The 288,358-nt window shown below is 50.5% G+C and overlaps 2 protein-coding genes and 2 long non-coding RNA genes across 14 annotated transcripts; 3 read left to right on the top strand and 1 right to left on the bottom strand.

Moving 5' to 3' along the window:
- Positions 1–48,894: 48,894 nt before the first annotated feature.
- Positions 48,895–65,095, bottom strand: LOC109256167 (uncharacterized). Of its 4 annotated transcripts, none has more exons than XR_002075532.2 (4): positions 62,047–62,412; positions 56,575–56,804; positions 56,221–56,394; positions 48,895–52,274 (listed from the first exon to the last, which is right to left on the bottom strand). It is a non-coding gene; the product is annotated as an uncharacterized LOC109256167 (long non-coding RNA). The 4 variants fall into 4 exon arrangements; XR_008418337.1 differs by lacking the exon at positions 48,895–52,274 and adding an exon at positions 64,931–65,095 and having other exon boundaries at positions 55,969–56,394; positions 62,047–62,182; XR_008418335.1 differs by lacking the exon at positions 48,895–52,274 and having other exon boundaries at positions 55,969–56,394.
- A 212-nt stretch (positions 65,096–65,307) lies between these two features.
- Positions 65,308–77,559, top strand: ZBED1 (zinc finger BED-type containing 1). 2 transcript variants are annotated; one of them, XM_019431176.2, is made up of 2 exons: positions 65,308–65,853; positions 74,069–77,559. In XM_019431176.2, the coding sequence occupies exon 2, from the start codon at positions 74,122–74,124 to the stop codon at positions 76,204–76,206; it is 2,085 nt and encodes a 694-aa protein (XP_019286721.2). In that variant the 5' UTR covers positions 65,308–65,853; positions 74,069–74,121; the 3' UTR covers positions 76,207–77,559. The 2 variants fall into 2 exon arrangements, with proteins under 2 accessions (XP_019286721.2, XP_053747837.1); XM_053891862.1 differs by lacking the exon at positions 65,308–65,853 and adding an exon at positions 68,326–68,441.
- Positions 68,243–284,516, top strand: DHRSX (dehydrogenase/reductase X-linked). Of its 7 annotated transcripts, none has more exons than XR_008418333.1 (8): positions 68,243–68,441; positions 94,286–94,393; positions 101,265–101,333; positions 167,826–167,927; positions 175,883–176,090; positions 183,036–183,243; positions 265,672–265,798; positions 283,991–284,516. XR_008418333.1 is itself a non-coding variant. In XM_053891867.1 (7 exons), exons 1-7 carry the CDS (start codon positions 68,333–68,335, stop codon positions 265,726–265,728), a joined length of 861 nt encoding a protein of 286 aa, XP_053747842.1. In that variant the 5' UTR covers positions 68,243–68,332; the 3' UTR covers positions 265,729–266,878. The 7 variants fall into 7 exon arrangements, 5 of the variants coding, with proteins under 5 accessions (XP_053747842.1, XP_053747843.1, XP_053747840.1 ...); XR_008418332.1 differs by lacking the exon at positions 283,991–284,516 and adding an exon at positions 282,632–282,856; XM_053891867.1 differs by lacking the exon at positions 283,991–284,516 and having other exon boundaries at positions 265,672–266,878.
- LOC128773862 (uncharacterized) lies at positions 201,684–217,756 on the top strand. The gene is made up of 2 exons (XR_008418334.1): positions 201,684–202,999; positions 217,189–217,756. It is a non-coding gene; the product is annotated as an uncharacterized LOC128773862 (long non-coding RNA).
- Positions 284,517–288,358: the final 3,842 nt, after the last annotated feature.

Here is a 288,358-nt window from a genome sequence, read left to right as displayed (position 1 = left end):
CATCTTTCCATCCATCCATCCATTATATCTATCTATCTATCTATCTATCTATCTATCTATCTATCTATCCATCCATCTACCCATCCATCATGTCTGTCTATCTATCTATCTATCTATCTATCTATCTATCTATCTATCTATCTCTCTATCTATCCATCCGTTCATCATATCTATTTATCTATCTATCCATCCATCCATCTCTCCATGTATTCACCAACCCACCCAGCTCTCCAGCCAGTCTCAAACACCCATCCATCCATCCATCCATCCATCCACTCAAACATGTAGCAACTCAAACATCCATCCATCTACCCGTCTACCCACCCACAGACTTATCTACTCAAACATCCATCCATCCATCATGTCTATCTATCTATTCACCCACCCATCATATCTATCTATCTATCTATCTATCTATCTATCTATCCATCCATCCATCCACCCATCATATCTATCTATCCATCCATCCATCCATCCATCCATCCATCATATCTATCTATCTATCTATCCATCCATCTACCCATCCATCCATCTTTCCATCCATCCATCCATCCATCCACCCATCCACCCATCCACCCATCCACCCACCCATCATATCTATCTATCTATCTATCTATCTATCTATCTATCTATCTATCCATCCATCCATCATATCTATGTATCTATGTATCTATCTATCCATCCATCTACCCATCCATCCATCATATCTATTTATCTATCTATCTATCTATCCATCCATCTTTCCATCCACCCATCCACCCACCCATCATATTTATCTATCTATCTATCTATCTATCTATCTATCCATCCTCCCCCATCCACCCATCCACCCACCCATCATATCTATCTATCTATCTATCTATCTATCCATCCTCCCCCATCCATCCAGTCAAACATCCATCCATCCACCCAGCCACCCATCCCTGTGCTTGTTGCTGTGTATTCTTTCCTGTCACTTAGAAAGCACAACAGTCCGAAGCAGACCAACTGGACTCGGGAGAAATGGTGCCTGCAGGTGGGTCACTCACCTCACACCCAGGATGGGCTGTCTCCCAACACAGCAGAGAGGCTGAGGAAGCCTGTCTCCTTCATTTCAGACCTAGGAAAGGAGGCGCTGGGAAGTCTTTAGATTGCACCAAGCAGAAACCAGTCCCCCAAGAAAGGAAGGTTGGTGCAGGTGCTTGAAGGCTGTGAAATTCATGCAGGGGGGTCAGGAAGGTAAACTGAGGCAGGCTCACCACCAGGGTATCCTGGTTGCAAGCACAGACTTTGGAAACATCGCCAAGGAAACCTCTGAATCCTGCTTCTGCCTTCAAAACAATCATGCAGTTTGAGATGCCACGAGCGTCTTGCCTGGAGAGGGACACCCACTTTGTCCTTGTCTGTGTCTGATAAACACCCTCAAACAGTCGTAATCAGGACGAAAGTCTCGGTAGGCTTGGCTCCCGCAGTTCACCCGCAACACCCTGTCAGGCGATTCGAGGTCTTGAATGATTTCCTGGTCTGAGATGAATGCTGCTGGCATTCCCACGGACAGGTCCTGCTGTCATGCCCTCATGGCGGAGAAGCAGCTGGACAAACACACACAGATGACTCTCGGCTTCTATCCACGCCCCAGGTCGCTTCTGTTCCATTTGCTGAAGCTGAAACCCTGTCCCCTCCTCAAGGAATACACCTGGGCCACTTCTCCGGGCCACCGCTGGACCTCATCTGATCACATCATCCTTCGTCGGCACCTGTCACGCCTACTTGGTCCCCCAGCCTTTGGGGGTCCCGCTCTGGGGGTCCTGAACGCTGATTCAGAGCAGAGCTCATCAAGGAGGTGGCAGAGATGATTTGCAGGAATCCATGGACAGAGTTTCAGACACCTGTGGTAGACAGAATAAGTGAAATCTTTATCACAATAACACAACTGCTAAGGTTAATGCAAAGAACTTGTTCAACCTAATTAAGGGGGGTGGGAGGAAAGGCATCTTCGCGGGGGACGGCCCCAGAGTGTGCCATGTAGGGGGGTCAAAGGTGAGCAGAGCAAGGCCACGGGCAGTCCCCGGGAGCTCCCTCCTGCCCCCAGATGCCCGTCTCTCCATCTCCCTGCCCCTGGCTTGGGCTGTGACGCAGCCCATTGGTCACGTCCTCATTGGTAACACGCTTCCCTGTAGCCTTCAAGTCCAAAGTTCGCTTTCCCATCATGGAAGCGGTCTCTGCTCACTGCAGACAACCAGGAAAACCAAACAAGTAAAATGGTGGATGGAAAAAGAAGATGCCGCTCTGATTTGCCCGTGGGAGGAATCCCGTGATACCGCTGGCACCCAGCATCCTAAGGGGAGCCTCTCCATTGGGGTCCTACTGTACATACTGAGCGAGCCTTTCCCTTCCTATGCGGACGGCGCCCTTGCTGCACAGGAGGCCCTCAGTCCTCACCCCAGTCTCCCCAGGGCACTGTGAAGACAGCAGAAGAACCCGCCAGCCAAGGGAGGAGGGTGGCTTCTGGACCCTGCACACGGCATGGAACCCTGTCTTCACCAGCAATGGCGCCCTCAACACGCGGATTTTAACCTCGTAAAATCCGGCCCGTCCTTCTGGCCTCCAGAAATTCGAGATCATACATTCCCATCGTTTTACGCGTTTTAAGCCGCGTCCCCAAGGCTGGGCTGTGAGGGGTTCCGTCTGGTCAGGAGTTGACTGTCCTATCTGTTGAGCCCCCAAGTCTGACCTCCAGACTCTGCAAGCAGCCAGGAGGGAGGTTGCCTCCCCCAGGTCTGGGCGTGCTCACAGTCTCATCGGGACCCGACGGGCACACGCGGTGAATTTGAGGGGACTCTTCCGGTCATGCCCAGGAGACACCTCCTCATGGAAGCCGTTTCTGGTTTCACTCCTTCAGTTCACCAAGTCCTTCATCCTGAGATACCCCAGGGCGTCCTTCCAACAGTGTTTCCCCTGGGCTCTCCCACCTTTCCAGAAGCTGAGACGTTTGACCAACTCAAAGATGTGATTGTTCGCTTCAAAGGCTTCCAAGGGACCGGGCGCCTGGGTGGCTCAGTCGGTTCAGTGTCCACTCTTGATTTTGGCTCAGTTCGTGATCTCACGGTTCATGAGATCGAGCCCCATGCCAGGCTCTGACAGTGTGGAACCTGCTTGGGATTCTGTATCTCCCTTTCTCTCTGACCGTCTCTCTCTTAAGAATAAATAAATAAATGTAAAAAAAAAAATAGATGAATGCTTAGAAATGAATACAGTGGGGGCGGGGGGGCTCATTTCAGCTACAGGATTCTTCGGCAAGTCCCCGGGGGTGGGATGTGTGAAATTTGGGAATGAGACTCAGTTTACAACCACTGTCCTGAGGAGACTGTCGCTGGGGCTTAATTGCCAGGCAGGACAGCAATGGCGAAATATTGGCGAAACGAGAGGCTACAGACAAAACTTTCCTTCTTAGGGCCAGGCCTCCAGGTGCCTGTGTCCACGCTGTTCATGAGCCAGGCATGGCTAGTGGGGTACCAACACTGCACCCAGAGAACGTTGATAACCATGAGACTCCAACAAGATACTGGTGGGGAAACCCAAACCATGGCAGTCCAACAACGATCGATCTATCTATCTGTCCTATGTATCTGTCTCTATCTATCTATCTATCTATCTATCTATCTATCTATCTATTTATCCATCCATCCATCCATCATATCTATCTATCCATCCTATATATCTGTCTCCATCTTTCTATCTATTTATCCATCCATCCATCATATCTATGATTTTATCCATCCATCCCTATATCTATCTATCCATCCATCCATCATATCTATCTATTATCTATCTATCCATCCTATATATCTGTCTCTATCTTTCTTTCTATCTATCGATCTATTTATCTATCATCTATCTCTGTATGCATCACCCATTTCTGTATCTACCCATCCATCCCTATATCTATCTATCCATCCATCATGTCTATCATCTATCTATCTATCTATCTATGTATCTATCTATCCATCTATCTATCTATCTATCATCCATCCATATCTATCTATCCATCGTATATATCTGTCTCCATCTTTCTATTTATCCATCCATCCATCATATCTATGATTTTATCCATCCATCCTTATATCTATCTATCTATCCATCCTATATATCTGTCTCTATCTTTCTTTCTATCTATCGATCTATTTATCTATCATCTATCTCTGTATGCATCACCCATTTCTGTACCTACCCATCCATCCCTATATCTATCTATCCATCCATCATATCTATCATCTATCTATCCATCCATCATATCTATCTATCTATCTATCTATCTATCTATCTATCCACCTATCAATTTTATGTATCTATCTATCCAAACATCTATCAGTATTTATTAATTTATGGACCACAAATAACAGGGGTGAGATTAACTCACTAATTGTCTGAGAGCAAATCTGAAGTTGTTCCTATGCACGCGGCTGTCAGAGAAAGAATGAGGCTCCGAAACCCAAGTGAGGGAGAAAGCACTCCTTCCCTTTCAGAGCCTGCCTTGTGGGGCACAGAGTCTCAGCCAACAAGCGCCCGAGGGCAGGAGACCCTCGTGGTGGTCAAGGGGGATGCAGGCAGCCACAGCATTGGCTCAAGCGGATCCTTAAATCGTCCAACCGGGTGTGTGCTCCTTGCTGTCCAGTGTCCTCCATACGTGCTTATCCTGGAAGGGTCACAGCCCCAACCTCGTTCCCGACGGATGGCACGTGGGCCTTCTGCAAAGTCTCCCGTGTGTGAGCCGCCCCTGGGACAGGTGCCCTGTTTAACTGCGTTCCCTTCCCAGCAGGCTACACCCTCGAGGGCCCAAAGCCAGTGCTGAATACGGATTTCACTACTTACTTAATATGTTACTTAACTACCTTAAAGATCAAATTCATGGGGCACTTGACTAGCTCAGTCGGTTGGGCGTCCGACCTCGGCTCAAGTCATGATCTCGCGGTTTGTGGGTTCGAGCCTCACGTTGGGCTCTGTGCTGATGGCTCAGAGCCTGGAGCCTGTTTCAGATTCTGTGTCTCCCCCTCTCTCTGCCCCTTCCCCGCTCGTGCTCTGTCTCTCTTTCTCTCTCAAAAATAAACATCAAAAATATTTTTTAAAAAGCTAAATATGGAAGGACTTCTGGGTGGCTCGGTCTGTTAAGCATCTGACTTTAGTTCAGGTGGTTGTCTCACAGTTTGCGGGTGTGGGTTCGAGCCCCAGCGTCGGGCTCTGTGCTGACAGCTCGGAGCCTGGAGCCTGCCTTGGATTCTGGGTCTCCCTCTCTCTCTGCCCCTCCCCCATTGGCGCTCTCTCTCTCTCTCTCTCTCTCTCTCTCAAAAATAAATAAACATTCAATAAAATTTAAAAAACTAAAAATAAAATAAAATAAAATTCGGGGCATCTGGGTGTCTCAGTCAGTTGACTGACCAACTCTTGATTTCAGCTCAGGTCATGAGCTCACGGTTTGTGGGTTCGAGTCCTGAGCTGGGCTCCATACTGAGCATGAAGCCTGCTTAAGACCCCCTCCCCTGCCCTTCCCCTGCTCACACACACTCTCTAAAATAAAAAAAAAATAAAAAAATAAGAAGAAGAATAAAATAAAAATAAAATTCAATCAATGTAGTCTGGCCACTGCAAACTAAACCACGGATCCCTGTCTTGATCCCTGAACATGTCTCTTCAAAGTCTGTGTTTTTAATATAATGGAAACCACTACAGAATTTCCAGAAGCTAATGGGAAGCCGAGGTTTTCTTTATATTTTTAATATAAAAGGGAACATTACCTGCCCCCGGGAAAGTATTTATGAGAGACATAAGTGCGTGAAAAATCAGCTTGTCCTTTTTATTTTCCTTCCAAGTAGCAGATTGTCCCGTTTGTTCAGAAAACCAATTAAATATTTAAAGAAGGCGTCCTGGAGACAGTTGTCTTCCTAAATTGTTGCAGATCAGCTGGGGAAAATGGAGGTAGGTTGCTACATTGCACAGGTCCAGAGTGGGGGGGGGGGGGTCGGCTCTGGTCGGAGGTACGTTGATCTGGCAGGTTCTGTGGACACGGGTAACATCCACGAGGAGATACACAGTTGGACAGGTGTATACTTTCTTCTTCTTTTTTTTTTAATGTTTGTTTACTTTGAGAGAGAGAGAGAGACAGACAGAGCATGAGTGGGGGAGGGGCAGAGAGAGAGGGAGACACAGAATCCGAAGCAGGCTCCAGGCTCCGAGCTGTCAGCACAGAGCCCAACGTGAGGCTCGAACCCACGAACCGCGAGATCATGACCCGAGCTGAAGTCGGACGCTTAACTGACTGAGACACCCAGGCGCCTCTGTTTTTTTTTTCTCTTTTAAACGTAGTTCTTAAATAGTCTGTTCTTTTGTTTTAATTTTTTTTAATGTTTATTTTTGAGAGAGAGAGAGAAGGAGAGAGAGAATGAGTGGGGCAGGGGCAGAGAGAGAGGGAAACACAGAATCCGAAGCAGGCTCCAGGCTCCGAGCTGTCAGCCCAGAGCCCCACGCGGGGCTCAAACCCATGAACGGTGAGAGCACGACCTGAGCCGAAGTTGGACACCCAACCGACTGAGCCCACCCTGGCGCCCCAACAGGTTTCTATTTTCCAACAACACTTTCTCGCTGGCTTCCCGAGGTGTCTGGGCCCCTTGGAGAGCTCTCACTTTCTCAGGTCAATATTCCTCGCATGTGAGCAAGGTAGCATTTGCTGTGCACTGAGCAAGAGACAGGTGTCCTTCCAGTGTTTTTAAAACGAAGCCAGCAGGGCAGGAGCACTGAGATCCAGGAGGGACAGGGCTGCTGAGACCCAGGAGGGGCAGGAACACTGAGATCCGGGAGAGGCAGGAACACTGAGATCCGGGAGGGGCAGGACTGTTGAGATCCAGGCGGGGCAGGGCCTGTGTTCCCTCCAGAGGCTCCAGGGGAGGGTCCTTCCTGCCTCTTCCAGCTTCTGGGCCTCCAGGCGGCCCTGGGCTTGTGGCCGCGTCCCTCCCGTCTGTGTCTTTCCAGGCCCCACGGACAAAGCCACTGGCTGCCAGGCCCCCGGCCAGTCTAGCCGCTGTGGAAGTGAGCCCACAGCCCGGTGGCCTTGCCCTAGGACAACCTCCCGACTCAGGGGCTGGGTTTTGCCCCGTTCTGGTGTCCGTGGACGGGCCTATGTTCCCCTGCCATCGACATCATATCTGTGTGATCCATCCCGACCCCTTCCTCGCTGCAAACCCGACGTCTCGGGGGTCGCCTTCCCTGTGCACCTCCCCACGTGCACAGCGCACGGAAAAGTTGTGCACACGCCTGTATCTCGGGCTGCAGGCGACCCCAGCAGACTGGCCAGCGGGGGACAAGGGCCCGACTTTGCACGGCGAGGGGCAGAATGCAAAGTGGGGGTTCTGAGGGCACGGGACGCTGCGGGGACACAGCACGCCCCCACCCCGGCTAACTGCGCAAAGAGGAAGGACCGCGCCCCCCAAGGGGTGGGGGCCGCACTCCAGCAGAAGCACAGGGTGGGGAAGGACGCCATGGGGCCGGGAAAGCTGGGTGAGGATCACAGCACGAGCCCTCGGGAAACCTCCCATCATGGGGTCCCCATCTGTCTGGGAAGTGAGTGTCCTAAGACGTAAATTCGCGCCGAGTGTCAGAAAACAGAAGGTGTGTGGACAGCGAGGGCAGGAGCTGAGTTCCAGAGAGTGGACAGGTGCATGCGGGTGCAGCCTCCGAGAGAGCAAGCCATTTGGAGATGTCCTGAGGGTGAGTGCACGTCCTTTGAGGGCCAATGAGGAAGGGAGGGAAGGAAGGAAGGAAGGAAGGAAGGAAGGAAGGAAGGAAGAAAGAAGGAAGGAAGGAGGGAAGGAGGGGGGCAGGAAGGAGGGAGGGAGGGAGGAAGGAAGGAACGATGGAAGGAAGGAAGGAAAAAAAGAAGGAAAGAAGGAGGGAAGGAGAGAGGGGGGAAGGAAGGACGGAGAGAGAGAAGGAAGGAAGGATGGACGGAAGGAAAGAAGGAAGGAAGGAAGGAAGCAGGGGAGGAAGGGGAGGGAAGGAAGCAGGGAGGGAGGGAAGGAAAGAAGGAAGGAAGGAGGGAGGGAGGAAGGGAGGAAGGAAGGACGGATGGAAGGAAGGAGGGAAGGATGGAAGGAAGGAAGGAAAAAAAGAAGGACGGAAGGAAGGAAGGAAGGAAAGAGGGAAGGAGAGAGGGGGGATGGAAGGAGGGAGGGAGGGGAGGAAAGAAGGAAGGAAGGAAGGAGGGAGGGAGGAAGGAAGAAAGGACAGATGGAAGGAAGGAGGGAAGGAGGGAGGGAAGGAGGCAGAAGGCAAACGTAGCCATGGCGATGGGTGCGAGTTCCCTCGTGGCCATGTCAGGACGTGCACTATTGTTGTTGTCACCGTGGCTTCCCGCCTCTGCAGGTGCGCTCGGGGCGCAGCCACCCGGAGCAGGTGCGCGGGCGACGGGCGCGGTCTTCCAAGGGGCCTCCGACAGCCCCCGGGGCCCGGGCCTGAGGGGCGGGCGGCCACGTCCTCCGCGCGGCCACCAGGTGGAGCCGCGCGACAGGCGCAAAGCGCTCAGCGCTCCCCGGGCCTCGGCGTCCAGGGAGGCCCTCATCCCGGGTCTGCGTCCCGGCCCACCCCTCCCGCTGATGACCGCGGCGCCCCTCCCCAGCATCCTTCCCTGCCCCGCGGGAAACCCAGGGACAGGGATGGGGGACACTGCCAACCGGCCGGACGGGGACTCCCTCCGGGGGACAGCCATCGTAGAAAAGCAAACAAACAGAAAAAGCCCCAAACGACCCGCCAAGAGCCCATCGATGCACCCTGGACACGATGCAGAACACCACACACTTGCCAGGATGCGTTTTCTAAAGCACCCCTCGAGGGGCCCCCCGAGTCTGGCTTGCACCCCCGCCCCCAGTCTAGATTTCGTGTGGAAGGCGACCACCTCCGTCTGACCCACATCCACACCTTTGCAGAACTAGAACATGATTATCTAGGGGCTCGGGATGGGTTCCAGAACTGTGCCCCAGGGTTCAAAGCCCAGAGGTGAGTCTTTCCTGTGGACCCCCCGCCCCCCGCCAGCTCTCCGTTTGGACAAGGGGGAGAAGGACGCTGCACGTCAAACGCGCTGGCTTCACATCAACTATTTTCACACACAGGAAACACTCCAGGAGGGTCATCGAGGCAGCATTTTCTGCCTGAGCCCCTGCTTCCCCAGGCCTGCGCGTTCCCCACCGCCCCCTTTTTGCACTGGGTTCCCAAAGCCGCAAAGAGACGTAGCCCAGGGGCGCCTGGCTGGCTCAGTTGGTGACGCGCCAGACTCTTGGTTTCGGCTCCGGTCATGGTCTCGAGGTTCAGGAGTTCGAGCCCCGTGTCGGGCTCTGTGCTGACGGTGTGGAGCCTGCTTGGGATTCTCTCCCTCTCCGTCTGCCCCTCCGCGGCTCACCCTGTCTCTGTCTCTCTCAAAATAAATAATTAAACTTAACAAAATAAAATGAAAAAAAAGACACATGCCAACAGAGACAATATAGACTATACAACCAGGGTCCTGGGGCCACCATCACGGTGTTTATTTTTGAGAGAGACAGAGAGAGAGAGAGAGAGAGAGAGAGAGAGAGAGAGGGAGAGAGCACAAGCAGGGCAGGGGTAGAGACAGAGGAAGACGCAGAATCCGAAGCAACAAAATAAAATGAAAAAAGACACATGCCAACAGAGACAATATAGACTATACAACCAGGGTCCTGGGGCCACCATCACAGTGTTTATTTTTGAGAGAGAGAGAGAGAGAGAGAGAGAGGGAGAGAGCACGAGCAGGGCAGGGGTAGACACAGAGGAAGACACAGAATCCCAAGCAACAAAATAAAATGAAAAAAGACACATGGCAACAGAGACAATATAGACTATACAACCAGGGTCCTGGGGCCACCATCACAGTGTTTATTTTTGAGAGAGAGAGAGAGAGAGAGAGAGAGAGAGGGAGAGAGCACGAGCAGGGCAGGGGTAGACACAGAGGAAGACGCAGAATCCCAAGCAGACTCCAGGCCCTGAGCTGTCAGCCCAGAGCCCGACGCGGGGCTCGAACTCACGGACCGTGAGATCATGACCTGAGCTGAACTCGGACGCTTAACCTACTGAGCCACCCGAGCGCCCCAGGAACAGGAAGTTAAATTAACAAAAGCATCTCCATGAAACCTTGGGTATCACCACTGGGTTGCCCCGTGTCGAGTTGGAACTGATCTGAGTAGGCAACAAGAAGGCACGTGTCTTCAAGCCCAGACAGGGAAGGGACCCGCGTGGGCCGGGAACAGCCAAGGCTAAATCCTGTCTGCACATTCGCGTCTTGTCCCACTACTGGGGGGGTCCAAGTCTGCAAGATCCAAGCATTCTCTCCAAAGGCAGTCGACTGCATTGTGCAGGATTTGGGCACGCTTCCTCCGATGATCAAATATATATTTATACATACAGGTTTTAGCGTTCAAAGGCAAGCTGTTGGCTTACGTTAGGCCATCGAGGCAAGCCAGGGAGAATACGGTCCAAAAACACTCAGAAAGATGTGCAGGCTGCTGTATAAAACTCTGGACCTGTCCCAACTTGCTCTAGGATTCGCCCGGAGACGCGAAATACATTCAGGAAACCACACTCTCTTCAGTTCGCCCACGTGCCGGTGGTCATTGGCCGGGGGTCCACACCAAGGTCTGGCCGGCCCGTGGCTGATAGGCGCTCGGCCAAGAGGATCGGTCGCGGAGACATCGTTGGACTCTTTTCACGGGTCACGTAGGAGACTTTGGTCCCTAGGGGACCTTCCCTGCCCCCCCCCGCCCCCGCATGCCTGGCCCAAACCCCACGGCCCCCTCGTCCAAACGTTTCTAAATGAAACTGTGCCCTAACGTGAAAACCGACCCGACAGCCTCATGCGCCCTCTTGTCTCCCGTAAACAGACCATCTTTGCTCACTTTCCTTGATCAAGAACATTCATTTCTTCCCTTGCAACACGAAGGAAAGTGCACGGGCCAGCTCCCGGCCCCCCGTGCCCCTGTCCCTGACCGTCTGCACCCCCTGACGCCTCAGCCGCACTCTGGGGTTCTCCCTGCAGGCTGTGTCTCCCGAATCGCCTCTCCCATCCTCGGCTGGCCGGTGATCTGTCCTCTCGGTAACGTCACATCTACTTTGTAAACTTTGAGGCACCCCACAGCATCTGAGCTGGATTCGCAGGTTGCTTTGCACACAAAGGCTGCGGCCACAGGTGCACGGGCTCACGAGGGGACCAGGGGATCCACAGACCCCCTCCCTCATGCCCGTCCGGAGGCCTCCAGCAAGGGCACACAGAGCAGTGTTGAGCCACAGGCAGAACCCTGGTGGCTCCTGAGTTCTGCTTGAAGGACCAACCACGCACCCTGGACAAAGCCACGGCCCTGAGATCCCGCCTGAGTGCAGGACGGGGGTCAGGGAGTCCCTGATGCACGCACATCAAGACCAAATGTGTATCCCGGCGCAGGATTGCATAGCACGGGGACAACAGGCACCGGGTTAGAAATGGCATGAAAAGTGGGGGCTCCCAAGGAGCCCTCAAGCGACGGAGGCTTTCAGACGAAGCCAGGCATGTGACCCAGGAGCCCGGGAGCGTGGAAGCATTGGGAAGCAGGTGGCCCGGGGCCGGCTGGGTCCGAGGCTGGCAGACCCAGGGCTAGGTCGTGCATTTCAAGGCGGGGAGGGGTCGTCGGTCACAGCTCTCCTTCCCTGGCAAGGCTGCTCGGGGGTGGGGGAGGAGGATGGGCTTACAGGAAGCACAGGGACCAGAACAGGCACACTGACTCACCTCTGCAAAACGGGGGGGCGTGCCTGGACTTCATCCCCTGACACCGGGGATCCAATCCCACTGGGCCAGCAAGGGACTCTGATGCACTTCCTGGGACGCCTGGGAGGAAAGGTTTCCTACCCCCCCCCCCGACGTATTCCTTCTTGGTCTGGACCTTCTTGGTCTCCATCGGGGCCCCCTCGCAGATCCTGCACACGGCACCCAGTTTAATGCACAAGCTCAGAAACTCTGGCTGTCCTCCCTAGCGAGCGAACCCGTGACATGTAGAAACCGTGCGTGTGGGTCTCTGCGTGTGCGTGTGGGTCTGTGTGCGCCTTTTTTCTCTTCTTCCTTCCACCAGCGGACACGTACGGCTGGTAATCGAGGTTCCCCTCAAAATCAGAAGCTGGGACTCTGGGAGAAGGCAGAGCATCGCGGCCTAAGCAGACGGCTCGTGGCCGATCCCAACCCCTCCCTGCGGATGTGTGTGTATGTATTTATGGCAAAGCAACCCCCCTGACTCTGCGTGCGGCTGGGCTGGCTCCTTGAACTCGCAAGGACCTGCCTTCAGCCCCGTTTCTGCACGCGACCCCCGTCGCAGACTGCAGAGACAAAGAAAAGCCCCCTGCAGGTGCCCTTCTGGCTGCGGGGAGCTGCTGGTGCCCCCATTGGGAACGTGGACCCCCCTTCCCGTCACGCTGGGTGCGGGGGAGAGGAGAGCAGTCTCTGGGCCGCAGCCCCTACATCAGGACACGCGTAGCCTCACTTGGCCCCCGTCTGCGGGGCTGCTGTCTCCAGGCCTCGTGCCTTCTTGGAGCTCGGCTCTGAAGGTCAAGGATGATGCCTGCGGACCTGGAGGGAGTCCCGGGCTCACGCACCGGACGCTGGAGCCCCTGGGGGTCTCGGAGGGGAATCGGGGACAGGGTCCATGCCTGCCTTTCTGCCACAGCTCACTGGTTGCACAGGACAAGTTGGGTCAAAGCCGGTGGCCCAGCCCCTGGTCACCGGTGTGGGGGGCCCGGTGCGCTGGAGACAAGAATGGCCGCTGGGCCTCCGGTCTGGGTGGTAAGGCTGTGGGGTTCTTCTGCTGCTGGCCTGGCACGGGTTCCCCCGACCAGGCCGCAGGGGGTGCGCCCAAGTCGCTGCATCTGGGGACCCTGAGCCTTCCGGATGTCCAGCTGGGTGGGAACCTCCGCTTTGGCCAGGAATTCTGCATCAGCCTTTGGGGGGCTCCCCGAGTCTCCTCTGTTTACTGACTGTCCTGGGCAAGTGCCCACCAAGCATCAGTCGTAAATGCAGCCCAGGCGGCAGGACAGGTGTGTGTGTGTGTGTGTGTGTGTGTGTGTGTGTGTGTGAGAGAGAGAGAGAGAGAGAGAGAGAGAGAGAGAGACAGAGACAGAGCGCGCGAGAGAGACAGGAGGGGGCGAGGTCCCTCCCCACGTCCCCACGACCCAGGAAGCAAGGTGGGGGACACCTGTTTACGGTGGGGGGAGGGGGCTCGCTGGGAAGCCGCAGGACCCGGGAGGGACCCCTGCGCCAGGAGGTGCACCTGCTGGGCTCCTCGTCTGTTTACGCTACAACAGGGAGCCCCCTTCCCCTTATGTAAGCCCTGCGTCTGTCTGGGTCTGCAGTCCGCCTCCTCCTGGGCCCCGAGACCCTCGCACCCCCTCCTGCCCGGCGTCAGCAGGCACTTGGACGCAACAGCGCAGCCCCCTCCCCAAGAAAGAGAAGAAAGGAGGGGTGCGCCGGCCCACCCGCACCCCCCCTCCCCAACCCGGCCCTTCCTCTGTAATGACAGCGCAGCGCGCCAGCCGCGGCGCGCGGGGAGGGGGCTCCGGAAAGACGAAGGCGGGGGACCCCCGCCCCCCTCCCCCGCCCACGAGCAGGGGCGGCGCGGGGAGAGGGACGCGGGAGCCAGCAAAGCGCGGCATGGCGCCGGGGCCCCCCAGGCCAGCGCGGGGGGCGCAGGGGTCGGGCGCAGGAGCCCCGCGCCGCAGCCTCGCCTCCCTCCTCCCCCTCCCGGTCCCCGCCCCGCGCTCGCCCCCGCGCCCCCCGCCGCCCGCGTTCGGCCGCGCGCTGCGCCCCGCGGGGCCGGGCTTACACCTGTCACCGCGCGCCCGCCGCCTCGCCGCCGCCGCCGCCCAAGTTCGCGGGGACTTGGCGGGCGCGCCGCCTGCCGCCTCCCCGCCCGCGCCCGCGTCCTCGCCCATGGCCGCCGCCCCCGCCCGCCCGCCGCCCGCGCCCCCCGCGCCGCCCGCCCAGCCCCGCGGCCGCCGGGCCCGGTGAGCCAGCAGCGCGGCCGAGCGCGGGCGCCCGTCCCCCGGCACGGAGCACTGCGGATGCGGCGCGGGGCCGGCGCGGGGCTCCGGGCGCGCTCGGGGGTCGTGAGCGCCGCGCCCCGCGCCCCCGCGCGCCCCCCGCCCGCCCGCGCGCCCCGCCGGGGCCATGCAGTCGCTTATCTCGCCGGTGACCAAGGCGATCCTGGTGGCCCTGTTCATCTTCGCAATCCTGCTCATCCTGTACGTGATACTCTGGTACATCTGCCGCGATGTGGACTGCGACCACGGCATCTGAGCCCCGCGGCGCCCAGGGCGCCCCGCCCCGGGCATGGGGGCCGCGCGCCCGCCGCCGGGCCGTGACCTTCAGGGACGGAGCGCGGAGAGCCGGTGAGTGCGCGCGGGCGGGCGGGCGCGGAGCCTCAACTTCCCGGGGCGCGGGGCGCGGGGCGCGGGACGGTGCCCCACCCCCACCGCGAGGTGGGCGCTGCGCCCAGACTCCCTGCGGGGCGCCCGCAGGTCCCGCCCGCGCCCCGGGGTCCGAGGGCGCGGGGCGCTCCAGCCTTGGGGGGACGCACCTGCGCCGCGTGGGAGCGAGCTGGCGGGGGCCCGGGGAGTGCCGCGCGGTGCCCGGTTCCCGGCCCTGCTCGCAGGGCGCAGCACCCCTGTCCCCCGACCCCCGACCCCGGGCAGCCCCGCGCGGCTGAGCGCAGCGCCGAGCGCCTTGCTGGGGGGCCCGTCCCCACGGGCCGCCGAGGAACCCCTCCGACGAGCGACTGCAAACAATTGAAAGCAGGTCGCAAGGTTGGTGCGCCCTGTTCGCCCTGCCTGCACCCCGCCCCCCCCCCCCCTCCGCCGCCGGCTCCCCAGCCTTCCCAGGGCTTCCGAAGCGCAGGAAGGGGGCTTGCCTTCAAGTCCCCGCGCCCCTGCCCCACAGGACAGCGACGGATGGGACGGACATGGCGCTCAGCCCTCCAGCAGGCGTGCCGCCGAGCAACTTTGTGACTTAAATAAATAGCTTGTTAGCGAGAGAGAGCGAAAAAAAAAAAAAATGCCTCCCTTTCAACGCTGGTCCGCAAAAAGAACGTGTGAGGAGAAACACCCAGATTAAACAGGCTGGCAATTTATGCGTCTGCGGGCACTGGGATGTGTGCTTGGGAATCAGGGCAGGCAGGGGGATGTGGGTCCCGCTGGCCTCGCGGAGCCGCGCGCCCCCCTCCCACCCCAGGGCTTGCCCAACCCCTGCTTTGTGGAAACGCATTCCCGTCTGTCCCTGTGCTAGTCAACCCCGTCCAGACAGTTCAGGGTTAAGGCATCGGAAAACGCAGACTCCTTGTCCCCAGGAACCTCTGGAAGCCCGAGGGGGGCCAGACTGTCTGATGCGCTGTGTTCTGGGGCGGTTGGGGGAGGATTAGGGTTGCCCAGAGTGTGGGTTTTTTTTTTTTTTTTTTTCCTCTCCTGTACTTAAAACTGGCGTTGAGGCTGGGAGTGATCTTGCAACACCCAGACTGGCATGTTTCCAGCATCCAATGCAGGGGGAGGAGGAGGGGGGGAGGGAGGGGAGGAGGAGTGTGTGTGGGGGGGGGGGAGGAAGAGTATAGGAGGCCCGTTTTCAAGATAAGGAACCCTGTTGGAGACAATGAAGAAAGGTTTGCAGAGCCTGCCTTACACCCCGTCAGCGGTGCAAACGCATCCGGAAGGCATGCGGTGCAGCTGGGCACCTAGACAGTCTTGCGAGATGCTGTGTGTCAGTGTGCAAGGCCCTGCGCTGAGCCCCATGTGTCCCCGGTGGGACACAGCCCGCACACAAACACACACGGACCAACCCCCTTGGTAACGCAGTGGGCAGACGTTGCCAACAAATTGCTGAAGCACCACCACGCCCCAGGCAGGAGCGGGTGAAATCAGCGGGATGACCACATTCCAGAATGGGGGTCCCCGGATGACCCCCCCCCCCCGCCCCCCTCCCCAGGAGGAAAGGCCACCGAGCCTCACACGTCTGCATCCCACACACGGCACGTGAATCGGGATCCAAAATTATACCAAACACACACACACGCTGTGGGCTAGTCAGTCGGGAGGAGGAAGACACCCACACGAGAGCTGTGTGCTCCTCGGGGGAGCCTCCGGGGAGGGGGACGTTGTGGTGAGGAGGGGGGGGCACATGGTCACCACTGGGGCATGTCTGCCAGGGACACGAGAACACAGTTGCAATTAAAACAGTGAGCAATTATATAACGGACGGCATCCGGGATTTTTCCATGGGGCCGGGGGTCGGTCCACACCGCTCATTATTCGAACCCCACGCCCTGCAATTCACGGTCTGTTTAACTCCGGCGACTTCTTTGCTCGGCACACTCTCTCCCTCCCCCGGATTACTTTTTCTCACACGCAATTTCAGCTGCAATAGAGCAATGTTTATTCGATTTCCCAGAGAATGCTTCCCCATCAATTAGAGGCGAGCCGCACGCCTATGGGTTGTGGGAACGATTCGATTCAGTTAAAGGTCCCTGCTTAATCGTCACGAGCACATGGCATGGCAGGTTCATCGCAACATGAGAACCAAACACAGGGTTCCAGAATCGAACTTGCACAGCACGTGTAAGTCGACAGATGATGGATGCTGTGGGTCTGGAGCAGTAACGCCAACAGACAGACCCCAAGTAGCCCAAGTTAGAGCCAGAACCCCGTGGGCAAAGTGGATCACAATAAGTCACATTGCCATAGCCCTGGGTGATCTGCAAAAGAGCTTCCCCAGTGGTGTTCTTCTGGATCTGTCTCACTGTCCCAGGAAGAGGTGGGGGCATCATCGCAAACGTCCCCACGTCAGGTACACAAACTCAAGGTCACACAGCTGGGGAAGGGCAGGGTCATAGCTGGTGAATGACACATTCACACTGGGAGCTTGTGGCTGGAAATGGGGCACATTTCTTTGACCTGTGAGACCTTTGTCTGCTCCTGTCAAGGGAATGCCCGGATCCCTTTCGTGTCCATCAGGGGACGTTTAGATCCGTCGGCTAGCCGCATGACGCTCTACAGCGTGGCGACCATTCGGGTATCTGAGACCTAAACAACAGGGAAAGTTCAGCCGTATCCAACCACGACCGTCGCTCAGAAATCACTCTTGGGTCCAGGGAGATGAACCACATACCGAGGTAGAAGGACGATGTCCAAAAAGCTGGCAATAGTGTGTCAACAGAGAAACATCTCTCCTGTGTGTCACCTTCTTAATTTTCTACGGGCAACCACACGGAGCGGATTGTAGCACTGCGAAAGAAATAACAATTCCTCATAAATAACAATTACGGTGGGGTAGTAAGAACAACACGGGAGGCTAACATGATTATTATTTATACTGCATTTCGCCCTTGTGACAGCAATGTGGATATAATTATTCTCCCAATTATGCAGAGTGGAAACGGGAGACCACAAGAGAAAGGTGACATTAACTTCCCCAAGATGGCAGGAAAAATCGATCGGCAATTGTCTCCAAGCTGTTGACTTGCACGCACACATGTGTGGTGTGTGTGTGTTTGTGTGTGTGTGTAAATAAAATCTCAGAGGGATCGCTTTTCTATTCCCCGAAGTTTTAAGTTGTATATGTATTTCCAGCTGCTCCTTGGGGTTGAGGCATGTCATTGACCTTTTAAGTTTTTTTTTATGCATTGCCAAACATCTACTTATGATATATTTCTTTAATTTTTTTAATGTTTATTTATATTTGAGAGATAGACACAGAGCGTGAGCAGGGAAGGGGCAGACAGAGAGGGAGACACAGAATCCGAAGCAGGCTCCAGGCTCTGAGCTGTCCGCACAGAGCCCGACGCGGGGCCCGAACTCACGTACTGTGAGATCATGACCTGAGCCGAAGTCGGACGTTCAACAGACCGAGCCACCCAGGCGCCCCGTCTACTTATGATATATTTCTCGGTAGTGCACACAGTTGTTTTGGTGGAAAGCACCACCACAACAAAACCCAACTGTGGTTCTATTTGTTCATTAATATGGATAAGCAGCCTGCAAATTGAAAGACCGAATTCCAGAGCGTGCCCCTATCTTGGAAGCTGTCGGTCGTGCTCCTGGTGCAAGGAAATTGCTGATTTGGGAAGAATGTTGTAACATTGTTTATGCATTATGTATATTGCGTACTTTATCCTTACCTAGTCCATACCCTACGTGTTCATACAACATACTCTCTGTCCTGGAAACAGAATATGTGTCCAATGCTGAGTGGATTGGACGTCGCATCCTGTATCGTTGGACAACTGTTCCCAGAAGCCCCTTCATATCTCCCCTGCCTCCTCCCCAAAGCGGGGGGTCTCCGAATGGGGCAAAGAGGGGCTCCTGTGATCCCCAGCTTTTTTTTCTGAGAATAATTAGTAGAAATAAGTGAATTCGGTCTGCTTGGAAACATCCGATAGGGAAGCAGAACTCCCAGGACCCAGAGCCTCTGCAAAGAGGCTGGTTCTGCACCCCAGAAGAGTGAACTCCCTGAAGGTTCTAATTACACAGGAGAGGAACAGACGGCCCCACAGGTGGCCGGGGGTGTGGGTGTGGGGTCCTTGCCTGTGGGGCACTTGGCTTTGCTGAGGAAGGACGCAGGGGGTCGGGGACAGGTCCTAATGCCTGATGCACTAGACCCTGTGTGTCCACGGCACCTGCCTGATAACCGGCACGCTTTGGCACGAGTGAACATTGAAACGTTAAAGAGAAGTGAGTGACGCTGGTGGGGCAGGGGTGGGTAGGGAGGGACAGAATGCCTTCCGAACCCACTTTCTGGTTAAATAAAGAGAAAAAAGACACACACTGCCTGCCGGGCACTCGCTCCCGACACCTGTCTGCCGTGGCGACATCCTGTTGTTTCTTGGCCGGGCGAGCCCCACGCCTCAGACGTGCCTCTCGAAAGCGGGCTGCATTGCAGATGCCTCTAGAAACTGCGGGCGGGCAGAAAGGTCGTGCGGAGCTCGGAGGTGCTGGCCCAGGGCCAGAGCCGGTCGGAGTGTCGCTGGCCAAAGCTGCAGGCTTGGGGTGGGTCTGAATGTGCTCATGGATCCCGGCCTGCAGGGGGCCGTGGGGTGGCGAAGGCGGGCGGGCCGTCTGCGCCATGCCCGTGGCCCCCAGAGCCGGCCAGCACCCGGGGGGCACAAGATCCCATTCCTGTCATCGGGGGGCGGCGGGGCTGACCCTCTGTGCACGCCTCTTGGGGAGCGTTGGCCATCTGTCCCCCGCGGTCACTCGCCCCCGCCTGGCTCTCTGGCAGGCCTACGACTCCCCTTTCTGGGCCCAGCAGGGGTGTCTTTCAAGGCGAGCCAGCCCGGCTGGGAGTCCCCACGCGCCCGCGGTGCCTTCCAGGCGGAGGCCAGGAGCTCTGGAAAGACCTAAGCTTCCTTCGCAGCCAAGTCGGGGAGGGGAAGGGCTTGGGAAGCCAATGTAATCAATGTGGCTTTTGAGCTCAAAATAGTGTGAGCGTCACAGAAGGGCTGCACAGTGCTCGCAGGCCCTTCCAGAAAGGTTGCAAAAAGGATGGGGAAGCCGTGCTTTGAATCCGCGGGCGGCCCCGGAGGGAAAGGTCAAACACATTGGTGCCCGCTGCCTCTTGTTTTCCAAGTCTCCCCGTTTCTCCATTCACGCGGCCCTTGCAAGCCGGACGTTTAGGGCCTGGCAGCCAGGACCGTGCACCAATTGAGCACCTGCTGTGTGCGTAACATGGCTTCGCGTGATTCTCATACAGCCCCTGGGATGCGCTGGTAGGATTTCCTCCGCGTGGCAGAACCACCGGTCCCAGCGGATGGTTAGGAGCGGTGCCCTAGGGGTGTGACCAGCCTGAGACCAGAGGCGTGGACACCAGGCTGAGGGGGCGTCCGCGGCGGCCGTTTGCGATTCGCTGGCCAGACTCAGGCATCCGTCCCGTCCGCGCTCGCCCGAGTGGGGCCCGTGACGCCAGCACACGCACCCGCGGAGGTCCGTCCACTCCAACCACAGTCACGGAGGCCGTAGGTAGACCGTCGCCGCCGTTGGTCGCGGAGGGCCGTCAGACGCAGTGGACAGACGCCATCGGTCCACGCGAAACCCACCCTTGGCGTCTACCGAGGCATCACGGTCCACGCACGGCAGGCTGGCACGTCGCTCTCCCTGACCCGCTACATTACCGCCGTGTTTGGGACCCGTGAATGCGAGCGCCGGGACAGATGCATGGTTTGTCCCCCGGGATCTCATCCTTTAACGTGTTGGCACCCATAGAGCGAGTCTCACGGGGATGGTGTCACGGGAAGGGAGGCGTCACCGGCTGTCAACCAAAAACCTGAAGACGACACAACAAGAAGAAAAAGCAAGTGGGTCGAGTGAATAAGATGGCAGAAGATGAGATGGGATGGGAAGGGAAGGGGAGGGAAGGGAGGGGAGGGGAAGGAAGGGAAGGCAAGGGTAGGGGAGAGAAGGGGAGGGAATGGAAGAGAAGAGAAGGGGAGGAAGGGTAGGGAAGGGAAGGGAAGGGGAGGGGAGAGAAGGGGAGGGAAGGGGAGGGGAGGGGAGAGAAGGGGAGGGAATGGAAGAGAAGGGAAGGGAAGGGAAGGGAAGTGATGGGAAGGGAAGGGAAGGGGAGGGGAGGGGAAGGGAGAGAAGGGGAGGGAATGGAAGAGAAGAGAAGGGGAGGAAGGGTAGGGAAGGGAAGGGAAGGGGAGGGGAGGGAAGGGGAGGGGAGGGGAGGGAAGGGGAGGGAATGGAAGAGAAGAGAAGGGAAGGGGAGGGAAGTGATGGGAAGGGAAGGGGAGGGAAGGGAAGGGGAGGGGAGGGGAGAGAAGAGGAGGGAATGGAAGAGAAGAGAAGGGAAGGGGAGGGAAGTGATGGGAAGGGAAGGGAAGGGAAGGGAAGGGAAGGGGAGGGGAGAGAAGGGGAGGGAAGGGGAGGGGAGAGAAGGGGAGGGAAAGGGAGGGGAGGGGAGAGAAGGGGAGGGAATGGAAGAGAAGGGAAGGAGAGGAAGGGTAGGGAAGGGAAGGGGAGGGGAGAGAAGGGGAGGGAAGGTAAGGGGAGGGGAGGGGAGAGAAGGGGAGGGAATGGAAGAGAAGGGAAGGGATGGGAAGGGGAGGGAATGGAAGAGAAGGGAAGGGAAGGGAAAGAAAGGGAAGTGATGGGAAGGGAAGGGAAGGGGAGGGGAGAGAAGGGGAGGCAATGGAAGAGAAGGGAAGGGAAGGGGAGGGAAGTGATGGGAAGGGAAGGGAAGGGGAGGGGAGGGGAGAGAAGGGGAGGTAAGGGAAGGGGATGGGAGGGAACAGAAGAGGAGGGCAGAGAAGGGGACGGAACGGAAGGGGAGGGGAGGGGAGAGAAGGGGAGGGAAGGGAATGGAAGGGAAGAGAAAGGAAGGGAAGGGAAGGGAAGTGATGGGAAGGGAAGGGGAGGGGAGGGGAGGGGAGAGCAGGGGAGGGAACAGAAGTGGAGGGGAGGGGAGAGAACGGGAGGGAAGGGAAGGGAAGGGAAAATATGGGACTCGAGGGAAGGGAAGAGAGGGAAGGGAAGGGAAAGGAAGGGAAGGGATGGAAAGGGAAGGCAGGGGAGAGAAGGAGAGGGAAGGGATCCTTCCCAAAGCAGATGCCTCCAACACGGTGTGTGGTGTAGACTTCTTGTGGGGAGAAGGATTATAACAAACGCACAACTTTGCCTCCAAGAAGTCAGGGACGTGCTGGTGAGCGCGGCGAAGGGTCTGTATCTGTTGTCTGTGGTTCATCTTCGAGAACAGTGCGCGAACCCCGACGGCTGCCCCCCAGCTGACCGGAGCAGACCACACACAGGCACACCGCGCCTGTTGCCACAACTTTTGCGGATTCCGGACCACCTGCCTTCTCCCTTCACAGGTTCAAGCTGAAAAGCGAAGGATGTCCGACCCCACAGACAGGCATACCCGGGTTCACGGCCACATTCACCGTGGTGTTTGCGCGTCTCTCACGCACTGAGTGCTTGGCGATCTGTGCTGTTCCTTGCTGGCATCGCTATTCCCCTTCTCGATAAGTCAGTGACAAGGTTCTCGGGTGTTGTGATGCTAACGCTGTGTTCCTGTAAAATTTTTTTAAAAATTTTTTTAACGTTTATTTATTTTTTAGACAGAGAGACACAGAGCACGAGTTGGGGAGGGGCAGAGAGAGAGGGAGACACAGAATCCAAAGCAGGCTCTGGGCTCTGAGCCGTCAGCACAGATCTCGACGCGGGGCTCGAACTCACAGACCGCGAGATCGTGACCTGAGCCCAAGTCGGACGCTTCACCGACTGAGCCACCCGGGCACCCCTGTGTTCCTGTAAACTCTTAGGGCTTTATTGTGGAATTGGCCGTCGTTAGACACTTTCCTTGTGTTCTATTTATTGTCTTTCGATTTTGTGCTTTTCCTGCAGGTCGGTTGGCCAGGGCCCCGGATCCTAATACTCCAGGGAAGCTACACTCTCCTTGTGGAAAAGATAAATTAGCAGGGTTTCCTCTGTCTGGGCGGGGGGGAGTGGGGGTTCTGTTGCTTGTTATTTGTCTGTGTTTCTAGGGTGCAGAGCCATGAGGAGGGGCTGTCTTATACCAAAGGACTTATATTTAGGAAATAATTATTCTTCTCCTGGAAGCAAAAAAGTCCCCTAGGCCGTATCTTCAGCACTGAGGGTTTTATTTAGTCCAGTGTGCTATAAAGAGAAGCTGATTTCTCTTGGAGCCGGGTGACCTGTTTCGGGGCCTACATTTTCCCACTCCTGGCGACATCCCCAGTGGAGAGAACTTCACTCAAGCTATTTTCTAGCCAACCGTGTGTCTGTTCCGGAACAAAGCAAGAAAAAAAAAAAAAAGAAAAAAAGAAAGAAATCGAGGGAGGTCCAGATACTAACCTAGAAATCATCTGGGATGCCCTGTTTAGTCAATTACTTGGATCCCAGAATGATGGCTTCTGTGGATCCCATTGGACATTTCCCGGGTTATATTTTGGGCTGGCGACTTCGTGGGCTCCCGGAGTAAGACGGTTGTTGACCGAAGCTTCATTCTCTGCAAGAATACGGATGGTTTTCACTTAGGTGTGGGGGTGGGTGGACCCAGCATTTGGACAAAGACAAGACGAAACTGACACGTAAGCCAAAGTGATCGCTATGCTGTGAAACGTTCTAAACATTCTTAATCCAGTTGTGTTGGGTAGCGATCCGACAACTGTGGGACCCTATGCACAAAGGCATTGGGATATCTTACCAAATAAATACATCAGTCGACCAATGAATCGCTACCCCTTTGGAGGAAACGGTAGAACCAGAAATTAGGAGGCGGGGCCACCTGCTCTACGGTGTGGGGCAATGGGAAGTCGAGCCATGTTATTGCTGCGGTCCGGGACTTCCACGCTGGAATCCACACGGGCACAGAGGGGGACCCCCTGCCCATATGCAATGCGGATGTTCCCAGGAGGACGATCTCGCCCCAGTTTGAAAGGTCGCTGCGATTCTGCATCTCTGGCGTTGAGACAAAGAAGCCAGTGCGCAGCTGACTTAGCAAACAGGGGCACGAACCAGATTTGGTCATTCGCATTGTCCACCACGAACCGGCAGCAATGACTGGGTGGGGTCTCACGTCAGGGCACGTGCATTCGCTTCCTGTGGCGGTTGTGACCTCTCGCGACCGGCGTAGCATCCTAAAACACCAGGATTTTATTCTCTTGCACTTCTGGAGAGCAGAGTTGCAAAGACAGTCTTGTGGGAATAACACCAAGATGTGAGCCGTGCTGGTTCCTGATGGAAGTTCTAAAAGACGGTCCCTCCTGGCCTCTCCCGGCCTCTGAAGGTGACTGAGTTACTTGGCTGCTGGCCATGTCAGTCTGAGCTCTGCCTCCATGACCACACGTCTCTCCTTCCTTGGAGACTCCTGCCTCCCTCTGATAGGGAGTCTGGCGGAGACGTTGGGACCGTCTGGATGACCCAGGATCACCTCCCCGACTCAAATTCGTCACTACATCTGCAGCGTCCCATCTGCCACATGAGGCAACATCTACACGTTCTAGGAATTAGGATCTCCTATCTGTGGCCGCCATTTTTCACCCAACCGCGTCTTTGTGAGACCCAGAGCCTCGCTTTCTCATGGGGAAGGAGATACCCAGAGAAGTTTTGCAACCTGCCCGTAGCAACACAGCTAATCATTGGCCCATGAGCCCCGGCATGAAATGCCCTCTCTCTGTCTCTGTCTGTGTATCTCTCTGCCTCTCTCTCTCTCTCTCTCTCTCTCTCTCTCTCTCTCTCAGGCCTGCTGCTCCCCTCCCTCATCGTCACACTGATTATTCATAGCATTTTGTTCTGAGGACTTCTATCTAATTAATCCTGTAACAATGATGTTTCCAGCAAAGTGGCAGATTCTGAATTGTTGTGTGTCATAAGAGTCAGCCTTTGACCAGAAAAAGTTCTAGAGAACTAGGTAGTCACTTGAAAGGGGGACACAATGAGGAAAAAAAAGAACAGAATAGCAGCTAGAAATGAAGTTTCTAGCAGTGAAGTGCTGACCAGCCCTGGCGTCTGTCTCCTTGGGATTCCTTGGGCTTTGCAAGAAATACCTTTGTGTTTGTCCCGCCCTCGCAGAGCCCGAGTGGTGGCCTGTGAGCTGTGAGTAGTGGCCTGCACGTGGATGGGACTTCACGGGTGGGATCTTCCTCCCACCTGCGGAGAACTGTGTGTTCCCACTTATGTAACCCCAGCAAGAACAAGACAAACATCATTTCAAGATGGCGGCACCATCCAAGATGGCGGCACCTTTGTTCACAAGGGCAGGGAACATGAGCACTATGTCTTCAGAGACAGAAAGGAGGAATCCAATGCACAACAGGATGGGTGAGCAGGGGGAAAAGTGTAGACCTGGTCTGTCCAAGACGGGAGCCACTAGCCACTTGTGGCTACCGAGCCCTTGGATGTGGCCACGTTCACTGAAGGCCTGGGATTTTCTTTTCTTTTTTCTTTTCTTTTCTTTTCTTTTCTTTTCTTTTCTTCTCTTCTCTTCTCTTCTCTTTTTTCTTCTCTTCTCTTCTCTTCTCTTCTCTTCTCTTTTTTCTTTCCTTTCCTTTCCCTTCCTTTCCTTTCTTTCCTTTTCTTTCCTCTTCTCTTCTCTTCTCTTCTTTCTTCTTTCTTCTTTCTTTCTTTCTTTCTTTCTTTCTTTCTTTCTTTCTCTCTTTCTTTCTTTCTTTCTTTCTTTCTTTCTTTCTTTCTTTCTTAACTTTACTTCGAGAGAGAGAGATAGCACAAGTGGGGGAGGGGCACAGAGAGAGAGAACCCCTAGAAGGCTTCACTCCATCAACACAGAGTCCAATGCAGCGTTTGAACTCAGAACCCGTGAGATCATGACCTGAGTAGGAATCAAGAGTGGGACACTTAAATTGGTGGAGTCAGTTGACCACTCGGCCAACTCATGGGCCTGGGTTTTTCACTGCATTGATTTTTACTGGATTTAAACACCAAGAGTCACAAGGCTCGTGTCTCTCATATTGGATAATGGGGCCATAGTTTTGATTTTTGTGCTGTTTGATTCACTCATTGTAGGAGTCAGTTAGAGCTGCCATAATTCAAGTGGCAGGGGCCAACCAGGTGGTTTAAACAACATTTATTGTTCCAAGACCTAGAGGTGGGGAGTCTGAGATCCAGGCAGGGCTGAGGCTGGGAGTCTGAGATCCAGGCAGGGCCGAGGCTGGGAGTCTGAGGTCCAGGAGGGCCTGAGACTGGGACTCTGACATTCAGGCAGGGTTGACACTGGGATTCTGATATCCAGGTGGGGCCCAGGCTGGGACTTTGAGGTCCAGGCAGGGCTGAGACTGGGAGTCTGAGGTCTGGGGGGTGGAACAAGGCTGGGAGTCTGAGATCTAGGCAGGACAGAGGCTGGGGGTCTGAAGTCTAAGCAGGGCTGGGGCACGGAGTCTGAGGTCCAGGCAGGCCTGAGGCTGGGGGTCTGAGATCCAGGCGGGGCTGGGGCTGGGGGTCTGAGATCCAGGCGGGGCTGAGGCTGGGGGTCTGAGATCCAGGCAGGGATGAAGCTGGTTTGTCCTGAGGCCTCTCTCCTTGGCTTACAGATGCCATCTTCTCCCTGTGTCCTTACGTGGCCGTCCCTCTGTGCGTGTCTGTGTTCTTATCCCCTTTTTAAAAGAACCGAGTCCTATGGGATTAGCATCCGTCTGAAACATCCTCATTTTACCTTAATCCCCTCCTTAAAGACTCCATATCCTGAGACAGTCCCATTCTGAGGTCCTGGGGTTTTGGGAGTTTTGAGGGGAATCCCATTCAGCCTACAGCATTGGGTGACTCACCTTTCCCGAGCTCCTTCCATATTCCAGGAGCTGCAGTATTGGCCAGATGTGGGTCACACTCCCTGAGTGTACATCCCCTGGGGTCTGAGATCCAGGCAGGGCTGAGGCTGGGAGGCTGAGATCCAGGCAGGGCTGAGCCTGGGAGTCTGAGATCCAGGTAGGGATGAGGCTGGGAGTCTGAGATCCAGGCAGGGCTGAGGCTGGGAGTATGAGATCCAGGCAGGGCTGAGCCTGGGGGTCTAAGATCCAGGAGGGGCTGAGGCTGGGAGTCTGAGATCCAGGCAGGTCTGAGCCTGGGGGTCTAAGATCCAGGAGGGGCCGAGGCTGGGAGTCTGAGATCCAGGCAGGGCTGAGGCTGGGAGGCTGAGATCCAGGCAGGGCTGAGGCTGGGGTCTTAGATCCAGGTAGGGCTGGAGGCTGGGAGTTTGAGATCCAGGCGGGGCCAAGGCTGGAGGTCTGATATCCGGGCAGGGCTGAGCCTGGGGGTCTAAGATCCAGGAGGGGCTGAGGCTGGGAGTCTGAGATCCAGGCAGGGCTGAGGCTGGGAGGCTGAGATCCAGGCAGGGCTGAGGCTGGGGTCTTAGATCCAGGTAGGGCTGGAGGCTGGGAGTTTGAGATCCAGGCGGGGCCAAGGCTGGAGGTCTGAGATCCAGGCAGGTCTGAGCCTGGGGGTCTAAGATCCAGGAGGGGCTGAGGCTGGGAGTCTGAGATCCAGGCAGGGCTGAGGCTGGGAGTCTATTATCAATTTGATCCGTGTTGGAACAGAAGTCTGGGCAGGGTGCCAGGGAACATCTGGTGGGCATACCACTCAGTCTCTGTGCCATGGAGACACGGAGGCGGGACCCAAGTCGGACCGGGTCGGGAAGTGTGGGGAGGTGTCTCAGGGGTCCTAACCCTTGGCTGAGCCCTGAACGGCAGAGAACAGTGCTCCAGAGTGCGTTCCAGGTAGATACGTCCCTGTGCCAGGACAGGAGGGTCTGTGGCATAATTTGCTCTCCAAAGCCCTCACGGGTCAGGTCGAGACGTGATTGAGGGCGTCCCCGGCCACCGGGTCTGCCGTGGCCCCCGATGTTCAGAGCATCCTATCTGGGAAAAGCTTTCTGCCAAAGGTTGCGGGGGGAGGTTGGTGCTCGCTGGGGGTGAGATTGGGGGCAGGTGCTTGCCTGGCCAGGTGCCCTCAGAGAATCTCATCCTCTAAATGTAGCATATTGGCCAAACCTGTTTCTGGCTGGGGAACGGGCACATACAACCTGAGCGTGTTGACATGCGACCGAAGGATCTGCTTCTTTGATGGATGGTTGTGTTTTTTTGGGGGGGAGGATGTGGCCTGAAAAAACCAGAGAGCTGGATTTGCCACTATGCTACACTGAATGTCCCCTCCAGCTTCAGACACCCCAGATGGTCAGGTCTTGGTTCCACTTGGGTTAGTCCCACGCAGCATAGGAATAACGCACGAATGGAAAATTCTCCTTTTGAAGGCATGTGTCCAGCCCTCTCCTGCCTTGTTCCTCAAGGTAAATTTCAGACTGTATTTGGAGGTCAATCAGTTCTCCCCTAATGTCCTTGTTCCATCCCACGGTCCCATCCAGGGCACCATATTTCTTTACTTTTGTCGCCTTCTGTGGGAACTTGCCTGTCCGTGGCCGAAACGTGAGGCATGTCTTGCCTCACGTTTTGGCCACGGACAGACCGGGGTGGTTGGTTTTCGAGAGGAAGCCTAGACAGATGAGTCCTCCTCTCAGACCATTTCACCAAAGGTACCTGTGACCAGCGCACCTTATCACTATGGATATTGGTCTTGGTGACCTGACTGAAGTCGTATTGGTTTATTTATTTTTGGGAGCGAGAGAGAGACAGAGTGTGAGCAGGGGAGGGGCAGAGAGAGAGAGAGAAAGAGAGGGAGACACAGAATCAGAAGCAGGCTCCAGGGTCTGAGCTGTCAGCACAGAGCTGGATGCGGGGCTCGAACCCATGAACCGTGAGATCATGACCTGAGCCGAAGTCGGTCACTCAACCGACTGAGCCACCCAGGCGCCCCAGGAATAGGAATTTAGCTTGTATCCTGTTGTGGGTAGAGTCGCTACATAAATTATTTGGAATTTCTTTGCATGGGGACATTTGTCTCTTCTCCCTCAATTTATTCATACGTTCAGTCATGTATTTATATCTGTATGGACTCGTGGGGACATTTATTTTGTATCTTAGGTTACAACCCAGTGGCCTTTCACCTTCCTTCTCCAGCTGTTCCAACGTTGGCCATCGGGACCTCTTTCGGTCTGGCTTCCCTTTGGCCTGACCCCACACGTTTTGGGCTTTGAGCGTCTCGTTACTTTGTAAGATGACAAGATGCTGCAGGCCACATTCTGTGTGCACCAAGCCCTCGTCCTAGAAGTAGCCGTTTGCTAGGCAGCCCCCGTGTCTCCGATTCATGTTAGGAACCGAGATATGGATGCTTAGGTGAAGCGACTTCTCGGCAGCATTGAAGAGACTTGGATTTTGTCCACTCACCGTTTTCTTTTCTTTCTTTTTTTTTTTTAAATTTTTTTTAACGTTTATTTATTTTTGAGACAGAGAGAGACAGAGCATGAATGGGGGAGGGGCAGAGAGAGAGGGAGACACAGAATCGGAAGCAGGCTCCAGGCTCCGAGCTGTCGGCACAGACCCTGATGCGGGGCTCGAACTCACGGACTGCGAGATCGTGACCTGAGCTGAAGTCGGACGCTCAACCGACTGAGCCACCCAGATGCCCCTACACTCACCGTTTTCTTTCCCTTACACTTGTGTTTTCTTTCCTTCTCTTTCTACCTATGTAGGGCCCCTGGAGGGACGGAGAGTTCTGGTGGCCGTGCGGCCTCTGTTCACCTGTTCTCCAGAGGTGACGAGAACATCTCCATCGCGGGCCACCACGGGCAGCCCAGGACCCCAACATAACAGGGTGGATCCCTGCAGCTCAGCGCTCGGCTCTTTTCTGGAGACAGCCGAGGAGCATGCCACGTCCCAGCCACACTGTGGGGGTGAAGGGTGGGGTGACCGCCCATGAGGATTACGGCCATCCCCCCGTCACTCATGTTGCCAAGCCATGACCAGGTGGCCAGGACTCGTGGGCGGTGTCTCCTCCGGGGCCATGCTGGCATCCGTAACCTCCATACACCCTTGTGGTCCCATCCAGCCATCCCTGCCCGCCCGCCTGGCCCAGTCTGTCGTGAAGTTTCCGTCAGCCTTTCGCGTGTGCATAGTCCCAACTCCCAGGGGTTCCGGCGCCCGTCGGAAGGGTTCTCCCGCTCATTCCTGGCTAGGCAAGTTCAGAGGACTATCAGCTTCAGGTTATACCGTCGTTAAGGTAGGTGCAACGGGGGCCTGACCCACTTAATCTCAGAGGCAGTCCATGCTGTAAAACGCACAGGAACCACACCCAGGGCCTCCCCGGTCTCCTCGTGTGTGCAGAGCAAACGCTCCGAGGAAGAGACGCAAAGAACGCCTTTCCTCCTTGTTGCCAACTTACCCCGAATGTATTCATCCCTCTGCTGCAAGGAGAAGACGGCATGTTCTGGGAGGATCGAACGACCCTCGAAGATACAGACCAGAGACTTTGCACGGGCCATCAGACGGTTCCGCAAACTCGTAGACACCCATCTAGCGTTAGTCACGCGGACACGCGGCACAACGCATCAGGCGGTTTCTCCAGGGCGTCAGGAGGGGGAAGTTGCATCGTGCAGTCCGGCCACCGCGAAGGACGTTGAGCGGTCTTTCCTCCGCTGTGTTTCAATGAAAACGCGCGTGGGTCTCCATGAATGTCCGCGGCCGCGTGCAAGCCAGCAACAGCCACCCGCCCCGTCCCGTCCGTGTGCACCCCGGTGACCAGACACGCTCTCCCTCAACGCGACCACCCTTCTCTTCCGCAGGTGTGATGAATGGCGCCTCCGTGCTGTTTTGTTATAGCTTCCGCCTCCCCACGTGGAGAGAGGCAATAAAGACAAAGCTGAGACATTATGGCTATTCCAGAAAATAAAATATTTTTGAAACCGCATGGCGTCCGTGCCGAGCTTTGTCCCGTCGTGGTAACAGAACCCTGGCGACCGGGCTGGTAGCACGGGAGCGCTTGACAGACAGAGGGGATTCAGGGCCCCTGCACACGGGCCAGGACGGGAAGGTGGGTATCACCTGAGGTTGGCATAGTCTAGGCTCTGTGTTTTGCAGAAGGAGGCCCCTCTCGGATGCTTTTGATAGGTGCTAAAGTTAGTGGCTCCAGGAAAACAACCACAACCACCAACACAACAACGCAATGGCAAAAACTTGATCGAGATTTTAACACCAGAGCTATTCTGAGGTCACTTTCCTGAATGGGGTCTGGTTTCCCCACCCCTCAGGAGGATTCAGGACATCCCCCCCCCCCAGCCCTGCAGTAGACAACTGTCCCAGGGCAAGTGTCCTCAGTTTTCACTGGGCGTGTGTCCGATTTCTGAGCAGCCCCTCCAGGGGACAAACCTACCATAAGTTGCACCCTGGGCTCTCAACTCAACCCAGAACACGGTGGAGGGGGTCAAGGTGTGGACCTGGAAAGGTACACAAAACAAAACCAATTTTATTTATTATTGAATTTTTAAAAGTTCAGTTTATGTTGAGAGGGCAAGAGGGTGTGCGTGAACAGGGGAGGGGCAGAGAGAAAGGGAGAGACAGAGTCCCAAGCAGGCTCCACACTGTCAGCACAGAGCCCGATGCGGGACCCAAACTCACGAACCGTGAGATCATGACCTGAGCCGAAATCAACAGTCCCATGCTCAACTGACTGAGCCCCCCCCAGGAGTCCCGAGGGTTCACTGGTTTAAACCCAGCTTTGGACATCTCATCACTGGGGCAGCCTGGGGTGCCCGATTTAAAAACACAAAGATAATAGTAACATGATGCCTACCGTACATGACTAAATCCATTAGTAGACAGAGGATGTCTTCAACGACCGTGTACGTTCCCCACACACGCCAGTTACCATCGTTCTGAACATTTTCAGGTCACCAAGGAACAAAGTTAGAAACAAATAGACATTTGTGACCTTACGTGAGAGTCTTGTTGAATTACGAGGGCAAGATTGTCTAATTAAGTCACATTTATGCAGGAATGCTCCCTAACAAGATAAGAATTTACACTCCTCTCTGCACCCTTATTTTTTTTTTTTAAGAAAGGTTCGGGGTGCCTTGGTGGTTCAGTCAGTGAAGCATCCGACTTCGGCTCAGGTCATGATCTCATGGTCCATGAGTGCGAGCCCTGCATTGGGCTCTGTGCTGACGGCTCGGAGCCTGGAGCCTGCTTTGGATTCTGTGTCTCCCTCTCTCTCTCTCTACCCCTCCCCTGCTCACACTCTGTCTCTCTCTTACTCTCTCAAAAATAAATAAATGTTAAAAAAAATAAAAAAAATAAAAAAGGATCTTAGATCTTGTCTAAAAATATGAATGGCCAAGGTAGGTTTCTCTCTCTCTCTCTCTCTCTATGAATGGCCAAGATAGGTTTTTTTTCTCTCTCTCTCTCTTCGTTTTTGTAAAAGCTTAGCGTTCTGCCAGAAAGCTAAGAGAAAACACGCTAACACGTTCCACTCTTTATAAATGACAAGGTGAAAGGATCCACGTTCTGGAATCGATTCTAAGAGAGTAAAGCAAGACATTAATCTGATGGAAGCATTTCCACTCAGCACAGGCTCTGTTATAACACAAAGATAAATAAAAAATAGATCATCAACACACTGTAATAGTCAGTGTTGGTGGCACGGTCATAACCTTATTTAATCCTTCCCACCCCTGCGAGGGAGGGAGGGAGGTTCTTGATCTTTTCTAGACTGGGGAGCTGAGGAATGCAGGTTGTTTGGCCCCAGTTAGCACAAGAGTAATGCAAACTCTTGTGTGTCCAACTGCAAAACCCATGTGTTAACCCCCACAACAGCCTCTCTTGCTTTTTTTTTTTTTTTTTTTTTGAAAGACAGAGAAGGGAGAGGAGCAGAGGGGGAGACAGACAGACAATCTTAAGCAGACTCCACACTCAGCACAGAACCCCATGTGAGGCTCGATCCCACAAACCATGAGATGATGACCGGACCCCAAGTCAAGAGTCCACCACTCAATGGACTGAGCCACCCAGATGCCCCTCACTTGCATTTTTAAGGTGGTTCTGTTCATCAGTCTGAGTGGGAAAGGCTCGCTGTTCTTGTGTTTTGCACAGGGTTATTCCTCTCCCCCGTGTTGATGGACATGCCCACGTTTTTCTGTGGCATGTCTTACCGTTCCTGGTAACCGTGGGCTGCAGTGTCTCTTAGCAGATGAGACGTACATTTAAAGTTGGGATCCTTTAGTTTAAAACTATAAGTGAATTTGCAGAGTTTTCTGTTAGGAAATGACTGTTGTTGGATTTGAGCCACTCAAGAGCCATGTTCTCGAGTACATTTGAGGGGACGCATTGAACGACCACTCTCTCCATTGTGGTATCATGCACTGATCTCTCGCTATGCCATCTGCACCCCAGTTTTCTTACAAAATCTCCAGTGTGATCCTGTGAGACAGACACTGTGGATCTCTCTGCTTTAAGGATATAACAACACAGGAGGAGAGCAGTTGAATTATATGCCCGGGATAAGGTAGCTGGTACCTGGGGCTCCTGCAAAGGCATACCTATTCATAACCTGTGTGTGACATCAGAAAACAGCCTGAAGGATGGAAAGGGATCGGCCACAAGCCAGGAAGTTGAGAATCATCTATCCATCTGCCCACTCATCTACTGACCCATCTATCCATTTATTCATTCATCCATCCACCCAATCATTCATCCATCTAACCACCAATCCATCCATCTATCCATTCATCCATCCATCCATCCATCCCTCCATCCATCCATGCATCTGTCCGTCCATCCATCCACCCACCAATTCATCCATCTGTCCATCCATCCATCCATCCACCCAACCATCTGTCCATCCAGCCATCCATCCATCCATCATCCATCCACCCATGAATCCTTCCTCCCTCCTCCCTTCCTTCCTTCCTTCTTTCTATCCATTTATCCATCTACCCACCTATTTATCTATCCATCAATCCACCCACACACCCACCCCTCCATCCACCTACCCATCCATCCATACCGTTCTGAAATCAAATGTTTATATCCATGTGTACTCAGACCTACTTCAATACCTGGAACCAATCAGTACTCATTCAGTAATAAACACACCCATGAATGAATGAATTAGCTTAGTCTAGATCATTCTGCAGACTATTTGTGAGTGTACTCATATTTCTACCAAGGAATAAATCCAAAGGAAGAGAACAACTTGGTCGTAAGAAGTCTGTGTTCCCAGTTTCATTGAGGGAATCATATTCCACTGGAGCGAGAACCAAGCTCATGATGCAAAGAAATCACAAAACGTATTCTGCACAGTATGTGTCGATCCCTTTACAGTTCTGTCTGCTTAGCTCTTTGTTCCTGAAACCATTAGATTCCAAAGAGTTTCCATGACTTTATACACAAGAGATTAAATTCTGGCCACGTGTAATTGGTTCAAAAGTTATGGTTCATAAATAACACTAAAGAGAGGGATTCTATTCTCCTGATGGTTCAGGAAATTGGAAACGGCGGGTTGCAATACTGAATGTTACTCACTGTCTCATCAGTGAGTAACATTCTTAGTCCTGAGCACATCCTACTCTAGAAATCTGGAAAGCACAGGAAGTCTGTTCATACTCCCCTGTCGACAAACATTTGAAGGAGTCTGGGATATTTTATATTCAAAACGTCACTCATTTCGTGATGCCTGGAAGATCTCATGTCTTTTATTTTCTCTTTTCTGGAATAAAAGACGTCCTCCTATTAAAACATCTTTGTTTTTGGAATCTCCACCTTAATGCATCTTTGACCAAAGCTTGCTGTATAAGTTAAAATAACCAATTGTCCTGGATTAAATTAATTAAATTAATTATTGCACACCATCTCCAGACTTTCAGTTTTTTAAAGCAGAGCCCCGAGCCCTCTGGGAAAATACACTTTGCTCTGTGCAGAATCCAGCTCTGGAAATCCACAGGACTCCACAGGGAGCTCCCCACGCAGGCTCTGCCTCTTTCAACAACGAGTTCTAGAAACCATCAACCTAGCAAGACTCAATTTTTACAGTGTAATGACATTTTCAAAACTCTCTTTGTATCTTTGTTTGCTGTCTACACAACAGACTACTTCACCCTGATTTGTGTTTAGATTTCGTCAAAGTTCCTTTCCCCTCCATTATTTACTAAGCCCCAGTTGTAACCATTTTCCCTGGCTTTGTCTATGTCAGGGTCATGCCACACACAAGCACACAGAACAAAGTGATGAATTTGCACCCGCATGCTTTTGGGAGGCAATACTCTGGGTTGGTTCTGGTCACGGTGATACATTTGAGTGATCTATCTGCAGTGTGTTTACACACATAACTACCCCGAGACTCTATGGATGGTCCACAGGGCAGCACCAGCATTGTCCAGAATTTACTTATGCTTACAGAATGTCAGGCTCCACTCAGACCTCCTGAGCCAGAATCTGCCTTTTAGCAGATCCCCTGGAGATTTACACATAAGAATCACTGTGAACCCAGAAACAGGAAAAAAAAAAATTGTTCCAGAAACAGAAAAAAAAATTGTAAAAAACATGTTACTTCTTTATGAAGCTAGGCCTGCATGCTGCTCTTCTGCCCCAGTCCACCTTGGGGAGCTGGGAAAAGAGAGGCAAGGGTAGAAACGAGGATAAAGAACATGTATCATTGGAATATCAAGACATGAGCCTTGGACACTCATGGCCCAGTTGCACTCCCCAGCTGTTTTTGAACTAGGACTAAGCATGTATTAGCATCATATCACCTCTGAAGAAGGCTCTGAAAGGACCTAGACTAAGAATTGTCACAGGAAGTCCATTCCGGGTCAACTTAGGAGAAATTTGAGTAGTGTATATCATAAGACCTACTCGACTATCTATCCATACACCCATCCATTCACCCATCTATCCATCCACTCATCTATCTACCCATCTATCCATCCATCCATCCATCCATCCATCCATCCTTCCATCCCTCCATCCATCCTTCTATCCATCCCTCCATCCCTCCCTCCATCCTTTCATCCATCCATCCATCCATCCATCCATCCATCCATCTGTCCATCCATCCATCCATCCATCCATCCATCCATCCATCCTTCCATCCCTCCATCGCTCCTTCTATCCATCCCTCCATCCCTCCATCCATCCTTTCACCCATCCATCCACCCATCCATCCATCCATCTGTCCATCCATCCTTCCATCCATCTATCCATCCATCCATCCATCCATCCATCCATCCATCCATCCTTCTATCCACCCCTCCATCCCTCCATCCATCGTTTCATCCATCCATCCATCCATCCATCCATCCATCCATCCATCCATCTGTCCATCCATCCATCCATCCATCCATCCATCCATCCATCCTTCCATCCCTCCATCCCTCCTTCTATCCATCCCTCCATCCCTCCATCCATCCTTTCACCCATCCATCCACCCATCCATCCATCCATCTGTCCATCCATCCTTCCATCCATCTATCCATCCATCCATCCATCCATCCATCCATCCATCCTTCTATCCATCCCTCCATCCCTCCATCCATCCTTTCATCCATCCATCCATCCATCCATCTGTCCATCCATCCATCCATCCATCCATCCTTCCATCCCTCCATCCATCCTTCTATCCATCCCTCCATCCCTCCATCCATCCTTTCACCCATCCATCCACCCATCCATCCATCCATCTGTCCATCCATCCTTCCATCCATCCATCCATCCATCCATCCATCCATCCTTCTATCCACCCCTCCATCCCTCCATCCATCCTTTCATCCATCCATCCATCCATCCATCCATCCATCCATCTGTCCGTCCATCCATCCATCCATCCATCCACCCACCCATCTATCCATCCATCCCTCTCTTGCAGAAAGCGGATGTATCTGTTCAATGCTTGGTGCTCTGCTGCCCTTGACTCACTGCACTAGGCAAGGGCTCAGCTGAAAAGTGCATGCACGTTACACACTCTGAGCCCAGTGGAGGTGTCCACTTGTCCTCAGGACTCAGGTGAACTGCACCCTTCTCCCTGCCACACACAGCCCGAGTGCTCCACTGCAGACTGTGTGCATTGCCTAATCTGCAGCATCTTGTATTTGTAATAAGGTTTGCACCTGTTACAGAAATAGGTGAGATCGACGACTTACCTTTGTGGTTGGAAAGTAGGTGAGAGAGTCACTGAACCCCTAGAAGAAAAAAAATCTAATTTGGAAATAATTGGTGTAATGAATGAGTGTATCTGTCGTGTCAGCTCTCGGTGGGATGGGTTGGAGCTTGCTTATATGATCTGGAGCTTTGGGAATTCTCTTTTGTTTGGCCAACAGTCTCATTCTCAAAGGCATTTCATGCCATGCCCAAAGTTTGCCTCCCATATTCCAGAGGTATGTGTGTGCTTAAGAGCTTCATCTGGTTTTGGAAAAGAATATTGGAACCGTATCAAGTTTACATGTCGGTTCCCCTACGCAGTGGCTCAACCCTTTCCTATTAACGCCACATGCCTTCCCATGCCACGATAAACCACTAACATACACAGGGTCGTGAAAGACAGTTAATTATGTGACTTGCCACGGGAAAAGATCAAAATAAAGCGTTTGCTTCAGGGAACCAGTGAAGAATGCATCAGACTTTTCTGTCCCTGAATTTCCAGCTCAGTCGGAAATAGCTGGCCCTTGTTGCTGAAGTGTATAGATGCCATGAGGCAAGGTTTAGTGACTGAGCAATGGTTCTTCCAGAAAGCAATATGTTTTAGGCAAAGAATATGGGACGATCGTCCAAAGATCCAGGTTGCAACGCAGCTCAGTGCCATGTGGCTTTGAGCAAGATGCTGCATCACAAACTATTTTCTTTTCTTGTCGGTTATTTTGTTTTTGTTATTTTGCTAGGTTGGGACACGCTTTGTTGGCCTGACGCTTCACAGCTTCCCACATGGGGCTCTTCATTTGAGTACCCAATTAATCTTATTTTCTAGGCAAGGAAGTGTCCTCATTTCCAGCTGAAAGCATTGTGCCTCGCAGTCTGTACCTCATATAAGACCAGTGAGTCACTGAGCGAGGAGGAGTTCTCCACCATGGTGAGTACAGGACACACTTCTGTATTTCCGGAATACCTAGCCCAAATTCTGAGGGCCCGGATGTCCTGTGTCCCTTCATTGTTAACCCAATGTTCTTTCCTTATGTAGTGGGAAGAATGATAGTCCCCAAAGATGTTCATGTCCTGGTCCCCATGTGGTGGACAGATCAATGTCCCCAAAGACATCCAAGCCCTGATTCCCTAATGGCCAGCAGAGTAATGTCTCCAAAGGAGTGCACATCCCAGTCCCCATGCGGTAGAAGGAACGATGTCCCCAAAGATGTCCACACCCCAGTCCCTGTGTGATGGTCCTATGATACTGATCTCAAACTTTTGACAAAAGCCACAAAATTGGTGATCATTTGTTACAGCAGCCAAGGACACTAATACACTTCTCTTAAACTATACCAGCTCAGAACACATATCATTGTAGAGGTCCCCTTTTCAGGTCACAAGGTGCAAGCAAATCAACCAGGGGTCTTAGTACCCACAGCATCAGCTTTAGCAGGTCCCGATGGGGCCAAGATACTGTGTTTCTAACCAGGTGCCAGGCAATGGTGCTATTCAGCATGGTGTTTATCCTTCGAAAGACGTCCCCAGATCCCCAGGGTTTCGCAGAGCTGGCACGTCAGGAGAACGTCGATGGTAGACTCTAAACTCATTCACAGACACCGGCAGGTCTGTCCAGTTCCTGGAAAACCCTCCTCGTTTTCCCAAATTACCTGGACCATTTAATCACGAGACAGTGTGCCCCTATTCCCTATTAATGGAAATTGTAGAGATACCCGGACCAGCAAAACCGATTTGAAAATAATCACTGGAGGTTTTCCTGGCTGAAGCCTGCAGTTTTCAGAGCTTGTCATACATTCCCAACTTAATGTCTCCCAAGAACGGAGGTGCTGGGTGTTTTGCAGTATCACCAGGATCTCTTTAAGAAATACTGTGGTTTCGCTTTCTTACACCATCCACAAAAACAAACTCAAAATGGATAAAGGACCTGAATGTGAGACAGGAAACCATCAAAACCCTAGAGGAGAAAGCAGGGAAAAACCTCTCTGACCTCAGCCGCAGCAATTTCTTCCTTGACACATCCCCAAAGGCAAGCGAATTAAAAGCAAAAATGAACTACTGGGACCTCATGAAGATAAAAAGCTTCTGCACTGCAAAAGAAACAACCAACGAAACTAAAAGGCAACCGACGGAATGGGAAAAATATTTGCAAATGACATATCTGACAAAGGACTAGTATCCAAAATCTATAAAGAGCTCACCAAACTCCACACCCGAAAAACAAATAATCCAGTGTAGAAATGGGCAGAAAACATGAATAGACACTTCTCTAAAGAAGACATCCAGATGGCCAACAGGCACATGAAAAGACACTCAACGTCGCTCCTCATCAGGGAAATACAAATCAAAACCACATTCATATATCACCTCACGCCAGTCAGAGTGGCCAAAATGAACAAATCAGGAGACTATAGATGCTGGAGAGGATGTGGAGAAACGGGAACCCTCTTGACTGTTGGTGGGAATGCAAACTGGTGCAGCCACTCTGGAAAACAGTGTGGAGGTTCCTCAAAAAATTAAAAATAGACCTACCCTATGACCCAGCAATAGCACTGCTAGGGATGCTTAGGGGCACTTGTACCCCAATGTTTATAGCAGCACTCTCAACAATAGCCAAATTATGGAAAGAGCCTAAATGTCCATCAACTGACGAATGGATAAAGGAGATGTGGTTTATATACACAATGGAGTACTACGTGGCAATGAGAAAGAACGAAATATGGCCCTTTGTAGCAACGTGGATGGAACTGGAGAGTGTGATGCTAAGTGAAATAAGCCATACAGAGAAAGACAGATACCATATGTTTTCACTCTTATGTGGATCCTAGAAACTTAACAGAAACCCATGGGGGAGGGGAAGAAAATAAAAAAAAGAAAGGTTAGAGAGGGAGGGAGCCAAAACATAAGAGACTCTTAAAAACTGAGAATACACTGAGGGTTGACGGGGGGTGGGAGGGAAGGGAGGGGAGGGGATGGGCATTGAGGGGGGCACCTGTTGGGATGAGCTCTGGGTGTTGTATGGAAACCAATTTGACAATAAATTTCATCTTAAAAATAAATAAATACATAATTAAAAAAGAGAGAAAAAACAAAAAAAAGAAAGAAATACTGTGGTTTCGGACAAGAAAATACAGGGACATGTTCATCGCACACATCGCCTCTAGGACCTGCACGCAGATTTCAAAGACCTCCCTCCACCTCCTGCGTCCACTCTCCTTTTAAGTCAACGGTCAAAACTATCTTAAGGCAGGGCCACGCTCTCTCTCTACGTCATCCCCGGGCTACACATTTGTGTCCCAGGTTCCGCGCTGCGCCCCCAGACTTTCCCAGAAGTCTGCCGCTCGCAACGACACGCGTGAAAACGCCTAGTGTCAACCTCGCCTCCCGTTGTTAAGTATTTTGGCCCCAGGCGGGACTTCTGGAAAAGCATAAAGACTTGGTTGTAGACGTAAGAGAAGAGTTTTCTTGGAGGGATAAAAGAAGGCCGTTAGTTCGGGGGACGTAGCCTCTGACAAGGCAAGGCTGTAGCATATGAAACGGTTCACATTTAAATTTAAGATTCATGCATCTCTACGTGTGCATATCGTATAGTTCACTTCAGGGCACGTGACGTATGAATATCTACTCCACTCTATGGATGGTAGTATTAGTCTAGTAAGAAGCTCGGGGTTTTAATGGTTTTGTTCCCTGGGATCCAATCTCTTCGAAATGCTAAGGCACGACCCAAGCCAAAGGCAAAAAAAAAAATGCTCCTCCATGCCAGCAGGTTGGGGGAGCCAGAGAATGGTACCACGATCTCTCTTCCCCCCCCCACGAACATGGCATTACATCTCAGCAACTAAATTAAAACGGGAGAACTTTTGGCTAGAAATGCAGAGCTCACTTTTCGTAGTCCACGGTTTCCTACATGTTTTGGTCGATATAGCCTTTTTTGTTTTTACTCCCTGCTGGCAGAACAGCTAGCTTCCTGGGTGATTTGTGTTAGAGGGAACGGCACGACATAGTTGGGAAAACACGTAACTCAGAGGATAATGTGGACCACGCACCTTACGAGACCCACAACCCCCTGTGCTAACAAGGCTGTTAGGACTCGTTCTACACATAACACGTTTTTTTACTTGCAAAAGTTTCCTGAAACAAACATAAACTAAAATATTTAATAAAATCCTTCTCTTTTCAAAACACCCAACTCACATATTTAACTGTGACTCCTTCCACAACCCACGTTTCTTTTTTTTTTTTTTTAATATTTATTTGTTTTTGAGAGAGAGATAGAGCATGAGCAGAGGAGGGGCATACAGAGAGGGAGACACAGAATCCGAAGCAGGCTCCAGGCTCCGAGCCATCAGCACAGAGCCCCACGCGGGGCTCGAACCCACGAACTATGAGATCATGACCTGAGCCGAAGTCGGACACTCAACTGACTCAGCCACCAGGCGCCCCCCCCCCACCAATGCTTCTTAATTTTTGTACAATCTCATAGACTCGTTGAACCCCCAGAATAAAAAAAAATGCCCGTCCTTCTTTATTTCACCCACAGCTTTTCCTAAGTCTTTACAACTAAATGTAATTTCTGCCTTCACAGAAGTTTCTGACATAATTAGCTTATTAGTCTGGTTGACCAGATATACAGGTGATAGACGACGAGTGACACATTTTCCTCCAAAGACGACAGAATTACAAGGGGGAAAACTGTGAGGGATCCAGAAGCCAACGCACAGTGACAGGTGTGGATGAAGCTGGTCTGGGACTTTATGATGAGTGTGGACACAAGTGACATGCCAGTTCTCAGTCCATATGCTGGCAGTCACATGTCCTAATGCCACCATGACAGTCTGAAGCTTCTCGCTCAACCCAATGGGAGTCCCAGAAATCTATGTGATGCTGAGGGTCACGTCTCCTAATACCACCATGACCTTCTGAAGCTTCTCATGACATTCTGAACTTTCCCAGTCAACCCAATGGGTGTCCAAGGGAGTCCATATGCTAAGGCTGACATAGGTGCTGACGGGGTAGCTTCCATGCTTGTTTGGTGGCTCTGGAATAAATATACTCAGTGTCCATGAACGAGGTGGATTCCATCTGCCATGAGGCACAGGTACCTAGAGAAGGGCCTTTCCCCCCAATCACATCAGCACATTACCTGGCTCTGGTAGGTGAGCCTTTGGCAAAATCTGCATGGCTTCGTCCTGTTCCCCCCGAAGTATCACGAGTGCTGGCAGAAAGCATTTGATAACTCCATGCATCTTTGCACAGGACAGAGGACGCCCCCCAGAAGCTGTCCACCAGATGCAATGGGTGTGTGCTTTGGGGTAGCCCAGCGGAGTCTCCTGCATGGTGGGTGTGCTCAACTGGGGGCAGAGGACAGACTCGGGGTTTGCAGATGATGGCTATACGGTCAGTGCTCTGTTCCTACAGGCAGAGAGCTTTGTTTGCAAAGACAAAGTTTCCAGCCTTCCAAGGGAAGGAGGGAGGAGGGAGGGAGGGAAGGAAGGAAGGAGGGAGGGAGGGAGAATGGAAGGAGGGAAGGAAGGAAAGAAAGAGGGAGGAAGGAAGGAAGGAAGGAAGGAAGGAAGGAAGGAAGGAAGGAAAGAGGGAGGAAGGAAGGAAGGAGGTAGGGAGGGAGGGAGGAAGGAAGGAAGGAAGGAGGGAGGGAGGGAGGAAGGAAGGAGGGAGGGAGGGAGGGAGGGAGGCAGGCTCTGACGTCTTGGCAGGGCGTTTGGGAAGACCAGCCCAGCCCTGCGAGGCGGTGGCTGAGACTCTCAAGCTGGAGCCTCCATCCAGGCAGCTTTCAAGCAACAAAATGTGTGCGTACAGAAATGCCGTGCTTTCACCGTTGCCAATTTTCCCATCGCTGGAGGGATGGAAATATTTTGCAAACACCTGAACGCCTTATCAAGCCGAAACAGAGTTTCTACAGTATGGACAAGCGTGGGATTATTTCCAAAAAAAAAAAAAAAAAAAAAAAAAAATTTTTTTGGCCACCAAAAATCTCGCAGCTAAAAATAAATGCATTTGGATAAACCCTGGGAAGAAAAGCACTATTTTCATTCCAAAATATGTCTTTTTTTCTTTTTTTCCGATGGGTGCTTCACGGCTGATGCATTTACATTTGATAACATTTTGTCGACTGTTGTAAACTTGTGTTAAAAGTTAGCTTGCAAATGAAGTCCCGCCATTAGTTAGGAACGCGGGTTGTTGGTTATTTTTTAAGAGTGTAAGATAGGGAAATAATGCTGAATATGGACGTCCACGCCTGGACGTCCCCATAGGCCGATCTCTGTGGATGTGTCCCGTCAGGGAGCCCGTTGTATAATTAATAAACGGTGACCTCAGGTGGTCCATGAGGCACATCAACAATCGTATAGAAACCCATTTGGGGACCACGACTCGCCAGTGAATATTAGAGTTCCGTGAACCCTCGAGCACGCGGGATATACGGGGAGGTTACAAACTAAACCAGAAACAAGTAAACAACAAGGAACACTCTACGCTCCAACGTGGCTGGAAGGAAAGGAAAATGAAGGAAAATGTGTGCAGCTTGCCCCCAGCGCCCTCGCCACAAAGATACGGATTCCCCTGTGGCTCCTGGTCTCCCTGACTCGAAGCCACACGCATCCGAATCCATTGAGAAGGATCATTCCTGAGTCCTAATTAAGGTACATAGTAAATCATTCGAAACTCTGACTCATAACAACGTGCCCGGCTTCCAGAAGGGATGCTCTCGACCAGCTATCGCCATCCCAGTCACCTTCTGGGAGCCCTGATGGGGGTCACAGCGCCCTGACTAACTGAACGGGGCGACCTCGGGGCTTCCAGCAGGTGCCTGGAACAGGAAGCCTGGAAAGGCATGAACAGGCTTAGCACGGCTCTGCGTTCAAGATAACTCGAAATGGAAAGAACAAACCATAAAAAGAAAAACACACAAAAACACACAGTTGGTGCAGCACAGGCAATGTCCTCAGTGCTGAGCAAACACAGCGTAAAAGACATCAGCATCCGTAGGGATTCATCTCCAAGTATTCCCGCGGGAGTGCACATTTCAACAAGGGGTTCACAGCCCCCTGCACCCCCAGCCCCGGAAAGTAGGGAACCATTTCCACATTTTTACACCGTGGCACCATGAATGCAACCCACAACCCATGAGACATCCTTGAAGTGTCTTCGTTAGCCTACAACTTCTGGAAGATTTAATGTTTATTTAGTTTTTTTTAATGTTTATTTAGTTTTGAGAGAGAGAGAGAGACAGAGCACAAGCAGGGGAGGGGCAGCGAGAGAGGGAGACACAGAATACGAAGCAGGCACCAGGCTCTGAGCTGTGAGCACAGAGCCCCACGCGGGGCTCGAACTCACAAACTGCGTGATCAGGACCTCAGCCAAAGTCGGATGCTTAACTGACTGAGCCACCCAGGTGCTCCCATTTTTTAAAAATGTTTATTTATACTCTGGTATTTTTTAAGAAAAATTTGCAGAGATCCACAATGGGGCAGCAACATTTCCTGAAATAATTGGAAATGTGTTTCCTTTTCCTTTGTTTTGTTGTTCTCAACGAGTGAATAATGTTTTGGGATCCAGCATTCTGCACGTCCAAGAACACTCAGTCAGCCTGGGAAACACAGCCGAAGGGACTCACGTCCTATGCCAGAGGGAGGACCCACCACCTTACAGAGGGCGTGCTGACAGAGTAACGCGGGTTTCGTGTGCCGTGTTGGGGGACTGGGGGTCACAGAAATGAGGTGGTGAGTCGAGGGACGTGGTTGGTATTGGTGCTGGGATGCTGAAGGCAGTTTCAGGCTCGAGATGAGGGGGTATGGCAGTGAAATAAAGTTATATTTAACAGATGTTGTTTCTGAACCTTTATTTGAGATGCACAAGGAACAGAAAAGGTTCAGGGAAGCAGAAGATTGGGGATTGCAAAGGTGTACTAGTCAGGGTCTGCAGGGAAACAAAACCATTTAGAAGGAGAGATGGATGGATGGATAAATGATGGGCAGATGGATAGATAGATGACAGATATATACATATGGTGGGTGGCTGGATGGCTGGATGGATGGATAGGTGGGTGGATAGATAGATAGATGATAGATAGATGATAGATAAATAAATATGATGGATGGGTGGATGGATGGGTAGATGGGTGGATAGATAGATACATAGAAAAATAGATAGATATGATGGATGGATGGATGGATGGATGGATGGATGGGTGCATAGATAGATGATAGATAGATAGAAAGATAGATTATAGATAAATAAATATGGATAGATGGATAGATGGGTGGATAGATGGGTGGAAAGATAGATACATATAGATACATAGATAAATAGATATGATGGATGGATGGATGGATGGATACATAGATGATAGATAGATGATAGATAAATAGAAAGATAGATGATAGATAAATAAATATGATGGATGGGTGGATGGATGGGTGGATGGATGGGTGGATAGATAGACACATATAGATACATAGATAAATAGATATGATGGATGGATGGATGGATAGATAGATAATGATTGATAGATAGGTAGACAGATGATGGATAGATAGATACAAAAACAGAATAATGGATATATAGATAGATGGATACAAAGATAGATATGATAAGGAATTGGAACATATAGTTACGGAGGTAGAGAAGCCCCACGATCTCCCATCTGCAAACTGGAGGCTCAGCAGAGCCAATGTGTATGTGCTAGTCCAGAAGCAGGACAAGAAGATAGATTTCCCAGCTCAAACAATCATGAAGAAAGAGAATTTTCCCTTCTTCCTACTTTTCCTTTTTTTTCTGTGCAGACCGTCACCTGATTAGATGAGGCCCACCCACACAGGCAAAGCCGTCTGCTTTACTGACCTCCCTGCCCCCCCCCCCATCCCAATGCTCCTCTCATCCAGAAACACCCTCCAAGCCACAGCACCCAGAATCACGTTTATGAAAATGTCTGGGCACCCGTGGCCCAGTCAAGCTAAGACGCGCAACTCAGCCACACAACAGGAGCTGGGAGGTTACCGGTATTTGGGAGAAAAATGCTTCCGGGTGGTGAGTTTCGGGTGGGAGGTGAGCAGGGCGGGGATGCTGACCACGGTTCGGTGGGACTGGGTCACATCCGCGAGAACGGGTCCTCACCTTGCAGGGACAAGGGCTGTGGGATTGCTGGGATTGCAAGGTGGCTTCAAGAATCAAGGAAGGAGCACCGTCTGCTCTGCGAGAGCGTGCTTGTTTGCGGCTGGACCCCAGGCAACCCTGATGGCTGTCCACCTCCAGGCCTCATTTTGCTGCAGGCAGTGTAGACAACAGTTTGCTGGCTCCTGACCTTCCGTGTGGAGCCCTCTGTCTGGACTCAGGCGCGTTGAACTCACACTTGGCTGAATCCCTTCGCCCCTATGGTTGACCCACCACTTGCAAAATATCCCACCTTCCTGCACAATTTTTAAACTAACAACCACCAAAAAAAAAAAAACAAACGCAAAAAAAACACCCGTGAGTGTTAATGAGATGCCAAATTCAATTTTCCTGCTCAACAGAAACATGTGTCTTCCTGGGCGCGGAGGTGACAGGGTCTGTCACAGGCTCACTGCCTCGGGCATAATTCTGCATTATCACAGGCTATGGCAGGACATCTGCCCAACACCCACATCCCCTGGGGGTGTCTGTTGGTGAACAGAGAGCCAAAATCCAGAAGGAGACTTGAGTGTACGAGACCCGTTTTTTTTTAAAAAAAAGACCAACACACAGGACACGAGTGTGTGTGGGGTCTGAGTGCCTGTCCCCCCGCTCAGGGGTCTGGGACAGTCCCTGCAAAATCTTGGGAGAAGCCAGCGGGGTGGGTCAGCCAGTCAGGTGGAAAGCTTTCTTCGCTTGGGAAGATGTCACCCAGTGGAGACCACCCAACCTAGTAGGAGGCAGCGAAACCCCACCCCCCAAACACGACACTGGTCTTTTTGCAGAAACCTGTATTTCTAGTCCCAGAGTCTCTGTGTGTGCATTACTGATCTCCTGCTGAGCAGCAAAGTCACGGACGTCACACATTGTGTTGCTTAGAACAGGCACAGTGTCCCTCCCGTAGTCACGGGGACCGGATGACGCAAGGCTGTGAATATGACGGGGTGGGGATCACGGGGGCCCTTCTGGAACCTGCCCACCACCACGTAGATGCTCCACTCCCGATCCTGCACAGAAATCTGTCCACGGCTCCAATATGAGGCTCCCACCACTATCAGTTTTGGGGAGATGACCCCAACCGACAGCTGCTGTTGCTGATGGCAAATAGCGGGATATCCTGCTCGAATTTCCAGTCATTTCTAGCAGCTGTGTGGTAAGGTCCAATCAATAACGGTCATTGTTCAACTTCCCTGGTTGTTGACTTTGCCCATGGTCACCACCCAGCCAGGCAGCATCGTCCCACGGTAGCGGGAAGGGCGTGGAACTCAAACCAACATGGCACCACGCCCGCTGAACTTGGAACCATTTCCTTCGCTCACATCTCTACGGGGGCACAGGCACAAAAAGAAGGCAATGCCATACATGTAAAAATAAAGTAGAAAACCACACACCCGCCTCTAGTGTTGATTCCAGCCAAATGTTGACGCAGAGGCCAAGCTGAGCTCCCACGTCTCCGTGGACCACAGTCCCTGCTCTTAAAAACAAGACACAAGCTTTACTTCAAGTGGAAGGTGTCACAGTCCCAAACAGAAAGCACACAATCATGGTGCAAAACCGGAATGGGACTCGAAGACTGGATCTAAGACACAGTCAGGGGCCGGCTTACAAGGCGGCACAAAGGCGGAACGAGGCTCAGGAATTGTGTCCAAACAACCCCACCCCAACCACAGCAGACTCAGCGGGATGTTGACGCCGTTGAAGGATTCACTGCGAGAGCAGTGGGGCTTCAAAGGGATAAATCCTAATGGAACGAAAATTCCTGAACAGCCAGGCAAATTAGATATGACAAAAACACAGCTTACGGCAAGAGAAAGTGTTTGAAGGACAAGACACGCACAGATCACATCCACAAATCTCCCACTGTTGGAACTTATTCTATGCCAAGCTTTGTATCACGAGGGCTTCAAAAGCTGAATCATCATTTGCGCTCAAAAGGTTATAATACTAGAGTATCAATACCAGACCAACGGGCACCTGATTTAGTCAGTGGAATAAATGAGTTATAATTAGCTTTTCAAATAATGCTTCATTCTCGTTGCTTTTTTCTTTCCTTTTTTTTTTTTTTTTTTTTTTAAAGAGCCTACTAAGTCAGGTCATTTGAAATCTCTCTCCTACGTCCTGTAAGTCCCCCAAAGGCTCTATTTTCTCCAGGCACTGGGCATGACCAAGGGATGCTCTCGATGTATGGGGAACCATGTCAGAACTAGCAGGAAATATTGAGCCGCCATATTGGAATTTCAATGGGGTTTTGTACGTTCAGCTTTTCCCAGCCGGATACACGGTTAATCTATGAGTAGGCAGAAAACTTCACACTGGTTTCTGATTCTAACCTTGCAAAACAATCCCCCTCCACCCCCGCCAGTTCAATCTTCCATTGATGACGTAGAAACCAAATGGGAACAATGTGGAATACCATGGATGTGAACTGTAATCAAGGCTACTTAATTTTCTTAAATTTATTTATTTAAATTCAAGTTAACATACAGTGTAGTCTTGGCTTGAGGAATAGAACCCAGTGATTCATCCCTATGACACCCAGTGCTCATCCTGAAAAGTGCCCTCCGTAATACCCATCACCCATTTAGCTCATCCCCCCACCCCATCAACCCTCAGTTTGCTCTCTGTATTTAAGAGTCTCTTATGGTTTGCCTCCCTGTTTTTATCTGATTTTTCCTTCCCTTCCCCTACATTCATCTGTTGTATTTCTTAAGTTCCACATATGAATGAAATCACATGACATCTGTCTTCCTCTGACTGACTTACTTCGCTTAGCACGATAATCTCTAGTTTCATCCGCGTTGTTGCCAACGGCAAGATTTCGTTCTTTTACTTTAAATATCCAGTTGAGGGTGGGAGGGAGGGGAGGGTGGGTGATGGGTATTGAGGAGGGCACCTTTTGGGATGAGCACTGGGTGTTGTATGGAAACCAATGTGACAATAAATTTCATATACTGAAAAAAAAATTTAAAAAAAATAATAAAATAAAATAAAATTACTAGAAAAAAAAAGAATTAATAATTATTTATAAGAAAACAGATCTTCAAGAAACCTCAAGCTCAAATTAAACCATAATTTGAGAAGAACCAATGCCAAGAACTTGTAAATAAGATATTATTTAAAAAAATAAAATTCTCTTTTTTAAAGGAAAATAAATAAATAAATATCCAGTTGGGAGAAGAGAAAATTTGGGATATGATGCACACCACACAACAGCCTCTTAAGCGAGTGCACACGGAAAATGTTACCAAGTCAACCTCAGTGAACATCTTAGAAAACAGACCACTTCTGACGGACATCGCCACTTAGTCTCGGGCACAGCAAAGACCCCAGTGAATAAATAAAACTCCGTAAATGGCGGGCAGGTCAGGCGCATGTGGGGTTTCCATCCAAGGTCTCCAAATTGTTCCCTTGAATAAGTTCAGTGGCAAGCACACCAACTGGGAATGTCTCCCTTGGTTGAGAGAGAAGTCACTTGAAATTCAGTATTACCAAAGAGGGAAAGACTGTGAATCCGAAGCTCGGTGGGGAGTAAAATAAAAACGTTTCAACGGCAGGAAAGGAAACATGCTCTTCACATGCCAGGCTGTCTGCTCACAGGGTCTCATTTCAATTGTCACGGTAGCTATAGTGTTAGTATTAAAATCTGCAGTACCAGGCAAGGGACCAAGACTCATCGGGGTAAAACCCAAGAAAGTTAGTGCTGATCAAATACGTACACAAAGGACCATTGCAGAGAAGTGATGGCCTCTTCCCCCTGCCAACAGCCTCCCGGTGGAACTGCGAAAACCATTTGCCAGCTAGAAAGGTAAACCTTTGACCTCATCCTTTCGAGCTGGGAGCACACAGAAGGCACAGGACACGAGAAATTCAATGTCAACCATGTCAACGCTCCGCTTGAGTTCTGTAACAAATGGTGGAGGGAGCTCTCCAGGCACATAGTCCAAAAGTCCAAAGCCCTTGATTTTGGACAATGGGCTTCTATTTGGGGGGCCTCCATTTCTCATCCACTCCCGAATTCTTCCATTGGTTGGAGACACTCAACATTTCCTTACAAAAATTAGGACAGGATTACCCACATGCTTCCTCTGGGACACGTGTCATTGGATCTTCAGAGATGTTTCCTTGAAGGAGGGAACTCTGTCTTCTGCCTCCTCACCCAATGGAGCTGAAATGATACCACTCTCTGGATCCTTCGCTTCTGTTTTCGGAGCCTCTTGGGCATGCATACCAGGCACAGTACTAGGTATTGGGATAAACCAAGGACACAAGAGAGATGAGTTTCCCACCTCCTTGGAGCCTGACTCTACTTGGCATGATAAGCCTTAATCAAACAACTGCACAAATACACATTAGGATTTGCCAGCCTCTTTGACTTTACTCTTCACTTTAGGACTGGAATAACGTCTCCATTTATTCAGCTCAGCACAGGTGTATTGAGTGCCTACCCAGCACCATGACCGATCCCAAGAAGACAAACAAAGATCAGCCATCTTCTCTCCTAAGGAGCCCACAGTCTGGTGGGACAAGACAACGAGAGTATCAGTAATGGGATGCGTGCCATGACTCCATTAAATCATGGATGACACATCTATCCTGGGATCCGGACTCCTCATGAGGTCCCTCTGTCATCCATGAACAGGAGGCTTGTTCATCTCTGGCTGCCTATCTCCTCACCACTGCATTCCTCCTTCCTTCCTTCTCTTGGAAAAAATATGAAGACATTTCCATGTCTAACACCTCACAGTTTCTGACATCCTACTCCATGCACGGGCCGATCTAGGCACTGTGCTTATAGATCTGTAGTGCAAACAGCGTTTGAGGTGCACCATACAGAGAGATAGCACTATATAGAGATACAGAGATAGAAGTAGAGACTCAGACATACACATATATGCCTATGGAGGTGGAGTAAAGGTATAGAGATAGAGACAGAGAGATGCAGGCAGGTGTAGGTGTGCATTGTAGAGGTATAGGTATACAGGTGCACGTGCAACTATAAACACATTTGTGATATAGGTATAGCATCAGTATAGAGATACAAGCATAGGTATAGAGATAGGTATAGAATAAACATAATTACAGAGCCATAAATATATAGCATAGGTGTAGGCATAGAAGTCAAAGTACACATAGATAAAGCTCTATAGAAACAGGTATAGGGACAGATATACAGCTACAGATACAGGTCTGGTGTTGATGGAGGGGTAGAGACAGAGATGTAGAGAAATGCATATGGGTAGAAGTATACATATAGGTGTATACACAGAAGCGCAGGTATACACATAGGTAAAGGCGTGTGCATGTAGGTATATAGAAATGGCTATAGGTAAATGTATAGGTACAGACACATACCTGTCCGTACAGGAATAGATATGTAGATACGGGTATAGTACAGGTACAGGTGGACAGGTAAGGGTATCTAGGTACAGGTATATGGGCGCACACACGAGCAGTAGACAAGCAGCTCAAGAAACATTAGATGGAACATCACAGGAGTGGGGAGGAGGGACCAGCCAGTCCCCTGGGAGGAGCAGATTCAGCACCATGACAAACAGAAGAGACCACCTCTTGGTGGGGCCTGGAAGGTCTCGCTCAGCACCTGTGGAGGACGAGAGCGGGTTCCCGGTGGGGGCTCATGTAGACGGGAGGGCAAATCCAGTCTGTGTGAGCCATGAATGGGGTGTGCACTGGGAGATGACCCTGGGTCACATTACCTGGGTTTTCAATGCCATGACGGTCTTTACTCATCGGAGAATGGGTAAACCGTAGGGGCTCACGCTTCTCATGAGCCTCAGCTTCCTGTCTCTGGATTTTCTTCTCCCCTTCGTGCTGCCATGTCTTAAACACCTGGGTGTCCCACCTTCACCTGGAGCCACACCATTGCTATTGGTGCCACGGAGGCCAAAAGATGGTGGTCCCTTGGAAGAAGCACCTAGAGCGTCCAGAAGATGCAACCCCAATCCTTGGGCCAGTGGTTGTAGTCTGGGTGACATTCCAGTCTCTACTCCTGGTGGGCCAGCACGGACCCCTGAGCCTGAGTCCTTCTTCCAGGGACTCGATCATGGATGTGTCTTTGCTTCTTTCCTCGGTGGCTTCAACCAAACACAGAGCGGATACACCTATTCCTTGCACCTGCTCCTGGTCAAGGTGAGCCCTGATGTCTGAGCTCCCTCGGCACCCGGTCGTCCTGCTCCCTCACACCCAAAGCCTTTGGCTCACCTGCATCCATGGTGCAGTTTTCTGGATGCACACGTGGGGCAAAACACATGGAACTCAAGAGATGGCCCCAAAAGGCACTGGCTCAATGAGGTCCTTTCGTAAAAATAAGAGAAAAGGATCTGATGTGATGAATCAGCAATATTATCTGATGGTTGGGAGATGAACAATGCTTCCAGAAGATGGTCTCTTTCTAAATCAAGGGTAGGTTTTAAGACAGACTTGCTTTTCTTACTTTCCTTTTTTTCCCCCTTCTTTTACTTTAACAGGAAGAGATCTGCTAACAGGAACCAGCTTTCAGGATGTCAAAATATTTTTGCAGCTTCCCTGTGAGCAACAGAACCTTTTTAAAAAATTTTATCTGGTGGCATGCCACATTGGATGATAAAGTTTCATGGTTTATTCTCAAGAGAAGACGACTCTTTGTCTCTTTAACATATGGGTGGGGGCCTGTGCATGCCTAAAAATCCATCGGGAATTTGATGGGCCAAGTCTGTCTGTCTATCTATCATTCTATCTATCTATGATTCCATCCATCTATCCACCCATACATCATATATCTTATCTGTCCATCCATCCATCCATCCATCCATCCATCCATCCATCCACCCATACATCATATCTATCTTATCTGTCCATCATCATATCTATCTATCTATCTATCTATCTATGATTCCATCCATCCACCCATACATCATATCTATCTTATCTGTCAATCCATCCATCCATCCATCCATCCATTGATCCATCATATCTATCTATCTATCTATCTATCTATCTATCTATCTATCTATTTATCTATGATTCCATCCATCCATCTATCCACCCATACATCATATATCTTATCTGTCTGTCCATCCATCCATCCATCCATCCATCCATCCATCCATCATATCTATCTATCTATCTATCTATCTATCTATCTATCTATCTATGATTTCATCCATCCATCCATCCAACCACCCATACATCATATCTATCTTATCTGTCCATCCATCATATCTATCTATCTATCTATCTATCTATCTATCTATTATCTATCTATGATTCCATCCATCCACCCATACATCATATCTATCTTATCTGTCTGTCCATCCATCATATCTATCTATCTATCTATCTATCTATGATTCCATCCATCTATCCACCCATACATCATATCTATCTTATTTGTCCATCTATCCATCCATCCATCCATCCATCCATCCATCATATCTATCTATCTAGCTATGATTCCATCCATCCATCCATCCACCCATACATCATATTTATCTGTCTATCTGTATCTATCTGTTTATCTATCCATCATATCTATCTATCCATCCATCCATCATATCTATCTACCTATCTGCATATATATATGTATACACACACACATATATATGTGTGTATATCTATATCTATATCTATATCTATATCTATATCTATATCTATAGATAGATAGATAGATAGATGGATAGATAGATAGGTATATCCTTTCAAAATAGAAGAATTTAAATGTGCAAAACAAAAGTGAACATCGAGTCTGGACTTGCGGTTTCAGCGGGAAGGCAGGGACATGTAAAGACTACTGATTTGGCAGCCAGATCTGTTATATAAAGTAGCTTTCATCTACCTCCATAGAAACACTCAGAACAGGAAATAAGCTAAGATGAATAATTTATTTGTTCAATTAAAAACATGGAGCCCTCCGCACACATGCCCTAGAGACCAAGCTCCAATAATTAACACGGGGATAAGTCAAATAAGATATGAAACAGGAGAGTGAATTCCCGGCTCATGAAATCCAGAGACAGAACTTGTATTTTCTCTCTTGGTGAGCTTCCTGCTTCTTATGGGTTGAAGGACAAGACTTTTCAAGCTACTTATTGATTTTTTTAAAAAATTCTCATACATGTCTCTTCCAAAGTCTGAGTTTGTCCCAAATATGGAAGAACTGATGATTTTGTTTTATTCTTTTATTAGAAATTTTTTTTTAATTTGAGTATAGTTGATGCACAATAATCCAGTCATTTTATTTTATTTTTAAAGTTTACTTATTTACTTTGAGAGCGAGAGCAAGAGCGAGAGCACGCACGTGAGAGAGAGCATGAGCAGGGGAGGAACAGAGAATCCCAAATAGCTTCTGTGCCGTCAGCATGGAGCCTGATGTGGGGCTTGAACTCACAAACCATGAGATCATGATCCGAGGGGTTATCAAAAGTCACATGCTTAACTGACTGAGCCACCCAGGCGCCCCTTAATCTAGGGATTTTAAAATCAAGACTGTAGGCACCTGGGTGGCTCAGTGGGTTGAGCATCTGACTTCGGCTCAGGTCACAATCTCCCAGTGTTTCCTTATAGTTCTGGAGGCGAGAAGACAACATGAATGTGCCCGCTGGGCTGGTCGTGTCTTGGGGCCCAAGGGGAGAATCTGTTCCTCCCTCTCGTCACAGCTTCTGATGTTGCCCACAACCCTTGACATGCCTTGGTTTGTCAACACATCATTCCCATGTCTCTCTGCTGTAACGTGGACATCTTTCCTTGTGTCTGAATTTCCCTCTTTTTAAAAAAAGTTTTAAGTTTATTTATTTTGAGAGAGAGAGAGAGAGAAAGAGAGAAAATCCCAAGCAGGTTCCACACTGTCATCGCAGAACCCAACGTGGGACTTGAACTCATGAACCATGAGATCATGACCTGAGGTTAACTCAAGAGTTGGACACTTAACGGACTGAGCCACCCAGTCATCGCCAAATTTCCCTCTTTTTATAAGTACACCAGTTGTGGGATTAGGACCCATCCTAATCCAGAAGGACTATCTCAACTCATTATCTCTACAAACACCCTATTTTCAAAGAAGGTCACAGTCACCAGTTCCGGGGGTTGGAACTTCAAAATATCTTTGGGGGAGACATAATTCATCCCATAACACATTCACTCATTAACTATTTCATGAGCACATCATATGTGCCAAGCTCTGTTCTGGCCACTGGAAATGTGGTAAAGAATACCTCAGCATAATCAAAGTCCTCATGGGATTTCCATCCCTGTGTGTGTGTGTGTGTGTGTGTGTGTGTGTGTGTGTGTGTGTGTCTACATGTGCATGGGTACGTGTATGCAGTTGGTTGAGTGTCTGACTTGGGCTCACGTCATGATTTCACGGTTCATGAGTTTGAGCCCTGCGTCGGGCTCTGTGCTGACGGCTCAGAGCCTGGAGCCTGCTTAGGATTCTGTGTCTCCCTCTCTCTGTTCCCCTCCCCCAGTCATACTCTGTATCTCTCTCTCTCTCAAAAAATATATAAGTAAACATTAAAAAAAAATTAAAAAATGTCAGGACACATCTTAGTGAAGACATAAACAGAATGTCAATGTTGGGGCAAATCCCAAAGGTCCATTGTCTACCCTGTTCATTGTGCAGATAAGGAAACCCAGGCCAGACAGGGGCAGTGACCTGCCAAGTGCCACGTGGACAGTGCTGAACTTTGGATATCACGTCCAGTGACCTTGAAAACACACAAAAGAGTCCAGAAGACAAGAAAAATAGTGGCAAATTCATGGAGCTTGAAATATTCCTTTCTGTTGGTCTTTTTAATTAATTATTTTTATAATTTTAATTTATTTCTTAATTGATTTATTTTTTTAATTTTTAAAATTAATTTATTATTTTAATTAATTTATTTGTTTATTTTGGGGAGGAGGGCAGAGAGAGAGGGAGACACAGAATGCAAAGCAGGCTCCAGGGTCTGAGCTGTCAGCACAGATCCCGACGTGGGGCTTGAACCCACAAACCAGGAGATCATGACCTGACTGAAGTTGGACACTTAACCAATTGAGCCACCCAGGTGCCTTTTTAAAGTTTGGATCAGCCATGCAGAGCTTTGAAAGCAACTTTCAGACACAAAATAATGACCTTCTTTCTACCAGCTGTCTAGTTATTGGCTCACAAATGCTATTCATTTCTCTCTCGTAGAAAGTTTGCATGTTATTTATCAAATCATTTGCACGTGCCAGCCCTCCCCGGGCCCCCCCCCAGTCGCAAGAGCAGCAAACACCGCCTTATTTGAACCCCCCACTGTACAATGGATTCTCTTGGGCCAAACCACGGGCCGTGAACAATGGTGGTGTAGGTCCGCATCTGGAACGAGGGAATGAAGCAAAATGAAAGAACCCTCATTTTCCTTGATTTCCTTCTGCTGGCTGAAGGAGAACCTGTTCCCTTGTCTCACGTTCCTAGCCCCCAAATCATGTCCAGGCAAGAAGACTTCTGTAAAGAGGTGGAAAGAAGTCTCCTTACCAGATAGAGTGTGAGTTCCCGTCTGTATAATCCCTCCGCTCCAGAGGAATATCTCTTGGGGGGTGTCACCGGCAGACACCTGTCCTGTGTAAAGCCAGCTCACCTGGCTGCAGGTTGGCTCCACCAGAAGATGATGGCCTGTGGCCCCAGGATGACAGCAAATCTTTTTTTAAACTTTATTTTAGAGAGAGAGCACGAGCAGGGAGAGAGGCAGAGACAGCCTTAAGCAGGCTAGGAAATACGACAATGTACTATGCATCTTTTAAAGTGTTTTAGTTAAGATAACGCATATAAATCTTATACGTTCAAAATTACATTAGATTCACATGTCAATTGCATAAGACAAAGCCTCACCGGGGTCTGGTTCCAGGTATTGTATTGAACTAATCCAAGGGGCAACAGGCTTGCTTTCTAAAAATGCATTTGGACTGAGTGCTCTGCAAACAGAGGCCAGTCCATCCTTCTAAAAATGAGGAAATCATCCGAGTCCAAGTCAAGGACAGTAGGTACACACGAGCGGTGCTCTGCTGGCGATTGTCCTGGGGTCCAAGCGCGTGATGGGTACATCTGGCCTGATGAAAAGCCTGATGAAAGAGTGAGTGCACGAAGGAAGGTTTTAAAACGGCAATAGTCACCAGTGTCTCACAGCCCGGGGCTTCACGCGTGAGGCTTCTCTAAATACCTTTTATAATCTGCACAGTGTATTTTGTCCTTATTTTAAGTGGCTCTCACCGACCTCACCTCTTTGTGTTTCGGGGAACACAGCAAACCGGGTCGGTGCATCAGTAACCAACTGATCCGGTGACCTCTGATCCCAGCCAGGTACACTTCACTCTTCCCCATCCCTGCCCATCTTGGGACAATCTGGTAAGTGGAAACCCGGCAGGTGGCCCACCCATTTACAGGCTGGGGGATGAGTCATCGGTTCTGTAGGACCGTGTAGGGGACATGGCATCCGTCCAAGGCGGTGGTGCCCACATGCACACAGGCGGTGACTTCACTGAGGTGTGTTCACCGCTCAGAACACACAGCATGCACCGTGCAAAGTATAAAAAAAATCCGGAATGTCGTGGGGCGCCTGGGTGGCTCAGTCGGTTAAGCATCTGACTTCAGCTCAGGTCATGATTTCATGGTTCATGAGTTCGAAACCTGTGTTGGACTCTGTGCTGACATCTCAGAGCCTGGAGCCTGCTTCAGATTCTGTGTCTCCCTCTCTCTCTGCCCCTCCCCTGCTTGCACTCTGTCTCTCTTTCTCTCAAAAATAAATAAACATCCAAAAAACTTAAAAAAAAACAAAAGACAGTATGTTCCCTTTATAACAAAAAAATAAAAGTTCTCTTTATAATAAAAATAATAAAAGTAAGACAGTCTGTTTTCCTTACAATAAAATATCCACTATTGAGCCATGAAGATCTTTCACCATGAGCAAACTTCCACATCATAAAATTGCAATCATTGTACAATTTTCCCAAATCACCTCATTTTCACAGGCCTCACTGCAAAAGGAAGTAAGTCACAAAATACCATCGACTCCACCAAAAGTCTGCTAGAACTGATACATGAATTCAGCAAAGTCGCAGGATACAAAATCAATGTACAGAAATCAGCTGCATTCTTACACACTAATAATGAAGCAACAGAAAGACAAATAAAGAAACTGATCCTATTTACCATTGCACCAAGAAGCATAAAATACCTAGGGATAAATCTAACCAAAGATGTAAAAGATCTGTATGCTGAAAACTATAGAAAGCTTATGAAGGAAATTGAAGAAGATATAAGGAAATGGAAAAACATTCCGTGCTCATGGATTGGAAGAATAAATATTGTTAAAATGTCAAGACTACCCAAAGCAATCCACACATTCAATGCAATCCCAATCAAAATTGCACCAGCATTCTTCTCGAAACTAGAACAAGCAATCCTAAAATTCATATGGAACCACAAAAGGCCTCGAATAGCCAAAGTAATTTTGAAGAAGAAGACCAAAGCAGGAGGCATCACAATCCCAGACTTTAGCCTCTACTACAAAGCTGTAATCATCAAGACAGCATGGTATTGGCACAAAAACAGACACAGACCAATGGAATAGAATAGAAACTCCAGAATTAGACCCACAAAACTATGGCCAACTAATCTTTGGCAAAGCAGGAAAGAACATCCAATGGAAAAAAGACAGTCTCTTTAATAAATGGTGCTGGGAGAACTGGACAGCAACATGCACAAGAATGAACCTGGGCCACTTTCTTACACTGTGCACAAAAATAAGCTCAAAATGGATGAAAGATCTGAATGTGAGACAGGAAACCATCAAAACCCCAGAGGAGAAAACAGGAAAAGACCTCTCTGACCTCAGCGGCAACAATATCTTACTTGACACACCCCCAAAGGCAAGCGAATTAAAAGCAAAAATGAACTATTGGGACCTCATGAAGATAAAAAGCTTCTGCACTGCAAAGGAAACAATCAACAAAACTAAAAGGCAACCGACAGGATGGGAAAAGATATTTGCAAATGACATATCGGACAAAGGGCTAGTATCCAAAATCTATAATGAACTCACAAAACTCCACACCCGAAAAACAAATAATCCAGTGAAGAAATGGGCAGAAAACATGAATAGACACTTCTCTAAAGAAGACATCCAGATGGCCAACAAACACATGAAAAGATGCTCATCGTCACTCATCATCAGGGAAATACAATTCAAAACTAAAATGAGATATCACCTCATGCCAGTCAGAGTGGCTAAAATGAACAAATCTGGAGACTATAGATGCTGGCAAGGGTGTGGAGAAATGGGAACCCTCTTGCACTGTTGGTGGGAATGCAAACTGGTGCAGCCACTCTGGAAAACAGTGTGGAGGTTCCTCAAAAAATTAAAAATAGACCTACCCCTTGGGGCACCTGGGTGGCTCAGTCTGCTGAGTGTCCGACTTCAGCTCAGGTAATGATCTCATGGTTTGTGAGTTTGAGTCCCACGTTGGACTCTGTGCTGACAGCTCAGAGCCTGGAGCCTGCTTGGGATTCTGTGTCTCCCTCTCTCTCTCTACCACTCCTCTGCTCATGCTCTGTCTCTTCCTCTCTCTCAAAAATACATAAACATAAAAAAATTTTTTTAAGAAAAAATAGGTCTACCCTATGACCCAGCAATAGCACTGCTAGGAATTCACCCAAGGGATACAGGGGTGCTGATGCATAGGGGCACTTGTACCCCAATGTTTATAGCAGCACTTTCAACAATAGCCAAACCATGGAAAGAGCCTAAATGTCCATCAACTGATGAATGGATAAAGATGTGTTTTATATATACAATGGAACACTACTTGGCAATGAGAAAGCATGAAATCTGGCCTTTTGTAGCCACATGGATGGAACTGGACAGTGTTATGCTAGGTGAAATAAGTCATACAGAGAAAGACAGATACCATATGTTTTCAGTCTTATGTGGATCCTGAGAAACTTACCAGAAGACCATGGGGGAGGGGAAGAAAAAAAAGTTAGAGAGGGAGAGAACCAAACCATAAAAGACCCTTAAAAACTGAGAACAGGGGCACCTGGGTGGCTTGGTCGGTTAAGCGTCTGACTTCGGCTCAGGTCATGATCTCACGGTCTGTGAGTTCGAGCCCCGTGTTGGGCTCTGTGCTGACAGCTCGGAGTCTGGAGCCTGTTTCAGATTCTGTGTCTCCCTCTCTCTCTGCCCCTCCCCTGTTCATGCTCTGTCTCTCTCTGTCTCAAAAATAAATACACGTTAAAAAAATTAAAAAAAAAACAACAAACTGAGAACAAATTGAGGGTTGATGGGGGGTGGGAGGGAGGGAAGGGTGGGGGGTGGGCATTGAGGAGGGCACCTGTTGGGATGAGCACTGGGCGTTGTATGGAAACAAATTTGACAATAAATTTCATATTAAAAATTCTATTATATATTATAATACTATAATAATATATTACAAATTATAAATATGTTATTGTTATACATAATTATATTATAATATATATATTATTACTTATTATTGTATTGTATATTATTGTCTTACATATTATGTATTATCATGTGTGTATTTATATATTGTACCTTATTACATATTATCTTATTCTGCATCTATATGAAATTATGATTTTATTTCCTTTATTTATTTATTTCCTCTGAAATTATGTTTATACATTTACATATGTAATATAATAACATATAATTACATATGTAATAATATTATATGTTATATATAATTATATGATATTATAATATCATATGTATGTATATATACATATACATATATACATATGTAATATATGATGTATGGATTATATATCCATACATAATGAGGAGAGAGATGAGGAGAAAGATATATATATATAATGAGGAGAGAGATGAGGCAGAAAAGTTTTTGAAGAAATAATGTCCCCGAATAGCTAGAAACCATGAACAATGCAAGCCCCCACCAAGAGGTGAATGGATAAACAGACTGTAGTATATTCATGCAATGGAATCGTACTCAGCAATAAAAAGGAACCAACCACAGATACGTGGACCAATATAGACGCATCTCATTTTCTCACAGAAGATTTTAACAAGAGTATTTATGATGTGATTGCATGTATGTGAAGTCATAGAACAGACAAAACTAACTTTGCTTGCAAAAACATAAAAAAAAAAAAGATTGGTTCTTGGTGGAGGGCTGACTGGGGAGGCCGTGCCACTCACTTTTCCGAGTGATGGCAGTTTTCTACATCTTGATGTCTGGGCATCCAATGATCACGAGCATTTGTCCAAATTCATTGAATGGTGCGCCCAAGATGGGTGCCTTTTACCGAATGTACGTTTTACCCCAAAGAAAGGACTCTCACAAATAAAATGTGCTTTATTACATAATGAACAGAGGTGGGGGAGGTGAAAGGAACACCATTTAGATTTTTATGTCATTGCATTTCTGACTGAAACACAGTTTTCTGAAAGTCAGGTGTGCATCTTACATTGTCCTGAAGTCCTCACTTTATTTTCAAAAAATTTTTAATGTTTATTTTTGAGAGAGAGAAGACAGAGTGTGAGCAGAGGAGGGGCAGAGAGGGGTGGGGGGGAGATACAGAATCTGAAGCAGGTTCTAGGCTCCTAGCTGTCAGCATGGAGCCTGACGCGGGGCTTGAACCCACGAACCGTGAGATCATGACCTGAGCCGAAGTCGGAGGCTTAACTGACTGAGCCACCCAGACGGCCTTCCCCCCCTTTTTTTTCTGAAGTCCTAATTTTTAATTGAACGCAAAGTTCTCTGGAGAATCGAGGAGTGTGAGTAAATACAACCATGCCAAAGTCCTTCTTTGCCATCAAAAAAGTATCTAACGCTAAATGCTCACCAGTTGTAAACAAGATGTTGAAAATATCAGCCACTGAGTGATAACAAAAAGGGGAAACCGTGTTGCAAAAACATCAGAAACCTACTGGAAGGCACCGGCAGTAAGGCACGGATGCTAAATTCCATCTTGGCCAATCCAATTCCAGAAATCTTGGTTTTCGCCATAGAAATGATACCAACACTTAAAAAAAAAAACAACAACAACAAATAAATCAAAGCTGTAGGAGGAAGGCTCGTGTACTTAAAACCTGTGTTATCTGGGCGTGGGATTGTGAGTGCCATCTTGTAGATAGAAGACTCAACCAAAGGTTGGGTGCTGTGCGGAATTTTCCAGATTTGGCCATCTTGGATGGGTCTGTGCCTTCTCCTGGGCACAGGTGGGATTCGTCTTGTCCTCTGAAGTTCCTGCCACTGTTAACAGTCTCTGGTTTCCTCCTGAGCAAGCAGGGGCTTCCATCACAAAACAGCAGCAAGTTACCTTGGGTCTCATGTGGATGTGGACCCACCACGTGGACAATGAAAGGCAGACAAACGGTAGGGGCTGGTGCGTACGGTGCATTTCTTTGGGTGTCTTTGTTCTGCTCCAAGACAATTTGGTCCCAAGGACCGTTGGCCTCGTAGAAAAATCCCAACGTTAATATTCGTGCTCGAAGCCCTCAACCATGGCCCCAACAAATCCTGGCAGGATATGCCCGCCGTAAGTCCTGTTAGTCTCTCAGAATGAATGGCCAGGGGCCACATGATTGGGAGCACTTATACAGGACACAAAGTAAAATCAGGGACCAAGAGTCCGCGTGGAATAAATGCTCCTGGGAAAATGAGAGCAAACCCAACATACAAAAAAAAAAAAAAAAAAAAAAAAAAAAAACTTAATGGAAAAAGTAGTCACAACTTCAATCATAACAATAAACATGGAGGGGATATAATTACAGAATTTCCGGGGCCATCAACGTTGACATCCAACTACACAGATTCCCAGGGAAATAGAGTCAGGCATTTCCTCACTTGGAAAAGAATTTGCTTCCCCAGAATAGAAATAAAGAGAAAAACAGAACATTAATAGTATTTTCTAGCCAGGGTCAAAAACGGACCCTTGAGAAGAAGGGGTGGTGGGGGGTGGGGTCGTGATTGGGACAAAAGGTTTAAAGCAAAGGAATTTGAGGAATGACGTTGAAGACTTCAGGTGCAGGAATGACTAGCTTCCCTTCATTTTTAGAGTCCTAGCAGGAACAATGTCCGAGGAGTTCAGAACTTTTCCAGATCACGTACACTGAGCACATGAGGTCCTAATGCCCAAAAAGGTTTTCCCATTTTCTGACTTCTCTGACCGTGTTTTCTCAAATCCTCCAAGGGTCTATACTCAAAATAAACAGGATTGCATACAATCCCGGACGTTGCAAAATAAGGTGAGTCCTCGGGCGCCATTGTAAAGTGCTCTGGGGGCCATTCCAAGTGCTCTGGGAAGCCACGCACATGGGAGATGTTCGCAGAGGGGTTCCGTGGCCACCCAAGGCCGCCCCGGGGCTCAGGAGGACAGCCCGCTTTGGAGAAAGACCTACGCCCAGACTTGATTCAGCTGCACCTGCCTGCTTTCTCCTTCTGCTCATCACAAAGACACGGAATAACATCGGATCGCAGACTTGGAAACAGACCTCAACAACACCTGGTCTTGCTTTTCCCCCAGGGACACTTCAGATTTACCCCTTATTCTGTGTGCACCCATGGAGACACCTGGCGTCTTGCACCTGTTGGCACAGTTAGGGACCACGAAAGGCAGAACAGAACAAAAAAAACGAACAAACAAAAAAAACCCAAACAACCAAACAAACTGCACCAAAACTGAAAAACCAAACAACCAAAGAAACCACAAACCAAAACACAAAACACAAAACACAAAAGTTCTGCAACGTTCTGAAAGCAAAACACAAAAGTTCTGCAATGTTCACTGTCTGGAATTTTTTCAAAAAATTTTTTAAGTGTTTATTTATTTTTGAGAGAGAGAGAGAGACAGAGCGTGAGCAGGGGAGGAGCAGAAAGAGAGGGAGACACAAAATCCGAAGCAGGATCCAGGCTCCAAGCTGTCAGTACAGAGCCCGATTTGGGGCTCGCAGTCATGAACTGCGAGATCATGACCTGAGCTGATACCAAGAGTCTGAGGCTTAACCGACTGAACCACCCAGGCGCCCCGAGCATCATGTGTTCAAGGTCCGTCCATGTGACAGCACCCCTCCACACTCGGATCCTTTTCCCGGCTGAGAAATACTCCCCTGTACGGATGAACACATTTCCCCAAAACCACACCTTGGAGTCCACCCCAGTTTTCTGTCCGATTTCTTTCAGGATTTACCAGCACGTCGTGACTCACTTGCCCTGTGAGCATTTTCCAGAATCTGCATTTTTAACAGGTGCCTCAGATTTTTTGTGTGTGTGCCTTTTCTGGCCACTCTGGATCCCACCTCTAGGACACACGCTTTAAAACAGTCTCTCCAGACGGGTAGGGGAAACATCCGTGTGCTTGCTCAGCTGGTCTCGGCGTTTGTGGCCTTGCCGGTCAGTGAAACACCGGAACGCCCCCTCCCCTCCACCAGGTCCCTTGGCCGCCACACTCCCAACCACACGATGCTGTAAGGGCCAATATTCGGGCCCCATACCCTATGCTTCCATATAGAACTCGAGACCCTTGAGCAACCTACTAATTCCCCGCCCCACTCTGCTCTCCCCTCACCGCACGCCCCTTCTGATCCGGGGGGCCAGGCTCAGACCTTGCTTGTCGCCTGACCCCTAGGCTGGAGGTCCCCGCCAGCTTGTGGGATTATTCCAGCAAGACTACCACACCCTCCCACCGGGACCAGGGCTGCGTGGTGCTCCTGTTCCTAAAATGCCTGGAGGCTCACTGTCGTCATGTGCAAACTCACGTGTCTACCAAGCAGACTGCAGGCACCATTTATATCCACCATTATTGCATTCTGCCCCCCCCCACTTTATTTTTTATTTCTTTATTTTTTAAGTTTGCTTATTCATTTTGGAAGACAGAGAGAGATTGAGCATCAGCAGGGGAGGGGCAGACAGCAAGGGAGAGAGAGAGAGAATCCCAAGCAGTCTCCACGCCCGGTGCGGAGCCTGAGGCCAGACTCGATCTCAAGGACCGTGACAGCATGACCTGAGGCGAAATCGAGAGTCAGTCGCTTAGCCGACTGAGCCACCCAGGCGCCCCCCTCCCCACCCCCGGCTTTAAAACAAGGAAAACTGTAAACACAGTCCAGAGCCCTTAGGGTTGTCATGAGGTCCTTGCACTGCGCACACGGCACGTGCAGGAGGGGGTGGCCGCGGGACAACCACACGGGAGCCCCGTTCTGCCTCACCGTCTTCCCACAGAGGGTTTCAGCCTTGGGGTTGTGCCTTCCTCTTCAGGCCCAGATCGACCCACCTGCAAGCGGTGGGGCCCGCGGCTCCTCGAACGCACAGGAATCTCTAGACCACGCTGTAGCAGGCCAGCCAGTGGCCGGGCCCGCGTCCCCTCGGCAGCCGTGAGCGTGCATCGTCACACACACTCTGCAGACGTCACTTAGCCATGCACCTGAAAATAGGCAGGTAATCCTAGATTAACCTGCTCAGACCGTTCTAATCCCGCGAGCCCTCAAAAGCAGACAACCTTGTCCAGCTGGAGGCACAGAGATACGGCAGAGGGCAAGGGGCACGCATTGCAAGAAGAGGGGTCTGGGGGACACCTGCCGGGACCAGAGAGGGGCCTCCAGGAGCCCAGGGTTGCCCCCTGCCGACGGCCCCCGAGAGCTCGTGCTCATCCTTGTCCGGGGGATGCCCGCAGGGACCCAGTGGGTGGACGCCCCAGTTTGGACCCCAGGAGACCTTGAGTGGAACCAGTGTCTCGTTTCGAGCAGTTGCATTTGGGGTGATTTATTGCAAGTGTGATAAAAACCAGACTGAAGAAGCTTCTGTGTCTTCCAGATCAGGAAGGTGACTTGGGGGGGGGGTGGTCCCCTAAAAGCACTGCAGGAGGCATCTGGGGCAAGGTCTCAGCTATCAGGATCCCCTTCCCCAGCTCACGGCTGCAGAAACCTCACGATACGGCACTTAGGGGAGACTGGACAAGAGGAGAGGAGGGGACCACATGCCTGTCCTGGCTGCTTTTGCACAAACGCTGAGAAATCCCGCTGCTCACTGGTGAACCCCGGGTTCCACACCCTCGTCGTTTTCACGCTGTGAGCCACAAACTGCCCACCCCACACGGCAGGGGCTGCTGTGGGGAACAGGACACAGGTGACAGGTACGGTGACTCTCCCCGATGGTCTATGCTGGGTGCACCTGGCCGAGCAGGGCAGGCTCATATACTCTGGTCCCGCAGGGCATCCTGGGAAGGCTTCTGGGCCTCAGTTTCCTGATCTGCAGCACAGAAGGTTGCAAAGGCCAGAAGAAACCTTCCGAACCCGGCTGGGGGTTGCGGGAAGGAGCTGTGTGTCCCTGGCATCTTAGAATCGCATGGAAAGCCAGTCCAGGTGGCCGGAGTGAAAGGGTGCCCCCTGCAGTCAGGCCTGGGGGGGGGGGGTTCACCTCCTAGGGGAGGGAGTCCTGGGAGATCCCGGGTCCTGGTGGGGGTCTGGGATCTGGAGGGTTATGGACAGGTGTGGGATCCGGTGGTCTCTCCTAGTGTGTGTGTGTGTGTGTGTGTGTATGAGATTCTAATCTGAATTCAGGTGGCTGTTGGCATTGAGGGCAATATGAGTGGGGGTCTTGGGTTCTGGCAGGTATTGAGGTCCTTGTGGGGTAGCCGGGTTTAGGTGTCCATCGTGGTGGGGGGGTTCTGGGTAGGGGTCTGTGGGGGAGTCTCAGTGAAACTCCAGTGATCCCAACATGAGTCTGGGGGGGGGGGGGGTGCTCAGGTGGGTCCAGGCAGGACTGTGACCAGAAGCAGCCTAGGGAGTCCCCAGCCACGATGTGTGGGGATGTGTGATTCCAGTGGGGTCTGCTGGGGGTCCCTGCGGGAGTCTGGGTGGGGGCCTGCGGGGGTCCTCATAGGACTTTTGTGGTCTGGTAGGGGTCTGGGTGAGGGTCCCTGATTTGAGTGGGGGTCTGGATGGGGGAGTGTGAGGTCTGGGCATGTAGGGTTTTGCACTGTGGAGGAGGGTTGGGTGGGGGCAGGGTCCCGGGGTCTGGAAGGGGTCCCTGGGCAGGACTTCCAGGTTCCGGGAGAGGTCTCTGGTCTGGGCAGGGGCCCCGGGCTGGGGTAGGGTGGGTGGTGCTGTCTGGGTGGGGTCTCGAATCCTACCTCTGGGCAGGGTCCCTAGGTGGGTGACCCGGGTCCAGGAGGGATCTGGAAGGAAGTCCCGGGCAGGGGTCCTAGTCCCAGATCTGGGGTTCAGGCGGGGGCCCTGTGCAAGGCTCCACCGGGGGTTCCTGGGCCAGGGTATGGTGTGTGGGGACCCATGGACCGGGAGAGGGGAGAGGTCCATGGGTGCAGTCCCCTCCTGGGGTTCTGGCATCTGGGTGGAGTTCAGGTCAGGGGTCTTGGGCCTGCGAGGCAGTCACTGGGTAGGGGTTGGGGGTCCGGATGGGGATCTCTGGTCTAGCATCCGGGCTGGGTCCCTACCAAGTGACAGACACAGGGCCCCTGGGCACAGTCGGGCAAGGCCAGGAAGGGGTCCCCGGCTGGGGTCCGGGATCTGGTCGGGGTCGCAGGATCAAGGGAGGGGTCGGGTAGCGGTGGAGTTTCCAGGGAAGGGGTCCAGGGTCCGGGCAGGGTCAGGCAGGGTGTTTGGGGAGGGGGTCTGGAGGCGGAGTCGGGGAGGCACCAGGCGGGGATCCAGGGTGTGGGCCGGTGAGGGAGGAGTCTCGGAAGGGGGGCTAGAGTCCGGGCAGGGGTCCAGGGTCCGGATCTGGTTCCGGGCAGGGGTCCATGGTCAGGCAGGGCTCTCGGGCCGGGGTCCAGGGTTGGGTTTGGGTCAGGGAGGGGTTCCCAGGCGGGGGTCCGGGGTGTGGGCAGGTCCCCAGGCGGGGTTCCGGGGTCATGGCAGGGTCCCCGGGGCGGGGTGGGGGTGGGGGGTGTTGGGATGGGGGTCCAGGGTCGGGCAGGGTCCGCGGGCGGGGGTCCGGGGTCAGGGCGGTTACCCGGGGTCTGGGCCTCTGGCGGGGGCCCCGGGCGGGGTTTGGGGCTCGTGGGTCGCATCGGGGTGAGGGCGGGGGCCCCGGGCGGGGGATGGGGGGCAGGGGCCCGGGGCGGGGGTCCGGAATCGGGGGTTGGGTCGGGGTCAGGGAGGGGGCCCGGGGTCGGGGCGGGGTCAGGGCGGGGACCGCAGGCGGGGGGCGGGGGTCAGGTCCGGGTCACGGCGGGGGTGCCTGGCGGGGGGTTGGGGCGGGGTCCCTGGCGGGGTTCGGGGTTCGCGTCGGGGTCAGGGCGGGGGTCGGGTGTCGGGTCGGGGTCAGGGCGGGGTCCCGGGCGGGGTTCGGGTCGGGGTCACGGCGGGGGCCCGGGGTCGGCTGCGGGCCCCGGGAGGGGGTCGGGGGGGTTGGGGCGGGGTCCCTGGCGGGGTTCGGGGGTCGCGTCGGGGTCAGGGAGGGGGGTCGGGGCGGGGGCCCCGGGCGGGGGAGGTCGTGGGGGGGGGGGGAGGTCGGGGCGGGGGTCCCGGCTCCCGGGCCGGGGCGGGCGCGGAGGGCGGGCCGCGCGGGCGCGTTTCCGCCGGCCGGTGTCGCGCCGGGTCCCGGGGGCGGGCGGCGGCGGCGGGCGGCGCGGAAGCGGCGGCCGGGCAGCCATGTCGCCTTTGTCTGCGGCGCGGGCGGCCCTGCGGGTCTACGCGGCGGGCGCGGCGGTGGTGTTGGCGCAGCTGCTGCGGCGCTGCCTCGGGGGCTTCGCGGAGCCAGGTCAGCGGGGCTGGGGGGGAGGGGGCGGCGCGCTCGTCGCTCGGCGGGGCCGGGGGGGGGGGGGGTTGGCGGGGGTGGGAGGCGCGGGCGGGCCGGCTGCAGGGGGGAGGCGCGCGGCGCGGCGGGCCGGGGCGGGGCGGGGGGCGAGAGGGCCCCGGGGCTCCTCGCTGCCGCCGGGCCGGGGCCGGGGTCTCCCGGAAGCCCCCCCCTCCCCCGCTCCCCGGCCCTGGGGCTGCCGTGCGCGCCGCCGGGGGTCCCCGCGGGGACGGGGCGCGCGGGGCCGCCCCGGAGGTGCCCCCTTCCCCTCCCCCAGCCCCGGGCGCGGCGGCGGCGGCGGCGGCGGCCTCTTCCCGGAAGGCCTGGCCGGGGCCCGCTCGGTGCCCGCGCCCGGAACAGCGCCCCGCTGCGCCCGGAGCTCCGGGTCGGGACCCGCCGGCGCGCCGGGCAGCGGTGGGGACCGGCCGCGTGGCCGCGGACCCCGCCGCCGGGAGGCCCCGGTGCGCGCGCGGCCTCACGGGGACCCGGGGCCCCCCCTCCGGCGGGTGCGCACGGGCCGCGGGTTATTTTTAGGCCACAGAGGAGTCCTTTCCCAAACACGGCGCTCGCCGGGAGCTGGGCTAGTGCGCTACCTTGCAGTCCGTACCCCCGGCTCTGCTGCCGCCTGCGGAGGGGGTCCCAGGGAGCTGTGCCAGTCCCTGGAGGACCCCGCAGGACCCCCCTCACCCCCCGCCCCACACCCCGAGACGCGCCACACGGAGAGCAGAGCGTGTGTTGTCGCCAAAATACAGCTGAGCCTTGAACGACTCCGGCCTCAAGCGTGCAGTTTCACCCACATGCGAGTTTTCTGGGTTTTTGTGTTTGTGTTTGTGTTTGTTTTTGTTTTGCACAATGACACCACACCACTCCGAGTGCGTTTTCTCTCCCTTCCCATTTTCTTAATCACCTTTCCTTTTCTGTAACTTCCTTCATTGGAAGAACACAGCGTCTTCTACTTGATACACAAAGTAGGGGCCAGCGCGCCGTGCCTGGGACCCGTGAGGCTCCGGGTCCACACTCACGAACTGTGTGCGAAGCCGCAAGTTCCGAGCCGGCTTTCCAGGCTGGGGGCACTTGGCCCCCACTCACCCCCACGTTGTTCAAGATCCAACTGTACTTTTCAGTTCCGCCCTCTAGCCGCTAACGGAGGGGAGGGGAGTGGGGGGGGGGGGAGGGGGGCTCTGGGTCAGCCCTGAGAGCCTCAGCTGTGAGTAGGAAGAAGAGATTGTTTTTGGGGAGCCCCACCCTCCCCAACCTACACTCAGGGAAGTGAATCTTTGATTTTTACCTGAGTTTTGTGTCGTCTGATACACTGATGTTTGGTATTTTCTAACACATTTATAGGCAGTAGAAGCCAAGGCAGCGGAGGTGGGGGGTGACGAGCCAGCCAGTACTGGGAAGTCAACTGGTGTCTTTTGAATCAGCTTGGGCACAGTGACGAGCTACGGGCAAGCCGCCCCAAGTTGTAGGATGTGGTGGCTTCTGTGTTTCCATGTGATTTCGCTTTTAGACGGGCCCCTATCTAAGGCTCTGTCGCCTGTGTAGGAGCCCGTCCACGGGGTTCCCAGAAAAGAGGTTCAATCTGGCAACGGGATTTGAACTTGCATGTTTCAAGAACTTGTTTCTGTGTGTTGGAGCTGACGGCTTGGTCTGGTCTTTCCACTTGTTGATCAAAAAAAAAAAAAAACAAACAAACCAAAAAAAAAAACCAAAAAACGGTGAAAATACAAGCCAGTCCTGAAGTCACATGTCTGCCAGAGGAGTCCTTATCTGTGCCCCAGAACTGGATCGTTACATATAAAGATGAACTTTTTCCTGGTGGCCCCACGCGAACCCCCCCGCCTGTCTGTGCGTTAGAGACAATTTTAGATACTGTGGGAAGAGGGGGTCTCCTCTGAGGTCTGCTGGTTGCCGGTTGCCCACGCCTTGCTGTGCCTTTTAAACCTTTTGTGATCTTCTCCTCCCCAGACCGCACCTTTGAAGGAGAGCCAGTGAACTTTGTCCTGGGGGCCTCGAGCTAAACAGTAAAAAGCTGAGTGTTTTTGTGTGAACTCAGACCAGGAGGTGGCTCTTGTACCTTTTGTTTATTTGTTTTATTTTTTAATGCTTATTTATTTATTTGTTATTTTTGGGGACAGACAGAAAGAGCATGAGCAGGGGAACGGCAGAGAGAGAGAGAGAGAGAGAGAATTATAGAATCGGAAGCAGGCTCCAGGCTCCGAGCTGTCAGCACAGAGCCCACCGCGGGGCTCGAGCCCACGCACCGTGAGATCATGCCCTGAGCCGAAGTTGGACGCTTAAGCAATGGAGCCAGCCAGGCGCTTGTCTCTTGCACGTTTTATAAAAGGGGTTTCACGTGGCAGGCATGATGTCTGATGTCATTCAGACTGTATGCGGGTAAGAAATAAAAAGAGCTAAGAGGTGAGCGGTCCTGCCTGCTAACATTTCTCAATTTCTTAAAATTGATCCACAAACAAGATCGTTACAGACTCAGGAATGAATGTTGGTCATGTCTTTTTAGAGACGGCGTACCAACAAACCGAGTTCCCATGAGATGGTCTCATTTCCAGATTTTTTGTGTGGTCAACCCCGGCCAGACGGCCCATCACACGCTGAGGTGTATCTATCCGTCATATCTTAAAAATACACGATTATTATTATTATTATTATTTTACCGCATTTACTATCCCAATGTCATCGCAACGCCCAAGCACTGGCCTCAAACCTTCCAGAAATTGCCGTGTTGTCTGGGGACACCTCCTCACATTGGCACCATCAACGGAGGGTTTGTCTGTTGCAAATTAACACGTCTCGATGCATCAGTGAGTTTTGAAAAGGAGAGAAAATCGACTTGATGTGTTTCAGGGCGCCGTTCTGATATTGCAGAAAATTCTTAAAAATTCTGTGTGGGGGGCGTCTGTGTGGTTCAGTTGGTTGAGCGTCTGATTTCAGCTCAGGGCATGATCTCACGGTCTGTGGGTTTGAGCCCTGCGTTGGGCCGGATTCTGTGTCTCCCTCTCTCTCTGTCCCTCCACCACCCATGCTCTGTCTTTCTGTCTCTCTCTCAAAAGTAAATAAACGTTAAAAAATGCATACATAAAATCACAGAAGTCAATGATGTGTTATTAGCAGTGACACAGTTTTTTCAGTTGAAAAAAAATAAGGACATTTCTCCAGGAGGCAAAGGAGGCTAGCGACTGTCGCGGCCCTGTGTTCGGTGTTGGCCATTCGCTGGTCTCTTGAGTGCCGGGACTTCTGGAAGGTGGCAGGCTCTGTGTCCACTGCCCTCCCCCACCCCTCGGGATGTGCTGTTTGGGAAGGATACTGACCGCTCTCTGAAAAAGGCAAGAGCTTGCGGTCCCCCGGGGGTGGGGGGGGGGGGGGGGTTCTTGGGGACGGTCCCCCAGAGGTCCTTGGAGCACCCGCCAGTATGAGCTGTGAAAGGCGGCCTTGAAGAAACCTTTACAGGTGGCCGTGTCCGCATGGATCTCATAGACCGCGGAAGGCAGCCCTGCCCGGTGGCCTTCCAGGGGCTCACAGGAAGCCGTCACCTGCTGTCCTGGGCCGTGGGCGGCGGGGAGGGGGAGGGAGGCTGAGTTTCTGACCTAGCTGTGTGCACCAAGGGGAAGAAACCAACTAGAAGACTCGCCCGCCCTCAGGCCCTGCTTGGGATGCCGCCGGGATTGTGTGCAACCCTCGGTCGGGGTCTCCTGACCTCATTCCGCTAAATTAAAGACACGTGTTCTAACGAAGATGACGCGGCAGGGAGACTGGACACCTGGGACACCCACATGGTGTTCCTCGGGTCCGACGTTCCCCTTCCGGAACCAGGGTGCCGCACTGTTCGTGGATCCTTGACTGTCCACCTGACCTGGAGACTCCGCGCCCCGTATCTTGGCTCCTTACCTGGAGCGGGTCACAGCTGTGGTGCCCTCTATGCCGCCCGGGGACCATAATGCCCCGTCCGGGGTATTGTGACATCTTCCTGAAAAGCCTCAGGCAGGCCAGCGTGGAGGGGCGTGCCTGCCTGTGAGGACACGGGGGCCTTCGCGGCATGGTGTTGACACTCAGTATCTTTTAAAGTTTCACCTTTGTCCTAGGACTGTCCTGGGTCAGCCTTACCTAAGTGCCACTGGCTTACAATGTCAGAAATCCATCCTTTCCCAGCTCTGGAGATCAGATTCTGAGATCCAGGTGGGGCGGGACCACTGAGACCCAGGAGGGGCAGGGCCACTGAGATCCAGAAGGGGCAGGGCCGCTGAGATCCAGGAGGGGCAGGACCACTGAGATCCAGGGGGGGCAGGACCACTGAGATCCAGGCAGGGCAGGGCCGCTGAGATCCAGGCAGGGCCGCTGAGATCCAGGAGGGGCAGGACCACTGAGATCCAGGCCCGTCTGAGCCCACTCCCTCCAGAGGCTCCAGGGGAGGGTCCTTCCTGCCTTTTCCACTTCTGGGGGCTCCTGGCGTCCCTGGACTTGAGGCTGTGTCCCTCCCATGACCTCTTCTTGACATCCTTCACCTAATCACAGCCGGTCCTATTTCAAATGTGGTTCCGTTTCCAGGTTCTGGGAGTACCTGCATTTCGGTGGGAGGTCTGGTCGTCGGTTTCCTGTGCACCCTGAGATTTTGTTCTGACCACGTCTCCAATACTCAGAAAATGCCTGATTGGTGTAGTTTGCCTTGTGACGCCCCTGAGCACTTTATGGTGGGTTAAAACGTTGCAGACCTAACAGAGACCTTTCGACAGAACCCAGCTGCCCTTTTGGGCATCTGCGCCCTGACTGGCGGCTCCAAGAGGCCAGACTCTGGGGCTGCAGGGACGGCGGGCGCCCTGGGGCCTGTCTCCTAGGCCATGAAAACCTCCCCCCCGAGAGCCTGGCGTTGCTGGACCCGTGCACAGCAAATGCATATTTCTGCGCACAGGGGCGCATTTTGAGAAGCTCCCGGAATCACGATGTCCGTTCCTGCCCCCACGACGTTCCCGATCACGGACGTGCCCAAGCTCAAAAGGGAGTGTGCCATGTTCCCAAAGGCGTCGCTTTAAACTGTCAAATTTGGAGGACAAAAAAAACAAAAAAAAAATTGCTATGCCTGTTAGGCAACGTAAAGGCTCTCCTGTCAAAAGTGAAATCCTGTGTTTGCTTCCTGGACGCCGTGCGCCTCTCGTCCTCGCTCCTAAAACGAGGCTTGAGCAGGCGGTGGTGGTGGGTCCTCCGGGGTCCTTGGGGACGTGGGCTTCCGCACGCAGCGAGCAGTGTCCCCGAGAGTGGCCCCTCCCGGCAGGTGCCCGGTTGGCGGACGCGGTAGCACAGGAAACCATAAACAGCCAACATGAGGAAGGAGCTATGAGGACAGAGAAACCCACAGACGTGCATGTTCTCAGACGCGCGGAGGCGTCCCCGCACGTGGGACTGAGCTGCGGGAAGACAGCACTCAGCCCAGCCGCGCGAGCGAGCCCCCTCCGCTTTGCCAAAGCCACGCACGCCCCGGTCGGGTCCCCGTGCCCCGCGGCCTGCAGACCGCGTGCTCGCTCCCTCTTCGCCCGTGCCTGGGTCCCTTCTCACGCTGTGTTTGTCTTCCTGGCTCCCAGCAGGTGCGCAGGAATGAGTGGAGGCCCCCCAGGCGGGCCGCGGCACAGAAGCCATGGAGGCGAAGGGCCTGGACCCGTCCCAGACGGACCTCAAGTTAGTGGCCCACCCGCGCGCCAAAAGCAAAGTGTGGAAGTACTTTGGCTTTGACACGAACGCCGAGGGATGCATCCTGCAGTGGAAAAAGATATACTGTCGCATCTGCATGGCTCAGATTGCCTACTCCGGGAACACCTCCAACCTGTCCTACCACCTGGAGAAGAACCACCCCGACGAGTTCTGCGAGTTCGTCAAGAGCAACACGGAGCAGATGCGCGAGGCCTTCGCCACCGCCTTCTCCAAGCTGAAGCCCGAGGCCTCCCAGCTGGCCCCGCAGGACACGCTGGCCGCCAAGGCCGGCCACGGCCACGAGAGCAAGCGGCAGCAGGAGCTCACGGCCGCCGTGCTCGGCCTCATCTGCGAGGGCCTGTACCCCGCCTCCATCGTGGACGAGCCCACCTTCAAGGTGCTGCTGAAGACGGCCGACCCCAGGTACGAGCTGCCCAGCAGGAAGTTCGTGTGCAGCAAGGCCATCCCCGAGAAGTACGGCGCCGTGCGCGAGGCCGTCCTCAAGGAGCTGGGCGACACCTCCTGGTGCGGCATCTCCACCGACATGTGGAGGAGTGAGAACCAGAACCGGGCGTACGTGACGCTGGCCGCCCACTTCCTGGGCGGCGGGGCCCCCGGCTGCCTGTCCGTGGGCTCCCGCTGCCTGAAGACGTTCGAGGTCCCCGAGGACAACGCGGCCGAGTGCATCACCCGGGTCCTGTACGAGGCCTTCATCGAGTGGGGCATCGGCAGCAAGGTGTTCGGGGCCACCACGGACGGCGGCAAGGACATCGCCAAGGCGTGCTCCCTGCTGGACATCTCGGTGCAGATGCCCTGCCTGGGCCACACGTTCAACGCGGGCATCCAGCGTGCCCTGCAGCTCCCCAAGCTGGCCGGGCTGCTCGGCCGCTGCTGCAAGCTGGTGGAGTACTTCCAGCAGTCCGCGGTGGCCATGTACATGCTCTACGAGAAGCAGAAGCAGCAGAACGTGGCTCCCTGCATGCTGGTCAGCAACCGCGTGTCCTGGTGGGGCAGCACGCTGGCCATGCTCCAGCGCCTGAGGGAGCAGCAGTTCGTTATCGCCGGCGTGCTGGTGGAGGACAGCAACAACCACCACCTGATGCTGGAGGCGGCCGAGTGGGCCACCATCGAGGGCCTGGTGGACCTGCTGCAGCCCTTCAAGCAGGTGGCCGAGATGCTGTCCGCCTCCAAGTACCCCACCATCAGCATGGTGAAGCCCCTGCTGCACATGCTGCTGAACACCACCCTCAACATCAAGGAGACCGACTGCAAGGAGGTCAGCATGGCCAAGGAGGTGATCGCCAAGGAGCTGTCCAAGACCTACCAGGAGACGCCGGAGATCGACATGTTCCTCAACGTGGCCACCTTCCTGGACCCCCGCTACAAGCGTCTGCCCTTCCTGTCCGCCTTCGAGAGGCAGCAGGTGGAGAACAGGGTGGTGGAGGAGGCCAAGGGGCTTCTGGACAAGGTCAAGGAGGGCGGCTACCGGCCGGCGGAGGACAAGATGTTCGCGCTGCCCGAGGAGCCCCCGGTCAAGAAGCTGGTGCTGGCGTCCACGCCGCCGCCCACCAGCGTCATCAACAGCATGCTGGCCGAGATCTTCTGCCAGACGGGGGGCGCGGAGGACCAGGAAGAGTGGCACGCGCAGGTGGTCGAGGAGCTGAGCAACTTCAAGTCGCAGAAGGTGCTGGGTCTCAACGAGGACCCGCTCAAGTGGTGGTCCGACCGCCTAGCCCTCTTCCCCGTGCTGCCCAAGGTGCTGCAGAAATATTGGTGCGTGGCGGCTACCCGCGTCTTCCCGGAGCGGCTCTTCGGCTCGTCCGCCAACGTGGTCAGCGCCAAGAGGAACCGCCTGGCCCCCGCGCACGTGGACGAGCAGGTCTTCCTGTACGAGAACGCGCGCAGCGGCGCGGAGGCCGAGCCCGAGGACGAGGACGAGGGCGAGTGGGGCCTGAACCATGAGCACATATTCCCCCTGGGCGACGCCGTGCACGCCGGCTTCTTTGGCATCAGGGACAGCGGCTTCGTGTAGATGCCGCGGTGGGGGCGGGGGGGGGGGCGGGGCATCACCACGAAGCTGACCCTTGATGCGTGGTCCGCTGTAAATACCCACCGTGCGCACCTGCGCGCATGCGCGTGCGCGGCCGGTGCCGTCACCAACGCAGGCGCAGGACGCAAACGCGCGGCTGTCTGCATCCAGGAGCAGCCGCTCCGCGCGTTTCCTGGGAGAGCCTCCATGCGCCCCAGCGGAAGGGCACAAATCAACTAGGAAACTTCTGGAAGCCCCTTTCCCCACCCGCTGGCTGGATGCTGATTGCAACTGTAAAGCCCCAGAGATCCCCAGCCAGGAGGGGAAGGGGGAGAGGCTCCTTTCTCTTGCCACCCCCAAGGACGGAGTACTCCCGACCCAGAGAGTTTGGGATAATCCCCAGGCATGGGGAAAAAGAAAAAAAGAAAGAAAAAAATCAAAGCTCCCATGTCCTTCCGTCGCCAGACGCCGTCATACAAGGACTTTACGCATCTGGGGCACTGATGCACTCACGTTTACTCTCGAATTGACCTTGGCACCTTGCGTGCGGGCTGGAAGGATGCGCGCGCTCTTTCAGCCCAAGTGCCTCCTGTTTGCAAGACAGACCGGCTCTAGGTTTCGTGCGATGCGTTCCAAAGGCGCGTGGGCGGCAGTCGCGTCCCCAACAGCAGGGAGAGAGGTGTTTTGTGCCTTTCCCACGGGCGTCTCTGCCCACTCGAGCCCCCATGCGCTTTGTGGGCGTGGTTCTTTCTAAGGCCTGCACCGCCGGCAGCTTCAGCCCTGCCCGTGGCTGTTTGTGTGTGTGTGTCTGTGCGATGCTTCCAAGGGCTGGTTTCTCCACCGTGTTTCTCAGGATGCGAATAAGGCCCCCGCACCCTTCCAAGCCCTGCTTGTACAGAATACCAGGGGCTTGCATGTACCCAGAGTGATTTAATGGGAATCCGGGGCAAGGGACCCTTCCGTTCTGTCTTTTAAACTCGGCACCGTGAGGGCCCCCCCCCCCCCCCATTTAAAAACAAAACAAAACAAAACAAAAAGCAAAAAAACTACCACTGGGTACTTAAGGGTCGCTGTGGCTCAACAGGCAAGCTGCTGGCGACATTGTGCAGGGCCCCGGCTTCTGAGAGCGTCACGGTCGATCACCAACCGGGATTGGTCCGTGTCCTCTGGGAGGTGACTCCCCCCCCCCCCCCCCCCCCCCCCGTGTCTACAGGCCCAGGCTTGTATCTTGACGCCAACAACTGACTATGAGCCTTCCCCACGGGATTTCTTTCTTTCCTTTCTTTCCTTTTTCTTATTTAACGCTTTGGAATTTGACTCTTGTTGAATAAACCGGAGAAACAAATGAGCTGCTAATGAATTTGTCTGATGTGTGTTCATCACGAAAGAAGCAGTCGAACCACAAGGGAGGCGTTGGTTGGTTTGTTTAAGGGATTTTCTGGCCCTCGAAGAATGAGTTCACTGTGCTTTGTTCTGAGGTCCTTGGAGATGAGAAAAGGTGTGGTCCCCTCCGGATATTTGTGCATCCCACTTATGTGTGTGAATAAAGCTGCCACCTGGTGACGTGATGCCAGGAGGAGCAGGCATTTGCCTTTTCCTTCACTGGGTTGGCTTAGGAGGCAAATGGTTTTGTTTATTTATTTTTGAGAGAGAGAGAGAGACAGACAGAGCATGAGCAGACGAGGGGCAGACAGAGAGGGAGACACAGAGTCCAAAGCAGGCTCCAGGCTCTGAGCTGTCAGCACAGAGCCTGTCCTGGGGCTTGAATTTGTGAACTGTGAGATTATGACCTGAGCCGAAGTTGGTTGCTTTACCAACTGAGCCACCCAAGGGACAGACAACAACAAAAAAATTTTTTTGCACACACACGTATTGAGTTGAGGCCTCTTTTTAGTCTTGTGAACCTGCCCACTGCATCGTGTTCCCTGGGATGCACATCTGTCTCTGTGTGTCCCCGGTGGGCACTGTGGGGGTCCGTGAGCACTGCTTATGTGCACACAGCCCCCAGCCTATCTGCACTCTCTTGTCTGGGTCTACACAGCACATCTGGGTTTATGCTTGCATCTTCTAAAGCCCTAAGTCTGACCTGGGTTTGTTGTTGTTTTTTTTTTTTTTTTTATCTTTGGTTCTTTTTTTTTCTTTTTTTTTCTTTTTTCTTTTCTTTTCTTTTCTTTTCTTTCTTTTCTTTTCTTTTCTTTCCTTTTTTCTTTTCTTTTCTTTTCCTTTCCTTTCCTTTCCCTTTTCTTTTCTCTTCACTTTTCTCTTTTCTTTTCTCTTTTTCCTTGTTCGTCTTCTGCAGGAGGGCGTCATTTTAACTCTGTTTTATAACAGCCCCAAGAAGGCTGAGAAAAGGAGCCAGAGTGAACCCTGTGCACCTGTGACCCTGTGTGTGCACAGATGGTGTGCGCAAGTCTCCCATCCATTGTGCGTCTCTTGTGTGAAACAGTCTGGCCCTTCTGACTGGGTTTGTACTGCTTGCAAACGTAACAGCCACGTATGAACACAGACACCATTCTTACTGCTGGGCAGGGACAGGGGTCTAACAAGGAATGGGCTGCCCACCCTTTGCCCGAGGGCTGCAGTGGGCTCGTCCTCGATGCTGTGCTCCCGGAGCTCACCACCTGTGCGTCCTCTGCTGGGGTCAAGGCACAGGGAAGCTTTTCTTCCCTGTGTGGTGGCGATGTGCAAGACTGCTTATCTGTGGTCAGGTCCAACTGTGTCCATCCATCCATCCATGCAGGCATGTATCCAGCCAGCCAGCCAGCCATGTATCCATCTATCCATCCATCCATCCATCCATCCATCCATCCATCCATCCATCCACTCACCCATTCATATATCCATCCATCTATCCATCCATCCATCCATCCATCCATCCATCCATCCATCCATCCACTCACCCATTCATATATCCATCCATCTATCCATCCATCCATCCATCCATCCATCCATCCATCCATCCACTCACCCATTCATATATCCATCCATCTATCCATCCATCCATCCATCCATCCATCCATCCATCCATCCATCCATCCACTCACCCATTCATATATCCATCCATCTATCCATCCATCCATCCATCCATCCATCCATCCATCCATCCATCCATCCACTCACCCATTCATGTATCCATCCATCCATCCATCCATCCATCCATCCATCCATCCATCCATTCATCTGGGTCTGCAGTGTTTCTGTGTCTTCCTGGCCAGGTCGTTCTTGGGTTCCCTCATGCTGTTGCACACCTGATCCTCAAGGCAGCCCCTCCCAGTGTCTGTGAAGTGAGGCCCTGCAATGTGGCCGAGCTGTTCTTGTGACATTTCAGAGCTCAGGGCTGCAGCTTGTGGCCTCACTCAGCTTCGCCAGGGTGGCCCCCTTGGCCACGTTTTTCTGACCATTGGCGGCTTCCTTTCTCTGTCCGTGCAGGTGGAAGGTCACGTTTCCTTGGGCGGCTGCAACAGTCCTGGTGAAGCCTCCTGTCCTCTGCTGGGTCCCGAGGGATGCACACTGGCCCCATGCTCTTAGCACACAGGCACCTCGGCCGTTTGAGACAATCCTGTGCGCAGAACCCGGTTCCCAAGACATGGCCTGCAGCCACCGTGTAGACATTCCCTGCTTGCCAGACACATAGACCCAGGGTCCCTCCTGGACCAGTGACTCCCAGCCTTCCTCGTCCCTGGGTTCTTTGGGTGCTGGTGCATGTCAGGGCCCTGTAGGCTGTTTCTGCAAGGCTGGCGGTCTCCGTGCGGCCCCTCTGTTCATGCTGTCCACATTCCTTTCTCTGGGCACATTCTCAGACTCTCCGCTCAGCTCTCAGACCTCTGGCCACAGACAAGGTCCGTCCCACCTCCTGCATCCAGTGGCTTCTCCATTGTCCCAGACATGCTGCATTCTCCCGGTGACAGGAGACAAGGCGTGCGTTTCGCAGGGGACCGACAGCAGATGGGGGGGCACATTCCTCAGGAGCAGCTTCCTTGGGGATGTGGGCCGTCGCAATCTCGGTTAGGATGATGGAGCCCTGTGGCCTCTGCACCTGTCTCTGAAGTGCGTTTCATCTCAGCGGTTTGGGGTGGGGGTACGTTTTTCCTAAGAAGCTCATGGCTGGGTTTTCCCAGAAAGGACCTGGTGACTGTACAGCAGGCAGGAAGGACGATGTCTCATGCACAATGTTGGGGACATCGGCGCTGCTCTTTATGGGCAGATGGCAACGTCACCGTAATTACGTCCATGTTAATTTGTTATGTACTAGTAAGCTTTGTGATTCTGTGTCTGCATGGGATGGATTCTGTGTTTATATATATCCTATTTATATCTGTTTATGTCTATAGTCTATTGTATATTCTCCCTGCCTATCAATTCCCTATCTATTATGTATGTATTATTTGTCTCTCAGTGTATCCATCCATCCGTCACCCACCCATCCATCCTTCCATTCATCCCTCCCCTGCATCCATTCATCCATCCATCTGTCTATCCATCCATCCATCTATCCGTCCATCCATCCATCCATCCATCCAACCACCCACCCATTCAACCATCCATTCATCCGTCCATCCATGATGCATCCTCCATCCTCTATATTCATCCCTCCATCCATCCATCCCTCCCTTCCATTCATCCACCCATCCATTCATCCATCAACTGTCCATTTGTCTATCCATCCATCCATCCATCCATCTATCCATCCATCCATCCATCCATCCCCTATATTCATCCCTCCATCCATGCATCCCTCCCCTCCATGTATCCACCTATCCATCCGTCCATCCAGCCAGCCAGCCAGCCAGCCATCACCCACCCATCCATCCTTCCATTCATCCCTCCCCTGCATCCATTTATCCATCCATGCGTCCATCCATCCATCCATCCATCCATCCATCCATCCGTGCATCCATCCAGCCGTATATTCATCCCTCCATCCATCCATCGCTTCCTTCCCTCCCTCCATCCATCCCTCCATCCATCATTCCCCTATATTCATCCCTGCATCCATCCATCCATCCATCCATCCATCCTTCCATCCATCCATCCATCCAGTCAGCCAGCCAGCCAGCCCTATATTCATCCCTCCATCCATCCCTTCCCTCCCTCCCTCCATCCATCCCTCCATCCATCATTCCCCTATATTCATCCCTGCATCCATCCATCCATCCATCCATCCTTCCATCCATCCATCCATCCATCCAGTCAGCCAGCCAGCCAGCCCTATATTCATCCCTCCATCCATCCCTTCCCTCCCTCCCTCCATCCATCCCTCCATCCATCATTCCCCTATATTCATCCCTGCATCCATCCATCCCTGCATCCATCCATCCCTGCATCCATCCATCCATCCATCCAGTCAGCCAGCCCTATATTCATCCCTCCATCCATCCATCCATCCATCCATCCATCCATCCATTCATCATTCCCCTATATTCATCCCTCCATCCATCCACCTATCCATCCATCCAGCCAGCCAGCCAGCCAGCCATCTATCCATCCATCCACCCACCCATCCATCCTTCCATTCATCTCTCCCCTGCATCCATTTATCCATCTGTGCATCCATCTGTCTATCTGTCCATCCGTCCATCCATCCATCCTTCCCCTATATTCATCCCTCAGTCCACTCATGCCTCTCCTGCATCCATTCATCCAACCATCCATGTATCTCCTATGTCCTATATAGAGATGTCCTGTTGGTTTTGTTGTTCTGGAGAACTCTGACCACCACACAGCCACGCATCTGAATCTGGATCTATTTATTTTTTATGAGGGATTGACACATGCACTTAGGAGACCATGAAGTGTCATGATCTGCCTGCCATGTGATTCATTCTGAGTCTGAAGGTCTGAGAACCAGGGACACCGATGTCCAAGGGCAGGAGGAGATGGATGAGTCACCTCCAGCAGAGACAGCACATTATCCCTCCCTCCACGTGTTTGGTGCTACTCCTGCCGTTCACTGATTAGACCAGGCCCACCCAGAGTGCAGAAAACCCTCGGCTTGACCCAATCCTCCGAATCAAATGTTGATCCCTTCCAGAAACACCCTCACAGACACTCCCAGGAGGAATGAATGCTTCCCCAGCTCTCTGAGCTTCCCTCAACACAGTCAAGTTGGCATGTATGATTCACCATCACACGGGCTGGTTGACGAGAGCACTTGAGTGAATGCAGCTGGGCCAGACGCCCCGACTGTCATGCCCAGTCGACTCTCCCCTTCAACCACACTGCTCAGGGTTTGCTCCCAGCCCACGGGAGGGGAGGAGCTTATATTCACTTGCAAAGCAAGTGCTACTTAGAAATACCCTGCACATGCCCAGGATATGCCCTCTGTGTCTTCAACACGGAGCATATTTTCTTCTACTTATTCTTCCTCCTGGGACAGATATTTCCTTGGCGGTTGGCTCTTCCTGAACACCACATCTAGCAGAGCCTTGTGTTTCTTTTCCTTTCTTTTCTTTTCTTTTTTCTTTTTTTTTTTTAAAATGAACAGATTTTATTTTATTTTTTAGAGGAGTTTTAGGTGCACACACAGCAAAGTTGAGGGGAAAATACAGAAATGTCCCTGGTTTCCCTGCATAGTTGAATTTACATGAGACTTTACGCCTGGCGTTGTACAGACTGTGGATTTGCACACACGTACGGTGATGCGTGTCCATCATCAGAGTGATGTACAGACCCACGGCACGGCCCTAAACATTGTCTGTGCTTGCCCTCCTCATCCCTCCCTCCCCAGCCCCTGCCGGCAGCCCATCTTTCTTCTGTCCCCATGGCTTTGCCTTTTCCAGAATGTCTTATAGCTGGAATCACACAGGATGAAGCCTTTTCAGACTTTTTGGTTTTTTTCCACTTAGTAATGTGCATTGAAGGTAATTTCGTGTCTTGTCACGGCTGGAGAGCTCATTTCTATTTCACACTGAATAATATTCCCTTGCCTGCGTGGGCCCCGGTGTATGCATCCATCCACCTGCCCAAGGACAGTTTGGTCCCTTGTGAAATAAATCAGGACAGATGGGTTAGGACCACACAAGGATGCAGCTTCCTCCGGTCACAAGATGAGACGTCCTCCGGCACTTGGGTCATCTGGGTGCCTTATCCACGGCCCCTTGGCCCCGCTGGCCGTCCGCTGCCCAAGTCCCTGCCGTGTCTGTTGCTGACTTCTTGTTTCTTCCACCCGTATGTTCACCCTGCTTTTCCAGGGAACCAGCCATACGAAGGGAATGTGTGCAGAGCCCTGTGGGTCTTGGGATCGTACTGGCATATTTCTTGGGATTGCCGCTCTGATCTGTTGTTGTCCTCACTCGGGGCAGTGGCTTCTCACACGAAGGAGCTCACTCCCTTAGCTGGGTCCGATCTTCCAGGCGGTGGCCGTGGGCGCCTGTTGTACAACACGGCGTATATTTTCTGATGGTCAATTTTATGCGTCCTGTTGGCTGCGCCGTGCAGTGCGGGCATGTGGTCAAACACCGGTTTGCACGTTGCTAGGAAGATATTTCTCGAGGAGGTAAACATTGCAATCAGCAGACGACCCTCTATACTGTGGGTGGGCCTCGTCTGATCAGTTGAAGGCCTCACAAGAAAGGACACTGAGCTCCCCAGAGGGAGAAGGAATTCTGTCTCCAGGCAGCCTTTGGACTCCGGCCGCAGCCTTAGCTTGTCCATGGGTATCAGCCTCCTGACCGGCCCTGCAGAATGGAGACAGACACCCTCAAATGCATACAATTGCACGAACCAATTCCTTATGTCAAATCTCTCTCTCTGTCTCTGTCTTTCTCTCCTCGTCTCCGCCGGTGTCTGCTGGTCTGTTCTCGGGAGAACCCTGGCGAGTACATACTTTGTGCGTAAGAGACGCGGGGTCCCAGGAATATAAGGGCCAGACTAGTTACTTAGTGAACTGATTTATTTGGAGAGAGAGAGAGAAATATTTAGTTAGCTAATTAGTGAACGGATTTATTTGGAGAGAGAGAGAGAGAGGGAGAGAGAGAGAGAGAGGGTGAGCAGAGGAAGAGCACAGACACACAGAATCCCAAGCAGACTCTGTGCTGTTACCACGAGGCTCGAACCCACTCGCCGCGAGATCATAACCTGAGCCGAAATCAAGTGCCCAACCGACTGAGCCCCCCGCCAGGCGCCCCGTTGTTCACGTTCTTTTGCAAGACGTCTTTGCGCACAAAAGCACGTTCCCTTCATTCCCGAGACCCTTTCGGTGCCACAGAATTAAACGGTGTCTGGACGCGGTCGCCGTGACCCCGCTTTTCCCTGCAGGACTTCTGCACACCCGGGTGTGCGCACAGCTATCCTGTGACCCCTTCCCCAGCCGCTGGCGCTCGCCGGCACGAGGTCGACCCCCCCACGTTCAGGTTCCAGACAAAGAAGAGGGCCCCTCGGGTCTCTACCCGCGAGGTGCACGGGACCTGCCTCTCGCGGTGCCTGCGAACGTGACGCCCTCGCCAAGCTCCCGGGCGTTGGAGGGATTGGTTACTTTTTAACCCGGAGCCGCTCGCAGGTGCACCGGGAAGCTGCTAAGACCCGCGGTGAGTGCTGCCCCCCGCAGGCGGCCTCACCCAAGCTCCCGGGACGGCTGCGTGGCCGCGACCCGGGTACAGCGCAGGCTGCGCCACGCTCGCTCTGCTACCCGCCGGACACGAGCTGCTGTGTGGGGATTCATCCTTCGTCTCTTTGCACCGGCTTTTCAGGGAAGGACACAAGGCACGTGGGGTCGACCCGAGCACCGTCGGGGAGGAAACGGGGCGGGAAGGGGGCCCGGCTCAGCCCCTCCAGCCAGGCTGCCGCGTCCCGGGACGGATGCGCATCCCGCACGGACCTGTGCACGCGTGCGCACCGGTCACGACGGTTTGAATTGGGCTCCCCCCGCACCACCAGAGACACCCTGAGGTCTTAGCCCCTGGTACCTGCCAGGGGGTCGTCTTTGGAAGTGGGGTCTCTGCAGATGGTCAGGTAGGATGCGGTCACTAGGGCTGCGGTCCTTACGAGGAGAGGAGATCAGGACACAGACACGTAGGGAGGGACGACCACCTGGGGACCCCGGGGAAGACGGCGTCTGTGCACCCAGAGGAGAGGCCTCGGGACAAAGCAGCCTCGGCGGGGCCTGGACCTCAGCCTCCCAGCTTCACCCCTCCTGGACCTCAGACCCCCAGCCCCCACCCTGCCTGGACCTCATACCCCCAGCCTCAGCCCTGCCTGGATCTCAGCCTCCCAGCCTCACCCTGCCTGGACCTCAGACCCCCAGCCTCCACCCTGCCTGGACCTCAGACCTCCAGCTTCCACCCTGCCTGGATCTCAGACCCCCCAACCTCAGCCCTGCCTGGATCTCAGACTCCCAGCCTCACCCCTGCCTGGACCTCAGACCCCCCAGCCTCCACCCTGCCTGGACCTCAGACCCCCAACCTCAGCCCTGCCTGGATCTCAGCCTCCCAGCCTCACCCTTGCCTGGACCACAGACCCCCAGCCTTGGCCCTGCCTGGACCTCAGACCTCCAGCTTCCACCCTGCCTGGACCTCAGACTCCCAGCCTCAGCCCTGCCTGGAACTCAGACCCCCAACCTCACCCCTCCTGGACCTCAGACCCCCAAGCTCAGCCCCTCCTGCAGACCCCCAGCCTCAGCCCTGCCTGGACCTCAGACCCCCCAGCCTCACCCTTCCTGGACCTCAGACCCCCAGCCTCACCCCTCCTGGACCTCAGACCCCCAGCCTCACCCCTTCTGGACCTCAGACCCCCAGCCTCCACCCTGCCTGGACCTCAGTCCCCCCAGCCTCAGCCCTGCCTGGACCTCAAACCCCCAGCCTCAGCCCTGCCTGGATCTCAGCCTCCCAGCCTCACCCCTGCCTGGACCTCAGACCCCCAACCTCCACCCTGCTTGGACCTCAGACCTCCAGCTTCCACCCTGCCTGGACCTCAGACCCCCAGCCTCAGCCCTGCCTGGATCTCAGCCTCCCAGCCTCACCCCTGCCTGGACCACAGACCCCCGGCCTTGGCCCTGCCTGGACCACAGACCCCCAGCCTCCACCCTGCCTGGACCTCAGACCCCCAGCCTCACCCCTCCTGGACCTCAGACCCCCAGCCTCACCCCTTCTGGACCTCCGACCCTCCAGCCTCGCCCCTGCCTGGACCTCAAACTCCCAGCCTCAGCCCTGCCTGGATCTCAGCCTCCCAGCCTCACCCCTGCCTGGACTTCAGACCCCCAGCCTCCACCCTGCCTGGACCTCAGACCCCCAGCCTCATGTCTCCTGGACCTCAGACCCCCAGCCTCCATCCTGCCTGGATCTCAGACTCCCAGCCTCACCCCTCCTGGATCTCAGACTCTCAAATCCAGCCCTGCCTGGACCTCAGACCCCCATACTCAGCCCTGCCTGGATCTCAGACTCCTAGCCTCAGCCCTGCCTGGACCTCAGACCCCCATACTCAGCCCTGCCTGGATCTCAGACTCCCGGCCTCAGCCCTGCCTGGATCTCAGACTCCCAGCCTCTGGTCCTGCCTGGATCTCAGACTACCGGCCTCAGCCCTGCCTGGATCTCAGCCTCCCAGCCTCGGCCCTGCCTGGATCTCAGACTCCTGGCCTCAGCCCTGCCTGGATCTCAGTCCCAGGCTTGGCCCCACCTAGATCTCAGACTCCCAGCCTCCAGGACTGGGAGACAACAGATGTGTGTTGTTGAAGCCCCCAGGTCAGTGGGACATCTTTGGGGAGACCTTCTGTTGCCCTAGACGTAGACAGATAGGCATCATCTTGTACAGAATGGAGGTGAGCTTGGGAACGTGGCAGGTGTGTCTGGTGAGGTCTCAGGCAGGAACTGGGAACAGGTTCTTGGACACTGTGGAGGCAAGGTGGTCTTTGCAATCGAGTGAGGGAGGCCTTGGCTGAGTTGTGTGCTAGTGTTGGGCGGAAGGTAGACCTCACCCGTGGGGGACTTGGACGTTTCGTGGAGTAGATTTCTGAGCAAAGTCTGCTCGGCGTGGGCTGGCTGCTCGCTGCTTACAGGAGAATGCGACACCTGAGGCACACTCCCGTAGGCGGTAGTGAAGCTCCGTGGGGCCAGAACTTGAAGCTTGGGGAGAGCTCTGACCTTGTCCACGTTGCCCAAGCTGAGACCGTGTGCTCTGGACACAATAGCAAGGATGTGGCTGGACTACCGTCTGCTAAAGAGATATGTGTGCGATGTGTGAATGCAGTCGGCCAGTCCGCAGAATATTGCGCGGGATATACTTATGCTGAAATTGGTCGTGTATCGAAATTCAATACATATATGTATTTATTCATTTAAAAAAATTTTTTTAATGTTTATTTATTTTTGAGACAGAGAGAGACAGAGCATGAATGGGGCAGGGTCAGAGAGAGAGAGGGAGACACAGAATCTGAAACAGGCTTCAGGCTCTGAGCGGTCAGCACAGAGCCTGACGCGGGGCTCGAACTCACGGACCGCGAGATCATGACCTGAGCTGAAGTCAGACGCTCAACCGACTGAGCCACCCAGGCACCCCTACATATATGTATTTAAACATCCATCCGTCTGTCCATCCATCCGTTATCTATGTACCTATGTGTCTACCTAACTACCTATCAATTCTATCTATCTATCTATCTATCTATCTATCTATCTATCTATCTATCTATCATCTATTTACCCATGCACCAAATCAGTCTATCTATCTATCTATCTATCTATCTATCTATCTATCTATCTATCTATCTTTCTATCTATCATCTATCTATATATCCATCAAGTCTATCTATCTAATCTATCTATCTATCTATCTATCTATCTATCTATCTATCTATCATCTATCTATATATCCATCAAGTCTATCTATCTAATCTATCTATCTATCTATCTATCTATCTATCTATCTATCTATCTATCATCTATTTATCCATGCACCAAATCAGTCTATCTATCTATCTATCATCTATCTATATATCCATCAAATCTATCTATCTATCTATCTATCTATCTATCTATCTATCTATCTACCTATCTATCTATCCATCCATCCATCAAATCTATCTGTCTATCTATGTGTCTATGTATCTATCTATCTATCATCTATCTGTCCATCCATCCATCCATCCATCCATCCATCCATCATATGTGTATATCTACCTAATGTGTCTATCTATCTATCCATCCATCCATCCATCCATCCATCCATCCATCATCTGTCTCTCTCTACATATGTATTTCTTATCATCTTAAGGAATTGGCTCATGGAGTGATAGAGGCAGCTAAATCCAAAATCTGCAGGGTGGACCAATAGGCTGGAAACCCAGGGCAGATTTACAGTTTGAATCTGAAGAGTATCTCCTGGGGGAATGCCGTCTTGCTCAGAGAATGTCAGTCTGTTACATTAATGCCGTTAACTGCTTAGAAAAGGCCCACCCACATTAGGGAGGAAAATTTGCTTTTCTCACACTCTATTGATTTCTGTGTTAATGTTATCCAAAACAAACAAACAAACAAACAGATTCACAGAAACACCCAGAATGCTGTTTGACCCCATATCTGGGCACCACAGCCCAGTAAATAGACACATAAAATCAGCTATCCTGAAAGCCGTGATGCTCATGCCTGTGATATCGTTGTTTGGGGCTCAGCCAGAGGGATCGGGGGCTCTAAGGTCAGGGCGTGGGGATTTCACAGCCTGACTCCTGGACCATCTCGGGTGTGGTGGTGTTAGCCTCTTGCTCTGGAAGTCAGCTCTCTGGGCACGGCGGGGGTTGGCCCACGGCCTGCATCTGTGCTGGAAACCAGGGCGTTAGGCTCGTCCTTGGCACGGGGGGCACTCGGGGAACTGAGTCCCTTGACCTCAAATCCAGTGCCTTTCTGTGGGCACCTCCTCCCCCCACTTTCCATGGGGCGTGCCTCCTCATTTCCTCCTTTGGGTTGGGCCTCGCTGGCTTGTTCAGACTTTTGCGTGTGTGGGAAACTGCAGGTCGAACCTCCTTGCTCTGAGTGTAGCAATATCTGCCCCTCGCTTTCCCCTTCACATTCCTGTTTTCCTGAAATGAACCTTTTTTTTTTTTTTTTTCCCTTGGCTTTGTGTGGCAGCCTCCGTGAGAAGGCACCTGTTTTCCTTCCCATTCTGGTGACGGTCGGGGGCGGTGGGGGGGCCTCATTTCAACACAATGAGGACCTTTGTTCTTCTAGAAGAAAAAGGCTCCTTGAGCTTGGCTTGTGGTAAAAGATCGTCAGCAGGCAAACCCTTCCTGGCATCGGCACAAAAACGTGTGAACAGAACATGTGACACCTGCATTTTGATGCACGGGCGTGTAAGCGTGTATCAGTCAGTGTCTGTAAATCTGAGCAGCTGCTGGCAGGTGGCCAGTCGAGACGGCTGCTGAGGGCGGCTTGGAGGAGGGTGTGCGTGCCCAGGGGTGCAGCCTGTGGAGTCAGTGGGGTCCGTCTCTCCCGCCCGTTGGGCTAAGCGGCCCTCAAATCTGGTTTTCCAAATGCTCCCTCAGAAACCCCTCCTGCTGGACCTGCTTTCCACTGTCCCTTCTGCCTCAAGGATGCTCGCTGGTCCTTGTCTGCGACACGCAGCTCACACCCCCACCCCCTGCCCGTGGAAGTGAGCTCAGTCTCCCCGGGACCCCCTCTCAGTCGTGCGTCGCAGGGACGCATCAGGGGGCCGCCTCTCAGTGTTGCACTGTCGCCCTCATTCCGTGCAGCCTTCCTGGGGCCCACACACGCACCCCCGGTGCCACGAGACAAAAATCTTGTCTGTTCCTCTGTTTGAAGACTGTTCCCATCACTCCTTCTGTGTCTTCAAAAGATGCCCCCGATGGAAGATGCGAGGAAGCCTTTGACGTGTGGTGCTGATTTAACACCCGTCCATTGAAAAGGTGGCGGGAGAGCCATCTCTGGCATATCTGCCCTTTTCTCTTTGGCTGCCAGGAAGCTCAAGGCGGAAATTGCTCTTGGAGCTCCGTGGGAGGGGGGGGGGGTCTTACGATCGGCATAGATGCAGATGATTTTTAATCTTCCCAGGTGGTTCAGATCTATCTCTGGAACTGAGGTTGAGGATTTGATTTACTCCCCCCACCCCCTCCACACCCGTTATTAACATGCATCGTATAAGCAACTTCCATAAATTATATTTGCACACCTTGAACATGGAGCCTGAAGTTTTTATCGTTTCAGATCGTTTGTGTTCATTTGGCTTAATCCTGGGAAGCTTTACGGCTCAGGATCTGTGTCTTTAACTTTGAAGTTGGGAAAATAGAAGGTGTTATTTTTCCAAAGAGCACATACTACGCACTAAGGGCAGAGGTAGTAACAGAAGGAGACTTTTAAACGTGTCTTGCAGCGTAAGGGCGCCGGGGTGGCTCAGTGGGTTCAGCGTCCGACTTCCGCTCAGGTCACAATCTCCCGGCTCGTGAGTTCGAGCCCCACATCAGGCTCTGCACCTACAGCCTGCTTGGGATTCTCTCTGTCTCCCCCTCTGTGCCCCTCCCTGGCTCACGCTCTCCTGAAATAAGTAAATAAACTTTAAAAAAAAAAAAAAGATGTCTTGCAAAATTAAGTTTTGCATCGTAACTTTATATCCGGAAACAACACTCACGACCTTGAGGCACCTGGTACCTCCTATCATGCTTTTGGGGATTCTGGTATCTCGAAAATCACAGTCGGATATTAAATGCAGATTCGTTCGTGTATTTCCGTGGAAGCCTGGAAACTTGTCTCCCAACACAGCAGGGGTGCGTTTTCCCTGTAAACCCGTCTCCTTGAGTCTTTATGAACCAGGGCATTTGTCTCGTTAGTGTTTCCCTGTCGGGCTGGTCATCGCTGTTCTGATGGGATTGTCAACCCAAAGACCACCCCCGGGGCCATATGTTTGAGACAAAGTCTGGAATGGGAATGGCGTCCATATTGCACAGGGATCCTTCCCACCAGGAGACGGGCGTGGGCAGGACGCGTGTGATTAAGCTACGTTAAGGTTAATGCTGTGCTCGCTCAGGAAATGATTGATTTCAGAACAAAAGGAATTCATGTTCACGTCCATTCCGGAAACACGCAAAGCCACGAGGAAGGAAATTAAGTCAAGGTCGGTATTCTTACGACCTCTCTCCCGTGCGAAATTCTCAGTCACCGTTTCTTTCTTTCTTTTTTTTTTTTTTTTTTAAGTTTATTTATTTTGAGAGCCAGTGAGGGAGGGGCAGAGAGAGAGGGACACAGAGAATCCCAAACAGGCTCGGAATCATTCTTCGTTTCTTAAAATACTTCTCTTTCTTCCTCCGATTCCACTCACATGCCTACTAGACCGTTTCATATTGGCCGTGACCCTTGGGAGCTCTGTTTTTGTTTTTATTTTTTTTTCCACTTAAAAAAAATATTCCCTTTGTATTTTAGCTTAAATAATGTTTCTTCATGGTTATTTCTGAAGGAGAGACAGACAGAGTGAGAGCAGGGGAGGGGCAGAGAGAGGTGGAAACACAGAATCAGGCTCCAGGCTCCAAGCTGTCAGCACAGAGCCTGATGCAGGGGTTGAACTCATGAACCGTGAGATCACGACCTGAGCCGAAGTTGGATGCTTAACCGACTGAGCCACCTGGGGGGCCCCGCCTTACCATACACATTTCATGTGTGTATATATTATATACGGATATATATCCTGCTTTCTGGTTTTTTCTCCGTAAGCAGCATGGCGTAGCCATTTCTGGGCAGGAAGTGTGTGTAAATCGGGAGGGTCTGGGGGCCTCGTCTGTTATGATTTAAGCGTTAAGCACTGCCCGTCAATCTCGCTTTGGGATGAAAGGTTAGGACTGCTTACAAAGACCTTGCTGTCTGCCTTTTGCTGGTGACCCTGAGCGCCGCGAGACGTCCTGTCCGGGTAAATACAAGGGTGTGCGTGTCCCCGCGTAGGGACACCAGGCTCCCCTCCTCTCTTGGACCTTGGGTCCTCACCTCTGTCACCTGTAAAAGGAACGTGGGACTGGACCGTCGCTCATGCATTTTCCCTGCAGAACCTCTCTGCGACCCTGCTGTCCTCCCATCCGTAGCCCACGAGAACAGCCTGGTTAAAAAGAGCGTGCATCCTGCTGGGACCTAAACCCACCTGAGGGGAGGGCTCCCGGTTGTTGAGTGGAGCCTGGGTGTCTGCAGACTTGCTGTGTAGCCTGAAGGAGTCGCATGGAGTGAGGTCCTTTAGAGAAGTTGCCCCAGCCAGAGACACTCTTCCTGGTGGAGACTGTGTTTTCAAATGTTTCAACGTCCGTAGGGCGGGGAAGATATCCAGTTGGCCTGCTCAGGCTTTCCTTTGTAGGCTTAGTTCTCCATTTTAGGGACGAGAATGCCTGACCGTGGCGGCACGTGCCCGTGGAAGGAAAGTGGATTCCTGGAAGGATCTCCTAACACGGGGATCAAAGCCGGTCCTTGCCCAGCAGGTGCAATTCTTCACCTGCACTTGGGCCACACTCGCAGGGCTGCTGACTGTTTGTTCCCTGTGTGATCGCACAGACCGAAGGTGGGCGGGGAGACCCCAAGGTGTGGACGTGGGGCAGGCTGTACATCCCTACGCACGGGGACGCAGGCTGCGGTGACGATCCTTGGCTTCACCTTGGAAGCGTGCGCTGTATCTCCAAGGGAGATTTTTAGAAGTGATTTTGCGGGACCACATGATGAATGCCTTTCGTGTTGCACAATGTATTGGTCAGTGCCCCCACCCACATTGGGACCGTCCCATTTCAAATTCCTACCCACAATGCCAGACACGTGTGCCATCCAAGTGGATGCACTTTTGCTACTCGGATGGTACCTCAGGGGCTTTTCACAAGTATTTTTCTTATTCGGTACAAACCCAAAGGCCGTTATAAAGACCATGCCGTATGTTTTCATATACACGGCGATCTTTGCCCCTTTTTCGTTATAGACTGTTTTTTTCCTTGATTTTTAACAACTCTTACAAACAAGAAAATACCTCTTTGCATGTGATAGGAGTTGCAATTTTTTTTCCAGTTTATCATTTTTTTTTCAACTTTGCTTTTGGTGTCTTTTTTTTTTTTCCACCAGTGAAATTTGTTTACTTAATTTTTCCCATGTTTGACTTATAATTAGGGATGGCTTTTTGTACTCTGAGATTAAAGATAAACGTATTCATGCTTTTTTTTGTAATATCTTCATTGTGTGACTTCTTCTTCTTGGTTGTTTGATGTGGTATGGGAAAACCATATGGGTTTGGGTCTAATTTTTCTTTTTTTGCCCCAATGTCTATTTAGGTGACCCAACACCATTTATTAAAACGTTCATCTTGGTCACCTTTTTCGTACACTGAAGCTCTCCTCGCTGGCCAGTTCCTGGAGGAGGAGCACGCTTTTCAAATGCAAACCAACCCGTCCACAGCCCTCACCCCACTGCCTCCAAGACCCCACTCTGGGCCACGACCCACATTATCCCCCCAGTCACTGCAGGGCCAGGGACCCACAACTAGGACAGCCCCTACCACCTGGAGAGCGCTGAAATCACCCACACTAGCCCAGCCTGATTACCTCACCCATTTCTTTGCACGATAAAGGCTCGAGTCCACGTTTCCTAGTCTGTCCGCATCCTGACCCACCTGCTGCTTCCCCGTGGGGCCCCGCGGCGTGGCGTGCCCCCTCCTCGTGGGCACTGTGATCAGGAAACTTCTTTTTCACTGGCAAGCAGTCACCCCCCAATCTGCTGCCCTTCTCCGTCCTTGGGCAACAGTAAAGCCTACACTTCCGACCCAAATACTCCCTGCCTGGTGTTGCCTGGGAACGTTTGCCCTGGACTCCCGTCCGCGGTTGTGAACACGACACCCGCGTCTGCTCAGGACCTTCCTGCCTGTTGCTGTGCTGCTATTCCAGTTGGTTCCTGCCACAGCCTCCCTGGGGTCAAGGGAGACGTTACAGGTGTCTCTCCCCAGGCTGTAATCGCTCATGACTGCCCCCCCCCCCACGGTTCCGAGCCTGTGGGGAACCCACGAGGAACCAAACCACACGCACCGCACCACACCTCCCCTGGCCCGTCCACGTTCTCCCATGGCGGGGTTCTGATGCACGCGCGCTCTGCCTGTCAGCCTCACGTTGATGTTTTTGTCTCTGATTCTGTTTCTCCTGCAGTTTTTCCCCCACAACCCGACCGTGTGGCCATAGTGACCGGAGGCACGGATGGCATCGGCTATGCCACAGCGAGGCAGCTGGCGAGGCTCGGCATGCACGTGATCATAGGTGACGATTGCATTTTTGGCTAACGCCAGGGAGCCAGAAGCTCGCGCGTGTCTGCATGCAGACAGTCGTTTGCTCGTGGGTGCGACGGTCCTTTGCGGAAAACACCTACGCGTGTCCTCTTTGCGTCCCCAGTCCTACTGCATTAGGACCCACCTTAGTGACCTCATATTACCTTAATCCCCTCTTTAAAGACGCACCCCCAAACACAACCACATTCTGAGGACCTAGGGCTCAGGGCTTCAGCGTATGAGCCTGGGGAAGACACAACGTAGTCCGTACCAGACTCTCAGCCTGTGTTCACAACGCTGGCTTCCTCTGCTACCAGATCCTATAGACACTGTATTTTCCCTTCTCCTATTCCAAACTCTCTCTGTTCCTTATCCCGGCTTCTAACTCCTCTTTGAAAATGAAGGGATTTTCCTTGCCTGGAAAAACAGAGCGTTCCAAGGACCCATTTTGCTTTTGTTTAATTGTTCCAGGGAACTGGGGGTAGAATTTGTAATCAGCTGGCAAAAATGCTATGTGCACATCAGCTTTGGGGAAAAAAAAAAAAAACAAGCACTCAATGCTAATTATGTTCTCTTTTTTTTTTTTTTTTTTTTTTTTGAGAGAGAAAGAGAGTGCCTATGCCAGCAGGGGACGGGCAGAGGGAGAGACAGAGAGAGAGAGAGAGAATCTTAAGCAGGCACGGACCCTGACATGGGGCTCGAGGTCACAACCGCGAGATCATGACCTGAGCCACAATCAAGAGTCAGATGTTTAACTGCTGACCCAGGTGTCCCACTAACTACGTCCCCTACTGACATCATCTGCATTTAATTACTACCTTTTATGGTGTCTGTTTATATATAAATCGTATTACACATCTCGTTTTAGCTGTTAAGGATTGCTTTCCACTTAAGACTTTCTAAATAACATTATGCATGGTCGTTTACTGAGCCATTAGTGATTTATTTCTTCCTTTCTCCCATTTTTTTCCTGTATCTTTTGCCCGCTACCATCTATCGAAGGGTGGTTTTGGATCAGAAGCTCTAGAAGAGGCTGGGTATTTCCACATAAATGTGTTTTGTTCCTTCCTGGCTCTTCTGAGCTCAGGACACAGTCACGTTTCCCCTTTCCCAGTCCTTGGACACTGTTGGCATCCAGTTCTGCTTAAATGCATTAATATGAAAAATATGAATCCATTACGAAAATCCATTAATGCACTAAAATCCATTAATATTATAAACCAAAGGATACTGAGGTACAGATATAAAAATATGTGACCTCCTGGGGGGTTTAGCGACACCTACGATTGGCCCCTGTGAGGATCTTAAGCTTTATTTTGAGCCAGCTTCAACACGTGAACCCTGTTCTGAAAGTGTATCTGGTTTCTGGCGGTGGCCAGGTCATAGACCCTGCCCAGACTTCTGTGTCTTGTCCACATTCTTAGGGGTTGGCCACCATGATATGGGTGATTGTTGATGTTGAAACTCGCGGTCCTGAGTTCCATGGAGGATGTCTGGGGTGGGGGGCTCTTGACCCACATGGGGAACCCCAGGTCCAGCCAGTGTGGCCTTCTGTTTTCTTTGACCCACGTGGGTATACTCAGGGATTCCTTCGGTCCCATAACCAAACAGACTCATACTCCTACATGTGAATCTTTTCTTACGCTTTTGCAAAACATGACTCCGCAGTTTAAAATTTTGTGTGTGTGTGTCACATGGCCTTTCCCACATTTCACTTTTTGAAAACCTATGGTTTCTTACAGTGATTCCTTCCTCACGGACCCACGTAGGCATCTCCCTGTCATGCACAATCGGGTCTGTTGAACGGAACATATTTCTCAGGCTTTGGGACGGGTGGATTACTTCTTGGTCTACCTCACCGTTTTCTTTCCTCGTCAGAGTGTTGTTTTTCCTTCAGGGATGCGTCCAAGTGCCCGTTGTCTGCATAGATGGGGAAATGTTTGAACAGTTTTTGACAAGTCCTTGCATGGGCTGTCTTTACCAATGTCTGCATCTTCCCTCGCAGATGAAGAGGGGTTGTTTGCAGATGTGGGGGTCTTACAGGAGAGAGGGCCTGTCTGAGTGTGCATTTCTAGACGTCTTCTTCAGTTTTAGCACCTCTGTGATGTGTTTATGTCTCCCTGGGACCTGAGCACATCAGGGGACAGGGCATGTGAGCAGACAGACTGGGTCCTCTAGGAGACTCCTGCTATATCTGGGATTTCTGCCACCATGTGGAATGACTTGATCAAAGTGACATCAGGTCTTGAACACAAGGAGAAATAGGTGCCCTCTGAGGGACTGCTGAATTTAGGCTAGTGGCAGAAGGAAGCTGGTGGAGCAGGACAGGGAGGGAACGTCTGGTCTGAGAAAAGACAGAGGCTGTCATCCAGCCCTCGTTATCTCTGCCCTTGTGACTTCTCCAGTGCACTTGTCTGTTTCATCTTCTTAATTACTTATGAAACTGGGCAATGTTGCAATGCGAACAAAAATCATTCCATTCCTGTGCTGTTTGTTGCAGTGTGGTGGTTTAGGTCATGATGACATCTAGTTGATTAGGAGATCATGAGGTCTAGTTGGGTTGGGTCATGATGAAGTCTAGTTGGGTTAAGTGATGATGAGGTCTAGTTGACTAATATCATGATGAGGTCTGCTTGGGTTATATCATGTTGAGGTTTAGTTGACTTATATCATGATGAAGTCTAGATGGGTTATGTCATGATGAGGTCTACTTGGTTAGGTGATGATGAGGTCTAGTTGACTTATATCATGATGAAGTCTAGATGGGTTACGTCATGATGAGGTCTAGTTGGGTTGGGTGATGATGAGGTCTAGTTGGGTTAGGTGGTGATGAGGTCTAGTTGACTTATATCATGATGAGGTCTGCTTGGGTTATATCATGTTGAGGTTTAGTTGACTTATATCATGATGAAGTCTAGATGGGTTATGTCATGATGAGGTCTAGTTGGTTAGGTGATGATGAGGTCTAGTTGACTTATATCATGATGAGGTTTAGTTGACTTATATCATGATGAAGTCTAGATGGGTTATGTCATGATGAGGTCTAGTTGGTTAGGTGATGATGAGGTCTAGTTGACTTATATTATGATGAGGCTTAGTTGACTTATATCATGATGAAGTCTAGATGGGTTATGTCATGATGAGGTCTAGTTGGTTAGGTGATGATGAGGTCTAGTTGACTTATATCATGATGAGGTCTGGTTGGGTTATATCATGATGAGGTCTAGTTGACTTATATCATGATGAAGTCTGTATGGGTTACGTCATGATGAGGTCTAGTTGGGTTGGGTGATGATGAGGTCTCCTTGGGTTATGTCATGATGACCTTCCTTGGGTTGGGTCCTGATGAGGTGGAGTTGGGTTACTTTATGGGGAGGTCACATTGGTGTAGGTCATGCTGAACTCTAGTTGAGTGAGCAGTATGTCATACAGACACAATGCAGTGACAGCATGTGAGCAAGCATGTGGCACCCATGCATGCAAGGACTGGAACCCTGATTGTTACCACCTCCTCATTTAGGTGATGTTTGCTGAGCACCAGGAACATCCCTGCTGGCAGCAAAGTTCTCATTTTCTTGAGCAAAGCAGAGTAAGCTCCACCTGTGCTCTTTTCCACAGAGCTTCTGATGTCTGCGTTTACACCTTCACCATGGGTCACAGTGTGACCCTCTCCGTCAGTCCGATCGAGTGTGGAATCTTCCCTGCTTCCCGAGTCTTTCAGGGCGTAATTGCCTGCATTCCGAGAGTGGCAATTTGTCATTTTGTGTGACAGTTGGATACAAGGCCACTTAATGAAATACCGTCATCAGACACTTTAACACAAATGTCGTATTAAGTAAAAAAGAAGACGTGTATATTCAGAAATTTCAAATTTGCTAATCCTGCGTCTGCTCATGTTTAGAGAATAATCAATTACTAAAAAACTGAAAACAGAACTTGGGTTTAAGTCAAGCACGTTAATATTGCTGTACATCCATTAATTAGTTTCTCCCCTGCTCACAATATCTTAGTTATTATTGTTTCAGAACACTATTTTGGCGGAAGATGTTTGTTCCTAAGTCTTCATGACCAGCCATCTAAGGCGGAGACCAAGGGCCAGTAAATATTCTTTCTGTGATGGGCCAGATAACAAATATTTCCGTAGGTGTGTTTCTCCTGATCAGTTCCACCTTCATAGCAACAAAGTGGTCACTGCCAGTATTTAAAGCTACAGGCATAGCTGTTTTTTTTTTTTTTTTTTTTCCTTTTTACAACAAGGGGACCTTCAGATTTGGCCCTAGGCTCATAGTCTGCTGACCTTGGTTTAGGCTCAGCATCTTACAAAAACCCCACACAAACAGATGGAAGTTACATTGCGTCTTGTAGACTCTCGAAATCCAGTGGATAGGATGCCGTCCAAAGAGAGAGAAGTGACTCAGTGCCTTGTCGACGTTATGGGTAGGACGTCTGTGGGACGCGTGGCACGTGGAAAACTTAGCCCTCCAGAGGAAAGACTTGTAGACGGCAGACCCACTGTGTCTGTGCCCAGTAGCATCCTGGTCGAATTCTATCTGTTTTGCAATGTGTGCTCAGTAAACGTAGGAAAGACCTTTACCAAAAACGTGCCTGAGAAAGCGAGGCACGACCAGTCATGACCAGTTCCCCCTGCTGGTCGACGGCCCTCCTTTCTCTGGCCCTTTCTGTCTTTTTCGGGAACGTAGAGGTTCTATCCCACTTCCTGCGAGCTTCCACTGGACCACCCCTTGATGCCAAGATGGCAAATGCCAGACGCTTGGGCCCAGCAGCAGGTGGCTATTTAATATTTAAAAATTGCATGGGATTTCACAAGTGAGCTCCCGCACGCATGTGTGCAAACAGCACGCAGAAATGCCTCTGAAAAGGATGGCTTGGTAATCTATTCTCATTGCGATTTTCAAGATGGTTCTAGCCCAGAGCACACCCAGCCGGCAGGGGCGGGACCCGGGTGAGCAGGTGGTAGGAGCCAGCCCCCTCCCTTGGGACATGCTGGACCCGAGCCACCTGGCCGTGCTCAAGGCTCTAGAAGCTTCACGCCCACACCTGTGTTCCTCAGATGCCAGGTCTAATCCCCTTCTGTGGAAGCGCTCCCATGACTCACCCCTGCAGGGACTTTCTGGGTTAGCTCATCCCTCCAAGGAGCTGAAAATCTGTCTCCGGTCCAGTTGCTTGTGAGCGCTGGTGTGTGGGCAGGCAGGGTCTCCCGAGCGTCTCCCCCACAACAGCAGCCCCGCCAGGCACCCCTTAATAGCAGGACTCTGTGCTTAGGGACATTCGGAAAATAGTGGTACCCCAGCCTGCAACTGTCAGTGCACATTTACTTAGGAAGACAGTGAAGAAACCTTATTCACTATTTTAATCCCAAATTTCATAGTCTGTAATTTAAAAAATTGTTTTGTTTTTCATTTTTAATTTGTTTTTAGTTTTCTTAACATTTATTTATTTTTGAGAGAGAGAGACAGAGGGTGAGCAGGGGAGAGGCAGAGAGAGAGGGAGACACAGAATCCGAAGCAGGCTCCAGGCTCTGAGCTGCAAGCACAGAGCCTGACGTGGGGCTCGAACCCACGAACCGTGAGATCATGACCCCAGCCGAAGTCAGCTGCTTAACCGACTGAGCCACCCAGGCGTCCCTATTTAATTTTAATTTAATTTAATTTAACTTCATTTAATTTTATTTTACTTCATTTTGTTATTTTTTATTTTATTTATTTTGTTCTACAGTCTTTTTAAAAAAATTTGTTTCTTTACATTTATTTTTGAGAGAGAGAGAGAGAGAGAGAGAGACAGAGTGTGAGCAGGGGAGAGGCAGAGAGAGAGGGAGACACAGAATCCGAAGCAGACTTCAGTCTCTGAGTTGTCAGCACAGAGCCCATTGTGGGGCTCGAACCCACCAGCTGTGAGATCATGACCTGAGCCGAAGTCGCATGCTCAACTGACTGAGCCACCCAGATGCCCCTCAATTATTTTTTAACTAGGCTCTCCCAGGGACTTGAACTCACAACCCTGAGATTAAGAGTGGTATGGCCCACAGATGAGCTGGCCGTGGCCCCGTGTCGTCCGTATTTCAGCCATGACACCCCCCACACACAAAATACATGCCGCAGCCCTTCTACACTCACGTTCGGGAAAACCACACCTGCCGAGTTTTCACGGGGTCACCAATAAGGAAATGGGAAATCCCACGTACGTAGTGGGCACATCCCGTGATCAGTTTTACAGATCACACCACCAATGAGTGGACGGCCGCTGGGGTGGCTCAGTCGGTTGAGCATCTGACTCTTGATTTCGGCTCTAGGTCAAGATCTCGCAGTTCATGAGTTCGACCGCCAAGTTGGGCTCTGCACTGACCACGGAGCCTGCTTGGGATTTTCTCTCTCTCTCTCTCTCTCTTTCTTTCTCTCTCTGTCTCCCCTCCTCTCCCTGGCTCTCCCCGCCCACCCCCTTGCCCACCCCGGCAAAAAAAAAAAAGTTTCTTCGAAAGTTGTATTTCTGATTTCTGCTCTGTCCTTCCCGTCAACATTTCTATGCCTACGTGATTCTTGGCTTGCCCCCAACCCCTGACGGCGTGCGTTGAACCACCAGGCACCCCACGCCCCTGTAATCACCATTAAGGAAGATGTCAAACAAACGCGTGCACCTTGTCCATCCAGGGTGAAGGAGAGGCTTCCTCAGTTGGTAGGTTGACTTGGCGGGAAGGGATCCACAAGCCCATTCGGCACCAGGACAAGAAGAGAAGCCATAAAGAGCCCACCCCAGGGCTGAGTTTTGTGTCTCAAGACAATATTATCTTGTGCTCGGTTGCACCTGAACAGCCTTCCCACTGCTTATATCTTCTCTTTTCCTTTTAGCCGGAAACAATGACAGCAAAGCCCAAGACGTTGTGCGGAGACTAAAAGAGGAGACGTCGAATGACAAAGGTACTTCTCGTAGCCCAACGGCTCTCTGCCTTGGTCCGAGTTGGTGTTTGTGGCTGAGCTGCAGACCCGGGCATGGGATCGGGGATGCGGGAGGTGGAGGTGACTCGGGGCTGGGGGATGTCTCTCCCTCCTGTGCGTTTCCTTTGGGGATTTCTGGTCGCCACTGGAGAGTGACGAAGGACAGCAAACGTTTCACCCGTGGTTGCGTTGCTCTGTGTAGGCAGCTCCTGCGGACGCGTTGGAATGTGCTGGTCGGTTGCATCCTTGTGACTTGGGGACCTTGTTGTCATTCTGCGTCCGTCTTCTCTGCACATGTCTTCTGTATGTTGAGATTCGGGTGTGGATGTGGAAAGCCAGAGTGTTCGGGGGACAGCACTTGGTCAGCTCCTCTGTGCTGGAGGGGAGGCCACCCAGGGTGTTGGGATGGGCGAGGCAATGATTCCAAATCACCCAGGATGGTGCGGTCACTTCCGAGAGCAGGCGCACCCCTGCCCTCAAAGCTGATGGGTACTCCAAGTGGGAACTGATTCATAGTGTTTGTGGTCTCCGCGATGACTGAATGTGTCTGTAGGGTGGGTGGTGGAGGAAACTGGTCTGAGCCAGACACACACACACACTCAGAAACACACACACACACACACACTTTATGCGTTAATCTTGTGTGTGTTGAATCAGATAAGAAAGCAACACCGTATTAGTTTTATAACATACGAAGCTGGACCCTTGGAAGGAGTCGGTCAGTGGAGGGCCTCCCAACACATCAGGGGGAGGATGCTGGGGCTTGGCCATGTGGGGGCAGTTGGGTGGTAGTCCTTGAACAGACTTTCACTTTGGCTGGATCTGCATCCAGTCTCAGAGGCCCCCGGAGATGCTGTCCATGCAGCCCGGGGCCATTCCCTGCCCTGTAGGTCAGCAGGTACACAAGCAGCTCCCGCCAGTGGCTGGCTAGGGGGAAATGCATTTCCCTATCCCTGGGTGGCCATCCATCCACCATGTACCATCCATCCATCCCCTATCCATCCCCCTATCCATCCATGCATCCATGCATCCATGCATCCATGCATCCATCCATCCACCCACCTAACCATCCACCCATCCATCCATCCATCCATTTTCCATCCATCCATCCATCCCCCTATCCATCCATCCATCCACACATCCATTCACTCATCCATCCACCCATCCATCCATCCATCCATCCATCCATCCATCCATCCATCCGTCTTCCTGCAATCACAGAACACCCTGTCTAGCTCAGGATGCTCTCCAGCACTGAGCTCAGATGGAGACACTTCTCTCCAGACCAGCCTGCACCCACTGGAGCCTGCTAAATTCTTGCCCACATACTCCCAGTAACACGAGTTGGCACGAGGCCCATGGGAACCACACTTACTCATGTCTTATGGCTCTTCCTTGACTTCCTGTATTGGGTAATTGTGTCTCTGGCAATTTTTTTTTTTTTTTTGAGCAAGCAAGCACACATGTTAACAACATTGCACAGATTACTGTCCAGAGCACAGTGATTTCTCAATACCTAGTTTCTCTCCAGCATACCTCCACCCCTTCTCTGGACTTAATCTAGGAAAAGAAAAATCTAAGTTCTTGGTTGCATGCTTCGTCCTCCTTACTCTCCCATACTTTCTGCTTTTGAAGTCATGGTCGGTTGAGATCCTACTTTGTGTTGATATGGGAGGCTATCCACATACCAACCTTCAACTAGCTGAGCTCTTGGAAGGATAAGTTAATGACTGTTTTGAGGAACTGAGATAATAGGGCTCATTTCTCCACCAAGAGATTTTCCAGGGACAAGAGTTTCAATACGTGGTCATCATGTAGCCATGGTGCCAATGTCTTTATTGCTCTTGAGCAATACCCTGCTGACCAAAGCTGTCTCATTTGGAGCAAATACTCTTGCTCTGTGACCAAAAAAAAGCAAATAAATGGAATAACATCAAATGGCATAAAATGAAATAAGACAAAAAATAAAAATACAAAACCCAACACCACCACACAAGCAAACAACAGAAAGTCATAACAGCATCTCAGTGAATCCAAGTGGGACTAGAGAATTTAAATCCTCTTAAAAAGACTGCAAGAATGTAATTGTGTTTTGGACATTTGCCGTAGGCTCACACAAGCCGCGATGGAATCCTAAACCTTCAGCGTAATCCCACTGGAGATACGGTGTCTGTGATCTTTTCCCTAAAAGGCTTTACTTTGTGTTCTTCAGAAATGTCTTCCTGACCAGTTTCCACCTTTCCTAATGCCATTCTGCCAGCATAAATCTCTCTCTGTCTTTAGTGGGAAGAGGGGCCAGCTGTTGGATTCACGGGATACTTAGGTATTACATCCGGTTTGCTTTCCTTAAGAGAAAACAGCACTCAGTTTTGTTTTTTTTTATAAGCTTCACCTGTGCCAGGAAAAGTCAGTTGGGTCCACTTCCCGGCGAGATGGCAATACATCTTTGTGAACGTCTGGGTCATCCAACTCACTATAAAATACTTAAATTGGTCATGGAAGCAAAAGATACCATGACATCAGTTCGGTATTCGTTATGGTGACAGGAAGTGGCGTCTCTGGGTAGGAATCTACTGCTCTGTCATCCAAGAGAGATTCATATCTTGAACGTAGATTTATCTTGAGGCGAGTAGACACCTACCATTTTTCTTCTACTCATAGACTCTCTGATTTTCTGGAGGGATCCTTCTGGAGCTTGGTCCATTGCGAAAAACTTGACTGAGTGTTGATTGCATGGGTTTTGTTTTTCTCCCCACCACGTGTGGGTTTTCTTTATAGCATAGAGTTCTCGACACCTAATACCTATAGCGTGAAGTGCTTGACGTGCGTTGGCTGGCCGACACTCCGTGTATCGCCAAGAGTAGTTTGAACAATGTTCCGGGTGTATATTTAGGTCTGGTGTATGTTCAAGACCACCTGTCTTCCCTACATACCATGAAATGCCCCTTATTATCATGAATTTTTCAAACTAAAGTCCTATTTTTTTTTTTACCTTACAATTTTAATTTAGCATCCTGAGCTAGTCAAGGAGCACGTATGCTAGCTAGCCAGGCAACAGCCAGGCAGACAGACAGACTGCTGGTTTCCTGTGGGTAATTAGAAGGCTTTAGAAGGTCACTGTGTCTTTCCTGAAGGCGCAGAAGGAGACGCTCAGCACGTTCTAAAAATTTAATCGGCTATTATAGCTGTCATCTTGTTCCTTACATTAAAGGCTCTTCATTTCCCGGAGTTTGCAACGATCAATTCTAACCTTTTGAACCACTCGCAAGGTGAGTTCTATGAGAGAGGGCGATTGTCTGCCTGATTGCCTTAGCGCCTCTATAAATAACGGCAGGATTTTTTTAAAAAATCCCGCAAGGAAGAATTTTCCTCCTCACCTTGCCTGCCACATTCTGTGTCTGCCTCCAATAATTTATGGAATACTTTCACTCCCCACAGTGTCATTGGCCATTTAATTTCCACGTTTGCTTTGGACACATCTTAGATGGTTCCTTTGAACACAGCTCAAGATGCTCCGTGCATCCAAGGTCAGTGATGGGACATCACCCACATGAAACCGTTTCAAAAAAAAAAAAATATTCTAGAAATGTTACTTCTGTGTTTTTCCCTCTGGGGGAAATCAAGTGGATTCTAGGGGAGATAGAAAATATAGTCAGAAAGGGCTTTATTTATTGATTTTTTAAAGCGTGCAGTGTTCTCTAAAAGGAATAGCCACATAATTTCCATGATGCGTGGTTTTCAGTAGGCAGAAGCCATTGTGTTAGCGAGGTACAAGTCCATCAGATGCCCTGCTGCTAGATGCTGTAACGCCTTACCGCCAGGAGAGTCCCGGGAAGGTGCTGGAGTGCCTTGGAGATAAGTTTTTGTATTTCCTGTATTTTCAGGTTTTATCTTAAAGTCTTTTCTCATGCACCCACGTGGCCCTGTCTCCAGAGAGACCATTAACCACGTGTTCTGCTCATCACAAACTTCCGTACCTTTCCTGTGTCGGAAAGTCTCGCCACTTGGCCTGCGTGTTTCGAAAGCTATTTTCGGTGGATGCAGAATTCCACGTTGAAAACATCCTGCGATGCCCCCAGGATGTTAAACGTGTTCTGACACGGACCTTTGTCACTTGGGATGAGAAGTCAGCTATAATCATTGTCAATATTTCATGAATATAAGTGTCTTGTCCAGTCTTTTCTGTTGTCTTCTTCATTTACTTTCTGTTTTCAGAAGTTTGCGAATATGCCTAGGTGGGTCCCTTTTTCTCTCTGTGTTTAGCCTGTTTGGGGTTAAAAAGCTTTCTCTATCTGTGTAGTTGGCTGCGATAAAATTTAGTGAATTTTCAGCCATTTTTTTTTTTCCAAAAAAACTTTCTTCTTTCCATCGTGTCCTTATGAGTCTACGATCACACATACGTTAGGTCGCATCACGCTGTCTGGCCGTTGTATCATTGAGCACAGTTCGTGTGATCCCAGCTTTCAAAAATTTTGCTCTGTGCATCAGTTTGGATGATTTCTATGGACCTACCTCAAGTTCACCAAATTGTTTTTTCAGTCGTGTGTGTTATACTCTTACCCCCATGATTGGATTTGTGATTTGAGCCAAACAAACTGTGTTTCTCAGCTTTTGGGTTTCCAGTTGGTTGTTTTTAGTCTACATATTTTTCCTGGTGTTTCTTGTATCTTCATCCTTGATGTCCGTCTGCAATTGTAGGCTCCTGCATACGTAGTAGTTATTTCGAAGTTCTCTTCTGAGACTTCTAACATCTGTATCATCTCTGGGTCTGTTTCTATTGATTTTCCCCCTCTTGATGGCAGGTTGACTACATGTTTCTTTGTTTTGTTTTGTTTTTTTAATTTTTTAATGTTTATTTTATTTTTGAGAGAGAGAGAGAAAGAGACCGAGGGGGGAGGGGCAGAGAGAGAGGGAGACACAGAATACGAAGCAGGCTCCAGGCTCTGAGCTGTCAGCACAGAGCCTGACGCGGGGCTCGAACTCACAAACTGGGAGATCATGACCTGAGCCGAAGTCAGACGCTCAACCGACTGAGCCACCTAGGCACCCCTCATTTTCTTGTTTCTTTGTACGTGATTTTTATTGTGTATTAGTCACCGTGAATGATCCCTAGTACGGATTTTGGATTCTGTTATCTTCCTCTGAAGAATGTTGAGATTTGTAGCAAGCAATGCTATGATTTGCAGGATACCTAGATCTTGTGGGAGCTCAACTAAAGGTCTCGTTAATCATGAGTCTATTTCAACGTTGCCCTTGGGCCTTGGATGGAGCTCTTAATCTTGAGACACAGCCCTTTCTTCAAAGATCTGGACCATCTCAGGTTTCAGGTGAGAGTCCAACGTGCTCACTAAGTCCTTCCAACTTGGCAGGACTTAAATGTCATCTTGTCTCCCCATCACCAGGCAGCAGCTGAAACTTCTCTCCTCACCTTTCAACCTGCCAGCTGTTGTCTGCTTCCGAGTTCCCTGATGTCTCAAGTTGGAGCCTTTGAAATTCATTACTCAGCCGAGGGTTCTGCGGGAGTTTCTACCCACATTTTGATTCTCTGCCCACCCCCCCACCCCCGCCCCATGGCCTTTCAGTGCCGTAGATTCCAGCTGCGTTAACAGCCCCAAACTCTGCCCTTTGAGTCCTCAGCTCATCTCTCTCTGACTTTCTGAGTAAGCTCTGCACCTGTGCACCTTGCAACCTGAGAAGTACCCCCGGGGCGGGCAGTGGGGGGAGGTGGGAAGGAGAAATGAGAACTGTCTTTGGCATACCAGGATCTGTGGTGATTCTCTGCTAAGCTACAGAGGTGAGGAGCCTGAACAAAAGAGAACATTAATCTGCTTTATGCTGGCAATTTCCATAATGAGGGAAACAGCCAACATCATGTTGGATACTTGCTGTCTACCAAGTAATGTAAAAAGCTCGTTACATGTATTGACTCACGTTTCCTGTCCTTTGAGGTAAGTATGACCACTAGATGTGTTTTCCAAATGAGGAAAGTGGGGCTGTAAAGCGTTTAGGGTAGTGGCTGTCCTTCACGTACTTAGTAAGTGGAGGTGTTGGGATTTGAACTCGACATCCAGGAATGAACTCAGAAATAAGTGAGATCCTTGGGGGTGGGGAGATGGGGCGGGGTGGAGAGTGGCGGGGAGGAGGAAGAGAAAGAAATAGCTGAAGCGTCTTGGCAGATGGGAGTTGCGTTGGGTGCCCATCGGCCGGGGTCTTCTAAGAACGCTGGTTTGTGTAGTGTAGTCTGTTCTGTCCCCCGGAAGACCTGTTACATACTCACCTGGCTTGTAGGTGAGTGTGTGCTGTGGGTTCACATGTGGGTGAGGACAAAGGTAGCATTCCGTGCCTCCATCAATGGGACAAAATGATGGCAAGAAAGATACAGTGGCATGACCACCCTTTCCCTCTTCATGTCCAGATAAACTTAGCAGGGTAGACCACCCGCCCCCCCCCCCAAGAGCCCTGAAAGTGCCCCCAAGAGCTGGGGAGGACTCTAGGGGGTCCGCACAGCTCACGACCAGGGCTCGGATCCTTCAAATCGGAACGTCACCCCAGGAGGAAGCGTGAGCCAGCTGCCGTTGGGTTCTGTGTATGTATCATCGACCCGCACGGCGTTGGGTTTTCCCTTTCCCTTCTGCCTAGCGTCTTGCTGTCCCCTGTTTTATCCTGTTGGACGTCTTTCTCTGTTAACAACTAGAAGGGCTTATTTTTGTGGCCATCTACCCCTCCATTGTGGAGACGCACCAAACCCTTTGCCTAATTTCTTATCAACGCATCTTTTTAGAAGTTTTCGTTACCGTTCATGCTTGACGGCCTTGTATCTTTGCACGCTTTTTCACATTCCGTGTGTTTTCCTGCGGAACTGCTCATCTGGGTGATGATTGGCCACTTGGCGGAGCCACGTTGGAAGAGGGCGGAATGTGCCCAGTGACATGGGGTCTTTGCAACAGCTTGCTGTGGGAGCCCAAGGTAGGGATGCCTCTCTGCCCGGGTTATTGGGCTGCCCGTCTCCGCGTGCCCTGAGTAGCCTTCTTATGTGGAGCTCACCTACACGGATGGGCAGCTGTGTCTTGGGGCTGCTTCAGCATTTTTCTGCTTCCCTAACATATGTGTCATCGCTCCCCAGCCCAGAACCTGCCGATAAGCCCGGGCGTGGACAGGGAAGGTTTCCCCTGGGGTTGAAGTGCTTGGCATACCTGTCCCTCGGTCACTTACCTCATCGCCATCCCAGGCGTGGGCTTTGCCTGTCACACACCTGCCCCGACTCGTCCTTTGAGTGTTCCAAGTATTAACTGATGACGTGTTTTCACCCGTCCGTGCTGGAGAGACAATGAAAGGGTTGATGTGGTCGCCCGGGATGGCAAGGATTTCCTAAATGTGCCGTCTTTGAGCTGGCTTCCCGTCTCCAGTTTTCCGGGGGTGCACCTGTGTGTAGGAATCTCATCTTACAGACTGACCCTTCCTAGTCAGAGCAAATTCCATACCTAATCTGCTTATACGATGAAAGATCAGAATGCATTTTAAAAACTTCCTTTTGGGAAACAAGTCACAAAAAGCCCTCTTACCTGAAATGCACCTTGAATCTCTGGTTTTATTATAAAATAAAATGATCAGATTTTAATTGTGGAGTTTGAAGGCTTATAGAAAATTGAGCACGAAATGCGGAGAATGGCCGTCCACCGGCCGCCATAGTTTGGATGATTATTAACATCTTGCATGTAGAGGGCCCATCTGCTAGAGTCAGGGGAGAATACAGACACAGTATTGTTCCTGGAAGTCCATGGTTTGCACTGAGATCAGTCTTGCTGTTGTGCATTCTGTGGGTTTGGAGAAATCCACGGTGGCATGGACCCATTGTTGTGTGTCCTACGGAGTGGAGTCACTGCCCTAAAAATCCACCCACTCACCCCTCGCCTCCTCCAACCCCCGGTGACCACCGAACGTCTTACTTTCTGCATGGTTTCGCCTCCTCCAGAATGTTCTAGAGCTGGGATCATAGAGGACCCAGCATTTACAGACCAGCTTACTCATGAGCGTTAATGGTTCCTTCATATCCTTTCGTGCCTGCAAAGCTCTGTGCTTTCTAGAGCTGCATCGATATTTTTATGAAGGATGATCAGCCCTCCATGCAGGACTCCGAATGCTCACGAAGAAGCACATCCCCGTGCAGAGCTGGGGGTGGGGGGTTTACGCTGAGGACGATGAGTGCCCGTGTGCAATGTCCTCACTTGTTCAAAATCCAGCTCTCATGTCACAAAGGACAGCTGGGGTCAGCGTCTGGGTGTGGTTTTAGGGTCAGGGTCAGGGTTAAGTCAGGGTTGGGTCAGGGTTGGGGTTGGGGTCAGTTTTATGGTGAGGGTTATGGTTAGCTTTAGGGTTATGGTTAGGGTTTCATTAAGGTCAAGGTTAGGTGTATGGTCAGTCTTATGAACAGGTGTTTCAGGCTAGGGTTATGGTGAAGGGTAGGGTGACTGTCACGGTTATGCTCAGAGGATGGTATAGGGTTAGGGTCAGGGCTACAGGTTAGGATTAGGGTTAGAGGATAGGGTTAGGGTTAGGGTTATGGTGGAGGTCAGGCTTAGTGTCAGGGTTATGCTCAGAGTACGGTTAGGGGTTAGGGTTAGGGTTAGGGGCAGCCTTAGGGGTAGGATGACGTTTCGCATTGGGTTTTGGAGTTAGGGTTATGCTCAGGGTAGAGTATAGGTTTAAGGTGATGTTGAAGGTTTGGTTTATGCTTAGACTGGGAATTGGTGTAGGGTGAGGGTTGAATAATGGGTAAGGTCATGGATTGGTTATGACCAGGGTTCCAGTTAATGTTAGTCCAGGTTGAGGGTGAGGCTTAGGGCGGGTCTGTGTCTCGTGTTAGCGTTAAGATGAAGTTTGAGGCTATAGGATCGTTTTCAAGTTCATCATTATGGTCAAAGTAATGTGATTCAGAAGTCAGATGTTGGGCATCGATCTTAGTGTTAATGGCTTTTCTCATGTTCGCATCACGGTGTGCATCTAATCAGAGTCCAAATGAAGGTTCGGCTCACATTGGGGGTTCGGGTTCTGGTTCTGGTTCGGGTTAGGTTTTAGGGTTAGGGTTAGGGTTAGGGTTATTGTTAGGATTAGGGTTAGTGTTAATGTTAGAGTTTTAGGGTTAGTGTTAGGGCTACGTTTAGGCTTAGGGTTAAGGTTACGGGTTAGGGTTACGGCTTGGGTGTGGGTAGGTTCGTTGTCATTCAATATCAATTTGTTTTGACTCGTAAGGTTAGAGGTTCGCAGTTTCTGATGCTGCATATTGAGTGTGAAAGTCTGACCCCACTGTGGGCTGAATGTCTGCAAGGAGTTTGATCCCATGTTGTTTGTTACATCATTTCCGGATATTAGCCATCTGTCATTATTGAGCACACACTTTTCTCCTTTATTTTACGGGATGCCTTCTTTCCTTGAAGGTATTTTCTTCTCTCTCCATCTTCACTGGGGTCTGGAGTGAGGCCGTGCTGTTCCCTCCAGCCCGTTCCCATGGGTCATGGTTAGAAGGGCTGGTAGCTGATTTCCCGATCTCGTATCATCTTCTGTGCCAATAGTACATGTCAGGAACACCTCTCAATGTCACCGAACGGGGTTGTTTTACAAGTCAATTTCCCACAAGGTTATCGCGTGCTTTTCGCGGTGACTGTTGTATGAGCTATTTCACAGATAAGAAGTAATGAGTGTTGTTGAAACAGTCACAAGGTGCTTTTTCGGCTCGGCTGCTTGAGAGAGCCTTATCCTGGCTGCCTTCTGGCGTGGTGACTGTGACACAGAAGTCACCTTGTGGACTGCGGGAGCCCTCTGATGGCCACACCAAGCACGTCCTGGTGGTTTAGGGTTACGGTTAGCGTTTGAGTTAGGCTTGGGTTTGGGTCAGGGTTGGAGTTTTAGGGTTAGGGTTAGGATTAAGGGTTAGGGGTTAGGGGTAGGGTTAGGGTTAGGGTTAGGGTTAGGGGCCCCCCACCGTCCACAACGTGACTTCTGTGTCACAGACACCACGCCAGAAGGCAATCAGGATAAGGCTCTCTCAAGCAGCCAAGCCGAAGAAGAAAAAACGTTCGTGACTATTTCAACAACACTCATTATGGATGCTTTTTTGGGCTGATTGATGGCCCCCCAAGAGGACATCATTGATGGATGGATGGAAACACAGAATGTGTTCCATGCACACGATAGAATATGACTCGGCCTTGAAAAGTAAGGACGTGTTGAACCTGCTACAACGTACATGAATCTCGGGGACTTGATGGTCAGTGACTTGAGCCAGACGCTGAAAGACAGTCCTGTGTGATCGCACGTATATGGTGTCTGTAGTGGGGACTCACCCATAGGTCTCACTCACCTCTATAGACCACAGACCTATTGCTGTCACAAACCAGGGGCTTCCTCAGGAGGGAGCCGGGCACTTGTGCTCTCTCTGCCCTGGCAGGTAACGAGTTTCAGGTTCTGGGCGTCCCGGGGGGTTCCTTCCCTTCCTTCCAGGGGTGAATGGGGGTCCACTGCAGGCAACTGCTTTCTCTGGCTGATTCTTTTCTAGGAATTCGTCCTTCCCCCAACTCAACACCGGACGCTTTGCACATCTTTGGTCTGGCTGAGCTCTCAGATTTGGGGGACCCACCTCACCCCCACATATTTACTTTTAATGATTAAAAAATACAAAGTTCCGTATATCCAAACACATTAATTTTTGAAAGCTGGCCTTGTAAAACACATCCACAGAGAAACTCACAGCCAGTGAGACAATATTTTATAAACAATAAAAATGGAATCTCTTGCATTTCTGTTCTGTGCCACCATCTAAGGAATACAGCCAAACATATGAAGATAATTTATACAGCTGTAAGTTGTCGAGCTAGAAAGAAATGGTGGTGGGCGGGGGGAGAGGGGGTCAGGCGGGCGGCGAAAATGTGTCTGGGCACCCAGGAACTGAAGTACAAATTAGGGATTAGGTAAATGGAAGTATTTGTGTAGAAATGAAACATCAGTGGGAACAGAGAAGCCACAAACAAAGTTAATAATCATTTCCTTAAAAAATGAGAGTAATAATTCACCGACCAATTATGAATCCTCTGCCCTACAAGACAAGCAAGAATAAATTAAGTGGGGCTTGGAACAAGAAAGAGGAAATAACATCTAATAAAATGTGATTTAAATTTGGGCGAAGAGTAATTTATTCTTGACTCTGGGCTAATATCTTTGATTACCAGTTAGAAAAGGATGTCTCATTCCAAAAAAAGAAAGAAAAAAAAAAAAGAAAAAAATGGAATTTTCCCAAGTTGATGCAGATAGAAATAGAAATCACAAACAGATTAGCAATCTGTTGAAATAGCAAATGTCAGAGCTCTCCACCAAAAAGCTTCTTGCTTGGGATGGATTTCCTTTGTCGTTTCCCTAAGCCTCCAAGGATGGTATAGACCAAGGACTGCAGGCCACCATCCCGGGCTAAAGCTGGCCCTCCACCTGTTTATACCAATAAAGTTTTATCGACACACGGGCTGCACCCGTTCATTCATTGGTTGTCTGTGGCTGTCCCTTCTAGGACCAGAGCTGAAGCGTTCAGCGCACGAAGCCTCGTTACTCCCCGGCCCCTAATGACAAAAGCCTGCCAGCCCTTGGTTTCTGCCATTCCAAGGGACCAGACCCACCAGGGTTACTCCAAGTGTTAAATAGAAGAAACTCTGTGTTTTCTTCCCAAAAGGGCAAGGGAACTGCGTTCCCGACGCCAAGTCACAGAGCAACCCTGCTGACCAACGTAGAGACAGAGTGTGTAGTTTAACGTTAACTACTGAGCAGCCTTCCAGGTGGAAGAATGCGCCTTGATGCATTGGCAAAGCACCCTGGATGACCCCGTATCCCTTAGTGAGTAAACCTCTAAAGACATTAATTTGGGTACAGCACCTGGGAGGCAGAAGGGGGTTGGTCTACACCTGGAGCATACATTGGCTGGATCACAGGTGGATTTCTGGGCAACCCTGTGGCTGGTTGATTGGTTCCGCCTGCTGGAGTAGATGAGAGGAGAGTGATCCAGGAGGAAGGCTGTCTCTGATCCATTCGTCCTATCTCTCTGCTGCGGTTGCCGGGGAAGGATTTGGGTCACATGCCACGTTCTTGCCCTTCTGGGCAATTGTCTCGGAGCCTCGATGAACCGTGGCCCCGTGGAGGCATTGCCCGGCAAAGAGTGTCTTCGTAGCATCCGATGGCGTTTGGGTTCTTGCCCACGTGCAATTTGCATTCCAGCCGCAGAGGTGAATTAATGCCGTAATACCTACTTACCTGAGCTAATAGAATTATGATAAACACTCTAACGTCTTAAAAGATTTGGTTGCATCACCTGCTTCGATGCTGTCGCCTCTGATTTTCCATCTACTACCTGCTTCGCTCGTCCGCAGCCTCTCCTTTCTTGACTGGCCCGTTACGCCTCCTCCCTCCTCGCCTGATCCCCGCATCTCCCACGAGAAACACACCTGCCCCTGGCCATCGCGTCCCCGCGATCATGGTGCCAGCTCTCGGTGAGCTGTTTGTCTCCAAAAGCCCTGCCCCCTAGAGCTCTCTGCCCCTGAACTGGACACCTTCCTCCTGCCTGTTTTGGTCCGTGTTGCATCACCTTCTGGCTGTAGGCGAGACCCTGGGGTTTCCCTGATGGTCTCGTCCACCTTTCCATCTTCAATCAGTAACTGAACGCTTTGCACCCACCTCGTGAACATGTCTCAAAGACCTCCATCCTTTGTCTTGGTGCCGCGATGCTACCCTGGGTCACACCTGTCCTGGTCCATCACACAGCCTCCTGGCTGGCCTCCCACGTCCAGCTTCTCCCCGGTCTGGACTCCAGAGGTGTGCCGCCACCTTACCTGCTTAGATGTGGGCGTACGAGGTTTCCTGCCTCCCTTCTGTCGCTCCACCCTTGCCCGTGTTGTTCTTGCTTCTTGCTTCTTGGTCTCCCGCTCGGGACCATCCCAACCCTACCCAGCCTAGAGTTCTCAGCTTCCACACAAGACCTGGGTCCTGCCCTCGGGTGCCTTCCCTCCCTGCTCCTGTAACCCCTCCCTTATCACCGACCTCACACATTGTGCTGCATCAGGGAACATCTTGCGGGCGATGATGGTGATGGTACTGATCGTCACTCTCTTACCTACCACGGTGATTATCACGTACGATCACAGGGTTTGAGACTTCGTGCCCAGAGACTCTATTCTTTTCCTGCTGTGCCACAGGACAGCATCGTTCATTCTGTGGCTCCATGCTGTGCCCTGTGTTGGGATCACATCTAACTCAAGATGATTGTCAGAACGAATATCGGCAGGAGCTAATGCGTCTTGCCAGTTTGACCTTGGACACTCTGTTTCCTTAATTTCTAAGTCTTTTCCCCTGAGCTGAAAGTTTGCAGCTTTGACTCAAGCCGAGAGCACAGTCTTTCCAAACACCTGACAGAACACTTACTTTTAAAGCCCTTCCTCGGGGAAATGAGTTGGGTCCCATTTCACTCTCGCCTGTGGCCACAGGCACAGAGAGAGGCAGCACACTTCCAAGGAAATGTGAGCAAAGAGAATCGATTTTCTCTTCATTCTGGCCAGGGAAGGACCAGTCGGAAGGTTGTAACGGGATTCAAGGCGGGTGATTGCTTCCTCCCTCCCCGCCCGCCCTTTTTTTTTTTTTTTTTTGGAGTCCTTTTTTTTTTTTAAACGTTTTTTATTTATTTTTGGGACAGAGACAGAGCATGAACGGGGGAGGGGCAGAGAGAGAGGGAGACACAGAATCGGAAACAGGCTCCAGGCTCCGAGCCATCAGCCCAGGGCCTGACGCGGGGCTCGAACTCACGGACCGCGAGATCGTGACCTGGCTGAAGTCGGACGCTTAACCGACTGCGCCACCCAGGCGCCCCTGGAGTCCTTTTTTTATTGAAATCTGAATGCTTCCTACTACCCGTGGGAAGTGTTTCCTACAGTGTTGAAGCACATTTTCAGTGCGTCTATCTCCCAGCTGATTTTCTGGTTTGGGATGGGGCCACTGTAAGGCCACCGAAGGCTAATGACGAACACACTTCCCTGGATAATTGGTGAGGTCCACTCTTGGTTGGGAACATCTCCGCTGTAGGCGAGTGTCTGTACACGGTCCTGTGGCCCAGCCATCTGAGCCCCTGTCACTGCAAAGTTCTCGTCCTGGGGGAGCTGGCCGGGGGTCCCCGCCTCCCCGCCCGCCTTGCACAGCTGACGCCAGCCTTCACACCGAGCGGACTGACACGTGATCCTGCCTCCTCGCTCAGGCAAACAAGGGCTGTGCTGGAGGGGCATCCGAGATCCCTTCTCCGAGGAGGGGGGGTTGTGTTCCTAAACATTTTCCTTAAGCCAGACGCATCTAGGGCAGCCCATAGGACCTCTCCAAGCATCCCGCCCTCTGCAGGTGACGGCGATGCTCTCGGCCATCCGAGCCGTGGTTGACACAGAGAGAATGCTTCCCCGTCGAGCTGACTCTTCCCCAGCTTCCCAGTGTAGGCAACGCAGCTTGGGGAAAGCACCACACTCCAGCCACCTGCCGGGACTCCAATTTCCCACGTCCAGAATTAATTCACGCACCTCCCAGGAGAATTCCCATCACGCCAGACATCTTCCTGGCTTGCCTTTGGCTGTGGCTCCTTCCCAGGGACCTGGGAAGATAGACCCGTGGAGGTCTGCAGATGTCTCCTCCCTCTGTGGCTTCATGCGGACGTACTTGCTTTATTCAATGCTCTGCCCGCCATGGCTTTCTGCGTCTGGGGCGGGCCTGAAGTCTCGGCCAAGCCTGGAGAACAGCTGCTCGGAACCAAAGGGGCTTCAAGACGAGAGTTTTCCAGAGCTCACTCTGACCCAGCTGACAAATCACGTTTGTCACGGTCTCCTGTAGGTGACCGACAATGCAGGACACGTGCGTGCAGCATCTCATGGCTGGTATCCAGACGTCCTTCTCGTGCTTCCCTTTGTTTCGTGGTTTTCTTAGAAAATTTTTTTGCATTTATTAAGTTTTGAGAGAGAGACAGAGACAGACAGACACAGAGTGTGAGTGGGGGAGGTGCAGAGAGAGAGGGAGACACAGAATCCAAAGCAGGCTCCAGGCTCTGAGCTGTCAGCGCAGAGCCTGATGCAGGGGTTGAACCCATGAACCGTGAGACCATGAGCTGACCCACAGTCCGACACTCAACCGACTGAGCCCCGAGGTGCCCCTGGCACTTAGCTTTCACTTTGGATTAATCCTTCTTTGCTCACATCTTTGTGCGTAATAGCTACATGGGAGCCAAAACAAGTAATGCATTTCAAAACAAAACACACGTTGTATCTAGTGCGGTGTATAATTCCCCTTTCGTGGAAATCACCAGGTAACTCTCAGAAATGTGTCATCACAGCTCATTCTTACAAGATGCGTCAGTGTCCTGGGGCTGTTGGAATGAATCCGTGCAAATTGGGCAGCTTACAACAGAAGGAATTGATCCTTTCCCAGTTCTGGAGGTCAGAGGTCTGAGATCCAGGCAGGCCAGGGCCGCTGAGATCCAGGCAGGGAAAGGCCGCTGAGATCCAGGAGGGGCAGGGACGCTGAGATCCAGGCAGGGCAGGCCCACTGAGATCCAGGAGGGGCAGGACCACTGACATCCAGGCAGGGCAGGACCCCTGAGATTCTGTTTGGAGGGAGAGGATGTAGTTCATCCCATCCCAGCCCCTTAGCACTTAGACCTCCCAACACATGATCTATTTCACTCAACTGATGGCTGCCCCTTCTCTGTCCGTTGTCTGCATGAAGCGCTTGTGGCCAGGAACACCTGCCATGGTCGCTGCTGCATTCGGTGTGCGGTAAACGGGGCCACCGCTGGAGGGTCCTCGGGCAATATGGACAGACAGAAAGGGGGGATTTTTGCAACGTGCCAACCCTGAGACTGGGTCGTCTCCATCCGAGACTGTATTGTGCTGTCCCCAAGGGTCAGTCCCGCGCTGCCTTCCCGGGAGCTGCCTCACAGGCTGGGCAGGGACTGCATCTTCCTTGAACAGGTCTAGGCAGCAGGGAGGGAGAGCAGATGGGCAGAGAGGTTTTCCGGGGTCCGCTCCCAAGTAAAGAGCAAGTCCAGAGAGGCATGTATTTGAAGGACCTTATATCCCTGCCCCTCCAATGTCTGGAAGAAACAAAAGTCTGCACTTTGCAGAGGCAGCTCTTTGTCGGATGCACGATTTTTGACCCGGGAGGTTGCCTGCGGGATATGCACACAGAGTGGAAAAAGGACTTTTCACCGTGAAGGTATTTAGGTTCAGAGAGCACACAGCTCGCCCCGCAAAGACCCCCGAGTCCCTTCGTCCCCCAGACTTGCAGTCACAGAGTCATTTGAAAATCAAACTCGCTTGTTCTGTTGGGTTCTTGCTTGCAAATTCCCAGTCGTGCACACACACCCACACACACACACACACACACACACACACACTCACATGCACACTGGGGACACGTGACCCAAAGGTCTTATGCTTCACTCGCTTGTTTAAGTCAAAACTGGTACCATCACCAAATTTGTTTCCTTACGAGAGGACGTTCTGAAGGGCCATCGATAAGCCAACCAGAAGAAGGGACGTCCATTCCTGGGTGACGAATTCCAAGCCATTGGGAATGGTGGGGACCCTGTGCATCTCGGACCCAACATGACCCCAGATTTTGCCAAGCTGGTCGGGAAGTCTGCCCCTCAGAGTGGGGTGACTACACCCCAGTCGTGAGTGGGGGGCACTCGGCCAGACGTTGTGCAGCCAGACTGACCGCTGGGGCTCATGTGACACGATAATTTATTTTGATAATTTGTTTTGAGAGAGAGAGAGAGAGAGAGAGTGAGTGAGAATGAATAGGGGAGGAGCAGAGAGAGGGGGAGAAGGAGAGAGAGATAGAATCCCAAGCAGGCTCCACACTGTCAGCACAGAGCCTGACGTGGGGCTCGAACTCAAGAGCTGTAATATCATGACCTGAGCCGAAATCAAGACTCAGCCGGTCACCTGACTGAGCCTCCCAGGCGCCCCTGGACACTCTCTTGAAAGGGACTCTTTGCCACCCGTGTTGTCCTATTTTGTAGGTGCCCAGTGCCTATAGGGAGAGCCTCATGGGTCTGGGTTCCGAGTGACTCGATGAGAGGTTTTCCATCCGTGGTACCCGAGTCGTGATGTGGAGGGACGGCCAGGGAAATGGCGTTCCACTTTTCTCCATGGGTCTTTCTCCCTGGCTCGTTTTTAAACTTGTTTTTAAAGGCTCTAAGACATTCACAACCACATAATGAAAATGTGTCTTAAGACCTTCCTTGTCTCAACTGTAACAGCATGAAATGAGTTTCATGAAACCAGGATCAACCCCGAGCACTCTTTCCTTGTTATTTGGTAGATTGAAACGTACACGCAACATCCTTTTTCACCTGGTCCCCGTGACCGAGTTTTTGTCTTTCCTGACTATAGGTCTTTAAACGACCACATGATTTTAAAGCTAAAAGGAACATGGGAGGCAATTTCATAGCAAATTGAAATGTCCGTAACCAGGCATATTAGTCTTTCTAAGGCTGTTATCACAAATTACTATAAACGGGGTCCTAAGAACAAAACAAATTTGTTCTCTCTCTGTTCTAGAGACCAGATGTCTGAGATCCAGGCAGGGCACGGCTGCTGAGATCCAGATGGGCAGTACCCCTGAGATCCAGGCAGGGCAGGACCACTGAGATCCAGGCAGGGCAGGACCACTGAGATCCAGGCAGGGCAGGACCACTGAGATCCAGGCAGGGCAGGACCCCTGAGATCCAGGCAGGGCAGGACCCCTGAGATCCAGGCAGGGCAGGACCCCTGAGATCCAGGCAGGGCAGGACCCCTGAGATCCAGGCAGGGCAGGACCCCTGAGATCCAGGCAGGGCAGGACCACTGAGATCCAGGCAGGACAGGACCACTGAGATCCAGGCAGGGCAGGACCCCTGAGATCCAGGCAAGGCAGGGGTGCTGAGATCCAGGCAGGGCTGTGCTCTCTCCTGAGGCTCCAAGGGAGGGTCCTTCCAGCCTCTTCCAGCTTCTGAGGCTCCAGGCGTCCTTGGGCTTGTGACCGTGTCCCTCCCGTCTCTGCCTCCTCATTCACGTGGCTTCTCCTCTGTGTCTGTGTGTCCCCTTCCGTCTCTTACAAGGACACCTGTGATTGGATTCAGGGCCACCCTCCTCCAGGATGGGCTCCTCTGAGATCCTTCCCTTACTCCCATCTGCAAAGATGCCGTTTCCCAATAGGGTCAGTTGACAAGTTCTGAGGGTTTGCGTGCGGACGCATACTTATGGGGACACTTCAACACCTTTACTTTAGTTGTGGGGTCCGGTCACGTGGCGGCCACTGGTGGTCTTTCGTGGCGTGGGTCGGGATACGTGGCTCTCCTAATGGATCCAGCGGTCCAGTGGGGAGGGAAGCCGGCACCATGGAGCACGTATCCTCTGTCCGATTGAGATCTTGGGGGTCTTAGAACAAGGGCACCTCGTTGGTGATGAAGGAGGAACACTTTGCCCGCCCGACAAACGCACAGCTGGGAAGGCCAGTCAGCTGGCTCTGTCGCACCAAGGACATGGGCACACTCTGTTCTCGCCCCCGTCTGAAGGAAGGCTCAGCGTTTTTACAAGCCAGTCACGCATTTCCTGAATGCATCGCATACGAACTTTGGAAAAAGCCCAGGAAACGACCGCCACAAAATGCTTCTTAAAGTGTCTGGAAAAATTTCACTTTCCAAGTAAAGGTAATGATGTTTATTTAAAAAAAAAATCCGTAAGTGACGACTGTCCGTGCACGGTGGCCAGATTGCATGTCCTGGAGAACAAAAGTATTTTGGAGGAAATCAAAAACTCACCCTGCTGCCCTTTCTATGTGTATTATATGTAGAATATATATAATATACTGTAGAGTATACTATTATATTCCCCCAAGAGCTCATTTCTTTTTCTTTTTATGTTTCATTCATATTTTTTTTGAGAGAGAGAGAGAGACAGTGTGAGTGGGGAAGGAGCAGAGACAGAGGGAGACACAGAATCCGAGGCAGGTTCCAGGCTCCAAGCTGTCAGCACAGAGCCCGACGTGGGGCTCAAACTCACGAACTGCGAGATCATGAGCTGAGCTAAAGTCGGGCTCTCCACCGACTGAGCCACCCAGGAGCCCCTCCCAAGAGCTAATTTCCCCATTTTGAGCTCTTATAGATGTGTGCGAGAGAAATATTCTACAAAACGCCTTTGGCATTGAAAGCAATACACGGGGGACACCGAAGCCTGCCTTACGCTACGAGTAACAAGGTTCGAATGCATGTCGAGCCTTCCTTTCAAGCACTTCAGGGTGTTCGATGGCCTCCTGTTCTAAGAAGATGCCCTGGGACACACCGAATGAGGCGTGGGGGTCCAGGGCATGGACCGTCTGGGAGGCATTCTTCCTATAACGGGCTCCTTCGTTACGATGAGAGCAGACTCCATAATTACTCAGTAAATCCGTGCTCCGTGGCCCAGACTCTTAGCTCTGGGAGGTTCATTGCTTGCTACGCAGGGAACCAAAGGTAATAGGGTCTCGGAAAAGCAAGCCATTATAAGACCTGGTGCAAATTCCTTCTTTGGAATTCAACACCTGTTACTGGCTTGAAGGCTCACCCCAGTGCATTCTTTCTGGCTCACGTGTGGCCCTGCCCCACGAAAGACACGTTGAAGTCCTACTTGTGGCACCTGTGAATGTGACCTTATTTGCAAAGAAGTCAGGGGGCGTCCATATGTTTAAATGCACCCTGATCCTTGTTTTCCAGAAGATGCTAATGTCTCCTGTATACCTACTCACTCATCATGCACCTGTCCCCTTGATTTGTTGCTGAGGCACCGTGCAAGAATGCTCAGTGCCTGGAGGGTGCTTGGGTCGCCAGCTTCACCCTGTCCGTGGCTTGTTCGTGTACCTGCAAGAAACCTTATGAGCGGGGCAGATCTTTCTAGAATGTGAGGCTCCTGGTGACAACACAGGCTGCTCAGGTGCTGTGTTAGCCACACGTCCCACAGCCACCTGAGTGGCAGAGGTCAGCAGCCCCGATCTAGAAAATGACGTTCTGGGATGCTTAATTGTGTCTACATGACAGGGCCACGGGGGTGCTCAGATCTCTGGCCCAAGACGATTCTGGGTGTGTCCGTGAGGGTGTTTCTGGACGAGATTAGCTTCCGATTCAGTGAAGTGAAGCAGTGGACGGTCATCCCCAGTGTGGGTGAGCCTGATATAATCAGTTGAGGGCTAGAATAGAAGAAAAAGGCTGAGTAGGAGAGAAATTCCTGCTTCCTGATGTCCTTCCAGCTGGGACACTGCTTTGTTTTGTTTTGTTTTTTTCTTATCTTCAGACTTGACCTGAAATATCAGCTCCTCCTGGGTCTTGAGCCTTTGGGCTGAAACTTACACCGTCAGCTCTTGGTTCTCTGCCTCCGGACTCAAATTAGAACTCACACCACATGAGCTGTCTTCCATCTGTAGCTTGCCTGCAGATCTTGGAACTTCTCAGTGTTTGTAATTGCATGAACGAGTTCTCTATAATGAATGCCTCCCCATGTGACACACACACACACACACACACACACACACACACACACACACACACCCATTGGGTCTGTTTCTCTGGAGAACCCAGACTCACGCATCATCTTATTCTGAGGTGTTCATCATCCTGTTCTGCGATGATCATTGTCTTGTCCTGGGATGGTTGCTGTCCTCTTCTGGGATGCTCCTGTTTCTGTCTCTTTTCTCTTTCTCTCAGATCTGGACGGAGGTCCAATCCAAAAATGAACACCACAGCCCTTGACCCTCTAGAACCCATCTGAGAGAGTGAGCCTAAAAGCTCATCCTAACACCTGCTCATGGAGGGTTAAAGAAATGATCCCTACACCCTCAGAGGTGGGCGAGATCCAAGATATGACAACATCCAGCTCCTTAGTGTCATTGGTTAGGACGAGGGTGCTGGTTTCCACGGCTGCTGTAACAAAATCGCCCCAAACAGCAGGCTTAAGACAATGCAAAGTTACCGTTTCCGAGTTCTGGGGACCAGGAGTCTGAAATCAAAATGGCGGCAGGGTTGGCTCCTTACTGAAGGCTCTGGGGAGGGCTGTCATCAATGCTTGGTGTTTCCTGTAGACACATCACTCCAGTCTCTGCTTCTGCGTCCACTTTTCTGTCTCCCCTGTGTTTCTGTGACCCTCTCAGTGAGGGACACCAGTCATTGGATTTACGACCCACCCCAGTCAGAAAGGACCTTGTCATATCTCGGTACATCTGCAAAGCCCTCATTTCCCCAATATATTCTCTTGCATCCGGTCGTGAGTGGACACATCTCCCCGGGTGCCAGAGTTCAACCCACTGTACCGAGGTCCTGGGCCAGAATCGGAGAGGACATTAGAGCATCAGGCTGTTGATCTGGAAATGCACATTCAGCCTATTTCCAGGGCTCGTAATGAAGCCATCATCCCATTTAGATAATAACCACCAGCCTTGGGGATGATGCTGGCTTGCTTTGTTCTTCTTTCTGACAATTCTCCTTTGTACTTGGGTTTATGGAAAGACTAAACACACACACACACACACACACACACACACACACACACACACACTCACTCAACCCTCCTACAACTTACAATGCCTGAGCTACGTGCTGTGTTCAGCCCCCCGTGGCCCTATAGAACTGGGGGAAGAAAGGAGTCAGATGGTCGATTAATTCCATCCTTCCGTCTGAATTACAGACACCTGTGAGGGAGGACAGGGGGAGCTCTTTCTTCTATAAGAAAACAAGACCCCAGAAAATTCGCCTTCTTATTTGTGTCTCGGTGAAAACACACGGTCATAACAATGGTGGCGATGGGAAGTAAACATCAGAGACAGGTAAATTTTACGTCCCGGGGGGTCGGGAATGGTGCAGATTCTTTTAAAACCCACTGAGCATTGCCCTTCTGGGACTGAGATGAAAATAACTAACCAGAAAGCAAACACACAGGGAAACTAAAATCGTACAAAAGCCAAGGATTGTCCCCGTGGGAGTGGAAACTGGGGGCACACGCAGGCTTTTCCAGCGGGATGCAGACGGCTGGAGGAAGGAAAGGGAGGCTGTGGTGGAAATGGCCAGCCTTTTCTGCAGTAGAAATGCGACATCGTTTTGTCAGTTCCGTCCCTGACACACAAAAATGCGTGTCAGACTCACAGCGGGCAGAGTAGCGCTCTATGATTTGGAAACTCATTCTCTGTGCTGTGCGGATGAGTACCTGCTGGACATCTGAGAGCTGACCCGGTGCCTGGAGACTCATGCTCTGTGCACTCACAGGATCCCCTTCGCAAGCTTGCTCGATATTTTCCATGCCCACGCACCCTCCATTTTTGGAACACTCTGCTTATTTTTAAGTGAAGCCAGATGTTGATATTTTTGAGCCGATCTAGCAAGAACGCTCCACCTGTCAATATGGTACCTCTGTCCCCCCACCAGACACCTCTTCCGTGAAGTCTCCCAGGGCTCCCAGGTGCATTGTGGCCCCCGTCTTCCATGTCTGTTCACTTTTCCCATGCACTTCTGCGAATGTGCGTGCCTGGCTCATGGGCTCTGTAACCATTCACCCCATGCACCCCACATCAGGCTCCCGGGAGCCAGCCCCTCGAGGGTCCCATCTCGATGGCCGCCTGGGGGCCAAGCCCTGGAGACTTCCCCCTGAGACAAGCAATAGAGCTTGAAGGACTTAGCAAACCACGTGTTCAAATGGGGAGAGGAGGAGGAGGAGGGGACTGTCGTCATAAGGAGTGAGCCCCAACCGTGAGATATGCGTGCAAGAGACGGTGGGCAGAAAGGACCTTTCAAGGACTGCGAGCCTAGGAGCACCACTTATGTGGTGTGGGATGAGCATGTGCTGTGATTGAAATGTCAGGGCGGCAAATCTCCTCTTTGGCAGACAGGTGACTTCGGGGTAGGTTGCTCTGCGTTCGAGTGTCGCTGAGGTTGAGGGTGGCCTGAAGTCCAGGGGCTGGTGTGGGAAGGAGGGCAGATGAACCAAAGTTGGATCCGGACAGGTGACAGAGCATCTTGCCCACAGGTATCTGGGGATGCACACAGTTCAGCCAATTCTTCATGAGCCTAGAAACGGGGATCGGAGGGAGGGTCTGTGTCTGGTCTTGTCCCAGAGAAACAGGTGAGTCTTATGTAAGGGAGGCGGCCATGGGGGTTCTTTGGGGGAATATGTCTCCTGCGGCTTTGCAGGTGATTAGGGTTACATGAGGTCATGGAGGTGGGGTCCCCACGATGGGATTAGTGTCCCCATCAGATGCTGAGTCCTAGCTGCCCAGCCAAAGACAGCCGGACTTGGGTACCTTTAACGATGTCAGGACATTATGGTCCCAAGGCTGAGCTGTAAGACGTTGTGTTTTGGGCACGGGGAGAAACCCAACATCGACCCGCTGTCTTGCGTCCATGCGGTCCTACCCAGGTGATGCCTGATCATTGAGGTCCACGCTAGCCGCCCTGAACGTCCTGTGGGACACAACGGTATTGCCCTGCTTCTCACGTCTCTCCGGCAGAGACGGTCCTGCGGACAGCAAGGAGGTCGAACCCGAAGAATCACCTCCCCAAGATGTGCGTGATGAACACCGTGTTCCTCAGCAGCAGAGCTCATTTTCTCCTTCACCTGCTGCTTCACCACTGACGCACCTGCTAATAAACTCATTAGAAAGTTCCCACAGTTCCCTGCTCTCCAAGGAGGTGATGGGTTTGCCTCCAGGGAGAGAAATCCAGCGCGGCAAAAACCGGGGAACCCACCCGTGCACTTGCTTTACGGAGAGGCCAATGTGGCTTCCAGAATATTCTTAAAGAGTCAGTGCGTGGAAGCGTTAGGTGACAACCAACCTTCCTTCCTTGTTTTCTCGCAAAGATCTGACTTTCAATGTGCCTTTAAATTTTTCTGTTATAAAACACTCCATGCACCTGAAGCCTGAAGAGGGTGATAGGAACACAGTAGACCCGCCTGTGTGTGTGTGCAATGAGTTGCTGACGCCATTTTGCCCTTGTATAACCATCCCGCCCCCCCAATTATTTTCTTATTCCACGGAAAATTGGCCCCATACCTTGGGTCACTGTTGTCCTGCATGGTTTACCAGTGGTTCATCTGCTCATTGAAAGGATGGGAGGGGAACATGTATTTTCTCCTGTTGTTATTTGCAATTCTCAAGTGATACTTGCCTTTAGAATAAATTATCTGAGGAAATAGCATCTCTGTTGGTCTCTGCTGAAGAATGTTCTTCTGGAAAAGCCCAGACTGTGCTGTTAGCATTTTCTGGTCCTCTCCGGGGCGGGCTTGCTGCGGTATGATGATGGGGCGCCTTGATCTGAGGCCCCAGGCGGCGTCTTGGTGTTTGCGAGATGGCCATTTTCCGACCAGAAATGGGTCACGGACGTCTCCAGCAAACCTACAAGTCAGCTCTCTGGGGGCCGGGTCGGACTCTGCCCTGACCTTCACTTTGCAAACTCATGCACAGGGTGGAAAATCCTGCAAATACCGATGATCCAGGATGTAGGCAGAAGGCCCTGTGATCTCTTGATTAAATCCTGTATCCTGGTCGTACATTGATAATAACTGTAATCTCCTTATGGGTTATTGAAATACAACTGGAGGGAATTATCTGTACCATATTTCAAGGACAGGGCGCGAGGCTGACCGCTGTGCATGGGGAGCTGGGCTCACCTGCTTCCCACCGAAGCCTGAGCACCTAGAATAGTCCCCTCCTCATGATTCCCTGAGCCACCTTGGGTTAAGGATCATGCCTGTAGGCTTTTCTCCATCTCCGTCTGGTTTGGGGGGCTCCTGGGTCCATCCGTCATCAGAGCTTGGTGGCTCTGATGGTTGTCTCAAGGATACAAAGACGGAAGGCTGCGTATCTTGGAGGTGAGGTGAGGGCAAGGTCTCAAGAACTCTTTGAACGAGCAAGAAGAAAGCAGGAAAAAAATCACAAGCAGGTGGCACTTAAAACACAACACCCCTCCCCCACAAACAATCCAAAGTCTCAAGGAGGATCTATTACCTTTTCCAGTTCTCTTTTCCATCCACGAGCAACCATCCACTCCAATGACGAACAGACCCATCCATTTTAACCGAACAGAATAAGGAAGTTTTATTGACAACGTGTCCATATTCCATAGTGAGCCTTGGCCATGAGGAAGCAACCACTTGCTGGGTCTGGGCACGCTGTCCAACGTAACCCACGATTATCTGAAGAAGCCATGGAAACACGCTTCTGTTTCCCGCCACGTATCTGTGTGAGGTCGGATGTTGTTCTAGAGAAGCAACATATTGCCACGCACAGCATGCAGACGCCCACGGGAGACTCTGCCGTCTTCCCTTAAGGCGCACGTTTGCACACACAAGAGACGTTCTGAGCATCTGTCGTTCACGCAGAAGACGGAGGTCACGTCTCAGGAGCCCTCTGGTCTCTGCCATCCACTCCCGCAACCCATCTCTCGCGGTTCGCTGTTCCTGCTGAAATGTGGCCTCACCCAGCTGCGTGGTTGGAGAGGGAGGCATACTTTCCTAGCTTTTTCAGACAGTCGTGGGAAACCTTTGACCCTGCTCCAAACCCAGCAGGTGGCGGCTTCGTAAAGGCGGGTGGCCACCTGCGATGTGCAATCTTCAGCCGTGGCAGCTACAGTGCTGTGCCTATGACCTGCCCTTGTTTGTGGTTACAGGGGCAGCCCACCCCGTCTTTTCCTCTGGAGTGATTCCCCGAGGCAAAGGAGGATGTTCTAAGCATCCTTCAGGTGGTAGAGGGTATGCTCTATATACCTATGCTGTGTGCAAGGGAGCAGCCGGCCCCTGGGTCCCTGCTGTCCTGGAGCTCCTGGCCAAGCTGATGGACCTGAGTCCCATCCTTATGATCTGTGGGCTGTGCAGGAAGAATGCACCTGTGGAGGGGACGCGGGCTTGGTGCCTCAATCCTAGCAGACTGGTCTTAGCCTGGACCTTAAATCTGTGCACCTAAGCTGCCATGTGAGGGATGTGTGTGTGCAAGAGAGGTGAGCTCGGTCCCTCTATGCCAGGGAGACCCGTCCTAGAGTGCACCGTATATCTCTACACCTGAGTTATTGCATGAGGGGTGTGTGTGTGTGTGTATGTGTGCAGGAGAGGTGGGCTCAGTCCCTCTATCCCAGGTAGACCCACCCGATGCAGCCTGGACCCTACATCTCTACACTGAGTGCCCCCCCCCACCATCTGCACAATAGTCCCCCTGCCTGCCTTGTGCATTGGAGGGAGTCTCTGTGTTTTGGAGGTGGTGCCAGGCACCTAACACTCAGAGCCGGCAGCCAGGTGCAGTACCGAGGTCACTTCATGAGCCGCCAGATTGAGACAGTTTTGGTTTTCCCACATTTGGCTATTTGTATATGGCTTTATGCACAGAAGGACGGGTTCTGTGCTGGTTGCCGGTGGGCCCCCTAAGGAAGAGTGGCTCCCTGGAGGGGCTCACAGTGTTCTGGAAGAAGGTGTTGTGGAGAACACCTCTGGAGGGGGGCCATAGCCAGGTAGCAGGGAGCCCCAGCATCTACATGACTGGCCGACTCTTGCTGACCCCCGTTAAGAAAGACCCATTTAGGTACATACTATAGTATGTTCAGTCGGCCGTGGCTTACAGCAGGGCTTGAGGCTCTGGGGGCTTCACTGCTCCCGGATTTAATAGGACTTTGTCTGGAGGGTCAGCGTGGAGATTCATCAACCATAATGCTCACCCTCCCACAGACTCCAGGTCTCTCCCTTCTTATTTTGAAGAGATTTATATGACAACGTGGTAAGAAGATGTGCTTGTGCGGAAGTGTCCCATGAGCGCTACAGCCTTTGCGTGCAACGGGGCACTGTCACATCATCCCGTAAAGCAAATGTACACACAAAACACACATATTAACATACATAGCTTTTTTTAAATAAAAGCAGAAGAATGCACAGAGGAAAGTGGCATTATTTCCATCTCTTTGCAAATGTCTTATATTTTGCAAACGTGCAGCTTAAGGAAAGACAGCCCAGTCCTCCTACCAATGTCCACATGTCACGCGTTGAGGTATGTTGTTTCCGTTCAAGAAGATCCAACCTGACGCGGATATGTAGCTGGAAAAGAAAGGAGTATTTTGGTAGCATTTTCAGATAATTGTGCATCACCTCTGACATCATCCCTAGACCCACCAAGTGGCTGTTTCCTGGATGGCCAAGTTGTAACGTGGAGACTAAAATCGTTATCAATGAAATTTTCTTCTTCCGTTCACTTAAAATCAATCGTTCTATTTATCGTTTCGAATGGATCCTCTGCCCGCTGGTACTTTGGAAAATATTGGTCCGCTGACTTACAGAGGGCTTCTAATCGGTGATGCATTTCATTATATGACATCAAAAAAAAAAAAAAAAAGTCAACGTTTGTTGGTGTAACTAACCCCTGATCTTATCAGAAAAGAAAAGTCTAGGGATTGGGCAACAGTTGACCTCCTGGTGCCACGTACACGTTTTGCAGAATTCTGAATTTCCCTCAGAAGCTCAAATGTTGTCACTGGCGGTAAACTTGTTTTCCTCGAAGTGACAAGCTCACTCTGTGTTCCAGAGAATGTCTGCCAGCTATCTGGCTTGGAATAACCACGGTGTGTCTATAGTTTCTCTTCCAAGGAAAACTGGTGTTTCCCAAGGAATGCAGCCAGATCAACTCCCAACCGAAACAGACTGCCAGCCACCATACGTCAGTGTGTGGTTAGACGTGCCTTATGTATACTTCCCATTTTGTCACGTAGGACATTACACACGGATACCGTTGACCCTTGGATAACACGAGGGTTAAGAGCACTGACCTCCCCATGCAGTTGAAAATGCATATATCACTTTTCACTCCGCCAAAACGTAACTACTAAGCCTACTGTTGACCAGAAGCCTTACCAATCACAATCGATGAACATGTATTTTGTATTTCTGTGTACTATATGCTGTAATTGTACGATAAAGTCAGCTAGAGAAAAGAAAATATTAAGGAAATCATAAGGAAGAGAAAAAACATTGATGGGACTGTACTATACTGATAAAAAGACAATCTGTGCATAAGTTGACCCACGTTGTTCGAACCCGTGTTGCTTAAGGGTCAACTGCGCACTCATAAGTCATACGTAATAAAAGTAATACTTCCTACTGCTTTGTCACCATCCATGCAAACATCAGCACAGTGTGAAGGCAGACGCTACTTAATATTATGATGAATGTGGTCCTGACTGCATGGACTTACCCCCACCTCCCACCCAAGGGCATGTGACCCCACGTTGAGAATGATGATCAGATGAGGAACAGTGAGTTTACTTGAATGTGACCAGTGCTCACCATGGCGGATTCCTACCCAAAGACTTGTGGCTCCACTTGGAAAACGCTAATCTGATGATGAACAGTGAGTGTAGTTGAATATGACCTGTACTCATCCTGGTGGTTTACCACCCAAGAACACTTGGACCCACATGGAGAATGCTGATCTGATGATGAACAGTGAGTGAGTGTAGTTGAACATGACCCGTGCTCATCCTGGCGGATTCCCACCCAAGAACACTTGGACCCACTTGGAGAACAGCAATCTCATGATGAACAGTGAGTGTAGTTGAATACGATCTGTCCTCATCCTGGTGGATTCCCACCCAAGAACACTTGGACCCACTTGGAGAACAGTAATCTGATGATGAACAGTGAGTATAGTTGAACATGACCCATACTCATCATGCTGGATTCCCACCCAAGAACACTTGGACCCACTTGGAGAACAGTAATCTGATGATGAACACTGAGTGTAGTTGAACATGCCCCATACTCATCATGCTGGATTCCCACCCAAGAACACTTGGACCCACTTGGAGAACGCGGGTCTGATGATGAACAGTGAGCGTAGTTGAACATGACCCATGCTCATCATGGTGGACAAGCACTGGCACCAGTGTCTGCTCACAGGCACTGGCTAACATCTTCCCTGGAAGGACACCATCCTGGGGACCAACTATGACAGTTTCTGACTATTGCCTTGTCCTTGGGTTCCGTGAGTGTTGGCCTTCTCCATGGGCTTTAGCGTTGCCATACCGCAGACCAATACCCAACGTTCGTTTTAGCGATGCCGTGCTTCCTGGCTTGAGTCTGATCTTGCCATTCTTGAATTTGTTTCCACCTCCAGGCACTGGTGCTTCCAACAATGACGTTTTGTTTTAGGGGATTTTGCTCTAGGGTCCTCACCTGTAGCAGCGATGGGCTTTTACCTTCCTTTCCTGAGGTGTGCGGCATGTGTCCACAGGTTGGGAGCCTCATCCACACCTTCCTCATAGGTGTGGGTTTAGGTCACATGGCAAAACGACCTCGTTTACACTTCATCTTCCCCGATGTCTCTGTCACAGGCAATCTGCCCCGTCTGGGGATTTGTTACAATGAGGAGGTCCCATGATGTCTCTCATCTTGCTGGTCCGTGACCACATGTTTATCCTCACCTGTACCGTCATGTGGGTGCATCATCGAGCTGGTGGGTACTGATTCAGGGTCACATCCAGGGTGAGTGCATTGCTGTTGGACCATCTGCCTACAGGTTCTGCCCATCTCTTCATTCTTGTCTTCCAACTAGGAAACACACTTACTATTCTTATCTCCCCTTCCATGTGCATTTTGTGCAACTAAACCCATGTAGGCAGTTGGCTAGGATAAGGTGCTGCTTCTCAATTTGGGTTGGGTATCTAATTCTTGCAAAAAAAAAAAAAAACAAAAAAAAAAACCACACCAAACACATGCATCCTAAATACTGAGTCTCAGAGGCGCCTGGGTGGCTCAGTCAGTTGAGCATCCCAACTTTGGCTCAGGTCATGATTTCACAGTCCATGAGTTTGAGCCCCGCATCGGGCTCTGTGCTACCAGCTCGGAGGCTGGAGCCTGGAGCCTGCTTTGGATTCTGTGTCTCCCTCTCTCTCTGCCCTTCCCCTGCTCCTGCTCTGTCTCTCTCTCTCTCTCTCTGTCTCTTAAAAATCAACAAAACCATAAAAAAAATACCGAGTCTCAGACTAAAAGGCACTTTGCCTGGAGGTTTGGGGCAACGACCAGACATCCATCACCTCCTTTAAAATGTCCCCAGGCAATTTGGGACTCCAGAAGAGCTGTCTGGTTCCCAGCTCCCCAGCCCCCTCTCTGCCTTCGCTCACCCCCCATCCACTGTGCCAGTGTTTTCCGGAGCTTTGCAAATCATGGTCTGCAGTTGCACAGAGAAATCATTAGTGTCTCAGAATCAGGACTGATCCGACGGGGACCTAGATCGAGAACACACATCAGGTGTCAGGAATATTTTGCAGAGCTTAGGCTGTGCCCTCGGACTCAAACTCTGTGTGACCATCACCCACCATTCACAGCTCACTGCAGGGAGGCGGCCGGGGTGCCCTGGGCATATTCTAGGTTGCTGACGGTTGTGGAATTTCTAGAATCGGAATTAGTCATGGCACTCGGTCAACCCTTTCAAGGATGTGCCTGTGAAAAGGTCACTGTGTTTTTTGTTTTGTTGTTTTTTTAAAGATCAAGGACATAAGATTAAGGTTGGGGTGTTCACCATGGGACTTTGCAGTTGACGTGCCCCCCCAAAACCCCGTTTACATGTAATTATGTGGGTGGCATGGATTATAAGGGTTGGCACATTTACAGCTGCAAAACTCAGTCACCTGGTTTTCACGGATGAGCCAACCGAGATTCTGGTTTCTCTACAGCAGGGTTTTGCACCTTGGCTCTGTTGACAAGTCTGGGGAGAGCTGGGAAGGGTAGGAAAGGCGAAAAGCAGGACTTCTGCAGAGACCAGTGTTTCTGCGGGACTGTGTTCAGTCAACTTGGCACCTCAATTGCAAACTAAAAAAAGGAGAAAAAAAGGAAACAAATGCACATACATCTCGGCCACGCGTCGCATGACCTTGGAACCTGAGAGCCACACGGACCTTTTGCATGATGTGTTCTCTCCTGGAAAGAGAAGGGCCTCCCTTGGCGATGGCCACGACTCTTGGGCATGGGGAAAGTGATCAAGACATTGTCCTCACCAAGCGACTTCCCCCTCAGAACCCGTGCCTCAGCCCTCATTACAAGTCTTTCAGCCAGATTATGCATTTAGGAGACGATCGGTCAGCCTGAGTTTGGGGTGCCGTCCGTGGCCTCGAAGAGAGAGGAGAAACGCACGGGATGCTGTTTACACGGATTCCCCGTGTCCTCGCCAAGAAGAACCAAGCAATCACGAGGAAGATAGAAAACGTGGTATGTTTCCCACGAATGGTTCCGTAAGTGATGTAGAATCCTTGACACGGGAAAACACCTTGATGTGTTTTCTCATCTTGCAGAAAAGTCCCGAGCGATTTGGAAAAATAAAAAGACAAACTTCCCTGTGGACTGGGTGAGATCGTGACCTGAGCCAAAGGCTGACGCTTAAGCGACCGAGCCACCGAGACGCCCCACGTTTCCGCTCTTAAAGCCACTGTGGGGACACGGGTGGAGACGCTCACGTGGATTCATTTTGAGGGAGACTGAAGATCCAAAGCAGGTAAACAGAGTAAAAATCCAGCAAGATGCACGACAGCCAAAGTGCGGAAACCCAAGCGCCCGTCCGCAGAGCCGTGGGTGAGCAGAACGTGGTCCATCCACGTGATGCAATTCTACTCAGACACAAAAAAGGCACGAAGAAGCAGCAAACGCTACAATGTGGACAAACCTCGAAAATGTCTTGTGTTCCATACGCTTCAGCGCTCAATGTCACCGCTTCGTTAAAATTTAAAATTAGAGGGCACCCGGGTGGCCCAGTTGGTTGAGTGTCCAACTTCGGCTCAGGTCATGATTTCACGGTTCATGAGGTCAACCCCTGCATCAGGCTCTGTGCTGACAGAGCTCCAGCAGCCTGGAGCCTGCTTCGGATTCTGTGTCTCCCTCTCTCTCTCTGCCCCTCCCCCACTCGTGAGCTCTCTCTCTCTCTGTCTCTCTCTCTCTCTCTGTCTCAAAAATAAATAAGCATTTAAAAAAATTTTTAAATTGGCTATGTGTGAAAATTTTAAAATTTAAATTTAAAAATGGCGATTTTCCTTGTAATAACAGCTTGATCATATATCATAAATTTCATTTATTTTTATTTTTTAACTTTTTTTATTTTGAGAGAGGGAGAGAGCATGCACATGGGGGAGGGGCAGATAAAGAGAGAAAGAGAGAATCCCAAGCAGGCTCCGACGTGCGGCTTGAACCCACAAACCATGAGATCATGACCTGAGCTGAAATCAAGAGTTGGACACTCAACCAACTGAGCCACCCAGGGACCCCAGTTCAGTTATTTTTAATACGTTCCCTATCACCCCTGTCCAATTTCAGGATATACTCATGGCCCTAAAAGAAACCCATGCCCATCTGAAGTCACTCTCCATTAACCCACTGCCTCCCTAGCACTGGTGACCACTCATCTGCTTTCACTGCATTAATAAGAAATGTCCAGAACAGGCAAATGCAGACAGACCAAAAGTATGTTCCCTTTTGTGACTGGCTTTTTTTTTTCACTGAACATAATTTTCCAGATTCATCCACGCTGTAGCGTGTGACAAAACATCCTTCCTTTCTACGGCTGTATAATATTCCATTGCAGGGATAAACCACATTTGTTTATCTGTTCATCCATCGATAGACATTTCAATTCTTTCCACCTTAAGGAATTTACTCACAAATGGTATATTCTATGTTATGTGCAATTTAACGCGCACACACACACACACACACACACACACACACACACGTAAGCTAAGTTCTGAGAGCGTTCTACATACCCGGCTTTGTTGCTGCTGTTGAATGACGTGAGAAGTTTCACGCCACAGTGACTTTCTGAGGCGGACACTTTTATTACCATTATTTCACAGATGAGGCATGAACGTATTGATAAGCCAAGGAGCTCATGATGCTCCTCTAATCCCAGGCCCGGCTGGGATTAGAACCAGGCACCCTTAGTCTCCCCAGTAAGACATCCTCTACTCCTGCAAACAGGAGGCACCTTATGTATGAACTGCTTCATAACACACTGATGTCATTGTCATCATGACCTCAAGAATGGAGTTTGGTCCCAAGTGGCTGCACCATGAGAGCACAGGCAGCTCACACAGTGGAAATTTCTAGAAGGGGGGATCATGGCTGCCAACTGGCCATACCATGATGGACAAAGAGTTCAGGTGGTGGAATATTCCAGAAGGGGGAGGGGGGACATGGGTCCCATGTGGACACACCATCAGTCCCAACAGGACAGAGCATGAGTGAACAGGCAGTTGAGGTGGTGGAATGTTCCAGAATGGGGTGATTGGGTCCCAGTTGACTATGCCATGAATGGACAAGCGGTTCAGGTGGTGGAATGTTCCACAAGGGGGGAACATGGATCCCATGTAGCCAGACCATGAGTGCCAACAGGACAGAGCATGAGTGAACAGGCAGTTGAGGTGGTGGAATGTTCCAGAATGGAGTGCATGGGTCCCAGTTGACTATGCCATGAATGGACAAGTGGTTCAGGTGGTGGAATGTTCCAGAAGGGGGGAACATGGATTCCATGTAGCCAGACCATGAGTGCCAACAGGACAGAGCATGAGTGAACAATCAGTTCAGATGGTGGAATGTTCCAGAATGGGGTGCTTAGGTCCCAATTGACTATGCCATAAATGGACAAGCGGTTCAGGTGGTGGAATGTTCCAGAAGGAGAAACATGGATCCCAAAAAGCCAGACCATGAATGAAGAGGCAGTTCAGATGGTGAAATGTTCCAGAAGGGGGAAACATGGGTCCCATCTGGCCACACTAAGTCTCAACAGGCCAGACCATGAGTGGACAGGCAGTTCACATGGTGGAATATTCTAGAATGAAGGATCAGGCAGCACCTTCTTGAAGGATGAGGGGTTAGGGGGATATTGTGAGAAGGAGCACAGGTAGAATTAGTGTGCATCATGGCAGGTGTTGGTCACTCGTGATGGAGAAGCTTTCAGAAGGTAAAGAGTTACACCTGTGTTCAGTGGGATGTGTTGAGGGTGACATCTCTGGTGGAGAAGGGTTTCTCTTCCCTTCCTTCCTCCACTGCTTCCTGGAAGGGATACATGTCACGGAATCCTGGACACCCCCACACTCTCATTTCAGGACATGTCCTCTGCGCTCCTGACACCTTCAGTCTGCTCTGAGTTGGGTGAAGAGAGCCCGATCTGAGCCTTGCTTTTCCGCTCACTCATGGAGGAACCAGGGCAAAGTCACTACCCCTCCCCGTGCCTCACTTTCCCCATCTGTGAACCCTCAACGTGGCTTTGAGGATCAGAGGCTAACGTTGACCTGAAAAGTTTTTGTTGCTTTCAAAGTGCCTTTTACAGACTAGCTCTCCTCATGATCAGAGTGTATTACATATGCCTACCTTCAGAGGAATCTTCCGGATGGTTAGCACATTCCTACTGCTGCCTGAAAGCCGGATCCCTAGATACGGCAAATCACAGTTTCCTTCGTAAAACATATTCCTGGATTCTCTAATATCCACAGAACGTGTTTGGAAAATATGAGTATTTCATATATGTTAATATTTGTAAACCAGTGTTTCTCAGACTCAGCACTACTGACATTGGCGACTGGAGGACTCTCTGGGGTGGGGTGTCCTGTGAGCTGTAGGGTGTTGAGCAGTGTCCCTGGTTTCCACCCAGCTCATGCGCGGAGCACTTCCTCCCCCCAGGATGTCAGACGCAGAAGTGTCTCCAGGTGTTGACAAATGTCCTCAGGAAGGAAGATTGCTCCCACCTGAGAACCACCGTCAGATAGATGGGCAGATAGATGGATGGATGGATGGATGGATAGATAGAAAGATAGATAGAAAGATAAATGATAGATAGATAGATAGATAGATAGATATGGATGGATGGATACATAGATAGAGTGGATGGATGGATGGATGGATGGATGGATGGATGGATGGATTAGGGAGGTAGGTAGATAGATGATAGATAGATAGATAGATAGATAGATAGATAGATAGACATAGAAGAATAGATAGATGATAGATGGATAGATAGATGATAGATAGATAGATAGATAGATAGAGAGATAGATAGATAGATATGGATGGATGGATACATAGATAGAGTGGATGGATGGATGGATGGATGGATGGATGGATTAGGTAGGTAGGTAGATAGATGATAGATACATAGATAGATAGATAGACATAGAAGAATAGATAGATGATAGATGGATAGATAGATGATAGATAGATAGATAGATAGATAGATAGATAGATAGATACACAGACAAAATAGATGGGTAGGTGCATGGGTGGATGGATGGATGGATGGGTGGATGGATGATGGATAGATAGATAGATGGACAGACAGATACATAGATAGATGATAGATAGATATAGTGGATGGATGGATGGATGGATGGATGGATGGATGGATGGATGAATGGATAGATTAAGTAGATAGATAGATAGATAGATAGATAGATAGATAGATAGATGATGGATGGATTAGATAGATAGATAGATAGATAGATAGATAGATAGATAGATGATGGATGGATGGATTAGATAGATAGATAGATAGATAGATAGATAGATAGATAGATGATGGATGGATGGATGGATTAGGTGGGTAGGTAGGTAGATACATACATACATACATACATACATACATACATACATACATAGATGGATGGATGGATGGATGGATTAGGTACATAGGTAGGTAGGTAGGTAGAGAGATAGAGAGATATAGATGGATAGATAGATAGATAGATAGATGATAGATATAGTGGATGGATGGATGGATGGATTAAGTAGATAGATAGATAGATAGATAGATAGATAGATAGATAGATAGATGATGGATGGATTAGGTAGGTAGGTAGGTATATACATACATACATACATACATACATACATACATACATGGATGGACGGATAGATAGATAGATAGATAGATAGATAGATAGATAGATAGATATGATGGATGGATAGATAGATAGATAGATAGATAGATAGATAGATAGATAGATGGATTAGGTAGGTAGGTAGATAGATAGATAGATAGATAGATAGATAGATAGATGGATTAGGTAGGTAGGTAGGTACATACATACATGCATAGATGAATGGATGGATGGATGGATGGATGGATGGATGGATGGATGGATTAGGTACGTAGGTAGGTAGGTAGGTAGGTAGGTAGGTAGGTAGAGAGATAGAGAGATATAGATGGATAGATAGATAGATGATAGATATAGTGGATGGGTGGATGGATGGATGGATGGATGGATGAATTAGGTAGGTAGGTAGGTAGGTAGATAGATATAGAGATGGATGGATGGATGATAGGTAGATACATAGGTAGATAATAGATAGATACATAGGTAGGTGTAGGGATAGATGGAAAGAAAGAAAGAAAGAAAAAGAAAGAAAGAAAGAAAGAAAGAAAGAAAGAAAGAAAGAAAGAAAGAAAGAGAAGGAAGGAAAGGGAAGGAAGGAAGGAAGGAAGGAAGGAAGGAAGGAAGGAAGGAAGAGAAGGGGAAAGAGAAGGAAAGGGAGGGAGGGAGGAAGGAAGGAAGGAAGGAAGGAAGGAAGGAAGGAAGGAAGGATAGAAGGATTTGATGGAAGGAAGGTTGAGAGGGAGGGAGGAGGGAAGAGGGAAAGAATACAGCCGACATGTATGCCCCAGCAGGGTTTCTCAGTCTTGGCTTTATTGACATGTGGGGCTGGGTAAATGTGTCACGGGCCATTTGGGGCTGGGTAAATGTGTCACAGGCTGTGTCCTGTGTTGAGCAGCAATCCTGGCCTCCACACAATGGGTGTCTGTGGGTGCATCTTCTTTTCCCCAGTTGTGACAACCAAAAGTGTCTCCAGACTTGCCAACTGTCTCCTGGGAGAAGGAAGGTAGCAAAACCAGCCCCCCGTTGAGCACCACGGCTACGGAGTCCAGTTCCTTGAAATGTGGCTACCCCAGAACTGCCAATGGCTCGGACCTGACACCTGAATGCAGTCTGAGGCTCTAGGAAGGGGACCCCCAAGCCCAGTGCCCTGAGGAGACTTTACACCTGCAGGGATCACGTACCACAATCTACTTCCTGTTAGAGGCAGGATGCGGCTTGGGGAGACCTATCTGGAACTCTCCATCCCACCACGCTATTACCCCTCACTTTTACCCCTGTGTTGACGCCCCCTCTGGGTCCCGGGCCCTGGGCCAGCCACGTGGTGAGGACTATCCCTGCACAGCCCCCGAATATCCCCAAATCTGGGACTCGGATTGGATGAATGAGGACACAGGTGGTGAGACCCATCTTCCTCTTCCCCCTCCTCCCCTTCTGTGCACATTTGTTCTTGTCCGTAGAGCAGAAATGTTCTTGTCCCTAGAGCAGTGGTAAAAATGGCAGCTGGATATCAACGTGTGAGACCAGAGGCCCTGACGTTGTAGCTCCCGTGGTTGGACGCGTCTCTGTCGTTGGTCTTGTCTACTCCTCCTATGTTGTGTGAGGAGAGCCCACACCGGTGGTACCCATGGGTAGGTTCCTCCCTGGGAGCCTTGCATGGATGGGCTGGGGTACTTTCCGTGAGAGCAAGACAACCTGTACCATCTAAGCCCCTGAACCACACCCTTGAAAGTGAGTGATCCCAAGGATTTCCTGTCCCCACCCACACCCTTCTCTTCTTTGAACTTGGGGGTGGACTTTGAAATGTCTCCTGACGGCATTAAAACATCAGCGTTTTTATTTTAACCTAGTTGCTAACGGTGTCAAGGATAGACTTACACAGTCCACCGTCGTCACGCGTGTAATCCCATCTTTTTTGAGATGTGGTCCCGCTAAACGTCATTAGCTGAAGCACATATGATGGACCCGGCATTTCTCCCAGGGAAGAAAATTAAGCACTAATTGAAGAAAGAGTTAGAAGCTCTGAATTCACAGAAATGCAGCCACTCTCTGTAATTAATTTTTGAAGGAAGGAAAATTAAAGGCTTTGCCACTGGGCGAACATCCCCAGCATTTTTATTAGATTTTGCATTTTCCGCCTCTTCCACCGCAAGTGCCTCTCATCAGCACGACAGTCAAAAGTACTTACGCGGGTCTGCTTTGCCGCTGTTGAATCGTGCCCCTTTCTTTTTAGGGATGGGCCAGGAAGGGACCAAGACACCTGGATAGTGATTGGCATATGCCCATGAGAGCACGTCGCCCACGGTGAATTGACTCAACGTCCCTTTCCCGTTCACCTCTCTTGGTAGTAGGCCATTTTCTCGTCCCTCGTTATAAATTCCATCTTCTCTAATTTGATGAGAATTGAAAGGTTTTTTTTTTTTAATGTTTATTTACTTTTGAGACAGAGAGAGACAGAGCGTGAACGGGGGAGGGTCAGAGAGAGAGGGAGACACAGAATCTGAAGCAGGCTCCAGGCTCCAAGCTGTCAGCACAGAGCCTGATGCAGGGGTTAGACTCACAAACTGTGAGATCATGACCTGAGCCAAAGTCAGAAGCTCAACTGACTGAGCCACCCAGGCACCCCTGAAAGGTTTTTTTTTTTAAAGACCTCAATAAACCACAGATGGTTCAGTCAGTTGAATGTCCAATGCGTGATTTAGGCTCAGGTCACGATCTCAAAGTTTGTGGGTTTGCCCCACGTCGGGCTGTGTGCTAACAGCATGGATCCTTCCGGGATTCTCTCTCTCCCTCTCTCTCTCTGCCCCTCACCCACTTGCACTCTCTCTCTTTCTCAAAAATTAATAAACAAACATTTTTTTTAAAAAGTTCTATTAAAATGTGCATGGAAAGGGCTTCCTCCGTATGTCTTCCATTTTCTCTAGGTCGAGCCGGCAAACGCTCCATCCAGCATGTGGTAAAAGCTATAGGGAAGGACTGTTGTTGTCTTTGTGGCCACTGAATGTGAGGACAGTGGGGACCCATTCCCGCTGTCCACAAATTCCAGCTGCGTCCTTGCCCTGAAGGTGCTGTGAGACCTCATATTCTCTATGAGATATGACTCCAGATACTCATTTGGTCCTCAGGCATCTCAACATTAAATATTTACTTTTGGGAGAGAGGGTGCAGAATATGAAGCTTTCAGCATTCAAACAACAGTAAGGATTTGTCCACACCCGCTAGGGGGTTTTAGAACAATAGCCAAGCAGGATGTTCTGACCCGACTCAGTGAGAACTGGGCCACCTCAGCCCCCTGGTTTATAAACTCTTAAGTAGGTCTTGAATGGTGATTCCAGGGCCATTAATGTAACTTCATGGCAGACTCTGTCCTTTATTACTGTTAAATTTTCATTATTTTTTTTTTTTTTGCTTTGAATTTTTTTTTCTGATAATAATATTTTGATTCTGGATTTCTTTTGCTTTATATTTACGTGTAACTCTTTTTTATGTTCAATGGGAATCACTCTTTTATGTGTTTATTTATTTTTGATGGACTGTGTATTTACTCATTGCTTTCAGCCTGTGGGATAAGTCAACGTTCCCTTGACTATGCATGTTTATCCCAGTCACTTTAAAAAAAATATGCATTTGTGGGATGCCTGGGTGGCTCAGTTGGTTGAGCATCCGACTCTTGATTTTGGCTCAGGTCATGGTTCCAGGGTTGTGGGATTGAAGTCCCTGTCAGGCTTTGCATTGGGTGTGGATCCAGCTGAATATTGTCTCTCTCTCTCTCTCTCTCTCTACTCTCAGAAATAACCATTTAAAAAATAAAACAATAATAATAATTTAAAAGATGCATTTGTGACTGCCCTGTCCCCTTATTTTATATTTTCTATGTTTTTTTGTGCTTCTATGTGAGTTTCTCCTTTCCTGAGTTTTGTGGTGTGCTGTATATTTTGTTCCCATGGAGCCCCCTTGGGTCATCACTCCAGGAGTCTAGTAATTTTCGTGCCATTAGTTGAAAATGCCATAACTTCCATCAAAATGCTCATAACTTGCATTTCTCAATCCATCATCTTCAGGGAGGGGTTAAAACATGACTATGGACTCTGCCGTTTGAACACCTAGGAAGTCCCCTAACCACCCAATTTCACCAAACTCGTTTCAGGAAGTCGTTTTGAGGAACTTCTCCATGCCTCTGATAGTTTTAACAAATAAACCTCGTTTGGCAATGATGCTCATTTCTCAAGAGGTGTCCTGTTCTCCCCTGTGCTGTCCCCCCGCCCCCAGGGGTAGATTTGGCCCACGATTATTCAGTAATCCCTATTTCCATGAATCCCTCATTCTATGCAGACCGCTCGCCTTTGCCCGAGGGGTACGTTCTGGCTTTGAACAGAACTCAGGTCTGGAGGGAGAGTCTGAGCACATTTCCTGGGAAACAGGCAATGACCTGTTTTCATTTCCTTTTGCCTCGAGTATTTGATGGTATCTCACCTTCCCCCCTGAAAGATTTGGTCTCTTGTGTCTAAAGGATGTGTTCCCACATTTTCTCATTCAAGACTCTGCATGTTTCTCTGATCTTTGGTGAAATTTAACGTTGAGGGAGAGGCATCGCCCCCTTATTAGCTGTTGTTTTCCAGTGTCTTGCCATTTGCCCCCAGATGCCCTCAGGATGGCCCAACATTGAATATCAACAGCCTTAGAGGATAGGGTTGCATTCAGAGGCCCTTAGGATGGCCCAACATTGAATATCAACAGTCTTATAGGATAGGGTTGCACCTGATGCAGGGGTTGAACTCACGGACCGTGAGATCATGACCTCAGCCGAAGTGGGACGCTCAACCGACTGGGTCACCCAGGCACCCCCTCCTCGGTTGTTTTCTTCTAAGACACCGACCACCCCTGTGTGGAGTCGCTGCCGTCTGATGTCTGTCTCCATTGGTTTCTCCCATCACCCTTTTCTGGTGTATTCTCTGTTCTTCCATAAGCCTTCTCTCCACGTCACGGGACGTGATTCTTGGCAGTGTCGATTCTCATCCTTCTCCCGCCTGGTGCTGTCTCAGGTTCTCCAGAAACACGGTTCCCTAGCCTCTCCTGCTTTCTGCAAACCTCCCCTTGAACTGGTACTCCTCATCCGTGTCTAACACAGTCCTAGTATGTTCGTGGTAGCTCTTGTGATCACACAGGTACATAGTGCGTCCTGTTTCCCCTTTGGGTGTCTGCCCCGTTTTTCTCATGGATCCCAAGGTTTTTCCTTCCTGAGTGTGGGAGGTTCTTTTAATGCCTTGTCTTTGTCCCTGAAGGATGTGAGCCGGTTCGGCCATCCCATGATGGTGCTAGGTCAGAGGGGATGGTGGTCCAATGATGGCACCAGGATAGAGTGCACAGCCATGCGCTGAAGGGGTTGTGCAGAGAAGCCAGGACAGGGGCTCCCGTGAGGACCCCTCCCCTCCTTCCTGTCCCTGCCCGGGTCTCTGTCCCATGTGGACACGTCCGCCTTCCATCTGAGCGACGTGTGTGTACGTATGATGTGGGAGGGGGTCTTGTTTTAAAAGCAGTTGATAAACTGGATGCTAACGTCCCCCCGAAATAATGGTGTGTTTATTTTACGACTCCTTCAGGTATGACCTGGGAGACACATGATTTGTTAGGGACTCCTTGGTCTAGGAATGATTTTCCAGGCTTTGTGGATGAGAAGGACTTTGTGTCTCACTAGGTCAATGAGCACGTCTGAAATCCCCAGGGCTTTACTTGATCTGCACAACTCAGCTTGGGTATCAACGAAACCAGCATGTGGGTTCTCCGGGCCACTTACGGACCCTGAAGAGTCTCGTGCGGCTGTTTGTGGACATACCTGTGGCTCTGGGAAACGGAACTTGGACCCTCAACCTTCATCGTCTCTGAGATTTTGCCGGCTCGGGTGGCCAAGTACGTTGTAGGACAGATTGAGGTTCTAGGGCTCCGTTCGGAGGGCTAATTCTCAACCCCCATCCTGGCTCCTTGTTCTTGCCTTGTTCTCATTGCCCAACGTGCTTTTGTGCTGGGGGTGACCCGAGGGCCCGCTGAGTCTCACGGACGTGCCGAAATACAGATTCTCACCCCAGAGAGCTTCCCCACGGTGAGTTTCCCACCAGGCAGCCCGGAAACAGCCGTCCCGAGCTGTGCCTGCACCTGGCGGGGGGAGGCGAAGCGTGGCATCCTGGGTGGATCCCGCCTCAGGGATTTGACGGACGCTCTTCCAGGGGCAGTGCAGCTGGGGATCGGTGAGTCAGCCCCGAGCTCCGGAATCCGCGGCCCCACGGAGCCTCTCCACACAGCTCCTGTCTTTGCAGACGGTCTTTGTACGAGTTCTATTTGAAGCGTAACCTGCTTCTTGCCACCGACGACTGTGTGACTCATTCCCACCATCTCCGTGGAGGAAGCAGACGTTACCCCGTCCCCTCGCTTCCTGGTGCTCACGAAACGGTGCATGTTCGGGGTGAACGGCTCACGGCACCGTCATATCTTCTCGCAGAGTCACAGCAAGGCAGGTGGGACGGGGTCTCCTGATGATCTTTTTAGCTTCCGACTTCTGGACTCCCACTGGTGCATCCAGGGGACACACGTGCACAGGTATTTGCGTACGAGCAGGTGTCCCATGTGGCTTGGGAGACAGAGTCCTGAGGACAAAGCCCGTGGGCTCCTGGTCTGCTGGCCCCAACCCCATGGGCAGTGCGTCCCAGGACAGGGCTGGTCCCCAAAGTTCATCCAAAGACCGGACGTGCCCCACAAGACACGTCCCCATATACGCAACCCCAGCTTTCACCTGCATCCTGTCTCTCTTTCCTTCTGTCGCCGTGCGTGGTGCACGTTGGCCGAGCCCCGGCCTCCCCGAGGTTGCTCGGAAAATGCCAGAGACCCAGTTATCACTGCGTGTCTTACGAGCCGCGATTTACATCCAAATACTTGATATGCAAAGTATTCGTATCTGTGCATCAGAGCAGATGTCAAAAGTCAGTCGGTCTCGTTGGGAATGAAATTGTGTATCTGGCCATAAAAATGTTTTCCATTTCTTTTTTTTTTTAATCGCATTTTATAGCGGTAAGGGCACTTTATGTAAGATCGACCTTCTTAAAATTTTGTTTTAATGTTTATTTATTCTTGAGGGAGAGAGAGAGACAGAGCGTGAGCAGGGGGGCGGGCAGAGAGAGAGAGGGAGACACAGAACCTGAAGCAGCTCCAGGCTCCGAGCTGTCAGCACAGAGCCCGACGTCAGGCTCGAACCCACGAACCGTGAGATCATGACCTGAGCCCAAGTCGGATGCTCAACCGACTGAGCCGCCCCAAAATCAACCCTCTGAACACATGTTTTATGCACGACACCTTTCTTCCCAAAAGAGTCACACTCTGTCCTCATTGACCAACATCTTGGCCCACGTCCCCCTCCCCCAGCCCCTCACCCCACCTTTCTACTTTCTATGGCTTTGACTATTTTACGTAAAACGCGCAAGCAGAATCATACGATATTTGTGCTTCCGTGATGCTTAGCGTAAACGTGGTCCACGTTCACCCGTGTGGCCGACGTGATTCTATTTCCTTCCTTTTTTCAGGCTGAGTAGTATTCCACGGTGGGTATACGGCCGCCTTTTCTTTATCCGTTCAACCCCCGATGACCTTTTTGGTTGTTTCCCCCTCTTGGCTGTTGCGAATGACGCTGCGGTGGGGGGCGGGGCGTCGACATCTCTTTAAGATCGTCGTTTCCATCCTTTGGGTAAATACCCAGAGGTGGGATCACCGGACGCTTTGGGTGTTCCACTTGTAAGTTTTTGAGGGCCTTTCCTACTATTTTCCATGTTTCTGCAGGCAACAGGTGCTCACGGAACACAGGCCCCACGTCTGCTCGCCTTTGATCTTTCTTCTTTCCATGTGGTCTTTCTTATGTGCGGGAGACCCTTCCCACACCCACTACACCTTTGAGCCACACTTTATTCTTTGAGAGAAAGAGAGTCAACAAAGCCCACATGTCCAGAGGGAATCGAGAGCATCAATGGCACACGAGTAGTCAAAACTCCGCCATTATCGCTAGCAAAGGGAATGGGCAGTGCAGGGTCCTGATGGAGTTTTGTTGAGGTGACGTCATGGCACCTGGGAAACGGGTAGCACAGGTGGGAAAACCAGGAAGATGCACTGATTTGCACAGAAACAAGCGCCAGGAGAGGAGAGGAGGGAGGAACCCGCCCTGGCGGTGCACCTGTGACATCCTGAAGGCCCGTCTTCTCCCTCCGCTGTGTCCTTAACGCCTACTCATCCCAGGGATGAGCACTCGGGCTGCGGGAGGGACGTGTGCAAGGACTTCAACCCACATCACATGTGCCACACTGGGCGTGTGTATAGATGCTGGGGGAAGACGTGCTTGGTTTTGCGTGTGGACCCAAAACCATCGTCGTAAAGCACATGCAGGGTTGGTACCGATGCCGTGAGTCCACAGGAGGGCTTTCCTGGCCGACACTTAATCCTGGGGGTTTCCCTACGCCTTCCTCGTACCCCACACAACCAGGATACCGTGTGTATGAGGGTTCTTTGGAAAACTGGCTCATGCAGTCACAGATGATGGCAAGTCTAAACTCTGCCGGGTCAACCTGTCAACACACCACCTGCTGGCAGAATTCCCCTTTCCTCTGCGGTGCTCAGGCTTTAGGCTCTCCAGACCGTCAACAGATTAGACAAGGCCCACCACATTACGGAAGGCCCTCTGCTCGACTCACCAGCCACCGATTTCACTGTTAACCTCTTCCACAAACACCGTCACAGAACCATCCGGAATAATGTTGGGTCACCTGTAGGGGCCACGTTCACAGATACAACTGACCTTCTACCAGGGATCCAGGATGTGTCCTGGAAAAAGTGTGCCCTCATAGAGCTCAACGTGGGTAGTGTATTGGGAGGCAGGAGCGGTCACGAAGGCGACCATTAGGGAGGGGACTCGTGTCGTCAGATGTGTATGTTAGAAGGACAACTCTGGCAGGAGGATGCCACATGGACAGAGAGACCAAAGGTTGTGTTAGTCTCCTGTGTTAGTGCCTTAACCCACGGGAATTCATCCTGTTCCGGCTCTGGAGACCAGAAGTCTGATATCCGGGCAGGGAGGGCTGCTGGGATCCAGGCAGGACAGGGCCACTGAGAATCAGGAGGGACAGGATGGCTGAGATCCAGGCAGGACCCCTGAGATCCAGGCAAGGCAGGGCCGCTGAGATCCAGGCAGAGCAGGGCTACTGAGATCCAGGCGGGGTAGGACCACTGAGATCCAGGAGGGGAAGGGCTGCTGAGATCCAGGCAGGGCAGGGCCACTGAGACCCAGGCAGGGCAGGGCCTCTGAGATCCAGGCAAGATAGGGCTGCTGAGATCAAGGAGGGGCAGGACTACGGAGATCCAGGCAAGGCAGGGCCACTGAGATCCAGGAAGGGCAGGGCCGCTGAGATCTAGAAGGGGCAGGACCACTGAGATCCAGGAAGGGCAGGACCCCTGAGATCCAGGCGGGGCAGGGCCACTGAGATTCAGGAGGGGCAGGGCCACTGAGATCCAGGCAGGGCAGGGCCACTGAGATCCAGGCGGGGCAGGAATTCTGAGATCCAGGAGGGGCAGGGCCGCTGAGATCCAGGGGGGGCAGGGCCACTGAGATCCAGGAGGGGCAGGGCCACTGAGACCCAGACAGGGCAGGGCCACTGAGATCCAGGAGGGGCAGGGCCCCTGAGATCCAGGAGGGGCAGGACCCCTGAGATCCAGGTAGGGCAGGGCCACTGAGATCCAGGAGGGGCAGGGCCCCTGAGATCCAGGAGGGGCAGGACCACTGAGATCCAGGTAGGGCAGGGCCACTGAGATCCAGGAGGGGCAGGGCCCCTGAGATCCAGGAGGGGCAGGACCACTGAGATCCAGGTAGGGCAGGGCCACTGAGATCCAGGAGGGGCAGGGCCCCTGAGATCCAGGAGGGGCAGGGCCCCTGAGATCCAGGAGGGGCAGGACCACTGAGATCCAGGTAGGGCAGGGCCACTGAGATCCAGGAGGGGCAGGGCCCCTGAGATCCAGGAGGGGCAGGACCACTGAGATCCAGGCAGGGCATGACCACTGAGATCCAGGCAGGGCAGGGCCGCTGAGATCCAGGAGGGGAAGGACCCCTGAGATCCAGGCAGGGCAGGGCTGCTGAGATCCCGGAGGGGCAGGGCCACTGAGATCCAGGCAGGGCAGGACCCCTGAGATCCAGGAGGGGAAGGACCTCTGAGATCCAGGCAGGGCAGGGCTGCTGAGATCCAGGAGGGGCAGGACCACACTCTGTCTCGAGGCTCCAGGGAAGGGTCCTTCCTGTCTCTTCCAGCTTCTGAGGCTCCAGGCGCCCCTGGGCTCGTGGCCGCATCCCTCCCGTCTCTGCCTCCGCCTTCATGTGGGTTCTCTTCTGTATCGTGTCCCCCTCCTGGTTCTTCCCTTGCATGTACAGTCATGATGATATCTAGGACCCACCTGGATAATCTGGGATGACCTCCTCATCTCAAGACCTATAACACGGTCACAAAACTTTTAGCAAAAGCATTAACTACCATAGGAGGCCACATTCACAGATGGAAGGGGTTTCGTGGTGGCCGTACGTATGAGAGTCCTTATCAGCTGATCACAGAAAGTACAGAAAAGATTTCAGGTCAGCATAAAGGTGACGGCCAGTGAGCAGATCTGAGCCGAGGCACTGGTGGCCGAGAGAGAGGAGGGTCTCTGGGGCCGTGGCCCGGGGACGTGGACGGTCCAGCAGGTGGTACCTGGGTCGAATTCCGTGATTCTCGCCCCGACCGCGGGATGGCCAGGAATGCTCTTGTGCGGCTCAAGGGGGACACCCACAGACGGGATGGAGCCCCAGAATCCAGTGGGCAAGACCCTGAGAGCAGAAGCACGTGTGCAGGGAGGGCAGGGGGCTGCGAAGGGAACAAGGCCAGGGGGCAATCGGTGACGGGCGTCCACATATCAGGGCGGTGGGGGGGGGGGGGGGCGATGCCGCTTGACCCAGGACCATTGAAAACCCCCAGTCCCAGCGGCTTTAATCCCAGACGGTGGCAGGACCCGTCGTGCTCCGGGGGACAAGGCACCCGAACAGAGCCCCGTGGCTCCACTGGCAATGTGGGGACGGGGCTGCGGGGCGGGGCTGGGGGCATACTCCCATCGTGCCCGGTCTCTGTGCCGTGAGCTTGGCCCTCACGCAAACCGTGAACGAACAGCGCCTGGTCTCTGACTTTCCAAGCTGTGCCCAGAGGCATCACAGGGGCTGGGGAGCTGGGACCAGCCCGCAGTGCCCGCAGGAGTGAGCTTGCAGTGCCCACGCGGGTGTCCCTCAGCGTAAGGCAGATGATGAGCCACATCCTGTGGCTCCCACCAGACGTGGAGCCCGTGCGGAGGGCACAGGGCTCGGGGTGGGGGGGGAACCGCAAGGCTTGTCCCGCCCGGGTGCACCTGCTCCCCGAAGGCTCTGAGCTCCTGTGACAGGCGGGGGACACGAGGTCTCCTGTCTCCCAGCTAATCAACAGTGACATAAATACAGCTTTGGAGGCTGAGCACCCATGATGACCACATCACGTTAACCCAGAAAGGAAAGCGTGAGCCTCTGCTCCAAGTCTGCTGTCACGGCACAAGGTGTGGCAAACGCGACGAGGTCGTGGGGTCCGCAGCCATGATGCAGGGCGCCGCGGGCTCCAGCTTGGCCAGCGTGAACAGTCCTGCCGGCCACCCAGGGCATCGCAGCTTCCCCGAGCTGCCTGGCACCCGCCCTGGGAGCGGAAGGCAGGTGCACAGGGGTGGCTCGGAGACCGGGAGCCCCACGGAAATCCGGGTTGGGGTCTAGGCTGCGGAGTCCTTGCTCGCATCCAAAAGCTGAGGCACGTGCCGTCCCTGGGACTTGGCTACCCCCCAGGAGGAGCCGTCCCTCCAAGCTCAGCACGACCCCAGATCTCAAGGCGCCAGAATCCAGAACGTTTAGAAAGCCGCACATGTCCTTTTAGGGACACAATTCAACCCGTTAGCAGGTTAAACAGTCAAAAGCGTGGGGTCGGTGCGGGAGAGGGGACATGAGAGGCTGTACCCATTGGGAGATTTGGCAGAGTGAACGTTCACGGGGGGGACAGTCCGGGGAACACACACCTCCTCTGTGTTTGCACGGGCTCCCTTCTTTTGCCCAGGACCGCCTCCAGCCTTAGTCCAAACCCACTGGGAGCCTCCCCGAGCCGGTGACCCCTGTGATGTGTCACTTCCTGCTCTGCCAGAAGAAGCTGCGGCTTCTTACAAGCATCCCCTCCTTCCTGAGCCGAGCCGAGTCACTTCAGATCCCAACGAGAGTCACAAGGAAGGGCACCCCGACTCGCTGCACCCCAGACTCGCGTGGGGCCAGGAACTGCAGACGTGAATCCCCCCGCCTGCACCTGTTCCCGCCCTCCCTCAAGGTGACTCCGGGAACCCCACGGTTTCAAAACCACCAGGCTGCATCGTCCACGTGCGTACAGGGAGAACAGAATGTCCACTGACCGTCCTCGGTATGGGAGCCATATCTGGAACTGTATAAATTAATAAGAAAAAAAAAAAAAAAAGCTGATCGGAACCCAGTCCCCAGACACTGTGACAAAATGGGGACAAGACAAAACAGAGTCCCCTCCTTACTCGTGCTTTTTGGTTTTGTTGTTGTTGTTGTTATTTTTTTTTTTTTTTTTTTTTTTTTGTCTGCTGGAAAGCAATTAACCTTGTTGCCTCATAAATGTTACCGCAGATGTTTGGCATCCTCAGGGTGCAGTATCCACAACAAAATTCGCTTTATCAAGAAAATCCCCAGGGGATGTCGGAGCAAGAGGACCGTGACGAGGACTCGGTGCCTCCAGATGAAACCCTCCGACCAAGCGAGCTTCAGGACAAGCGTCTAAGGCGGCCGAGAAGGCGTCACTTTAAACAAACAAAAAGAAACAAGAACTCGGCACAACGTTGAAAACGCCGCGGGCCGTGTGACTCAGACCGACTGCAGTGACTCTCTTTGGTGACGTCACCTGAGGAAACGACAAACGTGAAAATGGCAAGAACAGAACATTTAGGTGGCTCTGGGGGTCAGCACACATGCGATTACAAAATGAAATGCGAATGAGCTGAATTCCATAAAAATATGTCGCCGGACTAAGCGAACAAAGTAACGTCAAAGAAACGAGTTCTTACAAACAGTCTTCTTAAATCCCGATTTCCGCGGACGGTCCGGGCAGGACAGCTGGGGTCTGGGGTGTGTTCGGGATGATCGGGGCTACACCGGGGCAGGCTGTCACCAAGTGGCGGTCGTATCCCACAGAGAAGCAGACGGTGGGCAAACGCAAATTGCGTTCCACACGCACGCGGTCTGGCTGTTTCTCCTCTGTCCGCGTGTGAGGCTCCAAGTGTTTGCCATCGTCTGTTTACCCAGAGTTCTGGCGAACACAGGGCGGCTAATTAGCCCGATTTTAAAAGCGCTGTGAAAATACCGCTACAGTGCTGTCCTGCCCTTACCTATCTCCCTCCCTCCTGATACATTTCTCCGGACTAATTTTCACGCAGTGCCTTTCCTTTCGTGTGAGCGCCTCGCTCCCTGGGGCGTCACGATGGATGCCTTTGATCCGTCACTCTCTTCTTTTCCTCTCTGCCTGCCTGTCCCGATGTCTGCTTCCTCACCTCCCCTGACCATCCAGCCTTCTAACAAAAACAGGAATTTCAGAGTGAAGGAAGTAGTTACTGAGCACTTGATATACGTCACACGTTATGCTAAGAATTTTGCACGCCTTCCTTCTAGAACATTCCAGTGGTAGGCACTGTTCTTGGCTCTGTTTGGGGATGAGAAAACCGGATGAAGGGGCCCAGCTTCCAAGTGGAGAAGGCTGGCTCCCAATCCATGACTGGACAGCTCCTGAGCTCCCCTCCCCCATCCCATCTTCTGACCCCATTGACCCCTCCATCCTCACCTTGTGGTCCCTTTGGCAGAACTTTTCTGCCTCCTCCATAGATGCCGGACATTTTACAGACATTCAGAATGCTCCATACCTTGTCCTTTCCTCCCCCCTGTCGTTCACACCAAGGGTGTTCCCATGTTTCTTTCTCTTTGTTGACTTTCAACTCCACAGGTCTGCAATCAAAATGGCACCCTCTTAGCTCATGATGTGTGGATCACCTCTTGCCCATGGATCATTCTGCCTCCTGTATCCACTGTGGCTTGATGTGTCATCATTATGAAGGACAATGCTTTCTCTGTGACAGCAGGCACTGAGAGCGGGTGGCCGTGTGTTCCTTAGATTACCGAGGATGTTTTCTGTCTAAGGTGGCCATGAGGCATGTGCTTGGTGGATGATGTGAAAGGGAGCCCAGGAAAATAAATCAAAATCCCAAAGGCAGCTCCCTTGGGGTCTAGGATTTGAAAGTCATATTAACGTCACTGAAAGGGTTAAGTGTCCAGAATGGGAGCCAGCGTATCTAACAACAGAATGATGCTATCACAGGATTGTCTCTTACTTCCTAGGGTTACATTTCAAGTGGTCCCATCAGTAGACGTGGCAGTCAAGGTAGGCTGGGCTGATCATAACTGTCAGTAAATTCTCCACCCCCAGTTCATCTTCCAACAGTGGAAAGGGTATACCTGTATCCTCCTGTCCATCCAGGTCATTGTTTGTGGCCAGGGAGAGCTGAGCAAGGAGTTCACAGCCAGATGCCACAACCAGGGCTCATGGTTTCGATCTGAACTAGACTTCCCTGGCTTTGCTGTCCCCACCACTGTCTTCTTGGGGTCCCGTGGCTCTGCCGTCCCCACCACCATCTTGTTGACCATCAGTTCAGCTTCGGAAACTCAGACCTGCCTCAGTGCTGCTGGGACAAGAGATCGGAGAAAAACCAATATGGCGCTCGGCCAGGCGACCCGGAGCTTCATGGAAACTGTGACCCGTAGGCATGTCTTCCGAGAAATGACCTCTGGTTCCTCAACGTGTGAGCCTCAGACACTCACCTGGCATAAATGTAGGGTGCCATACACCCCTGTTGCGGGAACACAAGCATCCCTGTTCGGTTTCATTATTAGAGAGTGAGGGACGGGAAGGGGAGAACGTGTCACGCTTGGTATCCCTGAATGGAGGTCCTTCAGACTGCCACCTTTCAGATGACTCACACTCTGCAGTCACCACCTGGAGGTCATGGAAACAGAGCGCTCCTTGGGGACACAGCATCCGTGGGCGGTCCCTCATGACACCATCTAAAGATGGGGAGCCTGAAAATCCATTTCGATATGATTTGTTCACCCATAAACCCATCCAAACGTGGATTCTGGCTGTTGGTTTTTTTCCTCACATACACCTGAACGTCAACCCCGTGGCTGGATGTGGCGGGCGGTACTTACAGAGTCAGCGTCTGTCACGGTGAGGACCCGTCACGGATCATCATTAGCTTTAAATTAGAAACTGGTACAGAAGCAGGTGCTAAAGATAAATGGGATGAACGCGAGAAGCAACCCACGGCGAGTCTGCATATGGCGTCCGGGCTGGAGAGAGCCGTGACCCAGAAAGGCAAGAAGCCGATGGTCAGCACTTTCGAGCGCTTGGTACCCACAGGATTACTTAACCCTGCAGCCTGGGAGCACAGAGGTTTAAAAACACACTCGATAGCTTCCGTGCTCTGTCAGCTGGACCCGGCAGAGCAGACACGAGACCCAATGGGGACACGGCGTGGCCAGAAAACTGCACACACCGAAGCCTAGCCTGGTGACTCAGTGGTGGAAATGCTGACGACAGTAGGTGCTTGGACTGATTCCAGCACTCCCACGCTGGGATTGCCAAAGGGATTTCCGGGTGATGACAATGAGGTTTCGCGTCGCGGCTGACACTTCGGGGCACTGAGCTTCATTGACGACACTGCACTGAGTTCTTGGTCAGTAGTTCATTCAGTGGTATATTCACGGCGCACGTGAGCCCTAAAAAAAGGAAGGTGTTACTGCACTCTGCCTGGGAGAGTGAATGTTTGTCCCTCCAAAATTCACCTGTGGAAGCCTAACTCCAAATGTGTTGGTGTTAGGACATGGGCCCTTGGGAGGTAACTAGGGTTTCGCGAGGTTGTAAGATGATGGGATCCCTGTGATGGGATGGGTGTCTTTATAGGACAGGACACCAGAGAGCTATTTCTCTCTCGCCATTGGAGGACAAAACAAGATGGCGGCCATGGACGAGCCAAGACAACCGCTCTCTCTGGACTCCAGCCACCCACGCAGCCTCATCCCGGGCCTCCAGCCTTCTCATCTGCAAGCCGTGTGGTTTGTGGTACTTTGTCACGGCAGCCCCAACCCACGGAGACAACCCCATGGCTCGAAGGGATTGAGGGACCTACTGCGAGTTGCCCAACCAACAGGTGTGTGGGACGTGCAATAGGACGGAGGCAGTCACGCTCCCAAGACACTGAATGATGGGGCTCTTCTGCCCCCTGGAGACAGAGCGCATCCTTCAGGGGACTTGTGTCTGGATGTGCTTATGTGCATTTGGGACCCTCCGTGGCGTCTTCTTGCATCAGGTTGGGGCACGGTGCTCTGATGGCCATTCTACCCCGTTCACATTTACGTGTCTCCAGTGACTGAGATGAGGAACCCCTTAGGCACGGCTGGGAACGCTTGCAGGGCAACGGACGACCTTCTGGAGTCCGAGTGTGGACAAGCTTGACGATGTGGAATCCCTGGGACCCAGTCTGGTCCCGGTGGAGGGAGGGGGCTGCACTGTTCACAAGCCCCATCTGGTTCTCATGGTGAATGTTGGAATTTCTCCCTCTTGCAGCGGGAGGGAGACAGGAACTATTTTGGGGAAACGCCCAGAGAATTCCTGCCTCCTCCTGGCCTCTTGGAAAACTGTTACACCCACCAGTGCCCAACTGAACTGTGGGGGGCTAAATTCTCCGTCTGGAATTGGGAAAGTACTTTGTGCGGGCGAGGGAGGGTGACGGTGTTGTCTTAGTTCCATCAACGTGTTGACAAAGCCATGTTGGTGGCCTGTGGGGTCCGGGAAGCACGACCTTTTGGGAGGCCACTGGCTTCCCTAGTCGCCCTGCCCCAGACATGCTCATGCTGCGGGGCACTGGCCCCAAGGATGACTAAGCCAGACCACGGGGATGGAAGAGCCCAAAGGTGAGAGTCATTCAGCACAGCCAGCCTGGATCTCACCATCCACAGGGATTCTGGGTCGAACTGTGTCTCCAGAATTCATGTGTAGGACCCCCTAACCTCCAGGATCTCAGAATGGGTCTGCATTGGGATACTGGGGTTGAAAAGAGCAAATTAAGGTAAAATGAGGTCACTAGGGTGGCCCTGATCCCATAGAACTGGGTCCTTATAGGAAGAAGAGATTAGGACACACATAAGCCAGAGAGACGACCACGTGAGGACACAGGAGAACTTGGGTCTGCACGTGAAGCAGAGAGGCCTCAGGAGGACCCAGCCTCACCCCTGCCTGGACCTCAGACTCCCAGCCTCAGCCCTGCCTGCATCTCAGACCCCCAGCCTCAGCCAGGCCTGGATCTCAGATTCCCAGCCTCGACCCCTCCTGGATCTCAGACCCCCAGACTCAACCCTGCCTGGATCTCAGACCCACGGTCTCAGCCCTGCCTGGATCTCAGATTCCCAGCATCAGCACTGCCTGGACTCAGACTCCAAGCCTCAGTCCTACCTGGACCTCAGACCCCCAGCCTGGCCCTGCCTGCATTCAGACTCCTTGCCTCAGCCCTGCCTGGACCACAGACTCCCAGACTCAACCCTGCCCGGATCTCAGACCCACAGTCTCGGCCCTGCCTGGACCTCAGACTCCAAGCCTCAGTCCTACCTGGACCTCAGCCCCCCAGCCTCAGCCCCTCCTGGACCTCAGGCTCCCAGCCTCAGCCCTGCGTGGATCTCAGACTCCCAGACTCAGCCCTGCCTGCACCTCAGATTCCCAGCCTCCAGAACCAGGAGAAATAAATGTGTCTGATGTAAACCACCCCGTGCACAATACCGTTACCAGCAACCGAGCAAACTCGTACAACGGGAAATCCAAACAGCATCCTCTTCTGAAGAACGTTATTACCTTTTGTGTATCTCTAAATCATTACCTTTTGTGTATCTCTAAATTGGTGAGAAAAACGCCATTCAGATAGGCTGGAGGCAGAAAGAAGAAAACAATCTCAAGAACAAAAGAGAACGAAACCGAGTGGAATGGATAGAGTCAAATATTATGACAAACGCAAACATTTTAATTCTGCACCTTAACAACCCTGGCAGAGTCTCACGAAATAAGGACTCAGTCGACGTTAATTTCTAAAACGTTCATTGGGAGTCTCTTTTTCTGTTAACGGGTAATATTTTTTAAGAGTAGTGCGTGCAGCTGGCTGTTTGGGTCTGAGACTAAGAAAGGAGACAATGCCCTCCCCCCGCCCCACCTTGTGTGTGTGTCTGTTGGCCTGTGTCCGTCCGTCTGTCCATCTTTCGAAATGTGCGTCGTTCCAGGCCAGTGGCTGGAGGTGAGATCGCTTTGCAGGGTTCGTTACCCTGGCATCTCGAGCTAACGGTTCATTTGAGGCAGATGGTGGAGTTGTTTTAATGTGTTGACAGGTTTTGTGGTCTTTTTCTCTGCTATTTGAAATATTTGTGAAAGCACAAAGGTGACCTCCATTTGTATATTATTGACTCTCTATACCTGTGTTATATATAAAACATGACATAAAATATAATAACATGTAACATATCTTATGCTATCTAATATGCATTATATAATACTATATTATTATACGTGTATCGTATGTATTTATTTTATTTATATACTATTTATTTCATATGTTTATATGATACATAACATATATTATCTATGACATAATATCATAATGAACATGCTATACAAATACACATAAATATAACATATATAAGTCATGTATAATATGTAATAATATAGACAGCCTTTGGTTTTGCAGATATCTGTGACTCTACATTTAAAAGGGTTCTGGAACACCTGGGGGGTCAGTCGGTTAAGCTTCCGACTTGGGCTCAGGTCATGATCTCACGGTCTGTGAGTTCGAGCCCCACGTCAAGCTCTGTGCTGACAGCTCGGAGCCTGGAGTCTGCTTCGGATTCTGTGTCTCCCTCTCTCTCTGCCCCTCCCCTGCTCACGCTCTGTCTCTCTCTCTCTGCAAAAAATAAACATTAAAAAAATTTTTAATAAAAAAAGAACAATGATGTACACCTGAAACTCACATAATTGTGGGTGTCAGTTATATCTCACTACAAAAATAAAACGGGATTTTACGGGACTCCTGGGTGGCTCAGTTGGTTAATGGACCAACTTTGGGTCAGGTCATGATCTCGCGGTTCGCGGGTTCGAGCCCCGCGTCGGGCTCTGTGCTGACAGCTCGGAGCCTGGAGCCTGCTTCGGATTCTGTGTCTCCCTCTCTCTCTGCCCCTAAGCCGCTCACATTCTGTCTCTGTCTCTCTCAAAAATAAATAAACTTCATGGGACACCTCGGTGGCTCGGTGGGTTCAACATCCGACTTCAGCGCAGGTCACGATCTCCCTGTCCAGACAGCGCCACGGTCTGCGGGCACGTCTCCTCCTTCGCGCGATGCGCAAGGAATCCGGTCTCTCTTGCTGGTCCCTGCTCCGCGGGAAGGTTGAAGAGCATTTTTAAATAGGTTCTGTCACATCTCAATGTGTTCTTGACGAGCACGGGAGGCAAATGATGCGGAAAATCCGTGTGGCGCCCGGGAGAATGGCGGTCATTACCGCGCAGATGCTGGCGTCTCATCCCCAGATCGGATCGTCAGGCCCCCGGGGGGGGGGGGGGGGGCTGGTGACAGATGCCACGCGGAGCGCTGGGCTCAGGATGAGAAGCGAGGTCACTTCCACGGGGGGCAGATGATACGATGGTTCCATCTTCCCCTTGACGGGATGCATAAGCGCCCCAGGGACAATGAATCGGGAGGCAGTGCTCACTCAACACAGCCTCGCTCATGAAATATTCATAAAGTCAACAGGAGCACCAGGTGCCTCCGTGGCTGCCTTCTCTGCATGGTGTGTGTGGAGTCCAGCCCAAAGCAAGAAACAAAACAAGACGAAACAAAAAACTCAGAGAAAGACTCTGTTTTTGCGAAAGAAGCCTGGCGAATGTCAAAAACTGTAACCACGAGAAGCCAGAGGTGGTATTTATGGAGGTGGTGAATTCTGGAGTACCCCACGGCACCCAAGGGATTTGTGCAATCCTGAGTTATTTAGAGCATTTCATGACGTCGCCTGCGTCTGAAAACTTGGTTAATATGGTAATCGGCTCATTTAGAGATTTTCAGAGTCTGGGTGTTTTGGGGAGATTGTTTAAGACAAGGAATGAGGAGAAGAAGGAAGGAAGAAAGGAAGGGAGGGAGGAAGGAAGGAAGGAGGGAGGGAAGGAGGGAAGGAGGAAGGAAGGAAGGAAGGAAGGAAGGAAGGAAGGAAGGAAGGAAGAAGGAATGAGGGAAGGAAGGAAGGAAGAAGGGAAGGAGGGAAGGAAGGAAGAAGGAAAGAAGGAACGAGGGAAGGAAGGAGGGAGGGAGGAAGGAAGGAAGGAAGAAGGAAGGAAGGAGGGAGGAAGGAGGGAGGGAGGAAGGAAGGAAGGAAGGAGGGAAGGAAGGAAGGAAGAAGGAAGGAAGGAAGGAGGAAGGAAGGAGGGAAGGAAGGAAGGAAGGAGGGAAGGAGGGAAGGAAGAAAGAAGGAAAGAAGGAATGAGGGAAGGAAGGAAGGGAGGGAGGAAGGGAGGAAGGAAGCAGGGAGGAAGGAAGGAAGGAAGGACGGAAGGAAGGAAGAAGGAAAGAAGGAACGAGGGAAGGGAGGAAGGAAGGAAGGAAGGGGGGAGGGAGGGAGAAAGGAAGGAAGGAGGGAAGGAAGGAAGAAGGAAAGAAGGAAGGAAGGAAGGAAGAAGGAAGGAAGGAAGAAGGAAAGAAGGAACGAGGGAAGGAAGGAGGGAGGAAGGAAGGAAGGAAGGAAGGAAGGAAGGAAGGAAGGAAGGAGGAAGGAAGGGAGGAAGGAAGCAGGGAGGAAGGAAAGAACCAAGATGTCCGTCCTAGTGCAAGGCACTCCTTCCACGTGCAAGGAGCTGAATGTGACAGGCCCTGAAGGATGCCCAGCTGCAGCTGAGACCCCAGCTCCGTCCCACCCGGTTTCGGCCTCGTGAGGCCCCACGCTGAGGGCCCAGCCCCCCTCCAGCCAGACGTCCCCTCTGAGGACCTGGGACGCGACGAGCAGCTGTCGTTTCCAGCCGGTAGGCGAGGGATGACGTGTGATGCAGCGGCCGGCGGTGTCGTGCGGACGGCTGGTCACAGGGTCGCCTCGGCCAGAGGGAGGAGGGTCCCGGGCAGCGATGTGCCTGTGTGCTCTCTGGGCTCAAGCTGTTCAGCTCCTGTCTACACCCAGGTAACCGCCCTCCCTTCTCACCGGGCGCCGACCTGAGCTGGTCGAGGGGAAGCCTGAGCTCAAACGCCCCGCATCGCAATCCCCTTCCCCTCCTGAAACCTGCCTGCCTACAACTACTCACTCTGGATCCCGTGTGGGTGATGCTTTCCTTTCTCTACCTGCCCCGTGAGCACCTCCGGCCGACCCGTCACATCGCCACTCTGCGTGCCGGTCCCATGGGCACCAGAGGCCGTTCATCGAGGTCCCGTCTGCCCCCAGTTTCTGGCCACCCAGCAATTCCCTTGAGCTTCCGAAATTGTATGGCTGAGATGTTGACAGACAGACGCGGGTATTGTGGGCCGCCTAACGGGATTTCCTTCGTGACTCAGACGTGGAGGGAGGTGCGCGTGCCTTTGAGGTCGTCCGGCGTGATTTTTTGAAAGGCGTCCGGCGTGAGGATTTAATACACGTACACGTTTTGAAGCGATCGCCATAGTCGATTCGATGCACGTGTCCTTCATGGCACACAGCTGCCATTCTGTGCAGTGCGCGCACTGAACATCCCCCCTCGGTAAATTCAAGGGTATCATGCAACCCTGTTAACTGTAATCACTGAGCCGTACGTTTGATCCTGGGAATGTCCAGCTGGAACGTCATGTCCTTTGACCAACATCTGCTTCTTCCTCGTTCCTACAACCCCTGGCATCTGCCAGTCTGTTTTTGGGGCTGTGACTTCTTTTTTCTTTTTTCTTTTCTTTTCTTTTCTTTTCTTTTCTTTTCTTTTCTTTTCTTTTCCTTTTCTTTTCTCTTGTCTTTTCATTTCTTGTTTTTGCTTTTCCTTTCCTTTTTCCCTTTCCTTTTCTTTCTTTTCTTTTCTTTCCTCCTTTTTCCCTTTCTTTTCCTTTCCTTTTTCCCTTTCCTTTCATTTTCTTTCTTTTCTTTTCCTTTTCTTTTGTCCTTTCCTTTTCCCCTTTCTTTTTTCTTTTCCTTTCCTTTCCATTCCTTTTCTTTTCCTTTCCTTTTTCCCTTTCCTTGCCTTTTCTTTCTTTTCTTTTCCTTTTCTTTTGTCCTTTCCTTTTCCCCTTTCTTTTTTCTTTTCCTTTCCTTTCCATTCCTTTTCTTTTCCTTTCCTTTTTCCCTTTCCTTGCCTTTTCTTTCTTTTCCTTTTCTTTTGTCCTTTCCTTTTTCCCTTTCTTTTTTCTTTTCCTTTCCTTTCCATTCCTTTTCTTTTCCTTTCCTTTTTTTCTCCTTTTCTTTTTCTTTTCCTTTTCTTTTCCTTTCTCTTCTCTCCTCTTCTCCTTTTTCTCTCCTCTCCTCTCCTCCCCTCCCCTTCCCTCTCCTCTCCCATCATTCCTGACAGAGAGTACAAGTACGGGAGGAGCAGAGAGAGAGAGAGAGAAGGAGAGACAGAGAATCCCAAACAGGCTCCCCACTCAGCATGGAAGGAGCCCACTGCGGGGCTTGATCCCACAACCCTGGGATCATGACTTGAGCCGAAATCAACAGTCGAAAGCTCAGCCAGCTGAGCCACCCAGGCGCCCCTCCTTCTTTGGGTTCCACATACAAGTGACAGCATGCAGTGTTTGTGTTTCTCTGCCTGGCTCATGTCCCTGAGCATCATGGTCTATCCACGCTGTGACAAATGGCAGGGTCCCCTTCTGTTTTAAGGCTGAGTCGTGCTGCGTCCTGTGGAGGGACCACCTGTCCTTTATCCACTCATCCTGCTTTCACTCCCGTTGGAGGCGTACCCAGCGGTGGCATTGCTGGATCACAGGGCCCTTCTGCTTTTCACTGTTTGAGGACCCTCAATACCGTTGTGCTCACTGACTGCAGCAGTCTGCATTCCCAGCAACAGTGCATGAGCGTTCCCCTTTCTGCGTGCACTTTGACAGCAATGCTGACGAGAACTCAGGACTTATGTCCTTGTTGCCTTTCTTACGGGGTGGTGGCTGACTCCAGTTTATGCCTGAGCGGCTCAGGGTCCAATTTGTAGGGCCTTGCAGTGCTGGCCGGGCGGGCCGGGCGTGTCCAGAGGAAGAAAACCACAGTATCGCTCAGTTTTGCTCTGCAGGGCGGACTCTCACAGGAGGCCACTGGAGAAGGACCAGCCCAGCTGGTTCTCAGAGGACATTCAATCCGGAAGACGGCTTTGTGGACAGAAAGGGCACCTTGAATAGGAAGGCTGGGCAGGTGAACACCAGCATCCCTGAGCCGGGGAGTGAGTCTGGAGAGGCGGCTGAGCCCTGGGCAGGCACGTATGGTCCCAGCTGCCGCCTGGAGAGGCCACATAGGACCCCATGGCCTCACGGCGTCCAAGCCTTCGGGACGGGCGTCTGAGGCACGGGCCTCATTCCCGACGGACGCCTGAGGCCCAACCAGCCTGCTTTTCCAGGTGGAACCCCTCCCTGCACCCTGCCTGGAAATAAGGAAATACGGAAATACACATGATCCTGTCTTCATGCACTTTTCTCCCGTGTGCCAGGGAGCTCCTCTCTCTGGCTATCTCTCTCTCTGTCTGTCTCTTTGTCTCTGTTTATCTCTGTGTCTGTCTCTGTCTCTTTCTGTCTGTGTCTCCTGATGGTGTCTCTGGTGCTATCTCCCTATGTCCCTGTATCTTTGTCTGTCACTATCTGCCTCGCTCTGACTGTCTCCCTGTTTTTGTCTGTCTCTGTGTCTGTGTCTCTGTGTGTCTGTCTCTGTGTCTGTGTCGGTCTCTCTTTCTGGGCCCCTTTATGTGTGTGTCTCTCCTTGACTGTCTCTCGGTGCTATCTCTCCCTGTCTCTGGTTCTGTCTCTCCCTGTCTCTCGGTACTATCCCTGTCTCTGTGTCTGTCTCTCCCTGTCTCTGTGTCTGTCTCTCCCTGTCTCTCGGTGCTATCTCTCCCTGTCTCTGTGTCTGTCTCTCCCTGTCTCTGTGTCTGTCTCTCCCTGTCTCTCGGTGCTGTCTCTCCCTGTCTCTGTGTCTGTCTCTCCCTGACTGTCTCTCCATGCTATCTCTCCCTGTCTCTGTGTCTGTCTCTCCCTGACTGTCTCTCCATGCTATCTCTCCCTGTGTCTGTGTCTGTCTCTCCCTGTCTCTGGGTCTGTCTCTCCCTGTCTCTCGGTGCTATCTCTCCCTGTCTCTGTGTCTGTCTCTCCCTGTCTCTGGGTCTGTCTCTCCCTGTCTCTCGGTACTATTTCTCCCTGTCTCTGTGTCTGTCTCTCCCTGTCTCTTGGTGCTATCTCTCCCTGTCTCTGGGTCCCTCTCTCCCTGACTGTCTCTCCGTGGTATCTCTCCCTGTCTCTGTGTCTGTCTCTCCCTGTCTCTCTGTGCTATCTCTCCCTGTCTCTGTGTCTGTCTCCCCCTGACTGTCTCTCCGTGCTATCTCTCCCTGTCTCTGGGTCTGTCTCTCCCTGTCTCTTGGTACTATCTCTCCCTGTCTCTGTGTCTGTCTCTCCCTGTCTCTCGGTGCTATCTCTCCCTGTCTCTGTGTCTGCCTCTCCCTGACTGTCTCTCTGTGCTATCTCTCCCTGTCTCTGTGTCCGTCTCTCCCTGACTGTCTCTCTGTGCTATCTCTCCCTGTCTCTGTGTCCGTCTCTCCCTGACTGTCTCTCGGTGCTATCTCTCCCTGTCTCTGTGTCTGTCTCTCCCTGTCTCTGGGTCTGTCTCTCGGTACTATCTCTCCCTGTCTCTGTGTCCGTCTCTCCCTGACTGTCTCTCGGTGCTATCTCTCCCTGTCTCTGTGTCTGTCTCTCCCTGTCTCTCGGTGCTATCTCTCCCTTTCTCTGTGTCTGTCTCTCCCTGTCTCTGTGTCTGTCTCTCCCTGTCTCTCGGTGCTATCTCTCCCTGTCTCTCGGTGCTATCTCTCCCTGTCTCTGTGTCCGTCTCTCCCTGACTGTCTCTCGGTGCTATCTCTCCCTGTCTCTGTGTCCGTCTCTCCCTGACTGTCTCTCGGTGCTATCTCTCCCTGTCTCTGTGTCTGTCTCTCCCTGTCTCTGTGTCTGTCTCTCCCTGTCTCTCGGTGCTATCTCTCCCTGTCTCTGTGTCTGTCTCTCCCTGTCTCTGGGTCTGTCTCTCGGTACTATCTCTCCCTGTCTCTGTGTCCGTCTCTCCCTGACTGTCTCTCGGTGCTATCTCTCCCTGTCTCTGTGTCTGTCTCTCCCTGTCTCTGTGTCTGTCTCTCCCTGTCTCTCGGTGCTATCTCTCCCTTTCTCTGTGTCTGTCTCTCCCTGTCTCTGTGTCTGTCTCTCCCTGTCTCTCGGTGCTATCTCTCCCTGTCTCTCGGTGCTATCTCTCCCTGTCTCTGTGTCCGTCTCTCCCTGACTGTCTCTCGGTGCTATCTCTCCCTGTCTCTGTGTCCGTCTCTCCCTGACTGTCTCTCGGTGCTATCTCTCCCTGTCTCTGTGTCTGTCTCTCCCTGTCTCTGTGTCTGTCTCTCCCTGTCTCTCGGTGCTATCTCTCCCTGTCTCTGTGTCTGTCTCTCCCTGTCTCTGGGTCTGTCTCTCCCTGTCTCTCGGTACTATCTCTCCCTGTCTCTGTGTCCGTCTCTCCCTGACTGTCTCTCGGTGCTATCTCTCCCTGTCTCTGTGTCCGTCTCTCCCTGACTGTCTCTCGGTGCTATCTCTCCCAGTCTCTGTGTCCGTCTCTCCCTGACTGTCTCTCCCGCCCTGCCTCCTGCTCCCCCCCCACCCCGGGGTTTCCGGTCCCCGGCCGCCCCGGGCACTGCGTTTGCTGTTGGGACAGGATCGGAGCTCTTGAGTCTCACTAGTGAAGCCCGTTCCCCGCCATCAATGCCTGTCCGCCTTTCTGGGGGTGTGGTGGCCCTAAAGTCACCCCGATCCGCTCCCGAGGACTAACAGTCCTGGGGAGGGGGGAGATGGTACCGGTGGGGTCAAGCGCCTTCTGGCTTTCTGTCCCCTCCCCTTCTGGCTCCAACTCTTCAGGTTCCCGAATCGAAACAACGCCACCGAGCCCTCTGCCCGCGTCCGGAGTCCGTCAGCAAAGTCGTCGTCCTTTGAGGCAGGAAGGAATTTGCCTCGACACCGTCACCAGCCTCCCCCTGTGCCCGACTCCATCTCCTGTCGCGTTTCCGTTGCTCTCATATGGTCGCTCTCATTGCTCCCATCTTCCTTGATTGGATCTTAATAATCAGTATTTTCTGGGAAAAGTGCTCATTTCCCTGAAATTTTCATCTTCTTGTTACCCATTTAACATATTGACAGAGATGAGTACCAACTCCTAATTTTCAAATCGTCCCCATGACGAGAGACTCACCCCTCCTAAATCTGAATTTTTTTAGCCCTGTCAAGTGTGTTATTCAGAGCCTTCTCTGCGTCCTTATTTCCTGTCTTGTCTGTCCATCTGTCAAATGCTCAAAGACGGACCCGTAGGCTCCCGTAACAACAGGGATTCTGGCCGTTTTCCTGGCGCGTACGAGACTTCTTGAGAGATACAGCTCGGCTTTTCTGGAGAAAACGCGGCGACAAATGCCACAGCACTAACGTGGCTTTGTACTGATTGAGCATGGGGTCCACAGCTAAGGCTGCCCTTGGCCCCATTGATACTTTGGTCTTGAGTTAACCCTACCTTGTAGGGATGGGGCTTGTGTTTGATTGAGCATGGGGTCCACAGCTAACGCTGCCCTTGGCCCCATTGATACTTTGGTCTTGAGTTAACCCTACCTTGTAGGAATGGGGCTTGTGTTTGAGCATGGGGTCCACAGCTAAGGCTGCCCTTGGCCCCACTGATACTTTGGACTTGAGTTAACCCTACCTTGTAGGAATGGGGCTTATGTTTGATTGAGCATGGGGTCCACAGCTAAGGCTGCCCTTGGCCCCACTGATACTTTGGTCTTGAGTTAACCCTACCTTGTAGGAATGGGGCTTGTGTTTGAGCATGGGGTCCACAGCTAAGGCTGCCCTTGGCCCCACTGATACTTTGGTCTTGAGTTAACCCTACCTTGTAGGGATGGGGCTTGTGTTTGAGCATGGGGTCCACAGCTAAGGCTGCCCTTGGCCCCATTGTAGGAATGGGGCTTGTGTTTGATTGAGCATGGGGTCCACAGCTAAGGCTGCCCTTGGCCCCACTGATACTTTGATCTGGAGTTAACCCTACCTTGTAGGGATGGGGCTTGTGTTTGAGCATGGGGTCCACAGCTAAGGCTGCCCTTGGCCCCACTGATACTTTGGTCTTGAATTAACCCTACCTTGTAGGAATGGGACTTGTGTTTGATTGAGCATGGGGTCCACAGCTAAGGCTGCCCTTGGCCCCATTGATACTTTGGTCTTGAGTTATCCCTACCTTATAGGAATGGGGCTTGTGTTTGAGCATGGGGTCCACAGCTAAGGCTGCCCTTGGCCCCATTGATACTTTGGTCTTGAGTTATCCCTATCTTGTAGGAATGGGGCTTGTGTTTGAGCATGGGGTCCACAGCTAAGGCTGCCCTTGGCCCCATTGATACTTTGGTCTTGAGTTAACCCTACCTTGTAGGAATGGGACTTGTGTTTGATTGAGCATGGGGTCCACAGCTAAGGCTGCCCTTGGCCCCATTGATACTTTGGTCTTGAGTTATCCCTACCTTATAGGAATGGGGCTTGTGTTTGAGCATGGGGTCCACAGCTAAGGCTGCCCTTGGCCCCATTGATACTTTGGTCTTGAGTTATCCCTATCTTGTAGGAATGGGGCTTGTGTTTGAGCATGGGGTCCACAGCTAAGGCTGCCCTTGGCCCCATTGATACTTTGGTCTTGAGTTAACCCTACCTTGTAGGGATGGGGCTTGTGTTTGATTGAGCATGGGGTCCACAGCTAAGGCTGCCCTTGGCCCCACTGATACTTTGATCTTGAGTTAACCCTACCTTGTAGGGATGGGGCTTGTGTTTGAGCATGGGGTCCACAGCTAAGGCTGCCCTAGGCCCCATTGATACTTTGGTCTTGAGTTAACCCTACCTTGTAGGAATGGGGCTTGTGTTTGCTTGTCGGCTTGATAATGTTTGGCCTTTTTATTCCCAATCCTCACTTTTCAAAACCATCATCAGCGTATAGAAGAATTCAAGAATTCACCTCTTTTCTCCCCGCCCCACCCCCGCCCCAGTGGGAGGCTGCCATATTGGTTTTGAATCAGGACCAGCGCCAGCTAAAGGCTCACACTTCCTTCCAGGGCTTTTCTGGATCTCCCGTTTTGCCTACGTGGACGACTGGTATACCTTGTGTTTTCTCGTCATCTGTTTGGGCACATAGGCTACTTCCTGTCCCCGGGGGTACAGTGAAGAGTCTGGAGATGTGGCAACTTCCACGTCTCTCATTACCCAAACAGAAATGGAACGTGTCGGGGGCGCCTGGGTGGCTCAGTCGCTTAAGCATCTGACTCGATTTCAGCTCAGGTCATGATCTCATGGTGCATGTCATGGAGTCCCACATCCCTCTCCCTCTCTCTGCCCCTTCCCCACTCACGCTCCCCCTCTCTCTCCCTCAAAATAAATAAAGATAAAGAAAGAAATGGAAGGCATCACTGATGGCGTTCCAGGCAAAATGGAAAATGCCACCCGTGTCTCCTTCTCCCACCCCCGAGCCCTGCTGGATCAATGACCCCCGCCCCATCTCCCAGTGCACCTTGCGGGGGGCGGGGGCAGAGGATGCACATTTTAGGTGAACGTACCAGCTCAGCGTCCAGCAATGCGATTCCCCGATCTTGCCCGAGCTCATCCCTGGGGCTTCTCCTCTTCCAGAAGCCCACGCCCTGCAAATTGCCTGGCACGTTGTCACCATCAGGGATTGGCCCTGTGGCGACTTCTGGTCCGCAGGGACTGCCCTGCCCTCTGCAGCTGTGGGGGCTTGATTTGGGGGCCCACGTTCTCTGCACAGCGGCAGCCCCCATGATCCCCCACTCGATCCTTGGGGCACCTCACGAGGCAACGTTCTCGCAGCGGAAAGGGGGCGCTCACGTTTGCCGCTGGTTAGGAACCCTCTTCTCCCGGGAGTGGGGAGGAAGCATCTTCTGACTTTGCAAAGATTGGTACCGTTGCTCTGTTTCTGGAAGCCGAGAGTGTCTGTCTACCAACCCGGTTATCATCGGTTCCCGTTATTGGAAGCAGTAGGGGCTTCCCCCTTGAAAAAAAATATATCCTCGTGAATATGTTAGCGGAAAATTAGAACGGTGTGTCAGGAATGCCTAGCCAGATGGCGCTGTGTTCTAGAACAGCACTTCCGAACTGTCTGTGGCAAAACTCCCTTTTCCCAAAGCTGTCACGGATTGATAGCGATGTAGATAGGACAGACGCCAATTACTAGGAAAATAAGAGTTACAACCAGGCAAAATGGGAACTTCCAAGGTTGCCTTTTTAGAAATCATTGGATTCAGCACACGTAAAATGACTCTCCATGATTTAGTTTTCTAAATGCTCTTGTCGGTGTCGCGGTGTGCCTTACGGCAGACCCGGTAACAAACGGTTCCCAGGGTGGCACCCGTGTGTAGACCTCCCCTGGAAGGGCTTTGATCCGGAAGCGTGCCCACCCCACCCCTACTCCCATTTGCTAGTGCTCGTGGCTGGCGGGAGCCATGCTTCCCTGTGTTCTGGCGTCTCGCAACCACACGCGTCCGAGCAAGCACGTTCCCAGGAACTGGTTCCGGAGACCCACAGCGATGTCGCCATCCGAGGACCATCGTGCCGCACAATGACCCAGCAAAGTGACGTCAGCTCCAAAGGGCTGCGTGCTCTGAGCGCCCCTCTGGAGCTTAGGATATCCTCTAAGCTCATGGGGTTGTTGGTAGTTCCTTGAGTTTGTAGGTCCGGGGCTCTGGCTTTCCTGCTGGCTGTTGGCCAGAGGCTGCTGTCAGTCCCCGGAAGCTGCCGGAAGCATCTTGCCCCATGGCCCCTCTCAACATGGCGGCTGAGTTCTTCAAGACCAGTGGAAGACTCTCTCCCCTGCTTCCCTAAGGAAATGCCTTATTTTGTTGATTTATAAGCAAGTCACAGGTGCCGTCTACACGCAAGGACGGGGGATCGTCAAGGGCATGAGGCATGGAGGGTCTTCCTAGGCTATGATCCCTGAATCCCACCTTCGTCTTTAAAACCCAGCGTCCCTCCGCAGGTGGGATGGAATCGAACTTATTTAAAAACCGTCTCAGCTCCTAGCGTAGGTTGGAAGATAATCCCCCATCTGTTTCCTTTTGCAGTGGAGTTTTTATACTGTGATCTGGCTTCCCTGACGTCCATCAGGCAATTCGTCCAGAAGTTCAAGAAGAAGAAAATCCCTCTCCATGTCCTGGTCAATAACGGTGAGTCGTGGTGAAATGCAGATGTTAACTCTGACACAGACGTGCACACTGGCCATCCCGCGAGAGAAGTCCTTTGGGAAGGAAGGACTTGCGTGGAAATTCATGAATATACGTGGTGTTGTCATGACGCTTTGCCTCGTTGACGCATTTGGCTGTTGTCATTGGCATAATCAATTTGCAATGATGGTAAGCCTGATGATACGGTGTGTGGGGTCGATATTTTGGTTGGCCCACATGGGCTAAGTAAGGTGTGTTATGAACGTGTAAGAGGGGGGCGTGTTCACACGTTCCCTTATTAAATATTGACCGTGTCCCCAGGGGGCGTCATCAGTATGTAGGCTCCATGCACAGCTGTCTCTTGACTTCTTCCCTGAAGCCAACATTCATCACACAGACACACAGGGTCTGTGTGTCCCCTTACCCTGCCTTCCACCCGCCCACCTGTCCGTCTTCAACACAAACTAGCCTTGACCTGGACCCCTCCTTTCAGCCCGGCTCTTAAGAGCATCGTGGCCACGTCTGGGTTTCTCAGCATGGTGCCTGAGCCATTCCTGTCTTCCCACGCTACACTCGACAGATGTCCTACAGATTCATCCAAACCCTCCACGGTGAGGAGGCAGCGCCATTCACGTGTCCAAACTGAATCCACATAGAGCACCAAAACGATCGGAAAAACACGCATACCGGAAGAACGTCCCAGCTCGCTTTCAGACTTGGAGGCCAACTCGTCGACTGTAGAGGAGATAAATGGTAGTATTAATACGGCGAAAACAATGACCGTAAGTCATTGAGCTACAACCACTGTACCTTCTTTCCAAAATATATAAAACATTTGCTAAACTATTCATCTGTTGCGGGGGTGGGGGAGCCTGGGTGGCTCAGTTGGTCAAGCTGCCAACTCTTTTTTTTTTTAATATAATTTATTGTCAGATTGGCTTCCATACAACACCCAGTGCTCATCCCAACAGGTGCCCTCCTCAGTGCCCATCACCCACTTTCCCCTCTCCCCCAGCCTGCATCAACCCTCAGTTCCTTCTCAGTATTTAAGAGTCTCTCATGGTTTGCCTCCTTCCCTCTTTGTAACTTATTTTTTCCTTCCCCTCCCCCACGGTCTTCTGTTTTCTCAAGATCCACCTATGAGTGAAAACATACGATATCCGTCTTTCTCTGACTGACTTATTTCACGTAGCATAATCTCTTCCAGTTCCATCCACGTTGCTGCAAATGGCAGGGTTGAATTTATAAACCACATCTTCTTTATCCATTCGTCGCTTGTTGGACATTTAGGCTCTTTCCACAATTGGGCTATTGTGGAAACTCCTGCTACAACTCTTGACTTCGGCTCAGGTCATGAGCTCACGGTTATGAGTTAGGGCCCCTCGCGGGGCTGTGCGTTGACATCAGGGAACCTGCTTGGGGTTCTTTCGGTCCCTCTCTCCCTGCCCCTCCCCTGGACGTGTTCTCCTTCTCAGAGCAATTTTGTTAATTAGAAAAAATTTTTAAAAAACACTAGTCGTCTGTCGGATGGCAGGGAGAATGTTACTCTGGGAGTCTTGTGGTTCAAGAGCCCACCTGGATCATCGAGGTTAATTCATCCACCGACAGAGACATAAGTGAGTCTGTTCTCCAAAGTCATTGGGCATGGAAGGGACCGTGGTAGGGAATCACATGGCTGACGATGTGGGCGTCTTACGGGTTGCAACCCGGCGCCCAGGATGCACCTGCTGTCTGTGTGTTCTTTTTGTCTTACCGCGTTTCACCGTCTTCTGTGGTGTGAACGGCATTCGTGGGCAGGACAGGCTACAGAGAGACATTGTGACGCCCGATGCACCTGTTTGATTGGAAACACTCCCTGAAGGGGAAGACGGAGAGCCTGCGACTCAGAAGATCTGACTCCAACCGTCTCTTTAATGCATTCGGTTGTGTGGCCATATGGCCGTGATGTGTGGGTGCCACACGGTTATAGCTAACGCCACATCCGCCTCCTTCCCCCAGGAACAAACCCGCTGTGGGTGTTGTTAGTGCTGCTGGTTCCCTCTGGAAGGCTCAGAACGGCATTGATCTTTCTTCTCCACGGACCTTTCCCCATACCGTTCAAGGTTTCCCACACCGGGCGCACCTGACGTTTATTGGCAGGAATCAGTCCTTTCCCTGTAAACAGGAAATACGGGCTTTCTGTTTGCCCCGTCCGTCTTCTGTCTGTAGGGAATCCCGTCCACACGTTGGCTTCACGTCAGCCCAAACTTGTCCTCCGCACACGCCTTCCTCCGTGCCCGGGACCCCCCATCGCTGCAGCACGCCCCAGCCACACAGAGGTGCCACGCGCCCAGTGTGCAATCCCTGACCCCAGGTGCCACTGGCCCCAAGGGACAATCCCTCGGTTTTCCTTCCATGCCTTGATTTCTCTTGAACTGATTTGCCTTTTCGAGCTTCTGGAGGCTGGTGGCATTCCTGGGCTCGTGACGCGTCCTCTCGTTCTCAAAGCCATTGGGGTGGAGGGTGTAACCCCCGGCCTCCCTCTGTCTCTCCGTGATGTTTGCTCTGTGCGTACATCACCTTCTCCGACTCTGAGCCTCCCGCCTCCCTCCTGGGAAGACCCTTGTGGAGACCTTGCACCACTGGGGCCATCCAGGACCACCCCCAGCTCAGGGTTCTGAACCACCCCCATCTGCAAAGTCCCTTTATCCACGTATGGGCACATATTCACAGGCTCAGAGAAGTCAGGACATGAATGTCTATAGGGACGTCAGTCTGTCCGCCACATGGGGATCGGGTCAGGGACGTGTCTGGGGACGTCGGTCTGGCCACCATGTGGGGATCGGGTTGTGGATGTCTCTGGGGACGTGGGTCCGTCCGCCACATGGGGATCCCATCGTGGACGTGTCTGGGCGGGGTCCTCCCTCAGCTCCCGGCAGCCACCTCCCAGCAGCTTGGTGTTCCATTGGCAGGAAGGGCCCAGTGGTGTGCAAGTCCTGACCTCGTGCAATCCGTTCTCTAGCAGAGGAGTCAGTTGGTGGACGAGTCATTATTGTGCCAGACGCGTCACCGTAGGAGACCCCCCTCCTCGATGACAGCACAGTCGTGTGCACGACAGGAAAGCCTGCATCCACCTGTGACCTGTGCAGAACGTCTCCGGCTCCGGGAGCGGCATCCCGGGGACCCAGGACTGGGGCTCGGCTCAGACTGGCCTTGACTTGCAGGACGGGAGGGCGTTTCCCATGGGCCTCGTGCCGTGGTCTGTGGGCACGCGCATTCAGCCGAGCCGTGTCTCATGTGAATTGTGAGGTGGGATTATTTACGAGGGTTTGGGGGGGGCCCGGGATCAACAGTCGCACACACATTTTCCAACTTGGGGCTTCTCCCAGCAGGACCCTGGCCATGGCTTCCTTAGGGTCCTAGAGTGTCTGCAGAATTTCCCAAAACCTTTTGCCCAGGACCCTCCTCTGGGACAGTGCGTCTTGCCCCCAAGCTGACTGCTTCCAACGATGTGGGATCAGAGGACCCACGTCCTATTATGCAACCACCTCCCTCCTGGAACCAGCCCCAGCTCTGCTCCATGAAGGGACCTCCCCGGGGCTGAGGGAAGCTACAATTTCTGCCTTTCTTTTCTTTAAAAAAAATTTTTTTTTAAATAGGCTTTATGCCCAGCACGGAGCCCAATGCAGGTCTTGAACTCGCAACCTTGAGATCAAGACCTGAGCTGAGATCAAGAATCAGACACTTAACTGACTGAGCCAGCCAGGCACCCCTCTGTTGTTTTGTTTTGTTTTGTTTTGTTTTGTTTTGTTTTGTTTTGTTTTGTTAACTTTATCTTAAATTCTTCAACATCGGCGCGATCGAGATGTTGCAAATGTTAAGTACTTCAGGCGGGAAATTGTGTTTGCATTTGCTGCCGGGATGAAAATAGAGCCAGACTGCCTCTTTCTGGAGGCTCGGGACCCATGCTGACGATTTATCTCACACAAGAAGGATCTGTAGTACATCTGTGGAGGCAGCTCAGCATTCATAGTTTATTCCCGTCAAAAGTTTATTTATCCTTTCTCCCATCTCCGCACCTGTTCCTGGGTAGGTTTGAAATGGCTGCATGGGGTGATGTTTTATCCTCGTAGGACTCCTTCCCGTATCTCTGACGGATGCATTTCCCAACGTCAACAATTCCTAAAAAGAGGGGCGTCTGGGGGGCTCGGTCGGCTGAACATCCGACTTCGACTCGGGTGGCGATATCGTGGTTTGTGGGTTCGAGCCCCGCGTCGGGCTCTGTGCGGACAGCTCAGAGTCTGGAACCTGCTTCGGATTCTGTCTCCCTCTCTCTCTGCCCCTCCCCCACTCAATGTCAAAAACAGACATTAAAAAACATTTCTCCCTGGGCACGTAGGAGCCATTCCGTAAGTCTTAGCATCTGAGATGGGCCAAGCTGTGCTGTGGGGAGGTCTCCAGCATATTTTCCATTAGAATATGGATGAAGGAGGAGATTCTCGTTAGGAATGCGCAGGGGACCCCACAGGGCTTTGGGCACAGCCTCTGGGGTGCAGGCACCCCCTGCCCCCACCGCGCTTCTGCGAGCCCCAGGATGGATTGGAAAGCATGCTTTCCCCAACGAGGCTGTTTACCCCAGGGATTCGCTCCGATAACCGGGTACGATTTCCGGACTAACCTTGAACTTCTTTGCCCAGAGCATCATTATGGTCCAATCCTCAGAGTCTGGGTCGGTGAGTTTGCTGGGATCTGTCGGCAGAACAGAGATCCAAGTTGGCATATCCTCCCCCCGGCTCCACAGTTACCCCACATTTCCTTGGGGACGTTATCACCCCATTGCCCACCACGGAAACTCAATGAGTAGGATACGTTCAGCCTTTGGGAGACAAGGCTGTGTTTGTCCTTCAGCACGTGTGCCCGAATAGCAGACCGCGTGCGCCCCCGCAAAGGCTGAGACTGATGAGTCCAGCACTGCGGCCCCGGGGTGGGGGGAACCCAAAGTCCGTGCACCTGCCCAGAGTCCCCCCACGGTCGTCTCTGCTACCAACGTCCAGGGTCTCCAAGGCCATCACGAGGAGGGCAATAACCTCCATGAGCCATTTGTCTTATAACAGGTTGTCCTTAACTAAGCAGGTCGTAGCCCTAGGACCTCACCCACGTCAACACCCCCAAATTCAGAACAATCCCTGTTGAGACCCGCATGCCCTGCCGATGCCCCTATCCCTCTATGCGGGGTACTTTCCAATGAATTCGGATACTTGGAAGGCCGTGTTTGGTGTTCTCAGATGTGGGGCTCTCTGATGCGGGATTGATAATGCACGATGCAGATGCAGGGATTTTCCAGGAACTGACCATTTATGCACACACTAATGTTCCAGGAACTGATTGTGGACGTGTGCCAATGTTCCAGGAATTGATAACTTTGCCATGCAGTGATGTCCCAGGAATTGATCATTTTGGGATGAACTGATGTCCCAGGAATGGATAACTTTGCCATGCAGTGATGTCCCAGGAATTGATAATTTTGGCATGCAGTGATGTCCCAGGAATTGATCATTTTGGGATGAGCTGATGTCCCGGGAATGGATAATTTTGGGATGAAGTGATGTCCCAGGAATTGAAAACGTTGGCATGCAGTGATGTCCCAGGAATTGATAATTTTGGGATGCAGTGATGTCCCAGGAATTGATAATTTGGGGATGAACTGATGTCCCAGGAATTGATAATTTGGGCATGCAGTGATGTCCCAGGAATTGACAATTTGGGGATGAACTGATGTCCCAGGAATTGATAATTTTGGGATGAACTGATGTCCCAGGAATTGATAATTTGTGCATGCAGTGATGTCCCAGGAATTGACAATTTGAGGATGAACTGATGTCCCAGGAATTGATAATTTTGGGATGAACTGATGTCCCAGGAATTGATAATTTGGGGATGAACTGATGTCCCAGGAATTGATAATTTGGGCATGCAGTGATGTCCCAGGAATTGACAATTTGGGGATGAACTGATGTCCCAGGAATTGATAATTTTGGGATGAACTGATGTCCCAGGAATTGATAATTTGTGCATGCAGTGATGTCCCAGGAATTGACAATTTGAGGATGAACTGATGTCCCAGGAATTGATAATTTTGGGATGAACTGATGTCCCAGGAATTGATAATTTGGGGATGAACTGATGTCCCAGGAATTGATAACTTTGCCATGTACTGATGTCCCAGGAATTGATAGTTTTAGCATGCAGTGATGTCCCAGGAATTGATCATTTTGGGATGAACTGATGTCCCAGGAATGGATAACTTTGCCATGCAGTGATGTCCCAGGAATTGATAATTTGGGTATGCAGTGATGTTCCAGGAATTGATAATTTTGGGATGAACTGATGTCCCAGGAATTGATAATTTTGGGATGCAGTCATGTCCCAGGAATTGATAATTTGGGGATGAACTGATATCCCAGGAATTGATAGTTTTGGCATGCAGTGATATCCCAGGAATTGATAACTTCAGCATGCACTAATATCCCAGGAATTGATAACTTTGGCATGCAGTGATGTCCCAGGAAATGATAATTTTGCCATGCACTAATATCCCAGGAATTGAAAACTGCTGTGTTACCAGCCCCCCCCCATCCTAGAGGCTCCAAAGTCAACATGCGCAGCCTTGCTTCACGGCCGCCTTGACTTCCCTCCCCACCAGCCTCGTGCAAGTGGGGGGTGCATGGCGAGCGAGGCGCCCCTGACCAGGAGTTCATGACCCTCCCAGCCCGGACGGAGCTCTGGTCATCTGACTTCATCACCCTCAATGGAACAATGAAGACAACGGCACTGCCGGGGAGGCGTTAATGTTTTCCCAAAATGCCAGGCTTTGCATCCGCTTGTAGGAGCAGATGCTCAGTGTCCTTTGCGAACGTTTTCTTTGCTGAGTTTTAGTGCCTGTCGGGATACGCCCTTTGTTGCACGTGTAAGACCCGTGTGTATCCGTGTGTGTGTGTCTGTATGTGTCCGGGCATGGTGACGTGTGCACGTGTGTGCAAATGCACGCCCATATGCAACTGTGTCTCCAACACCTGGAGAAACAAACGCAGAATTGCATGCCCGTAAAACACGCCCGCACACACACGCATCCAGGTGCCTAGCAAGCTGGCCCTCCAGGACCTGGAGCCACGTGGCCTGGGCGTGGTTCCTGCACACCTGGAAGCCGTGTCATCTGTGGACAAGATTCAGGGACTGGGACTCAGCCGAGCGTTGCCCTGACGGGCGTGCGGGTGTTTGCGCCTGAAGGAGAATGCAGGTAGCAAGCAGGGAACTTGGTTTTAGGAATGTGTTTCTCTTTTTTTTTTCTTTTATTTTTTTAACGTTTTGTTTTATTTTTTGAGAGAGAGAGACAGAGTGTGAGCAGGGGAGGGGCAGAGCGAGAGGGAGACGCAGAAGCAGAAGCAGGCTCCAGGCTCCGAGCTGTCAGCGCAGAGCCTGATGCAGGGGTTGAACTCATGCACCGTGAGATCGTGACCTGAGCCGAAGTCGGTCGGGCGGTTCACCGACTGAGCCCCCCGGGCGCCCCAGGAATGTGTTTTGCACAGGGCACCCTGAGGAATGAGTGGATTTGTGGGTGCCCTGGGCATGGTGGGGGGTGGGGTGGGTGCTGTCGCTGAAGGGGCTCGGGGAGCAGGCTCTGGGCTCTGCCCGCTTCCAGCCTGGCCAGGAAGCTCCTTGGAAAAGGGAGTCGTTGTTTGCGCCGAGGGCCCTTCTCTCCAGAAGGATGAACCTCCCGGGCCGGTCGGGGGCACCTGTTGCCGACTCGGCACATTCTCAGCATCTTGCACACGCCTGTCTCTTAGGATCCTTGCCGCGCACGGGGCCGTGTGCCCCTCCTGGCATCGTTCCCGCTGGTGTCCGCGTCCCTGCGGCCCGCGTGTGCCACAGCGCCCCCCGTCGCCCCGTCGTAACGCGCCCCGGAACCCCCTTTCTTGCAGCCGCGGTGATGATGGTCCCGCAGAGGAAGACCAGAGACGGATTTGAGGAGCACTTCGGGCTCAACTACCTGGGCCACTTCGTCCTCACCAACCTGCTGCTGGACTCCCTGAAGGCGGCCGGGCGTCCGGGCCGCACCGCCAGGGTGGTGACCGTGTCGTCCGCCACGCATTACGTGGGCGAGCTGCGCCTGCGCGACCTCCACGGCAGGTGCGTGCCCGCGGGAGGGGGGGGCCGAGCGGGGGGCTCGAGACTGGCCGTCGCGCGGGGCGCGTGCTCAGCGTCGCGGGAGCCGGTGCACCCCAGCCCCGCGGGCGGCCAGCGCGTCCCAGCGACACTTACGGGGACCGTGGTGCACGAACCACCTTCCGCTCGGCGGCCACACAAGCCGCGATCGGCCCATCAGCAGGGCCCAGAAGTGCTTGTCGTGAACCCGCAGCAGGCTCGGCTCACCCGTGGGGAAACCAAAACCGAGGCTCGCCTTGTTTCAATCTTGTTTTCACGTTTATTTGGTTTTGAGAGAGACGGAGAGAGACAGAGGTCGAGCAGGGTGGGAGCAGAGACAGGGAGGCAGAGAGACACAGAATGTGAAGCAGGCTCTGGGCTCCGAGCTGCAAGCACAGAGCCTGATGCGGGGCCTGAACTCACGGACTGTGAGATCATGAGCTGAGCTAAAGTCACATGCTTAATAGACTGAGCCACCCAGAAGTCCTTCTATATTTAACTTTTAAAAAAATATTTCTTAATGTTTATTTTTGAGAGAGAGAGAGAGAGATAACGTGCAAGCAGGGGAGGAGCAGAGAGAGAGGGAGACAGAGAATCCGAAGCAGCTCCAGGCTCCGAGCTGTCAGCACAGAGCCCCATGCGGGGCTCGAACCCACGATCTGTGAATTCATGACCTGAGCCGAAGTCGGACACTTAACCGACTGAGCCATCCGGGTGCCTCAGGATCAGTTAATTAAAAAACAATTACTTTCAAGGATTGTATTTTTTCATCATTGAAAATGTTGCTGTTTTTTTGAGTAGTCGGAGAATAATTTTCAGATCACCAGTCTTGTATGTTCATTAGAGTGAAAAAGATTTAAAAAAATGTGAATTACTTGTATCAGTCGGCTTTTGCTATTGTATTTATTTACTTAAAAAATTTTTTTAATGTTTATTTTTGAGAGAGAGACACAGAGAGACACAGAGACAGAGACTGAATGGGGGAGGGGCAGAGAGAGTGGGAGACACAGAATGCGAAGCAGGTTCCAGGCTCCGAGCCGTCAGCACAGAGCCCCACGTGGGGCTTGAACCCATGAACCGTGAGATCATAACCTCAGCCGAAGTCACAAGCTCAACCGACTCAGCCCCCCAGGCGCCCCTAATTTTTTAAAAATCTTCTTAATATCACTAGTCAATCACTCATAGACTCAAAACTCCATCCCAGGAAAGAAGACGGCCCAGCGGTACAAACCCAGTAATTTAGAGTTTCCGCTGTGATCGGAATCATTGAATAACTTTATGCAAACATTTTGTCGTGTTCTGTTACTACATCTTGAAATGCATACTTTACTTGTAGGAATTTTTTTTTACTTTTTTCATTTTTTTAAATTGTTTTTCATGTTTATTCATTTTGGAGAGACGGAGCACGAGCAGGGGAGGGAAAGAGAGAGAGGGAGACACAGAATCCGAAGCAGGCTCCAGGCTCCGAGCTGTCAGCACAGAGCCCGACACAAGCACTGGGTCCCCGGCCTCCACCTGATGTAAACACCCCTGGGAGGTAGTGATAACCGCCAGGATGGATTTTCTGGCAATCCGTGTTCTTGCAAAGGCATAAGTCAGGATATGGTAAAGCATTCCAAAACCCACACGGGCAGAGTCTGTTAAAAATTCCTGGTAATCAATGGAACTGACTCATGAAGAAAGAGATAGCTTTATTTAAAAAAATAGATTTCAGGGGCGCCTGGGTGGCGCAGTCGGTTAAGCGTCCGACTTCAGCCAGGTCACGATCTCGTGGTCCGTGAGTTCGAGCCCCGCGTCAGGCTCTGGGCTGATGGCTCGGAACCTGGAGCCTGCTTCCGATTCTGTGTCTCCCTCTCTCTCTGCCCCTCCCCCGTTCATGCTCTGTCTCTCTCTGTCCCAAAAATAAATAAAAAAACGTTGAAAAAAAAAATTAAAAAAAAAAAAATAGATTTCATTTTGGGAGGAGGGGATAAAACTCTCATTGTTTAAGTTAAAACATATATATATATATATATATATATATATATGTTTATATCTGTATATGTTATATATAAATATATATTACATAAGATGGATTATTATATATATATATTATGAGACAGAGGTACATCGATTTGGGGTTTTTTTTGTTGCTTTTTAAATTTTTTTTATTTAAAAAATTTTTTAATGTTTATTTATTTTTGAGAGAGAGAGAGACAGAGGGTGAGCGGGGGAGGGGCAGAGAGAGAGGGAGACAGAGAATCCGAAGCAGGCTCCAGGCTCCGAGCTGTCCGCACAGAGCCCGACGTGGGGCTCGAGCCCACAAACTGTGAAACCACGACCTGAGCGGAAATCGACACTCATCCGTCCAACCAGCTGAGCCACCCAGGAGCCCCTGGATGGATTTCGTTAACGAATTGGCTCACAGATCAGAGAGACTGACAAATCCCGCCTCTACGGGGTTGACCAGCAGGCTGGTGAAGCAACGAAGAGTCAGAATTGCCATCTGGAGCCTAAAAACTGGTAGTTGGGGGAGTATTTCAAAGCTGCAGTCTCCAGGCCAAATCCCTTCCTCTTTGAAGGGAACGCCACGTTTCCTCTTAAAGCCTTCAACTGATTAGACGAGGCCCACCCACCTCTTGGAGGGTGACCCACTTTCCTCCAAATCTACCGATTTCAATGTTATTCCCAGCTAAGAAAACACCTTCCCAGCAACGTCTAGACTGCCATGCACCCCGGCTTGTGTCGCTGTCCGGCCTCCTGTAGCCGTGGACACCTGAGGACCGACGAGGTCCTCTGTGGGTCTTGTCTGCGCTACCCCAGCTTGGGTCCGACACCAAGGGTGACCGCTGTTCACCACAATGTGCCGGACAAGGAAGGGCCTGGGACCACGCTCTCTCCCCTCCGTGGGCCCAAAGCAGACGTGTATCCCCATCCCGGTTCCCGTCCTCAGAACGGACGAGGGTCTCCTCGTCGCAAAGTTTGCCGATCTCCCGGACGAAGGAATGGCTGCCCGTGTACCACTAACACACATGCTCGTCTGGGCAGAGCTGGTGCGTGAGTGTCCGTGGATCGCACGACGTAGTCCAGGGGCGTCCGTAACAAAGCGCCGCAGCCGGCGTGGCTTAGAACCACAGGACCTGAGTCTCTGCCAGCTCCGGAGGCTGGACGTCCAGGCGGCGAGGGGCACGCTCCTTCCCGAGGCTCTTGGGGGCAGAGTCGGTTCCAGACGCCCGTGGCAATGTTTGCCGCTTACAGATGCGCCCACCCAGGTCTGCCTCCGTCCTCCCACAATTATTTATCACCTCTGGCAGCCCAAACCCCCTTTTCTTTGTCTACTCACTCCTCCACCGTTTCCCAACCTTGGTTAAATAGTATATAAACCCAAGCCTAATGGTCTTTTATGAAGTTCCCCCTAAAGATGTAAAGTTAAGAATAACATTGATGTGACTTTCCCCTGTTGATCTAGCAGTTCTCAATTTAATTTGCAGACCTTATGGACAGCACTCAAAAGTCTGGGAGGAACGTTTTTCTGCCCTCCGCCCACACAACGTACCACATTACCACCTGTAACTTTTGTTTCAGATTAGCCTTCGAATTATTCTTTAAGTAATTACCCAAATACGTTCGTATTTACAGAAAACAAACGTGTATTTTCACGGTTTGCATTCTGGTTTTTGACACCACGTATTACGAAAGGAAGCAGTTAACCGTTCCGTGTAGAACCCAGCCACGCACACGTTTCCTGAATTCGTTTATGCTGATGCAGCGAGAACAGTTCTTGGACGCTGTCTCCCTGCTCCCTTTCATCTGTTAACTTTCAGCCTCTTCCTTGTTCGCCGCACCGGCTGCCTTTCCAAGTCCTTGGGGTTCTATTTACAAACCTCAGTGGGGAATCACGTCCTCCTGTTTATTTGCTTTGATTCTTTTCCATTTCCGCCTCGGACGAGTCTTTCTCCCTAAGTCCGCCGGGGGACGTCTCATGAAATTACTTGTCCTCTTAGACTTTCTTCCTCTGTCCTCTGGAAAAATGTATTGACTCCCCCCCGTCCCGGCCCTGCAAAGTATTTTTAAAGATTTTTAGTGCTTTCTTCTCTCTTCTGCCGTATAAAACCATAATCACATAACACATCCATTTTTCCTTGGGAAACGTGCATACTTAAGTATCACAGCCTTGAAAGGCCCCGACCTTCACCCCGACCCGGGCAATCTTGGGAATTCCGTGCAATGCTTGCACGCACACGGCCCGTCGTCAGTGGCCAGAAGCCAAGAGGAAAGTCGGCATCGATCTGCCCGCAGTAAATAACCGCCTGTTTCCTGTGGCCTTGTCCTCCCCGCTGCGGGAAGCAGAGAGGAGAAATCGGCCCCAAAAAGAGAAAACTCCCAGTATGTTGACGATAATTGAGGGTTTGGGGCTTGTGTTGGATCAGGGAGGGAATCTGTGCTCTGAACCGCCCTGTATTTTTTTCTCTTACTCCCTCCCTCCCTAACAGCCCCGGTTTCCATTCTTTTGGCAAACGGTCTGTGGCAACTTTGTGCGGTGTTACCCTCGCTGACCTGCCCCCCGCACTCATCCGTTAAGACACAGGAGCCCCCTCAGAAACCTGCACACAGATGTGTCTGGCACCTTGATTCCTCGTTCCCGAAACTGGGAAGCCGCCAAGGTGTCCTTCAGCAGTGAAACAAGCCAATATGACTCCAGCGGTAGAACATTCTGGAAAAGGCAAAACTATGCAGACAGTAGAAAGATCGGTGGTGGCCTGGGGTTGGGGAGGAGGCAGGGCTGGAGAGGAGGGGCACATGGGGCTTTTTGGGCCAAGAATCTATTGTGTTTGGGACCATAATGGTGCTTAGAGGTCACTGTACCTTTGCCCAAACCTGTAGGATGTGCACCACCGAGAATAAAGCCCCACGTAAATTAAACTCTGGGCTCTGGGTGGTCCGTCCACGTTCATCACTTGTACCAAAGCACCGTCCAGGGGGGATGCCGGTCATGGGGGAGGCTGTGCATGAGCAGGGACAGGCAGGGGGTGTGTGGGAAGCTCTAACCGCCCCTTGGTCGCTGTGAACCCACAACTGCTCAAAAAACAATGGGGCGCCTGGGTGGCTCAGTCGGTTGGGCATCCAACGTCAGCTTGGGTCAGGATCTCACGGTCCGTGAGTTCAGGCCCCACATCGGGCTCTGTGCTGACAGCTCAGAGCCTGGAGCCTGCTTCACATTCTGTGCCTCCCTCTGTCTCTGACCCTCCCTTGCTCATGCTCTGTTTCTGTCTCAAAAATAAACAAAAACATTAAAAAAAAAAACACAAAAGAAAACCAAACAAAAGAAAAAAAAAACAAAAAGGAACAAAGAAAACACCGGCTTTAAAACGTTGTAATCATGTTCCAAGCACATTATGAGACGACAGACGTCACAACTTTGACAAAACTCAAACGTGGGTTTCTGTAAATGGACTATGAAACGTAACTACGTACTTCACGGCTGAAAAATGATTTGAAAGATAAAAACAGGCCGGTCCCATACATCCCAGGCTTCCAGAGCTGGGCTCTGGGCTCTGTTTTCATCTCGTGTTAGAGGCGTGGCTCAGTCCGCTGAGCGTCGGACTCTCGATTTCGGCTCGGGTCCTGAGCTCACGGTTCCTGAGTCGGAGCCCCTGCATCAGGCTCTGCGCTGACAGTGTGGAGCCTGCTCGGGAGTCTCCCCCGGTCTTTCTCCCTGCACCTCCCTGCTGCTCGTGCTCTCTCTCAAAATAAATAAACGGGTTTTTTTTTTAATGAAATAAAAAATAAAGGCAGACAGGGAGAATTGACGCATCCTTACAAACGCTGAAATGTATGGCTTTCTGCTCAGTTCTCGAGCGTGACGCCAGGTACCTGCATGACCCCTGAGTGCTGAGGTCACGTGGAGGTCCTACAAACGGGAAAAACCCCATGTGCAGGGGAGTGGGAACCCAGTTAGGATACCCCAGGGACAGAGGGCAGGTGGGAGGCCCTTGGGTGCAGGCAGGTAAGGGACTCCCAACAGGTGAGGGACACAGGCAGGTGAGGGATGGGACAGGTGAGGGACCAGACAGGTGAGGGACATGAACAGATGAGGGATGGGGCACGTGAGGGACCCATACAGGTGAGGGACCCAGACAGGTGAGGGACGGGGCAGGTGAGGGACCCGGACAGGTGTGGGACCCAGATAGGTGAGGGACCCAGATAGTGAGGGACGGGGCAAGTGAAGGACCCAAACAGGTGAGGGACCCAGACAGGTGAGGGACAGGGCAGGTGCGGGATGGGACAGGTGAGGGATGCAGACAGATGAGGGATGGGGCAGGTGAGGGACGTGGACAGGTGAGGGATCCAGATAGGTGAGGGACCCGGATAGGTGAGTGACCCAGACAGGTGAGGGATGGGGCAGGTGAGGGACGTGGACAGGTGAGGGACCTGGACAGGTGAGGGATGGGACAGGTGAGGAATGCAGACAGGTGAGGGGCCAGAGAGGTGAGGGACCGGACAGGTGAGGGACCTGGACAGGTGAGGGATGGGACAGGTGAGGAATGCAGACAGGTGAGGGGCCAGAGAGGTGAGGGACCGGACAGGTGAGGGACCTGGACAGGTGAGGGATGGGACAGGTGAGGAATGCAGACAGGTGAGGGACCTGGACAGGTGAGGGATGGGGCAGGTGAGGAACACGGACAGGTGAGGGATGTGGACAGATGAGGGACCCAGACCGGTGAGGGACCCGGACAGGTGCGGGATGGGACAGGTGAGGGATGGGACAGGTGAGGGACGCAGACAGGTGAGGGACCTGGACAGGTGAGGAATGGGGCAGGTGAGGGACCCAGACAGGTGAGGGATGGGACAGGTGAGGAACACGGACAGGTGAGAGACAGGGCAGGTGAGGGACGCGGGTAGGCGACAGGTGCATCACCGTCTGACGCATGTCCCGCTTTGCCCCTGCAGCCGCTGCTACTCCCCCCACGGCGCCTACGCCCAAAGCAAGCTGGCGCTCGTCCTGTTCACCTACCACCTGCAGAGACTGCTGGCCGCCCAGGGGAGCCCCGTGACCGCCAACGTGGCCGACCCGGGGGTGGTCGACACGGACCTGTACAGACACGTCTTCTGGGGCACGCGTCTCATCCAGAAGATGCTCGGCTGGTGGGCGTTCAAGGTAAGCCTGCGACGCTCGCCTGGCGGTTCCCGGCCCTGCCGTCCGCGGCCCCGGGGGCGGCCACCTCGGGGCCACTTTCGCGCGGCCGGGTGCTCCCGTCGGGTCAACAACAGTCAGCGGTGGGAGCCGCCCGCGTGTGCAAACTGCCGCTGGTGTTTGTCTCCAGGGCGGACGGCAGGTTTGGGGCAGACGACAGGATTCGCGCACGCGTTTCTGAATCAAAGTGTGGTTGATTTCAGAACGTCGTTTCTTTGTCTGGCCGCTGCTTCCGGCGTCCCTGGCGACCCTTGCGCCCCGGAAGGGCGTCGGAAGGGCGCGGTCTGGGCCCCAGCTTCCCGGAGTGGCTGCGTGTGTGTTTCGGGGCCCTCCTTCCCCCCTGCTTCCGGGATGTGGGGGTGCTCGCCACACCGGAGTCTCTGGGGAGCTTTGCCACTCTGCGTCCCTCTGCGTCCTTACCAGGAGCGCGCAGGCTGCCTCCGCTTTGGCACTGCGAAGTCGCACAGGTTGCGCCTGAGCCCGAAAGCCACCCGTGGGACCCACCAGCGCCTCTGTTTGGATGTTCGTCCCTCCCAGTCCCTGTTGCCCCCAGTGGGGTGACGGCCAGCTGTATCCAAGCTTCCCGGTTTCTGTGCTAACGTCGTGTTTAGAGATTCCCCACCCCCCACCCCCCGTTGCCTTTTGTCTTGTTGGGACCAGTTCCTCCATCAGTCTGGAAGGCGTTGGAAGGGAGTCATGCGTACTGATCACGGTCCCCGCCCCCACCCCGTGGGTCCCAACGGTCCCCGCCCCCACCCCGTGGGTCCCAACGCCCACCCTTCTCCGCTGATCCTGGAGGGGAAGGCTCAGGTTTCCTACACCCCTGCCCACACCCCTGTGTCTGATCTGAATTCAGTCTCCTGCTCTGTCCCTTCCCTGCCTGTGTATTTCTTTCCACATCAGCTTTTAGGTTACCTGTGATTTGAAGAAAACACAGCAGAGGTTGAGGACATATCTGTTTACTTACCCAGTGGTCCCGTCTTTCTAGGTTTGGGCTGTTGGCAGATTTTTACAATACATTAGAGTCGAGGAGAACTGGGATGCAATAAGGTCGCATAAAATATGATAAGACAAGAGTAGACTAAGATAGGACAGGATAGGATACGATGGCCGTCAGAGCAAGCTAATCGGGAGGGATGTGTGACTTGATTTGCGGGGGGGGAGGCGTTGAGATTTCACACTGTGACCTTTGTTGTCCCGAGAGTAAGTTGTCTTTCCTTTCCCGGATGTCTTTCCCGATGCTGGTGACTTTGTGATTTATAATAAAAATCTCTGGTCTCCCGCCTGGGTCTGGCCAGGAGCTCCTAAAACCCTTGGAATTTCCGGCGGGGAGAGCCAGAGGGGTGTCTTTTGTTATGCGAATGAGGGGACCTTTGGGAAGCCCCAGTCTTTGGGGGCTGGTTACCAGGGGAACCAACCGCCTGATGAGAGGCTTGGCACTTTCTGCCCCGCCCCCCTGACCTCCAGGGAGGGGGAGGGGGAGGGGAGGGTGGCTGCAGTTAGAGTCAGATTGGACCTACGCCTCTTATGATCACCCGGTGAGCTAGGCAGTGAGATGTTCCCCCGCGCCCCTGCGAGCCCCTCTGGTGGGTTGAGGGAACCGAGGAGGCTTTGGAGGAACCTCCAGTCTACGCACAGGTCACTCTACTGCACGGGTGACAACCTGAATTTTCAACTGGCAGCTGAAGGTGGGGGGTCGGGGACAGTCCTACCCTGTGGCATCTGAGGCCACATCCAGGTGCCTCAGAGTGGACGTGTCAGAGCCGAGGGGTTGGTGTCTGAGAATCGCTTGCTGCTCCCAGGGGAACCCCGGAACCCCGCATCTTGGACGTGCCGAGACCAGGATCCTAACGCCTTGCACGGGTGTTTCATTAATTCTCAGTAAATACCCGTACTTGTCTTGTGATGTCTTGAGGTTTCGGGGGTGAACAGATGTCACTAGAAATACTGCCAACGGGCGGCACCTGGGGGGCTCAGTCAGTTGAGCCTCCGACTGGGCTCAGGTCATGATCTCACAGTCTGTGAGTTCAACCCCTGCATCAGGCTCTGCGCTGACAGGTCTGAGCCTGGAGCCTGCTTCGGATTCTGTGTCTCCCTCTCTCTCTGCCCCTCCCCTGCTCATTCTCTCTCTCTCTCTCTCTCTCTCTCTCTCTCTCTCTGTCAAAAATAAATAAACATTAAAAAGAAAGTGCCCAGGGTTTCCCCAAAATGCACCTGCAAAATCTAACCCCCGTCCCACACAGGGCATCGACTTTGTCTTGTTATCAGCCTCTCACACACGTGTGTCTCTGAAATTTAACTTTGCTTTCTTTGATCCCTAGGGAAGTAGAATAATATGTGATTTTTTTTTTCTCAGTACATCAGTTTCCTGGGGGAGCGAAAACAAATGACCACAGACAGGATGGCAAGAACCACAGAAATTTATCCTGTCCCAGCTCTGGAGGCCAGAAGTCTGATACCCAGTGGGGACAAGACCACTGAGATCCAGGCAGGACCAGTGAGATCCAGGCAGGGCAGGGCCACTGAGATCCAGGAGGGGCAGGACCTCTGAGATCCAGGCAGGACAGGGCTGCTGAGATCCAGGCAGGGCAGGGCCACTGACATCCAGGCAGGACAGGGCCACTGAGATCCAGGCCGGGCAGGACCACTGAGATCCAGGAGGGGCAGGACCTCTGAGATCCAGGAGGGGCAGGGTCGCTGAGATCCAGGAGGGACAGGGCCGTTGAGATCCAGGCAGGGAAGGGCCGCTGAGATCCAGGAGGGGCGGGACCTCTGAGATCCAGGCAGGGCAGGGCCACTGAGATCCAGGAGGGGCAGGGCCACTGAGATCAGGCAGGGCAGGGCCACTGAGATCCAGGAGGGACAGGGCTGTTGAGATCCAGGCAGGGAAGGGCCGCTGAGATCCAGGAGGGGCGGGACCACTGAGATCCAGGAGGGGCAGGACCACTGAGATCCAGGAGGGGCAGGACCACTGAGATCCATGCAGGGCAGGACCCCTGAGACCCAGGAGGGTCAGGACCACTGAGACCCAGGAGGGTCAGGACCACTGAGATCCAGGAGGGGCAGGACCACTGAGATCCATGCAGGGCAGGACCCCTGAGACCCAGGAGGGTCAGGACCACTGAGATCCAGGAGGGGCAGGACCCCTGAGATCCATGCAGGGCAGGACCCCTGAGATCCAGGCAGGGGAGGACTACTGAGATCCAGGAGGGGCAGGACCACTGAGATCCAGGCAGGGCAGGACCACTGAGATCCAGGCAGGGCAGGGCCACTGAGACCCAGGAGGGGCAGGGCCGCTGAGACCCAGGAGGGGCAGGGCCACTGAGATCCAGGAGGGTCAGGGCCGCTGAGATCCAGGAGGGGCAGGGCCGCTGAGATCCAGGCAGGGCAGGGCCGCTGAGATCCAGGCAGGGCAGGGCTGCTGAGATCCAGGCAGGGCAGGGCCACTGAGATCCAGGCAGGGCAGGGCCGCTGAGACCCAGGAGGGGCAGGGCCGCTGAGATCCAGGAGGGTCAGGACCACTGAGATCCAGGCAGGGCAGGGCTGCTGAGATCCAGGCAGGGCAGGACCACTGAGACCCAGGAGGGGCAGGACCTCTGAGATCTGGGAGGGGCAGGGCCGCTGAGATCCAGGCAAGGCAGGGCTGCTGAGATCCAGGCAGGGCAGGACCTCTGAGATCCGGGAGGGGCAGAGCCGCTGAGATCCAGGAGGGGCAGGGCTGCTGAGACCCAGGCAGGGCAAGGCCACTGAGATCCAGGAGGGCCAGGGCCTCTGAGATCCAGGCAGGACCACCGAGATCCAGGTGGGCAGGGCTGTGCTCCCTCCTGAGGCTCCAGGGGAGGGTCCTTCCTGCCTCTTCCAGCTTCTGGGGCTCCAGGCATCCCTGGGCTCGTGGCCGCGTCCCTCCCGTCTCTGTCTCTGTCTTCGCGTGTACTCTCCGCTGTGTCTCTCCTCTTGCCTCTCCTATGAGGACACCTGTCATCGGATTCAGGGCCACCCTGATCTAGGATGGGCTCATCTCAGACCCTTCCCTTCGTCACATTGGCAACGACTCTGTTTTCAAGTAACGTGCCCTTCACCCTACTGGGAGCTAGGACCTCCAAATGTGTTTTGGGGGCCAGGACCCAATTTAACCCACAGTTAATAAGTCCATATTAAGTGTTTGAAATCTTAGATCCATCCTCTTGGTCAGGAACATCTGGGTCGTTTCTCGTTCTTTGCGGTTTCCAACAACGTTCCCGTAAGGCATCAACCGTGCGTGTCCAGTGCTGTTTCTGTCCCAGTCTCTCTAGGGAACACCGTGGGCTCTGGCCTGAGAAGGTTCTAGAAGGTTCTCCCGTCTGCATGTCCTGGAGAATTCCATGGGCTTTCAAGGACAGTTTTACACAAACTGGTTCAAGGGCTGAGAATGCCTCCAGCCTTTGTACCTTTGTTGATTCTGTGGCTGAAGTCTTGTTTTTAATGGATTTTCAGTCTTCCGTTTGTGAAGCCAGATGAGGACTTAAGGCGTGAATATAATCCCATCCCCGCCCCTTCTTTGTAGTATGTGAACCTCTCTTGAAAATGCTCTTACCTACTCTTTGCGCAATTAGCTAATAGATGATATTGCCGGGTCATATCTTATTTGCTATTTTCAGTGGCCACGTGGTTTTGCCAGTAAAGTTTTATCCACACACACACACTTGTTCATTTACATGTTTTTTCTGTTTCCACAGCAGAGCTGAGTAGTTATAGCAGAAACCCGATGGCCCATGAAGCCAGCAATATTTAATATCTGGCACTTTCCAGAAAATGGGGAATCTAGTTGACTGGGATCTAGGGAGATGATTGTGTCTTTGCTTTTGTTTCCCTCAAGTCCCTTATTGGGATCCCGTGGATCCTAGAGTGGAGGGCCCCCGGTTTCTAGAATGATTCTGCCCGTCGTCGACCATTGATGTCCCCCACACCAGAGGATCCCATTCCCCAGGCAGTTCGCTGGGGACTTCTGTACTGATATTTACCCCAGAACCACAAATCCTCCTCTGTGCTCTGTCTGTCAAGTTGCGATACTAACGTCCTGATGAAAATATTGGCCTTTGCAAGCTCTGTGGGTTTGCAGATTTTCACACGGATGGTTCCAACTCGGCTTTCAACGTTCTCTTTAACGCGGATCGCTTTCTTGAGGATTCCTCCCTCGCCCTGAGTCAGCGTTGACAGCTCGGTCCCTTCGAGGATTGTGGGTTTCGACAAGTGTCGGAATTAAAGAGGACAGCCAGGGGAGCTCTTCTCGAGGCCTGCCCGCCACGCGTGCCCCTGGTCTCATCCGAGCGCCTCTCGTGAACCAGCTGCACCCCACAGCTCCCTTCAGGGCTTCATTACCGCCCTTCCTTTTCCATCTGCCTTCCTACCGACTCATCATCGGGTGTCTACTTCCTCCAGCAAAGGGACTTGGAAATATTGTCTCACGCCAACAGAGCAGCCTCATTCGGCCTGCCCCAGACCCGGCTGGCAGCGCCCCGGGGACGCATGGCGCAGTTCCTTGAGAAGAAGCAGGAGGCTGGCACGATTCTGTTGGTCTCTACTTTCCCAGGCTCCGTATGAGTGTAGATGAAGCTTTTCAGCGGTCGTGAAACCCAGGGATGCCAGTGCCGATGCAGAAAACGCATCTGTCAGGTGTGGGGACCGTGGCGTTAGGACAGCAACCCCATGCACCTACCTCACTGCCTCAGGATCAGTGGGGACCATGAGGAAGCACGGTCCTCGGTGCCGGGTGCCTCTGGACCCCTGTGTGGGGCTTGTTTCAAACAATCCCAGGCCTGATTGTGGGTCTCCCCACAATAGGTGGGTCTCCTATTCAAATGAAACAAATTGACAGTGTAGGATGTGGCCACGTCACCGGAACATGTACGACTAGTGACGGCTGGTTCTCTTTAATATGCATTTGGATCAGCCGGTCATTGGGTCACTTGATTGCTTTTTGATGGATGTGTCAGGAGGATGGCAGGTTGCATTAATCAACTCAAGGGCACACGTCCAGCCATCCTTCCCCCCTCATTCAACAAGATTCAAACACACTGTGATCACAACCTTCAGTTGACCTTCTGTCGTGCTGTAGGGACCTACCGCCATTCCTCTTCCCTCGTGGAATCAAACCTGTGGTAGGATATCTCAGACGATCCAGGAGAGCCCAGCGCCATCACAGGGGTCCTTGTAAGGGAGACGAGGGTGGGTCAGACTTGGAGAAAGAAGTGACAAGGAGACAGACTCTCCCCCGGAACATCCAGGAGGAAGGCAGCCCCTGCCAACCCTCGGATTTCGGCCCACTGAGATACGTTTTACACTGTAAACTTGTAGAATTTTGAGAGAATAGATCTGTGCTGTACTAAGCCACCAAGTTTGTGATAATTTACTGGAAGTTTCACCTTCCTTGGGTCTCAGCTCTGAAGACCGTTCTCTTGTGTCTTTGCCAAGTGTGTTGGCTTCAGCTCCTTCCTCTGTAGAGCAGGTGGACAAGACCCGCCTCTCAGGTATATCCTGATTACATCAGACCAGATGGGATCCCCCAGGAGGTGTGGAGCTGGGAGTCAGTGCAGGATGTCCATTCAGACAGACTGAGGACATCTCAGGCAACCTTCCAGGCACGGAGTGATCAAGAGTGCTCACAGGGGCATTGGGGTGGGCACTTCCCCCAGTTGCACCATGGTGACGGGAACTCAACTAGCTATCCCTTGGTTTGACTCCAAGCATTTTCATGAGTGCCAAAAGGAGAAATCTGGTGGCAGTGGTCTACCCTACTGTTGGGGGTAGGAGGCGAAAGCTTGACTGGGCTTGGAGCCTTTGAAGGTGGGTTGAAGACTGGGCCAGGGTCAAAGGAGGATGAACAATGCTGGAGCTATGTGTGATGCAGAAAGTGGGTCAAGATGGCGGGTGGTCAAACGGACACCACGCCTGTCCTCCACTGTGTCTGCCATCTGAACTCAAGACCGAGAAAGGAACTGAGCTGCCCTTTGTCTCAGTTCTCCCAAGAGCAGCCTTTCCCAGCCCCATCCCAAAGCTTGTCTGGGAGACAAGCTTACCGTGTGCTACAAGCCAATGGGCACCTTAGGATGTTAGCTCTGGATGCCAGTTGGGGAACGTCAGTGATGAGGTGAGATCAGAGCCATGCACTTAGAGGCCATGGCATTGGTGCAGGGGGCACTGGATGTGCTCGAGAGGGAGAGAGGAAGGTCAAGACATCTTGACTGGTTGACTCTGGCATATGAAAGAGGAAAGACTCAATGGTAATTCCAGGGTTGCTGACTTAGGAAAGTGAGAGTAATGGTGATTCCAGTCCAAGACATGGGGCGATGAGAAATGCCCAGGTGGGTATCTGGGAATGCTTGACTTTGAGGGGGTTAAGTAGGGTCTTTAGTTCCCCATGTACCAACTGGGCTGCCATGAATGTGCGTCTGTGGCTCAGAGGAGAGTCAGGTTTTCATTCCACAGACGAAGACATGAAAGGAGGTGAGAAATGAACCGTAGGCATGGGGGACGGGGAGGCAGATTCAGGACCAAGAGGGAGAGGGTTGGGGTCTATGGGAAAACCAAGACATGGGCATTCAGCACGACCCCACCCTGACCCTCCCCTGCCCCCACCACCCACAATGCCCCTCGCTTGGGTAATTTGTTAATTCTGGATAATAACATCTGAAAAGATTGTTGTGAAAATCGCTAACCGAATATATGTGAAAGCATTTCCAAAACTGTAAAGCCCTCTATAATTATGTGATTATAAGGCATTCATGTTTCCCTGCGGTTGTATTTAGCACGCTTTAAATTCCATCCTTATTTTGCTATTATTTTTTCAGGCATCTGTGCCCAACTGCCGACCCCACAGCCCCGGCCTCTTGTAAGCTACAGGGTGGTGGGGGTTGTTTTCAGAAGAGCTTTGCTCTGCCCCGAGAGCCAACAAAATATTGGTGAGCATTTAACAGACATTTGCTGTACTGAATCGCACTGAAACAGTCTGTAGTTTCCAGTTCCATCCGTGGCTTCATGCAGAGAAAACCTTTAACTATAAATACACAGAGCCCTCTTCCCTGGTCTCCCAGCGGGCGTCTGGTTCCCCAGCGATCCCCCTGCCCCTGATAAAAGCAACACATTTCACTCTTGGGTTTGGTTTCACATTTTAGACATCTTCCAAGTCTTTAAGGATTATCTTCTTTTTTTTTTTTACAAGCTGTAGATACAATGGGGTATATTATTTATGCCACAGGAAGCATTGTTTAGAGACCCTTCTTATCTATGCAGAAGGTGACTGATTTTTTCAGCACAGAGTGCCCAGAAACACACTTCATCATTCTGGGAGTGAGCCAGAAACCAGCTCATCTCCACTACAGCTGCACGAGGGCAGGTAATCAGATTTTGCTGGGGGATTTGATGGTGGTCATCTGTCCTTGGTGTTGCTTGAGGCCAGAGACAGAATGCAGGTGATGTGGGGCTTTCCGCATATCCGTCTTAATTAGGTCCTTCCCAATCTGCCTCCGTGATTTGTATGATCACAGACCTGAGTCGACAGTCAGTCTGAACACAGTTGCGTACCTAGATCCCATCCTATCGATGGTTCTTTGGCGAATTAAGCTGAGGAGGGTCTGCCTCATTTACCCGTCCTGGTTGGGGCTGAACTTCTCTAGGACGTGAGTTCCATCACTGAATGAGCCAAAGAGTGATCCCGGGGAAGAAGAAGAAAGGATTAACAACTCTGGTCCCTGGGGATGAACATCCCCAAGCTTGAGCTTATGGGTCATGAAATATCACCTACATCTTTACCTTGCAGGTACGGGTCGTAGAGGTCATAGGAGAGGAAGCCTTTTGACCTTGCCTTCTTCCCAACATGGCGTCCACCACAGGAAAAGTTGAGTTAGCGAGGGAGGATCCCAATGCCAAAGATCGCCAAGAGCGGGAGGGCTTTCTTCTGCTGGCCCCATGCACAGTCGACCCACGTGGGCTTTCCTTGTCAAGGTTCGGACATGGTGGCTCCCTGGGGCATCCAGCCTACAGCCTGGTGCCCAGCCAATGGCGGATCACTCCACCGTGAGCCACAGGCACAGGACGTCAGGAAATAAGAGCGCAAAACAGAGAGAAGCAAAGGGGAGACGTGAGAGCGGAGGGGCGGTGACACCAGCTGTGCCTACCCTTGCCGCTGGGGTGTGCAGAGTTCTAGCTCAAAGAGATTCAGGACAAACCTTCCTTCGTCTTCGTGGTCTTCTCATCACCTAGACCACGGCATCTTTCAAATGTGGAGCTTGGGGTTGGGGCATGTGTGCATTTGCTCAGGTGGCAAAGTCCTCTTCCGGGAAGAGCACTGATCCCACCACGACCTCATTGCACCCTGATCACTTGCGAAAGACTCCACCTGCTAATACCATCCCATTGAGGGTTGGGGCTTTCCCGTAAGGGTCTCGGGGGACGTGCGCATTCAGTCCAAATGGGGACGCCAGCGCTCGCGGGACACATGGCTGAGAAGTATCTGCCGATACCAGTCTTCCTTCCTACTCTGAGGTCCGTGGGGCCGAATCTGACCATGTCCTGCCCCGGACTCATCATGTAGGAAATGAGTGAAGGTATAACCACCTGTTTCTTGGAAAAGGTGGGTGCACACAGCTCCTTCCTGAGATAGGACACACCTGCCGGGCCAGCTGTTCCTAGAGCCTTCCGCAGGGAACGCTCCCAGGCGGAGAGGAAAAATCATCTACTGAGTTGAATTAGGGTTCCCCAGGCTGCCACAACTAAGCACCACAGACTGGGTGTCCTAAACAACTCACATTCATTGTCTCCCTCGGAGATCCAGGCAGGGCCGAGGATGGGGGTCTGAGATCCAGGGAGCGCTGAGGATGGGAGTCTCAGATCCAGGCAGGGCCAAAGACTGGACGCTGAAATCCAGGAGGGCCCAGTCTGGGAGTCTGAGATCCAGGCAGGGCCGAAGGGAAGAGTCTGAGATCCAGGCAGGGCTGAGGCTACGGGTCTGAGACCAAGGCAGGGCCGAGGTGGGGGGGGTCTGATATCCAGGCAGGGCCAAGGCTGGGAGTCTGAGATCATGGAGGGGCCAAGGCTGACAGTCTTAGATCCAGGGACGGTGGAGGCCCGGAGGCTGAGATCCCCAAGTCTGAGGCTGGGGGTCTGAGATCCAGGAGGGGCTGAGGCTGGGGGTCTGAGATCCAGGCAGGACAGGAGGCTGGGAGGCTGAGATCAAGGAGGGGCTGATGCTGGGAGTCTCAGATCCAGGGAGGGCCAAGAAGGGGAGGCTGAGATCTAGGCAGGGTGGAGGGCAGGAGGCTGAGATCCAGGCAGGGTCAAAGTTGGAGGTCTGAGATCCAGGCAGGGCCGAGGCTGGGAGTCTGAGATCCAAGCAGGGCCAAGGCTGAGGGTCTGAGGTCCAGGAGGGGCTGAGCTTGGGGGTCTGAGGTCCAGGAGGGGCTGAGCTTGGGGGTCTGAGATCCAGGCAGGGCTGAGGCTGGGAGTCTGAGATCCAGGAGGGGCTGAGGCTGGGAGTCTCAGATCCAGGCAGGGCCAAGAACGGGAGGCTGAGATCTAGGCAGGGTGGAGGGCAGGAGGCTGAGATCCAGCTGGGGTCGAAGTTGGAGGTCTAGGATACAGGCAGGGCTGAGGATGGGAGTCTGAGTCCAGGCAGGGCCGAGGCCAAGAGTCTGAGATCCACTTAGGGTTGGAGGCCAGGAGGCTGAGATCCAGGCAGGGCTGAGGCTGGGAGTCTAAGATCCAGGCAGGGCCAAGGTAAAGCATCTGAGGTCCAGGCAGGGCTGAGGATGGGAGTCTGAGATCCAAGCAGGGCCGAGGCTGGGACTGTGAGATCCAGTCAGGACTGAGGCTGGGAGGCTGAGATCCACATAGGGCTGAGGCTGGGTGTCAGAGGTCCAGGAGGGGCCCAAGGATGGGAGTCTGTGATCCAGGCAGGGCTGAGGCTGGGACTGTGATATCCATGCAGGGCTGATGCTGGGAGGCTGAGATCCAGGCAGACTCGAAGTTGGGGGTCTGAGATGCAGCCAAGGCCAAGGTTGGGGGTCTGGTATCCAGGCAGGGCTAAGCCAGGAGTCTGAGATCCAGGCAGGGCCGAAGTCGGGGGTCTGCGATCCAGGCAGGGTCAATGCCAGGAGGCTGAGATCCAGGCAGGGCTGAGGCCAAGAATCTGTGATCCAAGTAGGGCTGAGTCCGGGATGCTGAGATCCAGGCAGGGCTGAATTTGAAGGTCTGTGATCCAGGCAGGGTCGAGGCCGGGAGTCTGAGATCCAGGCAGGGCTGGAGGTTAGGAGTCTGAGGTCCAGGCAGGGCTGAGCCTGGGGGTCTGAGATCCAGGCAGGGCCGAGGCTGGGGATCTGAGATCCAGGCAGGGCTGAGGCTGGGGTTCTCAGGTCCAGGCAGGGCTGTGGCTGGGGATCTGAGATTTAGGCAGGGCCGAGGCTGGGGGTCTGAGGTCCAGGCAGGTCTGAGCCTGGGGGTCTGAGATCCAGGCGGGGTTGAGCCTTGGGGTTTGAGGTCCAAGCATATGTGAGCCTGGGGGTCTGACATCCAGGCAGGGCTGAGGCTGGGAGTCTGAGGTCTATGCGGGGCCGAGGCTGGGGGTCTGACCCAGGTGTGGCCGAAGCCAGGAGTCTGAGATCCAGGCGTGGCTGACGTTGGGAGTCCAAGTTCCAGGCAGGGCCGAGGGTGGGGGTCTGAGGTCCAGTCAGGGCTGAGTTTGGGGGTCTGAGATCCAGGCAGGCCTGAGGCCAAGAGTCTGAGGTCCAGGCAGGGCAGAGACTGGGGTCTGAGATCCATGCGGGGCCAAGGATGGGGGACTGAAAACCAGGCAGATCTGAGCCTGGGTTTCTGAGAATAAGGCGGGGCCGAGGTTGGGAGTCTGAGATCCAGGAGCATCTAAAGCTAGGGTCTGAGATCCAGGCAGAGCCGAGGCTGCGGGTCTGAGATCCAGGCACGGTTGAGGTTGGGTGTTTGAGATCTAGGCAGGGCCGAGGCCAAGAGTCTGAGATCCAGGCAGGGTGGAGGCCAGGACGTTGAGATGCAGGCAGGGCCAAGGTTGGGGGTCTGAGAGACAGGCAGGACTGAGGCTGGGGGTCTGAGGTCCGGGCAGGGCTGAGGCCGGGTGGGGGTCTGAAGTCCAGGCCGGGCTGAGGTTGGGGGTCTGAGATCCAGGCAGCGCTGAGGATGGGGGTCTGAGATCCAGGCAAGACTGAAGCTAGGAGTCTAAGATACAAGCAGGGCCGAGGCAGGGAGTCTGAGATTCAGGCAGGGCCTAGGCTGGGAGTCTGAGATCCAATCAAGGCAGAGGCTGGGGGTCTGAGGTCCAGTCAGGGCTGAGGATGGGGGTCTGAAGTCCAGGCCGGGCTGAGGTTGGGGGTCTGAGATCCAGGCAGGGCTGAGGCTGGGAGTATGAGATCCAGGCAAGACTGAAGCTAGGAGTCTAAGATACAAGCAGGGCCGAGGCAGGGAGTCTGAGATTCAGGCAGGGCCTAGGCTGGGAGTCTGAGATCCAATCAAGGCAGAGGCTGGGGGTCTGAGGTCCAGGCAGGGCTGAGGCTGGGAGTATGAGATCCAGGCAGGGCTGAGGCTGGGAGTCTGAGTTCCAAGTAGGGCCGAGGCTGGGAGTCTGAGGTCCAGGCAGGGCTGAGGCTGGGACTGTGAGATTCAAGCGGGGCTGAGGTTGAGGTTCTGAGATCAGGCAGAGTGGAGGCCACGAGGCTGAGATCCAGGTGGGGCAAGGCTGACAGTCTTAGATCCAGGGAGGGTGGAGCCTCAGAACCTGATATCCAAACAGGCCCGAAGTTTGGGATTGAGATCCAGGCAGGGCCGAGATTGGGGGCCTGGGATTCAGTCAGGCCCTAGACTGGGATTCTGTGATCCAGGCGGGGCTTAGCCCAGGAGTCTGAGATGCAGGCGTGGCTGAAGTGGGGGTCTGCAATGTAGGCAGGGTCGAGGCCGGGAGGCTGAGATCCAGGCAGGGCAGAGGTTGGTGGTCTGAGATCCAGGCAGGGCTGAGGCCTGTGGTCTGAGATCCAGGCGAGGCTGAGTTTGGGGGTCTGAGATCCAGGCAGGGCCGAGGCTGAAAGTCAGAGATCCATGGAAGGCTGAGGCTGGGAGTCTAAGGTCCAGGCAGGGCTGAGGCCTGTGGTCTGAGATCCAGGCGGGGCTGAGTTTGGGGGCTGAGATCCCGGCAGGGCTGAGTTTGGGGGTGTGAGATCAGGCAGGGCTGAGGCGGTGTGTGAGTTCCAGGAAGGGGCAGAGGCTTGTTCCTCCTCTGTCCTGCCTGTCTGTCTGCTCATCCTCTCTTGTTAGAAGGACCCCATCCCCTTGGGATCAGGCCCATCCTAACGACTCATTCTACCATAACCCCCGTTTACAGACCCACCTCCAAATCAAACGCATTTTGGGGGCCGAGGGCGAGGGCTTCACCGTATGAGTCTTGGGGGGCGCAGATCAGCAGGCCTGAGGTGGCTCAGCCCCGTCCAGCTCAGCAGGAAGGCTGCTGCACAGACAGAGGCTGGAGCTGGCCCGGGGGACGTTCCCCCTGGTTACTCAGCTGTGCTGGCCGTCCCCCTGCCCGTGGCGTTTCCCGCTCTACGAGCCCCCTCGGGCTCAGAAGTCGTCTCCCTTGTGGTTCTTGTGTGTCACTTGCAGCCATGTTTCTACGTTTGCCAAAAGCCTTTCACTCGCAAGGTGTCGCGTATTTCCCCTGATACTCGTGTGGAAAAGCTTGTTGTATAATTTCTGTTTTCCAGGTGAGGAAAGGGTCCTGGGAGGGTGGTTGGTTTGGCAAAGGTCTCGCAGGGAACAGGTGGTGAGGCAGGAATTTGAACCCAGGTCCTGAGGCTCTTGGGTGTGTTCTCTTCCTCCAGGGGGTGCAGGTAAATCCTGCAGGTAAATCGAGCTTGTGGGTGAGCACGTGTGTGTGCGTGTGGGCTAGTGTGTGTGCATGTGCCTGAATACGTGTGTGCTCACGTGAGCACGTGTGTATACGTGTGTGTGCATGTGTGAGTGTGTGAACATGTGTGTGCACAAGTGTGTGCATGTGTGTGTGCCTGTGGCCATGTGTGAGCACGTGTGTGCATGTGGGCACGTGTGCGCACAAGTGAGTGTGCATGTGAGCAAGTGTGTGCACAAGCGAGTGTATGCATGTATGAGTATATGTGTGTGCACGTGACCATGTGTGAGCACATGTGTGTGTGCATGGGTGAGTGTGTGAGCACATGTGTCTGCACATGGATGAGTACGTGCAGGTGAGTGTGTGTGCATGTGAGCATGTGTGTGCCTGTAAGCACGTGTGTGTACGTGCGTGTGCGTACTTGTACACACACGTGTGTCTCCACACTTATCATGACACCCTCCCTCTCACGCGGACATGACCTATAATTGCTCTGATGGGTGATGATTAGGATGTGATATGAGATATAATGAGGGATAAATGAATAAAACCATCTATTTCATGAGCTGTCAAAACGTTTACGAATTAAAGAATACAAATGAAATCTCATTTCCGTCTTCATTATGAGCCCAAGGCTTTAAAATGTTCTACAAATGATCAGCGGTTGCTTTTTTAAGCCTAGCATCTATCATGTATTTAAGCCATGATAGTTGGGTAAGTGGATGTGATTAATTCTTCACAAGATGCATTCTAGCCAAGAGACTGCTCTTTTCCTTGCCCCTTCGTGTGTCAGCAGAGCTGGCTGCCCGGGGGTGGCTTGGGTGACTGTGTGCATGTGCATGGGATTGTATGTGTGTATAAATGTGTGCGCGGGTATGTAAATATGGGCTTATGTGTCTGTATCGGAGTATGTGTGTGTGTGCGTGGGAATGGATGCGTGCGTGTGGGTACATGACTGTCCACATGAGCATAGGTGTGTGCATGAGTATGTACGTGTGACTATGTGTGTGAAGGTATGTGTGGGAGTGAGAGTGCCTGTGTGTACATGTGAAAACACATACGAATACATGTGTGTGAGAAAATATGTGTGTGCAGGTAAATATGTCTGTACATGACTTGCGTGCCTGTGAATGTATGTGCATATAGATGTGTGTACATGCGTGTGAGTATGAGTGTGCATAGAATTGTGTGTGTGCACATGGGAGTATGTGTGCATGGGAGTGTGTGCGTGTCCGTGGGGGTGTGTGTGCGCACGTGGGAGTGTGTGCGCGTGCGTGGGAGTGTGTGTGTGCCCATGGGGGTGTGTGCACATGTGGGAGTGTGTGTGTGTCCATGGGGTGTGTGCGCATGTGGGAGTGTGTTTGCACATGTGGGAGTGTGTGTGTGTGTGTCCGTGGGAGTGTGCGTCTGTGGGAATGTTTGTGTGCACATGGGAGTGTGTGTGTGCATGGGAGTGTGTGCGTGTCTGTGGGAGTGTGTGCGTGTCCATGGGGGTGTGTGTGCACGTGGGAGTGTGTGCGTGTGCATGGGAGTCTGTGTATGGGAGCGTGTGTGTGTCTGTGGGAGTGTGTGCGTGTCCGTGGGAGTGTGTGTGTGTCCGTGGGAGTGTGTGTGTGTTTATGGGAGTGTGTGCGTGTCCGTGGGAGGATGTGTGCGTACGTGGGAGTGTGTCCGTGGGAGTGTGTGCGTGTCTGTGGGAGTGTGTGCGTGTCCATGGGGGGGTGTGTGCACGTGGGAGTGTGTGCGTGTGCGTGGGAGTCTGTGCATGGGAGTGTGTGCGTGTCCGTGGGAGTGTGTGCGTGTCCGTGGGGGGGTGTGTGTGCACGTGGGAGTGTGTGCGTGTGCGTGGGAGTCTGTGCATGGGAGCGTGTGTGTGTCTGTGGGAGTGTGTGCGTGTCCGTGGGAGTGTGTGTGTGTGTCTATGGGAGTGTGTGCGTGTCCGTGGGGGGGTGTGTGCACGTGGGAGTGTGTGCGCGTGCGTGGGAAGGCCCACCCCCGTGCACATGACGACGCACCTCCACCTTGTGAGGCCCGGAGGCCTCCCTTGGACGAGCAGGCTCGCAGGTCCCGTAAACAGGTTGACCGCGTTGGGTACGTTGTGTGTGCTTTGCGCTGTGTTCTCACGACAGGGGAGGCCAGAGAAGGAGAACGCGGTCCAGAGACTCGTTAGGCAGAGAAAACGCATTTCCAAGACCGCGTGGCATTTCCCGAAAAGCATCCGCCTCGCAGTGGACGCGTGTTGTCCCGCGGTCGGCTGTGTAGACCCACGGGGCCCGTGAGAAGGGTTGAGGGGCTGGGGCGGGCGGATTTCCGCAAGTTTATGAAGCAACATAAGCCCCCCCGAAGCGTTCAGCCTGTCGTAAGCAGCTCAGGGGACGTTCTGCTGGCTTCTGGGCACGGAATCACAGCCCCAAGGGTCCTGGGGTCACCACCATTTGCAGTGTCCTGAGGTCCTCTTGGGTCCCCAGCCCCGCGGACTGTGCCCACGTTGTGACGTTGCCCCGGTGCGCCAGACGCAGGGCTCAGCCCTCACGTGTCTTGTCTGCGTTCCCAGCTTCTCTTTGCACTTTGCTGTCCCCCTACGCGGTGACCATTGCCCAGGAACGCTGCCACCCCCCGCCCCGCCCCCGCTGGAAACTCGCTTCTGTGGGGGCCCCGAGAATCCCGAGCTCTGTGCTCGGAAAGCTGACGCGTCCTGGCCTTCTTCCCTCTCCCCGCAGACCCCAGATGAGGGCGCCTGGACCTCCGTCTACGCAGCGGTCACCCCGGACCTGGAAGGAATCGGCGGCCGCTACCTTTACAACGAGAAGGAGACCAAGTCTCTGATGCTCACGTACGACCGAGATCTCCAGAGACAACTGTGGGCCATAAGTTGCCAGATGACCGGCATCACTGACGTGACCCAAGACACGCTCTTGGGGTAACGGCCACATTGGGAAGACCTCGCCTCGGGCCCGGCAAACGCAGGTCTGTGACCGATCCCCGTGTCTGCCTTTTCCACAGCGGCTGCCTTCAGGGCTCTGTCCCCAACGGTCTCCTGTCTCCTGTCCTTCCTTTGCGGGAAATCGGGGAACAAAAGAAATATTGAGTGTAGCCTCCAAGTGGCCGTGAGCCATAAATTGTGTGCCAAGTTTCTCCCAAGTGCCAAGAACCATTAAATGCTGCCTAACCCAAGTGTTCCATGTTTCTTGAGTAACACACGGCAGGGAGTAGGTTTGAGGAGACACGTTTCAAGTGACATAGGCACTTTGACACGAGCATGAAGCCTCGGGTCTCCAGAGGTTTCTGGGTCCCATGAGTCCTTTGTTCTCCCACACACCCACTATTCTGGACACTCAGCTTGGACTCCTGGGTCCCCAAGACAGAGAGACATGAGCCTTCTTCAGTCTGTTGGGTCCAGGTTGAGGTAGAAACCCATGGTCTACTCCACACTTTGACAATGACCCTGCCCCGGTGCCACCTTCCGCCCGTAGGTCTGCTGACATGAGCTCAAGCCCATCATCATGTGGATATGACCAATGCCAGTCAGGGATTCCGTAGAACAGGTGGGCGGACAGGGTCCTGGACGGCACTCCCCATAGAGATCTGTAGGATGGGGAGGAAGAGAGGGGTCTGGACAGCTCTTGCCATGGGTTGTGTCCCCATGGGTTGTGTCCCTAACAGAATGTCTGTTAACGTTTCCGTTGGCACCCTTCCTAGAGACATCTGCAAGACCCGGTTTATACTTAGTCCAGGATACTAGACGAGTCTTAAAAATATGTAATGCCCAGTCGTGGGTGGTGACCACAGTTCATCAGAGCCCAGCTGAGCCGCACATTTCCTTCTGGTTCCTTGCATATCCGTAGGCACAGGCAGCTTGTCCACCAGGGACATGAAGGGTGGCACACGCAGTGGAAGTCAGGCAGACCTGGAAGGTCATTGGGGTTGTGTCCAGTCGGTCTCTCTAGGAGGTGAAGTACGATCCGGTTCAAAAGATACCTGCACGTGCTACCCTCCCAGAACCTGTGAATGTGATGCTACTTGGAAAGGTAATCTTTGGGAGGGAATTAGGACAAGCGGATCATCTTGGCTTCTCGAGGCAGACCCAACGTGATCCCAAGTTTCCTCTTCTGAAATAAGTAGACAGAGATTTCGTGACAAACGAGGAAGAGGTCATGTGACGATGGGGGCAGAGATTGGAGACACACAGCCACACACAGGGACTCCTGGAGCCCCCAGAAGGTGGAAGAGGCCAGAAGGATCTTCCCTGGGAGCCTCTGGAGGGAACGTGACCCTGCCCCGCCTGGCTCTCAAGAGCCCTGCCCTGCCTGGGTCTCCAGAGCTGGGGGGAGGTGAACTCCTATGCTTTTAAGCCACCAACCAATTGATAGGAATTTGGAACATGATAGAATCTGATGGAAATTGATAGGACCTCATACAGCTCCCGACGCTTCCGAATATCTCACGCACTCTACTGGGCAGGATCCTTGACTTTAGGGCTCACCCTCACCCCCAGTCGGGCAAGGATGGCTCCGTCCTCCGTCTGAAGATGTCCTCAAATTCTAACAACGACAAACTAGCCATTGGACATGCAATAGGAAGGAGACTGTGTCTGTGCCTCTGGACTGCAGATGGCATTTCCAGACCAGTGACCACAGGCTGGCCATCTCACTCTCCATTCCCTCCGTTGACAGAATCTCATCAAAGACTCAAACCCGATGTCAACTCCGGGCACATGCATTCTTTGGAACCACAGCCCGCAGCTCTTCCAGTGTGGGGTTCACACTGGACACGGGGACAGGTGCTTTATAGTTCGCTGCTTGGATGTTCAGGGTGGATGGACTGGCGCCATGAGGCGTTCTCCTTCGGGAATGGAGCATCCCTTAACGGGAACTTAATAAAATGCAAAGGAATGTCTTTGCTCTGGTTTGGGAGATGTGAGAATGCCCGGGGTGAGTTCTCCGTGTTTCCGTGGCCAAGGTGGTAAACCCTACAGAGACCACCTTCTCAACAAAGATGCTGAAGATGTTTCTGAAGGTCCACTAAGGCTCGTGGGTTTTGGTTGCCCACTGGGGGAGCCTCTGAAAAGGATTGCTGGTCATCTCCAATTTCAACAGAATTCCAGAAGCAATTCCTCTGGATAATCAGCATTTCTGTAGAGCTTCTGAAGGCATCTTCTTGATCTTCCAAGTTCAAGGACCGCCCCCCCTCCCCTGAGCCAGGCATATTTGAATTACAGCTTCCAGCCCTGGGTATCGGCACGCCCTCAGACTGCTCAGATATCCTACTGAAGCCCTAGACTCCGGACTAATGTCTTCTAGAACTAGAATCCCTTCCTTGATTAAACCAAGAGCGAGCTGTGCCTCATCTAGTATTCCGAATAGCCGGGAATTTGCACCACAAAACAGAATCTTGAGTTCTGGAAGGTGCCAACGTTGGAGCATTTATATGTCATCAGAGAACCTATTACAGCTTGAGGCCATTGTACACAAATGCCAGCGACCGTGTCCGTGATCACAAAGGTACTTTCCGAGTCGAGGCTCAGGATGGCTCCTGGCCAAGCCGACATCTTCCACCACTGAGATAACACACACGCCGGGATTTGACAGATGCCACAATCCCCAAGCTGAGAAGACGCGCTTCACAAACAATTTGAACGTTGTAGGACCCTGGCCTCAGATTCCTCCTCCTCGTTACATGACAGACCTTATGTTTCTTTTCCTCCCTGGAAGAGAGAGGGAAGAAAACAACAACATAGTTCTGGAGAAGGTAGCTTGTTCCCTCGACACCGGATCATAAAATTCCTCGGAGACATTTCCCAGAAGCCGGAGAAATCGTGCGGATCTCTGGGTGAGTAAAGCGAAATCCGTGGCTTGGCAGGCACTGGAGGTCCTGGGTTTGAGCCTGTGGCTCACGTTAGGGGAGTGGACAGGGTCTCCGTGCACACTCCAGGGTGATGACTTTCCATCCGCGGGCAAGACTCGATTCGGTAGTTGGGCTCATGATGTGTGTTTGTCTTCTCGTTAAAGAGGTTCTTTTCTTCCCTCGGTGTAGCAACAATGAGCTCTGTTTGGGTTCAGCAGCGGGAGGGACCCCATCGTTCATTCATCTGTTCAGTCACTTAGTCAGTCAGTCAGTCAGTCATTGCTACAAGCCAGGTTCTGAGGAAACACAAGCTCACTCAAGTGACCAAAGGCTGGTCCGTGTAGTACACAGGCTCTGTCTAGATGCCAACTGGATATTGAGGATGTCTGTACCATGAACAGGTGGCATGGGCACCTCTCATCTTGGCTATTAGGAAACACAACCAGAGAAGGTGCACTGGGCTCCCTCCAAGGAAGGAGGCGGGATTGGGGGGAAGCTTCTTGGATTGGCCTATGGGTCAGGGAGGGCATTCCATGCTCATTTCCATTGGATCGGAGCTTTGGGAAGCGTGAAGTCTTGCATCGGGCGCCATCATTATGCCTTTGGGTCTCTGTGATGCATCGTCTACTGAATGATGATGCTGACACCCACCCTGTCTGCACCCAGCTTTGCTGAGAGGACAACAAGACCCATGTATGCAGTCTGCTTAAGGGAAGTTCAGGAATAAATGTATGCCACCCGTGTCTTTGCATCCAAAGTCTGGATTTGATTTGCCATTCAAGTGGAGAAATCACACTTGACCCTTGAACCACAGGGGGTTAGGGCTGCCCAGCCTCTATGCACTCAAAAATCCACATGTAACTCTTAACCCCCCAACAACTTAACTGCTAGGAGCCTACTGTGGACCAGAAGTCTGACTGATAACATAAATAGTCAACTAACACACATTTTGAATGCTCTGTGTATTATATACTGTGTTCTTACAATGAGATCAGCTACAGAAAATAAAGTGCGATTAAGAAAATCATAGGAAGAGAAAATACCTTTACAGGACTGTGCTGTATTTATTGAAAAAAAATCCGCATCTCAGTGGACCCGCACAGTTCACACCGTGTGGTTCAAGGAATTGTAGTGGCAGCTGTATTTTTTGTCATCTGCATACCAGAATCCTGGGCATTCGGTCTACATTTTTTGCTTGTTTACCAAAAGCTTTAAAAGCACAAACACAAACCCAGACTTAAGTCCCTCCTGGTTTCCAGCATGTGCCCTGAAGGGACAGTGCGTGAATGTGTGCGTGTAGTAATCTCTGGCTCTGAGATTCTTAACTAATGAAGTGCGTTCTCCTGTTCAGGAATAGAGCTCTACCAGTGTGTGCGTTTAGTTGCTAATCTATCATTTTTGGTTACGCCAGGTGTCTTATTTCTTCCTTTGCTTCTCTTTACAATTCTTTGCCTTCTTTCTGGGATGGATCGTCCGACTTCCTGATTTGACGAATGCCATTTATTGTTTGGTTTCTGGACGTCTAGCCTTCTGTGTCCCTCATTTCTCCCTCTGACTTGGTTAATGTCTCACAGATACCGTCGGCCATCCCTGTCTCCTTGTTTTCCTCTTTAGCCCATGGGTTACTCAAGCGTGTGTTTAAATTTTCCCAGACGTGTAGATATAAAAATAATTTTACTGTCACAAGTCCAGCAGTGCCTTAAAAACTTTGTTTGCTCTAAGTCACCCGAGACCCACTTACATTGTCCTTCAAAGAAGACCGTGTGGTACAACTGGTCTACCATGGTGCTAAGTGTGGCCAACAGGGTTTTCATGGAAAATATCCTGGAGAAAATCAGAGCATGGTAACTACGAGGGCCTTTTTTTGGGGGGGGGGGGTATTCATTTTATTCTTCTGACTTTATTGAGGTATAACTTAAGTATATACTTGATGTGTAGGGCACGGTGCTTTGACACTTACACTGGGAGATGTCTATTTACTATAACTTGGGCAAAGAGTGTCCTGTTTTGTTCAATGAGTCTTTTTATGGTCATTGCCCTCGCAAGAGGTTGGCTGTACATGGGGATTCAGGCTGCAGAAGTGAGTAATACTGTGTGAGTAATACCACTGTCGTGAGTTGGGTCCACGTCACCTACACCTGACGAGGTGTTGGCTTCCCTTCCCCATGGCCCGGTGGTTTTCCATTCTGGCTGTTCTCCACACGGTTCATGGAAACACAGAGAAGAGCACACTGAGAAAACAAATCTCCCCTTCACATTTAGCGGGAGGATGCCAGCATGTTAGACGTGTTGTAAGGCACAAGACAGGGCCACCTCATGTAGAATGTCCCCACGCCCACATGCCTTCTCAACGTCTGGCCCAGATGCAGGTGGACATTCTGTGTAACTAACCCGAGTCTACAACCAAATGCTCTGTTGACACATAAATGCCATCGTTGCATTTTCCAGCCAAGCAACCACTGCATTAACCCAAGATTGCCCTTGGTTGCATCGTTCAACTTGTGCAGAAATTGACATTGCAGCTGCTGGCATTTGAGTGAGAACACAGCATTCCTGGGGCAGCCTCTGTTTTGAGGCCGACACCTTCACTGGGGATCCCACACACAAGCATCTTCCTGCTTCATCGTCTCCAAGCACTGACATGTTCCAATGCCTATCACTTTCTTATAAATTGTATTATGTGGACACGACGTGGCTATCATTCAGTTTGACTATGGGGGTAAGTATCTATGATTTCATTTTAGGATAGTGCGGGCGCATTAAAAATGCATTCCTGGGGCACCTGCGGGGCTCAGTCGGTTAAGCCTCCAGCTCTCGACTTTGGCTCAGGTCATGATCTCATGGTTCGTGAGTTTGAGTCCTGCATCAGGCTCTGTGCTGACAGCTCAAAGCTTGCTTGAGATTCTCTCTTTGTCCCTCTCTCTGCTCCTCCCCTGCTCATGCTCTATTTCTCTCTCAAAATAAGTACATTCTTTCTCATTGACAAGTAGTATTCCATTGTATCTATAAACTACATCTTCTTTATCCATTCGTCAGTTGATGGACATTTAGGCTCTTTCCATAATTTGGCTATTGTTGAGAGTGCTGCTATAAACATTGGGGTACAACTGCCCCTCTGCATCAGCACTCCTGTATCCCTTGGGTAAATTCCTAGCAGTGCTATTGCTGGGTCATAGGGTAGGCCTATTTTTAATTTTCTGAGGAACCTCCACACTGTTTTCCAGAGTGGCTGCACCAATTTGCATTCCCACCAACAGTGCAAGAGGGTTCCCGTTTCTCCACATCCTCTCCAGCGTCTATAGTCTCGTGATTTGTTCATTTTAGCCACACTCTGACTGGTGTGAGGTGATATCTCAGTGTGGTTTTGATTTGTATTTCCCTGATGAAGACTGACATTGAGCATCTTTTCATAAAATATGGCCATTTGTAGCAACGTGGATGGAACTGGAGAGTGTGATGCTAAGTGAAATAAGTCCTACAGAGAAAGACAGATGCCATATGTTTTCACTCTTATGTGGATCCTGAGAAACTTACCAGAAGACCATGGGGAGGGGGAAGAAAAAAAAGAGAGGGAGGGAGCCAAAACATAAGAGACTTAAAAGCTGACTATAAACTGAGGGTTGATGGGGGGTGGGAGGGAGGGCAGGGGAGGGTGGGTGATAGGCATTGAGGAGGGCACCTGTTGGGGGAGCACTGGCTGTTGTATGGAAACCAATTTGACAATAAATTTCATATTAAAAAAATAAGTACACTTTTAAACAATAAATAAATAAATAAATAATAAAAAAGCCTTAGTGGGTGCCTGGCTGGCTCTGTGGGCAGAGCATGAGACTCTTGACCTCAGGGGCATGAGATCAAGCCCCACGTTGAGCCTGAATGGTAGTTAAAAAAGAAAAATGCATTAGCATACATCCCTACACTGAAATATTATTTGACCATGAAAAAGGAAATATTAATACACACGCCAAGAACCAGCCTCAAAAACGTCTTAACATACTTAAATCCATAGACACAGAAAGATTAGTGGTTATAGGGGCTGGGGGAGGGGGTAAAGCATGGGGTCTCCTTTTGGGGGAATGAGAATGTTCTGGAACCAGATGGGCGTGATGGCTGCACAATGTGGCGAACGTGCTAAATGCCTCTGAATTGTGTACTCGTATTAACGTGCATAGAAACAGAGGCAAAGGTGTTCCGCAGGGTCCCCCTTGGTCTCCGTCCACCTGACCATACAAGCACTGTTTCCAGACTGGATGCTTTGAACACAGCTCCCGACACACCCTGGACGGCTACCTATCTTCCTTTTCAAACACAAAATCCTGCCATATGTCAAATGCTCCTTCGCATGTAGCATCGAGGCCCCAGGGGGAAAAAAACACACCTCCTCTCTTCAAAGACCTGTCTCCCTTACAGTGAGGCTGCCTATTGAGAAAGTGTAAATATCTGGGCAGTCTCGTCTCAGAAGGGGCCCTGGTTAAAGCAGACCGTCCCTACTCAACCCCTGGCTTGGCCTCTCCTCCCTGGGGCCGTAGATCTGAATCCAAATGGCTGCAGGCTGCTTTGCTTTTTTTGTCTCCGACCTTCCCTCCGGCATCCTTGGCAAAGGCGAGCCATTTTAATGCTGCCTTCTAGCAAAAGTCCTGCCTCATGGACCCTCTGTGTCTCTGAAGGAAAGGGGACCACGTGAGCAAAGCCTTCAAAACGTGAACAAACAGGTTTCATCATTTTTGCGCGTCTTCGAAATCCTTTCCGTGGCACTTTTTATAAACACCGACACGGAGAGAAATACAGCAGTCACTTGCCTAAGAACCCAGGAAGCCCAGACGCTCTGCGCAAATGGGTGGCGGCCGCAGGGAGTTATAAAAATGGTCCTGGGTGATGAACACAACTCAGGAAGCTGTCAGAAGGCACAGGATTTGCTTTCAGTATGTGCCTCGGGTATTAGGAGAAATGGCTCGTGGTGAGGTTATATATGCAAAATAATTCCCCGACTGCAACGCCCAAAAGCACCGTCGGCCAGAACAAATAGCAGCCCTCGTGCAGAACGGCTGGTGGATGTGTTTCAGCAGGGACGGGACGACATCAGGACTTTATGAATCCCCAGCCGGAGGCCCGCGGGACAGAGCCAGGAAGTGCAGCCACGTGGGCAGACCTTGGATTCTTCAGACATTTGTTTCACAGATAGACACATGTATATGCATATGTTCATAGGCATATGTAGATATATGTATATGTGTGTATGTATCCCTGAAACAAATTTGTGAATCACACACACACACACACACACACACACACACACACTTATACATGCATAATTTCTATGGGATGACATTATTGCATATGCTCAGGTGTCTCAGATATCCTCCATCCAGGCAAGCTTGGTATTTTGGGTTGGTTTATCCTGTGGGGCAGCACATCCTGGGCACTGTAGGTATTGGTTTCCACGCGGCAGATCCTAGTAGCAAGCCCCCAGTTGTGACAGTCAAAACTGTCCCTAGGGGCACCTGGGTGGCTCAGTCGGTTGAGTGTCCAACTCTTGATTTCAGCTCAGGTCGTGATTTTCTCTTTCAGTTCGTGGGATCAAGCTGTGCGTGGGGTTCTGGGCCGACAGCAAGCAGCCTGCTTGGGATTCTCTCTGCCCCTCCCCTACACATGCACGTTCTCTCAAAATAAGTAAACATTTTTTTTTTTTAATGTCGCTAGATATCAGCAAGTGTCCCCTGAGGAGTAAAAAGTTGTCTCTGGTTGCAAAGCACTGCCATACCTCATGGATGGATAGATAGATAGACACATGATAGATAGATGGATAGATAGGTAGGTAGATAGGTAGATAGATCATAATAGATGCATGGATGGGTAGGTGGGTGGTTGGATGGATGGATGGATGGATGGATAAGTGGATAGATGGATGGATAGATAGATAGGATAGATATGATAGATAGATAGATAGATAGATAGATAGATATGATGGATAGATAGATAGATATGATGGATGGATAGATAGATAGATAGATAGATAGATAGATATGATGTATGGGTGGGTGGATGGATGGATGGATGGATAGATAGATGATAGATAGATAGATGATAGATAACGTGATGGATGGATAGATAGATATTGATAAGGGAGTATAACCAAGCTGATAGGTTGCAAACACCACCATCCCACCCCCAGGTGGAATGCGTGATATTCCTCAAGCACTCATGGCTGTCCAAGAACAAAGGAAAGGGGGAAAACAAATGGTTAACTAATAGAGATCATAGTCCTGCAGGACCTGTGTCTCCACCTATTTACAAATGTCTTAGTAAATTATAAGAAAATGGCAATCTTATCAATAGACTAATCTCCAGAAACCTATAGACTCTATTTCCCGGACCGCAACATCACCCTCCCTTCTACAGTGATGTGGGGAACAAAGGCGGAAGGAAATGGCAGATAAAACTCAATTTCCTTCTAACCTGCAGCCCTTTGGCAAATCCTTGAGGCAGGCAGAGTAAAACGTTTCTCCAGAAACTACCTACTGTCTTAATGCTAATGCTTTGCTAGAGGGACAAACCACCTTAGCCTGACAATGGCCAAGCCTCCAGTATCCTGGGAGACTTCTTTGGCACAAGAAAATCTCACTGGAAACTTCCCCTGGACTTTACCTCCCGCAGCCCCATAGTATATAACTAAGTCTCTCCTCAAGGTCCCGGGGCAGCTCTTCCTGTCCACAGGTCCTGCCCCCGAGCTTCAATAAAATCACCTTTTTTTGCACCAAAGACGTCTTCAAGAATTCTTTCTTGGCTGTTGGGTCGAGACCCCACAAACTCCACTGTCACCCCAAAAACCTCATCAGATATGATGGATGGATGGACGCATACATAGATAGACAGATAGATAGATAGATATAAGGTGAAAGGGCGGGCCTACGCCGGCTGACTCCATCTTGTTCTGTGTCCTTCACCTTGACCACACCTCCTCCCCTTGAGTAAACCCCCCCCCCCTCACCTGCCTAACAGGACTCAGACCCTTCCCCAGCCAATCGGCTGAGGCCATAGCCATTACCTCACCAACTGCCCCTAGGCCCCAATAAAACCTTTGTCCTTTTGAAACTCGCTCTCTCTCCCCGGTATCTCACCACTGCATCTGTGCAGGTAGGGGATTGAGCTCGAGCTAGCTCGAATAAAGGCTCTTTTGCTTTTACATCGGACTCGGCTCCCTGGCGGTATTTGGGGATCACGAATTCTGGGCATAACAAAGGATGGATAGATAGACGGATAGATGACATAGATAGATAGATAGATAGATAGATAGATAATATGGATAGATAGATATAAGGAGGGATAGATAGATAGATAGATAGATAGATAATAGATGGATAGATAGATATAGGGATAGATAGATAGATAGATATAAGGATGTATAGATAGATGAATAGATGACAGATACATACATAGATAGGTAGATAGATAGATAATGATAATACATAGTAGATAGATACAGGGATAGATAGATGGATAGATAGATATAGGGATAGATAGGTACATACAAGGGTGTATAGATAGATGGATAGACGATAGATAGATAGATAGATAGATAGATAGATAATAGATGGATAGATAGACATAGGGATAAATGATACATACATACATACATACATACATACATAGCTAGACAGACAGACGGCAGACAGACATACAGAATCTGTTATGCTGACATCTGGGGCTGGGTGACTGTGATGTGGGGCATTCTGGGCACCATAGGGTGTTGAACAGCATCTCTGGTCTCCAGCCATCACATGGTGTAGCAGCCCCCTCCTTTTGACAGCCCCCAAGTGTCCCTGGGGGTTGAATTGCTCCCTTTAGGGAACCATGAGCACCCCCCCAAATACTATGCTGTTGCAAACATTTAAAGCTATGTGCACTAGATTTTACATTACCAGAGCTGAAGCCTCCATTAATATTCCAAGTGAGTTACGACTTCATTCCAGACCGAAAACGAAGAAATAAATTTTTAAAACAGTCCCTGAGACCCACAGGAGCTCAGGACCACTGCTGCTTGCTTTTGGGAGGAGAGGTGTCCCAGGGTGACATTCTCAGAGCTGTGAGGGTCTGGGATGCTGGGAGGAGCCCCACCTGAGAGCATGCACACTGCAGCCAGGTGCCCCCCTCTGAGGCTGCCTCCACACCTGTGCAAAGACAACGCCCTCTTACACCTGACATGGGGCTCAACCTCACAAACCATGAGCCGAAAGCAAGAGTCCCTGAATTCACCTCCTTCCTGACTGTGCGTTGACCGACCCCTCCAGCCTCCGTAGAACGTCCCCTCGACATCGTAATGCTTGCCAAGCTCCCTCACGTAAAAACAGACAAACAAAAAGCCTTAATGCAGGCTCACGGTATCTCTGTAGGAGAATCATGCGTGCAAGTTGCTGAAAAACACAGGTTAGAGACATAAACCGTACAAGGACTGCACGGGGAGCCAGCGGGTGCGACCTGGAGGTGGGTCTAGAGGGAGGCGGGAAGGTCAGATAGACAGAAGGCAACGAGATGTCAAACGCGGAGGTTTAACAAGGCTAACCTGCCGGTTTCGCACGAAGGAACCAGGAAAACACAGGAATACACAAAACGTGCCTCTAGAACCTTCACAAAGGCAGGGAAACGGATCCTCCCCTGAGCCTCTGGAGCCACCCAGCCCCACAGGAGGCTTGATTTTAGCCCCACGAGAGCCGTTGTCCAGACTTGCTGCCTCCAGAATGGCAGGACCACACATGCGTGTTGTTTTGAGCCCCTGAGTGTGGGGTCGTGTGTGACAGGAGACTGATCCGGCCTCCAGGGACACGCGCACACAGAGAATGCCGATTCTCCTGATGGTGGCCATGCCTTACCATCCCTTGAGGATCATCCCTCCCGGACCCTCCTTTATCAAAGCGCAGGAGCAGAGACGTCTTGCATTCTGACACTGTCAGCAACATGAATTTTTCAAGAGCGGATTTCTGTAAAAGGTCCGGGTCCTGCAAGAGGGGTTACTGGACAAGATGCCACAATGGGGCCCCGCTTGCCTGGGAACAGCACCTTCCCTGAGGCCAGACTCACTGTGAGGTTGTGGAGATTCTAACCACAGCTTTTCAGACCCAAGGGCTGATTCAGAGACTACTCTGCACCAGAGTGCACACTTCCGGGAGGGGGGGGGGGTATGTTCCCACTCTGCTGATTTGGCAGAAAAGATTCTGTCTCTTAAGATGCCTTCATCTGCCAGACCAGACCATCTTCCCCTGGGGACTCCTGACGTCTGGAAGGGGGTGACTTTGATGTGGGGTGTCCTGGGCACTGAAGGTTGTTGACCACCATCTCTGGTCTCAACCCACCACACGGCAGCACCATTTCCCTGTTCCCATGTGACAACCAACAATGTTACTTGAGGGCACAATCGCCCCCAGTTTTTAACCACTATCACAGATAGATGATAGATAGATAGATAGATAGATAGATAGATAGACAGACAAGATATATGGGTAGGTGCATGGGTGGATGGATAGATAGATAGATAGATAGATAGATAGATAGATAGACAAGATATATGGGTAGGTGCATGGGTGGATGGATGGATGGGTGGATGGATAGATGGATAGATAGATAGATACATAGGATGGATAGATATATGATAGATAATAGATAGATAGATAGATAGATAGATAGATAGATATGATGGATGGGTGGATGGGTGGATAGATAGATAGATAGATGTAAATACATACAAATATAGGTCTGAATTTGAAATACACATGAACTCAGAGAATGATGAACACCAAGGTAGAAATATGAAATCAGGCAAGGGACAGAAGTAGGTAGAGAAAGTTCATACAGGGTCATAGAAGGGATGATATCTAATCTGAGCAAGACCTCCCTGATGAGAGGGAGTGGGTCATATGTATATCTGGGATGGCAGAGTGATCCATCAGGATGTGCAAAGGCCCTGAGGCAGGGATCGGTTTTGTGATTCCAGAAGCAAAGGAGACTCATGTTACTGGAGAGTCGTGAGGCCAAGTCCAAGAGACGGTTGTGTCCGCATGCAGTGTAAAGGGTGGGGCTGCCCAGCTGCACACCCACAACCCCAGGAGAGATGTGCAGCCACACTTTGCCTTGGTGTCTCCTTCTGTGAAGCCCCAGAGTAGTGAGAATCACGGGAGCAGGTGCTCAACATGGTGATGACATTGTCACATTGTTGTCGAGCCTCTTCTCCTTGGTGGTTCTGGAGAGATAAGCAGGAGGGAGGACTTACACACCAGAGAGCCGGTCGTAGGCCCCGGTCTCCCGCAGAGCAGGGGGTAGGGCAGCGCATCCCAGGGCTCCTTGTGAAGTTGACCGAAGGCTCTTTGCCTCACGAGGTGCCCTAAGAAGACGGAGGTGACTTACCCCTGACAGCAGACCTGGGAGGGGAGGGTCGGCTTGCAAACAGGAAGATGGGTTTTGTAGCGGATTCAGTGCATTGGGAGGGACCAACGTTGTTTCATGTACATTGTCAACATCGCAGATGCCTCAGGGTTCACACGGGAGCGTGCAGGAGTGTGTGTGCAGAAGTGTGTATGTGCACGTGCATGCAGGAATGTGCACGCACATGTGTGCACATGTGTGTAGGATGTGTGTGCACGTGCATGAAGGAGTATATGCACATGTGCGTGTGTGTGCACGTGCGTGCATGAATGTGTGTGCATGTGTGTGTGCACATGCTTGCAGGAATGTGTGCATATGTGCGTGTGCGCATAGGAAAGTGTGTGCACGTGTGTGTACGAATGAGTGTGCATGCTTAAATGTGTGTGAGAGAATGTGTGTGCACATATACATTAAAATTTTTTTAGTTTATTTTGAGAGAGAGAGAGAGAGAGAGAGCATGAGTGAGAGAGGGACAGAGAGAAGGAGGGAGAGAATCCGAAGCAGGCTCTGCACTGTCAGCACAGAGCCTGATGCAGGGATCAAACTCACCAACCGTGAGATCATGACCTGAGCCAATATCAAGAGTCTGACGCTTAACCGACTGGACCACCCAGGCACTCCTGCACACATATATTTATATGCATATATGTGCGTGCATGTATATATATATATATGAGTGTGCACAAGACTGTACATGGTTAAATGTATGTGTGAGAGAAACATACACATGCATTTACATGCACATGTGTGCATGCATGAATGTTTCCATGTGCACGTGTGTGCATCCATGAATGTTTACACATGCACGTGTGTGCACACATGCATGAATGTTTCCATATGCACGTGTGTGCATGAATATTTACATATGCGCGTGTGTCCACGCATGAATGTTTACATACACGCGCGTGTGCACGCATGAATGTTTACGTATGCACGTGTGTGCACACACGTGCATGTTTATACATGCACGTGTGTGCACGCATTAATGTTTACATATGCATGTGTGTGCACGCACATACCGCACTGTGTGCACGCATGAATGTTTACACGAGCAAATGTATGTGTGCAGGTGCGCACTTCATGTATGGTTTTATGTTCACGTGTGTGTGTGAATGGTGCACCCAGGTGTGCATGGGTATGGGGAACAGAGAGTTGCAGGGAATCACAGGGAGCCCCTGTGAAGGCACATGTGCATAGCACCTAGACATCCAGAAAGGACCCTCTTTCCAGCTTTCTAAAATACAGCCCGTCCGTCAGCCCGGAAATGAAGAGGCCCCAGGTTCATTCCAGCTGGGTGGTGATGAACCAAGACTGCTGTCAGGGCTGAGTGTCCTCGTTGACATTTCTCTGTTTGGCTCTTGCATCCATCCGCTGCGTTGGCTCCAGCCCTGCTCTGGCAGCGAGAGCTCCAACATGTCGGATAAAACACACGTGCCTGTTTCCCATAGGGTTAGGGGTAGGGCTAGGGGTTAGGGCTACAGGTAGGGGTTAGGGTTAGGGTTAGGATTAGGTGATGGCACCAGGTTCCGAGCCCCAGTATCATCACTTTCCCACCATTCCATGACTTCCATCGCGAGTCAGCGCTGAGCATATAATGAAGTTCAACTTTTAAGCAGTTTTCCCCCAAAACAACCACCAAAAAAAAAATGCCTGACTGTTTGGATGCCTTCGTTCATCATTTAAAATGTTTCTTTTTTGTTGTTTAATCTTTGAAAACCCCACAGAGCATGGATGAGGTATTATGAACCTATCGGTTTGCATTTACCTTAAAGATAACTTTGGAAGGATTTTATTATTTTATTTCACTCTATTTTTATTTTGGTTATGTTTTTCGTGTTTATTCATTTTTGAGAGAAGGACGGGGAGAGAGTGTGAATGGCAGACCGAGAGAGGTAGACACAGAATCTGAAGCAGGCTGCAAGCTCTGAGCTGTCCGCCCAGAGCCCGAGGAGGCGCTCGAACTCGTGAATCGTGAAATTATAACCTGAGCCCAAGTTGCATGCTCAACCGATTGAGCCACCCAGGCTCTACTATTTTATTTTTTATTTTATTTTTAATTTTTGGATACTGAACTTCACAGGCTGGATCGCTCTCTGTGTAAAGGACCAGAGAGTAGCTATTTTAGATTTTTGGTGCAACTCACGGATGCTGCTTTTTCAGAGAAGTTAGTCCCGCACCATGTGTAAAGGCGTGCACCTGCCTCTGCGCCAATAAAACTTTCTTGGCAAAAGTCCCAGCGCCATCATTTGGTGGGTGTGGCTTTGCATCCCGTGGTTCCCACCCACTTCCTGTAGGGCAGAAATGCTTGTCCTGCAACCGGCTAGGATCGCTGAGCTTTGCAGACTCAGAGCTGAACGTTCCCTGGGCATAAGGGACCTGCCTCCAGCGAGCTGCCACCCACTCCCGTAGGGTGGGGGCACCCCGCGTCCCCTAGCTGGCGCCACCCCCGGCTCCCTGTTCTCCGCTCAGCAGCCCTGCCGCCGAGCCTCCTACCACCAGGATGCACAGACCTTCCAGTCTCCATGCGGACAGAAGTCCCATCACACACACACACAAAAATGCATTTGCTTTTGGATGTCCCTGACTTACTTTTTTTTTTTTTTTTTTTTTTTTTTTTGCTCATTCCAGACCTCAAGATGAGGACTTGGTAGTTTTTATTTTTCCCTTTATTAGCGGGTTGAAGTTACAAAGCGATAATGCATTTTCCCTGCAAGCTTGGAGGCCCATGAGAGGCTGGCAGTGATCAATGTGGGGGCAACGGGCCAGGCCAGTGCTGCTCCCCAGGGCCCTGAGCTCATTTGAGGTCAGTGACGATGGATTCTGCTCCACCAGCTCTGGTCCCAGGGCACATCCAGCCGCTGGTGGTGACCTCCTCATACTAATCTATTAGCTGAGTCCCTGCTCCCAGGTCTGCTTCCCAGTAGAGCTCACCGCCTGCTGCCCATTACCCACTCTGCCCCGCCACCCCCCCCCCCCCCAAGCAGGGGAGGGAAGAAAGGCTCTGCCACTGCCCTGGCAGGTGGACGGGAGGAAGTTGCCCTGCTGCAAAGTGGAAAACACCTGTGCCTCAGGGTCCCGACAGGGTTGAATAATTCACTTGGTGGACCACACTGGGTTCGACGTAGACAGGAGGTCAGACTGGATACTGGACCAGGAAATTGAAATCATCCTGCAGACAATGGAGAGGAACCGATGTGGGTTTCTTTTTCTATTTTATTATTTTTATTTATTTATTTTACTGAAGGATGAGGAACCAACCTGTTTTCAAATAAGGGAATAACGGGATGAAATCGGTGTTTCTGAAAACTCACCTTGCTTTTTCCTCCTGGTCCCCCATTTCGCTGCTTCTGAGAGTGAAGGAAAGGTCCTCGATGTCAACAGGGGAAGGTCACTGGTTTTCTAAATGGGCACATTCCCTTTGGCATACACTCATCAATTCCAATATTTTCAGGTGTGGGGACTCAAAAATGTTATGTCCACAGAGCTACTGACGAATGACCCAAGCTACCCTGTTCAGTAAAACGTGTAACGTAGCGATCTCTCTATTCACTTGGGAGGAATTTTCACACACTTGCGAAACGGTATATGTGTGCATGATGATTTCACACATTTCAGACGAGAAGTCTGTGCCTCCAGCCACAGGCTGGGACCATTCGGTTAAGCTTTCTTTGTGCTTCGTATCCATTGCTTTCTGAGATTGCACTCGACCGCAACATAGAGCAACGTCCTGTTAATAAGCCTTTTCTGCCTTCCGCTCCCAGGACTGAACGATGTTCTCCAGCCAGACACCAGACGTATCTAATATCCCTGGGGACTTGGGTTTCGCGTGACTGGGTATTTTGTTTGCTTTTACAAAAACAACTCTGTCTTCTCACTGTTGTGATCACAAGGAGAATTTCTGAAGCAATTCTTGTCTCCACATCAAGGCGGGCTTACCGCTTGTTCCCCAGGAGTTTCGTTGTTACCCAATATTACGGATTTTCAAGAAAATCGTGTGACGTTCTGTCTCAAGAAGGGCAGCGTCTAATTTTGCCAGGAGGCTTTTAGAAACTTCTGGAAATGCATCGAACAAAACTGCTTCTGGGGAAAACAGCAGAGATGCTTTATACGTGCTGACAGCTCCAGGAGCCCCTGGGGAGTTTTCTGCCCGTCTGACTGTTTCCAAGGAGAGGGGTTTCATTTCTGTGATGAAACCAAATAACGAGATCCCTCCAAACAGAAATATAGCCTCCTTCTCTCTCTTCACGGAGGCCTAAAATCCACTGAAATTGTTTATCACCTCCCGCCCTTGGTTTCCTTAGATAAATAAATTTCTTATTCTTGTGGGGAGATGGTAATTTTATTTGAAACACCATAAATAATGGCTCATACGTTCACATTTCACAAACGAAAGGAACAGCATCTTAGATGTTTGCCCACTTACTTAGTTCGGTGTCCTTTAACCCTGTGTCCGGGCTTCAGAGGGGAAATTTGTTCATAGGGTGGAACACTTTCTGAGAATGCTGTTTTGTCCAAACCCTGACCCTTCATGGCGGCACATTATGGAGACTCAAAAAGCATACAGGGCAGAGCTAATTTAGAACCGAGTCCATTTGAGCTAGAATACGGTGGAAGAAATTTACTATAGGACATATATTTTTATTGTGATTATCCATTAGCATGTGAATTAGCATAATATTTTTCAATTAGTATAATGTCCAATTAGCATAATTTTTAAGCTGCGATTTTTAAGCAATGTCTACACCCAACTTGGGTCTCAAACTCCCAACTCCAAGATGAACAGTCAGGTGCTCTGCCGACGGGACTGACCAGGGGCCCCACCAATTAGCACGGCACTTTTTTTTTTAGTTTTTTTTTAATGTTTATTTATTTTTGAGAGAGAGGGAGACAGAGCATGACAGACAAGGGGGAGAGAGAGAGGGAGACACAGAGTCCGAAGAAGGCTCCAGACTCTGAGCTGTCAGCACAGAGCCCGAACTCACAGACCGCGAGATCATGACCTGAGCTGAAGTTGGACGTTCAACCGACTGAGCCCCCCAGGCGCCCCAGCGCGTTACTTTTAAAATTCATCCACATGATAGCACATATCTGTGTTTTGTTCCCTTCTTATGGCTGAATAATATCCCGTTGTGTGAGTACAGCATATTTGTTTCTCTGTGCATCCATTGATGGACATTTGGGTCTTGTCTACTTTTTGGTTAGTGTGAGTAATCCTGCCGTAAATATCTGTGTGCAGGTGTTTTCTGCAACATCGCTCAGCAGTGGAATTGCTAAGTCACATGATAATAATGCGTTCAACTTTTTAAGAAACGAGTACACTTTTTTTCCTGATGTGGTGGTATTGTTTTACCTATACCAGCAAAATATGAAGATTCTTGTTCTTATATGTCCTCACCAACACATGTGGTTATATGTCTTTTTATTTTTATTTATTTATTTTTTATTTTATTTTTAATATGAAATTTATTGTCAGATTGGTTTCCATACAACACCCCGTGCTCATCCCAAAAGGTGCCCTCCTCAGTACCCATCCCCCACCCTCCCACCCCCCCATCAATCCTCAGTTTGTTTCCAGTTTTTAAGAGTCTCTTATGCTTTGGCTCCCTCCTTCTCTTTTTTTTTTTTTTTTAAATCATAACCATGTTGCTGTGTGTGTGTGAAGCAGGGTCTCATTGTGGGTTTTATTTATGTTTTCCTGATGAGTAGAGATACTGACATCTTTTCAAACGCTTATTGGGTTTTTTCTTGGCCTGGAAAATGAAACACCTCCATGGTTGCGGTAGAGACATGGTTTCCACTGTGTCCAAATCTCATGGAACCACATCTGATTAGCTGCCTTAAGGCACCATTGAAATTCACTCCTGTTTCAAGAGTCTAGGGAATGCTGGGGCACCTGGGTGGCTCCATGGGTTAAGCATCTGACTTGAGCTCAGGTCATGATCTCACGGTTCGTGGGTTTGAGCCCCATGTCGGGCTCTGTGCTGGCAGCTCAGAGCCTGGAACCTGCTTTGAATTCTGTGTCTCCCCCTCTCTCTCTTTCTCTGCCCCTCCCCCCACTCACAGTCTGTGTCTATCTCAAAAATTAATAAACATTAAAAAAAATTTTTAAAAGTCTAGAGAATGCCATGTAGTGGTGGGGCTTCTGGTATGTAGGTAACTCTAAAGTCTGTGTGGAAAGTGCATTAATCCCCAAACCGTAATAACCACTGATTTTTACTCAGTAAGCTTCAGAGAAAGATGTGGTCAAGAGCTCACAGATAATGGAGGGCTTGGGTTCCATGTCTTACATTCTCTTTCACTATCGCCACTTCTTTATTGTTTTATTTCCTTCTCTGTTCAGTGGGAGTTGTAACATTACCACCTTATGGGAGTTTGCTGAGCACCTATTATGTGCTACTTGGGAATAAAACAACCAAAGGGCCTCACTCTCATTCTGCTTATATCCCTGCTTGGGATAGTGACCAACAAGCATAATGATGACATATTATTATGTGGTAATAATCCATAAAGAAAGTGGTAAGATTCTAGGGAAAAAAGCAAATAGACCAGAGGTGAAGGATCATATGTGCTACAAGTCAGGTACCATTTGCAGAATTAAATAGATGGTCAGGTTCTATCTTATTGAGAAGATGAACTTCCATGAAATAAAGGATGCAGAACTTTGCTCTGTGAGAACCAGACATGTAGTAAGGGATCCAAATTTGTTGGTAGCCCTCACCCTCACCATCACCATCATCATCATCACCCTCACCATCACCACCATCATCATCACCATAGTCAACAGCTTCATCAAGATCACCACCACCACCACCGTCTACACCATCACAATCTCCACCATGTGAGCCAGCAGATGGAGAGTCCTAAGTTACCCATGACCAGCTCAGATATGCAGCATCATGGAGGATAAACCCAAGAAAAAATCCCGGTAGAAACAGCTACCATACCTCATGAGCTGCAAAGCCTCAGGTAAAACTATTTTATCCTGTTCTATATTCAAAAATCATGTGGCTGGCAGTGCTGCCTTTAATCTGAGGCAGCAGCCAAAGACACAGAATGTGTCCAGAAATTCTGTGCACACAGCAGCACATTAGCGGTATGGCGGCTTGATCCGCTGCCTGGGGCTTGTGCTGTCTGAGCTCTAACACCTGCATTCATTAAGAATGGATCGGGACAGCAAGGCAGACTCTGCCCAAAGGGACTCTGACCTCCCACAGCTCCCTCTGTCCTTAACAAGTGCATCAAACGCTCATTTCCTAAAGCCACCAAGCAGCCCTCGGGTGACAGACACTTTGAGGAAAGCAGCAGAGGAGATGTACCCTTCATTCATTGTTTAGACTCAAAGTCCAATTTAATTCTCCCTGTAGCCCAGCCACAGAGCTCTGCTGAGCAATTGAACGACATTCCGGAGTTTGAATAAGAGGTCAGCCACATGTAGAATGCAGGTGATAATGCCTACTTCGTCCTCCCGCAGTAAAGGTCCAAGAGAAAAAGGCACGCCACACTCAGCAAAACATTTATATGCAGGGATTCTTTGGAAAACACCATTTATTTTTGTAAAGTGAAGGCCACCTTCAACACATTCCATATGCATGAGCTCTGCCTTACCACCCAGAAAACACAAGCTGGGCGAGTTATTTTCTCAGTACTCTACCAGCTTCATCATTTGCTGGGTGCGATACCTCCCTGGAAGGTCACACTGCAATATGGCGCCCAATGGAAACCAGTATTGTAAGTTTGCATAGCATAGACCTTTGCTGGGCACGGGATTATATATGCATCAATGGTTTGTCTTAGCTTTGTGACATCTGGGCACATACTCAGTGGATTCAAGAAACAATACCAGCTCTGAGGGGAAAGCAGGTATTTCTGTAGACAGCCTTGGAGACACCTTCAATGCCTTTCTGTGGCCATTGTGATTTGGAACCTTTCGATGACTTTTTTTAATGTTTATTCATTTTTGAGAGAGAGAGAGAGAGAGAGGCAGAGTGCAAGCAGGGGAGGGGCAGAGAGACAGGGAGACACAGAATCCAAAGTAGGCTCCAGGCTCCGAGCCATCAGCACAGACCCCGGTGCAGGGCTCAAACCCATGATCATGACCTGAGCCGAAGTCGGACGCTGAACCGACTGAGCCACCCAGGGGCCCCGGATGACTTTTTTCAAATGGTTCTTTTTATTGTTTTTGTAAATTGTTGCAAAATAACATAACACAAAATTTTCCACCCTAACCAATTTTAAGTGTACATTTCCGTGGCATTAAGTACGTTCGGATGGTTCTGTGCCCATCGGTACCATCTGTCTCCAAAATTCTTTTCATCTTGCAAAACTGGAACTCAGCACCCATTACACAGCCACTCCCCATTGCCCCGTGTCCCCAGCCTGCCAGTGGCTTTTGCCTTTTATGTTTGAGTGATCTGTGGGAGCCTGGCCTGGAGCCAAAGGGAGGCCCCCTTCTGTTGCCACTTTCCTCTGAGCGGGAGACCCACCCGGGGCCATCTGCTTCCCCAACCCAGGCTGGAGCCCAGAGGTCTCTCCCAGGGTTACGGCCACCTGGAGGCCAAACAAACAACAGGAAGAAGGACAAGAGACCTGGCCCATCCTGGTGCCACGCAGGCAATGAACGTAGAGTTCTTCATCTTTCCCATTGCAACCAACTGTGGGCTCCTTCTCAGGATGGGTCTGTAGAGCCCACAAAGGAACAAATAAGGAAGGGAGGGCTTAAGGTTTGCACACTATGGAAATTTCTAATCATGATGCAAATGACATTTCCTCTGCCTGGACACCCATCTGGCACCCTCCCCCTCCTCCGCTTGCCTTCTGAATTAGTCTGCTCGAGCTGCCACGACAAATTACCGCAGATGGGGCAGCTTAAACAGGAGACGTTTATTTCTCACGGTCCTAGAGCCTGGGAGTCTGAGATCCAGGCGGGGCCGAGGCTGGGTTTTCGTGAGACCTCTCTGCTTGGTATGTAGATCCTGTCTTCTGCCTGTGTCCTCACATGGTCGTCCCTGCATGTGTGTCTGTGTCCTGATCTGCTCTTCTTATAGGGACAGTTCTATTGGGTTCGGGCCCACCCATATGACCTCATGTTACATTAATCCCCTCTTTCTTTTAAGTTTATTTATTTATCTTGAAAGAAACACAGACAACATGAGTGGGGGAGGGGCAGAGAAAGAGGGAGAGAGAGAGGATCCCAAGCAGGCTCCACGATGTCAGCACAGAGCCCAATGCGGGGCTCGAACCCATGAAACCACGAGATCATGACTGGAGCTGAAACCAAGAGTGAAAGGCTCAACTGACTGAGCCACCCGGGAGCCCCTATCCTGATCGCCTCTTTAAAGACCCCACCTCTAAATACAAAGAGATAGCCGGTTACTGACATTCTGAACCACTGGGGATTAGGGCTTCAACATAGGAATTTTAGGAGACGTAATTCAGCCCATAATACTTGGTGAGTCTCTCCAAGGAAACCAGGTTCCTCAAGGCATATCTTATTCCTTTCACTTTCCTCTCGGCGTCCTGCACTTAATCAGCGTCTCCTAATTGTACTCAGTGAGGCATTTCAACACCTGCCTAAGAATTATAGCTGTTGAGGTATTTCACCGCCCTCCTGAGTACAAGGCATGAGGGAGGGACCGCAGCCCCAAACCAACGCCTTGGCCAGGAGGTAATTACCAGTACGGGAAGGTACTCATTCGCTCTTTGGCTGGATGGTCCCCTGCAATCACAGAGGGCAAATTTCCAGACCAGCCCTCCATGGAAATGTTTCCTGTATATTCCAGTCCCAACCCTCAGCGTGGAGGCCATCAGATTTTTTCAAACCTGTGTGTGGTGTAGCAAGTAACATTCCTAGCATAGGTTAAGGAGGCGGTGGTGACGGGACAATATGCAGAGGCAAGGTCTTCAGTGGGAGAGGTAAAGTCTATGGTGGGGAGAAGTGAACAGGGTAGAGGCGGATGAATCACTACAAGAGACTGTAGCTTTTTGGGCACGTGGTACATCCTCATTGTAAGAACGCCATGGTATATTACAACCACGCGGGGATATGTGAACTTTCTGGTGAAAGCCAAAAAGAGTTCTGTGGCTCCATATGGTTGACAAGGAGTGACGTCTGCCGCTGCTTGGAGCACACGGGCCGCCGAGATGACTCTTGACGGCAGATGACAGGAGAACGACGTCTACTTCAGCCACAACCTCGCAACGCTTTGGGCAGAAATTTCAGGGCAGGGAACCATTTTGAAACACGCGCTTTCCTATCGTTCAGGTGTAGGAAGGCCACCAGATCTGAAAGGGCCACGGAGAAGGTAGTTGGTGGGTGGCATTTACAGCAAAGTGACTGTATTAACAATACTGTATTGTATGGTTGAACTTCCCCGTGATGCCAGATCTCCACAAACAAACATGGAAATCTGTGTACCTCTGCAGGATGACGGATATATGTTCACCGGCTTGCGTGTGGCCATTTCACAATGGGTACGTCTATCAAAACACCAAGCCATACACCTTAAATATGTACAAGTTTTATTCGTCGATTGTATCTCAATAAAGATGGGGGAAAGAGACAGCTGGTTACTCACAGTTCCCAAGGAACTGGTCAGCTCTTGGAGGGGCCGTCCCTCTAAGGTCAGCTAGGCACCAGGATGTCAAAGCATCGGAAATACAGAAGCCAGGAGATAGGTTATTATGGGAACCTTGCCATGTTAAAGGACACTTACACAATCCCTAAATTCTTTCAAGGAGATGTTAGGGGGGAGGGGGAGGGGCTCTACAAATACCACGGTGTGGAACATGCTGTCTTCCAAAAACTCATGGACTTGAGCTTTGAAAAAGAAGCTCTATGGGCACCTGGGTGGCTCAGTCGGTTGAGCGTCCGACTTCAGCTCAGGTCATGATCTCGCTGTCCATGAGTTTGAGCCCCACGTTGGGCTCTGTGCTGCCAGCTCAGAGCCTGGAGCCTGTTTCAGATTCTGTGTCTCCTTCTCTCCCTCCCCTACTACCACTCATGCTCTCTCTCTCTCTCTCTCTCTCTCTCTCAAAAATAAATAAACATTAAAAAAATTATTTTAAAAAGAAAGAGAAGCTCTATTCCCTCACCCATCCTTTTGGGAAACAGCCCAGCACACACATATGGCTTTACTCGTGCACAAGAAGCACCTGTTTCTAATTACTGGAAAGCATAAAATGGCATGTGTTGACAGTTGCCTGCGTCACTCACGGATTGCGACCAGGTACATTTCCATTCTTCCTGACCCTTCTGACAATACTTTCAAAATCCCAAATTACACCATCAGGTTCATTACCAAGTCCTTGCTGCTCTCGGCGGGGGAAGAAAGGGCATCTTTCCTAATTTGGTTCTCACCTTTTAAATTAGTGTTTTGGAAACCTTTCCCTTCTGTAAATCTTGGCATGAACGACAACCCTGCATGCCTTGCTTTCCGGCTATCTGGAAAGACGACTAGAACCACAAAATGGGCAAAGCCATGGAAATTCCCCTTCTGCTGGTTTTATGCCCAGAAATGCCTGTTTTCTACTGAGAAGTCTTAAGGGAACAGAGCTCCAGTGAGCCTTTCCTGGTTGTTAAGGATATGAGGTGCTTTATCTAGTATGCGAGTCTGTGCAAAGGGAAACAAAGCTCAGATTCCTGAGCCAGCCCAGTGGTGCTCGGCAGGAATGAGTGGCCCAGCCCCAAGGAGACCTTCTCTACCAGGTGTGGTGGGCTGAATATCAGTCCCCCAACATATCAGGTCCAAACCCTTAAAACATGTGAATAAGTGACCCTAAATGAGAACAAGGAGTTTCCAGATGGAATTAAGTGAAGGAGCTGAGATGGGCTCATCCTGGGTCAGGTGGCCCTAAATCCAATGACAGGTGTCTTTATAAGGGACAGAAGAGGAGACAGACACAGAGGAGAAGCCACATAAAGGCAGAGGCAGAGACGAGAAGGACATGGCCATGAGCCCAGGGATGCCTGGAGCCCCAGAAGCTGGGAGAGGCAGGGAGGTCCCTCCCCTGGAGCCTCTACAGGCAATGCAGCCCCACTGTTTAGAAATTACCTCTGAACTATAATTAAATAAATTAAAAAATATATATGTATCTAGCTATCAGGTGAGCTATAAACTCTTTGTCAGCAACATGGCTCGGGTACTGTTTATTCTCAGTTGATCTCAGAAAGACTCTTACCCTACTCATGAGGCATCTTGCCTAATGATGCACCAGCCACCTCAATGGACAGGGTTTGGGGGTTTCGTGGTGATGTCACACCCACCCAGCGGTTTCGTGGCCATAACCATGGTTGACTTGCACCAGGACGTAAAGTTAAGAGCCAGTCCAATAACTAAGGGAACAGGATGGACTTCATGCTCTAGGTGCTGGTTGAACACATAGGAAGGTGATAGCATCAGTGTAATTGTAGGAACCCAATATAGGGACCAAGATGTGTCTGGGTCTTGTGTCTGGTGTCTTGTGCACCATCCTGTGGACGCACCAGGACGAGGGAGTGAAGCCAACAGGCAAACTGAGACAGAAATATCCACAACTCACAGAGAAAGAGATAGGCGCAAAAGCATCCTGCATTGCTATGTGCTTCCCCGCCCAGAACAGCTCATTCTTGGGGACAAAGCCAACGGAGAGAGTAGGATTGCGTAATGTGGGGTATTTGGCTTTGGGGAGTCAGAAATTCCGCCGGGTGATGGAAGCAATTCATCACCTCCAAGCTTGGCATCTCTGAGCTCCCACTTCTCCGCACCCAGGGTGGCTGCCAAGTCCTGTTCAAGGACACCTCCGTCATATTCCCCCGCCCGGAACTCTTCAACAGAAGTTTTGTTGTGCAGATGAGCGTCATTTCCTGAAAGTCGAGGTAGCTTCGTGACAGACGTCTATGTGTGCAGCGAACGGGGGTCCACTCCATCACGGTTAGATTCCTGTCCGGGCATGGGATGAATGCTTTCACCTCAACCTATTCAGAGCTGAGAAGAAAAAAGAGTCAGGCCACTTCGTCAGACGCTCAAGAAGCTCTGAACCAGGTTGGAAAAGGTGGATTAAGCATCCTTGAGCTCTTACTGAGGCTGTTGTTAGGACTGAACCTAGAAGAAGAGAAGGCGAAGGACCCATACGATAAGGAGAGGAGTAAATGAGGCACATACACACACACACACACACACACACACACACACACACACACACACACACAAAACACCGTCAAGAGTCCGAAAACATGTCAACTCTTCGTTGAACCTCTTAGTTGGACCTGCCAGTGATCTGTCCTGAGCATTTCTCAGGTAGCCTTTTCTCCCATAGTTCGAAAAAAGAGTCACATTCTTGAAGTTGCTAATGAATCATTGCACATGGGGATACTATCAACACTAATTGGTCCAGGTTTTCAAAGTTTGGTCCTACTCCAATGACGAACATACTCAAAAGTCTTGGACATACTTCAAGTCAAAGTCTTGGACATACTTCAAGTCATAAGAGTCTATGACTTGTTGACATAGACAAGAGCTTCTGCATAGCTCATGGATGCCCGGGATGCCATGGGGCACTCCTTCATGGGGAGATGAGAAGGTTCATGAGTTTATGGATCTCCATGCTGTTTTCTCTTTCTCCTGTATCACTACACTACTCAAGGTCTGTAGTGGGCTCAATTGCCGTCCCCCCAAAGATGTGTCCTACATCCTAACCCCTGGTACCTGAGGATTGTGGCCTTAATTCACAAAAGGGTCTTTGCAGCAGATGCTATTAAGGTAAGAATCCCAAGACGTAGGGTAGACTCAAAGCCAATGACTCATGTCCTTATGGCAGATGGGAGAGAAATGTAGACAACGAGACCAGCTGAAGACAGAGGCGGGAGTTGGAATAATGCATCTACAAGCCCAGAAATGCCAAGGATTGCAGCCACCAAAGCTGGGAGAGATTTTCCCTCACAACCCTCAGAAGGAACCAATGCAACCAACATCTTGATTTTGGACTTCTGTCCTCCACACAGAATACATTTTTGTTGTGTACCCAGTTTGCGGAAATTTGTGCTAGCAACTGCAGGAAACTTAAACAAACTTGAACACGATTGTTTCCCCCATTTAAGGGCTCTCCTGAGCACTACTCCCCAAGAACCACCCCGCCATTTGAAACGCCACCCCCCCCCCCCTTATACTTCTGTGGTAGGCATCACACACGTTCTCTTTCCACAGATACTTTATTATCCATTCACACATGTGGATGCCTTGGGAAGGAGGATGAGGTCTTAAGACTTCTCACATCACCTTCCTCACACGTTGAAAGTGATAAATAAACCCACGTGCACGGAGGGAATGAATTCGTTTCACAGAGCATGATGTGTCCTCCCTGATAATGATCTTCTGCTCGTGGTGGCAGTGTAGCGGTCAGAAGCAATGAATTCTTTCTGTGCATGGTCCAAGGTTAATTTTCAACCTCCTCCATGGTCTCCTGGCAGATTGGGTACATCTGCCTCCTTCACCTTCCACCCTGGTTCCTTGATAGGACTTGGCTGTGTGAAGCCTGGCATCCTTAGTCCCTTCAACCACAGCCAGCAGCTGAACTCTGGCTGATGGCTATTGATAACCTTTTCATGGGGTTATCAGATGATGCTGAGTGAGTCTGATGTTTTCTGGTTGCCGTGGGAAGGCTTCATTTCATCCAGCTACAAAGGCTTTCCTCTGCCACCCAGTGATGGGGAGAGGAGAGACACCTAAACACACAAATAAAAAAGAATTTGAGAAATGAGTCACCAAACTTTCCCATTTATATTTAGATGGAAACTTATAGGACTCTCTCAGATGGCTCAGGTTGGGATGCCCATTTAGAACATTGTAGAACATTCTAAACTCTCTGTTTCTTGAGAAATACCTTGGGTGTTGGAAAAGAGGAGGCAACCATATGTCCACAGAAATGTTCTGTAGTTTTCCTGTTTTCAGGATGCTGGAAAATAGACTATGAAATATCCTCACCCATAGATACTTGTTTTGCTGGACTTTGAATGAGTCATCAAAATCCGTCTATCACAATCAATGGAGAGACTGCCCAGGCTGGCTTTGGGAGATTAGTGGCTTACACCAGGGGATTAGTCTGTGTCCAAGTGACTAGTGACCCCAGCAGGTGTATCATCATCTAATTCTGTCATGACAAAAATGGGTCAAGATGGACTGATATACACCTTTAGTATTGTGTCCATGAGATTCAGAGTTTAGAATTGGAAAGGGGGAGGATAGACATTTTCACGGGGGCTTCAAGACTTGGGGAAAAATGGCTAGAATGTGCTCAGGAAAAGAAATGTCTATATAACAGTGCACCCTGAGAGGGTAGACAGCTGTGTGATTCTATGGGATGAGGAAGAAAAAAATTGTCATATAACTGTGTCTCCATGAGTCTTATGGGCCATGTATCAGTTTCGGAAATAGACGATAGAGTTTCAGGTGTTTTTCCAAAATGATTAAGAGAGGATCACTGAACGCATGGCTGGCATAAAATATGCAATTCTAGCTGGGACATGAGCTCATGAAACGTCTACCTCCAAGGTTGTCATTTGAGTGTTTGCATCTAGATCTTGAAAAAAAAATCTCAAACCAGGACCAAAACCGGGAAGGTTCAGTGCTTATACACGTTCACCTCACCAATTCCATTTCGTGCTGGATGGACTCCACAATGCTGAGAAATAAACTACAAGAGAAAAAAGAACAAATATCTCATATCCAGTCGCATACAACCGTCCGTTGCTGGAATCGGGCAAGTCCATGGGTATATAGTGTTGGTGCAACACAATTCCTAATGCTCAAGGAGGACCCTCCAATTCTGCGCGTGACACAGTTTACAAACCTAATTCTTTTTGCAGTTTCTAAGACCAAGAGTGTGCTGCATGCTCTTCATTGTGAAGGGGCCCGGTAGCTTAGCTCCTTTGGTATTTTGTAAAGTAATTTAGAAGGCGTACTAACCCAGCCTCATTCCCCTGCACAGCCTTGCATTGAACGATGTGGCTCTATTTCTCCTACAGCAGCCCACTGCAGGCGTTTATTTTGGGATAAGTAGATTTTCCCAAGAGCTAAAATAAGCCTTTGCAAAGCACCAAGAAACCCATGACAAGTAATTGACAGTGGGCTGTTTGTTAGATTTTTGGCAGCTCAAGGCAATCCCACCTGCCACTCATTTTTTCTTTTTTTTGGCAAGACGCTCGTGTGCGTGGGCTCTTGTGGTAAAGTCCGTGGCTCCATCATAGGATTGAACTCAAGATACAGCTGGAAGAAAGGGTCTAACTCTTTCAAAACAACACAACACCCAGAAAATTAAGACGTCCCTTGGAAATTCATGCCGTGACCTCGTCATTCTAACAAGACAATTTCTTCTTAATCTCTAAACCAAAACCACAGGTCCAGTTGCGAGACGCGGTCCACTGAAAATGGTACCCTTTTCTTTGCCAGCCCCATGGCTGCCCCCCCAACCTCAACTCAGTTTCTTGCAACTTCCCCTGGATGGCTTCTACTGACAAGCTGGCAAGTGCAAATGCTCATATGATGTGCTTCCTGCTGGCATCAGCTACATCTCTCTTGCACATGGTGTCCATTCGCTTCCCTGTCCTCTGTCAGCTCCCAGTCTGGGCAGCCATGACCGGTTCATCATCAGGACCACCTTCTTCTCTGCCTCATGTTCTCTTGGTATCTCCCTCCTGTTCTTTCTCTTGTCTTTCCCCAAGGGCCAGGATTCCTCAGACTTGAGTTTTTCCCCTTCTTCTCAGCCACGTGAATAGTGTGGACTATGCACTTGATACCCTTGTGTTCATACCCTGGGATTGTTGGGATTTGTGTTCAGATCTCCCCAGACCGTCTTTGTGACCTTGGGCATGTTTTTATACCCTTGGCTTCATGTATATATCTATAGATTGGGGTACTCACAGCACCCAACTCATAGGATTTTTGTGAAGACTAAGTGAATGAACACATGTGACTCACGGCCAAGTCGGACCCTTGCTAAGGTCGCAGGAGTTATCAACTCCAACATGATGGAAATTTTCGTCTTGCAGAACGGATTTGGTTACAGTCTTTATTCTCTAATTCCACCATGCACATGACTCAAAGTTGTACCTCTAGCCTCAGACTCTTCTTAAGACCTTCCTATGTATATATTTTTTATAAATTCCAACTTGGCTTGAAATTGTCACCTCAAAGTCAATATGAAGTAGTAGGTGCTCATTTATCAGCATCACCACCACTACCATCATCACCATCATCACCATCACCATCATCACCACCTCAGCCCAAGGAGCAATCCAATATCATGACATCTGTGGTGTTTCCCAGCCAAGAAACCCACATAAGGTGGCATTTACCTGAGTGAACTCATCAGAAACCAGCATCTGGCCCTCAGTTTTGTGAGGCTCAGGCTGGGGCTGGTAGGACTACTCTGGGACTCAGTTCATGGCATCTCAGCTTACGACGGATCACCTCCTAAACCATGTGTTACTCTTCAATTTGGCGTAAAAGATATTCTTCTGATCAGGCTAGGGTGGCATCCCTCTGTGCAGATAGAGGGATCTGCATGGGGAGCTAAGGTAGGACCAGAAGAGAAGTTGGTGTCTATAGAGGCTGAGTGGACTGAGTATCATAACTAACACAGAGTCAGAAAGTTCTATTCCTGCTATGGGGTCATACGTACCGCCAAGCAAGGATAGATACTTGGACTTGTTAATGATAAATATGGCTGTGAATGTAGAAAACCCACAATAATGGTGGCTTTCACAAGATAATACTTTTCTTCCCTTTCCCGAAATTCAGGGCCAGTGTGTTACTTCTTCAGTCAGGGTCCCAAGCCCCTTTTTGTTATGCTACTTGTGATATGTGGCTTCCAGTCAAGGCTTACCTCATGGGTCAAGATGGCTGCTCTGAGCGCTTATCGTCCTGTTTCTGTTCCATCCAATAGGATGGTATGAACAGGAGGAAGAACGAGGCGAACACCATTATGTGGGCTGGACTCATGTCCTGGCCACACACATTTCAAGAGGGAGCAAACAGTGAACCAAGTTGTAGGGAACCAGGGGATGCCTTCACCTCCCATCCCCATGGGGGGAACAGAAAGGGGACTTGGCCGGGTAACAGGACAGGCTCTGCCACAAGATTGGGCATCTTTTGGCCCACGTGTGTACCCTACAGTCAGGGACAGATGGGCGCGGCCAAGGGACAGTCACCTTTCTGTGTTCTATGCCAGATTGTCCCAAACTACATCCCACAGAACACTGAATCAGAAAGGTGGCCGGCAGATATGAGAAGACTCCATGTACAAATAGCAAAGAGACATTTCTTGTTGGACCTCCTTTCCTTAGAAGCTCACGGTGGGCATTAGTCTTTTAGAGCTATGAGATGCTACTCAGTATAGACACTTGCTGACCGTTTGACCCCACATGTTAATACACCCAGCCTACTCAGCTCTAGAAATACATCCTACGCACACATACAGATATATACGACACACGGATATATTTATCTACATGATTCATACACTAGTATGTTTTCTTATAATAATGCATTTTATATTATATACATAAAAACTTGAAACTGTGAGGCTCTGCAGTTATATATACAGCTTATTAACATCCATCATGTGAAGATTTCATTGTTCCACTGAACATTCTGGGCAGTCGTGATGGAGGCTGATTGTTTCTCTTCTAATTAACACAGCCATTCTGTATACCCAGAATAGCGTCATTAACTGGCTTCCCATGTATTACATCCCAGCCACATTTCTGCCTGCCTCCGGGAGATCAGAGTCAGGTCGTCTTAATTGGAATGTTGGGTCCCCCAAGTCTTCAATTAAACAGTTATAGACAGGCTCTCAGATGGCATTCAACAGATGGTTGGTCGCATCCATTTGGTGAGATGTGAGTGTGGATTCTTGCTGTTGGTTTTTTTTCAAGTTTATTTATTTTGACAGAGTGTGCAGGAGAGGGGCAGAGAGAGAGGGAGAGAGAATCCCAAGCAGGCTCTGTGCTGTCAGCATAGAATCCGCTGTGGGGCTTGAATTCACATGAGATCATGACCTGAGCTGAAACCAAGAGTGGGACCCTTAACTGAGTCAGCCACCCAGGCGCCCCTCTCAGTTTTAAATCTCAGGCAGACTTATTTCTTGGACTATCAAGTTCTTGGTGGGAGGATGCCACATGGATGCCCCCATCTGAAACACGATCCTGAACAGACTGAAGGAGCTGTTTCTCTCTTTTTCTCAGCCTATGCAGACTGTTGAAGTCTGTAGAAACCTACTCACCTTTCTCATTCCTTTCCACCTAACCACGTATGGGCAAAGAAAGCCCAGGTGCCCCAAGTCAGCTTTCTGAGTCTAACGGTACCTATGTTTCTGCTGAAGTCCCTGGCTTCCTCTGCTGGTTGGGTCTGTCTCATGCTTTTGGACATTGTATTAGAGAGATACTTTTTATTTATTATTTATTGATTATTTATTTTCTTTTATTTTTGAGACAGAGAGAGAGAGAGAAAGAGAGACAGAGAGAGACAGAGAGAGAGAGCATGAGCAGGGGAGGGGCAGAGAGAGAGGGAGACACAGAATCCAAAGCAGGCTCTGAGCTTTCAGCACAGAGCCCAACGCGGGGCTCGAACCCACGAACCGTGAGATCATGACCTGAGCCAAAGTCGGATACTAAACCGAGTGAGCCACCCAGGCGCCCCAAGAGAAACTTTAAAAAAAAATTATTTTTGCTTTTTAACTAAATTAAAACTAAGCTGGTCAAAAATAGTTGACTGCTTTCTGCAGCCCAACCGCAAGGGTTGTCTGTGAAGCTGAATTGTGAAGGGGTCACTTTCCTTTAAAAGTCTGAACTTCCCGCAAACATATCTTCACAGATGCCTTATTTTGTCAGCAAAACTTCCCTCTCTTGTTCACACAACACTTTTAATTATACCATGGACACGCCTCCCCTGTTGCCCACATCGTCTATCAGTTCATTCTATTTCGCATCCTTGCACCTACCTCACTTTTCAAAATCTCTCTGGCACCTTTCTTTCTCTGTTGTCATCCTCCTACTGTGAGCACTTCTTTCCAAATCTCAATTACAATGGTGCCCTAACTGGTTTCCCAGCTTCCGTGCTCTTCTCCGCTGGAATCCCAGTGATGCAGAAGAGTGACCTTCTACTTCCCATGCTTGCACCGCTGTCTTAGTGCCAACAATACAAAGTCCAAGGTCACCTGTCCACCTCCTCCTATATTTGAGTTGCCCCAGACCATCTATCCTCCATGACTGCCATGTTTCTTGCAGCTGCCCTAGATTCTATGTTGTCCTACAAACAAAACCCTCATGAATAACTGTTGCCCCATGTTTATGGAATTTCCCCCACCTTAAATATTCTTTTGTGCCCTTCACCAGTGAAAATTCTGCCTCTGTCCCAGCCTCCACTCCAGATTCTTCTCCCCTCTGCACCTTCTCTTTAACTTCTGCTCATGGATTTTATTTTCCTCATTCCTGCCCTTGGCTTCATCCAGAGAGCCCTTCAGTACCCTCTTCCAGCATCTCCACTAAGAGGCTTATTTCCATGTCAGTTCCTAGATCAATCTGGACTTGAGCAAAGGAGCTTTAAACCTGACCACGGAAAAACCCCTTCTGGTAGCAGCACCTTTGTGGACAGAGTAGAATTATGTTCCTTCTGTCACTAGGCTACCCGATTAGGGAGCACCTTGGTGCTGATTACTGGATGTTGACGTGGGCCCTACATCATAATCCACGGTGCCCTTTGTGGTCAATTATTCTTGTAAAGTAAGGGATTGCTGTATCTGAATTACTGAGCCCAAGATTCTCTCCCTTCCCACTGTGTCCAAGTTCTTTCTTCCTGGAGCCCCAATCATGATTGTGAGCCCAGAGTTCTGTTAACTGGACCATGCCTTTATGCCTTGTGTCCTCAAGGCTGAGAATTTCTTCACATATCGTGCGTGCATGTTAATCAGATGGATGAAAGGATGCATGCAAGCATGAGGGAATGGATGATGGATGATGGATGGATGGATGGGTAAATGGATGGATGGATGGATAGATGATTGGATGCTAGCTGGATAGATGAATGGGAGGATGTATAAATGGGTTGATAGTTGGATAGGTGGTTGGTTGGATAGATATTTGGATGGATGACTGAGTAGGTGGATGGATGAGTGGGTGGGTGGATGGATGGATGGATGGATGGAAGCAGAGATGATTGAATGAATGGATGGATGGATGGATGGATGGATGGATGGATGGATGCTAGATGGCTAGATGAATGGGAGGATGTATAAATGGGTTGATAGTTGGATAGGTGGATGGTTGGATAGATAGGTGGATGGATGACTGAGTAAGTGGATGGATGAGTGGGTGGATGGATAGATGGATGGATGGGTGGATGGAAGCAGAGATGACTGAATGGATGGATGGATGGATGGATGGATGGATGGATGGATGGCTTATCCAATAACAAAGTCTCCCTACCTCAATTTCCAAGGTTTCCCTGCGTGGCTTTCCCTCACCAGTCTCCATCCACCTGGACACTTTGCCACTTCATCTTGGAAGCCTGATGACATTGACCTCCTTGAACATTATTTGAACCTGTGGGGTCATGGGCAGGCCTGGTTGAGTCACAACAGTTAGGTAGGCTGTCCTCCAGATTCACTAAGGTTTGGATCTCAAGCTCTAACTTTTGCTGAGAACACACAACCAGGTCTCACGAAATGGGGCCAAAATGCAACCATCAGCCACAAACGGTCAGAAGTCAATGTCTAATCTGGCACCCTTGATTTTCTGTGGTTCCCCCATGGGACTCAGGTGTGGCATAAGCTGTCCCATAAGACTTGTGCCTTCAGTCCAGTCGGATACAACCGTGTCTGATCTAAGTAAATACCATCGTTTTTCATTTTATCCTCCAACTCTTCCCCAGTGTGTTTTCCAAGCATAGGTTTTTTGGATCCCTTCTTGATGTATATCTAAGTTCACTCTCACAGATGCACGCCACGCATCTAAAGCCACTGTTTCAAAATTAGTTGATGGAACCAAGCGAGTATTTTAGTATCCAGATGGCCATAAGCAGAGATGGCTCATCCTCACTCCTGCTAGTTCTCCCAGAAGGGCGAGGTAGCAAAGTGAAGATTTTTGTGCCTACACTTGTTCAGGACACTAAGTTCCCGCAGAGAAAAACCAATACTTGTTGAAGGGAAGTTAAAGGAGAGAAAAAAGACAACATTCAGTTCAGGTTTCATTAATTTATTCCCAAGGAACTGAAATTGCACTGAAAATCAGTTAGGATGCTCAGACCAGACCAATTTGTCAACAGGCCTCTTAGACGCTGTCTCACAAGGAGGTTCTATCATCGCTTTTCGTTGTTGCCAGGCCACCGAGGATGCTCCACAGCCCAAAGGGGAACATTGGTCAGACCACTGTCTTCCTGGGATAAAGTAGAGAGGGAGAAGTTCTTTGGGGGCCGGAATGTTCTGAATAAACACAGTTTAAGGCAGATATCAGAATGCTTCTCCCAGAGCCTCTGCTCTGGATTTTGTAACGAGCAGAATTGTGATTCAACTGCTAACTTTTTTTTGAGCACCACTGGGCATCCACTAAGGACCACAGGCCAATGGCAGGAGGTGAGAGAGAAAGATATTACCTGTCTTTCTGGTCTTCTTGGCTGACATGGTGTCAGTATCCAGTAAATATTGGTTGAATATACAAAGTAGTGGTGACTTAACTATTATTGTCCAAAGAAGTGAAAGCAAATCAAATTCAGGAGTCCTCCTCTTTTATGTATGATTCCATCAGTTCAAGGTATTCATTTACATGAAACAGGACGATGTGAATTGATGTGAAAATCACCATGGGAAAGATACTATTTCTCAGATACTGCTGAGAAATGCTTTGTTCAACAGAAGTTCTCGATTGTCCTTTAAAATTAAATTTCCAAAGAAGGCAGTTGAACATTTCTTATCTTTTCAGAGATGATTATCCTGGGTGATTGAAAGTGATTCAAGGAATGTGCATAATTGCTCCCATAAGTTTCCCCTTGTTCAATGCTGAGACTCAAGACTTGAACTTGGTTCTGCGTGTCTGAGCACCTGCTATTGTGATATGAGGGTTCTTGTGTTCCCTGCTCAGATGGCCATGTGAGTTGCATACAGTTGGTGTTATGAAGGGAGGTTGGACAGATATTCAGACTGTATCTCCCAAGTTAAAAAAAAAGCATAATGTAGATTTTTTAAAAAAGTAATTGAGTTATAATCATGTCATATATAAGGGTGGATCTGTTATATTGTTCTCTCGTCGCTATTAATTTTTTTAATAAACTAACCAGTGAGTGAGCCAACAGAGGAGGACTCAGAATAGAACATTTCATCCCAAGAAGAAGGACTTAAGGAAAGAAGCTGTCATGTAGAATTGTCTGATGTGACAGGTAGGATCCTACCATTCATTTCCAAAGCCCCATTCTTTGCAACCAAAATGTCCCCTTTATCATATACAGTGATGTGTCCATCTGGTGACTTTCGGCATTGATTGGTAACCTGCTGTCAATCTGAAAGCAAATAAAATATGCTGGGTTTAACAAGTCAATCTCTAGGTCAACGAAAAGTTGACTCTGCTTGAGTCTCTGTCTCTGTCTCTGTCTCATCTGTGTGTGTGTGTGTGTGTGTGTGTGTGTGCGTGTGTGTGCCAGGTACAGCAGAATGACTGGTGACCAGGGTGTCCCGTCCATTCAAGGTTCTGAGGGATGGCCCCTTAGTGCATGGCTCCTGCTGGCATTTCTATTTCAGTGTAGATGATATCCATTAAATAGACGCCCTCCACATTTCAATCCACAAGTATCCCAGCAGACTCTGCACCAAGTTGGGGCTATGCAGGCATAAAAGATCATATTTTATGTGACCCCTCAAGTAGGCTATATCAATTTTATCAACACTTAACACATGAGATAATATGAAGCATGACATCCCTTGTATAAAGTTTGCACACTCCAAAAATTACTTTCAATCTTTTTCCGTAGAAAGTTTTCTTTGGTTAGTGCTAATTTCAGACCATTTTATCACCCAATGTTCCGCCCCCACGAGACATGAGTATTACTGTGTTATGCATTCACTGTTTATGTAGGTTTGTTTATGTTTGCCATTTTCTGATTTCCTCACTTCTTATATTTCTGCAGCTTCCAACTCGGGTTAATAATGGTTTTCTTAATGCACATTCTTTATGTTTTCTTTCTGTGATGGTCCACCCATGAAAACGTTCTTAGGGATGATGAGCCACTCATGCAAATGTTCTTAGGGATGATGGTCTGCTCATGAAAATGTTCTTAGGGATAATGGTCTGCTCCTGAAAATGCTCTTAGGGATGATGGTCTACTCATGCAAACGTTCATAGGGATGATGGTCCACTCATGCAAATGTTCTTAGGGTTGATGGGCCGCTCATGAAAATGTTCTTAAGGATGATGGTCCACCCATGAAAACGTTCTTAGGGATGATGAGCCACTCATGCAAATGTTCTTAGGGATGATGGTCTGCTCGTGAAAATGTTCTTAGGGATAATGGTCTGCTCCTGAAAATGTTCTTAGGGATGATGGTCTACTCATGCAAACGTTCATAAGGATGATGGTCCACTCATGCAAATGTTCTTAGCGTTGATGGGCCGCTCATGAAAATGTTCTTAAGGATGATGGTCCACCCATGAAAATGTTCTTAGGGATGATGATTCACTCATGCAAAAGTTCTTAGGGATGATGGTCTACTCATGAAAATGTTCTTAGGGTATTGTTTTTGCAACTGTATTGATTTCCACCTCCACGTTTGGAATCTATTTTCTCTGAGGTCTGTTTCCTTTCATTATATCAATTCTTTTATTTTCGTTTTTATATTTCTGGCTTCCACTGCTTAATAAATGTCTGTTGTAAGCCTTAACCATCAAGTCTTTGAAAGTAAATTTGTTTTATTCTCTGGCTGCTTTTAAGATAGATTTTTTTTTTTGGTCTTTGTTGTCCTGAAATTTCATATGACGTGTGTGTGTGTGTGTGTGTGTGTGTGTGTGTATTTATTTGTGTTCTTCTTGGGACTGATGTTATTTCCTGTACATGTGGGTTGCTGCCCTTGGGATTCTGGGTTCTGGATGGTTGATTCTCAGCCATCAACTCTTCAAGTCTCTTGATGTTTCCTCTCTCCTGTCTTTCTAACATTTCTCAGCTCTTTTTGTACCTTCCACACTTCTTCATATCTCTTTCCCCTGTTTCATTTCTACATCCCTCCTTGCTGGCTTCTGGATAGTGCAGCCCTCCAATTCACTAATTCTCTCTTCAGTTATGTCTTATCCACTTTTAACCCCACCCGCTGAGGTTCAAATATCACTGTTTGTATTTTTTCATTTCTAGGGCTCGATTTGGTCTTTTTCCAATCAAGCTTGCTTTTCTTTCTTTGGGTTGGTGACACTGCCATCTGTATCTGGTCATTCAGACCTCTGAAGTCTTTGTTCCTGTGTTTGTTCCATGTCCCAGTGACGTAAATGCTTATGGATTTAGTCATCGTTACATTTGAACCACTCATGCTCCTTGTGCCTAGGAAGAAAGAATATTCCTCCAGAGAAGATATTTTATTTGCTTCAACTCCATAGAGACTGAAGCTCAGGCTTCAATATATAACATCATTCAATATAATATGTAACATCATTCAATATAATATATCATATATAACATCATTCAATATATAACATCATTCAATATAACATCATTCAATATAATATATAACATCATTCAATATATAACATCATTCAATATAATGATTAGGGCCCTTTCCTATGGAAGTTGTTGTGTATTTGACATTTCAAATTTTGTCACTGTGCCTAAGGACACTATCAAGTCAGGAACATTTTTTTTTTAATTTTTTTTAACGTTTTATTTATTTTTGAGACAGAGAGAGACAGAGCATGAATGGGGGAGGGCCAGAGAGAGAGGGAGACACAGAATTGGAAGCAGGCTCCAGGCTCTGAGCCATCAGCCCAGAGCCCGACGCGGGGCTCAAACTCATGGACCGCGAGATCGTGACCTGAGCTGAAGTCGGCCGCTTAACCGACTAAGCCACCCAGGCGCCCCAGGAACATTTTAAACTAAATCCAGAGCATGGGATTTGGGGAGAGGAGTACTGGGTAGGTAGTGTGAATTTCTGCCACTAATCTGCAAGAGGGCAGGTGGACGGTTAGAAATTCTCAGGAACCTCCCTTTGCCTCACTAGCTTAGTGTCATGCCTTCTCTTCCACAGACTCCTAGATGTGGAGTTCATGTTTGTCTCTTGTCCACCCTATTTAAAAAAATTGTTTTAGGGGCGCCTGGGTGGCTCAGTTGGTTAAGCGTCCGACTTCAGCTCAGGTCACGATCTCACAGTATGTGAGTTCGAGCCCCGCATCGGGCTCTGTGCTGACTGCTCAGAGCCTGGAGCCCGTTTCAGATTCTGTGTCTCCCTCTCTCTCTGACCCTCCCCCGTTCATGCTCTGTCTCTCTCTGTCTCAAAAATAAATAAATGTTAAAAAAAAATTTAAAAAAAAAATTGTTTTAATGTTTATTTACTTTTGACACAGAAACAGAGCACGAGTGGGGGAGGGGCAGAGAGGGGGAGACACAGACTCTGAAGCCAGCTCCAGGCTTGAGCTGTCAGCACAGAGTCCGACGCAGGGCTCGAACTCACAAACCAAGAGATCATGACCTGAGCCGAAGTCGGACACCCAACCGACTGAGCCACCCAGGCACCCCATCAATGTTTATTCATTTTTGAGAGACAGAAAGAGAGAGAGAGACAGCATGAGTGGGGGAGGGACAGAGAGAGAGGGAGACACAGAATCCAAAGCAAGCTCCAGGCTCCGAGCTGCCAGCACAGAGCCCGACTTGGGCTCAAACCCACGAACCGTGAGATCATGACCTAAGCTGAAGTCGGACGCTTAACTGACTGAGCCACCCAGGTGCCCCTGATAATTGCTTTAAAACATGTCAGTCAATAGATATGTAACAATCTTCTCACCTTTTTAAAAAAGATTTTATTTTAAAGTAATCTCCACATCCAACATGGGGCTCAAGCTTACAATCCTGATCTCAAGAGTCGCGTGCTCTCCTGACTGAGCCAGCCAGGAGTACCTCAATCTTCTCAGTTTTATTCTCACTATGATTAGCATAAATCACATAGACAAAATTCGGGTTCCCTCAATCATTACTTAGTATGTAAAGGGGTCCTAACACTAAGGGGTTGAAGAGACACTGACTGTAGTCTCAGTATAAGAGTGGACAAGAGGTTGGGGCGCCTGGGTGGCTCAGTAGGTTGAGCGTCCGACTTCAGCTCAGGTCATGATCTCGCAGTCTGTGAGTTCAAGCCCCGCATCGGACTCTGTACTGACAGCTCAGAGCCTGGAGCCTGCTTCGCATTCTGTGTCTCCCTCTCTGTCTGCCCCTCCCCTGCTTGTGCGCGCGCTCTCTCTCTCTCTGTCAAAGATAAATCAACATTAAAAAATTTTTTAAAAAATATCTGCTCATTTAAAAATAAATAAATAAATAAACAAACATTTAAATTCTTTTTTAAAAAGCAATGATCATAAAGCAGTTACATGTTAACACAAATAATGTGTTCTTACTATATGATGACTCTCTTATATTCTTAGTGTATTAAGAATATTTTAGTCTTATACGATGAATATATTCTATTCATACATAATATGACATAAATGATTTAAGTATTCCAGTCTCACTCATGTGATACTATTAGTGACAAAAATAGCATTCTTTTACATTTTGGCAAATGTCTTTAATGCCCAGTAGAACATAGCTGCTTTCTATCTGCTGTGCTACCCCCACTATGCTTCTCCAATAAATAACAAAAGTCTGCTTTACGCTCGTAAGAGAGCAAAAAGATAAATTACATCTCGATATTATTATGAAAATACTTTTGACTCAAGGACCCCCCCCCCCCCCGCCAAGTTTCTCTTTGAAAACTGCTGATATACACCTTCAGAGTCACATCTATGTGCGGGAAAGATGTCCCAGGAGTTTCCCCGCCTGGACAAGGACATAAAAACCTTTGTCCTCTCGCCCAGGAAATGTGAGAGGACATTTCAAGAGGAGCATTCATTTTGAATTTTGACCAGTTCGGGCTCTGTGCTGACAGCTTAGAGCCTGGAGCCCGCTTCGGATTCTGTGTCTCCTGCTCTCTCTGCCCTCCCCCCCCCCCGACCTCTCTCTGAAAAATAAATAAACATTAAAAATTTTTAAAAGCATCACAACACTGATGGGATAGCAAGGAAGCACACGGGGCTCGAACTCACAAACCACAAATTCGTGACCTGAGCCAAAGTTGGACGCTGAACCGACTGAGCCACCCAGGCGCCCCTGTGGTGGTTTCAATAAAACGTTTTACGGACAGACTCATCTAGCACCTTCAATTTGTTTCAGCCGGCGTGTTGGGTTGAATCACCTAATCTTCCCTGTGGCCAGAAATAGAACCCACATTAAGACACTTACCCATGACAGATTTAAGAAGACAAGAAGAAAATAAGGATATTACGGGTATAAATTATATAGTAGAAGGAAAATCTAATGGCTGCATAATCAAACCCACATCCGTAAAATACACATTAAGGTTTTTTAAGCCCTATGTTAGCTCAAAAGGAAAACAGCATTAACCCGAACAGTGTTTTAGCCATAATGTCATGAAGTTAGAATTTGAACACGAGATATTAACAAACAAAACTACCAAAGGACTGGAATTTTAAAACTCTCTTTTAAGTGGGTTTGGGGAAGGACGCCTGGGTGGCTCAGCCGGTTCAGTGTCCGACTCTTGCTTTCGGCTCAGGTCACGATGTCGCAGCTCATGAGTTCGAGCCCCGCATTGCACTCTGCGTTGACAGTGTGGGCCCTTCTTGGTATCCTCTCTCTCTCCCTCTCTCTGTGTCCCTCCCCTACTCACTCTCTCTGTCTCTCTGTCAGAATAAATAAGTAAACTTAAAAAAAATAATAATAAAATTAAATAAATGGCTTTGGGTAATGGAAAAAAAAGGAAACCAACACAAGACAATAAGTCAATCACCATTTCAAAACTTTGGGGATATAACAAAGTTTTGGAAGCAGAGGGGGACTGATCTTTTTGGAATGAATTTAGTTTTTATATAATGAATGAAGCACTAGACTGAGAAATTTATAAAGAGAAACGTAAATCTCAGGAAGCAAGAAAATGTTCCCAGCATTTATATTGTCCCGTGCATTTCAGACACATGGACCCCCTTGCTGTTCAGGGATTGGAATCTCCCTCAGGGCCTTTGCACCGACTGTTCCCTCTGCTGGAACTTATAATGCCCACAAATAACCTTCACTGACTACTTCTGCTCTCCCTGGTCTGTGTTCACATGTCGCCTTGTCCTGGGCTCTTTATCACTTTTAATTCTTCATCCTGTTTGACTTTCATCGCACGTGCAGTGACACGTGTATTTCGTACACACGCGCGTGTATGTATTTTCCGTGTCTGCCCACCGATACGCCCCACCAGCTGAAAGATCTCACTATGGCGTCCATTGTTTCTGAGTGCACCTGTTAGAACGCTGTGTGTGCCACAAGAGTTCTCAATAAATATTTTTCAGGAGTGTGTGCCACGTAGCAGAGATTTCGTTTTCTGGGGGGAATATTTTGTTTCACATAAACCACTGGAAAGGACAAGAGAAAGAAAGATAAATGTGCACGTACCCAAAAGTGACTTTAAAATGGTTCACTACTGATGAAAACCAGTGGGATTTGCAGTGGTCTAAGCAAATACATCTCAAATGCAGAACGAAAGGGACTATTCCAGGGGGAAAAAACAAAACAAAGCACGCACTACCAAAATTTAGAAAAACAGCACAAATGTCAGGAAATCAGTTTCCGTGACGAAATTTGGAATGACCCGCCTCTGCATAAAAAATGCTCGAGCACAGAGAATTAATTCTCAAGTAGGTTCTCTGAAGCCTTCTAGGGTCCCTTGAGGTATTGATATGATTCAGAGCTTGGGGCAGGGAGAAATCCATCCACAGAATTTGTGAGCGCCTCAGAAGAATCATTAAAAATTCTATTTAGAGGGGCGCCTGGGTGGCTCAGTCGGTTAAGCGTCCGACTTCAGCTCAGGTCATGATCTCATGGTCCGTGAGTTCGAGCCCCGCATCGGGCTCTGGGCTGACGGCTCGGAGCCTGGAGCCTGCTTCCGATTCTGTGTCTCCCTCTCTCTCTGCCCCTCCCCCGTTCATGCTCTGTCTCTCTCTGTCTCAAAAATAAATAAACGTTAAAAACAAAATTTAAAAAAAAATTCTATTTAAAAACCGCAGCAAAAGACTTTGAATTTGCAGGAACATTCCAATAGCGTCGGTCACTACATCACAAAAATAATGCACGTGACGACGTGAGGTTCATTTTAGGAATGTCAGGTGCACGCTGTGGGTCACACCTGCTGTTTCGGTTCCGGGGTGTTTTTGTTTTTGTTTTTGTTTCGTTTTATGTTTGTTGGTATTGTTTTTTATCTATTTATTTCTTGGTAGGTTTGGTTGTCATTATGACTGACAGAAGAGGAATTCAAATGCGATGTATTTTCTGTGCGCGATCAAGAGAAAATTGGATATTCTGTGACTCATGCTACCAGCCCCATACTTTTCACAGCGAACGTGCCTAATTATGGGTTGCGATATCTCTTCGGGTTAATTTATGCACGCCTATTTCTTGTTTCCAAGAAGCAAAAAATAAGGCAAGACACCGGGGCTGCGGAAAACTGGTAATTGTAGCTGTCAGTGTTGCTGGTGCCATATCCGCGTTCACACAAATTTAGAGACTGAAGACAAGGTATTTGGGTCCGACCTCTTTTCTGCACCCCAGTGACAGACACGTGCAAGGGGTGGGTGGTCCAGAACAGAGTGCCCCCCCCCCGGATGTGCAGTTTCAAAGCTGCTATAAAAGTCACGTCTCCCGGAAAACCTAACCCTTTCCCCTTATCTGTGTTTGTCACTTAGAACGTCGTTTACTGAGTTCGTGTTGTAAAGTCCGTGCTTTGCTTCATTTTGTAATTTTTTAAACGTTTATTTATTTTTGAGAGAGAGACAGAGCGTGAGCTGGGGAGGAGGAGACAGAGAGGGAGACACAGAATCCGAAGCAGGCTCCAACGTCTGAGCCATCGGCACAGAGCCCGATGCAGGGCTCAAACTCATGAACTGCGAGATCATGACCTGAGCTGAAGTCAGATGGTTAACCAGCTGAGCCCCCCAGGCACCCCATCCTTTCATTTACTTTAGTGGCTGTTGCCTACGTGGTGGTTTTTCCCCGAGAAAGATTTAAGGATTGCATTTGCTCAGAGGGGATGTCTCGGGTCTCAGCAAATGTCCACTTCCTCTGTCTCCCACGGTCAGATCCGAAGTCAAGAGCTCACTCTCCCAGGACAGAATGATTCATCCTTTCCTTTCTTCCCCACATCCTTGAGTCAAGCTGGAAATGTCAGCCTCGGGTCGTGACATGTCTCCGGTGAAGGCAACGGAAGGGAAGGCGTTTTCCACTTGGCTTGTTTCTGATGGAAATGAACCAGCCGTGAAGATAGGGGGTGGGGAGAGCAGGAAGAAGTCCCCGGGTGATGCCTGGTAAACCTTTCGCTTCCGAATTCCCTTTGGGAGGAACAGACATCCACGGTGACGATTCAGGATCAAATAAATGTTCTCCCCAACAGAGACAAACACACAACCTCAGTTTTGAGCTCATGCTATTCTGTCTTCCAGCATATTCTTGGGGTACCTGGGGGGCTCAGTCGGTTAAGCATCTGACTTCAGCTCAGGTCATGATCTCACAGTTCGTGACCTTAACCCCTGCATCAGGCTCTGCACTGACAGCTCGCAGCCTGGAGCCTGCTTCAGATTCCGTGTCTTCCTCTCTCTCTGCCCCTCCCCTGCTCGTGCTCTGTCTCTCTCAAAAATTAATAAACATTAAAAAAAAAGTTTTTCAAAGTACAAGTGTATTCTCAGTCCTCTGAGTCTTGGGTGGAAAATATCTGGAACTGCTATGTGATTCATCTCGACATAGGATTTTGCTCGTGATACTACGTTATGCCTTAGGATATGTCCCAAATTACTATACACGCAATGGCCAGGAGAAAGTCACTGATGTCAGTCTCCATTTCTAATTATTATGGGGCTCCACTGTGAAAAAAAAAGTCAAATCACGGGCACGCCTGAGTGACTCAGTCAGTTTAAACATCTGACTCTTGGTTTCGGCTCAGGTCACGATCTCATGATTTCGTGAGTTCAAACACCGCATTGAGCTCTGTCCTGACACAATAGAGCCCGCTTGGGATCCTCTCTCTCCTTCTCTCTCTGCCCGTTTCCCTTGCTCTCTCCCTGTCTCTCAAAATAAATAAATCAATTTTTAAAAAAGGTAAACATTGTTTTGAAAAACTCAAATCCTATAAAGCTATTTCTTTCGTACTTGTCTAGTGCAGGGAAATGAGACCACTGTGAATTCACAAGCTGACAAAAACCTTGGAATACAAACACCTAATGTGAACGAAACATCCACAATGATTTCGATCCCATTGACTGGAAACTGACAAACGAACTGCATGACCCCCTCCTGGCTGTGAGCTTCTTTAACCAGGCATAGAATTTCTATCTTGTTCATCTCTCCTACTATTTGTCACGTGCCAGGGGATAAACACACATTTGGTCAACAATTCACCGAGGGGAGGGTCTTACGAGTCCCACAGAGCAGGTAGGAAACTGAGGCAGGGTTCTGGAGTCAGGCAGCAAAGACCAGCACAGCTGAGCAGAAACCACGGATGAGGACAGGAGACAGGAAATGGGCGAAAACATGAAGACAGGAAAACCAGAAGAGTCTCTTGGAAGCATTTTGCCCGACACCACATCTTTCCTCTTCATTCAAATAACGGGCGCATCCTGGACAGGTGGAGACAGTCACCTGCCCAAGCCCACTCCCACCATGGACCCTTCCCGGACCCTCTGGGACTCTGCGTGATCCAGGGGATCCCTCCAATGCTAAGGGCCCTCGAGGGTGCTCTGGCAATATGGCCAGAGCCCGTTGTGAGTGCCCAGTGCCCATGTCAAAGAAGTGGCAACACATATTTAGCATTGTAGTGGGTCAAATGGAGGCCCCAAAACACACGGATCCAGATCCTGGCCCTGAGGAACCTGGGAATGGGGTCTCACTGGGGAATATGGCCTTTGGAGATGTGGGTAAGTGAAGGATCTGAGATGAGCTCATCTGGATGAGGGGGACCCTGAATCCAATGACAGGTGTCCTTGTGAGAGACACAAGAGGAGACACAGACACAGCAGAGAAGCCACGTGAAGGTGGAGTCAGAGATGGGAGGGATGCGACCAAAAGTCCAGAGATGCCTGGAGCCCAAGAAGCTGGAAGAGGCAGGAAGGACCCTCCCCTGGAGGCTCTGGAGGGACCACAGCCCTGCCTGGATATTACCAGCCCTGCCTGGATCTTATTGACCCTGCCTGGATCTCAGTGGTCCAGCCCTGCCTGGGTCTCAGTGGCCCTGCCCCTCCTGGATCTCAGTGGTCCAGCCCTACCTGGATCTCTCAGTGGCCCTGCCCCTCCTGGATCTCAGTGGTCCTGCCCCACCTGGATCTGAGGGGCCCTGCCCTGCCTGGATCTCAGCAGCCCTGCCTGGAACTTAGCAGTTCTGCCCCTCCTGGATCTCAGTAGTCCTGCCCCTCCTGGATCTGAGGGGCCCTGCCCTGCCTGGATCTCAGTGATCCTGCCCTGCCTGGATCTGTGTTCGTACCCCACCTGGATATCAGGGGTCCTGTCCCTCCTAGATCTCAGGGGTCCTGCCCCTCCTGGATCTCACTGGCCCTGCCCTGCTTGAAAGTGCAGCACATGTAATTAGGGAGCACCAATTAGATCCTGTGGAAGCTGATGCTTTGGGGGAGGAAGGACTTTTTGGAGGGGAAAAGAGAAAGCACATATATGAACCCCCCCCCCACCCTGCACTCCTTTGAAATAGCAGCAAACACACTCATTCTAAACCTAAAGGCAAAGAAGAACCAGACGTAATAGCAAAACATTTATGGATAATAGGGAAATAAGCTTAAATTCTCCTGAGAGGGAGCAAATGCTGTCCGCATATCCCCCTCTGGTGGCCAGGAGGACTCACTGCGGGCTTTGGGCTGTGGCACCAAAGCTGGAAAATGTGGAAAATTCATACACAGGACACCTGCCATTGGATTTAGGGGCATCCAGGATGAGCTCATCTCAGATCCTTCACTTACTCCCATCTGCAAAGGCCATGTTCCCAAGTAGGACCCCATTCCCAGGTTCCACAGGGTCAGAATGTGGATGTGTGTTTTTTCGGGGGGCCACCATTCGACCTGACCCATGAGAGTGGGGGAGGCTCTGGAGACCATTTGTAGACCCTCTGACTTCCGGTCAGGAATGGGATGCTCCGGTCGTGAACGCCTGGCCCTTGACTACTGTACGAATCCCAGGAAGCTATGTCCCTGCACAGCCACCCCTTCTCTGCACGGTCCCCGCAATGACCCGCACCCTTTGTGTCTGTCCCCTCTCCCAGGTACAACATACAGTGATTGACGACCCACATCCGTGAAATGCGTTGTCCCTCCCTTTCATAAAAAGCAGACTTTTATTTTTTAAAAAGAGTTCTACTCAATGCTAAACCCGTCAGTTCCCGTAATCTGCATACGTGGTAAACCCCAATCTGAGAGTGATGGGTCCTGGCTCGTTAAAAGGTCAGTTACAATGTGACACGCTCATAGGTAAACATACCAGTGGATAGGGGTCTCTCAAGGCCACTGTTTCCATGCACAATAATGGAAATTCAGCCATCAGACGAAAGTCGGGACTTGACTTCTGGTCTACCTGGGACACTCAGATAACATTTTTCATTCATTTTTTTTTTTTTTAAGTTCTTAATTAAATTTCAGTTAGTTAGCATATACTGTAACATCAGTTTCGGGTGTACGATGTAGTGATTCAACACTCACACACCCACCCTGCGCTGATCACAAGTGCACTCCTTAATCCCCATCACCTGTTTTACCCCTCCCCCCATCCACCTCCCTCTGGTAACCATCAGTTTGTTCTCTGTAGTTAAGAGTCTGTTTCTTGATTTCCTCTGTCTCTTTTTTTTCTGCTACGTTCATCTGTTTCATTTCTTAAATTCCATATATGACTCACTGATCTATTTCTCTTAGCATAATATACTCTAGCTCCATCCACATAGTTGCAAATGGCAAGATTTCATTCTTTTTCATGGCCGACGAATACTCCATTGTATATATATACCATATATCATCTTTATCCATTCATCCATCGATGGACATTTGGGCTCTTTCCATACTTTGGCTATTGTCAATAGTGCTGCTATAACATGGGGGTGCATGTGTCCCTTCGAAACAGCACACCTGCATCCCATGGATAAATGCCTAGTAGTGCAATTGCTGGGTCATAGGGTAGTTCTATTTTTAGTTTTCTGAGGAACCTCCAGACTGTTTTCCAGACTGGCTGCACCAGCTTGCATTGCCACCAACAATGCAAAAGAGATCCTCTCTCTCTGCATCCTCCCCAACATCTGTTGTTGCCTGAGTTGTTAACGTGAGCCATTCTGACAGGTGTGAGGTGGTAGCTCATTGTGGGTTTGATTTGTATTTCCCTGATGATCAGTATTTTTTTCCCTTTAACTCAGCTGATATGTCAGTAGTTATTCTGAAAGGTCTTGGAGATGTGTTTGTTCATGTGTTCTGTTTTATTACCAGCATTCTTGATGCCTGGGCTTAACCTTCATTGTTGGGAAACTTCCATGATAATAGTTAATATTCCTCAGGTGCGTTCTCAGCTAGTGAGGACCTGACATGCTGGGGACCAGGAAGCGGAAAGAGGAAAAAGGTCCAGATCGTCACCCGGGAAGGTCTGGAAATACGAAGGTGAGCTTTGCCTAGATTTTCTTTTCTCAAGTGCAGGGTATTCCATTTAGGGGCCCCGAACCTGTAAACAACGTGGAGCTGGCAAGACCACACCACGGTTAATAGTCCTGCCGGTTTGAATAACGACTCCAGACTTGCATTGTGATTCCTAGCAGATGGTCAGAGGCCATTAAGCAAGCTGGCTGAAAACCACAATAAATCCTTGTGAGCCACAGGGCAGAGAGACACCGGGTGTTTCCACGACAGGAGGGACTCTTTATGCACCAGAAAACAAGGAGCCAGATGGGGTTGGCCTGTCACAGGCCCTACGTTGTCCATCCGGCATGAGCTTCCTCTGGCCTTCGTTGCCTCAAGCATCCGATGCGGATCTGTATCTCCTCCCACGGGCTGACTTCGTCCATGCCTTTCTTCCACTCGCCACCTGTCCACATTCTTCACATGCATCCTGCCCTGCCCTGGGGTGTCTCTCTTTCCAAAACGATGTTGAAGGCCTAACCCCCAGGTCCTGTGAATGGGGCCCTATTTAGACACAGGGTGTTTGCCTATAATGGCATCAAGATGAGATCACTGGGGAGGGCCCAAGTCCAATGTGACCGGTGTCCTTACAAGAAGAGAAGAGACAGAGTTAAAGACCCACAGAGAGGAGACATCCGTGCAAATGCATGGATGTAGAGGGTATGTGCTGTGGACGTGCAAACACAGATAGGGTGTTGTGTCCCCAACCGAGGGACACCAACAATGGCTGCCCAACACACGCGTGTAGCACGCTCCCTCCGAGCCTCCGAGGGGAATCATGTCGTCATCCACGACATTCAGACCCTATTTCTCTGGAGCTAAATCACTTGTAGGACCAAGGAAGCCAAACCTCACGGTGGTGGTGCTCACTCCTCAACCCCAGAGAAGCGTTAGCTCTCCGTCACTGGGGCGGATGGCTGCGTCACCCAAATGCACTCTTCCTTAGTGATACACGTGGTCAGGTTCCATCCTTTCTAGAATCATGTCGCCATCACGGAAACAGAAAGAACGCATCGTCCTTTTCACCCCCTGGGGGTGTGGACGATCCTCCCGTTAAAGCACGGTCTGTGCCTTCCACGGTTACCAATTCTTGTCTACCCTCTCGGGCAATTCCTACTTCTTTCTTTCTACCTAGGTGTGAAATTTGCACCAGGTGCAAAAATTGAAGCCTGTATCTATCACGCATCCCTCCACAATGCTCCCCCTCCTCCCCTTGGGGATCAGTACTGCCTTGTCCTCTGTGTGCACTTACTTATTCTAGGTCTCGTGTAGACATAGGACCATACCATGCACGGTCTTCTGTGTGTCCTGTCTCTCACTTAATGCCACGTTGAAATGCTTCCAAGATCTGTCACGTTGTAGCCCGTGCCAGGGTGGCAGTCCTTTTCCTGCGTGAGTAGCATTCCACTGTAGGCATAGACCACGTTCTGCTTCGGTGCTCATCCATCCGAGAACATTTGGGTTGATTCCGCCTTTTGGCTACTGTGAATCATCCGGCTGCGACCAGGGGTGTGCTGGTTTTATTTCAATACCTGGTTCCATTTGGGGTGGGGGATGGGGCATATCCTTAGCAGTGGAAAGGCTGAGTCATAGGGGGACCCTACGTTGTGAACATTTTAGGCACTGGCACGCTCTTTCTTGATCACCACCTGACATTCTGGACCCCGGCTCCTGGGTCCGATCCTATTGCCATCACCTCCCAAGCCCTATGTGCCCACGTTCAGCTCACAACCCGCTGCCTACAAAACCAACTGACCCTTTTGTGTCTTCCCCTGGCCACGGCAGACACATCTTATGCTCCCATTTCCACAGTTCACCTTGAGATGATCATCTCCTCCAAATCTACATCATTCTCCAAATCGACATTCTGTGCTGTGTTCCTGACCTTGGCCGACGGACCTTCCATCCCCCTGACTGCCTCCAAGTAGGGACCTGCACATCTCCCTCGTGTGCATCACTAATTTCTTCTCATGAATGACAGACTCCGCACCCAGGTCAACACATGTGACCACCTCAGTCACTGCCTCTGTCATTTCTGCCACCAACACCTTGGATCATTCCAGTACCACCCAAGGTGGCTCCTGTGTCCTCTGTCCTCCATGCCTGCAGAAGAGAAGCCATTCACAGGCATTTTTCTGAAAACACGTTCAAGATGCGTGTTTCCATGTTGGCCTCCCCAACAAGGTGGCCGATATGATCTTTTTCTTAATGCTTATTTATTTTTGAGATGGAGGGAGGGGAAGAGAGAGAGGGAGACACAGTATCCGAAGCAGCTCCAGGCTCTGAGCTGTCAGCACAGAGACCGATGCGAGGCTCAAACTCATGAACCACGAGATCATGACTTGAGCTGAAGTCGGATGCCCAACCGACTGAGCCCCCCAGGCATCCCTGATATGGTCATCTTTATTCATGCACCTGCCTCTGGACCCTAGAACAACATGTTGTATAGGATGGGCCTTCAATACACATTTATGAGCAGATCCAGGTATGTATACATCAAAGGCAAAGCAGCACACAGCATTCTGGGTAGATGCACTCTTCCTGCTTTGGGTGAGTTCACACACCAACACACAATTCCATTTTATACCAGCTCCCCACCCAGTCAGCTCCTGATTTACTCCCGGCTTCCACGTGAACATTCAAACTGGTGTCTACACGTTTTCTCTTTTCTCTAGTTAGGACGCAGATTTCCAGTCCATATTTCCATCCTGACTTTTTTTTTTTGACCCTGGTACTGTGTTATTCCGCGTTGGTGACTGAAAATTTTGAGGCTCATTTTCCTCCCGGAATTTGGAAAACCACTTTTATTTAAACTCTTATTCCATCTATCCAGATTCATTCATTCATTCATTCATTCATTCAGCAAAGTCAAGTTTTACGTAGGGATCTTGGATAAGGATAGAACTGCTTTCTTTGTGAAACGTAGCTCTTTTTGCTGTGAAATCTTGCTTTGTCTCATTTGTACGAAGATATATTCCTGTTATTTTCATCCTTTCTGTTTCCCCAAAGCCCTCCATTGTTTGATGGGAGACAGGGCAGACTATTTGCCCCCAAACACCCACGCGGTGCTTAGGACCTAATGGAGATGACTGAGGTCAGAAAACATGACAGCCGAATGCAGGAAGAGGGCAGAGCTGACACAGCTAGGCTGTAATTGTCATGCCACAGGCTTTTGTCATAGTCCCTGCTGTCCTGGTGGTACCCCCGGCCCTCCCCACTCCCCCCGCGGTCCTCACCTCCCCCCGTGATAATGACCCACTTGCATTAGACTCCCATCGTCCTCCCTGGCACATACACACCCTTATCGGAAGCCACCCCCTACCTCTCCTGTCTCAGCAAGACACTGTTTCTCATTTGCCAGTGGACGAGACGTGGCACCATATCAGATTCTGAATCTGAGTCGCTGTGGGTCCTGGGATTGTCGCTGAGGCCGCTGTGCGTGTGCTGGGGACCAGCTGCATGCTTTGTGTGTGGTTCGCGTCATGGCTGTGTTCTCTCCACCAGGAGACCAGCAGACATGGTGGCTGTGTCCACGCTTTCTACCTGCTTCTCCAGAAACTCGCGTCCTGACTATAAATCCGTGCATTTTCATATCTTTCTTCACTGTGTCGTTTGCATTTTGCAGGGGAAGCAACAGGCAGTGGGGCCAGAGAGTTGAAAGATAATACAGGATGAGACAGTGTTCCAGAAAGATTTGCTGGAGATCGGCACTTGTGCTCGATTATAGCTCGGACCTCACTCCAGTGGGATCTCAAGGGCTTCTAAGCTCTGGAACGTCCACTGAAACCCCCAATCTATACATACATACAACAGAACGTTACCCAGTCCTGAAAATGAAGGAAACCCATTTTCATCAACAAGGAAGGACCTGGAGGGCCATATGCTAATGACATAGGTCAGCCAGATCATGACCTGAGCTGAAGTTGGACGCTTAACTGACTGAGCCACCCAGGCGCCCTGCATGTGGAATCTTAAGTCACAGGTTCCGCTGTGGACGTACATTTTTAGCTCATTTGGGTCAATACCAAGGAATGGGATCCCTCCACCTTGTTGTAAAGGTGTGAGCTTTCACAGACTAAGTCCATTGCCTCACACGGATGCGGAATCATTCAAGGCTGGCTGGTGGCATATTCATCAGTAATGGCGGTCATTGGCTGGGTCTTGATAGGTAAAAACATCCCCCCTAAAGAAGAGGGGCAGATGGGTGGCTCAGTCAGTTGCGCTTCTGACTCTTCATTTCAGCTCAGGTCATGATCCCAGGGTCATGAGATCGAGCCCCTATCGAGCTCCATCTTGAGCTGGGATCCTGGTTAAGATTCTCTCTCTGTCTCCCTCTACTGCTCACTCTCTCTCTGTAAAATAAAAAATAATAATAATAATAAAATGTTCAAAATTTTTTTAAAAAAAGTCATCCCTCTAAAACACTGAGCTGTCTGGAAACCAAGGAATAATCTGAAGGTGAAACCAAGAATAGTTATAACAGACCAGTCTCTGGAAAGAGAGAGACAGAGACAGAGACAATAGAGCATGAGCAGGGGAGGGGCAGAGAGAGGGAGACACAGAATCCGAAGCAGCTCCGGGCTCCGAGCTGTCAGCACAGAGCCCGACGCGAGGATCGAACTCACGAAATGGGAGATCGTGACCTGAGCTGAAAGAGTCTTAAGCAACTGAGCCACCCAGGTGCCCCCAAACCCTCACTTTAAAAGGGAACAAGAAATATCACTTCTGTCTACACCACACTGGCTTTGTCCCAGCATGAAGGATTCCCACAGCCACACCAAGAAGGAAGTCAACCAGCTCGTCTGAAAAAGAAACAAGTACACAGAAAACCAGTCACTGCAGAAGAAGCAGATACCACACTCAACTAAGAAAAAAGCAAAGCAAAACAAAACAAAACCCAGGCAACATAAAAAAAACCTGCAGTCATTCAGATAAGGCTGTTCTGGACCCAGACTTCAAAACCACAAAGTCTTAGTGTTTCAATCACTTAATTAATTAAATTCAAGCTTACTGTAAAATGCTGGGGATGAGAAAGTACAGAGGACGAGCAGGCAGTAGGACCAAAAAAGGAAAAAGGAAAAAGGAAAAAAAGTGAAAAAAAAGTGTGTTATTTTTACATAACCTTAATCATTAGAGAAACTGGCTGAGAGGGTCCATGGGACTTCTCAGTCTGATCTTTCCAACTTCCTGAGAATTTGCAATTACTTCAAAATTACAAATTAAAAAAAGGGGGCAGAAATAAGAAATTCAATAATTAACTTTAAGATTTTTTTAAGTAGGGTCAACGCCCAGCACACAGCCCAACAGTCGGGGCTCAAACTCACGACTGTGAGTTCAACACCTGAGCTGAGCTGAAGAGTTGGAGTCTCAACCAACTGAGCCGCCCAGGAACCCTAATATTACACATTTTTAAAGACCTTTAAAAACAACACACCTCCCCCAATGAAAGAGGCCAGGGTTTCTTGGAGACAAGTCTGATGGTCGAGGACCAGAGCAGGAAACCCACAAATCTATAGCAACGTGAACCACACAATAAATCACAGCAGACTGCATAGTAACCCAAAGAATTAGGTAAATATCCACAAAGCCATACAGACATAATTACATGATTAAATAGACACATGGTAGGAAGAAACACATTTTTTTAACAACTTCAATTAATATATGTAAAAGGAATGTGCAAAATAGAAAAACAACACAGTGAAAAAAAAATAGTGCAGCCAAGACCCACGAATGAATGCCAAAATCAGACAGTGGAAGATTTTTTTAATGTTTATTTATTTATTTTTGAGAAAGAGAGACAGAGAGTGTGAGCAGGGGAGGGGAAGAGAGAGAAGGAGACACAGAATCCTGAAGCAGGCTCCACGCTCCGAGCTGTCAGCACAGAGCCTGACACGGGGCTTGAACTCACAAACTGTGAGATCATGACCTGGGCTGAAGTTGGACGCTTAACTGACTGAGCCATCCAGGCGAACCAACGTTTGTTTATTTATTGAAGTCGGACGCTTAACCGACTGAGCCATCCAGGCGACCCAACATTTGTTTGTTTATTGAAGTCGGACACTTAACCGACTGAGCCATCATTTGTTTGTTTATTGAAGTCGGACGCTTAACTGACTGAGCCATCCAGGCGACCCAACATTTGTTTGTTTATTGAAGTCGGACGCTTAACTGACTGAGCCATCCAGGCGACCCAACATTTGTTTGTTTATTGAAGTTGGACGCTTAACCGACTGAGCCATCATTTGTTTGTTTATTGAAGTCGGATGCTTAACCGACTGAGCCATCCAGGCGACCCAACATTTGTTTGTTTATTGAAGTCGGACACTTAACCGACTGAGCCATCCAGGCAAAGCAACATTTGTTTATTTATTGAAGTTGGACGCTTAACCAACTGAGCCATCCAGGCGACCCAACGTTTGTTGTTTATTGAAGTCAGACACTTAACCGACTGAGCCATCCAGGCGACCCAATGTTTGTTTGTTTATTGAAGTCGGACGCTTAACCAACTGAGCCATCCAGGCGACCCAACGTTTGTTGTTTATTGAAGTCAGACACTTAACCGACTGAGCCATCCAGGCGACCCAACGTTTGTTTGTTTATTGAAGTCAGACGCTTAACTGACTGAGCCATCCAGGCGACCCAATGTTTATTTATTTATATTTTAAAGAGAGACAGAGACAGAGAGTGAGAGAGGAGGGGCAGAGAGAGAGAGGGAGACCCAGAATCCGAAGAAGGTCCCAGGCTCTGAGCTGTCAGCACAGAGCCCCCCTCTGTGTCTGTACTCAACATCCACATCTCCTTTAGGAACCTTTTCCTCTTGGGGATGGGGCGTGGCTGTGTCTCCACCCGGGAGCCTCCCTGGGTGTCATTCATCTGGCCACAGGGCTGTTGTTTCCTAGCTGTGAAATTCTGCAGGGACCAAGGCGTGCCACTCACATGATCCGCGGCCTGCGGTTTGGTGTGCGAGGTTGCAGTGTGGAGTGGGCCAAGGGCCCCCAGGGAGTGGCTTCGGAGGGGAAGCTGAGTCACCACGGGGGCCGCCTTGGGGCTTCTCACATGCAGCGTCTCCCGTCCAGGCTGGGTGCTGCCTCAGAATGGTTCTGCACACAGCCCTGTGGGCCCCCAGCAGACAGGCTGTGCCAGACACAGCCCGTTTTCCACCTCCCATCCATCTGCACAGGTGAGGGGCGGGGGTCTGGGCGGTGAAGAAGGAGCTCGAATGTGCACCTGTGCCTTCCGGGGCCTGGCTCCAGGACACCCTTGCACCCCTGTCTCTGCAGCCCGGCCTGCTTTCCAGGGAGACCCCCCTGCCCCCACCCCACACAGACCTGAGCTCTCAGGACTTACTCCTCAGTGCTCAGCCACCCTCCCCGCCCCCCACCTCCAGCCTTGGTCACACCTATTTCCCCTTCAGACCTCAGGTCCCTCCGCCCATGAGTCCAGCCCAGGGCAGCTCCCCATTGGTACCCTTGGTGGCACTCACAGAATTCAGGAATTACTCTTCTGGATAGCGAACACAGGTTTTTCTGGTAGACTTTCAGACTTAACAGAGAACCTGAGAAGGCAGTACAGATAGTTTCCAAATACTCTGCCAACACAGTGTCCTCCACGGGGGCAAGCAGGTGCACTGGGTGACCTGGGCACAAGGGTGACCCAGGGATGGGCAGGTGTGCTGGCTGACATCACAGATACACCAGGGTCCTCGCTCCAGACCTCTCTCCTTCCACAGCCAAGCAGATTGTGGAGGGGGGAGACCTAGGAACTTAGAAAATCATTTGGTGCCCTTGTCACAAGTGACAAGCCGATATTGATACATTACGAGGTGCCTGGGGGTCACTCGGGTAAGCATCTGACTTTGGCTCAGGTTGTGATCTCACAGTTCGTGGGTTCGAGCCCCGTGTTGTGCTCTGTGCTGACAGCTCAGAACCTGGAGCCTGCTTCAGATTCTGTGTCTCCCTCTCTCTCTGCCCCTCTTCCCTGCACCTCAAGAATAACTAAACATTAAAAAAGTTTAAATAAAAGTAAAAAAATAAAATCAAGTATTTGTTTAAAATCCCGCTGGGCTGCACCTATCCCTCCCTCCTCGGGTCCCTTGCCCTCAACCCCGGGCAACCTTGGGCACCCGTCCAAGTGTTTGTAACTGTGCACGTTCGATTGGTTTGTCTGCCATTAGCAGGGACGCATGGAGGCTCACGGTTTACACGTCTGCATCCGGCCTCCTGACATGAGGACCCCACCCCTCTTGTCTCTACTTGTCACGCCCGAAGTACCACTTAAACGCTGACTCTTTAGCAATCCACATGGGAGGGATGAAGGAAATTATCTGGGTAAACAGTTTTAGAAGCTGAATTAATGAGAGAAGTGGTTGTCTTTCAAGATTTTTTTTTAATTTATTTTTTATTTTTTTATTTTTTAAATATTTTTTTTAATATTTATCTATTTTTGACAGAGAGAGAGACAGAGCGTGAGCAGGGGAGGCGCAGAGAGAGGGGGAGACACAGAATCCAAAGCAGGCTCCAGGCTCTGAGCAGTCAGCCAGAGCCCGACGTGGGGCTTGAACTCACGAACCTCGAGATCATGACCTGAGCCGAAGTCGGATGCTCAATTGACTGAGCCACCCAGGCACCCCTCAAGATTTTTTTTTAAATGTCTATTTATTTTTGAGAAACAGAAAGCCTGAGCAGGGAAGGGGCAGAGACAAAGGGAGACACAGAATCCGAAGCAGGTTCCAGGCTCTGAGCTGTCAGCACAGAGCCCGACGCGGGGCTCGAACCCATGAACTGTGAGATCAGGACCTGAGCCAAAGTTGGACGCTCAGCTCATGATCTCACGGTCCTGGGTTCGGGCCCCATGTCTGGCTCTGTGCGGACGTTCCGGGCCTGCCTAGGATTCTGCCTCCCTCTCTTTCAACCCGTCTGTCTCTCTCGAAAAGAAATAATAACTAAAGATTTTTAAATGTTACATCGAACTAAAAACGTTGCACAGCCAAGGGAATGATCACCGCAGGAAAGACAGGGAGCAGGAGGAAATATTTCGGAAGCCCCTTTCTGATCCTACAGGGCACGTACTCGGGGCCTGCTGACTACGTTAAAGAAAAATACAGGCATTGCCTGAACAGGCACTGCCCGAAATCAATTGACTATTTGCTTTAGGATAAAGGTTCTTCATTCTGGTTTATGGGTAAAAGTCAAGCAGTTTGTCTTAAGGATGCAAACACATTCCCTCGGCGTTGACCGTGATCGTATGAGTGTGTGGTTTCTGGCTCCCCAGGAGAACGAGAGGGACTCTCGGGTTGCTCGATCGGTGGGGTCTCGTGGGTTCTCTGCAGGAACCTTCACATCCCTGCTCCCGATGGCTGAGCCCCACTCTCCTTGTCGGCTACATAATGCTCAGCCCTCTTGAGGCAAACCTAGCCTCTCCGAGAGGCTCCCCGAGCCTCGAGCATGAGATTCTCTGTTTCCAAAGTTTGTGGGCTCTCTGTGCTTGTGTCGCCTTTCGTCGCACGGCCTTGGAAAGTCTGTGAACACGTGGGTCTAACAGCAGCGATTGGGCATTGTGTCCGGGTGATTAAATCCACGCACAAAATTCCCGGGTATGACGGAGGCTCCGTTCGGTTTCCTCACATTAACCAAACGAGCCCGGCATTGCCTGCCAATGTTGCGAATGTGCAACAGGTGTGATATTGTTTGCGAAACAGGAAGCCATTCTGCCAAAAAACTGAGCTCAAAGATGTGCGATTGTGCATTTGAGGTCAGTCTCAAGATAGGACCAATGATAAGGAGGGAAGTGTATATAAAAAAAATAAGTCACTTGATACATTTTCTTATTTTTAAAAATTTTTTAATGTTTATTTTTGAAAGAGAGAGAGGAGCACGAGTGAGGAAGGGGGGAGAGAGAGGGAGACAGAATCGGAAGCAGGCTCCAGGCTCCGAGCCATCAGCACAGAGCCCGATGCAGGGCTCAAACCCACAAACCATGAGATCATGACCTGAGCCGAAGTCGAATGCTCAACCGACTGAGCCACCCAGGTGCCCCTCAATTTATATACTTTAAAAATACAGGCAAAGGTGGATGAAAGAATCAGTTTGCCACCATTCAAGCTGGCACATTTTATGAAAGATCTGATTTTGACATAACCAGAATTAATTTTGTGAGATCATTCGCAGTTCCTTCCCTGGCGTAGTTTGTAACTCAGTATAAAACCCCACAACATGCCATGCACTGTGCCCTCCTGTGATGACCCTGGGTGCGAGCCCACTGGGGACTGAGTCCATTTACTGAGTCAGATTTACTGTCCTGCCATACGGGTCACGGAAGAAGCCAGTGCAAAAATTGGGTGGGTGTTCTCATTTCGGGTGATCCCATCCTGGCTCCGTAACTGCTCTCCACGAACCCTACCCCAACCTAAGGTTACCGCCCCTGGCTCTCAAATTCACTGTAATTTGTTCTGCTTTACAAAGAGCATGAAAATAATTAATCTTCTCAGCAAAATCAGGCGGCAGCCAGAGAGGGCATCCAACGCCGGCCTTGTTGGATTTGGGAGAATTTCAGCGTGAACTCACCAGCATTGTTTGCCCACCGCTGGGTCTCATCAGGTGAAGACACCACTTTCGAATCCTCAAAGGGGTCCAAACGCTTGCTATTGTCCCCCTGAATGGGTCAGGGGGGGCCCAGGTTGTATCGAAACCCCGGGATCTTAGTGTGCAGACATTTCCCTGCAAGGCATGCTGGGAAGTGTGGGGAGCACGTGGGGCCACCAGGGGGCACTGGCCGTTGCCCCAAACCCTCAGGACTCAGGTCCCCTGGGCACAGCCAGACAACAAAACCAATGCTGATAAATCACACATCCTGTCCTCGTCCTGGGAGCCATCAGTGCAGATTGGAGGCAGGGGGGAAAAAAGTTTCGATGAGGAATAAGATGGGATTCGGCACACCCATCAGGGTGGCTGACATCCAAACCAACCAAGAAAAGAATGGAAAATAACAAGGGTACCAGGGATGTAGACAGATGGAAACCTTTGTCCACCGCTGGACGCAACCCGTGGGTCCATCAACAGATGAGCGGATGAGCGAATGTGGTCCAGGCACACAGCGGAATATGGCTCAGCCCTGAGAAGCATGGACGTTCTGTACCTGCGATCATGCGAATGGACCCTGGGGACATCGTGGTGAGTGACATAAACCAGACACAGAAGGACGAACCCTGTGTGATCCCACATCTACGGCGTCCCTACAGGAGTCACATCTATAGACTTGGAAGTATATGCTGCTGGGGACAGGCTTCAGTGTTTCGTGGGGACCTAGCTTCAGTTTCTGGGGATGGAAAGTTCTGGACATGATGTCTTACCTCAGTTACAAGGAATCAGGGAGGTCCTATAAAACTACAAATCCCTCAGTAATGTACCCCTTTGTCCCTGGGGGTACAATCCCAATCCCTCCCTAGACAAGGCAGCCCTGAGTGGACTGTCCCAGCCCCTTTGAGCCTGGCCACATGGCTGGAGACAAGGGCACGGGGCTATCTGATGCTCAGGCACATACAGTGTGCAAAGCTGTGGTGAGGAGATTCAGGCTTCTGATGTGTCCATCACACAAGGGGACTGATTATCACTCTTTTATCTTGGGAAAATTAAGGATAGTGGCATCATTTGGAAGAGAATGTTCTGGGCAAAGGGGCCAGACCGGGCAGGTGGTCAAGCAAGGAGAAAAATGTCTGAGACAGCCCAGACAGGGTCACAGGAGGGAATGTGCTTTCTTAAGCCCCGCACGTATTTGTGGGGTGTTTTAAGGGATATTTTAAGAACACTTCCTCCTTGAAAACAAGGCTTATATGTGCCTCTTAAAAAGCAGAGAGATCCAATTTCAGGAAAATGCAATTGGTTTGTGCAATGCTGCCTGCACCTTGAGCCCATCAACGTCCTTTACAGAGCAGGGAGGGGACCCTTCTCAGTAGATGTGGACACCCCAGGCGTTTGGCGAGGCACCTGCCAGACATCAGGTGACCTCTCTGGAAGGCACCCTGCAACCTCGGAGGCACAGACGGGATGGGAAGGAGCTATGGTACGCAGGGTTCTGAGGTGGTCTCCAGATTTCCATCCCCTGGTGCACACACCCTGTATAATCCTCTTCCCTGGAGTATGACCTGGACCCGTGAGCATGGTGGATGTCACTCTTGGGACAATGCTACTAATCAGGTAACTTTGACTGCATCAGAGGGAGATTATCCGCGGTGGGCCTGACGTAATCAGAGGATCCCCTTAGGAGAAGGTGAATTTCACCAACAACAAGAATGAACTGGAAGAGAAATTCAATCTTCAGATGAGAACACAGCCCCGGCCGATTCTTTATTGCATTTTGTTGAGACCCTAAGAAAAGGACCCAGCTGACTCATGCCTAGAATCCTGATCCACCGCCACTGTGAAATAATACATCTGTATTGTTCTAAGCTGCTAAGTTTGGGAGGACTTTTGTTACACAGAAATAGCTAACTAATACATCAGCTCAGGATTGGCAGAGCTGAGGTGGAGGAGGGTGACCAGACGTCCATTGCATGGGGTCTCCACTGAAGGATGAGGCAGCTGAGCATTTTATACCTGGGCTCTGTACCCTTCTAACTGCCCATTTCCCAGGAACTGTAGGGTAGAAACTCACCAGAGCTAATCAGGGTAGAACTTTCCAAGTCAGTGGCCCAGCCGGGAGAAAGGAAACAAGGATGTGTTATTTCTTCCTGACGCCCACACTACACGTCTGTTTCCACTTTGGCAGGAACCAGAAAGATCCCATATGGAGAGAAAACAGGGAAAGGAGGACATGTTAGCCAAGGGCATGACACCGGGTTGTAGAGTGTCCCCTCAAAATTCACATGCACTCAGAGCCTCGAAAGAGGGTGTTATTTGGAAATAGGATCTTTGTGCACGTAATTAGTCAGGATGATATCCTACAAGGTTGGATCCAATAGGACTAGTGTCCTTATTAGAAGACCATGTGAAGACACAAGGTGGAGGTTGAAGAGATACATCCACAAGCCAAGAGTGGCCAAAGATTCCTGGGAAACCACTGAGTCCCGAAACAGATTGTTCTTCAGGGAATCCATACGGAACCCTCCCTGCTGACAGCTCGACCTCGCATTTCTAGGCTCCAGAACTGAGAGAATACATTTCTCCTGCTCAAAGACCCCCATGGGTATTTTGTCATGGCAGTTGTTGGAAACAAATCTACGTCTTAACAATGGATTTGGATATCAAACATGATTTCCTCCTCTCAAGGGAATTTTGACCAAATAGCCAGTGAGTGTAACACCCAACATGCAAATTGCTCTGAATCACACAGCATGGACCAGTATAAATAGTCAACATGGCAAGACGACAGGTTAGTGCCCACAGATAATTATTTCAACCATCCCTTACCATGAATAAATCTCACAGAGCTGGAGAAAATGATTTAGGGTCCGGCCCCACTGAGATTCTCTATCTCTGTCTTGGGGCAAGAATATTTCAGAGTAGAGGGATAGTGGGAAGATTTCCCAACACCTCCCATCCACAAAGCAAGTGCAACTTCTTGGGGAGCCAGTTGGATCCCGGCGGCTGACTCTTTGATGTTCAAATATGACAACTACTGTGTAGGTGATTGAGAAGAAATCCCTATGGCAATCAGGCATATTCGGTAAATCTCCCACATCCCCTCCAGCTGGGGTCTGCTGGTGACGAATCATCCTCCTGTCCATTCACGTCTGTCCTAGGTCTTGTCCTCACCCGAGTCTGGTTATCATACGAGAAGCAAGGACCTTCTGGTTGCCAACACACCAACACAATTATTTTAATAGGTTTAGATGGACTTAATTGGACAAAAGGTGGCCTGAATGCTTGAGGAGTTCACTGTAAGTCCTGCATGACCAATATTATTGATGACAAAGGAAGCTTCTGCAGAAACAAAGAGGAGCTCCTTAAAAGAAAGGCAGAAGTCCATCACGTTTGGTATGTTAGCTCAGGCTGCAGTAACAGCATACCGTAGACGGGGGGTGTGGGGAGGGATGGCTTAAGCACAAATTTATTTTCTTGCTGCTCTGGAGGCTGCAAGGGTGAGACCCCGGTGTCAGCACAGTCAGATTCTGGGGAGGATTGTCTTCCTGGCTTGGACATGACCGTCATCTTGTGCATTTTCACATGGCAGAAGGAATGCGTTCATCTCTTCTTACAAGGACAGTAAACGCACCCTCGTCTGACCCTAATCACCTCCCAAAGACCCCACCTCTGAACCTCATCCCACTGGGGGAGGAGGGCTTCCCCATGTGAACTCTGGGGGACACAATTCACTCCATGTACTCAGCCTCCCCCGTTGTTATAAACAGCATCATCCACATGCTCAAACCAGAATCCCGAGCGCATGCCTGACTCTTCCATCCCCTTCTCCCCCACATTCGGAACACTTTCAGGCTTTGTCCATTCTCTCCAAGGCACGTACTTCCAGTCTGCCCCATTTTCTCCATCATGGCGGCCACCAGCCAGGACCCAAACACCACCACCATCTTGGACCATGGTCACACTCGACTACATGCTCTCCCTTGCCCTTTCCTATCGTTCTCCAAGCATTGGTGCAGAGGCAGCCGCCATGACACCATCCATCCAGAGCCACTCACATGCCACGGGCTGTCGACAACCGCCTGGCACCCCAGCACCTCCTCCAAGACCACGTGCTCTCATGCCTCAACCTCTCCATTTCTCCCTCCCATCCCACCTGCCCTCCCCACGTCAGGCACACCAACCTTCCCCCGGGTCTCTGAACCCACTCAGTCCTTCCTGCCCTCCCATTGATGGAGCAGAAGAAATAATGATAGAAATGACAGAAGACAAACGTTGTCAGCCGAAGGAATCGTGGGGGAAAAAATGGTGACATCGGAGGTCTCACTGAAAACGTAAAACAGATCCGATCCTAGACACGGGCAGATGTGTCAAACCAGATAAAATAAAGGAAACTCTCCAAGGGTTTACGGGGAATGAAAATAACAGAAGGGTCCAGCTGGTCTGGTTTCATTTCATCTCGGACATAAGAAATGGCAGAGTTCTTTTGGATTTGCCCGGTAGTGATGGGGGGAAAATCGTTATTAAGAATTCCACAGGGGGGCACCTGGGGGGCTCAGTCGGTTAAGCGTCCAACTTCGGCTCAGGTCATGATCTCACAGTTGGTGGGTCCGAGCCCCGCATCAGGCTCTGTGCTGACAGCTCAGAGCCTGCAGCCTGCTTCGGATTCTGGGTCTCCCTCTCTCTCTATTCCTCCCCCGCTCATGCTCTGTCTCTCTCTCCCCTTCAAAAATAAATAAAAACATTAAAAAAAAAAAATTCCACAGGTTGGGGCACCGACTGGCTCAGTCGGTTAAACATCCGACTTCGGCTCAAGTCACGATCTCACGGTTCGTGGGTCCCAGCCCCACATCGGGCTCTGTGCTGACAGCTCGGAGCCTGGAGCCTGCTTCCCATTCTGTGTCTCCCTCTCTCTCTCTGCCTCTCCCCTGCTCACACTCTGTCCCTGTCCGTGTCAAAAATAAATAAACATTAAAAATAAATTAGAAAAAAGAATTCCATGGGGAAGACCATAGGGGAATGAGCTCTTTGTCCCCCAAATACCATGGCAATAATTTCAAATACAGTCCACTCAGACCATGGCTTTTCACTCAGTAATTCTGCAGTGTTCCAGTCATGCTCTGTACAGGGAACTGCTCTAGGGAATCTTGCAGTGAAACCGTCTATCCCTTAAATCAAACAATTTTTGTCACGGTTGACTATTTGCATCAGGAGCACTCAGAACATGGAAAGAGGGTTCCATTCTTAATCCGCACTTCAAAAATAAAATAAAATAAAATAAAACCATCAAAAACCGAAGGCAAAACAGATTATGATTTGCAAATGCCTTGCTAAAATCAGGGTGCAGAGAACGTATCTGTGCCCTCACATCTCTCAAGCCAAGGAACAGGAACAAAGTACCCTTAATAGGATTTTTTCAGACTATGACCACATAATTTGCATTTTCCTCTCCAAGGGACAAAACCAGAATTGGCTGATTTTCATTGGTTCAGTACTTTTCTCTGTAGATTAGTGCCCCTTAAAGAAGGGGGAACATCCTCCCACATTAATATTTAGAATTCAAAGCCTTTTTAAGAATCTACAATCCCCTCAAATGTCATATGCTACCAAAAAAAAAAAAAAAAAAAGACACGTCACATTTGTTTGGGAAAGACACCCATACCAGGCAGGGTATTTTAAGAACCTGGGCACCCATGACTGGGCTGATATGGGTCTTTTTTATGATTTCAGAAACTCAAGATGCTCCTTTCACTTGAGGGAAGATCCCGTCTAACACCTTGGACATGAGCTGGCGCGAACCAAACCCGCACAGAACAATCCCCGTGCCCTCTGTGCTCAAGGAGACCCGGAGAACCTGGTAAGCGTGGGCTGAGTGCAGGTGAGTGTGCCCGTGGCCTCTGTGTGCTCGCCATGCACCATCAATGAATCAGAGATCACATAAAACGTGTGCATCGACTCCCTCCGTCTCCACCAGAGCCCTGGCCAGGAAGATGCTTTTATGGCCATTGTTTTTTTAACAACAACATCGAGGCACATGATAAGTATATTAGCTATTATTTACATATATTGTATATTTTCATATATTACGCATGACCTCACATGCAAGGGCTTGGATATGCGTACAGACAGCATCAGAGGCGGGCAGAAGACATAACTGGTATTCACAACATGCTCGTGAGCTGTCGGAAAACCCACACGGCTCAGAATTGTGGAATCGGAAGGACCTTCCTTCCAGGCAGGAAACTGCTTTGCCCGGAATTGTTGTCGGCTTCTCCCTGCAAGTGGCCGTGGCTCTCACAGCCGTGGTGTCTGCGTCCCAGATTTCCCCCGAGAACTCAGAGTCTAGGGCTTGGTCATTACACTACATCACAGCAGAAGTCCCCTAGGGGTTGGCTGTGCTAATGTCACACGCTGTGTCCCCGACCAGACCCCCGCAGGGCTGTCCTCAGCCCCCTCGGACACAGCAGGTGGTCACATGGCAGGCTCCGTATTCGAATCTCCGTATCCTCTGTGCATTGACAGGCAGAGGCCATATAAAGAATAAAAAGCACTTTCCCAAAAACAAACAAACAAACAAACTGGTGGCATTCTTCTTGTCCTCAAAGGGGTCTCCCACGTGGATGTTTCACCCTGAGGTCCGTGCATGTCCCAGGGGACATGATACAGGAAACCAAGGCACCCTCACAATTAGGGATGAGGTCTGTTTGTACGTGTGCACCTGATGCAGGAAACTCGCCCGGAGTTTTTGTTCGCTGTGAAACATCTTTGCACCAACGGTTGTCAGGAACCCTGGAGAACAGGAGGCATGTGGCCGCCCCACACCCTATCCAGAGGCAAAGACAGACTCGTTCGAAAGCTCATCTGACGCAGACTGTCGTCCAGACGGGACCTCCGTGCACCTTCGAGTTTCCCTTCTTCAAACCTGGACGGGCGGGAAGGGGGCCCCGGACACGCGTGCAACCTGGGATGAGCGGTGGGGACCGGGCTGCTGCTCACGTCCGACCCCCCCCTCGCAGCCGAGCAGGGACCTCTCTGCATCAGGAAGACGCGTGACGCGTGCAGGCAGCTGGTCTGACCCGGAAGGCTCTGCGGGGACCTCGGCGCTCAGGCTGGGAAACCAAAGTCTGGACGGCGCGGTGACGTGTTTGGGGAACCGGAGCGCGTGTGAGCTCTCGCGCCTCCAATGGTGTCCCCACGACTGCGGGCCTTGCACGCAGGCACCTGCCTCAGCCTGGAGCCCTCCGCTCACACGTGTGCTCATGTGGGTAAAGGACACACGTATGCATGTGCACACGTCAGGGTCCTCGGCCCAGACACACACACACACGCACACACACGCACACACCCCTACGTCCTTTACAAACTGCTAAACACAGATAACCCACCACAACGTAGTTGGGAATATCTCCCCCGGACAGGTGCCCTCAGAAAGTTTGTTCTCTTTTGGTCAAACAGCGGCAGTGAGGACTTTCTTTTCTCATTATGTCAAATGCTTTCTTATTTACTTATTATACATGTTGTTATACATATCATGATATTTATGATATATTTACTATATATTATACATTATCGTATGTAATAAATGCATAGTAAATATATATCACATATATAATATAGTATATAATTATATATGTACAATTATATGTAATAAATGTGTTATATATAATTATATGTATGATTATGCACATAATAAACAAATCTTAAATATATATCACCTATATTATATAATACATAATACATGATAATAAATCCATTTATTTATTATATATAATTATATATAACATTATTACATTTATAATTATATACAATAAATCTATATATAGTTATATATAATATGTATGTAATTATATATAATTATATATACACGTATATATTTTTATATGTATATAAATTATATGTATATATTATATGTATATTTATGCATATAATAAATTATATATAATTTATTGTATATATAATTATTATATATATATAATTATGTGTATATTTATATATAAATATTTAATTATATATATTTATATATTTTTATGTATATATATACATTATATATGTATAATTATATGTATGACTATATATATATTTATAAATATAATTATATATATAATTATATGTATGATTATACATATATTTATATATAATTATATATATAATTATATATGATTATGCATATAATAAACAAATCTTAAAATAGATATCATGTATATAATATATAAGTATATAATAGATTTACTATATATAATTATAATATAATGTTATATATAATAATTATATATAATAAATCTATTATATACTTCTGTAATACTTATTTAACATTATAATTATATATAACAAATCTATTTATTATATACTTATATAATGTTATATATAATAATTGTATATAATAAATCCATTTATCATATGTAATTATATGTATGATTATGCATATAATAAATATTAAAATAAATATATACATATATAAATCCATAATAAATACATTGTATATTATATATATATAATAGTCTCTTATGCTTGCAAATCCCCCAAAGAGGTAGATTCTTGCCTTCAGAAGCATTTTGAACGTACCCCTTCTCTTCCTTTACCTCCGGCCACCTGCCCACATCCACCTGAGTTGTGAGAAACACGTTTTATTCCAGCTCTATGTATTTTTTCCTTACCTGTGTGGGCTCATGAATCGTGCCAGAATTTCTTCTGGTCTTATATGTGTGTGTCTGTGTGTGTGCTTTAATTTTGGAGAAGAGAATTCCCCACGAATGGATGCTTAAGTTTGCAATCGTAGTCAGAATTCAATCCAAGGTGTTTTGAACCCCGTCGAAGGCTCTTCCTGGGATCCAGGGGCCGGGAGGTGCTTTCCTGATGGAGACAAGATGGCCAAGCACTCCGCTCAGGACGAGCAGAAAGCGTCCAGCCCCCGGGGTGGCGCAGGGAAGTGGAGGGGGCAGGGCGTCCACCCGCAGCCCAGGTCCAGGAAGGTGCAGTGCAGCCCAGGTGCCTGTCTGTAGGGACTGACAAAGGCAGAGGCAGGGGAGGAGCACAGGTGGCAGGTGGGAGGCACGGAGCGGGGATTCTCCAGGTAGCTAACTACCCATGGCAAGGACTGATCACACAGAGTGACAGTTGTACAGTTTCTCAGAGACACCCCGACCTCGAATACCTATCACTCTCTCGGTAGTCCTGAGCCCGACCCTAAGGAGGCTCAGCCTTTGCCTTCGTCAGGGCGCTCCAGAGAAACAGAACGGACAGGATGGGTATATGTATACAGAAATGTTAATCTCATGCAAAACCAAACAAAAACAGACAACAACAATGAAAAAAAAAAAACCTTCGCAGAAACCTCCAGATCATATTTGGCCACATCTCTGGGCACCAAGTTGACACATGAAATGGACAATCCCAGAGCGGGAGCAGGCTCCATAAAGTCCCAAACAGAAAATGTATGGCTGTGCTTGCACAGCAGCAGGGGCTACGCCCCATGAACCAAATATTACTCGCCAAGCAAAATATGTGACTTCACAAAACTCCCACATCTTCCTGCCTCGTGGGCCTGGCTCAGAGACACAAACTCAAAGGTACAAACTTCACCGTTCTTTATCCCCATGTACACATCCACAGCCTTCCCCAGAGAGTCTGAAAAATACAATGATGCCTTGGTGTCTTTTGTGGCAAAGAATTTTTTCTTTTCCTCTGTGAATCGCTTTGGCAGAAACATCAGCATCGCTCACAAGCTCCCAGGTGACGTCGGTGCTGCAGGTGCGTGGGACACACTCAGGGCATCAGTGGACAGACCTTCACCCTCCAAAGTCCAGGAGGACACAGAACTGGGCTTGAATACGTTTCTTGGTGCCTGGTCTCTATGGGGTCTCCTTTCCTGAGTTTCTGTGAGTCCTTCGGTATCGTCCAAGCAAGGTGTTGCCCCAAACCTGGGAGCCAGCTGTGCGGCAGGATGCGGCCACCCAGCACGTCTCCTGGGTAGTTTTGTAAACCCAGGCGGGAAGCGTGGCTCATCAACGAAATGGCCCGTGCTGTGCACGTCTGCCTTATATTTCTGCCTGTGCAGAACTATTTCAACACGTTAGTCTGGACGAGGGCGGGAAGACAGAAACTGAGAGTGTGGTTGGTTGCACGGGCCCGTGATCACATTTAAAGAAGGCCAAGTGAGGGGCGCCTGGGTGGCGCAGTCGGTTAAGCGTCCGACTTCAGCCAGGTCACGATCTCGCGGTCCGTGAGTTCGAGCCCCGCGTCGGGCTCTGGGCTGATGGCTCGGAGCCTGGAGCCTGTTTCCGATTCTGTGTCTCCCTCTCTCTCTGCCCCTCCCCCGTTCATGCTCTGTCTCTCTCTGTCCCAAAAATAAATAAAAAAACATTGAAAAAATAAAAAATAAAAAAAAAAATAAAGAAGGCCAAGTGAGAAAATCGGAATTGGGTGTCCTGTGTGGAAAGGTACCTTGGTTCTACGGACCAGAATATGGCCAGTCGCCCAGCTCTGAGCCCACATACCTGGTACCAAGGACCTGAAGATCCCTAAAGTTTGTCCCAATTTCCATTTATGGAGATTGCACATGATAGGTATAATATCATATAATAATGCATATGATAAGTATATTAGCTATTATTTAGATATATTGTATATTTTCACATATTACGCGTGACATAAGATATAGAATATGCATATTATATATAGAATATATAATGTAAACTTTATAAATTTATATATGCATTGTCTAACATATACTTTACATCTCTATATTATATATAACATGTAGTATCACATGCACAATTATATACAAATACATATATACAATACAGATACATTAATATACATATATACACATACATATACGTACAAAATATGATTATAATTATAAATTATAAATATATAAATTATAATTATAAATATATATTATAAATATATAATTATAATTATAAATATATATAATTATATATAATTATAAATATATAAATTATAATTATAAATATATATTATAAATATATAATTATATATAATTATAAATATATAAATATAATTATATATAAATAGATATAGTTATAATTATAAATATACAAATAATTATATATAATTATAAATATATTTAGTTATAAATATAATTATAATTATATAATTATACTTATAAATTATAAAAAATGTATAATTATATATAAATTATAAATATAATTATAAATATATAAATAATTATAAATTATAAATAAATTATAATATAATATAATTATGTAATTATATATAAATATATAATCTGTATATATATTTATATATAAATTTATATTTAAATATATAATTTATATATATTTAAATATAATTATATAATTATATAATATTATATAAATATAATTATAAATATATAAATAAATATATATAATTATATATGCTACATAATATATTTGAATATATACACATTTATATGTATATACAAATATATGTAGTTATGTACACATCATAGAATATATACAGGGATAAACATGCATACAAATGTATAATTAGATGTTATATAATATACGTACACATATAAATATATATAATCATATATACATTATATATAATCATATATACATTATATATAATACATGCATTGTATACATTATACATTATATAGAATACATACATATTAATATATAATTGTATATGCATTGTATATATCATATAATATATACGTCATATATTAAATATACACATATACATTATATATTATATAAATTTGTTATACATTATATAAATACAAATGTATGTGAAAGTATATATTACATTACATAAATATATAATCTATACCATAATGCACACATTTATACATAAGTGTATGTATATCCATCCATCCGTCTGTATACATCCTGTCTTCAAAGATGGAAATATCAAGTAAACAGTGGCATAGCTGAGGGGCACCTGGGTGGCTCAGTCGGTTAAGCCTCCGACTTCGGCTCAGGTCACGATCTCACGGTCTGTAGGATCGAGCCCTGCATCGGGCTCTGTGCTGATGGCTCAGAGCCTGGATCCTGCTTCTGATTCTGTGTCTCCCTCTCTCTCTGCCCCTCCCCCACATGCACTCTCTCCAAATAAATAAATAAATAGATAAATGAGCATAAAAAAAAAAATACTGGCCAGAGCATGTGTGTGTGCACTGAGGGCCGCCTCTGCGGGAGGCGCGGGAGGGTGGGCCTATCGGGGCAAGCTTGCTTTGGAAGCGTTTCTGGCTGGTTTGAAGCAGCTAATGAAAAGCACCCCAGGACCTCCCCACAGCAGGCGGGAGATTACACCGGGAGTTCTGGGGTCTCCAGAGCCGCCTGACTATTTAGGTGTTAACTCCTAGGAAGCTGGGGAAAGGGACAGGCTCAGGCTGGTGGCAGCCGGGCCAATACCCACACCGGCTATACATTGTTCACGCTGAAGGCAGACGGAAGGGCCCTCCTCTCCTGCCTGCTGTGTGTGTCCCCTGGTTGGTGTCCACTCGGTGGTCCTTTTAAATTTTTTTAACGTTTATTTATTTTTGAGACAGAGAGAGACAGAGCATGAACGGGGGAGGCTCAGAGAGAGAGGGAGACACAGAATCCAAAGCAGGCTCCAGGCTCTGAGCCGTCAGCCCAGAGCCCCACGCGGGGCTCGAACTCACAGACTGTGAGATCACGACTTGAGCCAAAGTCAGATGCTTAACCCACTGAGCCACCCAGGTGCCCCTCGGGTGTCCTTTGAGAGAAGATGTGAGAAAACATCTCTCCCGGCCCCCTCCCTGCACTACGTCACAGACAAGGTCACGGGTGAGCAGCGGAACAGGCAAGATTGTAGAAACAAGAGCCAGATACATGACGGTAAGTAAGGAATCAGGTCGAGGCCCCTGGGCGGGTTGCAGATACGGCTTCTCCTACCGGAAGGAGGCCACAGTCACCTTATACACTCACCTGGCGACAGGGGTCCGAGAATGAAGGGTCTGAGCCCATCTGCCTGGACATCAAAGGTGGCACACGGCAGAATCCACTCCGTGACTCCTGAGGACCCCCACGCCTTCTCTTCTCCCCTTCCTTCGTTCCGCCTCTTTGTGAGTTAATTCAGCAAGCGTTGATCAATCTGGTGCTCTAACACGCCGAGCACCATTCTGGTTCTAACCCACAAGCCAGGGGAGGTTCTGGCTCAGTGTCCAACCCAGCAGGACATGGCCATCGCAGTGTCCGTCTGGACGAATGGACAAAAATGAACCAATAAAGATGCTAATAACTCTGTACAACACACCGTGTGTTTTACAACGTGGTCGTGACTGCCTCGAGGAAGAGACCTCGCCCTGGTTCCCTAATCTGTCTGAGTTTAAGTCTCCTCACCTGTGCAATGGGACATATACAGTCCTATCTTCCAACGTAAGCCCATCATGGCCGTCACTAATATGGCAACCATCACCATCAAGATTAGCATCATCGTCATTGCCGTGTTGCAAGACAGGAAACTGAGCCTCACACAAGGCCGGCATCCCCCAGGGTCACACAACTAATCATTAATGCCACCATGATTCATGCCCAGTCCATCCCAGTACAAAGCTCTTCTCCTCTTGCCTACTGGTCGTATGACATGTCACTAGCCTTCCTTCAAAGACATGCACAGCTGGCCCTTTCTTCCCTGTCCTCCTTCCCTTCCTCCCATCTGCATCCTGGAATCGGGGAGCATCGTCCTGGGCCATGAGGACGGGGACCATCACCAGACGGGGGGAAGCAGGGAGATGCGAAAAGCCTAGTTTGCGAGGAATCCGTTGCATAGCCAGCATACCAGCCCCGGACCATGTGCCTCGGGCTCACCTTTACTGGAGAGAGAATCAAACTTAGGTCACTGTTTTTAGTATCAAATTTATGGTCAAATTGGTTTCCATACAACACCCAGTGCTCATCCCAACAGGTGCCCTCCTCAATACCCATCTCCCACCCTCCCCTCCCTCCTACGCCCCATCAACCCTCGGATTGTTCTCAGTTTTTAAGAGTCTCTTATGGTTGCCTCCCTCCCTCTCTAACCTTTTTCTTCCTTCCCCTCCCCCATGGAGTTCTGTTAAGTTTCTAACGATCCACACATGAGTGAAAACGTATGTATCTGTGTTTCTCTGCCTGACTTAGTTCACTCAGCATAATACCTTCCGGTCCCGTCCACGTTGCTACAAAGGGCCATATTTCATTCTTTCTCATTGGCACGTAGTACTCCATTGTGTATATAAACCACAATTTCTTTATCCATTCATCAGTTGATGGACATTTAGGCTCTTTCCATAATTTGGCTATTGTTGAGAGTGCTGCTATAAACATTGGGGTACAAGTGCCCCTGTGCATCAGCACTCCTGTATCCCTTGGGTCAATTCCTAGCAGTCCTATTGCTGGGTCATAGGGTAGGTCTATTTTTAATTTTCTGAGGAACCTCCACCTGCTTTCCAGAGCGGCTGCACCAATTTGCTTTCCCACCATTTTTAAGCAGTGCTGTTGTAGGGTTTCTGTGCCTGGCAAAGCTAATCCCGGTGTCGCCATTCAAGCTCCACATTCCCTGCAGACCACCCCTCACCCCCCTTATCCCTGCACACATGTTAAACCCTCCATCCAAACAACTCCAGAGGCAGCTCGGCCATTTCCATAATCTGATTTGCTTTTCCTCCACATTGGAGGGGATAAACGCAGTGACCTTCGAGGACACATCTGAATGAAGATGCTTTGGTCTGGGTCAAGCCGGCAAAGAAAAGAGATCTCTGGCTTGTGGTACCTTATCCCTCACCGTATTGCATGCGATGAGCATCGCCGCTAAATGAGTTATAAAGGCATTCAGACCATCACCCTGCAAAGCTCTGTGGTAAAGGGATGTCAACCCACCATCACAACCCTCCTGGTGAAGGAGCAGTCAGCTCAGAGCCCAGCCCAGGCATCTCAGCCTTGCCCCGGTGCCATTGTGTGGTGATTGCATGGGGCACAACCCATCCTACGAAGGAGATCAATGTCTCGGGGTGTTTTTCTGACACAACAAAATACCAGTGGCCACAGGCAGTGAGGTTCGGGGCTTGAGGGAGGGGATTCTTGACTGCCAGTAAGCTGTTGTGCCCACTATTGAGGGCTCAGAATAAATCCCAGGAGTTCTTGGAAAGGATGGGGTTGATCCTGGGTAACTGAGACCCTCAGCAGTACGAGGTTTCTACACAAGCCATCTGGGAAATATGCGGGGCGAGCCAATGGGCCAGGACATACATCTTGGAAAAGCACTAACGCCTGGCCATGACCTGGTTTCTAACACTGCCGTGAGCAAAACGGGCTCAGCATTCACCAAGAAACATCTGGTTTTTTTCATGGCCAACATTTACATTATTCTTGCAAAGAGCAAGGATTTAATCCAATTCAAAGAAAATGGGAACAGGGGAAGTATCTAATAAGAGGACACTGAAAAATTCCAGAAGGCCGGGGGCCCCCCGGGGGCTCAGTCGTTTGAGCGTCCGACTTCGCCTCAGGTCATGATTGTGCGGTCTGTGGGTTCGAGCCCCGCATGACTCCTCTGGGTGCACCTGCACAGGAGACTGTCAGCTCCCTGAAGGCAGGACTCAAGTCTATTTGTACACCTTCTTACGTCCACCTCTTGGCCCCCCATCCCCCCCCTCCGGCGTGATCAGGTGCTCTGTGAAAGCCTGCTGGCGGGAGGTGGAAACGTCAGGTCAGCTGGGAATCCGTGCCTGTGTCATGTTCCCCTCCCATTGGCAGCAGCACAGCGGCCCAGGATGCACGGACCCTGATGCATGCTGGTCCCATTTCCAGGGACATAAAAAGCACATCATGAGTGCCAGCTTCCCGAACTGCCTCTTCTGGTCACCTTTGGCTCTCCTTCATCTACCCAGCCAAGCACTCGATAACTAATTGCTGGATAGATAAGGCAATGCATGCCAAAGTAGTGCTGTGTGAATTCCAAGGCAGCCAAGACTGCATTCATGATGAGCCCAGGCAATGCTTTAAAAAAAAAAAAAAAATCCCAGCTGAACATCTATATCCTTGCAGAGTTTCTAGAATATGAATGCAATTTCCACATCTGACATTCAAATCTCTGCGGTCACGGGAGAAGTAGCTCAGCCGGGAGCCTGGCCAGCCCAAGAGAAACACCACTGACCTTGGAGCTGGTCAGTGCTGCTTCTGGGCACCAGTGTGTGCCCATGTGCAAGTGATGTGTGTCCTACGAAACTTGGATGTTCCTTTTTTTCTCTTGAAGATGTGCCAGGAGCTGAATTGTGTACTCCCCAAAATTCATGTGTTGAAATCCTTTCTCCCAGGACCTCAGAAGGGGACTGTATTTGGACGTGGGGTCTTCAAAGAAGGGATTAAGATACGATGAGGTCAGTAGGGTGGGCCCTGATCGCATACGACTGGGGTCCTTATAAGAACAGGACATCGGGACACAGACACGCACAGAGGGACGGCCAGGTGAGGACACAGGGAGAGCACGGCCTCTACATGCCAAGGAGAGAGGCAGCGGGAGGAACGAGCCTTGGCCACACATGGATCTCAGACTCCCAGACTCCAGGACCAGGAGACAATAAATGTCTGTTGTTTGAGCCAACCCATATGTGGTGTTTTCTGACTATAGTAGGTTATAGCTATCCTATGTATGTATGCATATCCTATATACATACCCATATATACATGTGTGTGTATAGCTATATAGATACATAGATATAAAATGTATACCCAATTTTATTTATTTGTTTATTTATTTATTTATTTATTTGGGATAGTTGTGTATACACACACACACACAACTATCCTAACTATATTTATATAAAATATATACTCACGTATGGGTATGTATAGATACATAGATAAATACAACAGGATACATAGATAGATAAGAAGAATACATAGATACAAAAATAGGGTAAGTAGATGAACAGATAGATAGATAGATAGATAGATAGATATAGAGATGGATGGATGGATAGATAGATAGATATGATGGATAGATACATAGATACATAGATAGATATGATGGATGGATGGAAGGATGGATGGATAGATAGATACATACATACATACATATAATGGATGGATAGATAGGATGGATAGATAGACGATAGATAGATAGACAGATATAGATACATACATACATACATATGGTAGATGGATGAATAGATAGATAGATAGATGGATATAGATAGATACATACATACATACGTACATAGCTGATGTATAGACAGCTGATGGATAAATGGATGGATGGATGGATGGATGGATGGATGGATGGACAGATAGATACATGGATATAAATGATAGATATAGATGATACATACATACATACATACATACATACATAGGTGATGGATAGAGAGATAACTGACGGATAGATGGATGGATGGATGGATGGATATGTGGATGGATGGATGGATGGATGGATGGATGGATAGATGGATGGATGGATGGATATGTGGATGGATGGATGGATATGTGGATGGATGGATGGATAGATGGATGGATGGATGGATGGATAGATACCTACACACATAGATACATTAGATAGATGGATACGTGACTATATATACTATGTGTACAAAGTGGCCAAGTGTGCAGGAATAAAATCAGCAACAAAGGGACACAAGGGATGGAAATGTAACTCAGCCATGGTGCTGGTCATCCATGAGTCCACATTTGTCAACACTCGCCCACCTGTAGCCCTGATAGTGTGGCTTCCTTGCACCTGAGACTCACCACGGTGGCCTGGATGGTGTCCCCTGTGCCCCGGAAATAGGTCTCCTCGTCGAGATCGCTTCGAAGGCACCTGCAGGGGGTGGCTGGAGAAGCACGCTGAAAAGTGCGGTCACGTTACATCAGCTTTAAACCCAGCACAGGCAGACGCGGGGAAGCATAAGCACGGCCGTGTTCTAAAGGCGAAAACCCAAAGGACATAACACCCTCCAGAGTCACGTACATCTCTCTGGTTCCCGGTTCACAGTCCAGCCCCAGCAACACGCAGCTGGTTGTCGAGAACTGCCCTGAACTCTCTTGCCTGATGGTACTTACACAAGGTTCACGGCTGCCTCTGGAAGGCTCACAGATACCCCGTGGGACATTCGCACGGAGGAAAACAGCCCCAGGGGGAAGATGGTGACAGGTGGTCCCACTTTGCCCAGGCGAACGTCCCGTCGGGGTCCAGTCTCTGTCCCGAATGCCCAGGCCCCATAGACACACTCCACTCCTGCCCAATTCCCTGGGTTACCTGCCTTCCGAACGTGGTTGGGGGTCCACAGGACTTGAGAGGCCACCGAGAAGCTCACACATCTATATTTCTTTCCCTGATGCAAAAAAAAAAAAAAAGTTCCTTAAGAACAACAAAAAACTAATCTAACATTTTTTCAACTTTATTTATTTTGACAGAGAAAGAGGGAGACAGAGAATCTGAGCTGTCAGCACAGAGCCCGACATGGAGCTCGAACTCACAAACCATGAGATCATGACCCGAGTCCAAATCAAGACTCAGACACCGAACCTAACTTTTTTAAGTTTTTAATTCAGGCGTCCCTAATCTACCTTTTTAATTTTTTTCCTATGTTTTATTTTTTTCTAATGTTTATTTATTTGAGAGAGAGAGAGAGAGAGAGCAGGGGAAGGGCAGAGGGAGGGAGACACGGAATCCGAAGCAAGCTCCAGGCTGCAAGCTATCAGCACAGAGCCCCACGCGGGGCTTGAACCCACGAACCGCGAGATCATGACCTGAGCTGAAACCAAGAGTCAGATGTTTAACCAACTGAGCCACCCGGCGTCCCTAATCTAACGTTTTAAAGGGAGCAAAGCACATGAATAGGTATTTTTGCAAAGAATTTAAAAAAAAATGGAGATGTACAGATTCCAAACCAGAATGGCAGAAAACCAGAATAAAGACGTCAATTAGTCGGACATGAATTAAAAGAAGAAATTATAACAAAGACTAAAACCTATAGAAAAAAAAAAGTACCAGTGTATCAGACCTAATAGAAATTCAGTTAAACCACTTAATTAAGGGAAAACCCTCAAATTAAATATGACTGTGACTACACTGGTACTTTTTTTTTTCTATAGATTTCAGTCTTTGTTATAATTTCTTCTTTTAAGTCATGTCGACTAATTGACGTCTTTATACATATATATGTATATATATATATAATATATGTATATATATGTATATATATATGTGTGTATATATTTATATATATTAATCTGACTATATTTTATTTAGGTAATACTGAATTACACAAAGTGATTAAAAACAAAAGGCTAGACATATACAAACATCAGGCCAGGACGAGTCAAAATCCCGCTGGGGAGGCACCATTAATTTACGGCACAGTTGATCCGGAAAGCAAGTTTAAATTGAGAAAAGTAAACCTCAGAAGGGAGAGAGAAGACATTCACGCATGGATGGTGCAGCTGCATGAAATCGAAACATGAGAACGAACAACAGAAGAGCAAAACGCAACAGGGCGACATTTATCCACACGCTTCAATGACGAGTGTTTTGTGGAGTGAAAACGTCGGGGTGTGGGCACGTCATTCTGTACGAACTTGATGTACGAACTCCACAAAAACACGTTGTCATGAGTAGTCATGAAACACTTTATTTTATTTTTATTGTTTTAATGGTTATTTACTCTTGAGAGAAAGACAGAGAGTGAGAAGGGGAGGGACAGAGAGAGGGAGACTCAGAATCTGACGCAGGATCCAGGCTCTGAGCTGTCAGCACAGCCTCAGCCCTGCCTGGATCTCAGCCTCCCAGTTTCGGCCCTGCCTGGGCCTCAGAATCCCAGCCGCAGCCCTGCCTGGAAGTCAGACCCCAGCCTCAGCCCTGCCTGGACATCAGACTCCCAGCCTCGGCCCTGCCTGGATCTCAGAGACCCAGCTTCAGCCCTGCCTGGATCTCACACTCCTAGCCTCCAGACGCTCCTGGACCTCAGACCCCCAGCCTCAGCCCTGCCTGGATCTCAGAGTCCCTGCTTCAGCCCTGCCTGGATCTCAGACTACCAGACTCAGACCACCAGACTCAGCCCCGCCTGGAGCTCAGACCCACAGCCTCACGCCTGCCTGAATCTCAGACTCTGCACCCCAGCCCTGCTTAGACGTCAGACCCCCAGGTTCCACCCTGGCTGGACCTCAGGTTCTAGGCCTCAGCCCTGCCTGGACCTCAGACCCCCAACCTCAGCCCTGCCTGGAGCTCAGACCCCCAGCCTCAGCCCTGCCTGGACCTCAGACCCCCAGCCTCAGCCCCTCCTGGATCTCAGACTCCCAACCTCGGCCCTGCCTGCATCTCAGACCCCCAGCCTCCACCCTGCCTGGACCTCAGACTCCCAGCCCCAGCCCTGCCTGGACCTCAGCCCCCCAGCCTCCACCCCTCCTGGGTCTCAGCCTCCCAGTTTCGGCCCTGCCTGGATCTCAGACCCCAACCTCAGCCCTGCCTGGATCTCAGACTTCCAGCCTCAGCCCTGCCTGGATCTCAGAGACCCAGCCTCAGCCCTGCCTGGATCTCACACTCCTAGCCTCCAGACGCTCCTGGACTCAGACCCCCAGCCTCAGCACTGCCTGGATCTCAGAGTCCCTGCTTCAGCCCTGCCTGGATCTCAGACTACCAGACTCAGACCACCAGACTCAGCCCCGCCTGGAGCTCAGACCCACAGCCTCACGCCTGCCTGAATCTCAGACTCTGCACCCCAGCCCTGCTTAGACGTCAGACCCCCAGGTTCCACCCTGGCTGGACCTCAGGTTCTAGGCCTCAGCCCTGCCTGGACCTCAGACCCCCAACCTCAGCCCTGCCTGGAGCTCAGACCCCCAACCTCAGCCCTGCCTGGAGCTCAGACTCCCAGCCTCAGCCCTGCCTGGATCTCAGACCCCCAACCTCAGCCCTGCCTGGATCTCAGACTCCCAGCCTCGGCCCAGCCTGGATCTCAGCCTCCCAGCCTCAGCTCCTCCTGGATCTCAGATCCCCAGTCTCAGTCCTGCCTGGATCTCAGACCCCCAGTCTCAGCCTTGCCTGGATCTCACACTCCTAGCCTCCAGCCATGCCTGGATCTCAGACTCCCTGCCTCAGGCCTGCCTGGACTTCAGACCCTCAGCCCCAGCCTTGCCTGGACCTCAGATCCCCAGCCTCAACCCTGCCTCGATCTCAGAGTCCCTGCTTCAGCCCTGCCTGGAGCTCAGACCCCCAGCCTCAGCCCTGCCTGGATCTCAGAGTCCCAGCCTCAGCCCTGCCTGGATCTCAGGCTCCCAAACTCCATGCCTGCCTGGAAATCAGCATCCCAGCCTCAGCCCCTCCTGGATCTCAGACTCCCAGCCCCAGCCTTGCCTGGATCTCAGACTCCCAGCCTCACCCCTGCATGGATCTCAGACCCCCAGCCTCAGCCCTGCCTGGATCTTGGACCCCCAGCCTTCAGAGCCACAAGACCATAAGTATCTCTTGTTTCGGCCACCTAGTCTTGGTGCTGTATCATGGCCACCCAAGCCAACTAATCCATTACAGTTTTACAAGGAAACAGGTTCACAAATTATAACAATCACTATGCCAGCAGGGCCCGAATAGCAATGTGTGTAACTTACCAGTAAATCTCAGTGTATGGCCAATAGACATCAAAACGATATTTAAGTTTTGAAAAATTGAATTTGTGTGATGAAAAGTTGAATGCAGCATAGCATCAGATACACCGTAATGCGTTTGGACAAGTACACCCCCTGCAAGGAAATCCTACGGGAAGGTCACATGTTTGTGATATGTATTCGAGTTGAAAAGCGTTTATATCCTTTGACCCAAAAATGCCAATACCAATATGCACAAGTTTGAACACGGCTGACCAGATACCACGTAGCAAAGTGAATGCCTAATGGTGAAGTGAAGCCAGCTGCTGGTCTATAGCCAAAAGGTGAGATTAACCACAGCAGCTTTGGTAACCGACTGGATACAGGGCCCAAGGGGCCCTGGTGACAAAGCCACCTTCCCCAAATTGTGCAAATTCCAGTCACCCGCTTGTCTGTACACGTGGCCAGAGGTCAGGAGCATCGCCAGCTCCCGCTTTGCTGCCCAAGTTGTAAGAAAAAGGTTGAATCCGAATCTTTAGTAAAAGTCGGGGCGCCTGGGTGGTTCCATTGGTAAAGCATCCAAGTGCATCTCAGCCCAAGTCTTGATCTCACAGTCGTGAGTTCAAGCTTCATGTTGGGTTCCGTCCTTGACATGAAGCCTGCTTAAAAAAGAAAAAAGAGGGGGGGGCGCCTGGGTGGCTCAGTCGGTTAAGTGTCCGACTTCGGCTCAGGTCACGATCTCGCGGTCCGTGAGTTCGAGCCCCGCGTCGGGCTCTGTGCTGACAGCTCAGAGCCTGGAGCCTGTTTCGGATTCTGTGTCTCCCTCTCTCTCTGACCCTCCCCCGTTCATGCTCTGTCTCTCTCTGTCTCAAAAATAAATAAAACATTAAAAAAAAAATTTAAAAAAAAAGAGGGGTGCCTGGGTGGCTCAGTTGGTTAAGCATCCAACTTTTCATCTCCGCCCAAGTCTTGACGTCATGAGTTCAAGTCCCATGTTGGGCTCTGTCCTGGACGTGAAGCCTATTTAAAAAAAAGAATCTTTAGAAAAACTGTAGGAATATGTTCATTTAGGTTTTGGGTGCCTTATTTTCATTGCAGATTAGTGGTAAACAGCCCAGACGTCCATCAGTATCATGATGATGAGTGTTTTCTTCCCCTTTCCTTCTCACCAGTTACATTGGTTATAAAACAAGATGCAAAAGGCAGTCAAGCCTCACGAAGCCCTGTGTGCCATGTTTTAGCTCCCTTACCCCGTAGCACACGCTTCCTTCTCTGCAAGGCCAACCTGCAGAGGAAAAAGATATCGAGGACCGAAGAGACCTGAACACAGAGGAGGAGGCAGCTAATCCAGACCTTGAGACTTGCACCCAACACAGCACAAATGCAAATGGGAACCAGGGAAATCCAAGACCCTGCCAGCGGGGAAGAATGTCACTGAGCTAAGGAGCCAAGGGCGGATCCAGGGGCTAAATTGGCAAGAGGCAAAACGAGGAATGAAATGGAGGCTCCAGGTTAGTATTGGTGAAGGAGGAAAAACAAGATGGCGGGCGGGCTTGGGGAGCTCAGCAGCAGGAAACCATCTCTCCAGAGACGCCTCTAGAGTATCAGGACATTCTCTCTCTCTCTGCCCCCTGCCCCCCACTTGTGCTCTCTCTCTCTCTCTCCAAATAAATAAGTAAACTTAAGAAATAATAAAATAACATAAACTAAACTAAACTAAAATGAAATAAAATAAAAAGAATTTAAGTCACAGAGGAGAAAGGGAGTCTGTGCCTTCCACCCTCGTTACCTGGGCAATCAACCAGAATGGCTTTCCAAGGGGGAAGCCAGGAAGAGCGGGGGGGGGGGGCCCATTGGTCTAAAAATGTGTAACACACAGAGATTATGGGTGTGTACACACAGAGAACTATGAATTCCAACTACTCTGTTGGGAATATACACTCCTTTTTTTAAGATAATTTATTCCCTGGGTACCTGGGTGGCTCATCTCAGTCCATTTGTCGGTTTTGGCTTGGGTCATGATCCCAGGGTCATGGGATTGAGCCCCACATGGGGCTCTGTGTTGGGTGTGGGGCCTGTTTAATTCTCTCTCTTGTCTCTCCCTCTGGCCCTCTACCCTGCTGTCTCTGTCTCCTTAAAAATAAAAATAATAATAATAAAATGAATTCCAAAACAAGAGAATTGGGCCAGTGTCTGAGCTAAAAAGTCATGGATTGCCCTGTCTTCTAGAGGTTGGAAGACATATGATTCCAGTAATGAGACCCTCTACCTTAATCTCTAGACAATACATGGCACGAATTCCCCACATTGGTTGGACGATTACTGTGCAATCGATTAGGAATCCAGCCTATTTCCTCCTTGTAACCAAGTCCGTGAGTGACAGCAGCCTGGACGTGGATAAAAGGACGGGGCAGGGTGGGTCCAGGAGTGCCTGATTTCCACATTGTGTCTAGCTGGGCGCCATATGCAATTTAGGCAAGAATTAGGCATGACTATGAGTGTGGTACTCACTGCGGTCTCTTTTTCCCCAGATGACCCTATTTGAACTGCATAACACGAATGCATCCTTTTTCTCCAAGAGGCTGAGAGGTGTGGAATGTGGGCGTGGAAGAACTCGACGGAAAATCCCGGCTGAGCATCCAAATCCCAACACATGCTTTGCATAGCGTCCCATTGATGACCCAGGAGCTCGCACAATGGCGTGATGAAAACTCGTCATCCTGCGGTCTGTCGTCCAGCCAGGTGGGCTCACGGTGTGCGAACCGATGTGCATGCATCATCGTGGGGGGACTCAGCCCGTGCGGGCAGCCCCAAGATGGACTCTGGGCCTCACGGCTCATACAACTAGTCTGTGTGCAGCGACGTCTCGACAGGGGCCATCATATATCACACGCCCGTGTCTGGGAGACCCTGGCAGTGACTCCCCTGCAGAGAACACAGACACCCCGATTCCTCTGGCTGCCCTCCGGCTGGACATGGCCCCACAGTGCTGGCGAGGCGTCCGTGAGGCCATAAAGTCATAGAGCTCAGTGTCCAGAGGGATCCGAGGCCATTCCATGGCACCTCTCGTTGGATATTGGTGCTCTGATCACGGACGAGGCCAGGCTGTGCTGGGTGATGGTGACACCTTAGTGCATTGCACCTGTTCAGGTGCCTGGGGCGGCCACAGCAAATGACGACAAGCTGGGGGGCTCAGGACGACAGAGGTGTGTTCTCTCCCAGCTCCAGAGGCTTCCGGACACCCTTGGGGCCCCCTGGCTTCTAGACACAGCGCCCATGTCTGCCTCCAACCCCCCGCCAAGCTTCTCCCCTCTGTCATTACGCTTGGAGCCCAGAGACCTCAAAACCACATCCTGCTTTGCAGCAACATCCCTGGGCTCTGGCTTCTGGTTATCTCACAGACCCTACTTTGTGCGGAAAAGCCTTCCTGCGGTTCTGAATTCAGGTTCCGAGGCCCCGCGCCTGCCCCGGACATCCCCATCGGTCAGCCCGTCGCAACCAGGATCGCTTTGCAGGGGTGTGGCCGCCCCTCCAGCCCCAACAGGTGTGTGCACAGGGGAGTCTGCCCATCGGGGAAGAAATAGGGCCTCGCAGCGTGTGCGTCAAAGAGGGAGCCCGGAGGACCGCGTCGGGGGCAGGTGAGTCCTGTGCTCAAGGCTCAACTCAGCGCTAAGGTACTTTAATGGTTTCTGGGGCCATGCGTTGATGCCGGCCGGTTCCGATTTCCTGTTTCGCATGCACCGTGTGATTTGATTCTCAGGGCTGGACACAGAAAGTGACGTCTGTTGCAACGCTGACCACCCCCAGGAAGATACTACGGGTGTGGATATAAAAAAGAAAAACGAATTACTCTTTCTTTTTTATTGCCTCTGGAGGCATCCAGTCTGCTTTCCCCAAACCCCGTGAAGGTCGTAATGAATCGGCCAAATGCACTGATCGCTTTATGCCCCGTTCGTAAAATCTCCTAATTGCATCCCTGGGCTCGTCGTAAAGGAGAGGCTCATGCCCCCGATCGATAATTTTCTATTAGAATACAGGCGGATGGGAGGTGCTGTGGGGTGAGCACGACTCTGTATTTGATGGAAAACATTCGGAACAAACTGAATGCACTCACAGCACAAGCAGCAGTCACCGGGCAGGGACTCTGCCTGACAAGCCGATCACCTTCCAGACAAATTGAAGGCCACGCGTTTTCCTGTTGGTTTACGTGTTCTAACAACACGATAAATTTTCAAGGACTCTTGGACAATACAGTTCAAATGTGGGGGGTGGGGAGCCACTGTTCTGTGCACACGCTCTGTCGGACACGTCTGAGGCCGGCATTACTCATGGGCAAAACCCATCAGGCAGCCGACATTTGCTGTTGACAGAGTTGTGCACTGCTGAACAGGGTATTGACTGACCTTGTGACCGACTGAAACCAGTCAAGACGTGTAGGGATGGGGCATGGCAGGAGCTAGAAGACAGTGGATTGTATTTTTTAAATCCTTGGGACTTTTTAAATCCCTGGTATCATCCTTGCAGATTTTTTCCCCATGGCGACTACCAATGACAGCTCTTGTGTTTCCAGAATCTGCCCACAGTGACAACATTGTGAAGGTTTGGTTTGCTTTGGGCAGAAAAGCTGTGTTGGTCTGCGTGTCTTAAATGTCAGTTATTGGAAGGGAGGAAGGAGGAAGGAAGGAAGGAAGGAAGGAAGGAAGGAAGGAAGGAAGGGAGGGAAGGAAGGGAGGGAGGGAGGGAGGGAAGGAGGGAGGGAGAGAAGGAGGGAAGGAGGGAGGGAGGGAGGGAGGAAGGAAGGAAGGAGAAGAGAAGGAAGGAAGAGAGGGAGGGAGGGAGAGAAGGAGGGAAGGAAGGAAAGAAGGAAGAAGGGAAAGATGGAAAGGAAGAGAAGGAAGGAACGAAGGAAGGAAGGAAGGAAGGAAGGAAGGAAGGAAGGATGTAAGGAGAGGAGAAGGAAGGAAGGAAGAGAGGGAGGGAGGGAGGGAGGGAGAGAAGGAGGGAAGGAAGGAAGGAAGGAAGAAGGGAAAGATGGGAAGGAAGAGAAGGAAGGAAGGAAGGAAGGAAGGAAGGAAGGAAGGAAGGAAGGAAGGAAAAGAGGGAGGGAGGGAGGATGTAAGGAGAAGAGAAGGAAGGAAGAGAGGGAGGGAGAGAAGGAGGGAAGGAAGGAAGGAAAGATGGAAAGGAAGAGAAGGAAGGAAGGAAGGAAGGAAGGAAGGAAGGAAGGAAGGAAGAGGGGAAAGGAAGGGAAAGGGAGGGGGGAGGGAGGGAAGGAAGGAAGGAAGGGCCCCTCCTTTTTCTGATTACTTAAGGTAGAATCTTGAAACCCTTGTTTGTCTTCTAATAGAAGCATTTAGTCCTGACCATTTCTCTCAAAGTTCTGCTTTCGCCTCCCCAGAACCCCCCCCCCAAAAAAATGTTTATTCTTTTTCCTGGTGAGTTGAAAATATTTTCTAATTTCCTTTGAGAATGTATTTCTGGCCCATCGTTATTTACAAGTATGCCACTGTAGAGGCACCTCGGTGGCTCAGTCGGTTAAGCATCCGACTTCTGCTCAGGTCATGATCTCGCGGTCTGTGAGTTTGAGTCCCGCGTCGGGCTCTGTGCTGAAAACTCAGAGCCTGCTTGAGATTCTCTCTCTCCGTCTCTCTTTGCCCCTTCCCTACTCATCCATGAACTCTCTCTCTCTCTCTCTCTCTCAAAATAACTAAATAAGCCTTAAAAAAATAATTTGAAAAAAAAAAAGAAAGCTTTCTGCTTACAAAGGGTGGGAGAGGAAGTCAAACATTAAGTATGACCTGTGGACACCGCGGTAGCTTTAAAACACAACCATCAATGCCCCCTCTTTGGAGAAAGTACTTATTCATGCCCCATGGGGAAGCTGGTTTCCCCTTACCCATCCGCCGCAAAACACAGACGTCTGGATGTACTAAACTGTTTCCAAATGCCCATCTAATTGGATCCTTTCGAGGCATTTAGGTATGAATCTGATTTACAAAAGCATTTCTTCAGAGCCTAATTACGACAGGATTTACACTTGAAGCGCCTCGTTTTTCTGCCCCCCCCCCCAGCCCGTCCAGATATGCAGCCAGTGGTGTCAACACAGCATCTAAATCAAGCCCCTTGTTTGGTTTTAATTAGTGCAAGTTTGGCTTTCGTAGGAAAAACATCATTTTGGAAAAAGAAGTTAGTTCTAGGGCTGGAAAATTGTCATCCGTTGCGCAGAAATGAGTGCCTCCAAATTTGCCGCATGAAAATGGATGTTATGGTAAGTTTAGTCTACGTTTTCTTTCAGCAGATAAAAACGTAATTGATCAAGTAAGCATTTTAGAGAGTGTGGGGATCGCAGGGAGAGTTTCACGGAAGGCAAGAATTATTATTTGTGACAACAAGTCGATAGATACAAGAACGGATTGCCGTATGGGTGGATTCCCTGTGAAATGTATTTTAGATTGTGTGTATAGGTAACACACATACATATATACACAAATATCTCTCAGAAATAAATGTAAAGAAAAAAATTTTTTAAAGACTGTAGAACAAAATAAATAAAATAAAAAATAACAAAATGAAGTAAAATAAAATTAAATGAAGTTACATTAAATTAAATTAAAAGTAAATAGGGACGCCTGGGTGGCTCAGTCAATTAAGCAGCTGACTTTGGCTGGGGTCATGATCTCACAGTTCATGGGTTCGAGCCCGCGTCGGGCTCTGTGCAGACAGCTCAGAGCCTGGAGCCTGCTTTGGATTCTGTGTCTCCCTCTCTCTCTGCCCCTCCCCCTGCCTGTCTCTCTCTGTCACATAAACATCAAAAAAAAATTAAAAATTTAATTATCCAGGAGGCACCATGATACAGTAGGTTAGAAATTTCAGGGTGACATAATATATCACCATTTGCA

The sequence above is a fragment of the Panthera pardus genome, unplaced genomic scaffold, assembly GCF_024362965.1.
Source record: "Panthera pardus isolate Hobbes unplaced genomic scaffold, ASM2436296v1 HiC_scaffold_27, whole genome shotgun sequence".
In the NCBI taxonomy this organism is placed as follows: domain Eukaryota; kingdom Metazoa; phylum Chordata; class Mammalia; order Carnivora; family Felidae; genus Panthera; species Panthera pardus.
The sequence above is the reverse complement of the archived record's forward strand: the minus strand, read 5'-3'. Positions and strand labels throughout refer to the sequence as shown.

Bases quoted from the DNA above. Each gene is read 5' to 3' on its own strand.
- ZBED1 (XM_019431176.2), top strand. From the start codon at position 74,122: ATGGAGGCGAAGGGCCTGGACCCGTCCCAGACGGACCTCAAGTTAGTG.
- DHRSX (XM_053891864.1), top strand. From the start codon at position 68,333: ATGTCGCCTTTGTCTGCGGCGCGGGCGGCCCTGCGGGTCTACGCGGCG. The intron at 94,394-101,264 runs GTGACGATTGCA...TTTTCCTTTTAG, and splicing joins CGGCATGCACGTGATCATAG to CCGGAAACAATGACAGCAAA. The intron at 183,244-199,890 runs GTAAGCCTGCGA...CTCTCCCCGCAG, and splicing joins TCGGCTGGTGGGCGTTCAAG to ACCCCAGATGAGGGCGCCTG.